Raw genomic sequence first — 233,139 nt, forward strand, 5'->3', positions numbered from 1 at the left:
AATGCTCCCTGGGGCCAAGCTCCTTTTGTGGATACAGGAATGCTGGCTCCCCAGACAGGATCTTGTACCCAGTGTGCTCTGTTCTCTATGAAGGATGAGACACAGGCCCCATGCCAGCTGTAGATCTGCAAGCCTTGTTGGCTCCCTGTTCCCAGCACTACAGCTTAAAACCATATTTTTCACTACCACTTCTTTTCCCTTTCAGTTTTAGGGAGAGGAAATTAACATTTTTGGACTACCTTCTATGTGCCAGTTTCTTTCATATACATTGTGCTCTGCTAAAATCTTCACAATTCCATGATAAACAAGTCAATTCTGGAATCTAAAATAGGCATATAATATTAGAAAGAGGAGTAGCTTTTGAATCATGAAGAATGAAGCTTCAATTCTGGCTCAGCCACCTATAAGTCATTACTAGTTTATTAATTCCTTTCTTCATTTATTCACTTAAAGAATTTTTTAAACTCCTCCTATACATTCTAACTCTGTGGTAGGAGGTGAGGATACAAAGGTGAATAGAACATAAGCCTGTTTTCAAGGCCTTCACTTTGAGCAGTGGAGCAGGGAGAGGAAAATTCTTTTTATTTCTGAGACGGAGTTTCACTCTTGTTGCCCAGGCTGGAGTGCAATGGCACGATCTCAGCTCACTGCAACCTCCACCTTCCGGGTTCAAACAATTCAGGGAGAGGAAAATTCTTAAACAGATTGTATTTGTAACACTATTACACTTTTTACAGGTTATTATTATGAAAACTTTCTGACTCTTCACAATTTAAGTAGCCTGAGCCTCGGGTTCTTCATTTGTAAATTTTTTTTTGAGACGGAGTCTTGCTCTGTTGCCCAGGCTGGAGTGCACTGGCGCGATCTCAGCTCACTGCAACCTCTGCCTCCCTGGTCCAGGTGATTCTCCTGCCTCAGCCTCCTGAGTATCTGGGATTACAGGTGAGCACCACCATGCCTGGCTAATTTTTTTTGTTTTTTTTTTGAGACAGAGTCTTGCTCAGTCGCCCAGGCTGGAGTGCGGTGGCGCAATCTCGACTCACTGCAAGCTCCACCTCCCGGGTTACGCCATTCTCCTGCCTCAGCCTCCCGAGTAGCTGGGACTACAGGTACCCGCCACCACGCCCGGCTAATTTTTTTGTATTTTTAGTAGAGACAGGGTTTCACTGTGTTAGCCAGGATGATCTCGATCTCCTGACCTTGTAATCCGCCCGCCTTGGCCTCCCAAAGTGCTGGGATTACAGGCGTGAGCCACCGGGCCAGGCAATTTTTGTATTTTTAGTAGAGATGGGGTTTTGCCATGTTGGCCAGGCTGGTCTCGAACTCTTGACCTCAGGTGATCCCACCCACCTCAGCCTCTCAAATTGCTGTGGTTACGGTTGTGAGCCACCACGCCCGGCCTAAGTTAGGAATAATTCTGTCTTACTTCCAGTACTTCCAGGCACAGTGGCTGGCATATACAAGGTAGTAACATTGCAAAACCCACCGCTTCAGGGAAAGGCTTTCGTGAGCCTTTCCTTCTCTTTTTTTTGTAAATTAAAAACAATAAGTGATCATTTAACACATTGTATTTGAAGGCTTATAATTAATTTTAAGTATATCTGTTTATATAACTTTGTTACAATAATAACAGATATGAAAGGAAATTACTCCAAATCTCACCATCCTGTTAATAGAAAATAAATTATTTTCATTTGCTAGCCTTGCTTTTCAGTCTTTGTCCATGTTACAAAGCTATATCCTTCCATAAATACTTTTTTGTTATACTTTTTAATGGCTGTGAAATATTTAATTTACTGGATTCTTGCTATTTGCTTAACCAGTCCTATATTGTTCAACATTTCTCTTCAGAGGCAGAGTGATTTAGTGGAAACAATGGAAAGTTTGAAAACAAAGATCTTAGGTTTGAAATCTTAGTTGAACCTCTTACTACGTGACCTTGGGTAAGTTATTTAACCTTTCTAAAACAAACTTTTTCTTTCTTTCTTTCTCCCCCACCTCCCTCTTTTTTTAGAGATGGGGTCTCGCTATGTAGCCCAGGCTGCAGCGTAGTGGCTACTCATAGGCACGATCTTAACAGGCTGCCACCTTGAACTTCTGGTCTCAAGCAATCCTCCTGCCTCAACAGGAGGATTACGCCTGGCTAGGAAGGTGTCTTTTATTTTTATTTATTTATTTATTTATTTATTTATTTATTTATTTATTTATTTATTTTTGAGATAAAGTCTCGCTCTGTCACCCAGGCTGGAGTGCAGTGGCATGATCTCGGCTCACTGCAAGCTCCACCTCCTGGATTCACGCCATTCTCCTGCTTCAGTGTAACTGGGACTACAGGCGCCCGCCATCACGCCCGGCTAATTTTTTTGTATTTTTAGTAGAGACGGGGTTTCACCGTGTTAGCTAGGATGGTCTCAATCTCCTGACCTTGTGATCCGCCCACCTTGGCCTCCCAAAGTGCTGGGATTACAGGTGTGAGCCACCGCGCCTGGCAGGAAGGTGTATTTTAATAGCGATTATGCATTTACTCTGCATTAAGAGGTGATTTATATGAAGTCCCAACTAAAATTTGGATACTCAATAAAAAGCCATGATTTCAGTATTTGGTAATTACTAATATGTAATGTGATAAAAACCTTTCACACATAAAGTTCATTTAATCTTCCGTGTTATTGCCTTAGGATAAAGTCTCATAAGTGGAATTACTGGGTCAGAGTTTAAACATTTCGTTTCGTTTTGTTTTTTTGAGACGGAGTTTCGCTCTTGTTGCCCAAGCTGGAGTGCAATGGCACGATCTCGGCTCACTGCAACCTCCGCTTCCCGGGTTCAAGCGATTCTCCTGCCTCAGCCTCCCTAGTAGCTGGGACTACAGGCGCGTGCCACCACGCCCGGCTATTTTTTTGTATTTTTAGTAGAAACGGGGTTTCGCCGTGTTAGCCAGGATGCTCTCGATCTCCTGATCTCGTGATCCCCCCGCCTCGGCCTCCCAAAGTGCTGGGATTACAGGCGTGAACCACCGCTCCCGGTAGTTTAAATATTTTAATGGCTATCAGAAACACATCTCAAATTGCTTTTCAGAAAGTTTCCTTCAATTACGCAGCCATTAGCAATAGATTGCACCACACACTGTATCTGACTCCCTTTATGAACACTGTGGATATAGTATGTGAAACCTTTTGTAACTGATTGTTTTACTTTTCTTTTTGTGGAACTTGAACATTTTTCGTTTTTGAATAGAAAGACTTGTCTGTAGGAACTACAGCTCAGACAGCCACGTGGGCGGCGGACTGTGTTTGTGGACTACATCTCCCAAAGTGCTCCGCAGGCGCGCCCACAGGAAGTCGCCGGAGTATCTCCCGCCTCCACGCCGAGGCGAAGAGGTTCTATCCGGGGCCTTGGCGCTTCTCTTTCCTTTCGCGCCGGTTGCCGCTGCGGAGCGCGGCGGGTCCATGTGCGCAGTGAGTGGCGCTATTCCTGGCCCAGTAGCACCCGAGCCCCGGGTTTGACCGAGTCCGCGCTGCGATGGACCCCAACACCATTATCGAGGCCCTGCGGGGCACCATGGACCCAGCCCTGCGTGAGGCCGCGGAGCGCCAGCTCAATGAAGTAAGGACGCCCGGCTAGCGGTGGCGGCGGGCAGGCGGGTGGACAGAAGTGGCAGGCCGAGCCCCCGGGGCCTGGCCGGAGGCGCGGACGACGTCGTTGAGGGTCCCAGCAGGAGGGTGGGGCGGACATCTGACGGCGACTTCCACGCCGGGGCGCATCGGTGTGGTGTGGTGGTGGTGGCTACAGCCAAGGCTGCCTTTGCTTCGGATCCTGAGCTGGGCCTCTGGCTGCGGTCTAGGCATGAGGAGCCGGCTGAGGCGGGGCGGGCGTGACGGGTTGGACACATGGCCGGCTCGGGTGGCTGGCCGACCTCTGGCTCATTCCCAGCTCGTTCCTCACGTCCAGGAGGGGGCGAAACTTACTGGGAGGTTTTTCAGATGTTTCTGAGACCAGTCTCGCCGTCGCAGGGTTTGGAAGGGCTCCTGGGAATGCCGGCTGGTCCTTTGGGGGCTGCGCCTGTCATCCTTGTCACTTTGCTGGGCTGATCAGTGGCCTGCCTCGGGCACAACTTCCTCCTCTCTGGCTGAGTTGCTAGGGAAGGCTTTCAAAGGCAAGCCCGCGCCTCCTTGGCAGGACAGGGGTTGTGCGGGACACTCACAGAGTCTGATCCCTGCTCTTCCGCTGTCATAATGCTTCAGTCGGGGAGCTGGCTTATGTAGTGGGAAGGATCAGGTGAAGTGCACCCTTCTAGGTATAGCTGTACCATTGATTCCTTGAGTCACCTTGGGCCAGTCGCTTAACCTCTTGATCCTGAGTTTTTCTCATTCATAAAATTACGCCACAGAGTTGCTGTGACAGACAGGTGAGATAATGTTAAGTCTGAGTGCCTTGGAACGTGCTGAGCTCCTTATCAGTTCAGATATTGCATTCTCTGAAGGTTTTTTTTTCCCCCCATATTTTGTGGGGACCGCTCCTTGGAAAACAGCTTAATTCCATGAATATTTATTGTACTATCTCCAGTGTCATTCTTTGTTTCTAAACTTTTGCATTTTTACGTATTAATGATCAGTATTTTAAATCCTTCTTAAAAGGGCTGCTGTAACTTTTCTGCCAGTTAGTAACCGTCCTTTAGCATGCTGCTGAGTCTGCCAGCTTTACTGAACTTTAGTGTACATTTTTTAACTGAAAAATCACACTTTAAAATAGAAATTCAACTATTTTATGCGTCTTTTAGCTGGTAAGTAAATAATTTAAAAACATTGTTTATATTGACTTACCAGAAACAGCAGAAATATTACTAATTGGACTTTTTCAGTGTAAAGGGCTGCACTAGAGATCCTTGCCCTCATGGAACTTACAGTTCAAGAAGACTACCTACAGAGTTTACACAAATTAAATGTAAAATTATTTCAGAATGTTAAATCTATTTTATATATAAATGAGATCATTATTATACCACACAAAGTGATGATTACATGTTCAAATTTTTACACTCAGAGTCACCTTGGGAGGAGCTTAGATTTTTTTGGATATAAAATAGTGAGTTGAACCGTATTACCATTTTGAACCATTACCAAACTATGGAAGGAGCAATGGATCACTTTTTGTTTTGATTTGCTTTGTGATAGACATGGGTTAAGTTGAAAATTATTTTGCTTATTAAATAGTAATGCAGTTACAAGCCTAGAAAAGCTAAAAGTTTAGTCATGGTCATTTCTACCATGACTTTGCTTTAATCGCATATTATTTTGACTAATTATACTTGCATGTAATTATTAATTTTAAAAGTGAGTACTTGAAGAGTTGGTTTGCTTCTACAAAAATGGGGGAAATAATACTTCCTGAAAATCTGAAATTCATTTATTCCTCATATAGACATTACATGTCTAGTATATGCACTAACGTCTTGTAATAGAAACCTGGGGTATTTCACAAGCTAGTTTTTGGAAGATAAACAAATGATCAAAATAGTATTCAAAGCCTTTTTTACTTAACTGTTAAACTACTGTTTTGGAATACTGTCAAACAGTGAACACCGCTAATCTGTCAAAGAAAATTTGTTACATGGCCTTTATTTTTGTAATCCTTAGCTATTTACATTTCATACATTTCTTTCAATTATAACACCTAGATTTTTAAATATTCTTCCTAAGGTAAATTTTCTATTAGTATATTTACTTTCATTCCATTTTAATACACTACTTCTCCCTCTCCCTTCTTCCATTTAAATATTTTTTGCTTTGACTTTCTTGTGGCAGAACATTGATTTGGGAGACAGGTCTCAGATAAGTCTTGAATATAGTTAAGAATGAGGAAGTAACATTTCTGAAAGGCTCTTGCTTTGGAGAAGATAGAACGAATTATTCTATGATGTCTCCATTCCAGTGAAGCTGTGTTTTGGTTCATTTAGAACCAAAGAATAAGATCATTGACATTTGAATGAATCTCTTCACAAAGTGAAATAATCACTGACTCAATGTAAAATTTGTAAATGTTATTAAAGTGTTTATAGTATAGACAGTTTCAAAACAAAATAGCCTTCTGCCTCAGAGTCTTTGCACTTAACTCCTTGGAACTCCTTTCACATAGTTATCCCCCTCACTTGTTCTCTCATTTCCTTCCATCCCTGTTCAAATGTCTCCTTAACACTGAGGGTTTCCTTGACCATCATACTCCCTATCTCCTTTCACTTGTTTTTCTCTATAGCACTGATTTGTCATACATATTTGGCTTACTTTTAAAATTAATTTTATTTGGCCAGGCACGGTGGCTCACGCCTGTAATCCCAGCATTTTGTGAGGCTGAGGCGGACTGATCACTTGAGGTTGGGAGTTTGAGACCAGCCTGACCAACATGGAGAAACCCCATCTCTACTAAGAATACAAAATTAGCTGGGTGCGGTGGCGCATGCTTGTAATCCCAGCTACTCAGGAGGCTGAGGCAGGAGAATCGCTTGAACCTGGGAGGCGGAGGTTGCGGTGAGCTGAGATCGTGCCACTGCACTCCAGCCTGGGCAACAGAGTGAGACTCCATCTCAAAAAAATTAATTAATTAATTAAATTAAATTTAAAAATTTGGCTGGGCATGGTGGCTCATGCCTGGAATTCCAGCACTTTGGGAGTCCGAGGCGGGCGGATCACCTGAGGTTGGGAGTTCAAGACCAGCCTGACCAACATGGAGAAACCCCGTCTCTACTAAAAATACAAAATTAGCTGGGCGTGGTGGCGCATGCCTGTAATCCCAGCTACTAGGGAGGCTGAGGCAGGAGAATCGCTTGAACCCGGGAGGTGGAGGTTGCAGTGAGCTGAGATCGTACCATTGCACTCCAGCCTGAGCAACAAGAGCGAAACTCCATCTCAAAAAATAAAAATAAAAATAAATAAATAAATAAATAAATAAATTTTTTTTTTGAGACGGAGTCTTGCTCTTGTTGCCCAGGCTGGAGTGCAGTGGCACAATATGAGCCCACCGCAACTTCTGCCTCCTGGGTTCAAGCAATTCTCCTGCCTCAGCCTCCCAAGTAGCTGGGATTACAGGCGCTTGCCACTACACCTGGCTAATTCTGTATTTTTAGCAGAGACGGGGTTTTACCATGTTGGCCAGGCTGGTCTCCAACTCCTGACCTTGTGATCCGCCCGCCTCGGCCTCCCAAAGTGCTGGGATTACAGGAATGAGCCACCATGCCCAGCCTATTTATTTATATTTATTTTTTGAGACAGGGTCTTGCTCCGTCACCCAGGCTGGAGTGCAGTGGCACCATCATGGCTCACTGCAGCCTCTCCCTCTCGGGCTCAAGCAACACTCCCACTTCAGCCTCCCAGGTAGCTGAGACTACGGGGATGTGCCACTATGCCCAACTAATTTTTGTATTTTTTGTAGAGACAAGGTTTCACCGTGTTGCCCAGGCTTATTTTTAATTTTTTCAGAGCTAAGGCCTTGCTATGTTACCCAGGCTGGAGTGCAGTGGGCTCCACTGCACTACATAGTACACTACAGCCTAGAACTCTTGGCCTCAAGCAGCCTCCTCCCGTCTGAGCCTCCCAAGTGGCTGGGACTGCAGACACGTGCTACCACGCCTGGCCTAATTTTACTTAACTTTTCTTCTCCCCACTATAATTTTAAGTTTCTTGAGGTCATGAATTGTTATTTTTTGTTATTGTTATTCCTTGATTTGCCAGTAATAGGCTTTATGACTGACTTCCTGTTATAATATTAATAAATAACAATATAGGCTTTAGCTCTTTTATTTATTTTTTAAAATTTATTATTATTATTATTATTTTTGTGGCAGGTTCTCACTCTGTTGCCCAGGCTAGAGTGTGGTGGCATGATCTTGGCTCACTGCAGCCTCCAATCCCAGGTTCAAGCGATTCTCAGTCCTCAGCCTCTTGAGTAACTGAGACTACAGGTGCATGCCACCACATCTGGCTAATTTTTGTATTTTTAGTAGAGACGGGGTTTCACCACATTGCCCAGGCTGGTCTTGAACTCCTGACCTTAAGTGATCCACTCACCTTGGCCTCCCAAAGTGCTGAGATTACAGGCATGAGCCACCACACCAGCCGGCATTTTTAAATATAATGCCAGGAAGATTTTTATTAAATACTCATTCCGAAGGATAATTCCCAGTCTGGTTCATGTAACAGCAAATGTCTGTGTGCTAGGCACTGAGCTAAGTAGTTAGATGCAGAGAAATTTATGATCACTGCCTTTCTAGAGCTCCATAATCACCATGTCACTGGCCCTTACAATACATGTGGTCAGTACTATAATAAAGCTACATGTAAGTTTTGGATGAGGAAACTATTAGATCTGATTTTGGCTAAGGTGGATATGATCTCAGCATCAATAGTCTTTCCCCTGTTATATTTGCAGTCAAGAAAAACGCTGTAAGTGGAATTAGAGGGTTTACCCAGGAGACATTTAAACTCTTAGTTCCTAAGCTCAATATGGTATATAATGGTTATATGTATATACCTTTTTTTTTTTTTTTTTTTTGAGTGGAGTTTCGCTCTTTTTGCCCAGGCTAGAGTGCATTGGTGCCATCCGGCTCACTGCAACCTCCATCTCCTGGGTTCAGGCAATTCTGCCTCAGCCTCCCGAGTAGCTGGGATTAAAGGAATGCACCACCACACACGGCTAATTTTTGTGTTTTTAGTAGAGATGGGGTTTCACCATGTTGGCCAGCCTGGTCTTGAACTCCTCACTGCAGGTGATTTGCCCACCTCAGCCTCCCAAAGTCTTGGGATTATAGGCGTGAGCCACTGCGCCTGGCCTAATTTTATATTTTTAGTAGAGACGGGGTTTCGCCATGTTGGCCAGGCCAGTCTCGAACTCCTGACCTCAGGTGATCCGTCCGTCTTGGCCTCCCAAAGTGCTGGGATTACAGGCCTGAGCCACTGTGCCCGGCCTAATGGTTTTATATATATAGGCAGCAGTGCTACTTTCTCACTTGCTTTATATGAAAAAGTGATCTTGCTTTTGATAAGTTTCTTGATATTTTGTGTGTGTGTGTATGTTTTTTTTTTTTTTTTTTTTAACTCACACTACCCTGGATCACTTTTGGGATTGTCACAAAAGGTTAACTATTACTGCTGTATATGATATACCTTACTTATAAATGGTTCATTTGATTTCATTTTATTAAAAGTATTTAATGAAAATCTTAGGTCTGGAAAAGTGTAAAATAATGGCATATTTGTAAGATAATTTGGAATGTTTAGAATTAAGCAAAATATTTTAGGAAGACTAGAGTAGCCTGTAGTTTAGATAACATTCCTTCACCAGGAATATTTTGAAGTACTGTTCTGAATTTGGGAGAAGGAAAGTCCCTGGATACTTTGGCTGTTAGATAGCAAGTTATTCAATGATATAGCTTGTTAAAGATCTGAAAGAGGTTGGGCGCAGTGGCTCACGCCTGTAATCCCAGCACTTTGGGAGGTAAAAGCAGGAAGAGGATCGCTCGTCCAGGAGTTTGAGACCAGCCTGGGCAACAAAGGGAGACCCAGTCACTACAAAAAAATTTTTTTTTTTAACCAGAGCCTCGCTCTGTCACCCAGGCTGGAATGCAGTGGCGCAATCTTGGTTCACTGCAACCTCTGCCTTCTGGGTTCAAGCGATTCTCCTGCCTCAGCCTCCCGAGTAGCTGGGACTGCAGGCGCCCGCCACCACTCCTGGCTAATTTTTGTATTTTTGGTAGAGATGGGGTTTCACCTTGTTGGCCAGGCTGGTCTTGAACTCCTGACCTCAGGTGATCCACCCGCCTCTGCCTCCCAAAGTGTTGGGATTACAGGCATGAATCACAGCGCCCAGCTGCTAAATGATTTCTAATAAAAAAGTTTTTTTTTAAAGTTCCTAGTTGGAGGCCAGATGCGGTGGCTCACGCCTGTAATCCAGCACTTTGGGAGGCCGAGGTGGGCGGATCACAAGGTCGGGAGTTCGAGACAAGCCTGATCAACATAGTGAAACCCTGTCTCTACTAAAAATACGAAAAGTTAGCCGGGTGTGTTGGTGGGTGCCTGTAATCCCAGCTACTTGGGAGACTGAGCCAGGAGAATCACTTGAACCCGGGAGGCGGAGGTGCAGTGAGCCAAGATCACGTCATTGCATTCCAGCCCGGGCAACAGTGCGAGACTCTGCCTCAAAAAAAGAAAAATAAAATAAAAGTTCTGGCCGGGCGTGGTGGCTCACGCCTGTAATCCCAGCACTTTGGGAGGCTGAGGTGGGTGGATCATGAGGTCAGGAGATGGAGACCATCCTGGCTAACATGGTGAAACCCCATTTCTACTAAAAATACAGAAAATTAGCCGGGCATGGTGCTGGGTGCCTGTAGTTCCAGCTACTCAGGAGGCTGAGGCAGAATGGCATGAACCTGGGAGGCAGAGCTTGCAGTGAGCAGAGATCACACCACTGCACTCCAGCCTGGGCGACAGCAAGACTCCATCTTAAAAAATAAAATAACATAAAACTTCCTAGTTGGAAAGCATAAAAATAATATTTTAAAATTATTTTTATTGTTATTATTTTTTGAGACAGGGTTTCACACTGTTACCCAGGCTGGAGTGCAGTAGTGTGAACATGGCTCATGGCAGCCTTGACTCTCCTGGGATTAAGCTATCCTCCTGCCTCAGCCTCCCAACTAGCTGGGACTACAGGCGTGCACCACCACATCTGGCTAAGTTTTTGATTTTTTGTAGAGACGAGGTCTGTCTTTGTTGCCCAGCCTTGACTCCCAAGTGCTAGAATTACAGGTGTGAGCCACTGCACTTGGCTTATTACTGTTTTTTAACAAAGGCAGAGGGACGCAGTGAAGAGCCTTAGCTTTGTCCTGAGTCTACGACTATAATGACTTAACCTCACTATGCCTTATATTTCATGTAGCCAAGGTAGATGTCATATTTGCCTTTGTCAAATTCTTTTTTTTTTTTTTTTTTTTGAGACGGAGTTTCGCTCTTGTTGCCCAGACTGGAGTGCAATGGCGCAATCTCGGCTCACCGCAACCTCCGCCTCCCGGATTCAGGCGATTCTCCTGCCTCAGCCTCTTGAGTAGCTGGGATTACAGGTATGCATCACCACGTCCGGCTAATTTTGTATTTTTAGTAGAGACGGGGTTTCTCCATGTTGGTAGGCTGGTCTCGAACTCCCGAGATCTGCCCACCTTGGTCTCCCTAAGTGCTGGGATTACAGGTGTGAGCCACTGTGCCCGGCTTGTCAAATGCTTTAGTAACAAGAAAGGTTAGAAGTTCCTTGGCTCTTGAAATTACCTGGTTGTATTTTATGTAAAAATCTGATAGCACAGGATTCTTCTACCTCCTGTGTTCCTTAAAAATGGTCTGAAGTATAGTAGCTAATTGAAAGTCTCTTTGGTTATATTTCAATGGAGAGAAATAATACAAAGTTACAGTTTTGGCCGGGTGCGGTGGCTCAGGCCTGTTATCCCAGCACTTTGGGAGGCCAAGGTGGGTGGATCACCTGAGGTCAGGCGTTTAAGACCAGCCTGGTCAACATGGCAAAACCCTGTCTCTACTAAAAATACAAAAATTAGCCGGGCATGGTGTTGCGTGCCTGTAATCCCAGCTACTCAGGAGGCTGAGGTATGAGAACCGCTTGAATCTGGGAGGCAGTGGCTGAAGTGAGCCAAGATTGCTCCACTGCACTCTAGCCTGGGCGACAGCAAGACTCTGTCTCAAAAAAAAAAAAGTTACGGGTTTGAAGAGTATGTTTTAAAAGATACTGACATTAGTGATTACATTGGAAAATGTGGGTCCAGAGGGAAAACTGATTTTGAAGACATGAGTTACATACAGAGTGTCTAGTTTGAGGAGGTGGTAAACATCAAGTAGAAAAAGTCTAGCAGGCAATTGGAATGTGGAGCTGAAGTTTAGGAGAGAAAGCAGCAATGGAAAAGTGATATTCTTCTGCAGGCAGGTGATTACAGTAGTATGATCCAAAGGTATGGGATGGACTAGAGGGCTAAACTTTCAACCATGCCTATTTTGAGTAGTTTGATAAACATCTGAAAAAGCAGACTGGAGATTTTGTGCATAAAAGTAAGAGAGAAGCCAAGAAAGATAATTTTAAGAAGGTTGCTTGTGGTTAGTGGTTAGTTTCCTTTTTCTTTTTCTTTTTTTCTTGAGACAGAGTCTCACTGTTGCCCAGGCTGGAGTGCAGTGGCACCGTGTCAGCTCACTGCAACCTCCATCTCCTGGGTTCAAGCAGTTCTCCTGCCTCAGCCTCCCTAGTAGCTGGGATAACAAAGCAACCACCACCACGTCCGGCTAATTTTTTTATATTTTTAGTAGAGAAGGAGTTTCATCACGTTGGCCAGGCTGGTCTCGAAGTCCTGACCTCAGGTGATCCACCCTCCTCGGCCTCCCAAAGTGTTGGGATTACAGGCGTGAGCCACCACACCAGGCCTAATTTCCTTTTTCTTACATAGATTTAATAAATTCTGTACCAAAGAGCATGAATTACTTTTGAAAATGAGTAAAAAAAAATTAGAAAAAAGAAAGGGGTGTTGATACTCCTAAATGAGAGAGGTTAAACAAACTGAAGACTTTCTGGGAAAATGCATTAAAGTATCGGTAACCTTGGAAAAGTAATTTCTAATTTTTTTCTTTTTTTTTTTTTTTTTTTTTTTTTTTTTTTTTTTTGAGACGGAGTCTCGCTCTGTCGCCCAGGCTGGAGTGCAGTGGCGCGATCTCGGCTCACTGCAAGCTCCGCCTCCCGGGTTCACGCCATTCTCCTGCCTCAGCCTCCCGAGTAGCTGGGACTACAGGCGCCCGCTACCACACCCGGCTAATTTTTTGTATTTTTAGTAGAGACGGGGTTTCACCATGTTAGCCAGGATGGTCTCGATCTCCTGACCTCGTGATCCGCCCGCCTCGGCCTCCCAAAGTGCTGGGATTACAGGCGTGAGCCACCGCGCCCGGCCTCTAATTTTTTTCTTTTAATTTTTTTATTTTTTTGAAACAGTCTCTCTCTGTCTCCCAGCTGTAGTGCAGTGGCGCTATCTCGGCTCACTGCAACTTCTGCCTCCCAGGTTCAAGTGATTCTCCTGCCTCAGCCTCCCAAGTAGCTGGGACCACAAGCGTGCGCCACCACGCCCAGCTAATTTTTGTATTTTTAGAGATGGGTTCCACCATGTTGGCCAGGATGGTCTCCATCTCTTGACTTCGTGATCCGCCCTCCTCGGCCTCCCAAAGTGCTGGGATTGCAGGCGTGAACCATCGCCCCCAGCCTTTTAATTTTTAAAATTATTATTAATTTTCCACGCAGTCAGAGGGGAAAGCAATTTCTGATTACAGTGTTAGTGAGTGGAATGCTAGTAAGGGGGCAGGGATAAGATTGTAAGTTAAAAGGGTGGCCATATTGGGAAATTCGTTGATGTGAGAGTGTGCGTTTTTCTTTTTCTATTTTTTAAAGTTGAGCTTATTTTGGGTGGCAGAGAAAGCAGCAGGGAAGCTGGCTGTGTAGTAGAATAGGGGCCTAGGTTTTTGAGGCCTGTTGCTACTACCTGTTGTACTAATAGTTTTTCATTCATGTTTTATAGTCATCAATCCTTGAATTACATTCTTCATTACATTCTTCACAGTGCTTCAAGACCTCATTTTCCTATAGCATAAATCTGATGATGTACAACCCTTCACAAAAAATTCATACTCATTAAATTTTTTGGCCACAACCTACCAATTCATTTTTATCTTTCACTGTTCAAAGTCTTCTCTGATTTCTGAGTTTACGTCCCTTAGGTTCTAACTTGAAATTTTACTTATTAGCCCAATTGGAATTAAACTCCCAACATAACTTCATACTGATCTTTTTTTCTCTATAGTGTCTGGCGCATTGTCAGTACTAGTAAGTAGAATGGAGTTGGGTTTGTTGAAGAATTTTGATGAGATGAATTAAGTGTGACTATTGAAATTATCTGGGTTGATGACAGATAATGAGAAGGTTCAAAGATGTCTAGGAAGGTGATTTTGTGTTATGGTTAAGAGCTTTTAAAACTTAGAGTATTAGGAGTTTTAGCCCTAATTAATGATGTATAATGACTCATTTGGTGCTTCAGTTCTATGCTAGAATCCAGGAGTTTGAGAAGGGGACTACTGGGCATATAATTAGGGGCAGCATCCAGAAGTTATATTTATATTTTGACTCATATAAAATATCTATTGTAGCATCTTCTGAGGCCTGTATTGATGTTTGCCAAATTGTTGACAATAATACCATAATTGCCCAAATTTTAAAGGGTTTTTGTGATAAAGATTGAAACTAGTGATATTTTTAATTAAGCTTATTTTATTTTTATTTTTATTTTTATTTTTATTTTTTGAGATGGAGTTTCACTCTTTTCGCCCAGGCTAGAGTGCAGTGGTACGATCTCGGCTCACTGCAACCTCCACCTCCCAGGTTCAAGCCATTCTCCAGCCTCAGCCTCCTGAGTAGCTGGGATTACAGGCGCCCCCCACCATGCCCGGCTAATTGTATGTTTACCAGAGATAGGGTTTCACCATGTTGGCCAGGCTGGTCTCGAACTCCTGACTTTGTGATCTGCCTGCCTTGGCCTCCCAAAGTGCAGGGATTACAGGTGTGAGCCACCGCCCCCGGCCCTCATTTGTTACCTTCTTTGGGAGAATACAAGTCTTCATGTCTTAAGGATTTCAGGTGGGTAGAAATGTGTATGGGGCAGCTAGATGGATGTCCCTGGTTGAGATTGCCTGTGCTATATCCCCGCTAACAGAAATATACTTTCTTATTTTTACTTTAGCTTAGTTGTCTGAAAGTTATAAAGTTATGCTTTTTTTTTTGAGACGGAGGCTCACTCCGTTCCCCAGGCTGAAGTGCAATGGCGCAATCTCGGCTCACTGCAACCTCTGCCTCCCAAGTTCTAGTGATTCTCCTGCCTCAGCCTCCCAAGTAGCTGGGATTACAGGCAGCCGCCACCACGTCTGGCTAATTTTTGTATTTTTTTAAAAATAAAGATGGGGTTTTACCATGTTGGTCAGGCTGGTCTCGAACTCCTGACCTCAGGTGATCCACCCGTCTCAGCCTCCCAAAGTGCTGGGATTACAGGCGTGAGCCACCATGCCTTGCTGAAAGTTATGCTTTTTTTCATCCATTGCACTTTTAAAATTTATACTTATATGTTTTTGAAGGTAATAAGGTTAATAAAGGGATGAGTGTTGGGCCGGGCATGGTGGCTCACCCCTATAATCCCAGCACTTTGGGAGGCCCAGGTGGGTGGACCACTTGAGGTCAGGAGTTGGAGACCAGCCTGGCCAACATGGTGAAAACCCATCTCTACTAAAAATACAAAAATTAGCTGGGCGTAGCAGCACATGCCCCTGTAATCCCAACTACTCAGGAAGCTGAGACAGGAGAGTCATTTCAACCTGGGAGGCGGAGGTTGCAGTGAGCCGAGATTGCGCCACTGCACTCCGGCCAGGGAGACAAAGCAAGACTCCATCTCAAAAACAAAGTCGTAAGTGCTTATTTTCATAGTTCAGTGTTGTCGATTTAACTATTCACACATTTAAAGTATGCAATACAGTGGCTTTTAGTATGTTCACAGTTGTACAGCCATCACCCAATCTTTAAAACATTTCCATCACCCCACAAAGAAAATTCATATCTTACCAGTCACTCCGCATTCTGCCCCGACCCCATTCCTAGCCCTAGGCAACAATCCTATTTTCTGTCTATGTAGATTTGTGTATTCCAGACATTTCATGTAATTGGAATCATACAATATGTAGTCTTTTGTGACTGGCTTCTTTCATACAGTATTGTTTTCAAAGTTCATACATTGTTGTAACATGTATCAGTATTTCATTTTTTTTAATTGCCGAATAGCATTCTATTGTATGTATCGATAAGACACATTTTACTTTCATTAGTTGATGGGCATACAGGTTGTTTCCACTTTTAGAGTATTATGAGTAACGCTGCTGTGAAAGTTGGGGTAAAAATAGTCTCAGTTTTGTTTTTTTAAGTTAAATCTGGGTAACCAGCACCCAGACCAAGAGACATGTAACATTTTCATTGGCCTAGAAAGTTTCCGTGATACTCTTCCTATTCAGTACTGTTTCTCCTCCAAGTTACTATTTTTCTGACTTCTATTACTATAGGTTAGATTTGCCTGCCTTAACACACGTAATGTTGCTATACATCTGTCCAGCCAACAAAAACAGTGGTGGTTTTTGTTGTTGTTTAGGGTTGAGGTCTTGCTTTGCTGCCCAGGCTGGAGTGGAGTGGTGTGATCATAGCTCACTGCAGCCTCGAACTGCAAACGCATGCTTCCACTTCCAGCTATTATAATTTTTAGGCTGGGCGCAGTGGATCACGAGGTCAGGAGTTCAAGACCAGCCTGGCCAAGATGTTGAAACCCCGTCTTTACTAAAAATACAAAAAAATATATATATATATTAGTCGGGCACGGTGGCAGGTGCCTGTAAATTTTTTAAAATTTTCTGTAGAGGTAGTGTCTTGCTATGTTGCTCAGGCTGGTCTTGATCTCGTGACCTCAGGTGATCCTTCTGCATCAGCCTCCCAAAGGACTGGGATTACGGGTGTGAGCCACTGTGCTGGGCAGTTTTTGTTGTTCCAACATGGCTTCCAAACATAAACCAACAGTTTAATCTGGGGTTCTAATCATATAAAGTAGTCTGTTTCAAGTTAAGGAAAAACTTCAGTGTGGGGATCTCAAGAGAGATTGTATACGCAAAACCATATATGTGTGCTTTGTGGGTGATTTAAGGAACTAAAGGGTAACTTGGCTATACATCGATTTACACCTTACTGATGTTAGAGCGTACTCTAAGAAAGGTGAGATTCTACTGAATATGGATATACCAAAGGATATAAAATTTGTTATGTCTTGATATTTGCTAAGATATTTTCTGTGTTGTTTTATATACTCCTTGTAGCCATCCTGTGAAGTAGATTTTATTATTCTTATTTTGTAATTGAGACTTAGATTTACTGAATGAACTTGTTGAAGGCTTAGCATTCTAGGAAGTGGCATCACCTAGATTTACAACCAAGACTATCTGATTGCAGCAGTTGGTTCCAGGAATTCATGATTTGATGCAGGAGATAAGATATATACTGTAATGTAAATGGTCTGAAAAGTGCCCTAGTAGTGTGGATAGTAGTGTCCTTTGGGCTCATCCGTCTGTCCCTTAAATATAAAAACCTTTCTCACTCTACACTGCCCCTAGGCAATCACATCTTCCAAGGCATTTATTTCTTGGCTCTTCCAATTCATTCAGTGAATTTTTTTAATAGCTTAAATGCCACGTGTCATATGAAGAACTGGGGATATAAACAGTATAGTCCTTACTCAGTGGGGCTTAGAGTCTAATTAATAGGAGAAACAGGCATAAGACCCATCTACAAATATAGTAAACAAATATGTAATAAGCATTATGAAGAAAAATAATGGTTATGAGAGCAATAGGGAGCCCTACTTTAGCTTGAGTGATCAGGCAGAAAAGGCTTCTGTAAGGAAATAATGTTTAAGCCGAGACCCAAAGAATGCGAAGCTGTGAACCAGTTAACTGGTGGAGCATGCAAGAGAAGGATGTTGTAGGTAGAAAGACACAGCATGTACAAAGACTCTGAAATGAAGTCATGTGTTTCTTTTTGCTTTTATTATTTTATAATTGATACATGATAATTGTATAATACATATCTATGGGATACAGTGGTGTTTCAGTACATGTATACAACAACATAATGATCAAATCAGGGTAATTAGCATATTCATCTCAAATGTATATCATTTCTTTGGGCTAGGAACATTGAAAATCTGCTCTTCTAGCTATTTGAAAATATACAATAAATTGTTGTTAATTATGGTTACCCTACAGTGCTATAGAACACTAGAACTTACTAGTTCTATCTAGCTGTGATTTTGTAACTGTTAAATATGTTTCTTTCTTGTTGAAAGAACCTAAAGGCTGGTAGGTGGGGCAGTGAGTGGAGCGTGTTGAGAAAGTTTTTAAAAATGAGGCTGAAGAAAATGGCAGGGACAAGATGTCTTCATGTAGGACCTTGGAAGCTGCAGTAGAAAGCTTGTTAAAAGGTTTGCTTAAAGGGGATTGATTTATAATTTTAAAAGATCTTTGGCTGCTAAATGGAGAATGATTGGGGGCACAAATAGTTAAATTAAGAGGGATGATAGTCACTTGGACTAGGTTGGTGTTCATGGGAATGGAGAAAATGGATGCTTTTTTTTTTTTGAGACAGAGTTTCGCTCTTCTTGCCCAGGCTGGAGTACAATGGCACAATCTCGGCTCACCACAACCTCCATCTCCTGGGTTCAAGCGATTCTCCTGCCTCAGACTCCTGAGTAGCTGGGATTACAGGCATGCACCACCACCCCGGCTAATTTTGTATTTTTAGTAGAGACGGGATTTCTCCATGTTGGTCAGGCTGGTCTTGAACTCCTGACCTCAGGTGATCCACCCGCCTCGGCCTCCCAAAGTGCTGGGATTACAGGCATGAGCCACCGCGCCCGGCAGCATTTTAAAGAAGGATTTTGGGTATAGAATTGACAGGACTTGATATATTAAAGTGGGTTGATGAAGAGGAAGGTGGTGAGGATTACTGTGAGGATAGTGATGAGAGGTTGGGAGAAATGGTGCAGGGAAGTAGAGTAATAATTTTGAGGGGAAAATTATGCTTTGTAAAGATAGTGATTGGATGAGATCATCTGGGGAGAAGAAAGATGGCCTATGACCAAGTCCTGGTGAATTCTAGCATTTATAGATTAAACAGGATGAGAAATCAGTAAAGGAGCCTGAGAAGGAGAGAGACCAGAATAAATGGTATGCTGAGTGGCATAGGTGGAAGGGTGTTTAAGTAAAGTGATAGTGGTTGGCAGTGTTCACATCTAGGATAGTGGAAAGGGTCAATACCTCCCTTTCCTCCACCTAACTCCTTCTGTTCAGGTCTTCTGTATTAGGGGATCCTCCTTTTGATTCTTCCATACTGCTACTTCTTCCATTACACGCTTTTCCTTTGGTAACTATGAGAGATTGGTTCCAGGACCCCCACGGATATCAAAATTCATGGATGCTGAAGTCCCTTAATATAAAATGGTGTAGTATTTGCTTATAACCTGTACACATCCCCCTGAACACTTTAAATCTTTCTAGATTGCTTTTAATACCTAATACAATGTAAATGCTACGTAAATAGTTGCTGTACTTGTATTAAGTACTGTTTGTATTATTTTTATTGTTGTATTGTTATTTAAAATTTTTTTCCCCCAAATATTTTTCATCTGTGGTTGGTTGAATTCATGGATTTGGAACCCACAGATATGGGGGCGCCGACTGTATTTTATTGCAATTATCTCCGATTGTACTTTATTGCAATTATCTATTTGGTTATCTTGTATTTCTTGACAACACTGTAAGTTGCCATGAGGTCATAGAGCCCGGTTGTCATATTCAACCCTGTAGCCTCAGCTGCTGGCATAATGTCTTATACCACAAACACCTAAATAAGTAATTTTTTTTTTTTTTCTGAGACGGAGTCTCGCTGTCGCCCAGGCTGGAGTGCAGTGGCGCAATCTCGGCTCACTGCAGGCTCCGCCCCCGGGGATCACGCCATTCTCCTGCCTCAGCCTCCGGAGTAGCTGGGGACTACAGGCGCCCGCCACCTCACCTGGCTAATTTTTTGTATTTTTAGTACAGACGGGGTTTCACTGTGTTAGCCAGGATGGTCTCGATCTCCTGACCTCGTGATCCGCCCGCCTCGGCCTCCTAAAGTGCTGGGATTACAGGCGTGAGCCACTGCGCCCGGCCTACTAAATAAGTAATTTTTGGAGTGATTGAAAGAATAAAGTCTAGATTCTAATGTGAAATAATTTTTTACATTCAATGGAAAAGTATATTCAAAGGAAAATTCTGCACCCAGCTGGAAAATTCTCTATAAGAATGTGTTTGCAGAGTGGGGTAAAGTCTGTAAGAAGATACTAAAATAGCTGGGCGCAGGTGGCTCACGCCTGTAATCCCAGCACTTCAGGAAGCCGAGGCGGGTGGATCACCTGCAGTCAGAAGTTCGAGACCAGCCTGGCCAACATGACGAAACCCGTCTCTACTAAAAATACAAAAATTAGCTGGGCGTGGTGGCATGTTCCTGTAATCCCAGCTACTCTGGAGGCTGAGGCAGGAGAATTGCTCGAACCTGGGAGGTGGAGGTTGCAGTGAGCCAAGATTGCACCATTGCACTCCAGCTTGGGCGATAAGAGTGAAATTCTGTCTCAAAAAAAAAAAAAGAAGATACTAAAATAAAAATCAGAATATTGTTCATGTGAACATGTGTAGAAAAATACTTGAGCTAAAAGATGACAGTATAAGTGGTGGTTATATTGGGACAAAGGAGAATGAAACAGAAAATATAGAATAAGGGATTTGACTTGAATGTTAATTTTAAAAAGATTGTTTTGCCCTCCATTTCAAGATAAAATGTTCAGTTCTTTAAATGAGAAGCAGGCTAGGTGTGGTGGCTCACGCCTGTGATCCCAGCACTTTAGGAGACTAAGGCAGGAGCTCCTGAGCCTAGCTCAGCAGTTTAGGACCAGCCTGGGCACCATAGCGAGACCTGATACCTAACAACAATGGCAACAAAGCAAACAAAAAATTAAAAAAAACAAAATCAGAAGCAAATATGACAAATTAGGAATATGTAACCTTTTTGTACCATTAATGAAAGTGATCCAGGTCTATAATATAAAATGTGGAAAATTTAAAAATTTTAAAATGTGGGAAATTCTATTGCATATTCATATAAATGTATTAAATTATGATTATATAGTCTATTGTTTTATTGTATGTTCAAAGCTATTGATTTTTGTTTGTTTGTTTGTTTGTTTTTTTGTTTTTTTTTTTCTTTTTTATTGATCATTCTTGGGTGTTTCTCACAGAGGGGGATTTGGCAGGGTCACAGGACAATAGTGGAGGGAAGGTCAGCAGATAAACAAGTGAACAAAGTTCTCTGGTTTTCCTAGGCGGAGGACCCTGCGGCCTTCCGCAGTGTTTGTGTCCCTGGGTACTTGAGATTAAGGAGTGGTGATGACTCTTAACGAACATGCTGCCTTCAAGCATCTGTTTAACAAAGCACATCTTGCACCGCCCTTAATCCATTCAACCCTGAGTGGATACAGCACATGTTTCAGAGAGCACAGGGTTGGGGGTAAGGTCACAGATCAACAGGATCCCAAGGCAGAAGAATTTTTCTTAGTACAGAACAAAATGAAAAGTCTCCCATGTCTACCTCTTTCTACACAGACACAGCAACCATCCGATTTCTCAATCTTTTCCCCACCTTTCCCCCCTTTCTATTCCACAAAACCGCCATTGTCTTCATGGCCCGTTCTCAATGAGCTGTTGAGTACACCTCCCAGATGGGGTGGTGGCCGGGCAGAGGAGCTCCTCGCTTCCCAGTAGGGGCGGCCGGGCAGAAGCGCCCCTCACCTCCCGGACGGGGCGGCTGGCCGGGCGGGGGGCTGACCCCCCCACCTCCCTCCCGGACGGGGCGGCTGGCCGGGCGGGGGGCTGACCCCCCCACCTCCCTCCCAGACAGAGCAGCTGGCCGGGCAGAGGGGCTCCTCACTTCCCAGTAGGGGCGGCCGGGCAGAGGCGCCCCCCCCACCTCATGGACAGGGCGGCTGGCCGGGCAGGGGGCTGATCCCCCCACCTCCCTCCCGGACGGGGCGGCTGGCCAGGCGGGGGGCTGATCCCCCCACCTCCCTCCCGGACGGGGCGGCTGGCCGGGCGGGGGGCTGACCCCCCCACCTCCCTCCCGGATGGGGCGGCTGGCTGGGAGGGGGGCTGACCCCCCCACCTCCCTCCCGGACGGGGCGGCTGGCCGGGCAGAGGGGCTCCTCACTTCCCAGTAGGGGCGGCCGGGCAGAGGCACCCCTCGCCTCCCGGACGGGGCGGCTGGCCAGGCAGGGGGCTGACCCCCCCACCTCCCTCCCGGACGAGGCGGCTGGCCGGGCAGAGGGGCTCCTCACTTCCCGGTAGGGGCGGCCGGGCAGAGGTGCCCCTCACCTCCCGGACGGGGCGGCTGGCCGGGCGGGGGGCTGACCCCCCCACCTCCCTCCCAGACGAGGAGGGAGGACGCTCCTCACTTCTCAGACGGGGTGGCTGCCGGGCGGAGGGGCTCCTCACTTCTCAGACGGGGCAGTTGCCAGGCAGAGGGTCTCCTCACTTCTCAGACAGGGCGGCCGGGCAGAGACACTCCTCACATCCCGGACGGGGCGGCAGGGCAGAGGTGCTCCCCACATCTCAGACGATGGGCGGCCGGGCAGAGACGCTCCTCACTTCCCAGATGTGATGGCGGCCGGGAAGAGGCGCTCCTCACTTCCTAGATGGGATGGCGGCCGGGCAGAGACGCTCCTCACTTTCCAGACTGGGCAGCCAGGCAGAGGGGCTCCTCACATCCCAGACGATGGGCAGTCAGGCGGAGACGCTCCTCACTTCCCAGATGGGGTGGCTGCCAGGCAGAGGCTGCAATCTCGGCACTTAGGGAGGCCAAGGCAGGCGGCTGGGAGGTGGTTGTAGCGAGCCGAGATCACGCCACTGCACTCCAGCCTGGGCGCCATTGAGCACTGAGTTAACGAGACTCCGTCTGCAATCCCGGCACCTCGGGAGGCCGAGGCTGGCGGATCACTCGCGGTTAGGAGCTGGAGAACAGCCCAGCCGACACATCGAAACCCCGTCTCCACCAAAAAAATACACGAAAACCAGTCAGGCGTGGCGGCGCACGCCTGCAATCACAGGCACTCGGCAGGCTGAGGCAGGAGAATCGGGCAGGGAGGTTGCAGTGAGCTGAGATGGCAGCAGTACCGTCCAGCTTCGGCTCGGCATCAGAGGGAGACCGTGGAAAGAGGGGAGAGGGGAGAGGGGGGAGGGGAGAGGGGAGAGGGGAGAGGGGAGAGGGAGCTCTATCTACCACACAGTCCTTCTCTGAATCGAGAAGCGACCCCAAAGCTATTGATTTTTAACTTTTCTTTTGAAATGTAACATGTATACACAAAGGTGGTCATAAAGGTACAGTCAGTTTTCACAGACTGAGCACTCTTGTATAAAACAGCAGTCATATCAAGAAATAACATTATTACCACCTTGGACACTACCCCCAAACTATTCATTGCAATCCTCCTGCCTTGGCCTCCCAGAGCCACCATGCCTGGACTAAACTGTTCATTTTTATTGATTTCGTATGTGTCTGGCCATTTAATGAAATGTTTCTATGGAGAAATTACTTAAAAGAGGAAACAGGTGTCACAGAGGGTATTGTTTTTGAGCTGCTGTCACCAGTGTAGGTTAAGAATGCTAGTTGGAGGGCCTGGCATGGTGCCTCGCGCCTGTAATCCCAACACTTTGGGAGGCCAAGGCGGGCAGATCACAAGGTCAGGAGTTCAAGACCAGCCTGGCCAATATAGTGAAACCCCGTCTCTATTAAAAATACAAAAATTAGCCAGGCATGGTGGCGCGTGCCTGTAGTCCCAGCTACTCGGGAGGCTGAGGTAGAAGAATCGCTTGAACCCAGGAGGCAGAGGTTGCAGTGAGCCGAGATCATGCCATTGCACTCCAGCCCAGGCGACAGAGCAAGACTGTGTCTCAAAAAAAAAAAAAAATGCTAGTTGGGGGTCAGACGCAATGGCTCACGCCTGTAACCCCAGTACTTTCAGACGTCGAGGCGGGTGGATCACGAGGTCAAGAGTTCAAGACCAGCCTGGCCAATATGGTGAAACCGCGACTCTAGTAAAAATATAAAAAATTAGGGCTGGGCACAGTGGCTCACACGTGTAATCCCTGCAGTTTGGGAGACAGACGCAGGCAGATCACGAGGTCAGGAGTTCGAGACCAGCCTGGCCAATACAGTGAAACCCCGTCTCTACCAAAAAAATACAAAAATTAGCTGAGCATGGTGGCGCTAGTCCCAGCTACTCAGGAGGCTGAGGAAGGAGAATCGCTTGAACCCAGGAGGTGGAGGTTGCAGTGAGCCGAGATCACGCCACTGCACTCTCACCTTGGGGGCGACAGTAAGACTGTCTCAAAAAAAAAAAAAAAATTAGCGGGGTGTGGTCATGTGCACCTGTAGTCTCAGCTACCCGGGAGGCTGAGGCAGGAGAATCGCTTGAACCTGGGGAGGCTGAGGTTGCAGTGAGCCAATATTGCGTCACTGTACCCCAGCCTGGGCGACAGAGTGAGACTCTGTCTCAAAAATTAAAGAAAAAAGAATGCTAGTTGGGATAAATGGGAAGTGCAGTGCTATACAGGCTAATGAAAACATCCAAAAAGTTTTAGAATTTAAGTCATCAAATTCCTTAAAGTTCAGTATAAGGGAGTGATGAGAAATAAGGCTGGAACCAGTTATGAAGAGCCTTTTGTGCGAGCCAAGCAATGGAAATGTATTGGAGCCTCTTTGATCTGTAATTTTAAAGTATATTTATTTGCAGAAGTTTAAAATGGGCTTTTTTTCTTTGTAGGCACACAAGTCTCTGAATTTTGTCTCAACACTGCTCCAGATTACTATGTCGGAACAGCTGGATTTACCTGTGAGACAGGCAGGCAAGTTTCCTAAATTATTTTGAGTGTATGTAATCTATTGTTTAAAAGGTTCGTAATCGAATAGCAGAAGTGTCTTGGGATGGCCCTTTGGCAATTTTTTCCCCCCAGGTAATTTGTTTACCTTCAGTGTTTACAGCTAACATCAGGTACCTTGATATCTGGTGGCAGAGTTTAAAGGAATAATTTGACATTTAGTTGAATTAAAATAGAAGCTTCAAATAGAAATTGATGGGGTTTATTAAAAGGTTCTATGTATTTGTAGAGTCCTTCCCTGATGGGTGATTATAAGACTCAAACATGTTTGTTTATATAGTCATCTCTTACCACCTTTTTGCTTTTATCGTTTTAACAGTTTAACAAGTATTATACTATTTTTAGTTCCTGTTCAACATATTGAGCCACTTCCCTCAGTATCAAATAGTCTGAAAATGTGGCATACTACTTTTCTGAATATTATGTTAGTCTGTAAAAAATAATGTAGTTTACATTTTTATTTTTATTTTTTATTTTTTTGTAGACAGTCTCACTCTGTCCTGCATGCTGGAGTGCAGTGGTGCGAACTCGGCTCACTGCAACCTCTACCTCCCAGGTTCAAGCGATTCTTCTGCCTTAGCCTCCCGAGTAGCTGGGATTATAGGCGTGAGCCACCACTCCCAGCCTTTTCATTTCTTTTTAATTTATTTGCAGATGTAATAATTTTGTTATGGGAAATATAAAGTACCAATAATTTCATCATTCTAGAAAAACAGATTACATTTTTGTGTTATTTCTTGCTGTTCTTTCCCCCTGCACCTATTTTGTTAAAAATTTTGTTGGGGCTGGGTGCAGTGGCTCACGCCTGTAATCCCAGCACTTTGGGAGGCCAAGGGGGGCAGATCACGAGATCAGGAGATCGAGACCATCCTGGCTAACACGGTGAAACCCCGTCTCTACTAAAAATACAAAGAATTAGCCGGGCGTGGTGGCGGGCGCCTGTAGTCCCAGCTACTCGGGAGGCTGAGGCAGGAGAATGGTGTGAACCTGGGAGGCGGAGCTTTCAGTGAGCCGAGTTGGCGTCACTGCACACCAGCCTGAGCAACAGAGTGAGACACCATCTCAAAAAAATAAATAAAAAATAAAAAAAATTGTTTTCTCACTTCACTTAATGTTGTATACTGAGCATTTCCTTGTTCTTTACATAGTTCCGGTCTTTTTTTTTTTTTTTGAGACGGAGTCTCGCTCTGTCGCCCAGGCTGGAGTGCGGTGGCGTGATCTCCGCTCACTGCAAGCTCCGCCTCCCGGGTTCACGCCATTCTTCTGCCTCAGCCTCCCGAGTAGCTGGGACCACAGGCGCCCGCCACCATGCCCGGCTAATTTTTTTGTATTTTTAGTAGAGACGGGGTTTCACCGTATTTGCCAAGATGGTCTCGATTTCCTGACCTCGTGATCTGCCCGCCTTGGCCTCCCAAAGTGCTGGGATTACAGGCGTGAGCCACCGCACCCGGCCTTCAGATTCGTATTTTAATGGCTAAATAATTAGCCATAATATGCCATATGCAGTAAACTGTTAAAATTTTTAGAAATAGAATTTAGTCTGAGGTCTGTTTTGTTAACAGTATATTTTCATTTTCAGTGACTAAAATGTTGCCTAGTACAGTGTAGGTACTCAGGAAATAAATGAATTTAAATTGTTTATCACTTTAAATTAATTAATTAATTAACCTGGACTCTGCTAGGCAGATAGGAATTTTTTTTTTTTTTTTAGACAAACTGGCTGTATTGCCCAGGCTAGAATTCAGTAGCTCCATCTTTTTTTTTGTTTTTGTTTTTTTGAGACAGAGTCTTGCTCTGGCCCAGACTGGAGTGCAGTGGCGCGATTTCGGCTCACTGCAAGCTCCGCCTCCCAGGTTCACGCCATTCTCCTGCCTCAGCCTCCCGAGTAGCTGGGACTATAGGCGCCCGCCACCACGCCCGGCTAATTCTTTGTATTTTTAGTAGAGACGGGGTTTCACCGTGTTAGCCAGGATGGTCTCCATCTCCTGACCTCGTGATCTGCCCTGCCTCTGCCTCCCAAAGTGCTGGGATTACAGGCGTGAGCCACCGCCCCCGGCCCTCAGTAGCCTCATCTTGACTCACTGTAAACTCTGCCTCCCAGGCTCAAGCCATCCTCCCACCTCAGCCTCCTGAGTAGCTGAGACTGTAGGCACGTACCATCATGCCCTGATAATTGTTGTATTTTTTGTAGAGATGGCATCCTGCCATATTGTCCAGGCTGGTCTCAAACTTGTGAGCTCAAGCGATCTGCCTTCCTGTGCCTTCCAAAGTGCTAGGATTATGGGCGTGAGCCACCATGCCTGGCCATGACTTTTTTAAAAGCAAACAATTTTATGTAAATGACTGAACTCCCTGGTCAGCAGTAAATCTTTTTGTAAATATTTCTAATTTAATAGAAAAGGGTAATTTTTATTGTCTCCTTTCCCTCCCTTCCCTTCCTTTCTTCCTTCCCTTCCTCCTTTCCCTCCTTCCCTTCCTTCCTTTCCTTTCTTCCACAGCGTCTTGATCCTTGCCCAGGCCGGGGTGCAGTGACTCAGTTATAGCTCACTGAATCTTCAAACTTCTGGGCTCAAATAATCTTTCTACTTTAGCCTGCCAAACATCTGGGGCTGCAGGCATGTGTCACTACACCCATCTAATTATTTTGTTTTGTAGAGATGGAATCTCACTATGTTGCTGAGGCTGGTCTTTTTTTTTTTTTTTTTAGTAGAGACGGGGTCTCACTGTTTTGCCCTGGCTGGTTTCGGCTTCCAAAGTATTGAGCTTTACAGGCGTTAGCCACTATGGCTGGTCTTGAATTCCTGACCTCAAGTGATCCTCTCGCCTCAGCCTCCCAAAGTGCTGGGATCAAAGACGTGAGCCACTGTGCCTGGTCTTGTTGCTTTTTTATATATATTCAAGTCTCATTTATCTTTTACTAGTGAAGCTCACATTTTCCCATTTTTAGATAAGAGTCTGCCTTTAAATCCAAAATTTTACTAAGAAGTTAAGTGTTTGACCTTTAGGAGTGATATTAATAAATTCTAGAGACTTGGTTATGTGTATTAGAAAAACAAATTACACTGGGAAATTGTTTTAGTGTGTACACAATTGGAAGGAGTTAAACTATGGAATTGGTCAAAAAATTTAAAATATCATTAATTTAAAAGTTATATACTTGGGGCTGGCCACGGTGGCTCACACCTGTAATCCCAGCACTTTGGAAGGCTGTAGATGGGGGATGATTTGAAGTCAGGAGTTCAAGACCAGCCTGGTCAACATGGTGAAACCCTGTCTCTACTAAAAATACAAAAAAATTAGCCGGGTGGTAGTGGCATACACCTGTAATCCCAGCTACTCAGGAGGCTGAGGCAGGAGAATCGCTTGAGCCTGGGAGATGGAGGTTGTGGTGAGCCGAGATTGTGCCATTGTACTCCAGTCTGGGAAACAGAGTGAGACCCTTTCTCAAAAAAGAAAAAAAAATTATGTTCTTGGAATAATTGAATGAGATTCTGTAGTGCATGGCATATGGAGGTTTCATCTGCTGGATTTCGAATGATTAGTTCATTCTGTCTTTGCTCAAGCATTCTGGCTACAGTAGACTGAATCATGAGATCCTTACAGTGCAGTTCCAAATTCTGTATTGTTGGGGCAAAAAATGTTTAAAATTCCGAATCACATAAGCATATATTCCATTCTTTACTTAGAAGGGAAATATTCAGAGGTTGCATCCAGAGACATTGGGACTGTTGTGTGGTCTTAGTATTGGTCTATTCTGTTTTGGAGAAAAAGAACCAAAATTCTGTAGTAGTAATAACCTGGACTTTGTTGGTCCTATTTGATTCTTTATTGTAGGTGTAGTTTATCTTAAAACCTTGGCTCACGCCTATAATCCCAGAACTTTGGGAGGCCGAAGTGGGTGGATCACGAGGTCAGGAGAGCGACACCATCCTGGCCAACATGGTGAAACCTTGTCTCTACTAAAAATACAAAAATTACCTGGGCATGGTGGTGCGTGCCTGTAAACCCAGCTACTCGGGAGGCTGAGGCAAGAAGAATCGCTTGAACTAGGGAGTCAGAGGTTGCAGTGAGCCGAGATCGCACCACTGCACTCCAGCCTGGTGACAGAGCAAGACTCCATCTCATAAAAATACCTTGTTGAGGGGTATTTTAATATATAATCTTAATCTATTTGAATTACTATAATATGGAATATTTAATTCCTAAATTAAAGCAAACTAGAATATAAAAATCCTATTTCTGTCGGTTATCCTTGTTCAAATAAGTACAGGACTTGAAATAAGAATTGCTAATTAGAGAAGATCGAGTGTTTTGCAGAATTTAAGAATTAATTTTGGACAGTTTCCCTTTACAGTACATCTTACAGATTTGTGATTCTGTTCTCCCCCACTCTCTGAAAGTGCTGGGTAAAAAGCTTTGCTAGCAGCCTAGATTTTACCACTTCATCAGTTTGTTAACTTTTGTCAAATAGCAATGTGCAAAGGTAGCAGTATGATAACTGACAGAAAAATAGCAATCTATAATTTCTGAACACAGTAAATTCTCCCATAACATAATTTGAATTTGAAGTGGTATGGGATTGAAATACTTAAATTTATAGATTAAGAACCTTTATATGCTATGATTTTTCTGTGATAAGAATTGGTTTTTTTATTACCTTTGTGTGATTAGTTGTAGAAGCTATGTTGGGATATGTATGATGGTTTTGTCTTTAGAGGCTTCATTTAGAAAACTGATTTGATTTAATTTAACTCTCCTGTAGAAAACAGGGTTAAAAGTGTTGTGACATTAAAAAAACCAGTTTTCTCTGGGGTTTATTTGCAGAGTTTTCTTACGCTGTGTGATTCGTAATAACTTTGTGCTTGATTGCTGTAACAGTGTTCAATTTGTGCATTATCAACTTTAAAAATAATTGAATGTAGTATTTTGTTAATGAAAGCATAGCTTTACAAACGGTAGTGTGAAAGAAATACTTGAGGTATGGACACTTATGGGATTTTCACAGTACTTTCACAGTAAACATTCTTTTGTCAAACTGATCTGTATTTTAGGTGTTATCTATCTGAAAAATATGATAACACAGTATTGGCCTGATCGAGAAACAGCACCAGGGGATATATCCCCTTATACTATTCCAGAAGAAGATCGCCATTGTATTCGAGAAAATATTGTAGAAGCCATTATCCATTCTCCTGAGCTCATCAGGTATGTATTTTTAAAATTTACCCATTTCTGCAGGTGTGTAACTTTCAGGGTTTTTTGTTTTTTGGGTTTTTTGTTTTTTTTTTTTTTTTTGAGATGGACTTTCCCTCTGTGGCCAGACTGGAGTGCAGTGGCATGATCCTTGCTCACTGCAGCCTCCACCTCCCAGGTTCAAGCAATTCTCCTGCCTCTCAGCTCCACGAGTAGCTGGGATTACAGGCACACGGCACCACGCCCAGCTAATTTTTGTATTTTTTAGTAGAGACAGGGTTTCAGCATGTTGGCGAGGATGGTCTCGATTTCCTGACCTTGTGATCCAACTGCCTCGGCTTCCCAAAGTGCTGGGATTACAGGCGTGAACCACTGCACCCGGCCTGTGTTTTGTTTTTCTGGGGGGCTTTTGGGGGCTTTTCAGAACATATAGGCCTGTTTTTTTTGTAACAGAAAACTTACCCAACAAATGCTGTTGTAGGAGAATGCCTTGGTCATTTTCTTTTTTTTTTTTTTGAGATTGAGTCTTGTTCTGTCGCCCAGGCTGGAGTGAGGTGGCGCAATCTCGGCTTGCTACAGCCTCTGACTCCTGGGATCAAGCAATCCTCCTGCCTCAGTCTCCCGAGTAGCTGGGATTACAGGCGTGCACCAGCATCCCTGGCTAATTTTTGTATTTTTAGTAGAGACGAGGTTTTACCATGTTGGCCACGCTGGTCTGGAACACCTGACCTCAAGTGATCCACCTGCCTAGGCCTCACAAAGTGCTGTGATTACAGGTGTGAGCCACCATGCCTGGCCTGTAATTTGTTTTCTTACTACAGTTTGATTTCACATTGACGAAACCAAAAACTTCATATAAAACTTGTGGGCCAGGCACAGTGGCCTCAGCCCCCGGAGTAGCTGGGATTACAGGTGTGCATGACCAGGCCCAGCTAATTTTTGTGTTTTTAGTAGAGATGGGGTTTCACCATGTTGGCCAGGATGGTCTTGATCCCTTGACCTTGTGATCTTCCCGCCTGGGCCTCCCAAAGTGCTGGGATTACAGGTGTGAGCCACCGCACCCAGCCTAATTGATGTTCTTAAATGAAACTTGTTTATTGATGATAGGAATGAAAAATAAAACACCTGTGTTTGTAACATTTGCTGGGTTTCGTTTGCTCAGTGACTTATTCTGAATCATATATATTCTGTGTACATCTAAAATCACATGGGTTATTTTGAAATTAGATTTTGTCTAAACAGCTATTTTGCTTTCTATGAGTTAGCAAAATCTTACCTTTCCTTACTGTTTTTTTTTTTTTGGCTTTCAGGGTACAGCTTACTACATGCATTCATCACATCATCAAACATGATTATCCAAGCCGCTGGACTGCCATTGTGGACAAAATTGGCTTTTATCTTCAGTCCGATAACAGTGCTTGTTGGCTAGGAATTCTTCTTTGCCTTTATCAGCTTGTGAAAAATTATGAGTAAGTGTTTCTTTCAACTCCTATAGAGCTTTGAGAAGTAGGAAAAGTTTGGAAAATTTAAGCCAATTTGAACATGTAAAATTATATTTAGCATAGATAATAAAATTAGTGAATTATATGGTAATTTCAATTTATTATTTTCTTTTTGACATAGCATTCTAACTCCGCAGTTTCTTTATTCTACTAAGAAACTCCTTGCACCCTTTTTTCTTAATGACCGTCTGTTTACCTATTCAAAAACTAAGTTATCTCTAAAGAGGGCCTCCTCAATGTGTGCTGATAAAAGTCCTTCAGGTAAGTTTTTCTAAAATGTGAAGGTGATCAGAATACATTGAGGATTAAAGCTCTTTATTACTTGTGGCTTTTTTTTCTGTGAATTTTTATCTTAATTTAGGCTCTTGATTAACTTCCTCTGATTCTTTAAGAAGAATTCATTGGAATTTCATGTGATCTTCTTTAATCAGTTTGTTTTGGGGGATTCACACTCATCTATTTCATTGTTGGCATATTTAAGCAGATTATAGTTCATATAGGTCATTAGTATTAGAAAAAAAGATTTTAGGCCAAGTGATTATTTTAGATCTTGTTTTAGGGATCAGGAAAAAAAGATCTAACCTAGAAAGTTGAGGTATAGCACTGAGAGTGGTAAGCCACATGTTGAAGGAGTTCTTTAAGTCTGTAGTTGATAGGCACTTGAAAAGGTTTGATGGGATATTATGAGGAAGGCATAAGGAAGACTTTTATACCATGATCGTGACTTTATTGCCAGTCTTAACAGCTACACAGATGCCATTGTGAGCCCTCTAATTCTGGGACTTGTAGTTAGCCTCCAATACCCTCTTTGGGTCCCATCTCAAAGTGGCTGATGAACTGCTGCTTTTGTTCTCTGAGCAGGAGAGAAATATACCCTTTACAGCATTGGTACTGGTGTTTTCTTGTGTTCCCACCAGCTACCCATCTTCCTGCTAAGGAATGTTCCAGCTGTTACAGTTCTGGTAAGTGAGTGACTAAAATTGGAGAGAATAAAAACAATAAGCTGTCAATATCATTGAGGAGGTTCAAGGCCCTCCTGTCCCATAATCTTAGCAGGAGGGAATATGACAGGGATTTGTAAATGGGAGATACAGGAGGCTGCTACATCATTGGAATTCAGTTCATTTTCAGCCATTGTTTCGTTGTGAAGCACAAGGTGTTCACAAGGGATCTGTGTGGACTGAAGCAGTTCTAAGAAAATTTACAGAGAAATTGGAATTTGTGGTGGTCCTCAGGAGCATAGATCCTCAGGAAATGCTTGTCAGTTGAAGGAACGCAAAGAACATATGAAGAGGGAAGGCGTGTCACACCATATGGACAAAGAAAGAGATGGAAATGTGAGACGCTGTCTTTAGTGGGTAGTGAGGAGACTGCTTAATGGTGTTGATAATTTCCAGTGAGAGGTTGGGAATAGTTTTGGACTGGTAAATTGGGACCATGTTAAAGAGGGTTTTGAGTGCCAGAATGGGAAATTTGGATGTGATCTTTTAGATACTGAGAACCATTGAAATTTTTTTTTAACAGAATAGTGATAAGACTAGTATTTAAGGATTTTCTATGAGTATGGTTCTCCAGTTTGACACATCACAGCCTTGTGGTAGTAGAATTTTATTAGTGTCATATTTTCATCCTTTCAGGAATGTTCAGGTCTTACAGGGTAGTAATAAGTTTGGTACCATAATTTTTTACTTATTAGCTTAGATTGACAGCTAGTACCACTCAACTCCCAGTCCACTATTCAGGGTATTGAGGGAGGTAGGAGAGAATATCTGATGTAGAACAAGTATTTAAACTCTCTTAGGGTGGGTGATGGACCTGTGATGCATAAATAGAGCTGCATAATATTAGTTCTCACTTTTAGTGTTTAAAGGGAATTTTGTGTATAATTGTAGTTTGTATAATCAGATTGGAGAGTGCAAATGGCTTTCTTTTGTGAATTGTTATTATTTTATCAACTCAAAGGTATAGATAACCTTTTAAAATGTATGCTAGGTATAATTTGTTAGCACATTAAAGTAATATTTGAAATAATTTGTCAGTAGATTGTGTTAATAGCTTTAGCAGTCATTGTTAATGTGAACATTCCTTTTTGTATTTTTTATTCCTTGTGATTTACTTTGTTACTCATTTCACCTGGTAGGAAAAAAAAAATAGCTTTTAAAAAGAGTCTCCCAGTATCATTTTAAAATGTACTCAGATACTCAATTCTTTATATTTTCTCTCTTAAGGAAGAGGGATACCAATAAATACAACTGGGATGTGCTATGGAAAACCAATTTAAAGCTGTTTTGATAATATCTGTTCCAAAAAGATAAGCTGTGGCTCTTAGAATAATGATTTCTATAATCAGTAATCTGTATTTTACAAGTTTAGTCTGCCTGTTGACTCCTTAATAATGGAAGCTGGGGCTGGGAGTAGTGGCTCAGCCTGTAATCCCAACGCTTTGGGAAGCTGAGGCAGGTGAATCACTTGAGCCCAGGAGTTTGAGACCAGCTTGGGCAACATAGTGGAACCCCGTCTCTCCCCTTCTCTCTACAGGCAAAAAAGAAAGTAATCAGCCAGATGTGGTGGCACATGCCTGTAGTCCCAGCTACTCAAGAGGCTGAGGTGTGAGGATAGCTTGAGCCTGGAAGGTTGAGGCTTCAGTGAGCCATGATCACCACTGCACTCCAGCCTGGGTGACAGAGTGAGGCACTTTCTCCAAAAAAAAAAAAGGGGGGGGGATATTGGAATTGCTTTTGTGTAGTTACAAATTTGTTTGATTGATTGATTGATTTTTTTTTTTTTTTTTTTTTTTTTTTTTTGAGATGGAGTCTCTCTCTGTTGCCTAGGCTGGAGTGCAGTGGCTCACTGCAAGCTCTGCCTTTCGGGTTCATGCCATTCTCCTGCCTCAGCCTCCCGAGTAGCTGGGACTATAGGCGCCCGCCACCACGCCCAGCTAATTTTTTGCATTTTAGTAGAGACAGGGTTTCACCGTGTTAGCCAGGATGGTCTTGATCTCCTGACCTCGTGATCCTCCCGCCTTGGCCTCCCAAAGTGCTAGGATTAGAGGCGTGAGCCACCGCACCCGGCCCCCAACAGACTTTTTAGCGATACTTTTTTATTTTTTTTGAGATCGAGTCTCTCTGTCACCCAGGCTGTAGTGCAGTGGCACAATCTTGGCTCATAATTGATAGCCTGTTGGTCACATTTTGTTGCCCTATGGGTTAATAGAAGAACTTATGGTTTATGATGCTTTTAGAAATAAAATATTTTCTGCTTTATACATACCATTTCTGCTTTAATGCTGTTGGTATGTAAATTACTTAAGGATGATAATAATAATCAGTTTTATTTATCAGGTGCTACTGTTTACACAAATATAATCAAATACTTCCTAATTTATTATTTATAATTTATATAAATATTTATAATTTATTATTTCCTCATTTATCATGAGGTCAATAACTTATTCCAGTTGCCTAGGTTCATGTCTAACTATGTAATACTGAGAAAGATAGTTAATTTCTGTGCCTCAGTTTCCTGAACTATCAAAGTGAGGATACTCATGTGGGCCTTGAAGATTATTGACCTCATAATACATGTTCAGAAAATACTGGATAATCTTTACCCAAGGTTTTATTCAAGATGCTTTCTTTTTATGGTTTTGCTCTAGATATTTTTCTTTTTCTAAATTGGTTAGGAAGTATTTGATTATATTTGTGTGAATAGTAGCAGCTGATAAATAAAAAATTTCATTATGCCTCCTCATCTATATCAATTGATTCACAGTTAGAGACTGCATAGTCAAGTGGTTAAGAGGGCAGACCTTGGATTCCAGTTGCCTAGGTTCATGCCTAACTATGTAATACTGAGAAAGATAGTTAACGTCTGTGCCTCAGTTTCCTCAACTACAAAAGTGAGGATACTCATGTGTGCCTTGAAGATTACTGACCTCATAATACATGTTCAGAAAATACTGGATAATCTTTACTCAAGGTTTTATTGAAGATGCTTCCTTTTTATGATTTTGTTCTAGATATTTTTCTTTTTCTAAATTGGTTAGGAAGTATTTGATTATATTTGTGTAAATAAATGCATAGTTTAAATATATATAAAATTGTGGAAATAAATTCTTACAGAATTAGTTTGTATTCCTACTCAAAGGTATAAAAAACCAGAGGAGCGGAGTCCATTGATAGCAGCAATGCAGCATTTTCTGCCAGTTCTAAAGGATCGTTTTATCCAGCTTCTTTCTGACCAGTCTGATCAGTCTGTCCTCATCCAGAAACAGATATTCAAGATCTTCTATGCTCTTGTTCAGGTAATATCTATGAAGCAGTTTTTATGCATAAAAAGTTAGCCTGTCATTTACCGTGTTAAAAATTAACAAAGAATTTCAGCATTTGAATAATAGTTAACTTGAAAATCTACATTAAGTGGATAATTTTCTAGCAAAATAGAATTTGCAAAAATTATAAGTCTAAACAAGCATACTTCCTCCCCAAATACATAAACAACCCTAATGAATCTTTTTTTTTTTTTTTTTTTGGAGACTGTCTCGTTCTGTCGCCCAGCTGGAGTGCAGTGGCATGATCTCGGCTCACTGCAACCTCTGCCTCCCAGTTTCAAGCGATTCTCCTGCCTCAGCCTCCTGAGTAGCTGGGATTACAGGCACGTGCCACCACACCTGGCTAATTTTTGTATTTTTAATGGAGACAGGGTTTCACCATGTTGGTCATGCTGGTCTCAAACTCCTGACCTCGTGATCCACCTGCCTTGGCTTCCCAAAGTGCTGGGATTACAGGTACGAGCCACCGTGCTTGGCCCCTAATAAATATTAAATTGCAAATGGGCAATGTCAAATTATCTTAAACCATCCACTGCAACCAAATTAGTCAATTTACAAAGTATCTTTTACCTTAGGAATTAATGAATCTGGGCCGGGCACTGTGACTCACACCTGTAATCCCAGCACTTTGGGAGGCTGTGGTGGGCGCATCACCTGAGGAGGGGAGTTCGAGACCAGCCTGACTCAACGTGGAGAAACCCCGTCTCTATTAGAAATACAAAAAAAATTGGTCAGGCTTGGTGGTACATATCTGTAATCTCTCCTACTTGGGAGGCTGAGGCAGGAGAAAAGCTTGAACCTGCGAGGCGGAGGTTGCGGTGAGCCAAGATCACACCATTGCACTCCAGCCTGGGCAACGAGCAAAACTCTGTCTCAAAAAAAAAAAGAATTAATGAATCTGAAAACCAGTTACTTGATTACAGTTGAAGTCTAACACATGCTTGATATGCAAAATATACATAGATTGTCTCAATACAAAACGTATTCCTAAACTTGTCGCAAAAATACTAAATCAGTGGGCTTTACTGGTACACAGTAATGGCTTTTATTATTTCTGTATGTTCTAAATTTTTCTAGGATAAAAGATACCCACTAAAGAAATGGTTGGGGCCGGGCGTGATGGCTCACACCTGTAATCCCAGCACTTTGGGAGGCCGAGGCGGGCGGATCACGAGGTCAGGAGGTCGAGACCATCCTGGCTAACACGGTGAAACCCCGTCTCTACTAAAAATACAAAAAATTAGCTGGGCGTGGTGACGGGCACCTGTAGTCCCTGCTCCTCGGGAGGCTGAGGCAGGAGAACGGTGTGAACCCGGGAGGCAGAGGTTGCAGTGAGCCGAGATCGCAACACTGCACTCCAGCCTGGGCGACTGAGCAAGACTCCGTCTCAAAAAAAAAAAAAAGAAAAAAAAGAAATGGTTGGGTCAGTATTCGCAGTGAAATGTAATTACTTGTAAAACAGATTTTTAAAAACCAGGAAAATTCTGGTTCTTTTTGTTGTATCATGTACCATAGAAGGATTTATCTCATCTGCCAAGACCTTTGTTTCAAGTCATAACATCACATTTAAAAATCTCATTTAAGTAGATCAGAGCCAGGCACAGTGGCTCGCACCTGTAAGCCTGTAATCCCAGTTATTCTGGAGGCTGAGGTTGGAGGATTGCTTGAAGCCAGGAGTTCAAGGCTGCACTCCATCCTGACAGAGTGAGACCTGGTCTCTTAAAAAGAAGGAAGAAAGATCTATGACTTCACCTCCATTAAAACTGTACTTGCCTAACTCTATTCCTTGGTTGGATTTTGCATGTCTTTGCTAGATCTTTAAAGACATTCAGGTATCTCCCACTCTGAATCTAAGGGCACCTTAATGCCATTCTATTGGACTCTTACGTTATTCTTTTGTTCAGTAATTTGAATAAACACTAGTCTTTTCAGTATTTTTTCTAACTAGGAGGATCATAACTTTTGGATTAAATAATAGGTCTTTTTGAAAACTATCATAGGGCATAGGGAATAGGACAAAATACTTTCTCAACTCATTCTTTGAGACTAGCATACCTGTTGTAAAAATATAGCCCCGTCTCACTTGTGAAAATAGATGTCCTAAAATCCCAAATTGGATAACTTTTTTATTGGCCTACTGAGAAATAGGATTTATCCCAGGAATACAAGAATGGATCAACAGTAAGAAATTAGTTTTTGTAATTAACCCTTACATCACGTTAAAATAGAGACCTGTAAACATCTTTATGGATGTCAGATAAAGCATTTGATAAAATTAAATAACCGTGTCTGCTTTGAAAAAAATAAACAACTGTTAGAATCCTAGAACAGAATCTTTCTTAACTTGATGAAAGGTGTTCATTAGAAATCTACAATAAATATCACACCTTATGGTGAAAATAAAATATCCCAGTAAAATGGGAATATGGCAAGGATGCCCACTCACTGTTTACCATTATAGATAACAAGCAAAGAAGTTTGCCTATGTACTAAAAGCAGGAAATGTGGATTGAATGAAATACTTTTGGTAGGTATTGTGAAGAGTAAAAAGAAGTAGGATTTTCTTTAGCAAGGATTTTGAAATATTAATTCTTGACTTTTATTTAGTATACACTACCACTGGAACTGATAAACCAACAGAACCTGACAGAATGGATAGAAATTTTAAAGACTGTTGTGAACAGGGATGTACCTAATGTAAGTTTCTGTATGTTCTCTTATATTACTAAATATAAATATTTAATGGTCTTTTGAAGACTTTAACTGGTGTTTCCTGTAACATTCTTTATGAATTTTTATAATATGATGATGTATTTTTTTCTAGATTAGAGGTACCTTTTCATTTGTTTATATATGCATTACATCTGTACATTTACTTAGTGTGAAAAGTTGTAAAGGGTGTTTTTTTAATATATTATTAGTTTAATTTCTTCTGTTATCCTTTTGTTTCATCCTAAATCTTCTGTTCCCTCTCAGTTCATAAATTAAGAGCTCATAGCTGGCTCTTAGCCTAGTTAATTTGTCAGATGCCCACGTACAGAGGAAGAGGAAGAACTTGATTTACAGATTGGCCAACCTTTGTAGTTATGTTATTTTTTCTTAATAACTCTATTGAGAAATAACTCACATACAGTAAAATTTATTCTTTTAAAGTACAACTTGGTAGTTTTTAGTACATTCAGAGTTGTCCAATTGTGTTATTTTTATAATCAAACTTTTAAAAATTATTATAATTTTTCTTTATAGTCTAGTTTTCTTTTTTCTTTTTTTTTTTTTTTTAAGCTGAAGTTTCGCTCTTGTTGCCTAGGCTGGAGTGCAGTGGCGCAATCTCGGCTCACTGCAACCTCCGCCTCCCAGGTTCACGCGATTCTCATGCCTCAGCCTCTCAAGTAGCTGGGACTACAGATGTGTGCTACCAAGCCCGGCTAATTTTTGTATTTTTAGTAGAGATGGAGTTTCACCATGTTGGCCAGGCTGGTCTCAAACTTCTGAGCTCAGGTGATCCGTCCACCTTGGCCTCCCAAAGTGCTGGGATTACAGGCGTGAGCCACTGTGCCCGGCCTATAGTCTAGTTTTCTAGAGATACAGGGGAATTTACAGATTACTGAATACCCTGTTTTGTTTTGTTTTGTTTTGTTTTTTTGAGACAGAGTCTCACTCTGTCGCCCAGGCTGGAGTGCAGTGGTGGGATTTCAGCTCACTGCAACCTCTGCCTCCCAGGTTCAAGCAATTCCCTGCCTCAGCCTCCCAAGTAGCTGGGATTACACGTGCCTGTCACCATGCCTGGCTAACTTTTTTTATTTTTCATAGAGACAGGGTTTCACCATCTTGGCCAGGCTGGTCTTAAACTCCTGACCTTGTGATCCACCCACCTCAGCCTCCCAAAGTGCTGGGATTACAGGTGTGAGCCACCGTGCCTAGCCTATTTTACAGTGTGTTTTATGTACTGTTATTAATATATACTTATTTAACCCTCAAAATCCTTCTGACTTTTATTTTAAACTTTCACATGGGAGGGTTATGTAATTTATCCAATATAATATTGTTAATTGCATAAGTGAGACCAAAGTCCTATTTTGTAGTTTAATTTTTTTAAAGATTTGTTTCAAAAAGGTTTATGAACAACGCAGAAGAAACAACATTTCTACACCCTCCATAGGAAACTAGTTTGGTGTATATTTTTCTTTGCACATTTAATAGATATAAAATATAACTTTTAAAGGTCTCATATACATATTGTGCACCTTTTTGTGGTATAATTTATAATCCGTGCACCGATTATAAATAAACAGTTCAGTGAGTTAACACAATTATTATGTACCCATGTAGCCATCACCTCAGAATGTTTGCTCATGGCTGGTTCTAGTCATCTCTGGCATCATCTCATTTCCCGCACAATAGATTTAATCTGTTTTAGAACTTAGTAAGTAATCTTTTGTTCCTGGCTTCTTTCACTTAATATATTTATAAGATTCTTTCATGTTGTATAGTGGTAGTTTATTATTTTTTATTGCTGAGCGGTATCCCGTTGTATAGATATATCACAATTTAGGTATGTCGATGGACATCTGGGTAGTTTTACTTTTTCAGTATTATAGATAAAGCTATGAACATTCTTACGTGTCTTTTTGTGGTCACATGTTTTTCACACTCTTGCATAAACATCAAAGAAAGGAATTGGGTCATAAGGTAGGTGTATGTTTTACTTTACAAGTAACTTCCAAAGTGGCTGTAGCATTGCTTTCACTAGCGATGTATGAGAGGGTTCACTTGCTCTGTATATTCACTTCCTTATCCTACTTAAAAAAATATGTTATGGATAGGCTGGGCGTGGTGGCTCACGCCTGTAATCACAGCACTTTGGGAGGCTGAGGCGGGTGGATCACGAGGTTAGGAGATCAAGACCATCCTGGCCAACATGGTGAAACCCTATCTCTACTAAAAATACAAACATTAGCTGGGCGTGGTGGTGCAAGCCTGTAGTCCCAGCTACTCGGGAGGCTGAGGCAGGAGAATCACTTGAACCAGGGAGGCAGAGGTTGCAGTGAGCCGAGATTGTGCCACTGCACTCCAGCCTGGCAACAGAGCGAGACTCTGTCTAAAAAAAAAAAAAAATATATATATATAGATATGTTATGGGTGTCTTAGGTTATTAATGTATAATGATCCAGTTCCTTCTTTCAGTGATTGTATAGTAGTCTTTTATGGATCTTCCATAATTGAACATTATTAATGAATCTTCAGGTTCTTGGCAATTTTTTACCATTACAAATAATATGATAATTAATATTCTCATACACAAATCGTTGCGCATTTATACTTATATATCTGAAACTAGATTTCTGAAATGGAGTTTCTCATGCCCTTTCCATTATGAAACATACTGATTTTGATTAAGCTACAATTGTCATGGCCTTGACTATACTATTTAGATCTTGGCTAAAATGTTTGGCTTTAAGCTTGTAGAATTATTTTAAAAAGCATGTCTTTTATAACCAACTAGTGAAGCAGTGAGGATGCCTCTTTGATTTAAATAGGGTTAATACTTTTCCAAGTCTAACCTTCTACTATGAAAGGCCAACATCAGGCCAGGTGCAGTGGCTCACGCCTGTAATCCCAGCACTTTGGGAGGCCGAGGTGGGTGGATCACGAGGTCAGGAGATGGAGACCATCCTGGCTAACCCCGTCTCTACTAAAAATACAAAAACAAAATTAGCTGGGCGTTGTGGCGGCCACCTGTAGTCCCAGCTACTTGGGAGGCTGAGGCGGGAGAATTGTGTGAACCCGGGAGGCGCAGCTTGCAGTGAGCTGAGATGGCAATAGAGCAAGACTCCATCTCAAAAAAAAAAAAGGCCAGCATTAGCGAAGCATTCACATTTTTGTCAGTCTGTTCTCATCTCATGCTGTTCCCCCTATATTGTATTATCTCTATCATTAAATAAGTGTCTCTTTAAAGGAAACACTTCAAGTTGAAGAAGATGATCGACCTGAGTTACCATGGTGGAAATGCAAGAAGTGGGCCTTACATATTTTAGCAAGACTTTTTGAAAGGTAATCTCATCCATATATGGTGATTTAAATTAATTTATTAAGGTTTTGCTTTAAAGTGCTAGCATAAAGCATTATAAAGAAACAATGGGCATTTTGATGTTCTTTTAGATATGGAAGCCCTGGCAATGTTTCCAAGGAGTATAATGAATTTGCTGAAGTATTTCTGAAGGCATTTGCTGTTGGTGTCCAGCAAGTAAGTCTGTTTTTAGTTTTTCTCAGTGGAAGCATGGCATCTTTAAGTTAATTTATATATTGCTTATTTCCAGTTTCTTTGACATCTAAAGAATGCCTGTTTGGACCCTGTATCAGGTCTCAAACATTTTTGGTCTCAGGATCTCTTTATGTTCAAATTACTTAGGATACCATTGGGTTCTCATTTATGTGAGTTATACCTAGTAATATTTATCGTATTAGAAATTAGAGTAAACAGTTCATTAAAATATAGTAACAGGCCTATTATATGTTAAGATAATAATTTTTTTTTCTCTTGTTGCCCAGGTTGGAGTGCAGTGGCGTAATCTCGGCTCACTGCAACTTCTGCCTCCCAGGTTCAAGCGATTCTCCTGCCTCATCAGCCTCCCAAGTAGCTGGGATTATAGGCATGTGCCACCACACCTGGCTAATTTTGAATTTTTAGTAGAGACGGGTTTTCTCCATGTTGGTCAGGCTGGTCTTGAACTCCTGACCTCAGGTGATCCGCCTGCCTTGGCCTCCCAAAGTGCTGGGATTACAGGCATGAACCCCTACCCCCGGCCCAGAATTCTAATTTTTGCTTGAAACCTCAAGTTTTAACACCAGTAACATATTGTCAGCAATTTTCCTTGAAATGATGGACTCGTTTTATTCATTTTTGAGAATATAATCCTATAATCCCAGCACTTTGGGAGGCCAGGGCGGGCAGATCACGAGGTCAGGAGTTCGAGACCAGCCTGGCCAACATGGTGAAACCCCGTCTGTACTAAAAATACAAAAATTAGCTGGGCGTGGTGGTGCGTGCCTGTAATCCCAGCTATTGGGGAGGCTGAGGCAGGAGAATGGCTTGAACCCAGGAGGCAGAGGTTGCAGTGGGCTGAGATCACGCCACTGCACTCCAGCCTGGGTTACAGAGCAAGACTCCATCTCAAAAAAAAAAAATTCTTAAGAAAAACTTGTTCTAAGGCTGGGCGCAGTGGCTCACGCCTGTAATCCCAGCACTTTGAGAGGCCAAGGCGGGCGGATCACGAGGTCAGGAGATCAAGACCATCCTGGCTAACACAGTGAAACCCCATTTCTACTAAAAATTCAAAAATGTAGCCGGGCGTGGTGGCGGGCGCCTGTATTCCCAGCTGCTTGGGAGGCTGAGGCAGGAGAATGGCGTGAACCCGGGGGGTGCAGCTTGCGGTGAGCAGAGATCCTGCTACTGCACTCCAGCCTGGGCGACAGAGCGAGACTCTGTCTCAAAAAAAAAAAAAAAGAAAAACTTGTTCTGTAAGAATATGGCTGTAAAGAATACAGTGACTTGGCGGGCGCGGTGGCTCACGCCTATAATCCCAGCACTTTGGAAGGCCATGGCAGGCAGATCACCTGAGGTCAGGAGTTCGAGACCAGCCTGACCAACATGGAGAAATCCCGTCTCTACTAAAAATACAAAATTAGCCAGGTGTGGTGGTGCATGTCTGTAATCCCAGCTACTCGGGAGGCTGAGGCAGGAGAATCACTTGAACCCAGGAGGCGGAGTTTGCGGTGGGCTGAGATTGCACCATTGAGCAAAACTCCATCTCAAATAAATAAATAAATAAATAAATAAATAAATAAAAATACTGTGAATTTAATATCATACTCTCTTGATTCAAATAAGGCATCAGAACATTTAACACCATGGTTTTGTACCATTGGTGCAAGTACTCATTTACTCAAAACACAGTTTAAAAAAAAAAAAAATCATTATGAAAGTAGCTTTAAACTAGTAGATCCTCTGAAATAGTCTTGGGGACCACTAGAGGTTTGTGGACCACATTTTGCGTATCAGTGTTCTGAAACATGAAGTAGAGTTAGAACTATTGACAGATGCTAAATAGGCAGTTGACTGCTTTGGGTAAGGTTTTCCCAGAAGATGGCTTTAACAAGATAGGGTTTTCTCCCAATACTGTGGTTTTTCAATAGGTAGCAAATGGGTTAGGTGTGGTGACTTACACCTGTAATCCCAGCACTTTGGGAGGCTGAGATGGGAGAATCGCTTGAGGCCAGGAGTTAGAGACCAGCCGGGGCAACATAGTGAGACACTGTCTCTAACAACAACAACAACAACAAAAAACCCAGAAAAACGAAGATAGTATATAGTTTTCTCTTCTTTTCATTCTTAATCAGAAATGAGTTAAATTATTTTTCAAAGTATACGGTTGTTTTTCTTGATGATGAGCTTGGCATTAAGATAGTGTTAACTGTTTTTACTGGCTTGTAAGTGGTTGAAATTTCTATTTGAACATTGATTTTTGATCGAAAATTTTTTTCCAAGGTTTTATTGAAGGTGTTATATCAGTACAAGGAGAAGCAATATATGGCTCCTCGAGTTTTACAACAGACATTAAATTATATTAATCAAGGAGTTTCTCATGCTCTCACCTGGAAGAATCTGAAGCCCCATATACAAGTAATAATTTTTATCTGAAATGTTTTTATAGCAAATATAATAGAAATAACATCAATTGCCATAAAGGTTGAAAAATTGCATGTTTGTTGAGTTGTGTTACTTAGTCTACTTCTGGTGATTGTTTTGAGAGTATAGCAGAAAAAGGAGACAAGACAGTGACATAAAGTTATGAGAGGTATCTTGTGAATATCCAACTTATCTTTTAATCCAAAACTGTTGTCTTCAAACTTGCAATTTAAGTTCTTAATATTGGACTATGATTATATTTTATCATGTAGTTTGGAGTAGCCAAGGGACTTTATTTCACCAGATTGGTTTCTAGGATAAATGACTTACCTGCTATTTCTATGAATAATTTATGTGCTTTATTTAGAGCTGTAGAATTTTATAGACTATATATATTTAGAATACTTAATTGCGACCTTTGTACACATATATCTTAAAGTTACTTGTTACAGAAAGGGGAAGTACATGTAGTTTGATAGTTGATCTTAGAACACATTAAATGCATTACTAACATTTGATATTAAGCTTTAAAATACATATAATGTTACTTTGGTTTTAATACTTAAAGGAAATTTGAAGGTTTAAATTTGAAAACTGATGGTTATTGTTTTCTTAACTTTTAAATTGCAGGGCATTATCCAAGATGTTATTTTTCCATTGATGTGCTATACAGATGCTGATGAGGAACTTTGGCAAGAAGACCCTTACGAATATATACGCATGAAATTTGGTAGGGAATTTTCACGTTTTTAGAAACAAAAAATGTCAGTAATTAGATTACAGTGATTGTGTGTAGCCAACCTAGGGGGTATTCTGTATCTTCTTTGTTGTTTTAATGTAATTGATCCCTTGTGTAGTCCTTTTTGGGGCTATTTATTAATTGTGACATTTGATAATGATAATCTTATTTTTGGCGGACACAAATTCAATACTGTTAAGTTTTTATTACTGAATACCAAAACTGTTAGATATTCAAGATTACACCTCAACACTAAATGTCTCAACTATACTTTTGGATCTTATGTTAGCCATCATATGAGTGGGAAATGAGAAAACACATCTAGGAAGCTGGAGTCACATGAAGTCCTTGCACAGAACTAAAGAATTGTAATTTGGCTAATAATGTTGAATATTGGTCCTTATTCTTACCAAGTCATTTGTGCTTTTTGCAGCTTGTACTTTTGTGACCCTGTTGTGAAAATTCTCACATCAGTGGTGTTTCATACATACGATTTAAACTGCTGAGTTCTGTGTTAATAAATAAAAATGAAAGCTATTAGGAGGAATTCATGGATTAACATTTAATTTTCACAGGCCAGGTGCGGTGGCTAAGGCCTGTAAATCCCAACATGTTGGGAGGCCTAGGCAGGCAGATCGTTTGAGGTCAGGAGTTTGAGACCAGCCTGGCCAATATAGTGAAACCCCATCTCTACTGAAAATACAAAAATTAGCCAGGCGTGGTGGCAGGCACCTGTAAACCAGCTACTTGGGAGGCTGAGGCAGGAGAATTGCTTGAACCTGGGAGATGGAGGTTGCAGTGAGCCGAGATCGCCCACTGCACTCCAGCCTGAGTGACAGAGCGAGACTCCATCTCAAAACAAACAAAAGCATTCAATTTGTACAGAAAAGACATTGAATTCTGCTTTTGCAAAATTATAAAAGGATCTGGGATCATTTTCAAACCTTATGTAAAGATTAAGCATGTTTTTTAATGCTTTGTTGAAGAAATTAATGTTTATTGTCTTAATTTTAAACTTGTTCTCTAGATGTGTTTGAAGATTTCATTTCTCCTACCACTGCTGCCCAGACACTTTTGTTTACAGCCTGTAGTAAGAGGAAAGAGGTAGGCTTATTTAATGTTTAGATAACTTTTCTGTATTATTTAAAATTTATTCAACTATACACTTTTTAAATGTTAGTCATGTGAGTCATTTTGTTAGTATGTTTTTTAAGGACTGTTGGCCTATTCAATAACAATACTTTTCTCTTTTAATCTAGGTACTGCAAAAGACTATGGGATTTTGTTACCAGATTCTTACAGAACCAAATGCTGACCCTCGAAAAAAAGATGGAGCCCTGCATATGATTGGCTCTTTAGCTGAAATACTTCTGAAGGTATTCTTTAGTGTGTTTGTATGTGCATGAGTATGCAAGTAGTTTTAAAAAATAAATAGCCAGCCAGGGACAGTGGCTCACTTCTATAATCCCAGCACTTTCGGGATGCTGAGGCAGGCAGATTGCCTGAGCCCAGGAGTTTGAGACCAGCCTGGGCAACATAGTGATACCCCCATCTCTATAAGGATAAAAAATAGGCCGGGTGTGGTGGCTTATGCCTGTAATCCCAGCTATTTGGGAGGCCAGGGCAGGGGGATCACCTGAGGTCAGGAGTTGAAGACCAGCCTGGCCAACATGGTGAAACCCCGTCTCTACTAAAAATAGAAAAATCAGCCGGGCGTGATGGCTCACGCCTGTAATCCCAGCATTTTGGGAGACCGAGGTGGTCGGATCATGAGGTCAGGAGATTGAGACCATCCTGGCTAACACGGTGAAACCCCATCTCTACTAAAAAATAAAAAAAAAAATTAGCCGGGCATGGTGGCTGGCGCCTGTAGTCCCAGCTACTCAGGAGGCTGAGGCAGGAGAATGGCTTGAACCCAGGACATGGAGTTTGCAGTGAGCCCAGATCACGCCACTGCAATCCAGCCTGGGCGACAGAGTGAGACTCCGTCTCCAAAAAAAAAAAAAAAAATCAGCTGGGCATGGTGGTGGGCACCTGTAATCCCAGCTACTTAGGAGGCTGAGGCAGGAGAATCACTTGAACTTGGGAGGCGGAGGCTGCAGTGAGCCGAGGTCACGACACTGCACTCCATGCTCCAGTCCAGGCGACAGAGACTCCGTCTCAAAAAAAAAATTAAAAAAAGAAAAAAACAACCTTATGGAGTGTACAACTCAGTGGTTTTTAGTTTATTCACAGTTGTATAACTATCACCCCCAGAAGGAACTCTATACATTAGCAATCACTCCACATATCAACCCAAATCTCCCAACCCTAGGCTACCTATAGTCCACATTTTTTCTATGGATTTGTTTATTGTGGACATTTTATATAAATGGAATCATATAATATGTAGCTCTTTGTGGGTGACTTCTTTCATTTAGTGTACTGTTTTCAAGGATCATCTGTGTTGTAGCATGTTTCAGTACTTTTTCCTTTTTGTTGCCAAATTATATTTCATTATATTAATATACCACATTTTATTTACTCATTCATTAGTTGTTTCTACTTTCTGGCTGCTTACAAATGTTGCTGTGAACATTCATGTTTAAATTTTTATGTGGACATACGTTTTCATTTTTCGTGGGTATATACCTAGGAGTATGAATTGCTTGTCATAATTTGAGACACCGCAGGACCCATTTTCCAACGTAGCTATACCATTTTATATTTCTGCCAGCAGTATATTTTGATTATAGCCATCCTAGTGAACGTGAAGCATTATGTCTTTGTGGCTTAGAAATTTTTCATGTGCTTACTATCCGTTTGTATATTTTCTTTAGAGAATATCTATTCAAATTCCTTGCCCCCAAAAAATTGCTTGCCTTTGTTTTTTTTCTTTTTATTTTTTGAGATGGAGTCTTGCTCTGTCGCCCAGGCTGGAGTGCAGTGGTGAGATCTTGGCTCGCTGCAGCCACCAGTCTTCCACATTCAAGTGATTCTCCTGCCTCAGCCTCCCAAGTAGCTGAGATTTCCGCCTCCCCGCCCCCCCCCCCCCATATGCTGGAGTGCAGTGGCGCAATCTCGACTCACTGCAACCTCTACCTTCCGGGTTCAAGTGATTCTCATGCCTCAGGTGCCTGCCACCAGCCTAATTTTTGTATTTTTAGTAGAGACGGGGTTTTGCCATGTTGGCCAGGCTGGTCTCAAACTCCTGGCTTCAGGTGATCCGCCTGCCTCAGCCTCCCAAAGTGCCAGGATTACAGGCGTGAGCCACTGTGCCTGGCCCTTGCCCATTTTTAATTGGGTTATTGTCTTTTTATAATTGAGTTGTTAGAAATCTTTACATTCTAAAGCCAGGCACTAAGTACTCACAGAATATTTAGTCATTGTATCTTTTATCTTTTCGTTTTTTGGAAATGGAGCCTCATTCTGTTATACAGGTTGGAGTGCAGTGGCGTGATCTCTGCTCACTACAACCTCCACCTCCTGAGTTCAAGCGATTCTCCTGCCTCAGCCTCCCGAGTAGGTGGGACTGCAGACACCTGCCACCACACCAGCTAATTTTTGTATTTTCAGTAGAGATGGGGTTTCACCATGTTGGCCTGGCTAGTCTCAAACTCCTGACCTCAGGTGATCCACCCGCCTCGGCTTCCCAAAATGCTGGGATTACAGGCGTGAATCACTGCACCCGGCCGTCTTTCATCTTTTCTATACCTGTTCACCCATCCTTCTCTTTGTTTATGAAGTATGTATTAAAGACATTCTAATCATTTGTGGCATAGAAGGCTGAGAATTAGTGAGTTCTCTTGGCAAATTCAAGTTTATCTATTCTTACCTTTCACTCGGCTTCACTTAGTGGTAATACCTTACATAGGTAGGCAAAGTTATCAAAAACATGAAGTTGATTTTGGTATGCTACTATCAACTAATCCATGGACCTTTTTAAAGTTTCACAAGATTTCCCACTATGTCCTTTTTTCTGTTCCATGACCCAGTCTAGGGTCTCACATTGCATTAAGTTGTCATGTCTGATTATGTCAGTGTTGATATATAAGTGTCTTATGTTTTTAATGTTGATTTAATGTGCAGTTTAAGGAACTCTTCTAAAAAGCTTCTTTCCACTTAGAAAATACTTACTTTGAATACTGAGAGTGCCTTTTTAGAGAATCACTTGAATCTGGGAGGTGGACATTGCAGTGAGCTGAAATTGTGCCACTGCACTCCAGCCTGGGCGACAGAGCAAGACTCCGTCTCAAAAAAAAAGAAAAAAAAAAGAGTGTGCCTTTTTAGATAGCCAGTTTATTCGTTGGAAAGCAGGATTTTTCTCAGGTTATGTTATTTTCAGCCAGAAACTTTATCAGACAAGTTTTTTCATTATAAAAGTTTCATAGTAACAGATAAAATTAACCAAACTTACATCATTCGAACACTATTGCTGGTAAGATTTGGCATAATGGCTTTCTAATCAAGGAATATAAAAACGTGAAAATGTGTTTAGTGGTTTTTGGTGGTGAAGTTCTGGAATAAGAAAATTGGTTGTGGATTCTGGGGTTCAAAGAATGAGAATAAATATATGTAACATTAATAGTCATTTTTAACAGTGTTATATCTGTTTGGAAATTGAGATGATTATATTTGGAACTGTATCAAAATAACTGTTGTTTATATTTACAGAAAAAGATCTATAAAGATCAGATGGAATACATGTTGCAGAATCATGTATTCCCTCTCTTCAGCAGTGAACTAGGCTACATGAGAGCAAGGGTATGTTTTAAAGCTGCATTATTTATATACTTTTGTCTTGTAATGAATGACTGTGGACTTTTATATTGAAACTTTTAAATGTTCACTTTGAAGCCTGTGTTTTATTTTAGGTTTCTGTTTAATGTAAATCTTTACATGGCTGCTGTAATGTGTGCATAGGTTTCATCTGTGTCTGGTAGCAGTGTCTGTCTGTGTTTTGCTTTCAGATCTTGCTATCCACACAAATATCATGCGGCCAAAGAGTAACTTGGGATCATAGTACTGGTCTAGTGTTGTCTCTGGACACATCTACCACTGGCCAGCCTCCAAATTCCCACACACAGAACTCAGGGAATAGAGATTAGCTTGGGGGAATTTAAGGTAAGGTATCTACAGTAACTCACTGTGTTTTTACAAAAGGCTTGCTGGGTACTTCACTATTTTTGTGAAGTGAAGTTCAAAAGTGATCAGAACCTTCAAACAGCCTTAGAGCTAACAAGAAGATGTCTGATTGATGATAGAGAAATGCCTGTGAAAGTGGAAGCTGCCATTGCCCTTCAAGTATTGATCAGCAATCAAGAAAAAGGTAAAGGATTTTTGTATGTCAAGAAAAGTGAATGTTGGCCAGGTGCGGTAGGTCACACCTGTAATCTTAGCACTTCGGTAGGCTTAGGTGGGAAGAGCGCTTGAAGCCAGGTGTTCAAGACCAGCCTGGACAACATCTCTACAAAAAAATTTTTAAAAATTAACTGGACATAGTGGCATGTACCTGTAGTGCCAGCTACTTGGGAGTCTGAGGCAGCAGGATCACTAGAGCCCGACAGTTCGAGGCTGCAGTGTGCTACGATTGCCACTACCCTCCAGCCTGGGCAACAGATCAAAACCCTGCCTCTTATAAAATATATATATATATTAATTGTAAAAAGCCATAATCCTAGAAACTTGGCATACTTCCTTTTTATGTGAAAGTACTTTTTAAAAAAAACTCATCGATATTTGTTATATCAGGTTTTAAGAAGTTTTAGGGGTTTTACGCAAGTTTTTTACTCTTTCTCTTACAGCTAAAGAATATATCACACCATTCATCAGACCTGTAATGCAGGCTCTTCTTCATATTATAAGAGAAACAGAAAATGATGACCTTACCAATGTAATTCAGAAAATGATCTGTGAATATAGTGAAGAAGTTACTCCTATTGCAGTAGAAATGACACAACATTTGGTATGTTGTTTGAACCTACCATATTTGCAAGCATTTTAATGTAGCTCTCAGTATGTTCCAGGTTGTGTCACCAGTGGCTTGCCTTACCTTATAGCAGTCAACCTTTTTGGCACCTGGGATCGGTTTCATGGAAGATAATTTTTCCACAGATGGTCCAGGGGAGATGGCTTTGGGATGAAACTGTTCCACCTCTTATCATCAGACAGGCAATGGTTTCTCATAAGGAGTGTGCAACCTAGATCCTTGAATGCACATTTCACAGTAGGGTTCACACTCCTGTGAGAATTTCCGGGAGTAATGCTCACTCACCTACCACTTATCTACTGGTCCTAACAGGCCGTGGACCGGTACCAGTCCACTGCCTGGAGACTGGGGACCCCTGCCTTATAGTAGATATTTCACAGACATTACTGTGTAGCACGTAAAGCCCTTGACAGATACTTAACTTACTTAATTCTAACACAATCGTGTGTCAGAATTATTCCTGTCTTACGGAGAAAATGTGAGGTATAAAATGGTTAATTGCCTAAGCTAGGCAGGGTGCGGTTGGGATTTATATATGGGCCTTCACGGTACTTGTTCTTAACTACTACCTCAAGCTGCAGCATGACTATCTGTGTAGTGGCCTGGAATGCTCAAAATAATCGATTGAATTTTACAAAAGATAAATCAGTGACCTCCTTGATGATTAAATATACTTTTATTTGGACATTGTCAAGTGTTAACCAGTAATATTAATGAAAACTATTCATAATATTAAGTACTTTTTATACCTTGCCTCATTTAGTCCTCATACGGTGTCTATGAAATCCCCGAAGTGGCAGGCAGAAGAGGTCAAGAGAAGTCAAGTAGCTTGTTTAAGGTCACCCAATGAGCAGACTATTTGATTATAGAGCTTAAGCTCTTTATTATCATTAATCAATTTGGAGACATTGATTTGTTGTGGTATCCCAATGAGAACGTTCTAAGAATTAAAAGTCTTAGACCAAAACATATTTATAATGCCTCAGTGACAAACTTGAGTTATATTCTCTTGAATCTAGGCAATGACATTTAACCAAGTAATCCAGACGGGGCCAGATGAAGAAGGTAGTGATGACAAAGCAGTTACTGCTATGGGAATTCTGAATACAATTGATACACTTCTTAGTGTAGTTGAAGATCATAAAGAGGTAAGAAGATGATCTAGTGTTGCAGTTTTTCAAGCCATTTTATGCTTTTCAGAGGGCTCTAATATCTCTCTGGCATCTCATGTACCATGTTTTTGCCATTTTCCCTTTTATAAAGATAAGATTGGTACATTATATTTTAAGTTATAAAGTATTAGAAGGAATAGGAAGCAGGTATTTGTTTTACCATCTTAGGGCTCAGGATTTTGGCTCCTCGTTAATGTTTTCTCAGATCCAGAAATATGGTGGTTCCCAGAAAAACAAAAATATTTTTCTTAGTTTTCTTTTTCTTTGAAAAATTTTGGTTATACACATAGCATAAAATTTACAATCCTAACCATTTTTAAGTATATAGTTCACTAATATTAAGTATATCACATTGTTATGCAACCATCACTACCATCTTCCTAGTTTTCTTCTTTTCTAGTTGTCTTTTGGAAAAGTAAGAATTGTAATAATGGATTTTTTTTTTTTTTGAGATGGAGTCTCGCTCTGTCGCCCAGGCTGGATTGCAATGGTCACTGCACCTGACCCTGAAATTGTTTTTCTTAACATAATGGAAATATTCTAAGTGTTAAGAATGTAATAAAGTTTAGGTGATTAAGAAGTTTTGGTTATAGTTTTCTTATTATTTACTCTCTTCTGTATGTTTTAAATAATTCCATTTTTTAAAAAATCCATTATTGGGCGGCCAGGCACAGTGGCTCATGCCTGTAATCCCAGCACTTTGAGAGGCCGAGGTGGGCAGATCACCTGAGGTCAGGAGTTCGAGACCAGCCTAGCCAACGTGGTGAAACCCCTGTCTCTACTAAAAATACAAAAATTAGCTGGGCATGGTGGCGGGCACCTGTAATCTGAGCTACTTGGGAGGCTGAGGCAGGAGAATCACTTGAACCCGAGAGGCAGAGGCTGCAGTGAGCATAGATTGCGCCACTGCACTCCAGCCTGGGCGACAGAGTGAGACACTGTGTCAGAAAAGAAAGAAAAAGAAAAACAATTTGAGATAGATGCAGTTGAAAGCCCTCAGGGGACCACTTCCTAACCCCTTTTCCCTACTTCCTTTCTTCCCATAGAAGTAACACTGTCATGAATTTGGTGTTTATAATTCCAATGCAGATGCTTGTAATGTATCTCTTATCCATAAATTACATGTTTTCAGATTATCTGCAAGTTGCCTTTTGCAGCATGAGGTATTTCACTAAACTTTTTTTTTTTTTTTTGAGACGGAGTCTCCCTTTGTTGCCTAGGCAGGAGTGCAGTGGCGCCATCTTGGCTCACCGCAACCTCTGCCTCCCAGGTTCAAGTGATTCTCCTGCCTCAGCCTCCTGAGTAACTGGGAGTACAGGCGCGCGCCACCATGCCCAGCTAATTTTTCTATTTTTAGTAGAGACAGGGTTTCACCATGTTGGCAGGCAGGTCTGGAACTCCTGACCTCAAGTGATCTGCCTCCCTCGACCTCCCAAAGTGCAGAGATTACAGGCGTGAGTCACCACGCCAGCCACGTAAACCGTTTTTGTATTCTGCCTTATAATTGAATATAAGCAGAAGCCATGACCAATCCTATAGGTGCTTTATGTTTTAACAGATTAATTGTTTATTCTATTTTAGGAGTTGTAAATGTATTAAGTTCTATATATTTGAAATGGATGTCTTGCTTTTATATCTGATTAGTGGATATTATTTTACCCTTCCTCCCCTTAACATTCTTATGGCCCTCAGGGATTTGGGATCTAATTTAGGACTATCTAGACAATTATAGAGGAATTTGTATTTCCTGTCAGTCTTGAGTTGGGGGCTGAGTTCACATTCCATGGTTCACTATATCTAATAAAATTTGAAAAACTAAGGTGACTTAAGTATTATTGAGATTCGTAGCAATAATGCCTTCCTTCGGATAATTTCTCTGTGAGTCATTGACAGTGACTTTTCAATTACATTGAGCTGAATTAATCTCTATTTGCACATAACAGATGGGCTATCTTCCGAATGGTTTTTTTTTTTTTTTTTTGAGATGGAGTTTTGCTCTTGTTGCCCCAGGCTGGACTGCAATGGCGCTCGGCTCACTGCAGCCTCCACCTCCTGGGTTCAAGCAATTCTCCTGCCTCAGCTTCCCAAGTAGCTGGGATTACAGGCACCCGCCACCATGCCTGGCTAATTTTTTGTATTTTTAGTAGAGACGGGGTTTCACCATGCTGGCCAGGCTGGTTGCAAACTCCTGACCTCAGGTGATCCACCCGCCTTGGCTTCCTAAAGTGCTGGGATTACAGGCGTGAGCCACCACGCCCGGCCAACTCCTTTATTTTCATAGTTGTTTGCATTTTTCGAGAATGTTGTTTTTTCCTTTTTAGGTAAATTAAGCTAGCCATTCCTTGTGTTTTTCTCATTGTGATGGTATTTTATTCTATTTTTATCTGAGATCACAATTTCATAATGTGTAAGTCATTTTAAAACAAAGACTTATTTTTTTCACAATATTGACTTTATATTTAAGTGTACTGAATTATAATATGCGTTGTCTTACTAAGTCATTTAGTGGGCTGTAACTGCATATGATTTTTTTTCTTCTCTTTTAGATAACCCAACAGCTTGAGGGAATCTGCTTACAGGTCATTGGTACTGTTTTACAACAGCATGTCTTAGGTATTATACCTCTGATTGTGCTAAGAATTTAGTGCTATTTCACATGAGCAAGCATTTTCCTAATGACTTAGTATTCTCTTTTAGAATTCTATGAGGAGATCTTCTCTTTAGCACACAGTTTGACATGTCAACAAGTGTCTCCACAGATGTGGCAGCTACTCCCCCTTGTATTTGAAGTCTTTCAGCAAGATGGCTTTGATTACTTTACAGGTGAGTCAGATCAGCATGGAAATACTAAGGGTTTTCCCTGCTTTGATTTATTTGTAGCTTATCATTTGAACATACACTTTTTTTTTTTTTTTTTTGAGTTGGAATTTCGCTCTTGTTGCCCAGGCTGGAGTGCAATGGTGTGATCTCAGCTCATCGCAACCTACGCCTCCTGGGTTCAAGTGATTCTCCTGCCTCAGCCTCCCAAGTAGCTGGGATTACAGGCATGCGCCACCATGCCCGGCTAATTTTGTATTTTTAGTAGAGACAGAGTTTCTCCATGTTGGTCAGACTGGTCTCAAACTCCCTACCTGAGGTGATCCGCCCGCCTCAGCCTCCCAAAGTGCTGGGATTACAGGCATGAGCCACTGCGCCTGGCCTGAACGTACACTTTTGAATGTTCAGACTGCTTCACTGTTCGGAACAATTATCAGTAGAAGTTAATGCTCTCAGTGGTGATGCACGATATTGATTTCTGCTATATAATTTAGTTATTTTAGGCTTATTCTTTGTTAACACAGATACATACCCACACACCCCCTTGTAATCTTATCCATATAAATGTAAAAATGTGTCTATAATTTTTATGTTTAAGAACAAAGAAAATCACTTTAATAATAGGTTCATTTCTGCATTTAATTATAAATGAATATGTTTTAATTAAAACTAAATGTTAAGGCCAGGCTTAGTGGATCACGCCTGTAATCCTAGTTCTTTGGGAAGGTGGGAAAGCACTTCAGTCCAGGAGTTCTCAACCAGCCTGGGCTATTAGACCCTGTCTCTAAAAAAAATTTTTTAAATTAATCAGGCGAGGTGGCGTGTGCCTATAGTCCCAGCTACCTGGGAGGCTGAGGTGGGAGGATCACCTGAGTCCAGGATTTTGGTGTTACAGTGAGTTTTAATCACACCACTGTATTGGGCACTCCATCCTTAGCAACAGAGTGAGAGTGTCCCCCCTCCCCCCAGAAAAAGGTGAATGTTAGAGACAAAATGATCTCATAGATTTGCCTTTTTCTAAGGAAATTTTTCAAAAGCAAAGAAAGCATTTGTGTTACTAAAGATGTGTAACCGATGTTTTTTATTAATACAGATATGATGCCCCTCCTTCATAATTATGTAACAGTTGATACAGACACACTTCTGTCTGACACCAAGTATCTTGAAATGATATACAGTATGTGCAAAAAGGTAGGTCATTTTTATATATCAGATTTCATGACGCTTCTGCTATAAAATGTATGAAACTGTGAAAACTCATGTGATACCACATTGTAGTAATAAACATGTAAACATGGATCTGACAGAATTAAGGGCTTTAAAAGTTAAAAGTCATTGGTCCCTAGATACCACAGTTTTGATAAATATATGTCTTTTGTGTGCCCTCTGACACTTGGAATTTGTTTTTGAATTTTAGAGTGCCCGGAGTTTAACTAACATAGTCTTATGGAATCAAAAGAAGGAAAGAGTCAAGAACTTGAGAGATTTTTGAAAGGATTAGGAATGGATAGAGATGTTTTATAAAGGAAAAGGTTACCAGCTGTAGGTTTACAATAAGCAATAGGAAATGAATGTCCCCCTTTTGTTTGGTTGGGGAAACAAATAAACTGGAGTCCATCAATATCAAAGTCAGTGTAATTGGTAGCATTTTAATTTCTAGCAATGTCTGTTGTAGGTCGTTAGAAAATGATTTGCTCCATGAAGTTTTTAGATTTCTTTCACTCATCTCTTTCCTTTCTGAACACGAAGTCACACATAATCATCTAGTTATGTTGGTCATTGTTTACTGCCAATTATATTATTTATATTAATATTCTGGGAGCAGAGATATACCTATACTATCTACATATCTATTCCTGAACACTTATTCATATGTTTATACTCATCTAGTTTTCACTAGCCTTCAAGTCCATGTTCGTTTCTTGTCTGGAGTTTATAGGGCAACATTTGCCCTCAACAGGCTGCCTTTTCCTCCCTCCGTTCCTCCCTCCCCTACTGGTTTTTTGTGTTGTTGTTGTTTTCTTTTTTAAAGAGAAAAGGGTTTCCTAGAAATGTCAACATCTTAGCTTTTTGTAGTTCTTTACATGAGAAGGGTTAGGTGTTTTAGCTACCACCTGTGTATGAGAAGTTAGTGGTTGTCAACTTGCTGTAATCCAGAATGGCACTACAGGATAGGTACTTTGATCACAAAGACCAAGATGCCAGAGGGCTAGACTATGAAAGATAGGAGGCAGACAGCTCCAGATCCTCACAGCTATCCAGATCCTTTACTCTTTAATCTGTGCGATGAACATTGCAGTTATTCATATTAATTAGGGTACCTCAAGTAATACTCAGAGCCTGTACACAGGGTAGGAAATTGTTTCCTTGATTTAGATGCCTGATTTAAAGGATAAAGCCTTAGTGCAATTTATATTCTGTTTTGATCAGGTTCTTACAGGAGTTGCAGGAGAAGATGCAGAGTGTCATGCAGCAAAATTGTTAGAGGTCATCATTCTGCAGTGCAAAGGGCGTGGCATTGACCAGGTCAGTGAAGCTAATAATGATTTGTAGTTCAGAGGGGTAATCTTTTCCTTCCACTTTCTTTCTTCATTTTTTGGCATTTGTTGCGTATTCTGTATGTTTTTGTTTATTGAGACATCTAGACAACTAATATTTTTAGTCAAAATTTAACTAGTATGTAATAATGATCATATGTTTAATGTACAGGAATTGGACTAAGTTTTATGGCTACTTTGTTATCATGAAAGGTAAACTTTGGCTTAAGATTTTTTGGATAGCTTTAGTAATTAAATATCCATGGTCAGTTTTTTTTTTGTTTGTTTTGTTTTGTTTGTTTGTTGTTTTTTGTTTTTTTTGAGTCAGAGTCTTGCTCTGTTGCCCAGACTGGAATGCAGTGTCACATTCTCTGCTGACTGCAACCAGATTCAAGCGGTTCTCCTGCCTCAGCCTCCCAAGTAGCTGGGATTACAGATATACACCACCACACCCGCCTAATTTTTTATATATATATATATATATTTTTTTTTTTTTTTTTTTTGAGACGCTGTCTTGCCCTGTCGCCTAGGCTGGAGTGCAGTCGCGCAATCTCAGCTCACTGCAACCGCTGCCTCCCAGGTGCAAGCAGTTCTCTGCCTCCGCCTCCTGAGTAGCTGGGATTATAGGTGCCTGCCACCACACCTGGCTAATTTTTTATATTTTTAGTAGAGATGGAGTTTCGCCATTTTGGCCAGGCTGGTCTCAAACTCCTGACCTCAAGTGTTCTGCCCACCTCATACTCCCAAAGTGTTGGGATCTCAGGCATGAGCCACGTCACCCGGCCCACGGTCAATTTTAATAGGAACTTGTGAAGCCATGATTGATATCATCGTGAGCTTTTTATTTATTTTTTATTTATTTCATATACTTTTTTGAGACGGAGTCTTGCTCTGTCGCTCAGGCTGGAGTGCAGTGGCGCGATCTCAGCTCACTGCCTCTGCCTGCCGGGTTCACGCCATTCTCCTTCCTCAGCCTCCCAAGTAGCTGGGACTACTGGCACCCACCACCACGCCTGGCTAATTTTTTGTATTTTTAGTAGAGACGGGGTTTCACTGTGTTAGCCAGGATGGTCTCGATCTCCTGACCTCGTGATCCGCCTGCCTCAGCCTCCCAAAGTGCTGGGATTACAGGCGTGAGCCACCGCGCCCGGCCCGTCATGAGCTTTTAATAGCTCCATGAAGACTACTAGACTTTCTCTAAAATTAGATTTCCCAGTGCAGTGCCTCAGCAGTAAGTATTGGTCATCTAATGCTACAATAGGGTTAATTGAGGCAACAAAGAAGTTAATATTTTTAGAATGTTTGCATGCTATTAATTATAGTCTTAGAATATCTTGCTATCTTTTTTTGTAGTGCATTCCCTTATTCGTGGAAGCAGCCTTAGAAAGACTGACAAGAGAGGTTAAGACAAGTGAACTTCGAACTATGTGTCTGCAAGTTGCAATTGCAGCTTTGTATTATAATCCACACCTACTACTCAATACCTTAGAAAATCTTCGCTTCCCTAATAATGTTGAACCAGTTACAAATCATTTTATTACACAGTGGCTTAATGATGTTGACTGTTTCTTGGGGTAAGTGACGTATTGCAATTTTACTACATTTGCTTTGGGAGGAACTCTGCTTATTTAAGAAAAGAAAACAGATTTTTTTTTTTTTTTTAGGCTTCATGACAGAAAGATGTGTGTTCTTGGACTCTGTGCTCTTATTGATATGGAACAGATACCCCAAGTTTTAAATCAGGTTTCTGGACAGATTTTGCCGGCTTTTATCCTTTTATTTAACGGATTGAAAAGAGCATATGCCTGCCATGCAGAACATGAGAATGACAGTGATGATGATGATGAAGCTGAAGATGATGATGAAACCGGTAAGGGATTGTCAATGGAAGAAGACAAAACTTATCTACTTAGAAATATTACCGCACTGGGCCGGGCGCAGTGGCTCAGGCCTGTAATCCCAGCACTTTGGGAGGCTGAGGCAGGTGGATCACAAGGTCAGGAGTTCGAGACCAGCCTGGCCAGTATGGTGAAACCCCGCCTCTACTAAAAATACAAAAATTAACTGGGTGTAGTGGTGGGCACTTGTAGTCCCAGCTACTTGGGAGGCTGAGACAGGAGAATCGCTTGAACCCATGAGGCGGAGGTTGCAGTGAGCCAAGACTGCATCACTGCACTCCAGCCTGGGTAACAGAACGAGACTCCATCTCAGATATATATATCACTAGCCCTTCTCCCAAATAAATGTGGGATCATACCCAAATGCTTTCATTCACAGAAAAGACTTCCTGTCTTCTCACTAGAGTGATGTAATCAGGAACTTCAGCTGTATTACCAACATGTAGAACAATTCAAACCATTATAGTATGCAACCAACAAAGATTTGTTTATTTTACACATTCTCAGCACTGTAGATACAAAGATGAATGAGATGTCATGCAATTCTTCAAAAGTTTTCTATCCGACTGTGGGAAAGTATTACAAAGCCAAATAATTATGTATATAATAATAGAGTTGACACAAAGTGCTGAGTCCACTTAAGAGCGAGAGATTATAGTTCCCTTTTTTATATGGTGGCATGAGCCTATAGTCCCAGCTACTTGGAAGTCTGAGGTATCAGATTCGCTTGAGCCCAGGAGTTTGATTCCAGCCTGGGTAACATAGTGAAACCCCAGTTTTTTGTTTTTTGGTTTTTTTTCTTTTGAGACGGAGTTTTGCTTCTGTTGCCCAGGCTGGAGTGCAACAGCGCGATCTTGGCTCACTGCAACATCTGCCTCCCGGGTTCAAGCAATTCTCCTGCCTCAGCCCCCCAGATAGCTGGGATTATAGGCACGTGCCACCATGCCCAGCTTATTTTTGTATTTTTAGTAGAGACAGGATTTCACCATGTTGGCCAGGCTGGTCTCGAACTCCTGACCTCAGATGATCCACCCTCCTGGACCTCCCAAAGTGCTGGGATTACAGGCGTGAGCCACTGCACTGAGCCGTGAAACCCCATTTCTTTAAAAAAAGTTGTGGGGATTACATGAGGGAATCCTTGACGCTTAAATAGTGCTTAGCAGATGGCACTGAATTAACAGTATTAACAAAGGTACACATATCATTATAGTTACTATTACAAGATTTATGGGGGTTTTTTTTGTTTGTTTTTTGTTGTTGTTGTTGTTGAGACGGAATCTCGTTTTGTCGCCAAGCTGGAGTGCAGTGGCAATCTTGGCTCACTGCAACCTCCGACTCCCGGGTTCAAGTGATTCTCCTGCCTCAGCCTCCCAAGTAGCTGGGATTACAGGCGTGTGCCACCACACCAGCTAATTTTTGTATTTTTAGTAGAGATGGGGTTTCACCGTGTTGGCCAGGGTGGTCTCAATCTCCTGACCTCGTGATCTGCCTGCCTTGGCCTCCTAAAGTGTTGGGATTATAGGCGTGAGCCACTGCGCCCGGCGAATTATGGGGTTTTCATTTTATTTTTAAGCTTCTAAAGATTTATGGTCTTAATGTTGACTAAATTTATTGGAGACATCCATCCTATCATCTATTAATTCTAAAACCTAAGCATACTTGCACTATAACATTATGTTAATTAAATGTTGATAAATACATTTTATCTATAAGACTGTACACTATCAGTGTATAAATTGATAAAATATTAAGAAATTATTGTAAGGGTTTCAACATAAGATAGCTATTGCTATTTTTGTCTTTTATCATTTACTAACTTAGCCAGCCTTTTAAAAAAAACCTTACAAAAGGTTTGGTGGGTGTAACGGTAGTGTGTTCATACTGTGCAGTCCTTTTTCAGATGTCTAGTATTAAGAACACATTAAATCAAGGTTGGTTTTCTTGGACTCCTGTGGAAATTTTCATTTCTATTCATTATTGAACATGTATTTAAACACCAATTCCTGGAGCTCTCTCTTGTCACTTGTGACTTGTAATTTACTGACAGTGATTGAGATGATTGTCAATTTGTTGAGTAACAAAATATGTCATTGTTATAAAAGTACTTATATTATGACTTGGCAGAGGAACTGGGGAGTGATGAAGATGATATTGATGAAGATGGGCAAGAATATTTGGAGATTCTGGCTAAGCAGGCTGGTGAAGATGGAGATGATGAAGATTGGGAAGAAGATGATGCTGAAGAGACTGCTCTGGAAGGCTATTCCACAATCATTGATGATGAAGATAACCCTGTTGATGAGTATCAGATATTTAAAGCTATCTTTCAAAGTAAGTCAACTTGTTACATGTGGATCCATTTCATTGAACAAATCTGTTGTAGTTTCTGCCTGCCCTTTAAAGGAAGAGTTTGGAGGATATCAAACCCAGACTAGAAAAGGCTGGTTAGGCAAAGTAACCAAAATTATTTCTAAGGTTGCCATAGTTTCTGAGTATTCTTTATTCATCCTGTTATTTTACATTTAGATTGTAATTTTGGAAGGTTATAGGAAAATAATGTAGTTCAAAAAAGTTTACAGTGACAGTGCCTCTTTGCTACTTCTGATTCCCAGTCTCCCAGCTTTCCTCAGAAGTAACCACTCTTACGTGTATACCTGTTTGTTGTATGTTATTATTTGTGTGTATCCTTTTTTCCTGCCCAAACCTACACTTACCTGTTAGAGTATATTAGCATTTATGGCATATGATCTTATAATTCTTTTTTTCCTATATTCTATGATGTGTTAACTAATTTAATCTATTATTACTAAATTAGCACTTTCGGCATAATCAAATTTTTAGCTTTAAACAACTAATTTAACTTTGAGATTTTTGAATTATATATGCCTAGGATTCTGGAGCCACATACATTGTTAAATATTCCAAGAAAAGTCCACTGTTCCTATAATGTGTCATTGTATGTGGCTCCAGAATACTAGGTTCTGGTTGGTTTTTACCATCATTTACTTGGATTTTAACAAGGTATAGCATTTGTGTTTTACCATCCACGTTAAGAAATTAAATTTCTCCTGTATTTGAAACATCTTTTCCTCTCAGAGTTAATTGCTGTTATATATCATTTCCTATGCATTGGGAACTGATGAATATATTTTTTGATAGAATACATTATCTGATAACCAAAGGATTTGAGTCTTCTAAGCCCATGACAAGGCAGTTTTGATGCAAGGTTACAGAAGCACAAAGTGCTGGTTTCTGAGCTACATGGCAGCAAGAACTGATTGAGGTGCCAAACTTGTTGTTTCTGTGCCTTGTACTTTGTAGACAGACACCACATGTCAGTCCCTAAAGAATGGTTCCTAACACGGGGCCCATGTACCACAGTAGCCTCGATGATTTTCAAGTTGCTTTAGCTCTGAATCTTTTAAGATGGTTGGGTTAGCTTTATTCCTGAAGTCTCCCTGGTTTGTTACTTACTATATAAGAACTAGTTAGGCTGAGTCCTTATTTGCTGGAGACATGGATCGTAAGAATGATTAGAGTTTTTGGAGGCATAAAGATAAGCTGTAATTAATTTTTATTCCTATATCTGTTGTTTCACAAATATGGTAATTTTAAAAATTATTGGGATAATATAAAATAGATCAGAATTTCAGTATTGCCTCGGATGGAGTAGGAGGAATAGTATAGAACGGAGCTACCAAGCCTCTCTTATTCATGTTGTTTTTCCCTTGTTTTTATTTTTTGATAGCTATTCAAAATCGTAATCCTGTGTGGTATCAGGCACTGACTCACGGTCTTAATGAAGAACAAAGAAAACAGTTACAAGACATAGCAACTCTGGCTGATCAAAGAAGAGCAGCCCATGGTATGTTAATTAACTGTAACTCCTCTTTAATTAGTGACTTTTATAGGTTTAAAATTTTATATCATTTAATTTTATATCATTAAATTTTATATCATTTAAGATGATATAAAAGGTATAGTTGTTGCAGGTGATAGGAATTAACTCTAATCTGAGGGATTTAATTCAAGATAACTTAATTTTGGCTTTGGCTGCAGTTGGGTTTTTTCGTTTTTTTTGTTTGTTTGTTCGTTTGTTTTTTTGAGATGGCGTCTTGCTCTGTCGCCCAGGCTGGAGTGCAGTGATGCGATGTCAGCTCACTGCAAGCTCTACCTCCCGGGTTCATGCCGTTCTCCTGCCTCAGCCTCCCAAGTAGCTGGGACTACAGGCACCTGCCACTACACCTGGCTAATTTTTTGTATTTTTAGTAGAGACAGGGTTTCACTGTGTTAGCCAGGATGGTATCGATCTCCTGACCTCATGACCCGCCCGCCTTGGCCTCCCAAACTGCTGAGATTACAGGCGTGAGCCACCACACCCAGCCCCAGTTTGCTTATTTTTAAGTATAATTGGGCCAGGTGTGGTGGCTCATGCCTGTAATTCCAGCACTTTGGGAGGCCACAGTGGATGGATTGCCTGAGCTCAGGAGTTTGAGACCAGCCTGGGCAACATGACCAAACTCTGTCTCTACTAAAATACAAAAAACTAGCCAGGCATGGTGGCACATGCCTATATTCCCAGCTACTCAGGAGGCTGAGGCAGGAAAATTGCTTGAACCTAGGAGGCGGAGGTTGCAGTGAGTTGAGATTGCACCACTGTACTCCATCCTGGGCAACAGAGCGAGACTCCATCTCCAAAAAAACAGAAACAAAAAAAACTAGAGAACACAGCCAGACATGGTGGCGCATGCTTGTAATCCCAACTACTTGGGAGGCTGGGGCAGGCAAGTCCTTGAACCCAGGAGGCAGAGGTTGCAGTGAGCCGACATCACGCCATTGCACTCCAGCCTGGGTGACAAGAGCAAAAGTCTGTCTCAAAAAAAAAAAAAAAAAAAGGTACAGTTGAAGACTACTTTCAGTTTGCAATAACTTTAGCTCATGGTGATGGTTAGATAGTAGAAAGTTCTGTTAAAAATGTAAACACCTAAGCTGGGCGCAGTGGCTCACACCTGTAATCCCAGCACTTTGGGAGGCTGAGGCGGGTGGATCACCTGAGGTTTAGAGTTCGAGACCAGCCTGACCAACGTGGAGAAACCCCATCTCTACTGCAAATACAAAATTAGCCAGGCGTGGTAGCGCATGCCTGTAATCCCAGCTACTCGGTAGGCTGAGGCAGGAGAATTGCTTGAACCTGGGAGATAGAGGTTGCGGTGAGCCGAGGTCGCGCCATTGCACTCCAGCCTGGGCAACAAGAGCGAAACTCCATCTCAAAAAAAAAAACAAAATTTAAACACTTGGCCAGGCGTGGTGGCTCATGCCGGTAATCCCAGCACTTTGGGAGGCCAAGACAGGAGGGTTGCTTGAGTTTGGAAGTTGAAGTCCAGCCTGGGCAACATAGTGAGACATCATCTCTACAAAAAGTAAAATTAGCCAGGCATGGTGGTGCATGCCTGTAGTCCCAGCTACTTGGGAGGCTGAGGCTGGAGGATCACTTGAACGTGGGAAGTGTAGGTTATAGTGAGCCATTATTGTGCCACTGTACTCTAGCCTGGGTGCCAGAGTGAGACCCCGTCTCCAAAAATGTAAAAACTTACGAAGTTAAATAGCTCCCAGACATATCTTTTCATCTTTAAATGTTTCAGTGTGCAATTTTTAAAAGCACATTTTAAGCCAGGCGCGGTGGCTCACGCCTATAATCCCAGCACTTTGGGAGGCTGAGGCTGGCGGATCACTTGAGGTCAGGAGTTCGAGAGCAGCCTGGCCAACATACAGTGAAACCCTGTCTTTACTAAAAAACACAAAAATTAGCTGGACATGGTGGTGCACACCTGTAGTCCCAGCTACTTGGGAAGCAGAGGCAGGAGAATCGCTCGAACCTGGGAGGCAGAGGTTGCAGTGAGCCAACATTGCGCCCCTGCACTCCAGCCTGGGTGACAGAGTGAAACTCTGTCTCTAAAAAAAAAAATAAAAACAAACAAAAGTACATTTTAGGTTATACACCATTGTTAATGCACAACAATTATCTATAGACTTTTTTTTATAAATTAAAAAAATTATTTTATTTATTTGTTTGAGAAGAGTACACTCTGTCACCCAGGCTGGAGTGCAGTGGTGCAATCTCGGCTCACTGCCACCTCCATCTCCCGATTTCAGGTGATTCTCGTGCCTCAGCTTCCGAGTAGCTGAGACTGCAGGCACGCACCACCACACCCAACTAATTTTTGTATTTTTAGTAGAGACGAGGTTTCACTATGTTGGCCAGGCTGGTCTCAAAAACTCCTGACTCCTGAAGTGGATGGATCACTTGAGGTCGGGAGTTCTAGACCAACCTGGCCAACATGGTGAAACCCTACCTCTACTAAAAATACAAAAAATTACCCGGGCGTGGTGGCATGCACTTGTAGTCCCAGCTACTCGGGAGGCTAAGGCAGGAGAGAATTGCTTGCACCTGGGAGGCGGAGATTGCAGTGAGCCAAGATCGTGCTGCTGCACTCCAGCCTGGGTGACAGAGCCAGACTCCGTCTCAAAAAAAAAAAAAAAAAGATTTTTTTCTTAACAGTGGGAAGTGAAAATTGGCTAAGAAGTCTACAGCATACAGTAAAAGAGATTATATTCTCTACATAATGCATGCTCCCTTGCCCCTATACATTGGAGAAATCATGGACTTTGGAACTTCCTGGCCACTAATGATGGTTAAGCTACTGGCTTGTTTAATGTTTTGTCAGTTTCTCACCAAGTTAGTAGCTGATTGAATGCCCTACTAAAATTTTATTTGTCTTCTAGAATCCAAAATGATTGAGAAGCATGGAGGATACAAATTCAGTGCTCCAGTTGTGCCAAGTTCTTTCAATTTTGGAGGCCCAGCACCAGGGATGAATTGAGTTATCTCTTTCTTTCCTGCTGCGTGATTGTAGTGAAGAGCTTGTGTTCCTCCTAGTAGTGGTTCCAGAACTGGTTCATGTTATCTATTCTAAACTAATAATCAATAGATGGACAAAAGAAACAACAACCCCAGGAGATGGGACCTGATCATGCAACCTGGCACTGGAAAAGAAATCAGCGGGATTTTGGGGGTGGGGGGGATGGGAGGTACCTTAGAGGGAGTATTTTCTTTATTTTTTGAAGAAAGTAAGATCCTGACTCTGAAGCTTCAAAGTGACACTGTGGAAATCTGAAACAAGAGGGGATGTCATGAAGGCAGCTTTTCTTTTTCTGAGGAAAAAATAGGCATGGGCTACAGGACTATTTAAAATGTCTCATTTACAGTATAAAACTCAAAGGTAGATGTAATTTTTACACCTATGAGTATTTGTCCAATTTCTGTCTCTTCCTCACCATTGGGTATCTATTCTTTATATGTAAATAAGATAAGGTCATCTGATAGCCTTATTCAGTCTTCATCATTTTCATCATTGTTCCTATGTAGATTATTGGACATTTATTGTAGCACTACATAACTGATTATAAAAATCTGTAAATGAATTAGCACTTTCATATTGAAACAAGCCTGCTAGCCTGTGTATAAAATAGCAAAATGTTTGCTGTTTATAAAAAGATGTAATGGGGTGGGGGGCAGGGGTAATTTCAAGTTATTAATTTAAAAATGAACTAGCAATTTTGTACCTGGTGACTTTGTGGTTTACTCACCTCTGATAGTGACTTGAATTCGGTATGTAAAAAGGGGTTAGTGGTATTTCATTGCTGCTAAAAATGACAACTCCCTCTGTGTCCTGTTTTTCTTAAAGCTGTCAGTGTACAAGTGGGTATTTGAATACCAGACCTTACTGTAAAAAATAAGAAAGGTGGTATCTAGAGCATGTAAATTGGATATAAAGTTCTACTCTTAAAGAGTTGATCTAAGAGTATGGCTAAACATCTATATATGCAGTCTATTAAAAGAACTTAATTCGGCTATTATGTCTTGATTTGATTGCAGTTTTTTCCTAATTATAACAAATTTTTCCTCATTGGCCTGTTTTTAATCCTGTGCCTAGAAAGAGTACAAAATGCACACTTTAAAAAATTGATATTTAACACTTACCCACTCCCCTTTCCCCATCTCTTCTATCGCTCTTGTTGATCGTGGTATCTGATCTTGACTAGATAGGCTGAAGGCACATGGTTCCCTCCAAAAACCACTATTGATACCACTGCAAAAACAAGCCAGCAAAAAGATACTGTAGAGAGGTTGGCTTGCTTCCCTCTCTTCCTAACTGCATGTTGAAAAATAAGCCGTTATTGATCTTAAACATCTGTCAGATGAGTCATACATTGGGTTATTTTTTATATACATGTATACACAAAATATTTCAAATTGAAAGCAACATCTTAATGGATTCAAAACTATTACAAGCTGTTGTCTAAAACAGATGAGAAAAAAATTTATAACTGTAAAAACAAATACACATATTGATATTTAAAATGCGTAATTAAGAAAACCCATTGTTGTTGTGTTTTTCTTGTATACCAATAATTAAGCCACTACTGTTGGCACTGTTTGGTTTTCTATTTTAACACTGAAGGAGTGAAAGTATTTCCTATATTTATGAATTTACTACTAAAATCTTGGCAAAAAAAGAAAAAAATTGTCTAACATGTGTGGGTGAAAACTGTTAATCAAGTGTTTCTACTCCCCCCCCAAAATCCCCTGAAAGTTGGACACCAACTGTATACCCTAGGTTGCTTAAAGGGATTTCACTATTATATAAAGTCAATAAAAATGAAGTAGTTGTATATATGCAACATTGTGTACAGAGGGGAAATAATGAATAGTATTAAAGAAACATTCTCGTCTTCCTTTACCTTTAATCCCTTAATACCTAGTCTACTTTTTAAATTTTCAGACTTCACTGCTTTTTGAATTCATAATTCTAATTTTCACATTATTGTTAATGGAAAATCATATCTAATAAAGGTTTTAGTTATTCCCATGCATAGTATGAAAATTCTCATTTGCTGAGGTTCTGTTTCAAGAAAATGTATTGGCATGTCTTTGAGAACATGTTTTATTGTCTCCTGTGTCATATAATCCAAACTAATCTCCGTTTACAGACTTTAACTTGAAATTAGACCTTATAATTAAACTATTTAAATAGTGTTCAAATGATAGTTTCTAATGCATCAAATATATACCTCAGTTTTCATGATTTCCTTTAACATTATAATTTGGTATAGATCAAGAATGTTAACATGTATCAGTTTCTAGATGAGGCTGCAGGATTTTTGGAAAACTTCTTGAATGTATTTACAATATTCTCTTGTAATTAGCTACATAGGGACTTGTCTTTTTTTCTTTTTACATACAGCTTTTCCTACAGTTTTATTACCCTATAATTTTTTTTTAGTTGTAGAAGTTAATTCTGATTTTGTGTGGATTTCAGTATTTGTCTTTGTTAATGGCAGATATTAGTATAAATCACTTTTGTAAATGTAAGCTTTCTTTTTTTTCTTGAAAAAGCCTTTCTATTTATCAGTATTAAATAAAGGAAGTTAATCTGTTTCTCTGCAGGTAATAAAATAGTGACACACTGTATTGAGATAGTGACTGCTATACTCAACTCTGGAAGAGACTAGAGTATAGAGCATGAGTGGCAAAACCACAGCCCTTGGGCCATATGCTGCTATTCAGTCCCAGATGTAGCCCCTGAAGCAAGCATAAAGAAAAATGAATTAAAAATTAAATTAATATGGAAAGTTAAAAAATGGATTACATTAGTATGACTAAACCATGTCTTTGGCAAAGATCTAACACAATGTCTTAAGTATAATAGGTAGTCTCTGTTTGTAAAATAAATGACTTAAATTTAAAACATCAGTTATAAAACTGTCAGTTCTGTTCTTTGTAATTTAAATTTTGGTAAAGATTTTCTGTGACCATTTATCAGTGCCTACTGAATTCTAGCTTTTATCCTTGGTGAGTTGGCCATTCTTGCAATAGCCACTTCACACTTTGGCTCATGGTAAACAAAGGTTACCTGGAAAGTGCTCTTGGAGATAGTACTGTCATCTCTCAACTGAGGGAGTTACCTAAATCAGACCTCCAAATTAGAGAAGGCTAGGATAATAGATTCTTTAACATAAACAGTTAACATTTTAAGTTGACCTGGCAATCCAAAAACTAGCATTAGCAGAAGCAGTATGCTTCTCCAAAGGTCTTCTAGACCCAGGCTGTAACTCAGCTAACTGAAGTGATCCAATACTGTTCTAGGCCCTTCATCCTTTGTATGTAGTATTACCACTGAATAGATTTGTATGTAGTATTATGACTGCATAAAACAAACAATGGGGACAGATACATCCCTTTCCTTTAGGGACCAATACAGTAGGCTGTACTCATTGTTGCCCCTTATATAAAGGGTCAAAACATATTCTTATGACCATGCATATCAAAAGAAGCTGGACAATGTGGTTCTTAAGCTAGGCAAAATCTTTGGTTTTAGCACTATAGGAGAAATATATAAGTTCTTGTGTGTGCGTGTGTCTGTGTGAGGTAGTCATCCCCACTCCAGGTGTGGTGGTGGTGTTTTTTTGTTTTTGTTTTTTTTCCCTGAGATGGAGTCTTACTCTGTCACCCAGGCTGGAGTGCAGTGGCATGATCTTGGCTCACTGCAACCTCTGCCATCCAAGTTCAAGTGATTCTCCTGCCTCAGCCTCCTGAGTAGCTGGGATTACAGGTGCCTGCCACTGCGCCCGGCTAATTTTTCTATTTTTAGTAGAGAAGGGGTTTCATCATCTCAGCCAGGCTGGTCTGGAACTCCTGACCTCGTGATCCACCCGCCTCGGCCTCCCAAGTGCTGGGATTATAGGCGTGAGCCACTGCGCCCGGCCCCCTCCAGGTGTTAAGGCACAGGTGAGAATTCTCCTTTATATATTTATAGATGCTGGGCCAGGCATGGTGGCGTATGCCTGTAATCCAAGCACTTTGGAAGGCTAAGGCGGGAGGATCGCTTGAGCCCAGGAGTTCAGGACTAGCCTAGGCAATACAGCAAGACCCTGTCTTAAAAAATAATAATAGGCTGGGCATGGTGGCTGATTCCTGTAATCCCAGCACTTTGGGAGGCTGAGGCTGGCAGATTACCTGAGGCCAGGAGTTCAAGACCAGCCTGGCCAACGTGGTGAAACCCCATCTCTACTAAAAATACAAAAATTAGCTGGGCGTGGTGGTGCATGCCTGTAATCCCAGCTACTCAGAAGGCTGAGGCAGAATTGCTTCACCCTGGGAGACGGGGGTTGCAGTGAGCCAAGATCGCACCACTGCACTCCAACCTGGGCGACAGAGTAAGACCTGTCTCAGAAAAAAAAAAAAATAATAGATTCTATTTTCATATATAAATTGGGATTTGTCAATTACATACAATATTTGAGCTCTGTAACTACCAGAGCCTTTTTTTTTTTTTTGGAGACGGAATCTTGCTCTTGTTGCCCAGGCAGGGGTGCAATGGCATGATCTCGGCTCACCTCAACCTCTGCCTCCCGGGTTCAAGAGACTCTCCTGCCTCAGCCTCCCCAGTAGCTGGGATTACAGGCATGTGCCACCACATCCGGCTAAGTTTTGTAATTTTAGTAGAGACGGGGTTTCTCCATGTTGGTCAGGCTGGTCTCAAACTCCTAACCTCAGGTGATCTGACCGCCTCGGTTTCCCAAAGTGTTGGGATTACAAGTGTGTGCCAGTGCACCCAGTCTACCGGAGCATTTTAAGGTTTCTTTCTGAATCTTTTTTTAAACAAATCCAAGAAACTAGAAAAAGGAACTTCCTTAATCTGATAAAACGCATCTAACAAAACTATAAAGCTAATAGACTTGATAGTGAAAGAAAAATGTTCTATCAAAGACGAAGACAAGGATGCTCCCTTCTGCCACTTCTGTTCAACATTGTACAGGAAGTCCTAGTCAGGGAAAATAGGAAAGAGGAAATAGAAGACATGCAGATTGGAAAGGAAATTAAAACTGTATTCACAGATGACATGATCTTATATCTAGAAAGCCATAAAGGATATACACACAAAGGCCAGGCGCAGTGGCTCAGGCCTGTAATCCCAACACTTTGGGAGGCTGAGATGGGTGGATCATCTGAGGTCAGGAGTTCCATACCAGCCTGGCCAACATAGTGAAACCCCGTCTCTACTAAAAACACAAAAATTAGCTGGGCGTAGTGGTGGGCGCCAGTAATCCCAGGTACTTGGGAGGCAGAGGCAGAGGTTGCAGTGAGCCAAGATCCCCCCACTACACTCCAGCCTGGGCGTCAGAGCGAGATGCTGTCTCAAAAAAAAAAAAAAAACAAAAACACAACTTGAAGGTTGCAGGACACAAGATCAATATATAAAAATTGGTGGTATTGGCCAGGTGTGGTGGCTCACGCCTGTAATCCCAACACTTTTGGAGGCCAAGGCAGGTGGATTACCTGAGGTTAGGAGTTCGAGACCAGCCTGGCCAACATGGCGAAACCCCATCTCTACTAAAAATACAAAAAATTAGCCGGGCATGGTGGTGGGCACTATAATCCCAGCTACTTAGGAGGCTGAGGCAGGAGAATTGCTTGAACCCAGGGGGCAGGAGTTACAGTGAGCCAAGATCATGCCAGTGCCCTCCAGCCTGGGCAAAAGAGCGAAACTCCATCTCAAAAAAAAAAAAATTGGTGGTATTTCTATACAAGAGTAATAAATGAATTGAAAATGAAATTAAGAAAATTCCAGCCAGGCGCAGTGGCTCATGCCTGTAATCCCAGCACTTTGGGAGGCCGAGGTGGGCAGATCATGAGGTCAGGAGATGGAGACCATCCTGGCTAACATGGTGAAACCCTGTCTCTACTAAAAAATACAAAAAAAACTAGCTGGGCTTGGTGGCACATGCCTGTAGTCCCAGCTACTCAGGAGGCTGAAGAATCACTTGAACCCAGGAGGCGGAGGTTGCAATGAGCCAAGATCACGCCACTGCACTCCAGCCTGGGCAACAGAGCGAGATGTCATCTCTTTAAAAAAAAAAAAAAAAAGGAAAAGAAAATTCCATTTACAACAGCATTAAAAAACAGGAGCAAGTAAGTACAAAACTTGGACACAAAACACTACAGAATGCTGTTGAAAGAAAAGATGAAAGACACCCCACATTCATGAACTGGAAGACAATATTGTAAGGATGGCAAAATTCCCCAAATGTATCTATAGATTAGGTGTAGTTCCTATATAATCCCAGTTATCTTTGCAGGAACTGACATGCTTATCTTAAAATTTATATGAAGACACATGGGACCTAGCATAGCCAAAACAATCTTCAAAAAGAACATGATTTAGTAGTACAATAGCATTGTACTGGTGTAAGAATAGACCAATGGGGCTGGGCACGGTGGCTCACACCTGTAATCCCAGCACTCTGGGAGGCTGAGGCAGGTGGCTCAACTGAGATCAGGAGTTCGAGACCAGCCTGGATTATTGGGGGAACCAGTCCCCAATATTTCAACGTACATTCTTTCTATTTTCCCTAAGTGTCAACCGGTCTGAGAAATAGAGTATAAAGAGAGGAATTTTACAGCTGGGCCTCCGGGAGTGACATCAAATATCGGTAGGCCCATGATGTCCCCTGAGCTGCAAAACCAGCAAGTTTTTATTAGGGACTTGAAAAGGGGAGGGAGTGTACAAACAGGGAGTAGGTCACAAAGGTCACATGTTTCAAAGGGCAATAAAGATCACAAGGCAAAGGCAAAATTAGAATTACTGATGAGGGTCTATGTCCCACTGTGCACATACTGTCTTGATAAACATCTTAACAGAAAACAGGGATCGAGAGCAGAGAACCGGTCTGACCAAAATTTACCAGGCTGGAATTTCCCAATCCTAGTAAGCCTGAGGGTACTGCAGGAGACCAGGGCGTATTTCAGTCCTTATCTCAACCGCATAAGACAGACACTCCCAAAGCGGCCTTTTATACACCTCCCCCGAGGAATGCGCTCGTTTCCCAGGGTATTCCTTGCTGGGAAAAGAATTCAGCAATCTCTCTCTTACTTGCATGTCCATTTATAGGCTCTCTGCAAGAAGAAAAATATGGCTCTATTCTGCCCAATCCCGCAGGCAGTCAGACCTTATGGTTATATTCCCTTGTTCCCTGAAAATCGCTGTTATTCTGTTCTTTTTCAAGGTGCACTGATTTCATATTGTTCAAACACATGTTTTACAATCAGTTTGTACAATAGTGGTCCTGAGGTGATGTACATTCTCAGCTTATGAAGATAACAGGATTAAGAGATTAAAGACAGGCATAAGAAATTATAAGAGTATTATTAGGGAAGTGATAAATGTCCATGAAATCTTCACGATTTATGTTCAGAGACTGCAGTAAAGACAGGCGTAAGAAATTATAAAAGTATTCACTTTGGGAACTGATAAGTGTCCATGAAATCTTCACAATTTATGTTTTTCTGCCATGGATCCAGCCGGTCTCTCCATTCAGGGTCCCTGACTTCCCGCAACACTGGCTAACATGATGAAACCCCGTCTCTACTAAAAATACAAAAATTAGCCGGGCGCAGTGGCGCACGCCTGTAATCCCAGCTACTCAGGAGGCTGAGGGAGGAGAATTGCTCATACCCAGGGGGCCGAGATTGCAGTGAGCCAAGATCATGCCATTGCACTCCAGCCTGGGTGACAAAGCGAGACTCCGTCTCAAAAAATAAATAAATAAATAAAAAATAAAAAGGCATAGATAGACCAATGGAATAAAATTGATAGTCCAGAAATAAACCCTTACATTTATGGTCAACTGATTTCCAACAAGGGTGCCAAGATCACTCAATATGAGAAAGAATCTTCAACAAATGGCTCTGAGACAGCCGGATATTTACATCCAAAACATTAAGGTGGTCTCTTACTTTACATCATACATAAAAATTAACTAGAGTAGATTAAAGGTCTAAATGTAAGACCTCAAACTATAAAATTAGGAAAAAAACAGGAATAGGGCTGGGCATGGTGGCTCATGCCTGTAATCCTAGCACTTTCAAAGGTGGGTGGATCCCTTGAGCCTAGGAGTATGTGGCCAGCCTGGGAAACAAGGCAAAACCCTGTCTCTACAAAACAACACAAAAATTAGCCAGGCATGGTGGCACACAACTGTAATCCCAGCTACTCGGGAGGCTGAGATGTGAGGATCACCTGAGCCCAGGGAAATTGAGGCTGCACTGAGCTGTGATCATGCTACTGCACTCCAGCCTGGGTGACAGAGAGAGACGCTTTTCTCAAAACAAAAAAACATAGGCATAAATCTTCATGACTTTGGATGAGGGACTGGTTTCTTAATACAACATCAAAACACAAGAAAAGAAAGAAAAAATCAAATTGGACTTCATCACAAATTTTGTGCTTCAAGGACACTTTTTTTTTTTTAGACAGAGTCTAGTCTCGCTCTGTCACCAGCCTGGAGTGCAGTGGCGCGATCGCGGCTCACTGAAACCTCTACCTCCTGAGTTCAAGCAATTCTCCTGCCTCAGCCTCCAGAGTAGCTGGAAGTACAGGCAACCGGCCAATTTTTTTTTTTTTTTTTTTTTTGAGACAGAGTTTTACTCTTGTTGCCCAGGCTGGAGTGCAATGGCGCGATCTCAGCTCACTGCAACCTCCATGTCCCAGGTTCAAACGATTCTCCCACCTTAGCCTCCTGAGTAGCTGGGATTACAGGCATATGCCACCACACCTGGCTAATTTTGTAATTTTAGTAGAGACAGGGTTTCTCCATGTTGGTCAGGGTGGTCTTGAACTCCCGACCTCAGGTGATCCTCCCACCTCAGCCTCCCAAAGTGCTGGGATTAAAGGTGTGAGCCACTGTGCCCAGCCTTAATTTTTGTATTTTTAGTAGCGACGGGGTTTCACCACGTTGGCCAGGATGGTCTCAATCTCCTGACCTCATGATCCACCCACCTGGGCCTCCCACTGTGCTGGGATTACAAGTGTGAGCCACTGCGCCTGGCTTTTTTTTTTTTTTTTTTTTTTTTTCTGAGACAGAGTTTCACTCTGCTGCCCAGGCTAAAATGCAGTGGCGCAATCTCAGCTCACTGCAGCCTTCGCCTCCTGGGTTCAAGCAATTCTGTTGCCTCAGCCTCCCAAGTAGCTGGAACTACAGGCACATACAACCATGCCCAGTTAACTTTTTGTATTTTTTTTTAGACGGTGTTTCATTCTGTCACCCAGGCTGGAATGCAATGGCGCAGTCTCAGCTCACTGCAACCTCCGCCTCTCAGGTTCAAGTGATTCTGCTGCTGCAGCCTCCCAAGTAGCTGGGATTACAGGCGCCCAGCACTATGCCCGGCTAATTTTTATATTTTTAGTAGAGACAGGGTTTTGCCATGTTGACCAGGCTGGTCTCCAACTCCTGACTTCAGGTGATCTCCCCACCTCGGCCTCCCAAAGTGCTGGGATTACAGGTGTGAGCCACTAGCCCGGCCAATTTTTTGTATTTTTAATAAAGACGGGGTTTCACCATGTTGACCTGGCTGGTCTCAATCTCCTGACCTCAGGTGATCCACCTGCCTCAGCCTCCCAAAGTGCTGGGATTACAGGCATGAGCCACTGTGCCCAAAAGACACTTTCAAGAAAGTGAAGACAAGCCAGAGAAAGGGAGAAAATATTCGCAAAGTATATAACAGGCTAATATCCAGAATATGTGAACAACTTTTGCAATGCAACAGAGACAACTCAGTTAAAAAATGGGCAAGGAATCAGTAGACATTTATCTGATGAATATATACAAATGGCCAGTATCACAGAAAAAGATGATCGACATCATCAGTCATAAGGGAACTGCAAATCAGAAACAATGAGATGCCACTTCACACCTACTAGTATGACTATAATAAAGAAAAGATGGGCTGGGCGTAGTGGCTCACGCCTGTTATCCCAGCACTTTCCCAGGCCCAGGCAGGTGGATCACTTGAGGTCAACAGTTTGAGACCACCCTGGCCAACGTAGTGAAACCTCTCTCTACTAAAAATACAAAAAAATTAGCTGAGCATGGTGGTACAAGCCTGTAATCCCAGCTACTCGGGAGGCTGAGGCAGGTGAATCACTTCAAGTCCGGAAGTGGAGGAGCCGAGATCACGCCACCGCACTTCAGCCTGGGTGACAGCGTGAGACTCCATCTCAAAAAAAGATGGACAACTGGAAGTATTGGTAAGAATATGGAGAAATTCGCCTGTAATCCCAGCACTTTGGGAGGCCGAGGTGGGCAGATCACGAGGTCAGGAGATCAAGACCATCCTGGCTAACACAGTGAAACCATCTCTACTAAAAATACAAAAAATTAGCCGGGCGTGGTGGTGGGCGCCTGTAGTCCCAGGTACTCGGGAGGCTGAGGCAGGAAAATGGTGTGAACCTGGGAGGCGGAGCTTGCAGTGAGCCGAGATCATGCCACTGCACTCAGCCTGGGCAACAGAGCAAGACTCCGTCTAAAAAAAAAAAAAAATTGAAACCCTCATACATTGCTGATGGGATGTAAAATGCTTATTTGTTGTGGAAGTTTGGCAGTTTCTCAAAAGGTTGAAAATATTGTTTTACGTAGACATGACCCAGCAATTCCACTCCTAGGTATATATACCAAAAGAAATGAAACACAAGGTCCGCAAAAAATACTTGCACACAAATGTTCATAGTAGTGTTATTGATAATAGCCAAAAGGTGGAAACAACCCAAATATCTATAAATCAATAAACAAATCGGGTATATACACAACCAAATATTTGGCAATAAAAGGGAATTAAGTACTGTTAACACCCTACAACCTGGATGAGGCTTGAAAACATTGTGCTATAATGAAGTCCGACAAAAAAGATTCCATTAAAATGTAATGTCCAGAATAGATAAATCCAAAAGGGCAGAAAGTTAGTCATGGTTGCCAGAAGCTGGGGGAAAGAAGGAATGGAAGTGACTGCTAATGAGTATGGGGTTTCTTACAGGGGTGATAAAATATTTTGGATTAGATAGTGGTGATGTCTGCACAACCTGAGTATATATATATAGATATATACTCAAGTGTATAAAATGGTGAATTTTATGATAAACATAAAATTATATCTCAGAAAATTATTTTCACAGGTTTCTTTTTTATTTTATTTATTTATTTATTTTTGAGACAGAGTCTCCCTCTGTCGCCCAGGCTGGAGTGCAGTGGCGCGATCTTGGCTCACTGCAAGCTCCTCCCGGGTTCACGTCATTCTCCTGCCTCAGCCTCCCGAGTAGCTGGGAGTATAGGCGCCCGCCACCACGCCCGGCTAACTTTTTAAAAAAATTTTTAGTAAAGACGGGGTTTCACCGCGTTAGCCAGGATGGTCTGGATCTCTTGACCTCGTGATCCGCCCGCCTCTGCCTCCCAAAGTGCTGGGATTACAGGCGTGGGCCACGGCGCCCGGCGTGCAAACTTTTTTTTTTTTTTTTTTTTTGAGACAGAGTCTCCCTCTTGCGCCCAACCTGGAGTGAAAAATTAGCTGAGCATGGTGGTACAAGTGGCACGATTTTGGCTCATGGCAACCTCCGCCCCGCAGGATCAAGCTATTATCCTGACTCAGCCTCCGGAGCAGTTGGGATTACAGGCACCCACCACTATGGCCGGCTAATTTTTGTTTTTTGCTTTTTTGAGATGGAGGCTCGCTCTGTCACCCAGGCGGGAGTGCATTGGTGCGATCTCGGCTCACTGCAACCTCTGCCTCCCGGGTTCAAAGGATTCTCCTGCCTCAGCCTCCTGAGTAGCTGGGACTGTAGGCGCATGCCACCACGCCCAGATAATTTTTTGTATTTTTATTATTTATTTATCTTTTTGTTTGCTTTTTTGGGACAAAGTCTTGCTCTGTTGCCCAGGCTGGAGTGCAACGGCACGATCTCGGCTCACTGCAACCTCCGCCTCCCGGGTTGAAGCGATTCTCCTGCCTCAGCTTCCCAAGTAGCTGGGATTACAGGCACCTGCCACCATGCCCGGCTAATTTTTGCATTTTTAGTAGAGACGGCGTTTCACCATGCTGGCTAGGCTGGTCTCAAACTCCCGACCTCAGGCGATCTGCCCACTTCCGCCTCCCAAAGTGCTGGGATTACAGGCGTGAGCCACTGTGCCCGGCCAATTTTTTGTATTTTTAGTAGAGACGGGTTTTCACCGTGTTAGCCAGGATAGTCTTGATCTCCTGACCTTGTGATCCACCCGCCTCGTCCTCCCAAAGTGGTGGGATTACAAGTGTGAGCCACCGCGCCCAGCCTAATTTTTGTACTTTTAGTAGAGATGGGATTTCGCCATGTTGGCCTGGTTGGTCTCGAACTCCTGACTTCAGGTGGTCCACCCTCCTCGGCCTCCCAAAGTGCTGGGATTACAGGTGTGAACCACCGCACCCGGCCTTTTTTTTTTTTTTTTAGATGGATTCTCACTCTGTCACCCAGGCTGGAGTGGAGTGGTGTGACCCTGGCTCACTGCAACCTCCGCCTCCGGGGTTCAAGCCATTCTCCTGCCTCAGCCTGCTGAGTAGCTGGGATTACAGGCGCCCACCACCACGCCCGGCTAATTTTTGTATTTTTAGTAGAGACGGGGTTTCACCATGGCTCGAACTCCTGACCTCGTGATCCGCCCGCCTCGGCTTCCCAAAGTGCTAGGATTGCAGGTGTGAGCCACCGCGCCCGGCCTGAAATAATTGCTTTTAAGCTTAACTCATCGTTTATCTTTTTTCTATATATATCATATATAATTTCTATATATATAGTATACATATATATCATATATAATTTCTATATATATATAGTATACATATATACTACTTTAATGCTTATAGCATGGTATAAATATGCCAAAACCAACCAATTCTCCAGTAAGTTTTAAGTTACTGAAAGAAGTGTTTTAGAAAATATTATCTTAACAGTTTTTGAAGGGGGCTACAAATAAGTTACCTCTTGTTTAGGAAGTTGGGGAAATTATTTAATTTCTGCATTTAAGAGCCTGGACTAGTACTGATTGACAGGGAAACATTTTCAAGCCATTAATTTGACCGGATATAACACGATATAAGGGAAGGGAGATGAATGGGATAACATTTTAAGCTTATGAAAGGCTCTGAATACTATGTACATTTGAACTCTGTTCTATAGTCACTGGTAAATACTGTTAACACAAGGTTCCATTACCTGTGACAAATCAGAATTAGGTTTCTCTCTGAATCCAGTTACAATTATAGCATCCTATCCACCGCCACCATCATCGCCATTCAATTTTTAGAACAACTCAGTAGCTTCTGGGGATACAAAGATGTCCTGTAATTGTTATCTACAATAAGAGGGCGATTTAAAAATTCTTGAGATTCTGTATTATAGTGTTTTAATGAGTAGCCTACAGGCATGGGACTTAGTGGAACTGCATAAAAATATTCTGATGGGTTAAAAAACACCTCCAATTACAAAACACAGATACATGTAGAGGGAACAGAAATTATAAATTAAAACCATTTGTTTTTCAGCTGAGCTACTTCTTTGTAACAGAGAATGTATCCATTGGGTAGGAGACTGATTTTAACTGAGCAAAATCCTCCAGTTAAAAGTAACCTAATCCTTTTTTTTTTTTTTTTTTTTTTGAGACGGAGTCTTGCTCTGTTGCCCAGCCTGGAGTGCAGTGGCGCAATCTCAGCTCACTGCAAGCTCCGCCTCCCGGGTCCACGCCATTCTCCTGCCTCAGCCTCCAGAGTAGCTGGGACTACAGGCGCCCGCCACCACGCCTGCTAAATTTTTTGTATTTTTAGTAGAGACGGGGTTTCACCGCGTTAGCCAGGATGGTCTCCATCTCCTGACCTCATGATCTGCCCGCCTTGGCCTCCCAAAGTGCTGGGATTACAGGCGTGAGCCTCCGCGCCCGGCCACCTAATCCATTTTTTATATGTGACACTTTTATTTTAAGGGCTTAAAAAGTAATCCGGGCCGGGCGCGGTGGCTCACGCCTGTAATCCCAGCACTTTGGTAGGCTGAGGTGGGCGGATTACGCGGTCAGGAGTTTGAGACCAGCCTGGCCAACATGGTGAAACCCCGTCTCTACTAAAAATAGAAAAATTAGCCGGGCGTGATGGTGGGCGCCTGTAGTCCCAGCTACTCAGGAGGTTGAGGCAGGAGAATCGCTTGAACCTGGGAGGCGGAGGTTGCAGTGAGCTGAGATCGTGCCACTGCATTGCAGTCTGGGCTACAGGGCGAGACTCCGTCTCAAAAAACAAACAAACAAACAAAAAACAGTAATCCGAACTGATTTAAACTTCTTTATTAACAGAATATATGTTCAAACAAAGCTTAAAGTCCCATTTTCTTTCCATTGGCGTCTAGGCCCCTATTACTCAACTATCCGTTGGTTAGGGTCTGCACCTCAAGGTAGGCTTAATTGTAAATCAAAATATTTACTATCCACACTTAGAGGGCTATCTGTAACATCGTTTTTATTTATCCCCGTCCATTCGATAATCGTCTGAAATGCAAGACATTAAGTTGAACATCATCCAGCTTTCTCCCTGTTTTTCTAAGCGGGATCCAAATCTGTTACAACAGGGTAGCCTCTCATTCTCTTGGTAGCTCAATTCTACCCCCTGGCCTGGCCGACTTAAGAAATTTTGAGTCTAATACACCCACCTCATCTTTAGTCGGCCTGGTGCGCCAACGCAAATTTGTACTGAGTACCTTCGGAACTGACTAGTAAGTATATCCAAAGGTTTAGAAAGGGCTGGGTTAAGAGCTACAAGAAGCATTACCACAACGGCCACAACTAATTTGTATCCATTCTTAGTAACTTTAGGGAACCAGACTGAATGCTTCTCCCACCCTTTTGACTTTTCCTTTATTAGTTCGCAACACAAGAACATACAAAAGACCGTAGCGACACCATTTCTGACGCCTTCAACTTTTAAATCCAAATTACGTGAAACCACAAAGCATCAGTGGTGTCTCCCCGAGGAATCCAAGACCCCCCGGCCGGTTGCCAAGCCGCCGGAATTTCAGCAGGAGAGGAAGGCTCACCCTCCCACCGCATGGCGATGCCCGGGCGACTGGAGAAGCTCAGGCAGGCTTGGAAGCCAATCCCCGGCATACAGCAGCTCTCGGGAATGCAGAGCCCTAGAGCAAGACCAAGGGCCTCGGCCGACACTGAGAGCCTCCAGGGAGAGGTCAGGTCTCTCTTTCTGTCCTATTTCTCCCTTCGACTTCCCTCCCAGCAGGCTGCTATTGAGCATTCAGCAATCGCCAGACAAAGCCCTTCTGGTCTGCAGAACGCACTCCGGCAAGCCCACCGGGAGAACCAAAGCCGCATCCTCGCCCCTGTGGGGAAAATGGCGCTCGTCACCCCGGCTCCCTCCCGGGTAATCACAAGGACCAGCCTCCCTCCCTCGCTACAAAATGGCGCCTCCCGCTGGGGCCCCAGAATCGGTATGACTCGCTAGTCAGTGAGGCGGGGTCCGTCTGGGATAAGCGGTTATGTCAACCAGTCAGACACAGGAGCTTTGATTCTGCACTTTGCGCGAGCCACTCAGGGGCGGGCTGTAAAGTCAGGCTTGGCTGACGTCAGTTGAGGGGGCGCGGCTAGGGCGGTTTTCTTTCGCGTCGACCAAACGTGGGCCAATGGAAAACCGGAAGCGTCCTGTGAGTGATGTAATGACAGCCCAATGGAAGCTGGGGGCGGGCCTCAGACACACTATGCGGGTTGCGGGGCCTGGGGGCCGGACGGCTGTTTCCTGTCCTGGTGCATGGTGGTCGGACGAAGGAATTGTTGGAAAATTTTCTCGGAGGTTCGTATATAAATGTGTTTTTACCCAGTGTGCATTATTCTCCGCCCGGCCGCCGCCCTCAGCGCGGCGGCGCGGGCCCGCTTGGGCCCGGGCTCCGGCTCCCGCTGCTCAGCCTCCGCCGCAGGCCTTGCCGATTTTATGGGCCGGCCGCGGTAGCGGCGTCTGGGCAGAAGCGGAGTTTATTAATAACCCGCGGCCGCCACTCTAGGCGGCGGAGCTTTTTTCGTTGAGGACTCAACCCCCCCCCAACTTGTCTCTGAGCGATGCGCCCCGCCTGTTTCCCTCAGGGGACCGCCAAGGGGAGGGAGTGAAAGAGGGGAGGGTGGAGCCCTCGGGAGCCTTGGCCGCGTTTCTCGGCCTGACCTCCGCGCAGAGCGAGTCCCCAGGCGCCGCCGAGGCAGAGTTCCGCCGCCTGGGACGCCGGGCCCACGGGCCACACCAGGCCGCAGCGGGGGCGCCGGGGACAGGGCTGGCCCAGGACCTGCCGGTCTCACCTAGAGCTTGCTTCCCATGCGTATCGTGGGCAGATTGTTTCCCCCTCACCCTTTCTTCTATTAAAAAAAAGGTTACTGAGGTCTAACATCAGATATTAGAAATTTACAATTTTATCCTCCCTTTTCTCCAGTTTTGGCCAAAAGAGTGAACAAATTCTTATAAGTCTCTTTGAAACGTATTATTGTGGAACGCGAACTAGTTTTTATTCCTTCCCCTTTTGCTTTTGACATTTGTTTTTTCCACATAATAACGAAGTTAAAAAGAGGAAAGAAGAATACCATTGCCAGCCCATTATTTGTTTAAAATCAGCGTCAGCCTTTGCTTTGGAAGTGTCTAAATCAGCTGATATAATCAAGTGAGGATGTGGGGAGATATTGTAGGTTCGAGATTGTGGTCGGCTTTGTCCTGAATCTTACCAGAAGATACTTGTGTTTTCCTGTGGTTGACAAAAAACGGTGCAGTATTTAATGTTTTTTCTTGCTGAGTATGTAGATGAAGTTTACGTTTAGTAAGAAAATAACGTGATAAGGAGATCACTCAAAAACACCCATAAGATGCATAGCTAATTTTATCCTGGCGTATTTTGACTGTTTGGAAAGTTTTTTTTTTAATTGTCAGTGTCCACTATTTGGAAATTCTATAAGCAGTCAGCTGTCTACAGATACTTGAGTGCCTTTTTTTTTTGCTTTACAGATGCCCGCCTTTATTTTTTAAAATAGCTTTAGTGATGTAATTCACTTACCTTACAGTTCACCCATTTAAAATGTGTAATTAGGCCTGGGCAGCATAGGGAGATGGCCCTCCCACGTTTCTACAAAAAAAAATTTTTTTAAGTGAAATCAGCGTGTGCCTGTAGTCCCAGGTACTTGGAGGCAGAGGTGAGAGGATCACTTGAGCCCAGGAGTTCCAGGCTACAGTGAGCCGTGATTGTGCCACTGTACTCCCGTCTGGGTGACAGAGACCGGTCTCAAAAAGAAAAAAAAAAAAAAAAAGTGATAATTAGTTGAATTTTAGCCTGGGTGTGGTGGCTCACACCTGTAATCTCAGCACTTTGGGAGGCCGAGGCCAGCGGATCACCTGAGGTCAGGAGTTCGAGACCAGTCTGGCCAACGTGGTGAAACCCCCGTCTCTGCGAAAAATACAAAAATTAGCCGGGTGTGGTGGCAGGCGCCTGTAATCCCAGCTACTCTGGAAGCTGAGGCAGGAGAATCGCTTGAATCCAGGAGGCGGAGGTTGCAGTGAGCCGAGATTGCACCATTGCACTCCAGTCTGGGCAACAAGAGCGAAACTCCGTCTCAAAAAAAAAGTTGAATTTTAATATATTCAGAGTTGCGCAGCCATCACTACAATCAATTTAGCAACATATCACCCCCAAAAGAAACTATACCCATTAGCAATTACTCCCCATTTCCTCTCAGTTCTCCCCTCCACCCCACTACTAGTTTGCATGTTTGCTATTCTAGATATTTCACATAAATGGAATCACAAAGTATGTAGCCTTGTCCAGGGTCATTTATGTTATAACATGTGTCAATACTTTCTTTTTATTGCCAAATGATATTTCATTGTATGAACATAGTACATTTTACTTATCCATTCATCTGTTGATGGACATTTGGGTTGTTTCCACCCTTTGGCTAATTACACATAATGCTATGAACATTTGTACGAAAGCTTTTGTGTGGACATAGGTTTTCATTTCTCTTGGGAGTAGAATACCTAGGAATAGAATTGCTGAGTCATATAGTAACTATGTTCAACCTTTTGAGGTACTCTAAAACTTTTTCAGTGTGGCTGCACCACCTTTACATTCCTACCAGCAATGTGTAAAGGTTCCAGTTTCTCCATATTCTTACCAACACTTGTTATCATCAGTCTTTTTGATTATAGTTTTTCTAGTGTGGATGAAATGGTGTCTCTTGTAGGTTTGGTTTGCCTGTCTCTGATGGTTAATAATGCTGAGCATTTTTTCTGTGCCTAGCGATCATTTATAATCATTGGAGAAATGTCTGTTTGAATTCTTTACCCATTTTAAAGTTGGATTATTCGTCTTATTATGATTTGGTTGTGAGAGTACTTTATATGTTCTAGATAGAAGTCCCTTATCAGATACATGGTTTGCAAAATGACCATAGTCCTTTGCTGTGTGTTGGAATGTTGCTGTGAAGTAAGGACTGGTTGTGTTCTTCACAGAAACATGGCATGGCTGTATTGAACTGTGCCTCTACTACATGGTTTTATTTTTAAAATAAAAAACCACTCCACCCTCATAGCATAGTTCCATTTCTGGAAGGTAAGCACTGAATTTTTAAATGTTCATACAAGCATATACAGATAACTATATACATTTTTAAATAAATGAATGCAATCATATGGTATCTACTTTTCTGCAACTTGCTTTTTCCCACTTACCATATATCTTGGACATGTTTCTCACTGTTTCAGATAGATAGATCTCATTCTTTTAAATGCCTACATGTTTCATTTAGGGATGTCCTGTGTGTGTGTGTGTGTGTGTGTGTGTGTATTTGTGTATAGATATTAAAAATCCATTTTTTTTAAGAGACAGGGTCTCACTCTCACCCAGACTGGAGTGCAGTGGCATGATCTCAGCTCACTGCAGCCTCAACCTCCCTGGCACAAGTGATCCTCCCACCTCAGACTCCAGAGTAGCGAGGACTACAGGTGCACGCCACTATGCCCAGCTAATTTTTAAAAAAACGTTTGTAGGCCAGGCGTGGTGGCTCACGCCTATAATCCCAGTACTTTGGGAGGCTGAGACAGGTGGATCTCCTGAGGTCAGGAATTTGAGACCAGCCTGGCCAACATGGTGAAACCCTGTCTCTACTAAAAATACAAAAATTAGCCAGGTGGGGTGGCCCATGCCTTTAATCCCAGCTACTCGGGAGGCTGAGGCAGGAGAATCGCTTGAACCTGGGAGGTGGAGGTTGCAGTGAGCTGAGATTGCACCACTGCACTCCAGCCTGGGGGACAGAACAAGACCCTGTCTCAATCAATCAATCAATCAATCAATCAATCAATGGTGTGTGTTAATTACATAATAAGAATAATGCTCACGCCTGTAATCCCAGCACTTTGGGAGGCCGAGGTGGGTGGATCACGAGGTCAGGAGTTCGAGATGAGCCCGACCAACATGGTGAAATCCCGTCTCTACTAAAAAAATACAAAAAATTAGCTGGGCATGGTGGCGGGCACCTGTAATCCCAGCTACTCAGGAGGCTGAGGCAGGGGAATTGCTTGAACCCAGGAGGCAGAGGTTGCAGTGAGACGAGATCGCGTCACTGTATTCCAGCCTGGGCGACAGAGGGAGACTCTGTCTCAAAAAATAATAATAATAATGCTAAATGGCCTATAAGGGTAATTAAATTGTTAAATGTGAATTAAAAGTGATCATTGTGGAGAATTTTTGACAACTTAGGACAATTTATAGGAATAAAAAAAGCTGAATACAAAATGTTATGTGTATGATAATTACAATGCTGTAAAAATTTTGTATGTATGTGGATAGCAAGGGCTAGAGAATAAAACCAGGAAAACTGAAAATGTTTGATTTGTTAAGCTATTGGGACTTACCATTTTTTAAATTTATTTTATTTGTTTTGAGACGGGGTCTTACTCTGTCACCCAGGCTGGAGTGCAGTGGTGCGATCTCAGCTCACTGCAACCTCCGCCTCCCGGGTTCAAGTGATTCCCCTGCCTCAGCCTCCCAAGTAGCTGGGATTACAGAAGCACACCACCATGCCCAGCTAATTTTTTTATTTTTAGTAGAGACGGGGTTTCACCATGTTGGCCAGGCTGGTCTTGAACTCCTGACCTTGTGATCCGCCTGCCTTGGCTCCCAGAGTGCTGGGATTACAGGTGCAAGCCACCGTGCCTGGCTGGTACTTTTATTTATTTATTTATTTATTTATTTTTTCTGAAATGGAGTCTCACTCTGTCGCCCAGGCTGGAGTGCAGTGGCGTGATCTCGGCTCTCTGCAAGCTCTGCCTCCCAGGTTCACACCATTCTCCTGCCTCAGCCTCCCTAGTAGCTGGGACTATAGGCGCCCGCCACCACGCCTGGCTAATTTTTTTTTTTTTTTTTTGTATTTTTGGTAGAGACGGGGTTTCACCTGACCTCATAATCTGCCCGTCTTGGCCTCCCAAAGGACTTATTATTATAAGTTTTAAATTTATATTACAATGTTGTATGCAAGGAAAAGTTTTTTGTTTGTTTGTTTGTTTTTTGCTTTTGGGAGGATTTCTCTCTGTTTCCCAGGCAGGAGTACAGTGGCACAATCACAGCTCACTGCAGCCTCTACCTCCCAGGCCCAAGTGATCCTCCCTTCTCCTCAGCCTCCCAAGTAGCTTGGTATTACAGGTCCAAGCCACCATGTCTGGCTAATTTTTTTTTTTTTTTGAGAGGGAGTTCACCCAGGCTGGAGTGCAGTGGCTAGATCTCGGCTCACTGCAACCTCCAGCTCCCAGGCTCAAGTGATTCTCCTTCCTCAGCATCCTGAGTATCTGGGATTACAGGCACCTGCCACCACATCTGGCTAATTTTTGTATTTTTAGTAGAGACAGGGTTTCACCATGTTGGCCAGGCTGGTCTTGAACTCCTGACCTTAGGTGATCCACCCATCTCAGCCTCCCAGAGTGCTGGGATTACAGACGTGAGCCACCATGCTCAGCCTAATTTTTTTCTTTTCTTTTTTTTTTTTTTTTTTGAGATGGAGTCTTGCTCTTGTTGCCCAGGCTGGAGTGCAATGATGTGATCTCGGCTCACTGCAACCTACGTTTCCCGGATTCAAGCGATTCTCCTGCTTCAGCCTCCCTAGTAGCTGGGATTACAGGCGTCTGCCACCACGCCTGGCTAATTTTTGTATTTTTAGTAGTGACTGGGTTTCACCATGTTGGCCAGGGTGGTCTCGAACTCCTGACCTCAGGTGATCCACCCACCTCAGCCTCCCAAAGTGCTGGGATTACAGATGTGAGCCACCACTCCTGGCATAATTTTTTTCTTTTTTTTATTTTCCGTAGAGACAGGGTTTCACTGTGTTGCCCAGGCTGGTCTTGAACTCCTGGCCTCAAGCCGTCTTCCCTCCTTGGCCTCCCCAAGTGCTGCAGTTACAGGTGTGAGCCATCATGCCCAGCCTGCAAGGAAAATTTTAATGGTCTACAAAACACAATAAAATAGCTGACTGTTTTTAGACTGAAACGATGAGAACATGGTGCAGAGAGCAGTAAAGATATTATTGTAATACTTTTAAATATTACAATAGAGTAATACTCTGGTTTTTTGGGGGGTTTTTTTGTTTTTTTTTTGACACAGAGTCTCTCTGTGTCACCCAGGCTGGAGTGCAGTGGCGCGATCTCGGCTCACTGCAAGCTCTGCCTCCCGGGTTCACGCCGTTCTCCTGCCTCAGCCTCCCGAGTAGCTGGGACTACAGGTGCGTGCGACCGCCTGGTTAATTTTTTGTATTTTTTAGTAGAGACGGGGTTTCACCGTGTTAGCCAGGATGCTCTCAATCTCCTGACCTCATGATCCACCCGCCTTGGCCTCCCAAAGTGCTGGGATTACAGGAGTGGGCCACCACGCCCTGGCCAACAATAGTGTAATACTCTTAAGTGAGGGGATGAAAAAGGAAAGTGTTTTTTTGTTGTTGTTGTTTTTTGTTTTTGAGATAGAGTTTTACTCTGTAGCTCAGGCTGGAGTGCAGTGGCACCATCTTGGCTCACTGCTGCCTCCACCCCCCGGGTTCAAGTGATTCTCCTGCCTCAGCTGGGAGTAGCTGGGATTATAGGCACCCGCCACGATACCCGGCTGATTTTCTTATATTTTTAGTAGAGACAGGGTTTTGCCATGTTGTCCGGGCTGTTCTCAAACTCCTGACTTCAGGTGATCCACCCGCCTCAGCCTTCCAAAGTGCTGGGATTATAGGTGTGAGCCACCACGCCCAACAAGAAAAATTTTAAAGGGTGAAAATCATGGCTGGCTGGCGCAATGGCTCGTGCCTTTAATCCCAGCACTTTGGGAAGCTGAGGCTGGTGGATCATGAGGTCAGGAGTTCGAGACCCGCCTGGCCAGCATGGTGAAAACCCTTCTCTACTAAAAATACAAAAAATTACCTGGGCATGGTGGTGTGCGCCTGTAATCCCAGTTACTCAGGAGGCTGAGACAGGAGAACTGCTTGAACTTGGGAGGTGGAAGTTACGGTGAGCTGAGATGGCGCCACTGCACTCTGGCCTGGGCGACAAGAGTGAGACTCCATCTCCAAAAAAAAAAAAAAAAAAAGGTTGTCTGTCAGGAATTCCTTCTATAATTTTCACAATTATCTAATGATGCTTTGCTTTCCTTACCTATGTCACGATGAGCAATTTGGGTGATAAAATAGTAGCATATACAGTGTTCCTCTTGGGGGTAATAAAGTACAGTCTGGCATTGTAATTTTGAAATAACATGCTTTTTAACAGAGCAGCATCAGAAATGGTGTTTGGGATATGTCAGAATCTCTTTCTTTTCTCTGCTACATCTGTTCCTCATATTCCCTAGTTTTGCTGAAAGCAATCCAGGGCATGCTTACCAAACTGCTCTGTGCATGGAGTGCCCTTATTAAACCATGTCCATTAGTGCTACTTTATTGAAGTTTAAGAGAGGTGTTTTTTGTTCTTTTTCACATCAATAGTTCAGTTGAGATCAAACCATCACCAAAATGGGGATACCTAATGACTAGACCTAGATGTTCATTTCTAAATTCTTGTCTCTGCTCTCAGCTCTTTCCTGACAGGTATTTTTAGCTTTAAGCCTAGTAGGTCCTATCTCTGTTGTCGCTTCAAAGGTATCAGGCTCTACCTACCTGCCAGTCAGTTTCATATATTCAGTTTTTGAATAGTCCTGGAACTGCACAAAGCCTTCAAGTTTCAACATTTCACCTATCCAATAGGATATTCTGCCCCAGTTAGAATTGGCAGTATGAACTCTTTGCCCATACTTTAACCCTTAGCATCATATGGAGTCTGCGAGAACTCTATCTCATTTGCTAGCACGTTCTAATTACTTTTTACTTCACTGAATTATATTTAATTAATGGAACATGCTTACACTCTGGCTATATTTAAATATAACTCAAGGCTGGGTGTGGCTTATGCCTATAATCCCAGCTACTCAGGAGGCTGAGGCAGGAGGATCACATGAGCCCAAGAATTTGAGGTTGCAGGGTCCTGCCACTGCAGTCCAGCCTGGGTGACAGAGTGAGACTCGACTTTCATATATCATATATTTTCTGGGCACGGTGGCTCACACCTGTAATCCCAGTACTTTGGGAGGCTGAGGCATGCAGATCACTTGAGGTCAGAAGTTCGAGACCAGCCTGGCCAACATGGTGAAACCCCACCTCTACTAAAAATACAAAAATGAGCCAGGTGTGGTGGCACGTACCTGTAATCCCAGTTACTCGGGAGGCTGAGGCATGAGAATCACTTGAACCTGGGAGGTGGAGGTTGCAGTGATCTGAGATCACGCCATTGCACTCTAGCCTCGGCTACAGAGAGATGCCATCTCAAAAAAAAAAAAAAATAGAGTAATGCAGTATTTGTCTTTTTGTAACTGAAAATTAGCCTATGCTAATTTTATTCTCAGCAGGGGTCTTTTTTTTTTTTTTTTCTTTTTTAACCACCCCACCAGACGGAGTTTCGCTCTTGTTGCCCAGCTTGGAGTGCAATGTTGTGATCTTGGCTCACTGCAACCTCCACCTCCCGGGTTCAGGCAATTTTCCTGCCTCAGCCTCCCAAGTAGCTGGGATTACAGGCGTGCACCACCACTCCCAGCTAATTTTTGTATTTTTAGTAGTGACGGGGTTTCACCTTGTTGGTCAGGCTGATATGGAACTCCTGACCTCAGGTGATCCACCCACCCCGGCCTCCCAAAGTGCTGGGATTACAGGCGTGAGCCACCGCGTGCAGCCCACAGGTCTTAACAGTAGGGTACTGGTGTTACTTTGAGTCTTCTCTGTCAGCTTTTGGAGGTGCCAAGGAAATGACGTTTCAGCTTGTTCTATGAACAGTTATAGATTATGGATCCTTTTGTACCTAAAAGGTCACCCCTTGACTTTTTTTTTTCTTTAAATGTGCGTGCCACCACATCCAGCTAATTTTTTTATATTTTTAGTAGAGACAGGGTTTCACCATGTTGACCAGGCTGGTCTCGAACTCCTGACCTCAGATGATCCACCTGCTTTGGCCTTTCAGAGTGCTGTGAATCCAGGTGTGAGCCACTGCACCCAGCCTTGACTGACAGTTATCATAGCACTGATACCTTTTTGTGTATCTGAACAGTAGTTCCCACTTTTGGTCTAATGAGGGTACAGTTTATAGTATTTCCAAGACAAAATTCTTCAAGCAATCCTAAACGTAAAAAGAATTACAAATTATTACTACTATCTATGTATTGCCCTTTTAAATATTGATGCTAAGTCAGATCTTTGGACCTGGAAAGGTCCTCAAGACATCTTCTGGTTCAGTTCCCTGGCCCAAGGCAGCTACATTATCCCTGCTACTGTTTGAGATAAGCCATGGTCCACAGAGGTAAGGAGACCTGGAGGTAGAAGGGAAGAAGGAGGTTGTGTTGGTGATTGGTAGAAGAGTTGCCCATTCATCCATTTATTCTTTACCTATTGTACTTCTACTGTGGGCCAAGCACTTTCTAGGCACTAGAGTCAGCAGTGAGCAAACAAACAGAAATCTCTGTCCATTCTCATGGAAGGGGAAATAGATAAACTAAATACATAAATACATGTAATTTGTTAAATAATAAGTACTGTGCAGAAACATGGAGGGGAAAAGAAGGATGGGGTTTACCATGATTGAGCAGTTGGGAGATGCAGTTTGAAATGGGATGGACAGGGAAGCTCTCATTCCATTTGAGCAAAGACTTGAAGAGGTTAGGGAATGAATAATGAAGATACTGGGGACAATGTTTCAGGCAGAAGGAAACTCAAATGAACACGTTCTAAGGCAGCAGAACATCCAGTATGCTTGAGGAAAAGCAGGGATGCCAGTGTGGCTGAAGTGGAGTGAATGAGATGGTGAGTAGTAGGAAATGAGGGGCAAGATCATTGGCCTCATTGGTCAGTGTAAGGATTTGGGGATTTTACTCTGAGAAGTCCTCAGAAGGTTTTGAGCAGAAGCGGGACATGAGCTAACTTTTCCCTTCAAAGGACACTGACCGCTGTGTCAAAAGAAGTGTGTAGGAGGCTAATGGAGAAGCAGGGAAATAAGTTAGGATGCTGTTACAGTAATGCAGATGAGAGACTGGTTGTGGCTTAGATCAGGGAAGTAATGGTGAAGGTTGTGAGAGGTAGCCAGATACGGGGTAGATTTCTGAAGATTAAGTCAACAAAATATGCTGACACATTGTAAGTGGGAATCCTCAGCAATGCTAAACCCAAAGGACTCTAATTATGGGAATTTTAGAGATCATATGAAACTGATGGGCACAATTCGTCAGTGTACTTCTAAGTTGCTAAGCGCACTGACAAATTGTGTCCATCAGTTTGAATTGTTGAATTATAAGAAGCATGCCTTGGACTTTGGGCTAATACTCTTACCCTACATATTGAGTGAAATTTCATCTTATTTCCGACACCATTACATCCTCAGCAGCTTTTTGTGGTTCATAAATATTCTTTGTAACTTTCATTTCACATGTATCATTCTTTGTTCCCAAGTGTCTTTATTTTTCTTCAAGGTAGAAGATGTTGTTAGCCCAAATAAATCGAGATTCTCAGGGAATGACAGAGTTTCCTGGAGGAGGGATGGAGGCGCAACATGTTACCCTGTGCTTGACAGAGGCAGTCACCGTGGCAGGTGAGCAGTTGTGTTTGAAGGGATGCGTTTGAAAATATCATTTATCTTAAAGGAAAAAAAATTTACAACTTCCTAGTTCCTGATTTAGCAGAAAACAATATAAACCTAGGTCTTTTTATGAGGTGTTTTGGTTTTTTTTTTTTTTTTTGAAACGGGACGGAGTTTTACTCTTGTCGCCCAGGCTGGAGTGCGATGGTCTGCTCTCGGCTCACTGCAACCTCTGCCTCCCAAGTCCAAGTGATTCTCCTGCCTCAGCCTCCCGAGTAGCTGGGATTACAGGCATGTGCCACCACGTCCGGCTAATTTTGTATTTTTAGTAGAGACGGGGTTTCACCACGTTGGCCAGGCTGGTCTCAAACTCCTGACCTCAGGTAATCAACCTGCTTCGGCCTCCCAAAGTGCTGGGATTACAGGCATGAGCCATTGCGCCCAGCCTCTATGTGTATTTTTTATCTTGGTGTGCGTACAGTAGGGCAGGGAATTTTTTTTTTTCTTTTTCTTTTTTTTTTTTTTTTTTTTTTGAGGCAAGGTCTTGCTTTATCGCCCAGGCTGGAGTGCAGTGGTATGATCACGGCTCACTGTAGCCTCAGCCTTCTGGCTTAAGACATCCTGTCACCTCAGCCTCCCAAGTAGCTGAGACTACAGGCACCCACCAGCGTGCCCAGCTAATTATTTTATTTTTAGTAGAGACAGGGTTTCACCATGTTGCCCAGGCTGGTCTCAAACTCCTGGGCTCAAGCCATCCACCCACCTCAGCCTCCAAAAGTGCTGGGATTACAGGCATGAGCCATTGTTCCCAGCCTGTTTTTTGGTAAGTGCTAAATCTCACTTTTTTTTTTTTTTTTTGAGACGGAGTCTGGCTCTGTCGCCCAGGCTGGAGTGCAGTGGCACAATCTCGGCTCACTGCAACATCTACCTCCTGGGTTCAAGCGATTCTTCTGCCTCAGCCTCCCAAGTAGCTGGGACTACAAGGTGCATGCCACCGCGCCCGGCTAATTTTTGTATTTTTAGTAGAGACGGGGTTTCACCACATTGGCCAGGCTGGTGTCGAACTTCTGACCTCATGATCCACTTGCCTTGGCCTCCCAAAGTGCCGTGATTACAGGTGTGAGCCACTGCACCCGGCCGCTAAATCTCATTTTGAGTCTGAGTTAAGCAGTTTACCTTTTTTCTGATCTTTATTTGAAAAAAAAATTAATCAGCATGTCCATATGCTAGCTGTCTAAAGAAAATATTGATTTTTTTGTAATAGATGGTGACAACTTAGAAAATATGGAAGGCGTAAGCTTGCAAGCAGTAACACTTGCAGATGGTTCTACTGCTTACATACAACACAATTCTAAAGGTATGTGCCTCACATATGGCTGATTGGTTAATACCAGTGATTTATAACCTGTGAGTTGGAGCACCTAGAAGCTATACCACCTTTCCTATCTCTCCTAAAGATGCTGTATTGCATATGATGATTTTAAGTCATTTCAGTTTAATTCTTTTTTTTTTTTTTTATAATTTGGAATAGTCCTTTGAGATATTTGGAAGATACCCTGGGATATCAAAATTAGTGGGAGAGAGGAGAGCAGGGAGTATGTCTTACTATTTTCTAGTAAGACCTTTCTTGCTTCTTTACTTTGGGTCATTATTTCGTATTTTTACCAAATACCTGTAAGAGTAAAGACATTTGGGGCTGGGCATGGTGGTTCACGCCTGTAATCCCAACACTTTGGAAGGCCGAGGCGGGCAGATCACCTGAGGTCGGGAGTTCGAGACCAGCCTGACCAACATGGAGAAACCGTTTTCTGTAGTAAAAATACAAAATTAGCTGGGCATGGTGGCGAATGCCTGTAATCCCAGCTACTCAGGAGGCTGAGGCAGGAGAGTCGCTTGAACCCGGGAGGCAGAGGTTGCAGTGAGCTGAGATCATGCCATTGCACTCCGGCCTGGGCAACTAGAGCAAAACTCTGTCTCAAAGAAAAAAAAAAAAAAAAAAAAAGACATTTGGTTTTGCTTATCTAACATTGTCTCTGAATTAGTGTTTGCTTTGCTCCAGGAAACAGCCAAGTCCTCAAAAACTCTTTGTTTCTATGGAAACCTACTGAGCACATGCATACATAAACAGGGGTCTTATAGCCCTCAGGGATGAGAATGACAGATGACCTCACATACACTGACATAATCTGTCTGTCTTCCGAGCTTCAACTCCCCACTGGTCGTGGTCACTGATTCTAAGTGACTCTGAAAGGTATAAAGCAGTCCAACTCATGTAGCCTGCTGTGATGAGCCACTCTTCCTCTTGACCTCATCTAATTGAAAATTGCAGGGGAGGAAGGATGGCTGAGGGAGGATTTTCTGCTTTCTGTAGGATCACTGGATGTGTTATTGAATTGCCTCAGAACATTGAGGGAAGAATCAAGATGAATACGAGCTTAAGTTGTGTATGTTTTTATAGTTGATATCATTTTGAAATTGTATAAAGTTTAAAATTTTTGTTTGTGCCAATTTATTGTCTTGAATCTTTTGTTATAGATGCAAAACTCATAGATGGCCAGGTCATTCAGTTGGAAGATGGTTCTGCGGCCTATGTTCAACATGTACCCATACCTAAAAGTAGTAAGTATTTAAGATAACAGCACAGGAAACCATTTTAATTCTCAGCTTTTAGTATTTGCTGCCTGCAGCTCCCTCTTACTACCTAAACTTGGTCTTGATCTCAAGTCCTCCTTCTGTAAAGGGAGATTATAGATGCCACAGAGTGGATCTTAACCAAGACTTTCTCTTAAAGATAATGGAAAAGAAGTTACTGGACTGCACTGTGGAGATAAATGAGTAACAGTCCTGAGTGAATGTTTCTGTTTTTTGAGCTGAATCTTACATGTCTCTCATTTTCTTCATTTTTCCCCTTCTTTCAACTCTCTTTAATACTGGTGTATATTTCTAAAACCATTATTCTAATGTCTTTTTACCTTTAAACACTGACTCAGGGAAGCTTTACTGAACTTACTTAAATGTTCAAAGACTCATGAAGCAAGTATAGATTGTTATAATGTGTTAATGGTTTATTGACTCTTGTTGTTAAGTGAGTTAATTGGAATGTGCTAGAAAACATGAGATCTAAATGTAAGCATTGTTCTTGAGCAGGGGACAGTTTGCGTCTAGAGGATGGTCAAGCAGTACAGTTAGAAGATGGTACCACAGCATTTATTCACCACACCTCCAAAGGTAAAATAACTTTGAAAGTATGAATAAAATAAGGGAGAAGTGGGAGTGGTGGGGGAAAGAAAACCTGTGTTTAGCTTCTGAAGTGTTGTCATGGGAAAGAATTGTATTTATTCATTAAAGTACAAGGTGGCAGATTTAAGCATGATTTAAGGAAAAATTTTCCTACAATTTGAGCTGTCCAGTGACAAGCTGGAACAGCAAACCAAATGACTGGTCCCTGGAAGACTTAAAGTAGAGGCCACATTTTGTTTTTTTGGTTGGCTTTTGTTCTAAGAGACAGGGTCTCACTCTGTTGCCAGGCTGGATTGTGGTGGCACAAGCACAGCTCACTGCAGCCTCAAACTCCTGGGCTCAGGGATCCTCCTGCCTCAGCCTCCTGAATAGCTGGGACTACAGGTGCATGCTGCCTCTCCCGGCTAGTTTTTTCATTTTTTGTAGAGACAGGGTCTTACTCTGTTGCCAGGCTAATCTCAAACTCCTGGCCTCAAGCCAGCCTCCCAAAGTGCTGGGATTATAGGCGTTAGCTACTGCACCCAGCCTTAATTTCATATTTTAAAAGCAGCCTTGGCTACTTTTTTAAATGACTCAGAAATAAAATCACAATGTAACATTGAAATGGTTAACTTCATATTTTATTCATTTCTGTGTTTTAGAGATAAGATCTTTGTTAGGCTAGAGTGCAGTGGTACAATCATAGCTCACTATAGCCCTGAATTCCTGGGCTCAAGGGACTTTCCTGCCTCAGCCTCCTGAGCAGCTAGGACTACACGTGTGTGTCACCACAGCCAGCTGATTTTTAAATTTTTATTTTCTGATTAATTTTTTTTGTTAAATATAGGGTCTTGCTATGTTGCTCAGGCTGGTCTTGAACTCCTGGCCTCAAGCAGTCCTCCTGCTCCGACCTCCCAAAGCAGTGGGGTCACAGACATGAACCACTTTGCCTAACCTATTTCTTCCTCTTAAATACAATTTTTTGCCTGGGCATGTTGGCTCATGCCTGTAATCCTAGCACTTTGGGAGGCCGATGCAGGCGGATCACCTGAGGTCAGGGGTTTGAGACCAGCCTGGCCATGCAAAACCCTGTCTCTACTAAAAATACCAAAAAATACAAAAATTAGCCAGGTTTGGTGGTGCATGCCTTCAATCCTGGCTACTCGGGAGGCTGAGGCAGGAGAATCGCTTGAACCCAGGAGGTAGAGGTTGCAGTGTAGTTGAGATCATGCCACTGCACTCCAGCCTGGGCAACAGAGTGAGACTCTGTCTCAAAAAAATATATATATGTGTGTGTGTGTGTGTGTGTGTGTGTGTGTGTGTGTGTGTGTGTGTATAAAATTTTTAAAGCAAGGTCCTTTGCCTACTATGTTTAATTGAAACTAAGTATACAATTTCAAAAATATTTGAAGCAAATACAGCAAAATGTTAATGCTTATTACATTTGTTTAAGGGAAGTTCAGGGGTTTGAGGTGGAATGTGTAGGAATGATGAGTACAGCTCTGCAACCAGACTATGTATATTCAAAGCTACTTTTTTTTTGCTGTGTGACATTAAGCAGATTACTTTTCTGTGCTTTAGTTTCATCATCTGTAAAATGAGGATTATAGTAGGTGTCCATATCATACGTAGGGTTGTTGTGAGGACAGAATGCACAAACATGTAAAGCACTTAGAACCGTGCTTGTCTCATACTAAATGCTCAATAAATGTTACCTATTGTTACTACTTTAGAGAATATTTTATTTTAATTAATTAATTTATTTATTATTTTGAGACAGTCTCGCTCTGTTGCCAGGCTGGAGTGCAGGGACACGATCTTGGCTCACCGCAACCTCCGCCTCCTGGTTTCAAGCGATTCTCCTGCCTCAGCCTTCCAAGTAGCTGAGATTACAGGTGCCCGCCACTACGCCCGGCTAATTTTTGTGTTTTAGTAGAGATGGGGTTTCACCATGTTGGTCAGGCTGGTCTCAAACTCCTGACCTCAGGTGATCCGCCCACTTCAGCCTCCCAAAGTGCTGGGATTACAGGCGTGAGCCACTGCACCCAGCTAGAGAGCATTTTATTATAGAATGACATAACACGTTTTAGAAAGGCTGTTTTGTTGTGAAGCCAAAGGGAGGAATCTTTTTGTTGTTGTTGTTTTTTTTTTTTTGAGACAGACTCTCGCTCTCTCTCCCAGACTGGAGTGCAGTGGCGCGACCTTGGCTCACTGCAAGCTCCGCCTCCTGGGTTCACGCCATTCTCCTGCCTCAGCCTTCGGAGTAGCTGGGACTACAGGCACCCACCACCATGCCCGGCTAATTTTTTGTATTTTTTTTAGTAGAGGCGGGGTTTCACCGTGTTAGCCAGGATGGTCTCGGTCTCCTGACCTTGTGATCTGCCCTCCTCGGCCTCCCAAACAAAGGGAGGAATCTTTAAAAAATTTAAAATACTTAAATTTATAAATAAATTTCTTTAATTACAATTGGAAAAAAGTAAAGTCTGCACTCCTTCCTTCCTTCCTTCCTTCTTCCTTCCTCCTCTCCCTTCCCTCCCTTCCCTCCCTTCCTTCCTTTCCCTCCCTTCCCTTCCTTCCCTTCCTTCCCTTCCTTCCCTTCCTTCCTTTTCTTTCTTTTCTTTTCAGCGGAGTCTTGCTCTGTCACCAGGCTGGAGTGCAGTGGTGCAATCTCGGCTCACTGCAACCTCCACATCCTGGGTTCAAGCGATTCTCCTGCTTCAGCCTCCCAAGTAGCTGGGACTACAGGTGCACGCCACCATGCCCAGCTATTTTTTTTGTATTTTTAGTAGAGATGGGATTTCACCATGTTGGCTAGGATGGTCTCAATCTCTGACCTTGTGATCCGCCTGGCTTGGCCTCCCAAAGTGTTGGGATTACAGGCGTGAGCCACCACAAAAGGCCGCACTTTTTTCTTTATCAATAAGTGTTAGTCACAGGTTCATTGTAACTGGCTAGATTTATTATTTCACTATCTCTATATATATATCGATATAAAATCACTATTTTATATCAATACCAGTATAGATATAGATATATCTTAGTGTGGACATTTAGAGGGGAAAAAACCACCATGGAGGGACTGTGGAGTCATACTGACATGAGTTCAAATCCTGATTTCTCTACATACTGATTTTGACTGTTAATTGTTAGTGTTTTTTCTTTGTTTGTTTTTGTTTTTGGTTTGTTTTTTGAGAGGGACTCTGGCTCTGTCGCCCAGGCTGGAGTGCAGTGGCGCGATCTTGGCTCACTGCAACCTCTGCCTCCCAGGTTCAAGTGAGTCTCCTGCCTCAGCCTCCCCAGTAGCTGGGAATACAGGCGCGTGCCACCGTGCCCTGCTAAGTTTTTTGTATTTTTAGTAGAGAGGGTGTTTCACCGTGTTGGCCAGGATGGTCTCAATCTCCTGACCTCGTGATCCGCCCGCCTCGGCCTCCCAGAGTCCTGGGATTATAGGCTTGAGCCACTGCACCCGGCCTGTTAATGTTTTTTAAATTTTCTGATTGCTAAGGAAAGTGATGTTACTTCTCCAAACCTGAGTTCCCATTTATACAATGAAGGCAGTAAATGTACCTGCCTTGCAGAATTATTGTGAGGATTAAATGAAATAACACATATCAAGTGCGTGGTCCAGTACTCAGAGTAACTACTCAATAAAAGCTCATTTCTCTCTTCCTTTAAATATGTAAATATTTGTCAGATTTTTCCTTTAATTTAATGGCATTCTCTTCCACTCTCTCAGATAGTTATGACCAGAGTGCATTACAGGCGGTTCAGCTGGAAGATGGTACCACAGCTTATATCCACCATGCAGTGCAAGTCCCGCAGTCTGACACCATCTTGGCAATTCAGGCTGATGGGACAGTGGCAGGTCTGCACACTGGGGATGCTACAATTGACCCTGACACCATCAGTGCTTTGGAACAGTATGCAGCAAAGGTATAGCATTTCACAATGTCAAGAATGTCGCAGATATAGCTTCTTTATTTTTCATGAAAAGAAAAGAAAACAAAAAAGTACACCTCATCAAAAAAAACCTGGCCAATTTTGGCTGGGCATGGCGTGATGGCTCACGCCTATAATCCCAGCACTTTGGGAGGCCAAAGTGGGAAGATTGTTTGAGCATAGATCCCTGTCTCAAATTCAGAAATTAAAAAAAAAGACACTAGCAACTCAAAGTCAAAATCAGTTAGTATCGAAGAGATCAGCATTTATCTTAAGTGAAGTGTGGAAAGATTGGAAAAAAAAAGGGAATGGAGTAAAGACTTATAGAAGAGAAATGAGTGGCAGGTAATTCACCGAAAGATATACAAGGATGAAGGGCTATAAAAGAAATAATAAAGTATAAATGGAACTGCTTATGAATTAAGAAGTAGGAACTATAGATTAGGAAAAGTAAAGTCTCAAGTTTTATATCAAAAGAGCTGATTTTTTTTTCCCCTGCATTGAACATGTATCTCTCATATAACTTAAAAGGTTTTATTTCACTTTTGTTAGGGACATTTTCTTTTTTTTTTTTCTTTACAAACAAAATAAATAGAGACAGGGTCTTGCTCTTTTGTCCAGGCTGGTCTTGAACTCCTGGGCTCAAATGATCCTCCTGCCTCAGCCTCCCAAAGTGCTAGGATTACTGGCATGAGCCACCATGCCCAGCCTATTAATGGAAATTTTCAAATATACACAAAAATAAATGATAATGAAGCCCCATGTACTTTTTTTTCTTTTTCTTTTTTTTTTGCAAGCTTCTCCCTGAACCATGTACTTAACCAGCCTAAACCATTATCAAAATGTAAAATGTTTTAAAGCTTTATTTTATTCCTATAGGTGTCCATTGATGGAAGTGAAAGTGTAGCAGGTACTGGAATGATTGGAGAAAATGAGCAAGAGAAAAAAATGCAGGTATGTAAAGCTACTTTTTAATATAAAAATCTAACTTAGCATTTCTGTGCCCTTCTGTGGATGAAAGCAAGAATAGGTAACTCACTACCTCTCTAGGAAAATCTCACCAGTTCAGAAAAACAATGTATGTATTGGGCAGCAGCTTTCTCAAACTGCCTGAGGTCCCAGTGTTCATTGGTGGATGCAAAATGATGCTAAAGAAATGGAAGTATCACAGAAATCCAGTTGAAGCTTGTGTGCTGGATTCCAAGGCAGTTTTCTGGACAAGGCAGTTGTGGAGACCAGGTGACTTCCTGACTGCCCCCACCCATGGCATGGCAATTTGTGGATACTTTTTCTGGGACTTCATCATGACTCTTTCTAAATAATCCTCACTGCTTTGCTTTTTGTATTTTTAAATTTCTTCTTCTTCCAGCTGATTCCCTCCATATTTTCCTTTTCAACTTCGGAAGGGAGAGTCCAGCCTAGTTAATCTTGGACAAAGCTGTTTATACTTTTTCTACCAGACTGCTTCCTGGTCTGCAGGTGGCCTGTGGGCTGGCTTCCCGTGGTTCAAATGTTCACCCTGGGTCCAGTCATTGGCTGCCCCTTACCTAAGTAACAGCCCAGAGCACCAGTGCTTCTAAAAGTTTTGTAGTAAGTACAAAGTAGTCACAGGTGCATTCTTGCATATCTCCTACAATCAAAAATTCAAAACTTATGTTATTCAAGAATTGTTTTTGTGTTGGGGGGATGTTCGTGTGGAGGGTATGCTTGGAGCTTATATAATCATTGTAGTACATTCCTGCTTTAATGCTGCTCTTTATTTTCTCAGCAATTTTCTCTAATATTTTGTTGACTGTTCCTTTATAGTAGTTTTTTTTTCATTCTTCAGAGTTTTATTATATTTAACTCCTAAAGTTACTACTCAGGGTCACATTTATAACCTTGAGCATTAACATGACCACTTAGTAACATTGAGTGATACTGTTAGGGGTTATCAAGAAGATTTTACATTTATATTAATAGTAAGTGATAAAATAACAGGAATCACTGAAATCACTTGTAGAAATATGGTTCTGGCCGGGCGTGGTGGCTCATGCCTGTAATCCCAGCACTTTGGGAGGCTGAGGCGGATGGATGACTTGAGGTCAGGAGTTTGAGACCAACTTGGCCAACATGGTGAAACCCTGCCTCTACTAAAAATACAAAAAATTAGCCAGGTGTGGTGGCTAGTGCCTATAATCCTAGCTACTCAGGAGGCTGAGGCAGGAGAATCGCTTGAACCCAGGAGGCAGAGGTTGCAGTGAGCCAAGATCACGCTGTTGCACTCCAGCCTGGGCAACAAGAACGAAACTGTCTCAAAAAAAAAAAAAGAAAAAAGAAAAAGAAATATTATGCTTCTACGCATTGCTGAATAGCCAATATTTCTGTTTACCAGCTGAAGTGATGCTACAAAGTGGCAATAGAATAAACACAGTTTTCAGTTCACTAAGCCCATCAGCTTTGATGCTGTGTGATTCGTAGCAAAATTTTCAGGTCTCAATTCATATTCATATTTTGTGAATGAAATGAGACTTTAAGGCAGGTGTGGTGGCTCACACCTGTAATTGCAATACTTTGAGAGGCTGAGGTGGGAAGATTGCTTGAACCCAGAAGTTTGAGACCAGCCCGGGCAACAAACTGAGACTCCATCTCTACAAAAAATTACAAAATTAGCAAGGCATGGTGGCACACATTTGTAGTCACAGCTATTTGGGAGACGAGGGCAGGAGGATCCCTTGAGCCCGTGGTTTGAAGTTATAGTGAGCTGACTGTGCCACTGCACTCCAGCCTAGGCAACAGAGCAAGACCCTGTTCTCCCCCACCTCCCAAAAAATGAGACTTCAGTATTTTTTATACAGTTGTATGTCAAATCCACCTAAGTCAACCTATACTAAGATGCAAACACAGGGTAAATATGTGCGGGAGTTATAGGTCAGTGGCTTGGAGTGTTGGAGTGGCCCAATAAGTTCTCTGTCTTATTGGTAACTGACAACTACATTTTAAAATAATAGAATATTTTGAAGAAAAGCAGTCGTAGGCTGGGTCCGGTGACTCACGCCTGTAATCCTAGCACTTTGGGAGGCCAAGGCGGGTGGATCACCTGAGGTCAGGAGTCTGAGACCAACCTGGCCAACATGGCAAAACCCCATCTCTACTAAAAATACAAGAATTAGTTGGGTGTGGTGGTGTGTGCCTATAATCCCAGCTACTTGTGAAGCCGAGGCAGGAGAATCGCTTGAACCTGGGAGGTGGGGGTTGCAATGAGCCAAGATTGTGCCACTGCACCCCAGCCTGGGCAACAGAGTGAGATTGTCTCAAAAAAAAAAAAAAAAAATTTCGGAACTCACAAACGTAACTAGGAATTCAGAACTGCTGAGGCAAAATGTCATTGAAAAACCCCATTACTCTTTTTTTTTTTTTTTTTGCGGCGGAGTCTCATTGTGTCGCCCAGGCTGGAGTGCAGTGGCTCGATCTCGGCTCACTGCAAGCTCTGCCTCCTGGATTCACGCCATTCTCCTGCCTCAGCCTCCCGAGTAGCTGGGACCACAGGCGCCCGCCACCACGCCTGGCTAATTTTTTGTATTTTTAGTAGAGGCAGGGTTTCACCGTGTTAGCCAGGATGGTCTCGATCTCCTGACCTCATGATCTGCCTGCCTCGGCCTTCCAAAGTGCTGGAATTACAGGCGTGAGCTACTGTGCCTGGCCCCAACTCTTTTTTTTTTTTTAAGACGGTGTCTTGCTCTGTCGCCCAGGCTGGAGTGCAGTGGCTCGATCTCGGCTCACTGCAAGCTCCGTCTCCCAGGTTCACGCCATTCTCCTGCCTCAGCGTCTGGAGTAGCTGGGACTACAGGTGCCCGCCACCATGCCTGGCTAATTTTTTGTATTTTTAGTAGAGATGGGGTTTCACTGTGTTAGCCAGGATGGTCTCGATCTCCTGACCTCGTGATCCACCCTCCTCGGCCTCCCATAGTGCTGGGATTATAGGCGTGAGCCAGCGCACCCGGCCAAAAAATCCCATTACTCTTTATCTGTAGACATGTTACCATTTGGTATTGGTACCAGTAGACAAATAGAAGACTACTGAATGGGATTCTTTTTTTTTTTTTTTTTTTTTACTGTAGCTTTTTTCTCCTTTGCCTTTTGTACCTCTTCCTTACAGACTAGATCTGCAATGTCCAATACGGTTGCCACTAGCCATATGTGGCTGTTAAGCACTTGAAATATGACTAGTCCAAATTGAGATATGCTGTAAGTGGATTTTGAAGACATAGTACGATAAAAATAATGTAAAATATCAATAATTTCTTATATTGATAACGTTGAAATGATAATATTTTGGACATATTGTGTTAAACAAAATAATTACTATTAATTTCACCTGTTTTAATTTTTTTCAATTGGTTACTAGAGATTTTTTGTTTTATTTTATTATTATATTTATTTATGTATTTTGAGATGGAGTCTTACTCTCTTGCCCAGGGTGGAGTGCAGTGGTGTGATCTTGGCTGACTGCAACCTCCACCTCCTGGGTTCAAATGATTCTCTTGCCTGAGCCTCCCGAATAGCTGGGATTACAGGCATGCACCACCACACCCAGCTAATTTTTGTATTTTTAGTAGAGATGAGGTTTCGTCATGTTGACCAGGCTGGTCTCGAACTCCTGACCTCCAGTGATCAACCCACCTCAGCCTCCAAAAATGCTGGGATTACAGGTGTGAGCCAACATGCCTTTTTTTTTTTTTTTTTTTTGAGACGGCATCTCGCTCTGTCACCCAGACTGGAGTGCAGTGGCGCGATCTCAGCTCACTACAACCTCCACTGCTCAGTTCAAGCAATTCTTCCGCTCAGCCTCCCGAGTAGCTGAGACTGCAGGCACACGCCACCATGCCTGGCTAATTTTTTGTATTTTTAGTAGAGACAGGGTTTTACCATGCTGGCCAGGCTGGTCTTGAACTCCTGATATTGTGATCCGCCCACTTGGCCTCCCAAAGTGCTGGGACCACAGGTGTGAGCCACCATGCCCGACCCCTATTTTATTTATTTATTTATTTTTTGAGACTGAGTTTTGCTCTGTCGCTTAGGCTGGAGTGCAATGGTGCAGTGTTGGTTCAAGTTATCCTCCTGCCTTGATGTTCCAAAGTCCTGGGATTATAGGTGTGAACCAATTTGCCTGGCCGGAATTCTTTTTTTTTTTTTTTTTTTCTTTGAGATGGAGTCTCACTCTGTCACCAGGCTGGAGTGCAGTGACATGATCTCAGCTCACTGTGACCTCCGTCTCCTGGGTTCAGCGGATTGTCGTGCTTCAGCCTCACGAGTAGCTGGGACTACAGGCACATGCTACCATGCACAGCTGACGTTTGTATTTTCAGTAGAGAGGGGGTTTCACCATGTTGGCTAGGATGGTCTTGATCTCTTGACCTCGTGATCCGCCCGCCTCAGCCTCCCAAAGTGCTGGGATTACAGGTGTGAGCCACGGCACCTGGCCACAGTATGTCCTTTATAGACAGGCAGATAGGCCCTATGTATCTTGCACAACGTTACATGGTGAGTTTATGGCAGAGCTAAGGTTATGTCTTTTTGTTTGTTTGTTTTTTTTTGAGACGGAGTCTCACTCTATTATTGCCCAGGCTGGAGTGCAGGGGCATGATCTCGGCTCACTGCAAGCTCTGCCTCCCGGGTTCATGCTTCTCCTGCCTCAGCATCCTGAGTAGCTGGGACTGCAGGCGCCCACCACCACACCTGGCTAATTTTTTGTATTTTTAGTAGAGACAGGGTTTCACCGTGTTAGCCAGGATGGTCTCGATCTCCTGACCTCGTGATCTGCCTGCCTCGGCCTCCCAGAGTGCTGGGAGCCACTGTGTGAGCCACCGCGCCCGGCCAAGGTTATGTCTTAATTCTCAGAACATACATTAAGTTTAAATACCAGTGAAGTCATTTTCTATACATGGTTTTTAGAAGCTGATTAGTATTTCACTGGTGTTAGCTTCAAAATTGCCCTTGAGAGTTTTCCCTTGTGATGACATATCAGATTGCTGTTTCTTTGACAGAGACTGCACATATTTCATGCTGCATAACCCTGAAACACCTGTTATAGTTTTGGTCTTTTAATTTAGCTTTTGAGTTTTGGATTCTGTCCATTTTTTCCCCTAGAACATCTGTAGAATCAGCTATTGCTTTCTATTCCACAGTCATTATCCTAGGTTTGTTTTTATCACTTCTTTCCTGCATATTTATGATTATACAAACTTCTTTTGGGCTCCCTACCTCATTTGTCTTTTCAGTCTGTTCCCCGCTATTACTGTAGTTCTCGTTCTAAAACGCAGATAGCCAGGCATGGTGGCACGCACCTGTAGTCCCAGCCGTTCGGGAGGCTGAGACACAAGAATTGCTTCAACTTGTGAGGCGGAGGTTACGGTGGCCTGAGATTGCACCACTGCACTCCAGTGTGGGCAACAGAACGAGACCCTGTCTTGAAAAAAATTAATTAATTAACTAATTAAAATAAAACACAGAGGTTATCTTGGCTTGTCCCTTACTTAAAATATTGTAATACCTTCCTTTGGCTTTCATTGTCTAGGCTTGCTGTTCAGGGTAGTATTTACTGCTTTTCACAAACTTGGTCCTACACTTTCATTTTCATGAAACTCATTCTATTATGTAAACATAATACTCTCATGTTGTTTCCACTTCTTCTAGATACACTCCAAACCTTTGACCATACTATTCCTTCTGCCTGGACAGCACTCCCCAGTCCTCTTCTTCAGTCTTCAAATTTCACCCCTAGACAGCTTGCCCTAACCTACATCTCCCTACTTTTGCATTTTGCCCTGTTAGATCTTTTCATAGACTCCTGTGATAACAATTATTATATTCTATTATAATCCTTCATTAATAGCACAGTTTTACTAGCTAGACTGAGAGCCCTACAAAGGCAGGAACAGTATTTTATTTATCATTTTAGAAAGTAGGTGTTTTGCCAATTGTTTATTAAACATTTATTATTTTAGAATGTTGTGATAGGAAGTGGTAGGGAGTTATGATGGAGGGATAGGTATAAAGGGTAGTTAATTGGAAATAGAATAAGAAGGTAGTAGATGCAAAGGAGGTTCCAAATAGAAAAAAAAAACACATTTATTTGGGAATTGAGAAGGTAAATGTTAGCCTAGATTGGAGATAAAGATCTTTGCAAGGAAACATTTCCAATAAAAGGGGAGGGAATCCTATCACACCCAAATACTCTATGCATTGAGATAAAAGCCAGAATGGCTTTTTGACTGTGTCTCCCTGGCCTTTTATTTTTCCAACTACTGTATACTGTAGGTCATTGCTATTTTTGTAGTTTTCTTTCCCGAGGTTCCTTTTGTTATTTGGGTGTTTGTACAGGTATTCATCTTACTGTACTTTGTGAGAATGCCTTTAAGAGAGGTCTGTTTTGAGTAATTAGATACTAGTGGAAATAATTCTGTTGGACACTGCCCTTACTTATAATTCTCTTAGCGTGCCAAATGCTAGTGACTTCAGCTGGCTTAGAAATAAGAAACCTTGCTGTTGTCACCCATGTCCCCACCCCGCAGGCGCACATTCAGAGACCTCAGTAGTTCTCCCTAAACTGAATTTTCTGACCCTTATTTTACTACCCTAAGTTCTTAAAGTCTCCACTATAGACATTAAGAATGGGAGCAAAAACAAGTACATTTTTGGAAAAAATGTCCAATACTCATCATTGGTTAGGAATTCAACATTGTTTCGTTGGCTTAACTAAATTAGATGCGAAATTCCTGGTATATGTTTCATACCAGAATTGAAGCTCCTAATAAATTGGCCTAGGAGGAAGCAATAGAATAACAGAAAAGATTCAGATATGAGTCTCTCTGGGTTATTTGCTGCTGCTACCTAGTATGAAGGTGTGAGCAGCTGGGCTTAGTTTGGCAGATGTGGAAAGGTGGTAAGCACTTTCATTTCATAGTGCTGTTAGAAAGGAGGGGAAGAGAATAGGAGGAAGAGTCCTTTTCTCTTAATTTGGAGTCTTTCGTCAATTGAAATCTGCCTTTACAAATCATATAAAGCTTCATGCCAATTCTACTAAAATAAGACTCTACACTTGTGTATGTATTTAAAAAACACTGGGCTGGGCACGGTGGCCCACACCTGTAATCCAGACACTTTGGGAGGCTGAGGCAGGAGGATTGCTTGAGGCCAGGAATTCAAGACCAGCCTAGACAACATGACAAGACTCCATTTCTACAATTTTTTTTTTTAAAACAAGCTGAGTGTGGTGGTACACACCTGTTGTCCTAACTACATGGGAGGCTCAGGCAAGAGGATCACTTGAGCCCAGGAGTTGGAGGGTGCAGTGAGCTGTGATTGTGCGACTGTACTATAGCCTGAGTGACAGAGTGAGACCCCGTCTCTAAAATAAATAAAAATAAAAAATACTGAATGGAAATAGACCAAGAAGTTAACAATGATTTTCCCTGGATGGTGGAATTATAACACACTTAAGCTTTTTTTTTTTCTTTTTCTTTTTTTTTTTTTTTGAGACAGGGTCTCATTTGTTACCCAGGCTGGATGGCAGTGGCACAGTCTTGGCTCACTGCAGCCTCAACCTCCTGGGTTCAAGCAGTCCTCCTGCTTGATGACAGCCTGGGATGACAGGCACGCACCACCGTGCCCAGCTAATTTTTATATTTTTTTTGTAGAGATAGGGTTTTGCCATGTTGCCCAGGCTGGTTTCCAACTCCTGGGCTCAAGTGATCCACCTGCTTCAATCTTTCAAAAGTGCTGGGATTACAGATGTGAGCTACCGTGCCTGGTAGAACTTTTTGTTCTTCACTGTGGTATCCAGACTCCTCCAGAGTACATGTGTTGCTGTTACAATACATGAAAAAAAAAATGAAGTTATTAAAATAATAGTTGATTTTTAAAGAGTTCATAGAGGCTCTTCTGTTTTCATGAGCAATAAACAGAAACTGATCTTTTTGAGACAGGATCTCATTGTGATGCCCAAGCTGGAGTGCAGTGGGGCGATCATAGCTTACTGCAGCCTTGACCTCCCAGGCACAGGTGATCCTCCCACCTCAGCCTCCCAAGTAGCTGGGACCACAAGTACATACCACCACACTCAGCTATTTTTTTATCTTTTGCAGAGATGGGGTTCCCCCCATGTTTCCCATGCTGGTCTCAAACTCCTGGGTTCACACGATCCTCCCACCTTGGCCTCCTAAAGTGTTGGAATTGTAGGCATGAACCACTGCACTTGGCCTAAGAAATTTTTTGTTCTAATAATATTTGATTTCCATTTCTTATAGTTTTATTAAGATATATTTCACATACTAGCTGGGCACAGTGGTACATGCCTGTAGTCCCAGCTATTCAGGAAGCTGAGACGGAGGATTCCTTGAACCCAAGAACTTGAGTCTAGTGTGGACAACATAGCAAGACTCCAGTCTCTTAAAACGAAACAAGAAAAAGATACATTTTACATCCTTTTTTTTTTAAGTTTTTGAGACAGGGTCTTGCTTTGTCACTGTAATTTTTTCTATTTTATTTCTGTATTACTTTTTTGTTTATTAAGACAGGTGTCAGCTGGGCGCGGTGACTCATGCCTGTAATCCCTGCACTTTGGGAGGCCAAGGCAGGCGGATCACGAGGTCAGGAGTTCAAGACCATCCTGGCTAACACGGTGAAACCCCGTCTCTACTAAAAACACAAAAAAAAATTAGCCCAGCGTGGTGGCGGGCGCCTGTAGTCCCAGCTACTCAGGAGGCTGAGGCAGGAGAATGGCGTGAACCTGGGAGGCGGAGCTTGCAGTGAGCCGAGATCGCACCACCGCACTCCAGCCTGGGGAACAGAGTGAGACTCCGTCTCAAAAAAAAAAAAAGACAGGTGTCTCACTCTGTCACCCAGGATGCATTGCAGTGGCACAAATACAGCTCGCTGCAGCCTAACCTCCTGGACTCGAGCGATCCTCTCACCTCAGTCCTCTGAGTAGCTGGAACTACAGGCAGGTGCCACCATGCACAGCTGATGTTTTTGCATTTTTGTAGAAATGGGGTTTCGCCATTTGCCCAGGCTAGTCTCGAACTCCTGATCTCAAACAATCTGCCTTCCTTGGCCTCCAAAAGTGCTGGGATTATAGGCTTGAGCCACTGTGCCCAGCCTACATACTATTTATTTATTTATTTGTTTGTTTAAAATGGAGTTTTGCTCTTATTGCCCAGGCTGGAGTGCAATGGCACAATCTTGGCTCACTGCAACCTCTGCCTCCTGTGTTCAAGTGATTCTCCTGCCTCAGCCTCCCAAGTAGCTGGGATTACAGGCATTCGCCACCACACCTGGCTAATTTTTTTTTTTTTTTTTGAGACGGAGTCTCGCTCTGTTTCCCAGGCTGGAGTGCAGTGGCGTGATCTTGGCTTACTGCTTCTTCTGCCTCCCGGGTTCAAGCGATTCTTCTGCCTCCCGGGTTCAAGAGATTCTTCTGCCTCCCGGGTTCAAGCGATTCTCCTGCCGCAGCCTCCCCAGTAGCTGGAATTACAAGCACATGCCACAGCGCCTGGCTAATTTTTATAATTTTTAGTAGAGATAGGGTTTCGCTGTGTTGGCCAGGCTGGTCTCGAACTCCTGACCTCAGGTGGATCCACCCACCTCGGCCTCCCAGAGTGCTGGAATTACAGTCATAAGCCAATGCACCCAGCCCTAATTTTGTATTTTTAGTAGAGACGGGGTTTCACTGTGTTTGTCAGGCTGGTCTCGAACTTGACCTCAGGTGATCCACCCACCTCGGCCTCCCAAAGTGCTGAGATTACAGGTCTGAGCCACCACGCCCGGCACAGCCTACACACTTTAAATTTACCCATTTAGAGTGTACAGCTGAGTGGTTTTTAGTAAATTCAAAAAATTGAACAATTATCACAATCTTAATTTTAGAACTTTAAAAATACCCCTGAAAAGAAAAATTTCTCGTAATTCTGTTCATATATTTTAGTGGTATGAATCCTTTTATAAATCTTGTGACATTTTCAGGGTGAACCTAGCACTGTGAGTTATGAAGGCATATAAGACACAGTTCTTGACTTCAAGTAGCTGATAGACTAATAGGGAAGAAAAGGAAATATAAATGTCTCTACAGCAAGACAGTTGATTCAAGTTTCACACCAGTGATACAAGCTAAATATCACAGGTTTGCTGAGGAATTGAAGAATCATCTGTGTTTGGAATGATGACAACAGGCCTCATGGAAGTAGGGAGATGGAATTTTCTAGCCAGAAAAGATGTGGAATTATATTATTCTTTGTATAGGCACTTTTCAGTCTATAATAAACATTTTCTTTTTGCCCATTGGGAATTATGCCTACTTTTTTTTTTTTTTTTTGAGACGGATTCTCGCTCTGTCTCCAGGCTGGAGTGCAGTGGCACAATCTCGGCTGTCTGTAACCTCCGCCTCCCAGGTTCAAGCGATTCTCCTGCCTCAGCCTCCCGAGTAGCTGAGACTATAGGCACGCGCACCACCATGCCCAGCTAATTTTTGTATTTTTAGTAGAGATGAGGTTTCACCATGTTAGCCAGGATGGTCTCAATCTCTTGACCTTGTGACCCGCCCACCTCGGCCTCACAAAGTTCTGGGATTACAGGTGTGAGCCACTGCGCCTGGCCTATGCATACTTTTATACAAATATTTTATCAACAGATCTACCTTTATTCAGAAAATTATGGTCTGCAACATTTAATGAACATACAGTATGGGGATGACAAAATAAATAGCTTGTAATTTAACAATTACACTGAGATCTCTACTGCTTGTTTTTTAGTTGATTTATATTACAAGGAAAAGTCAAAGTCTTTCTATATTCTTGTCGTCTAATGCAGGGTACTTCTCAATTCCTCCACCATTATTCTAGCCTCTGTATCTCCTCCTTTCTCTGCCTTTACCATTCTGGGATGTGTGTAATTGTAGTAGGTCATTACCCAGAATTATATGCCATGTGTGACAGTCTACAGAGATAGGATGTTGCAACACTGTCACCACATGGCTCACAGAGTAGAAAGTCATTCTTCAATTTTTATGATACCTTAATTTCTACTTTAAAAAGCCTTTAAAAATCAGCATTTGGATTTTTATGTTATTACATCCCAGAAAAATGATCTTCTAGTGAATATAAGTACAGAATAGTAGTATCATATGGATTGTAATGTTTCCTCTAGGTGACTGAAATGACCTACCCCTTTCTCATTGCTTTTGAAATTGAAAACACTTTTGACATTGTTTTTGGGACACAGGTTCTAAAAAAAGGCAGGTAGACGGATCACTTGAGTATATCAAGGAATACCTGCATCCGGTGAAGATGCTACTTAGGTTGTTTTTCTAGAGTAGGAATAGATCTGTGAGCTCCAGCTGTGTATTTCTGTGACTGTCCTTTTGACTACTGTACTTTCAGAGTCACTGACTTCAACCATGCAATGGAATTAACCTGACCGACTCGGGGTGAAAGAGTCCTAATAAAGTGATGACCTGAGATTGGAAACCCACATAACAGTTTTGTCTTTTTAATTCTGAAAATCATAATTTATCTGTTTTATTTCTGTATTATTGATTGATTGATTGATTGATTGAGACAGGTCTCACTCTGCCACCACCCAGGCTGGAGTGCAATGGTGCAATCACAGCTTACTGCAGCCTTGACCTCCCCGGGCTCAGGTGATCCTCCCACCTCAGCTTCCCAAGTACCTGGGAACCATAGATGCACCACTACACCTGGCTAACTTTGTAATATTTTTTTGTATAGAGACAGGGTTTTGCCGTGTTGCCCAGGCTGCTCTTGAACTCCTGGGCTCAAATGATCCGCCTACCTCTGCCTCCCCATGTGCTAAGATTACTGGCATGAGCCGCTGTGCCTGGCTTAAGTAATTTAAATAATACTATTTGTTTTATTTAGATTGTTTTACAAGGACATGCTACAAGAGTAACTGCTAAATCTCAACAGAGTGGAGAGAAGGCATTTCGATGTGAATATGATGGATGTGGAAAATTATATACAACAGCTCATCATCTCAAGGTATATATAAAAGAAATGTTCTATCTAGTTATGAGAATACCTAGGATATTAAATACTAAGATCATATTTTTGTGTAATTCAAATGCCACTGTTTTCTCCCAGTTATCAAGATACTGGCACTTGGTCACACTCATACACAGACATGTAAAAACCTGTGCAGACTTTAGAGACTGTTAATTTTTTGAGGGCTTGGACTGTGTTTTTTTCATCTCTGTATTCCTAATGTCCAGGATACTACCTGGCACATGGTAGGTACTCTACATATTTGAATATATGTTGTGAAGTATGAAATCCATTTAATTATATGAGAGATATGTGTGTAATCACACATCTCTGTTAATTCACTGAAATCTAGCAAAAGTTGGTGTTAATTTGGCTTTTAAATATTTGGGCTAAGGCCGGGCGTGGTGGCTCATGCCTGTAATCCCAGTACTTTGGGAGGCCGAGGCGGGTGGATCACCTGAGGTCAGGAGTTCGAGAACAGCCTGACCAACATGGTGAAACTCTGTCTACTAAAAATACAAAATTAGCCGGGCGCAGTGGCAGGTGCCTGTAATCCCAGCTACTCGGGAGGCTGAGACAGGAGAATTGCTTGAACCCGGGAGGCGGAGGTTGCAGTGAATCAAGATTGCACCACTGCACTCCAGCCTGGGCAACAGAGCGAAACTCCATCTCAATAAATAAATAAATAAATATTTGGGCTAAGTATTTTTATTTCAGTTGCTGCTATACATAACAGAACATACCATGACTCAATAATAGCTAAGATTTGTTAAAGAACTTTCAATGTGTCACGAAGTATGCACTTAGCATATCTGGAGTAGTGGCCCTGGGGCCCATCTTCACTATTTATCAGTAACCTTGGCATGTTAGTTGACCTCTTAGTACTTCATTTTCCTCATCTATAAAATTGGATCCTAAGAGTTATCTCCCTCTCAGAGTGGTTGTAAAAATTAAATAAGTTAATACCATACACGTAAAGTACTAAAAAGAGTGGCCTGATGTGGTAAATGTTCAGTAAATGTTAGCCATTGTCATTGTTACTCATTTGTCATGGCAACCCTCTATGGTAGATACTATTGTGTCCCCACTTTTCAGAGAGGCCTTTGAGGCTCAGAGAAGGCAAGTGCCCATGGCCACACCACTAGGCAGTGGTGGATCCTTGCCTCAGATCCAGGCCCCTCTAGCAGTAGCCTCCACACTCTTAACCTTACGTTGTGTAGTCTCTCCCAGCCCCCTGCTTCTAGTTTCTCATCATGTGTATGTTTCATGCAGACATCTTTGACCACTCGAGAAAGCTCAGACCTCAAACGTTCCTGTTCCCTACTTAAAATATTAGTAACTACCTCTTAATATTTAACATTTAGGTCTATATTGAGAACTATTGGGCTATTGTTTTTGTGAAGTTATCTTTTTTATAAGAAAAAAGCATACAACAAAATCATTTAGCAGTGTGGGAAAAAGTAGGTCTGTGTTGCAACCATCTTCCTGAGGAATACGTAAAGGAAATAGAATCATGCCTGCATTTTAATCACAGGTCCATGAGAGGTCACACACAGGAGATCGGCCTTATCAGTGTGAGCATGCAGGCTGTGGGAAGGCATTTGCAACAGGTACAAGTATGAATTTTGTTTTTTTTCTTGATTCCAATTAGAGGTCAAGTAGAGACAGGCTAGTGGAAGGAACTGACCCCTTGGCTGTGTCTGAATCTGCAGAAGCACATGATCAGTTTTTCAGTCTCTCTCATAACTGCCTTTCGTCCTGCTTGCTCTAGACCCCTCTCTGTTCTTTTCTTCACTGACCTGTCTCTGCCTGCTGTGTTTTCTTTTTCTTTCTTTTTTTTGAGACAGTTTCACTCTGTCACTCAGGTTTGGGTGACAGGATCTTGGCTCACTGCAACCTCCGCCTCCCAGGTTCAAGCAATTCTAGTGCCTCAGCCTCCCGAGTAGCTGGGATTACAGGCGCTCGCCACCATGCCCGGCTCATATTTTGTATTTTTAGTAGAGATGAGGTTTCACTATGTTGGCCAGGCTGGTCTCAAACTCCTGGTCTCAAGTAATCCGTCCGCCTCGGCCTCCCAAAATGCTGGGATTACAGGTGTGAGCCACTGCACCTGGCCTGCCTGCTGTGTTTGATACTTTTCACTCCTCCACATTCTGTTTATTTTAGCGGGAAAATAAAAGCCAAGCTTTAAAGGCTGTCATAGACTCTAACATCAGGACAGGCCTTAGCAATGGGATGAGGCCTTTGCATCCAGCAGGGCTGGGACTGGCACCAGGCCTGCTGACTTCCATTCTTCATTCCATGTCTTGATTCCACTTTGAGCTCTTGGGGTATGAGAACAGCTGATAAAACTGAGGCACTTTAGAAAAGAAACACACAACCTCTTTTAGACAGAAATGAAACTATTGAATTTTCAGCATGGCATTCCTGAGCTATGATACTTTTGTACATTTTTTTGTTTGTTTTTGAGACGGAATCTCACTCTGTTGCCCAGCCTGGAGTGCAGTGACGTGATCTCGGTTCCCTGCAACCTCTGCTTCTGGGTTCAAGCGATTCTCCTGTCTCAGCCTCCTGAGTAGCTGGGACTACAGGCATGCATCACCACACCCGGATAATTTTTTGTATTTTTAGTAGAGATGGGATTTTACCATGTTGGCCAGGCTGAGCTCGAACTCCTGACTTCGGGTGACCCGCCCGCCTTGGCCTTCCAAAGTGCTGGGGGTACAGGCGTGAGCCACCGTGCCTGGCCCTTTTGTACATTTTAAATAGTTATTCTGTGTATTTGCCTGATATTTTATACTTGGTATTGACTATATTTTTCAGTAGCTTAATCTCAGTGTGCATATTTAGAGCAGTATTGTGTAATTAAATTTCTTTTAATTTTTTCTTAAAGGTTATGGATTAAAAAGTCATGTCAGAACTCATACAGGAGAAAAGCCATATCGGTGTTCGGAAGATAATTGTACTAAATCTTTCAAAACTTCAGGAGATCTACAGAAACACATCAGAACTCATACAGGTACTAGTGGAAACAGAGTGTCAAAATCTTTTTTTTTTTTTTTTTGAGACAGAGTCTCGCTCTGTCGCCCAGGGTGGAGTGCAGTGGTGCAATCTTTGCTAACTGCAAGCTCCGCCTCCCGGGTTCACGCCATTCTCCTGCCTCAGCTTCCCGAGTAGCTGGGATTACAGGCACCCACCACCACGCCCGGCTAATTTTTTGTATTTTTAGTAGAGACGGGGTTTCACTGTGTTAGCCAGGATGGTCTCGATCTCCTGACCTTGTGATCCGCCTGCCTCTGCCTCCCAAAGTGCTGGGATTACAGGCATGAGCCAGTGCGCCCGGCCTAGGCCAAGTTAATCTGCAGGGACGGGACTTGAGGAAGGAGTCTCTGGTAGAGTTTCAGGAAGTCAATATCAAGGGCTTCTCTTAAAACCCTGAAATTCCATATGACTTGCTGTATGTGCATGTCTGCTGCTTTTCAGGGTGAGGGCTTATAGCTCTGTTAGATTCTTAGAAGGGTCCATGTCCCAGAAAAGATTAACAGTGGCCCTAGACCACGAGCTCTCTCAGGTTTTAGTTGTCTGGGCAACAAGTTTATTTACCTAGGATTACACATCTAATTAGTAGCCGAGCTGAGACAGAACCTAAGGCACCCAGTTGTTTCTCCTGCATTAAGTAGCTGCTAAAGAAAGTGTCTGAACCCCAACAGGCCCATAGCAAGAAAGATTCATTACTTTTTGTGATCATTTCTCCTTCTCTCTAAATTTTATCTTCTTTTCCTAAACAGTATGTTATTCTTATCTCCTCGACCATCTCCTCTCCTCCTTATATTTGATTACTTGTGGAGTTGGTATTAATAAGATAAATGTTTGCTTTGGATTGGAGCTAAAAAAAAGTTCAGCAGCTGTTGATAAGAGATGCTATTATAAGCTGTTGACTAAATAATACAGCATTAAGATAATTTAGTTTGGGATTTTATTATAGATGTTTTAAACGTGGTATGATAACTATGTCCCCATGTATGGAAATATCTGAAATAGTTTAGCTAATTTCCATGTAGGATTCTTGCAGCTATTAATGTTTAACCTGCAGCTTAACTATGACCCCAGATTGGCTTTACTTTACAACATTGAGGAACAGAGCTGTAGGTCTCTACTTCCATCTCATTCATGCACTTTTTATTTATTGTATCAGAGGCGAGTATTTCCAAGCTCCCATAAATTCTACTTGAATTTGGAAATAAAACCAACTTGTTATATAAAAGCTATATCAAACCAATAATCTAGTTTTATAAATATTGATTAAAAAACATCAGAATTGTGATTTATTTCATAGTATTCATTTGTCAAACCACATGTTCATATAACAGCTTTAAAATCATGATATTTTCATTGGTATAGTGTGGGATTGAGTAAGGGACATAGGGACTTCTGTAACAAATACAGAAGATTACAGTGCAAAAACAAAGCAGGATGTTACAGAATCAGAGTAGTAATACAGTGAAAATTATCCTAGAACAGTTGATTCCCTGTCATAGCATGTCAGAGCTGGGAAGACTTTAGAGGTCATCTAGATCCAAGAGAAAAGACTTGCCCAAGATAAACTCTTTATTCTCCTTAGGCTGACATAATGAATAAAACTTACTAAAGATAGGATCAAAGATTCCTGCTCCTTTTAAAATGATTTCATACTTAAGGGGAGAAATCTTTCGGAACGGTTTCCACCAATAGAGAAATCATAATTTCATTTGACCAAAAGAAAAACAACAAACTAGCCAGGCGTGGTGGCATGTGCCTGTGGTCGCAGCTACCCGGGAGGCTGAGGTGTGAGGATTGCTTGAGGGCAGGAGTTCGAGGCTGCAGTGTGCAACCATCGTGCCTGTGAAGAGCCACTGCATTCCAGCCTGAGCAACATAGTGAGACTCATCTCTTAAAAAATTTAACAAACTTACTATATATAGATAAATATCTGTATCTGTCTACATAAAGAGATTTTTTTTCCCCTTCCCCAGAAGTTGTTTGCCTAATTTGAGCTCATCCTAGAAAAGGGTACATGAGAATCAAAAGCAAAGGCTACTTCTTGCTTGACAGTTTAAAGGCCTTTCATATTCCAAGATTGTATAAAGCAAATATGAAGGAAAGAAACATAATTGGTAAAGCAGATTTTTTTTTTTTTTTGAGACAGTGTCTCACTTCAGTGCCCAGGGTGGTGTGCAGTGGCACAGTCACAGCTCACTACAGCCTTGACTTCTCGTGCTCATGTGATCCCCCCATCTCACCCTCCCGAGTAGCTGTGACTTACCAGTGTGCACCACTACACCCAGCTAATTTTTTGTATTTTTTTTGTAGAGACGGGGTTTCGCCATGTTGCCCAGGCTGGTCTTGAACTCCTGAGCTCAAGTGATCCGCCTGCCTTAGCCTCTCAAAGTGCTGGGATTACAGGCATGTGCTACTGTGCCTGGCCAGACTTTTTATAAGCTTAGATTATGAGGGTAGTAGTAGTATGTCCAGCAGGTATTTTTGACATACGTGCTGGGCACTAGATTTTCTTTTTTCTTTTTGGTTCAATAACACAAGTATGTATTGAACACCTACTATTTCCTGACACAGTTAATATTAGGCATTATCTTGTTGAACTTTAGTTAAAACACCATTTTTTTTTCTCTTGAGATGGAGTCTCGCTCTGTCGCTGAGGCTGGAGTGCAACGGTGCAATCTCGGCTCACTGCAACCTCCGCCTCTTGAGTTCAAGCGATTCTCCTGCCTCAGCCTCTCGAGTAGCTGGGATTACAGGCGCCCGGCACCACGCCCAGCTAATTTTTTGTATTTTTAATAGAGAAAGGGTTTCACCATGTTGGCCAGGCTGGTCAAAACACCATATTTTTAAAGAGCAAAAATCATTTTCCTGCAAGATATTGTAGAATAAATCAAGTAGGATACAAGCTTTTAGGGAATTCTGGGTTTGTTCTAATTTAATTCATGTTCCTGACTGTACTTTTCTTTTATATTTCTTATGTTTTTCTCTCTGCTTTTCTCAGCTCATTTTTTGCCTACCTGGATGATTCCATCTTGGAGAGCTATGTAATCAGTGATTAGTTTTGAATACCATTCCCAGTTTCTTATGTAGATTTAAGTTTGGAGTGGAAGATGCTATTTCCCCAACCCCCCCCCGCCCCAAAAATGCCTGAAAGGGAAGCTCAGCACAAGAAGGCTAGAGTCTTGAGCATAATCCTAGGCAGGATTGAAGGATAAGACATTTTAATCCTCTATATATTTTTGCACCATTTAATGTATTACCCTTTATATTTGCAGGAGAAAGGCCCTTTAAGTGTCCCTTCGAAGGCTGTGGTCGGTCCTTTACAACATCAAATATCAGAAAAGTGCACGTTAGGACACACACAGGAGAAAGACCTTATTACTGCACAGAGCCAGGATGTGGGAGGGCATTTGCCAGTGCAACAAATTATAAAAACCACGTGAGGATACACACAGGTAACAATCTCTGATCTTTTGGTCTTTTATCTTTCAAGGCTCAGTTTAACTCCTGCCTTTTCCAGAAACCATTTCCAACTAATCTCTTCCCTCCTTTCTATCACTTGGCATGGTGGAAAGAGATTAAGCAACTTGAAAAAGTTTCACCTTAACAGTCATACATTCATTTATTCAGCAAACAGTTATTGAGTATCTCCTGCCAGGCATCAAACATAGAAAGAGAGATAAGACATTGTCAAGGGCAGGCTACTTGGGAAGAGATAGTAGACATACAACTGCTGCAGTGTCTCCCATTATATGGACAAGATGCTGTGGGAGCAGAGAGGGGAGCAGTCACTTCTACAGGAATGGGAGAAGCATTTTGGGAAGGCTTTCTGGGAGAAATTCGGCATACAGACTCAATCCTGAAGTTTGCCACGTAAGAGAGAAGGGTATTCCTGGCAGGGGAAATGTCATGGGGAAAGGCACAAAGGTATGAAAAAGCGTGATACTCAGTGGTTCCATATGACAGGAGCATTAAGTACATGTAGAAGATTTGTACAAGGTGAGTTCTGAGAGGTAGCCAGAGGCCTTGTGTGTTGTGCTGTCAAAGTTAAGGTACTTCTTAAACTGGACTTTGTGAAGCTTGTGAGGGGGAGGGGTGGTCTATGGATATATTCTTTTTTTTTTTTTTTTTTTTGAGATGGAGTTTCGCTCTTGTTGCCTAGGCTGGAGTGCAGTGGCGCGATCTCGGCTCACTGCAACCTCCGCCTCCCAGGTTCAAGCAATTCTCCCGCCTCAGCCTCCCTAGTAACTGGGATTACAGGCAAGTGCCACCATGCCCAGTTAATTTTGTATTTTTAGTAGAGACGGGGTTTCTCCATGTTGGTCAGGCTAGTCTCAAACTCCCAACCTCAAGTTATCTGCCCGCCTCGGCCTCCCAAAGTGCTGGGAATCCAGGTGTGAGCCATCGCGCCTGGCCATATTCTTTTTTTTTTTTTTTTTTTTTTGTAAACTGCTTTATTGAAATATAATTCACATACTATACAATTCATCCATTTAAAGTATATGGGCCGGGCGCGGTGGCTCACGCCTGTAATCCCAGCACTTTGGGAGGCCGAGGTGAGCGGATCACGAGGTCAGGATATCGAGACCATCCTTGGCTAACATGGTGAAACCCCATGTCTACTAAAAATAGAAAAAATTAGCCGGGCATGGTGGCGGGTGCCTATAGTCCCAGCTACTCCAGAGGCTGAGGCAGGAGAACAGCATGAACCCGGGAGGCAGAGCTTGCAGTGAGTTGAGATCGCACCACTGCACTCCAGCCTGAGCAAGAGCGAGACTCCATCTCAAAAAAAAAAAAAAGTATGTGTTTCAGTGTTTTTTAGTATATTCACAAGGTTGTGCAACCATCACCACAATTCAATTTTAGAATATTTTCATTTCCCCTAAAAGAAATTCCATACTCAGAAGCAGTCCTTTCCCCACCCCGCCCCCCAGGTGTAAGCAATCATGAATCTACTTTCTCTTCTATGGGTTTGCCCATTCTGGATATTTTCATATAAATGAAATCATGCAGTATGTGGGGGGTTTTTGTCTGACTTCATTCTCTTTGCATAATGGAGTGCAGTGGCGCGATCTCGGCTCACTGCAAGCTCCACCTCCTGGGTTCACACCATTCTCCTGCCTCAGCCTCCCAAGTAGCTGGGACTACAGGCGCCTGCCACCATGCCTGGCTAATTTGTTGTATGTTTTAGTAGAGACGGGGTTTCACCGTGTTAGCCAGGATGGTCTCGATCTCCTGACCTCGTGATCCACCCACCTCGGCCTCCCAAAGTGCTGGAATTACAGACATGAGCCACCGCTCCTAGCCTGCATAATGTTTTTGAAGTTCAGCCATGTTGTAGCAACTTTTAAATTCTTCCCTTTTTCAGTAACTGAATAGTATTTCATTATATGGATGTACTACATTTTGTTTATTCACCAGTTGTTTTCACTTCTGGCTATTAAGAATAATAATAGATTACATATGTCATATGTATTCCTTATATGCAATGAGCATTCATGTACAAGTTTTTATGTGGACATGTTTTCATTTCTCTTGGATGTGTACTTAGGAGTGGACTTGCTGGGTCATATGGTAACTCCATGCTTAACATTTTAGGAACTTCCAAACTGTTCTCCCAAGTGGCTGCACCATTTTACAGTCTCATCAGCGATGGATGAGGGTTCCAGTTTTTCCACATCCCAGCTAACAGTTGCTATTATCCCAGCTAACAGTTGTTATTATCTGTCTTTTTTTATTATAGCCATCTTAGTAGGTGTGAATTGGTATCTCATTCCGACTTCTGATTTGCATTTTTCTGATGGCTAATGATGTGAAGCTTTTTTTTTTTTTTTTTTTTTGAGACGGAGTCACGCTCTGTCTCGCCCAGGCTGGAGTGTAGTGGTGTGATCTCAGCTCACTGCAGCCTCCGCCTGCCGGGTTCAAGCGATTGATTGATCTTGTTTCAGCCTCCTGAGTAGCTGGGACTACAGGTGTGTGCCACCACACCCAGCTAATTTTTGTATTTTTAGTAGAGACAGGGTTTCACCATGTTGGCCAGGCCGGTCTCAAACTTCTGACCTCAGGTGATTCACCTGCCTTGGCCTCCCAAAGTGGTGGGATCACAGGCATGAGCCACCACGCCTGGCCTTTTTTTTTTTTTTTTTTTTTTTGAGACGGAGTCTTGCTGTGTCATTCAGGCTGGAGTGCAGTGGCGTAATCTTGGCCTGCTGCAACCTCCCCTTCCCAGGTTCAAGCAATTCTTCTGCCTCACCCCCACAAGTAGCTGGGATTACAGACACCTGCCACCACACCCAGCTAATTTTTGTATTTTTAATAGAGATAGGGTTTCACCATGTTGGCCAGGCTAGTTTCAAACTCCTGACCTTGTGATCCTCCCACCTCAGCCTCCCAAAGTGCTGGGATTACAGGTGTGAGCCACCACACCTGGCCAAAGCATCTTTTTATGTATTTATTAGCCATGTGTATATCTTCTTTGGAGAAATGTCTATTCAAATCCTTTGCCCATTTTTAAAATTGGGTTGTGTCTTTATTACTGAGTTGTATAACTTTAATTCAAGAGACTTGAATCCAAGTCTCTTATTAGATATATGAGTTACAGATATTTTCTTCCATTCTGTGGCTGGTTTTTTAATTCTCTTGATGATATTTGCAGTATAGAAGCTTTTAATTTTAATGCTCCATTTTGTGGATGTATTTTTGGTGGGTGAAAATGGAAAGGCAAATGTGAGCGTAAGGCAGGATATGCATTAGTTTTATAAGAAAAATTTTAATATATTGTTTTATTACTGGTATTAAGAGTAAACTTGTGTTAATTCAAAATTAAAAGACATTTTTTTCTTTTTTCTTTTTCTTTTCTTTTTTTTTTTTGAGACAGCGTCTCGCTCTGTCACCCAGGCTGGAGTGCAATGGCGTGATCTCAGCTCACTGCAACCTCCACCTCCCGGGTTCAAGTGATTATCCTGCCTCAGCCTCCTGAATAGCTGGGACTACAGGCACCCGCCACCACGCCCAGCTAATTTTTATACTTTTAATAGAGACGGGGTTTCACCATGTTGGCCAGGACAGTCTCAATCTCTTGACCTTGTGATCCACCCACCTTGGCCTCCCAAAGTGCTGGGATTACAGGTGTGAGGCACCACGCCCAGCCTCTTTTTTTTTTTTTAAGATGGAGTCACGCCCTGTCACCCAGGCTGGAGTGCAATGGCACGATCTAGGCTCACTGCAACCTCCGCCTCCTGGGTTCAAGTGATTCTCCTGCCTCAGCCTCCTGAGTAGCTGGGACTACAGGTGCATACCACCACGCCCAGCTAATTTTTGTATTTTTAGTAGAGACAGGGTTTCACCATGTTGGCCAGCATGGTCTCCATCTCCTGACATTGTGATCCACCCACCTTGGCCTCCCAAAGTGCTAGGATTACAGGCGTGAGCCACCATGCCTGGCCAAAAGACTTTTTTTTTGAGACGGAGTCTCGCTCTGTCGCTCAGGCTGGAGTGCAGTGTCGTGACCTCAGCTCACTGCGACCTCTGCCTCCTGGGTTCAAGTGATTCTCCTGCCTCAGCCTCCCGAGTAGCTGGGATTACAGGCGCATGTCACCACGCTGAGCTAATTTTTGTATTTTTAGTAGAGACAGGGTTTCACCATGTTGGCCCAGCTGATCTTGAACTCCTGACCTCAGGCGAGCCACCACGCCCAGCCCTGATATGCAATTTTTGTGTGCTATACATAAACATGTACCTACGAATGAGTTCACTTACTGTTAAATAATTATGGTGAGGCGTGGTGGCTCACACCTGTAATCCCAGCACTTGGGGGAGGTCAAGGCGAGCAGATCACTTGAGGTCAGGGTTTCGTGACCAGCCTGGCCAACATGGTGAAACCCTGTCTCTACCAAAAAATACAAAAATTAGGCCTGGTGGTGGGCACCTGTAATCCCAGCTACTTGGGAGACTGAGGCAGGAGAGTTGCTTGAACCTGGGAGGTGGAGGTTGTAGTGAGTCAAGATCATGCCACTGCACTCCAGCCTGGGCGACTGAGTGAGACTCTGTATCAAAAAAAAAGAAAAGGAAAAGACAATTCATCTTTTAAGTGCTTCTTATTAAAATATATGTGCTTAAGTGCCTTTTTGTAATATTTGGAGAAAATGGCTGGGGCTTTTAGGATGGGCTGGGAAAGCATTATTTTTCCCATTTAAATTAATGGAATATAGATAGAGCTTGGTGCAGTAGTAGCTCATGCCTGTAATCCCAGCACTTTGGGAAGCCAAGGTGGGTGGATCACTTGAGGTCAGGAGTTCAAAACCAGCCTGGCCAACATGGCGAAACCACTTCTCTACCAAAAAATACAAAAGTTAGCTGGGTGTGGTGGCAGCTGCCTATAATCCCAGCTACTCAGGAGGCTGAGGCAGGATAATCACTTGAATCCGGGAGGTGGAGGTTGCAGTGAGTCGAGATCACACCGTTGCACTCCAGCATGGGTGACAGAGCGAGACTCCGTCTCAAAAAGAAAAGAAAAAAGCAATGGAATACAGACTCATTATCTGAAAGCTAGCCATTCAACACATTTTATGGGCAAATTAGCATTCAATAAGAGAGATGCCTACATTAAGTTTGGCCATACTGATGTCTTTGGAACATTTAGGTAGAGCAGTGCTCTCAAATGAGTCTGCATATTGGATGTAGCTCTTTAAAATAGACTGATTGCCCAGATCCTGTCTGCAAAGATTCTGACATAATTGTACTGGGGTGAGGCCCAGGCATCAGGGTGTATTAAAAGCTCCCCAGGTCTTTTAGTAGACTGAGAATAATTGAAGTAGTGAGAGTATGCAGTTATAAATGTTGGTCTGACCTAAGAGGTGGGTCTGGGCTGGAAGAAAAGATTGGCTAATGATCAGGTAACTGCTGCAATAACTGGTCACAATATCTAGTAGAGTAAAGATTCAGACCTGTGAAATGCAGTCCTTTTTTCTTTTTTTTTTTTCTTTGCAAGGCTCGTCAGATGACCCAGGTGAGGCTATGTAACTAGCCAGTAAGGAAGCTCAAAAGCTCAATCCAAATCCGTTCGCCTCTTGGCTGTGGTTTGGTGCCACCTAGTGGCAGTTTCTGTTCTAGCCTAAATATCAATTGGGCTGATTTTTCCAAGTTGAAATTGGCTGCCCTTTCTCTTGCCCTCACCACATCTCAGCAACCATCCACCAAAATAAGAACATTAACCTGCCTGCTTTGGGAATGGGAACTGGGCAGAGGACAGGAAGCAATCGCCAATTACTTTATGTGTAAGACTTATGTTACGGTACATTAGTGTGGTATCTTATTTTTGGGTGGGTTTACTGTGTTTAGAACCACTGCGAAAGTTGCAGTTACCCAAGGAATGTGTCGAATGAGAATAAACCAGGACATGCATATGTATACACACTTTCATATGTACATTTTAAAAATCTGAGTTCACACCAATACCTCCAATTCCATTTCACCACAGGGTTCTTTTTGTTTTTCTTCCCCCATTCCATATTTGTATTCTCCTTTTTCCACAGCTGGAGCCCTTCCAGCAGCATTTGAAATATTTACTCATTTGCTCAGTCTTTTATTCCATCTAAAATAGTTTCAGAATCCCTTCACCCATACCACTACCGTAAACAAGCCTACTACAAATGAGCTGAATATTTGTTTGCAATTCTTCCCCTCACTCTCACCACTGAGCCCAAGACTGAGGGCGTAAGTCAAATACTCTGTAAATGAGCTACTTTAATTAATGTATTTGTCCCCCCCCAGCCCCTTCAGTGTAGTGAAAAGTATTCATTTAAACAATTAGGTTAATTTGTTCCAGTTTGCTTTCAGTTTTAGGTCCCTACACCACCACATGTTAGCACTGTCTAGATATTTTGTGATATTAAGTAATTATTATTAATTTTGTTTACATATTTTTTAAACTGGGACCCATCTTTTAGGTATACAGTCTGAAAGAAAAAGAATGTTACCTGCAACTGTTTCGGAATAATCCTGGTCGGGAAGAAGGGGGAAATGGGTAGTAAATATAAGAAACAATATTGGTCATGAATTGATAGTTGAAGCTGGATGATTGGTACTTGGGGTACTGTTTCTCTATACTTTTGTGTATATTTGAAATTTTCTGTAGTAAAAAGTTCTAAAAATATATGTACTGCCTATAATGTTCTCAAGCTGTTTCATGCGACAAAAATTATTTACTTCCCTATGTATTGCCTGCTTGCTATTAGTGAATACTCAGTAGCTTTTGATTGGATGTAAGAAGTCAGGTTAAGTTAAATGAAACATGTTTGTCCTTTTAGATGTATTGACATATCTAACTAGGTTTAATAGACTTTTAAAGAAAATCCTTTTTTATTATCTTTATAAAATTCTTAGGAAGCTGCGTAAGTTACGATAATAGCATTTATTATTATTAATAGAGTATAACTAACAGTATCTAGATTATCTAATTATGGGAAACAAATTACAGTTTCATTAAAGTTAGAGTTAAACTGGGCAACATCTCCATCCTTTTCTCATTCCTTGAGATTAAGGAGAACCTGGTGTTGATGCATGGAGACAGCACTAAGGATCATACTACCTTTTGAGTCAAGTCAAAACCATGGTTAGGGAATCTTTTCTTGTGTGCTGCCTCATGGTGGGATGAGGAGGGATTTGGCAATTCTTTATTTTTAGAGGTATTTTACCCCCTAGGGGGGAAGTATGGAATGATTTTGCTTACATATGTAGAAGTTGAACTTTTTTTTGGTGTTGCTCTTTAGGAGAAAAGCCATATGTTTGTACAGTTCCTGGGTGTGACAAAAGGTTTACAGAATATTCCAGTTTGTACAAACATCATGTTGTCCACACTCATTCCAAACCTTACAACTGTAACCACTGTGGGAAGACATACAAGCAGATCTCCACGCTGGCCATGCACAAACGGACAGCCCACAACGACACTGAGCCCATCGAGGAGGAGCAGGAAGCCTTCTTTGAGCCGCCCCCAGGTGAGAGTTTTGTCTACTGTATTTTGTTTCTGAGTTTGAGAATCAACAGTTATGAACATAATTTATGATTCATAGCATTTTCTGAAACCATAATGTGTCGTTCGTGTAATCACATAAACATAATTTACAGCTGCAGTAAGTGCTATTGAAGAAAAGTATGTGGTGCTCTGGGATGTATAGAAGGGAAGGTTAGTTTGGGAGGTCAAGGAAGGGATTTTTGGAGAGATATAGAGGTTGAATAGGGATTAACTGGGTGAAGAAGCAGAGGTTGCTGGGAAGTGAAGCAGGAAGCAAAGGCAAGAGAATGTTCCAAATAGAGAGAATGGCACATGCAGAAAGCCAGGAGGCTGGAGAGACCAAAGTAAATTGGAGGTACTGAATGAAGCCTGGCCAGTAGGGCAGTTCTGCCTGGGAAGGTGATATGAAACAAGGCTGGAGAGCGAGGCAGGGGCAGCCAGCCCGTTTGGGTCCATTAAGCATGTTGGTCTTAATCGTAACACTAGAGAAGTACTCCCAAATAACTCTTCATTGATTCAGGTGCTATTAAGTATGTTATTGTAAGAGACAAAATTATTTGTTTCAGTAAACCCTTGGAAAAATATTTTAGAGAATTACATTGAATTATTTCAGGTAAATAAGCATAGGTAAGTAGGTAAAAGGAAGTAGGTTTTTCTAAAACACAAAACAAAGCAAGTTGTCTTACAGTTTCATTGAGTACCTCCTAAATGAAGTAAATTTGAAAATTAAGAGAAGACATCTTTTTTCATTTTTAACAACTTATATTGAAGCATTGAAAAACATTTAGGTGGAAAAAGTTTGTTGGAGAATAAGGGAAAGAACAGGTCATCTGCTCAGATGATTCCTTGTAGTCCTGATTTGTCTTTTCAGGTATTTGTTAGGTGGTGGTAGGTTAATAGCAATTCCATCAGTCTTCATGGTGATTATTTTCTAGCCAGAACACTGTAAGTGTGCATGGTTAAATATTACATCAATTGGGGAGATACTGGTCAAAGAGTACAGTTTCAGTTAGGAGGAATAAGTTCTGGAGATCTGCACAACATGTGACTACAGTTAATAATAATGTACTGTATATTTGACAATTGCTAAGAGAAAGGAAGTAAATAAGAAGATCCTACAACAACTGCTGAGTCTTTTCAGTTAGAAAGCAGGCTTTAATGATATCAGACTTAAGTTTGCAAGACTCTTTTTCTAAGCTTCCTCAAGTCTCTTCCTTAAATGTTGATATTTCAGGTTATCAGAAGTTCCTATATTCTTTTTTTTTTTTTTTTTTTTTTTTTTTGAGATGGAGTCTCGCTCTGTTGCCCAGGCTGGAGTGCAGTGGTGCGATCTCGGCTCACTGCGAGCTTCGCCTCCCAGGTTCATTCCATTCTCCTGCCTCAGCCTCCCGAGTAGCTAGGACTACAGGCGCCCACCACCATGCCTGGCTAATTTTTTGTATTTTTAATAGAGACGGGGTTTCACCGTGTTAGCCAGGATGGTCTCGATCTCCTGACCTAGTGATCCGCCCACCTCGGCCTCCCAAAGTGCTGGGATTACAGGCGTGAGCCACCGCACCCAGCCCGGAAGTTCCTATATTCTAGAAAATAGTCTATAATATAATAATATACATTTTATTTAAAAACAAAACTAAACTAAGATTGTTTTTCCAAGAATAGGGATGGATTTCTGTTTTCTCTCACATGATCCACTGGGTTTTGTAACCTGTTGGAATAATGATATATAAATAGCTGTGGAACAGAACAAAAAGGAATGAAGTAATGTCTGTCATGGAAATTACACGTTGATGACTGTAGCCATATGAGTGCATGGATTAACCACTGACTTGAGAAGTACTCTTAGATTAGCATATTATGTCCTTTGAGGGGGAAACTTTTTTTTTGCTCTCTTTCTGACTTCATGGGAGGTAGAAAGTGATGAAAGACGAGAGGGACCAGGAATCTTCCTGGTTGACAATTATAGTAGTAATGGATTGTTGAAATTGCTGTTTACTTACTGGTTCTTTATGAAATAAAGAAGTGATGGAGGTTCCTTTTATGTCACTAAATTGTTAACCATACCTCAGATAATATGCCATACATTGTCTTTACACAGTGAGGTCATTGTGTACTGATGGTTTGCAATCAATCAGTTGTGCTAAAGACCAAGTTTAGTATCAGTGGGTGTGTTTGCAAACCATTCTGACTTTGTGGTTAATGTTTATGAAAATGAAAATAGTCTTAACCACTTTTAACAGCTTCTTTTTTTTTTTTTTTTTTTTTTTTTGAGACGGAGTTTCGCCCTTGTTGCCCAGGCTGGAGTGCAATGGTGCCATCTCGGCTCACCACAAGCCCTGCCTCCTGGGTTCAAGTGATTCTCCTGCCTCAGCCTCCTGAGTAGCTGGTATTACAGGCATGCTCCACCAGGCCCGGCTAATTTTGTATTTTTGTTTGTTTGTTTGTTTTTGTTTTTGAGACAGAGTCTCGCTCTGTCGCCCAGGCTGGAGTGCAGTGGTGCGATCTCGGCTCACTGCAAGCTCCGCCTCCTAGGTTCACACCATTCTCCTGCCTCAGCCCCCTGAGTAGCTGGGACTACAGGCGCCTGCCACCATGCCCGGCTATTTTTTTTTTGTATTTTTAGTAGAAATGGGTTTCACCGTGTTAGCCAGGATGGTCTCGATCTCCTGACCTCATGATCTGCCCGCCTTGGCCTCCCAAAGTGCTGGGATTACAGGTGTGAGCCACCGTACCCGGCCTTGGTTTTGTATTTTTAATAGAGACGTGGTTTCTCCATGTTGGTCAGACTGGTCACAAACTCCCAACCTCAGGTGATCTGCCCACCTTGGCTTCCCAAAGTACCGGGATTACAGGTGTGAGCCACTGTGCCTGGCCTTTAACAGCTTTTTTTTTTTTTTTTTTTTTTTTTTTGAGACGGAGTCTTGCTCTGTCGCCCAGGCTGGAGTGCAGTGGCGTGATCTCGGCTCACTGCAACCTCTGCCTCCCGGGTTCATGCCATTCTCCTGCCTCAGCCTCCCGAGCAGCTGGGACTACAGGCGCCCGCCACCATGACCAGCTAATTTTTTGTATTTTTAGTAGAGACGGGGTTTCACTGTGTTAGCCAGGATGGTCTCGATCTCCTGACCTCGTGATCCACCCACCTCGGCCTCCCAAAGTCCTGGGATTACAGGCATGAGCCACCGCGCCTGGCTTAACAGCCTTTTAAGTGAATGCGAGAATGTAGTGCATACTTGCTGTATTTGAAGGGTTATTTGCTAGTCTTCCTGTACAATTCCTCCCCTCTCCGCCCCTAATACACATACAGTATCAAGTAATTACTCCAACTAAGAGAATAAAACAGGTCCCTAAAAATCAGAACACTTAAATTTGATGCAGAAAGATTTTTTGTTTGGTCTGCTTTGATGTAGTTTGCCTTTGCAAAAGTGGAGGTGGAGGAATTGGAAGGAGGTCCTGGAAGCCATTTTCGTGACTTAGAATATAATACATGTACATTTTAATTTATGTAATTTTCTCTTTAATATTTAAAATGTCCTATTTTCTAAACAAATTGGTTGGTTGGTCAAATAAATGATTCATTTGTTTTAAACAGGTCAAGGTGAAGATGTTCTTAAAGGGTCCCAGATTACGTATGTTACAGGTGTAGAAGGGGACGACGTTGTTTCTACACAAGTAGCCACAGTAACCCAATCTGGACTGAGTCAGCAAGTTACACTCATATCCCAAGATGGGACTCAGCATGTAAGTATCCACCAAAAGCCAAACAAATTAAATCTTTCTGTGAACCTGGGCTTGAAAGGCAGGCTGGGTCCCCATTGAGGAAAGCTTTGAAATGTCAGGGCACAAAGTTTGGAAACCCTGAGGTTTTTCAGTAGTCTGCTTACAGAGACTATGTGCAGAGAGATTAGGAGAGAGAGAAGGTTTGTGACTGTAGAATCCAAATGGTATTCTTGGTGTAGCTCAAAGGTGAGATGATAAAGGTCAGCCACAGAGAGGCTGAGGGCTTCAAAAGTACTGGATCCATGTGAAACACAGATCAGAAAAGGGATAGGGTTTGGTGGCTGATTAGATCCAGGAGGTGAGATTGAGAAAACAGAGATTTGGCTGAGGTGATCAGCATATGATGGCACCATTAAGAGATCAGGAATCATGAGAGTTCACTCAACTAGCCTCACAGAGTCGGTAGAATAGGTATCTTGATTTCCCCCAGGAAAAGCACAGTGTAATGGTTGTTCTCTGTTAGCCAAACTTGTTGTTATTTTCTAGATGTCACTAGCCTAAAATAATTCCACCTTGATTCCATTTTTAAGCTCTAGCAAAGGCTGTCTTAATACCTGGTGGAAATATGCGCAATGTGCTTCTTTACCCTTCTGTGTCTGCCTCTTTCATGGAGAACGCTCTCCTTACCCATCTCTCAGAGTTTAATGATTAATCTGCCCTGTTTTGATACTCAGGATTAGAAAATACAAAGCTCTTACACCTTCTCATTTATCTTCTTCCTCACTTTGACATCACTAATTTCACACTATACTCTTTGTCCTCTGACTGGTATGCAAGATTATTAACCAAGTTTTAATTCTGCATCAGCCTTAACACTTTTTCTTGAATTAGATCATCACACACAGAGGTCCTCTGGAGGTTGTTTTATATAACCTCCCTGTTCCCTATACAGGAAAAATTCCCACTATAGCAGGTCTGAAATAGCCACTACTGAGAAACCCCCAGTGATTAAGCAATTTCTGTCTTAGGCAATCTGGGTCCAGGCGCGGAGGCTTACGCCTATAATCACAGCACTTTGAGAGGCCAGAGCGGGTGGATCACTTGAGATCAGGAGTTTGAGACCAGCCTGGCCAATGTGGTGAAACCCCATCTCTACTAAAAATACAAAAATTAGCTGGTGTGGTGGCGCTCTCGTGTAGTTCCACCTACTAGGTAGGCTGAGGCGGGAGGATCACTTGCACCCAGGAGGCGGGGTAAGACAACACTGTGCCACTACACTCCGGCCTGGACATTAGAGTGAGACTCTGTCTCAAAATAAATAAATAAATACATACATTTTAAAAAGAGGCAATCTGTTCCATAGTTGGATAATTCTAGTGTTTGTTTGTGTGGTTTTAGAGATGGTCCCACTCTGTTGCCCAGGACAAAGTGCAGTGGCACAATCATAGCTCAAAGGACTACAGGTGTGTACCACCACACCTGGCTAATTAAAAAAACATGTTTTTTTCAGAGGTGAGGTCTCACTGTGTTATCCAGGCTGGTCTTGAACTCCTGGCCTCAGGTGATCCTCCTGCGTCAGCCTCCCAGAGTGCTGGGATTTCAGGCATAAGCCGCCATAATTCTACTATTTATCAGGCCAGAACCCACCCTTGTATCATCCTCTCATGGCTCCTCTCCGACCATACAGAATAAGTCTTATCCTTCTTCATATATTCCAAAACAACTATCTTTCCCATCCCAATGTTGTGCTTTCTCTACACTTAACCTTCTCATTTCCTTCAGGAGTTAGATTTCCATTCCATTCTTTTCGTCAGTCAAATGATAGACATTTATAGAGCACCTACCCCATGCCAGACATTTTGGTCAGTGGACTTAGTGTTGGAATCACAGGAAGGGCAGTATCACAGTCTAGTAGGAGAGAGACCCTTTTAGAATGAATAATTTTTCATAATGAGGTGTATATAATTGAGAGATACAGAAAGTGCTGTGGCACCCTGCAGGAGAGAGTAAATTTTTCTTCCTAAAGTAATCTTGCAGATCCTAATAAGAGAATGGGTGTTCAGTTGGGTCTTGAAGGATTTTCATGAACTCACCAGAGAGTGAAGGGAAGAGCAAAGTAATAAAAATACAAGAGAATATGACACTTTCTGGGACTGCAAATGACTAGTTGTGGCTGGAGTGTCAGTTGCTAGTTTAAAAGCAGTGGAAGATGAGCCTGGGGAAGTTGGTAAAGGCCAGGTCATGAAAGGTCAGGAATGCTATGTAAGAAGTCTGGGCTGGGCACGGTGGCCCATGCCTGTAATCCCAGCACTTTGAGAGGCCAAGGCAGGCGGATCACCTGAGGTCAGGAGTTTGAGACCAGCCTGACCAACATGGAGAAACCCCATCTCTACTAAAAATACAAAATTAGCCGGGTGTGGTGGTGCATGCCTGTAATCCCAGCTGCTCGGGAGGCTGAGGCAGGAGAATTGCTTGAATCCAGGAAGCGGAGGTTGCGGTGAGCCGAGATCATGCCATTGCACTCCAGCCTGGGCAACAAGAGTGAAACTCCTCAAAAAAAAAAAAAGTCTGAACTATAGGTGATGGGCAGTCACGGGATTTCAGCAGCAGAGAGCATAATAAGATTTTGTTTTGTTTTGTTTTAGAAAGATGTCAACATAGAGGATGGTTAGGGAAGGGTTAGACTGGATACCTGGAGAGAAGTTGGATTCTCGTAGAAATTCAGATGGGAGAAAAATAAGGATCTAAATTAGCAACAGGAATGGAGAGGAGGAAATGCAATTAAGAAATACTGTATTGCCGGGTGTGGTGGCTCACGCCTGTAATCCCAGCACTTTGGGAGGCCAAGGTGGGCGGATCACAAGGTCAGGAGATCGAGACTGGCTCGTCTAACACGGTGAAACCTCCTCTCTACTAAAAATACCAAAAAAAAATTAGCTGGGCGTGGTGGCGGGCGCCTGTAGTCCCAGCTACTTGGGAGGCTGAGGCAGGACAGTGGCATGAACCCGGGAGGCGGAGCTTGCAGTAAGCAGAGATTGCGCCACTGCACTCCATCCTGGGCAACAGAGCGAGACTCTGTCTCAAAAAAAAAAAAAGGAAAAGAAAAGAAATACTGTATTGCCGGGCACAGTGGCTCACACCTGTAATCCCAGCACTTTTGGGAGGCTGAAGTGGTAGGATCACTTGAGGCCAGGAGTCTGAGACCAGCCTGGGCAACATGTTGAGACCCCATGTCTACAAAAAAAATTACAAATAATCAGTCGGGAGCAATGGGTCATGCCTATAGTCACAGCTACTTAAGAGGATGAGGCTAGAGGATCACTTGAACCCAGGAGTTTTAGACTGCAGTGATTTATGATTGCATCACTGCACTCCAGCCTGGGCAACAGAGTGAGGCCTTGTCTCCAAAAATAATAATAATAAAAAATAATAAAAATATAAGAATTGTTAAAAGAAATATTGTATTGATTTTTCTGATGACTGAATGAGTTTATTTCATTCTAAAAGGCTTATTTACATCCACAGGGCAAACTTATACAAGCATTAGTCCCAGTCCTTATGGAAGATTGTCAGCTATAACAAGAAACATTGACTGCTTTGTAAAATTCACTGTATTGCAGGTCAACATATCTCAAGCTGACATGCAGGCCATTGGCAACACCATCACAATGGTAACGCAGGATGGCACGCCCATCACAGTCCCCGCCCATGATGCAGTCATCTCCTCAGCAGGAACACACTCTGTTGCTATGGTTACTGCTGAGGGTACAGAAGGGCAACAGGTAATTACTTTTTTCTGTTATGTCAATCAATACATATATCAGTACCAAAACTGTTACATAGATATGCAATGTGGTACAACAGTTAAGCACACAAACTTGGGAGTGACTAATATTTTGCAACTTCTTAGCTACTTAACCCTCAGAGCCTGTTTTTCCTCATATGTAAAGTAGGGTGCTAGTTGCATGTACCCCATAAGGTTGATATAAGGATTGATTGAGATAATGTATATAAGGTACTCAGCCCACATATATATTAAGTGTTCAGTAGTGGTAGCTATTCCTATTATCATCATTATCAGATACTTAGGAAATACTTGCAAAATTTACTATTTAATTTTTTGAATATGTCATATATTCATATGGTTTAAAACTAAAAAAATATATACAGGTGTGTAATGAAAAGTCTTCATCCCACCCCTGCCTTCATCAACTTGTTCTTGCCTCCACAGATAATCAACTTTTATCAGTTTTTTGTGTATTCTTCCAGTCATTAAGCATATACAAACAAATACAAATAAGTAAATAGTCATCTCCCCCTACCTTTTTTGTTAACTAGCCCACAGCTAACATAATAGCTCTCTTCTGGTTTTTGAGACAGGCTGGAGTGCAGCGGCACGATCATGGCTCACTGCAGCCTCAACCTCCCAGGCTCAAACAATCCTCCCACCTCAGCCTCCCGAGTAGCTGAGACTACAGGTGTGCACCACCATGCCTGGCTAATTTTTATTTTTTATTTTTATTTTTTGTAGAGAAAGAGTCTCACTATGTTGCCCAGGCCTTGGCCTCCCAAAGTGCTGGGATTACAGGCATGAGCCACCATGCCCAGCCTCCATTTTTTTTTTAATGATAGTAAACTAGTCTGTTCTGCATCTTGTTGTTGTCTTTTAAACTTAACATCTTCAAAATCTTTCTATTTCATTATATAGAGAACTTCCTCATTCTGTTTTTTTTTTAAGCTGCATTGTATTCCACTGTATGGATGTGCCGCAATTAAAGTCTTTTGCTATTTCAAACAACACATAACCTTGTGCACATGTGATTTTGCATATATATGTGTGAGTAGATATGCTAGATAAATTCCTAGAGCAGGATTGCTGGTGCAAAGATACATGTATTCGTAATTGTGATCAGTGTTGCCAAACTTCCCTTCTAGGGTTGTGCCAGTCTCCATTCTTACCTGCAGGGTTTGATAGTGCCTCTTCTCCTTCAGCATAGTCACCATGATAGTATCAAACTTTTGAATTTTTGCCAATCTGATGTATTTTTCGTAGTTTTAATTTTCATTTCCCTTAAAATAAATAATGTAATATGTTTAAAAACTGTTCTTGTACTGTGCTAAAGGCCAATGTTGAGTCTCACTCTTGAAAAAAGAATGAAGTTGGTGGTCTCATACACCCTGAAATGCAAAACTCAGAATCATAAAGCCTCTAGAAGACAAGAGAGGCAAATACTTCTGCAACCTTAAAGATTACTTGGACTGTATTCAAAATGTACTAACAATGAAAGAAAAAAACTGATAATTGGACTTAATCAAAATTAATTCTGCTCACCAAAAGACACTGTTAAGAAAAAGATCAGACAACCCCCAGACTGAGGAAAAGATACTCACACCATATACACACACTATATTGAATATAAGTCTAAAAACGGACTGTATTGAGAATGTGCAACAAACTTCTACAAATCAACAATGAAAAGATGAACAACCATTAAAAATGAGCCAAAAAAGTGTTTTAAAATGTACAAATCATTCCGTTGCTCATTGAACAGACCTCCCACAAAAGATACGTAACTCAAAAAGTGCACATCTTTTATCATCAAAGAAATGCAAATTAACATCACAATGAGAGAGCATTTCAAACCCAAGAAGATGGCTAAAATCAAAGACTAACAAAACCAAATGTTGATTTCTCCTAAGAAACTAGTGAGGAAACAACCACCACCACCACCTCCAAATGTTGGCAAAGATGCGGAGCAACTAGAATATTCATATACTGCTAGTGGGAATGTAAAATGATGTAAATGGCCAATAAGCACATGAAAAGATGTTCAACATCATTAGTCATTAAGAAAATGCAGGCTGGGTGCGGTGGCTCACGCCTGTAATCCCAGCACTTTGGGAGGCCGAGGTGGGTGGATCACCTGAGGTCAGGAATTCAAGACCAGCGTGGCCAAACATGGTGAAACCCCGTCTCTAATAAAAATACAAAAACATTAGCCAGGCGTGGTGGCAGGGCGCCTGTAATCACAGCTACTCAGGAGGCTGAGGCAGGAGAATCGCTTGAACCCAGGAGGCAGAGGTTGCAGTCAGCCGAGATTGCACCACTGCACTCCAGCCTGGGCAAAAAGAGTGAGACTCCGTCTTAAAGAAAAAAAAAAAAAGCTTCTGGTTATTTTCATAGGAAACAAATTTTTGTATTAACGGTTTAAGCTGTTTTAAGCTGCTTGTTACATATTGCCAAATTATTTTTCAGAAAGGTTTAATAATCATGTTATGGATCTAAAAGCTTTCTTTTTCACTGTACTCTTGCATTGAGGATTTTTTAAAATATTTACAGAATTAACAAGAAAAAGTTAAATTCTGTTTATTTTCATTTGACCACTGGTGAAGTTAAACCTGTTTTTCATATTTGCCTGCAATCTGGTTTTTTCTTAATTGAGGTAAAATTTACATAACAATGAAATGCACAGATCTTAAATTTACAATTCAATGAGTTATGTTAAATATGCACCCATATAACTAACATCCTAAACAAAATGTAGAACATTTCTATCACGCTAGAAAGTTACCTTGTGATTCCTTTATAGTCAGTACTCACTCTCCTTAGGCAAAAACTGTTGTGATTGAATTAGTTTTGCCTTTTTTTTTTTTTTTTTTTTTTTTTTTTTTGAGACAGAGCCTCACTCTGTCACCCTGGCTGGAGTGCAGTGGCATGTTCTCAGCTCACTGCAACCTCCCGCGCCTGGCTAATTTTTTTGTATTTTTAGTAGAGATGGGGTTTTAGCATGTTGGCCATGCTGGTCTCGAACTCCTGACCTCAAGTGATCTGCCCGCCTCGGCCTCCTAAAGTGCTAGGATTACAGGCGTGAGCCACCGCACCCAGCTTAGTTTTGCCTATTCTTGAACATTACATGAATGGAACCACAGTATGAACTCTTTTGTGTCTGGGTTTTTCTACTTAACATTTTGGATATTTATTCACATTGTTGGCATGTAATAACAGTTCATTCTTTTTTATTGCTGAGCAGTGTTCTATTGTAAGAATATGCCACAACTTGTTGATATATTCTCCCCTTGGTGAACATTTGAAATGCTTCCAGTTTTTGACTATTATGAATAAGATGGCAGTAAAAGTATGTTTGTAGACATATACTCTCATTTGTCTTGGATAAATACCTATTTGTGGAATTGCTGGGTCATAGAATAGAGGCATATTTACCTTTCTATGATAGTACCAAACAATTCTCCAAAGTGGCTGGGCCGTCATACATTCCCACTAGCAATGTCTAAGAGTTACATTTGTTCAGTGCTGCTTCTTGTGGTTAAAACGTTTTTAAAAAATAGGCTGGGCGCAGTGGCTCACACCTGTAATCCCAGCACTTTGGGAGGCCAAGGTTGGAGGATTGCTTGAGCCCAGGATTTTAAAACCAACCTGGGCAATGTAGCAAGACACTGTTTCCACCAATTTTTTTTTTTTTTTTTTTTTTTTTTTTTTTTTAGACGGAATCTCCCTCTCTCGCCCAGACTGTAGTGCAGTGGCCCAATCTCGGCTCACTGCAACTTCCGCCTTCCGGGTTCAAGTGATTCTCCTGCCTCGGCCTCCTGAGTAGCAGGATTACAGGCACCCACCAGCATGCCCAGCTAATTTTTGTATTTTTAGTAGAGACGGGGTTTCACCATGTTGGTCAGGCTGGTCTCCAACTCCTGACCTCAGGTGATCCACCCGCCTCGGCTTCCCAAAGTGCTGAGCCACTGTGCCTGTCCAATTTTTTTTTTTTTTTTTAAATTAGCAAAGCATGGCAGCATATGCCTGTAGTCCCAGCTACTCTTGAAGCTGAAGTGGGAGGATCACTTAGCCCAGGAGGTTGAGGCTTTGGTGAGCCATGTTCATTGTACTACAGCCTGGATGACAGAGCAAAACCCCGTTTTCTAAAAAAAATAAAAAAAGAGGCCAGGCACAGTGGCTCATGCCTGTAATCCCAGGAATTTGGGAGGCTGAGGCAGGTGGATCACAAGGTCAGGAGTTCGAGACCAGCCTGGCCAGCATGGTGAAACCCTGGCTCTACTAAAAATACAAAAAATTAGCATGGTGTGGTGTGCACCTGTAGTCCCAGCTACTCAGGAGGCTGAGGCAGGAGAATTGCTTGAACCCCGTAGGTGGAGGTTGCAGTGAGCTGAGATCGCACCATTGCACTCCAGCCTGAGTGACAGCGAGACTCCGTCTCAAAAAAATAAAAAATAAAAAAGTTCTGTTTGTTTCATATTATCACCAACATTTGGAGTTGTTTTAAAGTTTTAGCCATTCTACTGGATGTTAAGTGGTCTATCATTGTGGTTTTAATTTACATATAAAAAAGCTAATATATCACTTGGTTATGATGTATTTTTGTATTTTGCTGGATTCAATTAGCTAATATTTTTTAAAGACGATTTTTTAGAGCAGTTATAGGTCACCACAAAATTGAGAGGTAGGTACAGAGACTTCCCTTACACTCCCTGCCCCCACACATACATAGCCTCCTGCATAATGAACACCCCCACCAGAGGAACACGTTTGTTACTGTTGTTGAAACCTACACGTACACATCACAATCACCCAGAGTCCATCATTTACAGCAGGATTCACTGTTAGTGTTGTACATTCTATGAGTTTGGACAAACGTATAATGACATACATCTATCAATAGAGGATCATACTCTATTAGAGTATTTTTACTGCCCTTAAAATCCTCTGTGACAGTTTGCTAATATCTTGTTAAGGATTTTGGTGTCAATGTTTATGAACCATATTGATCTATAATTTATTATGAAATTATAAGAAAAAGTTTCATCTCCTGTTTCAATATCAGGGTTAGGCTTGCCTCATAAAACAAGTTGGGAAGTGTTCTCTTCTGTACTATTTTCTGATAGTTGTGTAAGATTGGTATTATTTCTCCATAAAAGCTTGATAGAGTTAATTAGGACACCACCATCTATGCCCAGAGTTTTCTTTTTGGGGAGGTTTTTTTTTGTTTTTTGTTGTTGTTGTTGTTGTTTTTTACTATGGATTCAAGTTTTTAAGTGGATCTATACTATTCAAGTTATCTATGTTTTTTTGTATCCATTTTGCTAAGTTTTGTTTTTGTTAGTTTGTTTCATCTAAGTTTTCATATTTATTGATATAAAGGTGTTCATACTATTTCCTTATTATCCCTTTAATATACATAGGATCTGGGGGCCGGGTGCGGTGGCTCATGCCTGTAATCCCAGCACTTTGGGAGGCTGAGGCAGGTGGATCACCTGAGGTCAGGAGTTCAAGACCAACCCAGGGCAACATGGTGAAACCCCATCTCTACTAAAAATACAAAATTAGCCAGGTGTGGTGGCGCATGCCAGTAGTCCCAGCTACTCAGGAGGCTGAGGTGGGAGGATCATTTGAGCCCAGGAGGCAGAGGTTGCAGTGAACTGAGATAGCACAGCTACACTACAGCCTGGGCGACAGAGGGAGACCCTGTCTCAAAAAAAAAAAAAAAAAGTCAGTGGAAGGTAAAGCAATTCTTAGAGGAAAATTTCTTTTAAATGCTTGTGTTGGGAAAAAAAGGTTTAAATTCAATGATCTTAGTTTCTACCTTAAGAAAAATTTTAAAAAGTAAATGGAAGGAAATAAGGATTGGGCGCAGTGGCTCACACCTGTAATCTCAGCACTTTGGGAGGCTGAGGCAAGTGTTCCCGAGTAGCTGGGACCCAGGCTGGCCTCAAACTCCTGGGCTTAAGGGATCCCTCAGCCTCAGCCTCCCAAGAAGCTAGGACTGCAGGTACAAGCCACTGCTTCTGGAAAAAAAAAAAAAATTTAAATTGTCTACTGCCCTTCTGGAACTCTAGTTATATGTATATTAACTTGGTGTTGTCTTACAAGTTGCTGGGAATCTATTTGGCTTTTTTGTTTTTTGTTTTTTTGAGACAGTTTTCGCTTTTGTTGCCCAGGCCGGAGTGCAATGGCATGATCTCGGCTCACTGCAACCTCCGCCTCCCGGGTTCAAGCGATTCTCCTGCCTCAGCCTCCCAAGTAGCTGGGATTACAAGCACCGGCCACCACGCCTGGCTAATTTTTGTAATTTTAGTAGAGACGGGGGTCTCACCATGTTGGTCAGGCTGGTCTCGAACTGCTGACCTCAGGTGATCCACCCGCCTTGGCCTCTCAAAGTGTTGGGATTACAGGTGTGAGCCACCACACCTGGCCTATTTGGGGTTTTTAACAATCTTTCTCAAGGTTCTTCAGATGGAGAATGTATATTAATTTGTCTTTGACCTGGTTCTCCTCCCTCAGCCTCCCGAGTAGCTGGGACTACAGGCACCCACCACCATGCCCAGCTAATTTTTTGTATTTTTTTTTTTAGTAGAGGTGGGGTTTCACCATGTTGGCCAGGCTGATCTCGAACTCCTGACCTCAGGTGATCCGCCCACCTCGGCCTCCCAAAGTGCTAGGATTACAAGCGTGAGCCATCATGCCTGGCTAAGCAATTGTAATTTTAAAATTGCATTCTGGACCTTGTGGATGACACATTATAGAGATTCTGAATTTTGTTATCTTTCTCTGGAGAATATTGATTTTTTTTTTTCTATTAGCTAGTTAAATTACGTGTTGTGGCTGGGTTTTGTACTTTGTTAAGGCAGGTCTGTTTCAGTGTTGCTATTAGGTCTTAGGGTGAATATTTAGTCCTGGGACGTAATCTTACCTCCTAACTTGGTAAGATTGAAACTTCAAATTCCGTCTCTCTTTGGTGAGTTGCACTGAAAGCTCTCCTTAGTTTCTCAGCCTTCTAGATGCTGCTTTGCCAGTCTTGTTGGAATGTTGTTGGAAACCGGAAATATTTGTGTTGAGGGGTCTTAAGGATTTGAGGCCGGGCGCGGTGGCTCACGCCTGTAATCCCAGCACTTTGGGAGGCCGAGGCGGGCGGATCACGAGGTCAGGAGATCGAGACCATCCTGGCTAACACAGTGAAACCCCGTCTCTACTAAAAAATACAAAAAATTAGCTGGGCGTGATGGCGGGCGCCTGTAGTCCCAGCTACTTGGGAGGCTGAGGCAGGAGAATGGCGTGAACCCGGGAGGCGGAGCTTGCAGTGAGCCAAGACGGCGCCACTGCACTCCAGCCTGGGCGACAAAGTGAGACTCCGTCTCAAAAAATATATAATAATAATAATAATAATTCTGGCTGGGCGCGGGGGCTCACGTCTGTAATCCCAGCGCTTTGGGAGGCCGAGGCGGGTGGATCACCTGAGGCCAGGAGTTCGAGACCAGCCTGACCAACTTGGGGAAACCCTGTTTCTACTAAAAATACAAAAATTAGCCGAGTGAGGTGCCGCATGCCTGTAATCCCAGCTACTCGGGAGGCTGAGGCAGAAGAATCGCTTGAACCTGGGAGGCAGAGTTTGCAGGGAGCTGAGATCAAGCCATTGCATTCCAGCTTGGGCGACAGAGCGAGACTACCTCAAAAAAAAAAAAAAAAAAGGATTTGAGGACAGTTTATACAAAGATTTGGGGGCTTCCCACTCAAATTCTTTGCTTTCTGGGCTATTCTTCTCTGTACTGCTATTCTGGCAGCCCTGGACTCCATTATCTTTAACCTTAAGTTGCCCCAGGCTGCTCAAACTGGGTAGTGCCCTCAGTGTGAAATCTATTTAAACACAGATATAACACAGTGTGACTCCCTTCTTTTGAGAATCCCCTCTAGTTTATTCCTGCTTTTCATTGCTCCTCAAAGCCTTCATATAGTTGCTTTTTCATATTTTTGTCAAGGGTTTATAATTGTTATCTGCAGGAAGGTTAGCCCAATATAAGCTACTTAGACATTGCTGGAATGAAATCTGTTTTTCTTATAGAATTAGGGAACATTACTGGGATTGATCCAAGCTAAATATCTATTAGCTTAAAATGTAGCATTTTTAGTGGATGAATAGCCAAGTAAAACAGCAGTTTTCATTTTTAATCTATTCTTTCTCTGAATTTGGCTGAGTAAAATTTTAGAATATCATCTAACAGAAATAGTTAATTGCCATTTTCCATGTTATCTGCATTTTTTTTAAAAGTTGTACTTGTGGTATAAGAGCCACAAAAGCCCTTTTAATCCTCCTGGCTAGATGCTGCAAGAGGAGTATGGGAAGATTCCATGGAGTCTAAAATGGGAAATGAGTATGAGATGAGATGCTGTTTGTCAGTAATACCACTGGTCCTTCCAGTTTTCCTAGTTAAATGGAAATCTAATTTTAAATACAACAAGTAAAGAGGAAAAAAATCATTTATTTTCTCCTATGAGCCAATCTCAGGAAAAAAAATGGACATTTGAGGTGCAAATTAGTCCACATACATAACTTCCCAAGCAGTCACTTAGGGGTAATAGAATCTAGGTACAGCCGCATCTCCCTGGCTAATGGGGCCTGGCATAGCAGATCCATTTCTCCAGTGTTCTCTACCCTATTTTGCCGTTGGCTCACTTCATAACCTTAGATAATGAGCCTCAACTTCCTCAAATAAACCTCCTTTCAATATAGGCTTTGACAAGTCTATGGTCAGAGGAGTTTTTCCTTTTCAATTTGAAGAAATCCATTGTATTAAGTGGACTTTAACCTATTTAAATCGCAGGTTTAATTCTTCATGTGTGTGGTTTGTTTTGTTTTGCTTAAGGTTGCAATTGTAGCTCAAGACTTGGCAGCATTCCATACTGCCTCATCAGAAATGGGGCACCAGCAGCATAGCCATCACTTAGTAACCACAGAAACCAGACCTCTGACCTTAGTAGCAACATCCAATGGCACCCAGATTGCAGTTCAGGTGAGTACCAAGGCATACTGTCCTCAGTCGACAGCAGTGCTGCTCATAGCTTTCAACTTTGTACACTGTGCTTTGTGTATAACCTTTACAGGAGGCAAGGTGTAGAATAATCTCTATCACCTAGCCTACTTTAAGGAAATCGGTGTATTTGAGGTGGACTCAAAGAGACCAGCACTTTGTTCTCTACCCATCTTTGCATATTCTAGGGGAATTTATAGCAAGAAAAAAAACCTTCAGGTATATATCCCTGTGTGCACCCACCCAGGCATCTTTACTCTCAGAATAAAAGTCTAATTAGGCAGGGGTCTATAAAGCACTTAAGAGCTACTCCTTAGAGAAAAACCTAGTGGAAACACAAATCCTAAATAAGTCCTCTGAGAATCCTTGCACAGCCCCCATTTTAAAGTGGGGAATGTCAGAAGACTTAGAAGGAATCATTCTCTGGGAAGCAGAGAATTTAGAATCTTAGGTGCAGCCGGGCATGGTCGCTCATCCCTATAATCCTAGCACTTTGAGAGGCTGAGACAGGTAGGTAGCTTGAGCTTAGGAGTTAGAGACCAGCCTGGGCAACATGGTGAAAACCGTCACTACAAAAAGCACAAAAATTAGCTGGGTGTGGTGACGGCTGCCTGTAGTGCCCCGCTACTTGGGGGGTGCTGAGGCAGGAGGATTACTTGTACCCAGGAGATTTGAGGCTGCAGTGAGCCAAGATTGTGCCACTGCACTCCCGCCTGGGTAACAAATGAGACCCCATCTCAAAAAATAAGAGACCAGCCCAGGCAACATGACGAAACCCCATCTCTACAAAAATACAAAAATTAGCCAGGTGTGGTGGTGTGCACCTGTAGTCCCAGCTACTCAGGTGGCTGAGGTGGAAGGATCACTTGAGCAAGGGAGGTTGAGGCTGCAGTGAGCCAAGATCGCACCACTGTACTCCAGCCTGGGCAACAGAGCGAGACCCTGTCTCAAAAAAAAAATTAGAATGTAAAGTAAAATAGAACCCTAGGGGCTAGGTGCAGATTACCTGTCCTTAGGGAGATTTTTTTTCCGCCCACGTGTTTACTTGATAAAGAGTTAGAGCACACTCCAGGAAATGTCAGCTGTTGGCTTTATGTAGTTTATGGATATAGAAGCTAAAGGCTCAAGAAGCTCTCTTTTGTTGGCTGAGGTAAGCATCTTTTGTCTCTTGCATGTATGATTTTTTTTTTTTTTTTTTTTTTTTTTAGTTTTTATTTATGTAAAAATAAATAGAGATGGGGTCTCACTATGTTGCTCAGGCTGGTCTTGAACTCCTGGGCTCAAGTGATCCTCCTGCCTCAGCCTCCCAAAGTGCTACGATTATAGTCATGAGCCACCATGGCCGGACTGTATGAAGATTTTATCAAAATCCCAAGTAAATTGCAGGCCAGGCACGGCAGGCTGGGAGTACAGGTGCACGCTGCCATGCCCAGCTAATTTTTGTTTTTTGAGACGGAGTCTTGCTCTTGTCACCCAGGCTGGAGTGCAGTGGCGCCATCTTGGCTCACTGCAAGCTCCGCCTCCTGGATTCATGCCATTCTCCTCCCTCAGCCTCCCCAGTAGCTGGGACTACAGGCGCCCATCACCACTCCCAGCTAATTTTTTTTGTATTTTTTAGTAGAAATGAAATGGGGTTTCACTGTGTTAGCCAGGATGGTCTCAATCTCCTGACCTCGTGATCTGCCCGCCTCAGCCTCCCGAAGTGCTGGGATTACAGGCGTGAGCCACCACGCCCAGCCAATTTTTGTATTTTTTTAGTAGAGATGGGGGGTTTTGCCATGTTGCTCAGGCTGGTCTCGAACTCCTGGGCTCAAGCAATCTGCCTGCCTCCACCTCCCAAAGTGTTGGGATTACAGGCATGGGCCACCATGCCCCGCTGAGACCTCATCATATCACCAGGCCTGGCTGCACATAGGATTTGAAATTCAAAAAAGAAAAAGAAATTGCATTGCATTATTCTCCCCTGCAGGAAATTGTTTTGTTCTCTTAATGATTGAGTTAGCAGTAGTATTTTAACAATCCCAAGTGTCATAATTACAGAGAGAAGTTTCACTTCTGGCATATAACATTTCTTTGGCATTTTCTTGACTGTGGCTTTTGAATTGTTAGCGTTTGACGTGTGTTCCTGTTTCAGCTTGGAGAACAGCCATCTCTGGAAGAAGCCATCAGAATAGCGTCTAGAATCCAACAAGGAGAAACGCCAGGGTTGGATGATTAATCCTCAGAACAATGGAGCAATAAAGGAGAAGGAGTCTTTCATCTTCTGGCAGCAGAAATCCATGAAGCCCGGGCCCAGGAAAATTAGAAGTTTTCCATTCCTGATACACTGTACACATTTTTATGCGAGAGTGGAGAACATTTTATTCTTGACACTTTTGTGTATATAACCCTTGGAATAGATTCTCAGAGTGATTCATTGTGTACAAGGAAGTATGAAATTAGGGCAATACAGTAAATTTTCATGTTACTCTTTTATCAGATCACAAACTCCTAGAGTCTACATGCAAGACTAGTAAAGTCTTATGGAGACTTATGATGGATTTTTAACTTCCCGTGGAAAAAAAAATAAAGGCTGTATCTAAAATATCAAAGGTTCTATATGTCACACAATCGTAATTCCAAAAGCCATTATGGATAATAAAGGGTGTAAAGCCTTCAGATATTTCCCCAGTTAGTAGAGTGCCTGCGGTTTTTGTTCTACTATATGCTTGTCCATTTCTATTTGTATCTCATGGTTTGCAGACTATTTGAATAATTTATAGTTTCCCATCCCTGTTAAAAACCAGCTCTTCAAGCTGAAATGCTAATTATATTGGCATTACATTGAATTATGTACAAAATTATAAAATTTGGTTATTTAAAATTAAAAAGTTAAATCCAGTGGTTTTGTTAAAGATTTTGCTTAGTATTCAATTTTTATTACTGTTTTTTTAAAATAATGAATTATCAAAGTTTAACCACAGGCTGGTGCCCGGGATAACAGTACTGTAATTGGAAATGGCTTTACTCTGAAAATTAGGTTAGTGGGTTGGTGTAAATTATTTATTTTTGCTTATGTACTTTTGTTTTAAAGCTTATTTACCCCAAAGTTTATTATTAATTTTGAATACAGCAATTTTTAAAATGTTACTTTTATATTTATTTATCAAATTGGTGGGGGGGGGGTGGGGGGAAATGGTGCAGAAAATATCGCAAATGTAATGGAATGTAACCTAATACACATATTGAAAGGATGTTGTATATCAAGTACAGAGTAAGTGCTTTTCCATATATTTTTATATATTCACAACAATTTTGTGAGACATATGGGATTTACTACCTCCGTTTTTTACATGAGGAAACCAAGAGTCCAGGAGGGAGGCTGACTGTCGTACCAGCCCTCACAGCTATGGAGAGGCAGGACCAACACGAGAACCCAGACTTTCTGGCTCCAAGTCTAGTGTGTTTTCACTGCACCACAGTTACCTCCTCAAATGCTCATTTGTGGCAGAGATGATCAAGATGAACTTTGGTGATTTCTGATTGCCTAATGAATTGAGCAGTATAAAAACCATTTTCTAATGCTGGAAAATCAGCGTTCACCAAGGTCAAAAAAAAAAAAAAAAAGATGGTGTGTTCTGCAGCAGCCCCTCCTGCACTGTCATTCAGCGAGCTTTATTTGCAGAGAGCTGAAATGTGGCTTTTTCATTTCAAGCTTTACAGTAGAAAGGGGAAAACATTGTGCTGTTGTATTTTACATAAATGTTATCTTTGATCAGGTTCTATGATCTTGCTAAAAAGGATGGTGACTTACTTGAAATAGGAAGCCCTTCAGGGTTGGGCAGAACTTTTCCTGCAGAACCCTTTACAGATGCATAACATTAGCAAAAGCCCTAGTCAACCACCGATCGAGTCTTCATTCTTGACAGAGACACAGGCCCACACAGAACTCCCCCCGGAAGCCCACTGAGGCTCAGAAAGGGGCTGTTGGGCTGGGATAGAAGACCAGAATCTGCAAAACCGCAGGCAGGGTGGCGCCCAGCCTCCCAGTGCTGGTCCTGGCTGCTGGCCAGGAGCTCCTCCCCACTGGGCCCAGCCAGGCTGCTGTACTTCCCAGGACCAAAAACCAAGCTGTCAGCCTCCCATGGCCCCTTAGATCTGACTTTGCTCAAATTCCGGGGTGTTTCTCTTTACTCCCAGCACCTTTGTCAGTTGGATTGGGCAGGGCCTAACCTGGACTGTTTTGGTTAGCCTGATTATCCCTCAGCTCAAAAGAAAATGACTTCTGGCACCCAGAGAAAAGGGCCTAGGGTCGCTGCTAGTTTAACCTGACCTGCCTTCTTGGGAATGGGGCCTCAGGAGCCTGGCGAGGTGGCCTGTTTCCTCCAGGGGAAGGGTCAGTTGGTGTGCTGAGAATTGCTAGGAAAGCTGCTATAGGGGCTCTTCACAGTGCAGGACACGGAAACGTCCAAGGTTGAAAAATCCCAAAAAGACACTTGAAATAAGAGTAAACGCTAGCAAACAGAACCAGGTGGGGCATAACCCTCTGGAATTTGACCCAAACAGTGCTCAAGGAAAACCTCTCCGTCCAAAAAAACCACCCTGCTTTGCCCCAGACAAAGCTTGAGGCCACTACAAAGAAAATGTGCCCCAGTCTGAACTCACAAGAACTTAGAGTTAAGGGAGGGACGAGGCTTTCTTAATTCTCTAGAGGTGACAGCTGCCCAGAGAGCCAGATCTCTCCTTCCCCTCCTACCCACCCCCAGGCCTTCAGGGCAAGCTAACTTTGTACAGTGTCTCTTGCTTGCTGCTTGCCTTCCCGTGTGACAGCCCTGGGGCTAGGTAAGCAACTTGGGAAACTGTGGACTCAGTGCTGAAACTGACTGGACTCCATTTATCAACCCAAGGAGTTTACCGTCCAGTATTTCCTGGCTCAGATAAGATTATAGACTAGTCAACTATTGGTAGACCTCAGCAGCGAGCGAGGAGTGGGATGTGAAAAAGAAGGGGGCAGAGCTGAAGTCTAGTGTCGAAGAGGAAAAGGGAGCGTGTTGGAAGGGGAGAAAAGCTGCCTCAGCCTCCTGCATGATAAGCACTTTCTGTACCTAGGTTTCCTTCAGGGATGACGATTTCAAGGAATACTCCAGCCAAATACTCTCCTGCCTGAGGGACAGGACACGCCTGCATGGGCATGTGATCAGTACAGTTTGAACAAGAAACTGCACTCAGAAGGGCCCTGGATTTGGGGTTTAATGGACTGTGGTTGCAGTCTTGAAATTCTTTTTGTTTATTTGTTTTTGAGACAGGGTCTCGCTCTGTCACCTAGGCTTGAGTGCAGTGGCGTGGTCAGGGCTCACTGCAACCTCCTCCTGGGCCCCAGCTATCCTCTCACTTCAGCCTCCCAAGTAGCTGGGACCACAGGTGCTCACCACCATGCCCAGCTAATTTTCGTATTTTTGGTAGAGATAGGGTTTCACCATGTTGACCAAGCTGTTCTCAAACTCTTGAGCTCAAGTGATCCACCTCCCAAAGTACCGGAATTACAGGCATGAACCACTGCGCCCGCCCGGCTGCGGTCTTGATGTCTATCTTTGTGTGTGTTTTGTAAATGAAGTCTCATGCATCAACAAAGCATGTGCTGGGGGCTTAGCGCCTGAGCTTACACACAGCTCCACCGGCTGCTGCCTCCCTGGAAGTGCTCTCACCACCACTGCCCCACCTGGCCTCTCCCTCCTTGCCCTCACCCTGCAACTGCTGCCACCCTCTACCCTTGGCAGGAGTCTGATCCCAGTTCAGGGAGGGCTGGGGCGTGGTGGTGGCCATCCCCACTCCAGGCTGGCAGCACCACAGTGCTCCTGGTGGACAATCAGCCTTAGTTGAGCCTTGAAAGGGGCAAGCCTTTTGCCCAGCCCTTTACTGACAGTGTCCCAGTTCTGAGTTTTAAAGACACTGGTAGCCCATTTGCTGTAGGCTGAGGTGGCAGGCCTGTGGGAAGGGGAGACACCTGGAGGAAAGGGAACCTGGAACCTGTCAGACCCAACAGAGCACCTGCCCACAGGCATCTGTGAGGTCCCCTGCCCTGGAGGCTTTCTCAGCAGGCTCTGTGCCTGGAGGAATCCTCTCTTCCTCCTTCCAACTTTCCTGAGCCTGGCTTGTGTTTGTTGTGCCTTCAAACCAGCAGGAGATAACCCTTCTGGGATGAACCACAAAATTCAAATTGTATAATTTCAGTGATTCCAAATATGAGATAAATATTCTGATATTTACATTTAAAATTGGCATTGTATGATATAAAAGTGGAGGGTAAAATGCATGCCAAAATTTTTAATTTGTCGTTTTTCTTTTCTTTTTTTGAGACAGAGTCTTGCTCTGTTGCTCAGGCTGGAGTGCAATGGCGCGATCTTGGCTCACTGTAACCTCCGCCTCCTGGATTCAAGTGATTCTCCCGCTTCAGCCTCCCGAGTAAGTGGGATTACAGGTACCCGCCATCATGCCCGGCTAATTTTTGGTATTTTTGTAGAGACAGGGTTTCACTATGTTGACCAGGCTGGTCTCGAACTCCTGACCTCAGGTGATCCACCTGCCTCGGCCTCCCAAAGTGCTGGGATTACATGTGTGAGCCACTGAGCCCGTCCTGTAGTTTTTCTTAGAATGACATTAAGTAGCAAATAAGCACCATGACAAGTCAAGAGAAAGACTATAAAAGAAGGAAAAAGCTTATGTCTACCATTTTGTGTATGTAATAAAATATACATAAAATATACCATTTTAACTATTTTTGAGTGTGCAGTGGTACTTAGTCAACCCTCTGTATCCATCAGTTCCACATCCCTGGGTTCCACATCCATGGAGTCAACCAACCATGGATCGAAAATATTCAGGAAAAAGGCTGGTGTGGTGGCTGACACCTGTAATCCCAGCACTTTGGGAGACCTAGGCAGGAGGATCACTTGAGGCCAGAAGTTCCAGGCCAGCCTGGGCAACATAGTGAGACCCTGTCTCTACAAAAAAAAAGAAAAAATATATTCAGGGAAAAAAAGACTAAGTTCCAAAAAGCAAGCCTTGAATTTGCAAGGTACCAAGTACTATGTTGAATTCATAAGAATGATGTGTAGGCATTGTATTGGGTATTATAAGTAATCTAGAGATGAATTAAAGTATGCAGGAGGATGTGTGTAGGTTATATGCAAATACTATACCATTTATTATCAGGGACTTGAGAATCCATGGATTTTGGTGTCCTTGATGAATCCTCGAACGAATCCCCCTCCAATACTGCAGGACAACTGTACATTCACATTGTTGTGCAACCATCACCACCATCCATCTCCAGAACTTTTTCATCTCCCCAAACTGAAATTGTACCCATTAAACAATAATTCCACATCCTTCCTCATTCCAGTTCCTGACAACCACCATTTTATTTTATTTTATTTTATTTTTATTTTTTTCAGACAGGGTCTTGCTCTGTCACCCAGGCTAGAGTACAGTGGCATGATCTCGGCTCACTGCAACCTCCCCCTCCTGGGTTCATGTGATTCTCCTGTCTCAGCCTCCCAAGTAGCTGGGACTACAGGCACGTGCCACCATGCCCGGCTAATTTTTGTATTTTTAATGGAGACGGGGTTTTGCCATGTTGGCCAGGCTAGTCTTGAACTCCTGACCTCAAGTGATCTGCTTGCCTTGGCCTCCCAAAGTGCTAGGATTACAGGCGTGAGCCACCGTGCCCAGCCACCATTCTATTTTCTGTCTCTATAAATTTGACTGTTGTAGGCGCCTCATATTATATTTGTCTTTTTGTGTCTGGCTTTATGTGTACCTTTAAAAGCAAGTTTTTCCTGTCTTTTGACCAAGAGGTTGCGTATTTTCATTTTTGCATGGAGCTGCACAGATTATGTAGCCTGTCCTGCTGAGGCGTGCACTTCTATTAGCCCTTCTGTTTTTGCTGCAGATGTGTGACCTGTGTTTTGGGAATATATTATCTCTTGTTAGATTATGGGCTCCTTTAAGACAGCTGGGGATTTAAATTTCCCGGTAACTCCTGGAGGTCTTGCAGAGTAGCAGGGCACCTCTAGCTGTTCCCTCCAGTTCCAAACTCACGTGGCTTGAGATGTACAGAGAGATTCCTCAATTCTCCATGCAGGAGTTTCGTTTTGCTTCTAGAGCACGGCTAAACTGCAAGGACAGAAAATCTTGCTGAGAATGAAGAATGCTCAAAATTCAGGATAATTGCATGAATAGTTAAAATTGCCTGGCAAAAGCTTTTTCTGCTCACTTTTCTGCATTCAGACTGTGAAACAAAAATAGAATCTTGGGACCTCAAATTCACTAGGCCAAAGCTTGGGAACTGAGTCATGCAAACAAAAAAGCAAAAATAAAACAAAAATACGGCCTTTCTTTTGTTCCCAAACAGCTGTAATTTCACATGCTCACCTTATCTTATAAAAAATGTAGATTGACTGAGCATGAGACTAATGCATAATTGACGTTTCCTCTACCCCTTTCTTTTTACATGTAAAACGTAGACTCACTGAACTCTAACCGGAGCCTCACAAGAATGTAACCACTTGCCTCATTGCCTACCCACCCTCCTTTTTTTTTTTTTCCTTCCCCTCCTGCTTGCCCTTTCCTCTGTGAAAGGAAAATAAAAACTTGGGACCCTAATTTCACTATGCCAAAAGAAAAATATTAAGCTGAAAGCCGAATTATCCAAGAAGCTACTTTTCCTTTTGTTCCTAAGCAAGTAGCTACAGATAAAAAGTTAAGTATCTCCACAGAGCTACTGTATGTTCACCTTAGCTGCTACAAAGATGAATATATAATTGACTATTCCCCTACCTGCTCCTTTTCTCTTGCAACATGTGGATTCAGTCATGTGACCATACCCTCCGTCTTTCCCCTCCAGCCTGCTTTTCCCACTTTTAAATATTGAAGCCCTCAAAACCATATTTGGAGAAAGGCACAGACCTGTCTCCCAAGTGCACGTCCTTAACGCTGGCAACATACATTTCTAAATTAATTGTTACCTATCTCAGATACTTTTTGGTTTACACCTCTTGAAATATTGAAGTTCCCCAAATCCTCTTTGGAAAAACACGGGTCACAGATCCTATTGTGACTTGGGTTTCTTTTTCCCAGGCACGTCCTCAGCCTTGGCAAAATAAACTTCGAATCAATTGAGATCTGCCATGGTCATGTTTTGGTTTACAAGATGAAAGAAAATGAGATTCCAGCTCTAATGTCAATTCCAGATTTCTTCCCACTTTGCCTCACTGCTGCAGGGGTTCCCTGGCACGCACAGGTCACAGCACACAAAAGCCCCCCACAAGCCTAATCACTAATCTGCCCCAAAGCCCCCCAGCCTAGGATAGGGATGTGGGAAACAGCTCTAATCTGGGTGCAGACTCAGTGCCAGTGCCCTTCACACAAATTCTGCAAATTCTAAAGAAAACCCAAAGCGGTAAAAAAAAAAAAAAATCTCTGCTGCCCCAAGGGGTTTGGCTTATCTTTTTAAATAGGAAATCTTTACTCCAAGCCAGTGACAGGGCTTTTGTGCTGATGAGGGCCCTAGGAGCACAGTAGGTCCCGCTTGAGGGCAGCTCCCACACTCACCTGATGTTTTATTCAGCTAAAACTGATTAGGCATGTTTCCCCACTGCCTTAGGGCTTTTCTAATATCCTGAAATTGCTTCATGTTCTTTTAACCGAAAAAGCAGGGGCAACAGAAAAATGGGAGCGCTTCTTTTTTTTTACAAAGGTGGGCTTCACTGTTGGAAAGCTGGTGGAACCTTTGGGTATTTCAAAGCCAAAAAGAAAAGCAGCTGGTTAATGAATTAAAGGCAGGATGGTGGGCCTTGGGGTCGACCACCAGCAGGAGGCGCTGTGGAGGTCCAGGGAGCAATCCATCTGCTTGCTTCACCATTTCCTTCTGGGACAAATGAGCCAGCTGTGCCTTGATGGGGGCAGTCAAAACAAGGCAAGTGATGAGAAGAACCCTGACAGCCTCAGGCCATTGGGACATCACTAAAGAGGAAATGCCCTCACCAGACTAGTTTTGTCTCCTTGCACAATCTGGCAGCCACTTTTGGTTTTATAGCCAGTGTTGACCAAGATGATACTTCCAGGAGTAGCTCAGATTTGGCTTCCTGAGACGCCAGTTGCAATCCTGTGACAAGAAGGTGCTGAGAACTAATCATTCTCACAGGCACTTCCAGGGCAAATCTCTGCCAGGCCTAAGGAGTCTCCGGCCCCAGCCACTCATTCCTAGCAACATTCCACACTCTTTGTTTTGTTTTTGAGATGGAGTCTCGCTGTGTTGCCCAGGCTGGAAGTGCAGTGGCGCGATCTTGGCTCACTGTAACCTCTGCCTCCCAGGTTCCAGCAATTCTCCTGCCTCAGCCTCCTGAGTAGCTGGGAATACAGGCATGTGCCACCACGCCCAGCTAATTTTTTTATTATTCGTAGAGATGGGGCTTCACCATGTTGGCCAGGCTGGTCTTGAACTCCTGACCTCAGGTGATCCACCTGCCTCAGCCTCCCAAAGTGCTGGGATTACAGGCATGAGCCACCAGTCCCGGTCTTTTTTTTTTTTTATTCTGTTTGTTTTTGAGATGGAGTTTCGCTCCTGTTGCCCAGGCTGGAGTACAGTGGCACGATCTCGGCTCACTGCAACCTCCGCCTCCTGGGTTCAAGCGATTCTCCTGCCTCAGCCTCCTGAGTAGCTAGGACTATAGGCGCCTGCCACCATGACCCCCTAATTTTTTGTATTTTTAGTAGAGACAGGGTTTCACCATGTTGGCTAGGCTGTCTCGAACTCCTGACCTCAGGTGATCCACCTGCCTCGGCCTCCCAAAGTGCTGGGATTACAGGCATGAGCCACTGCACCCGGCCCATTCCACACTCTGAAACCCAGTCTTAAGGTGAGGCCAGGCTGCGGCCGTATTTGCCGTTCCGCATGCCTTCTACAGTCTTAGGAGAAGGTCTACATGGTCACCTTCCTTCATCCCCACAGGGAAAGTCACTTGCTCATCCACAGGCAGAGCCCTGTCCAGGGCTCCAGTGTCAACCATGACTGGAGACAATAGGCTGTCAATAGATTCTATCCCAAGTTCTTGGGCAAGAAATTTTGGAATAAATGCCAAACTTATAGGATAAATGCCAAATTCTTGTCCAAGAACTTGGGATAGAAGCCCCATTGCTACCCTGCCCTTGGACCCAAGTCTAATAAGTGGGCTCTGACATTGTTCTTGAGGATTGACTCTGCCTTGATCACCTGTCCTGGCCCCCAGACTTGCTAAACTGTGGCTATGTTTATCCCAGCAAAACTCCACAGGACTCAGAGTTACTGAAATCCAGCCTGGTAGCAAGGGGTCTTATTCAAGGGGTCTTATTCCTACCATGACTCCTCTCTTCTCCTGCCCCTGAATTCTCTACCCTTCAGAGGAGCTTTTTTTTGTTTGTTTTATTTTATTTTATTTTAATCCTATGACACTACTTTTTTGCCTGATTGCCACTGTTAATTTTTATTTTTATTTGAGACAGGCTGGGGTGCAGTGGTGCAATCTCTGCTCACTGCAACCTTTGCCTCCTGGGTTCAAGTGATTCTTATGCCTCAACCTCCCGAGTAGCTGGAACTACAAGCGTGCGCCACCATGCCCGGCTAATTTTTGTATTTTTAGTAGAGACGAGGTTTTGCCGTGTTGGCCAGACTGGTCTCAAACTCCTGGCCTCAAGTGATCTGCCCACCTTGACCTCTCAAAGTGTTGGGATTACAGGCGTGAGCCACCGCGCCTGGCCTGCCGCTGTTGACTATGTCTTCAGATACACAGTGTTGCATGAGGGACCAATAAATCACAGGAAAGATATAGAAATGGCAGTTTAAACATATCAAAAAATGCATAACCTCACTTATAATAAGAAATTAATATTAAAACTATACCAAAATTATTTCAAAAAGTTTTTTAAAGTTTAAAAAACCTATACTGGGCTGGGTGCAGTGGCTCACGCCTGTAATCCCAGCACTTTGGGAGGCCAAGGCGGGCAGATCACGAGGTCAGGAGATCAAGACCATCCTGGCTAACATGGTGAAACCCTGTCTCTACTAAAAATACAAAAAAATTAGCCGGGCGTGGTGGCAGGTGCCTGTAGTCCCAGCTACTCGGGAGGCTGAGGCAGGAGAATGGTGTGAACCTGGGAGGTGGAGCTTGCAGTGAGCCGAGATCGTGCCACTGCACTCCAGCCTGGGTGACAAAGCGAGACTCCATCTCAAAAAAAAAAAAAAAGAAAGAAAGAAAAAACTTATATGAAATCCCATTTTTCACCTATAGAATTGGTAAATATCAAAAAAGTTGATAATGTTGTTGGCAAAGATGCAGGAAAATAGGTTTTTGTTTCGTTTTGTTTTTTTGAGACAGTTTATTGCCCAGGTTGGAGTGCAGTGGTGCGATCACGGCTCCCTGCAGCCTCAACCTCCCAAGTTCAAGTGATTTCCCCACCTCATCCTCCTGAGTGGCTGGGACTATAGGCACAAACAACCACACCCAACTGATTTTTAAATTTTCTTTTTTTTTTTTTTTAGATGGAATCTCGCTCTGTTGCCCAGGCTGGAGTGCAGTGGCGCAATCTCCACTCACTGCAACCTCCACTTCCCAGGTTCAAGCGATTCTCCTGCCTCAGCCTCCCAAGTAGATGGGATTACAGGCATTTGCCATCACACCGAGCTAATTTTTGTATTTGGTCTCGAACTCCTGGGCTCAAGCCATCCTCCTGCCTCAGCTTCCCAAAATGCTGGGATCACAGGTTTGAGCCACCATGCCTGACCAGGAAAATGATTGTTTTGTCTGAGACAGGGTCAGGCTCTGTCTCCCAGGCTGCAGCATAATGGCGTGATCTGGGCTCACTGCAACCTCTGCCTCCTGTGCTCAAACCATCCTACCATCTCAGCCTCCTGAGTAGCTGGGACTACTGGCACGTGCCACCAAGCTCTGCTAATTTTTTGTTGTTGTTGTTGTATATTTGGTAGAGATGGCGTTTCACCATGTTGGCAAGCTGGTCTCAAAACCTGCTGGGCTCAATTGATCCTCCCACCTCGGTCTCCCAAAGTGCTGGGATTATAGATGTGAGCCACTGCACCCGGCCAAAAATAGATTTAAATTGCATATATCCTTTAATTTGGCAATTCTTCTTCTAATACTGTATTCTAAGGATATATGAGCAGCATTGCTCATAATAGCAAAAGTTTGAAAACAGCCTAATGGAGAGCTGTTTAGATAAATCATGGGAAAAGTCGTGCTGCCCCAGGCTCTTCTGGAGCTCAGCACTGTGTGGGAAGCTGCTGGGTAGGTTGCTCTTGGGTGCAAGGTGTAGTAGGCTGAATAATGCCCCCACCAAATATGTCCATATTCTAATCCCCAGAAGCTGTGAATCTTATTTTATTTGTATTTTTGATTAGAGACAGTGTCTTCTTGCTCTATAACCCAGGCTGGAGTGCAGTGGCTTGATCATAGATCAGTGCAGCCTTGACCTCCCGGGCTCAAGCAATCCTCTGGCTCAGCCACCTAAGTAGCTGGGACTATAGGTGCACACTAACATGCCCAGCTTATTTTTTGTTTGTTTGTTTGTTTTTGAGACAGAGTCTTTCTCTGTTGCCCAGGCTGTAGTGCAGTGGCGTGATCTCAGCTCACTGCAACCTCCACCTCCCAGGTTCAAGCGGTTCTCCTGCCTCAGCCTCTGGAGTAGCTGGGACTACAGGCACATGCCACCACATCTGACTAATTTTTGTATTTTTCATAGAGATGGGTTTTCTGACACAGGATCTCACTCCGTCACCCAGGCTGAAGTGCAGTGGCACAAACCCGGCTCACTGCAGCCTCCACCTCCTGGGCTCAAGTGATCTTCCCCCAGCCTCCTGAATAGCTGGGACCACAGGTTCATGCCACCATGCCAGGCTAATTTTTAAAATTTTTTTAGAGACAAGGTCTCACCATCTTGCTCAGGCTGGTCTCAAACTCCTGGGCCCAAATGATCCTCCCACCTTAGCCTTCCAAAGTGTTAGGATTACAGGCGTAAGCCACTGCGCCTGGCCTGATCTGTTTTTGAGTAAACAAAATTATTATTTGTTTTAAAGAAATAAAACGACAAGCCCTCCACCTCAAGCAAATAACACTTTGAAAAAGATTTTCTATCTTTGGTCATCAAATTTGAACTACAGTTCTTAAATATAAGGCTCATATAAGTTGATTATAATAAAGTAGTTTGAATTTAGGCTCCAATGTTAGGTTTGAAGTGGAAAAGTAGGATTGGTTTTTAGCAACTTTTTTTTTTTTTTTTTTTGAGACGGAGTCTCACTCTGTAGCAATGTTTTCTTTCAGGATGGGTGGACTTCTTGTTTGGGTTACTTATCTTTATCCTCTGAATATCCAACTATTCTCATTGTCAGGACTCCACCCAGATGTACCCATAAACAGAAACGACCCACTGGCCACTTCTCCAGGACAGCAAGGTAGTGGACATGCACAAGGACCTTGCCCCTGTTCAGATCCGTGAAAGAAGTGCTGTGCCTCCCTTGACTTGATAAAGAAGGAGCCAATTTCTTCCCAGTTTCCTCGAGAACTCACAGGTGACAAAACAACTTCAGCCCCTTTGTCCACAGTGTGTGCTATTATACTTTGCCTGGAGAGGAAAAACCTGTTATCCTTAACTACCCTCACTGGCTCTTCTCTTCCTCACTGAGTATCAGAAGACCAGGAGGAGAAAATAAAGCTTGCTAGTTTCTTACCCATACTGTTATTCTATGAGTAAAGACCCACTCATTCAAAGAAAACCAATCTGTTTCTAGCTCCACTCCTGAAACTAGGAAGTTGGTCCTTAGCCTGATGAAGTCAACCTCTTGGAGAAATTTTTAAGTTCTTTTTTATTTATTTATTTTTTTATTATTATACTTTAAGTTTTAGGGTACATGTGCACAATGTGCAGGTTAGTTACATATGTATACATGTGCCATGCTGGTGCGCTGCACCCACTAACTCATCATCTAGCATTAGGTATATCTCCCAGTGCTATCCCTCCCGCCTCCCCCCACCCCACAACAGTCCCCAGAGTGTGATGTTCCCCTTCCTGTGTCCAGGTGTTCTCATTGTTCAATTCCCACCTGTGAGTGAGAATATGTGGTGTTTGGTTTTTTGTTCTTGCGATAGTTTACTGAGAATGATGATTTCCAATTTCATCCATGTCCCTACAAAGGACGTGAACTCATCATTTTTTATGGCTGCATAGTATTCCATGGTGTATATGTGCCACATTTTCTTAATCCAGTCTATCATTGTTGGACATTTGGGTTGGTTCCAAGTCTTTGCTATTGTGAATAATGCCGCAATAAACCTACGTGTGCATGTGTCTTTACAGCAGCATGATTTATAGTCCTTTGGTTATATACCCAGTAATGGAATGGCTGGGTCAAATGGTATTTCTAGTTCTAGATCCCTGAGGAATCGCCACACTGACTTCCACAATGGTTGAACTAGTTTACAGTCCCACCAACAGTGTAAAAGTGTTCCTATTTCTCCACATCCTCTCCAGCACCTGTTGTTTCTTGACTTTTTGATGATCGCCATTCTAACTGGTGTGAGATGGTATCTCATTGTGGTTTTGATTTGCATTTCTCTGATGGCCAGTGATGGTGAGCATTTTTTCATGTGTTTTTTGGCCGCATAAATGTCTTCTTTTGAGAAGTGTCTGTTCATGTCCTTTGCCCACTTTTTGATGGGGTTGTTTGTTTTTTTCTTGTAAATTTGTTGGAGTTCATTGTAGATTCTGGATATTAGCCCTTTGTCAGATGAGTAGGTTGCGAAAATTTTCTCCCATTTTGTAGGTTGCCTGTTCACTCTGATGGTAGTTTCTTTTGCTATGCAGAAGCTCTTTAGTTTAATTAGATCCAATTTGTCAATTTTCGCTTTTGTTGCCATTGCTTTTGGTGTTTTAGACATGAGGTCCTTGCCCATGCCTATGTCCTGAATGGTAATGCCTAGGTTTTCTTCTAGGGTTTTTATGGTTTTAGGTCTAACATTTAAGTCTTTAATCCATCTTGAATTGATTTTTGTATAAGATGTAAGGAAGGGATCCAGTTTCAGCTTTCTACATATGGCTAGCCAGTTTTCCCAGCACCATTTATTAAATAGGGAATCCTTTCCCCATTTCTTGTTTTTCTCAGGTTTGTCAAAGATCAGATAGTTGTAGATATGCGGCATTATTTCTGAGGGCTCTGTTCTGTTCCATTGATCTATATCTCTGTTTTGGTACCAGTACCATGCTGTTTTGGTTACTGTAGCCTTGTAGTATAGTTTGAAGTCAGGTAGTGTGATGCCTCCAGCTTTGTTCTTTTGGCTCAGGATTGACTTGGCAATGCAGGCTCTTTTTTGGTTCCATATGAACTTTAAAGTAGTTTTTTCCAATTCTGTGAAGAAAGTCATTGGTAGCTTGATGGGGATGGCATTGAATCTGTAAATTACCTTGGGCAGTATGGCCATTTTCACGATATTGATTCTTCCTACCCATGAGCATGGAATGTTCTTCCATTTGTTTGTATCCTCTTTTATTTCCTTGAGCAGTGGTTTGTAGTTCTCCTTGAAGAGGTCCTTCACATCCCTTGTAAGTTGGATTCCTAGGTATTTTATTCTCTTTGAAGCAATTGTGAATGGGAGTTCACTCATGATTTGGCTCTCTGTTTGTCTGTTGTTGGTGTATAAGAATGCTTGTGATTTTTGTACGTTGATTTTGTATCCTGAGACTTTGCTGAAGTTGCTTATCAGCTTAAGGAGATTTTGGGCTGAGACAGTGGGGTTTTCTAGATATACAATCATGTCGTCTGCAAACAGGGACAATTTGACTTCCTCTTTTCCTAATTGAATACCCTTTATTTCCTTCTCCTGCCTAATTGCCCTGGCCAGAACTTCCAACACTATGTTGAATAGGAATGGTGAGAGAGGGCATCCCTGTCTTGTGCCAGTTTTCAAAGGGAATGCTTCCAGTTTTTGCCTATTCAGTATGATATTGGCTGTGGGTTTGTCATAGATAGCTCTTATTATTTTGAGATACATCCCATCAATACCTAATTTATTGAGAGTTTTTAGCATGAAGTGTTGTTGAATTTTGTCAAAGGCCTTTTCTGCATCTATTGAGATAATCATGTGGTTTTTGTCTTTGGTTCTGTTTATATGCTGGATTACATTTATTGATTTGCGTATATTGAACCAGCCTTGCATCCCAGGGATGAAGCACACTTGATCATGGTGGATAAGCTTTTTGATGTGCTGCTGGATTCGGTTTGCCAGTATTTTATTGAGGATTTTTGCATCAGTGTTCATCAAGGATATTGGTCTAAAATTCTCTTTTTTGGTTGTGTCTCTGCCCAGCTTTGGTATCAGGATGATGCTGGCCTCATAAAATGAGTTAGGGAGGATTCCCTCTTTTTCTATTGATTGGAATAGTTCCAGAAGGAATGGTACCAGTTCCTCCTTGTACCTCTGGTAGAATTTGGCTGTGAATCCATCTGGTCCTGGACTCTTTTTCATTGGTAAGCTATTGATTATTGCCACAATTTCAGCTCCTGTTATTGATCTATTCAGAGATTCAACTTCTTCCTGGTTTAGTCTTGGGAGGGTGTATGTATCGAGGAATTTATCCATTTCTTCTAGATTTTCTAGTTTATTTGCTTAGACGTGTTTGTAGCATTCTCTGATGGTAGTTTGTATTTCTGTGGGATCGGTGGTGATATCCCCTTTATCATTTTTTATTGTGTCTATTTGATTCTTCTCTCTTTTTTTCTTTATTAGTCTTGCTAGTGGTCTATCAATTTTGTTGATCCTTTCAAAAAAACCAGCTCTTGGATTCGTTAATTTTTTGAAGGGTTTTTTGTGTCTCTATTTCCTTCAGTTCTGCTCTGATTTTAGTTATTTCTTGCCTTCTGCTAGCTTTTGAATGTGTTTGCTCTTGCTTTTCTAGTTCTTTTAATTGTGATGTTAGGGTGTCAATTTTGGATCTTTCCTGCTTTCTCTTGTGGGCATTTAGTGCTATAAATTTCCCTCTACACACTGCTTTGAATGTGTCCCAGAGATTCTGGTATGTTGTGTCTTTGTTCTCATTGGTTTCAAAGAACATCTTTATTTCTGCCTTCATTTCGTTATGTACCCAGTGGTCATTCAGGAGCAGGTTGTTCAGTTTCCATGTAGTTGAGCGGTTTTGAGTGAGATTCTTAATCCTGAGTTTTAGTTTGATTGCACTGTGGTCTGAGAGATAGTTTGTTATAATTTCTGTTCTTTTACATTTGCTGAGGGGAGTTTTACTTCCAACTATGTGGTCAATTTTGGAATAGGTGTGGTGTGGTGCTGAAAAAAATGTATATTCTGTTGATTTGGGGTGGAGAGTTCTGTAGATGTCTATTAGGTCTGCTTGGTGCAGAGCTGAGTTCAATTCCTGGGTATCCTTGTTGACTTTCTGTCTGGTTGATCTGTCTAATGTTGACAGTGGGGTGTTAAAGTCTCCCATTATTAATGTGTGGGAGTCTAAGTCTCTTCGTAGGTCACTCAGGACTTGCTTTATGAATCTGGGTGCTCCTGTATTGGGTGCATATATATTGAGGATAGTTAGCTCTTCTTGTTGAATTGATCCCTTTACCATTAAGTAATGGCCTTCTTTGTCTCTTTTGATCTTTGTTGGTTTAAAGTCTGTTTTATCAGAGACTAGGATTGCAACCCCTGCCTTTTTTTGTTTTCCATTTGCTTGGTAGATCTTCCTCCATCCTTTATTTTGAGCCTATGTGTGTCTCTGCACGTGAGATGGGTTTCCTGAATACAGCACACTGATGGGTCTTGACTGTTTATCCAATTTGCCAGTCTGTGTCTTTTAATTGGAGCATTTAGTCCATTTACGTTTAAAGTTAATATTGTTATGTGTGAATTTGATCCTGTCATTATGATGTTAGCTGGTGATTTTGCTCGTTAGTTGATGCAGTTTCTTCCTAGTCTCGATGGTCTTTACATTTTGGCATGATTTTGCAGTGGCTGGTACCGGTCGTTCCTTTCCATGTTTAGCGCTTCCTTCAGGAGCTCTTTTAGGGCAGGCCTGGTGGTGACAAAATCTCTCAGCATTTGCTTGTCTGTAAAGTATTTTATTTCTCCTTCACTTATGAAGCTTAGTTTGGCTGGATTTGAAATTCTGGGTTGAAAATTCTTTTCTTTAAGAATGTTGAATATTGGCCCTCACTCTCTTCTGGCTTGTAGAGTTTCTGCTGAGAGATCAGCTGTTAGTCTGATGGGCTTCCCTTTGTGGGTAACCCGACCTTTCTCTCTGGCTGCCCTTAACATTTTTTCCTTCATTTCAACTTTGGTGAATCTGACAATTATGTGTCTTGGTGTTGCTCTTCTCAAGGAGTATCTTTGTGGCATTCTCTGTATTTCCTGAATCTGAATGTTGGCCTGCCTTGCTAGATTGGGGAAGTTCTTCTGGATAATATCCTGCAGAGTGTTTTCCAACTTGGTTCCATTCTCCCCATCACTTTCAGGTACACCAATCAGACGTAGATTTGGTCTTTTCACATAGTCCCATATTTCTTGGAGGCTTTGCTCGTTTCTTTTTATTCTTTTTTCTCTAAACTTCCCTTCTCGCTTCATTTCATACATTTCATCTTCCATCGCTGATACCCTTTCTTCCAGTTGATCACATCGGCTCCTGAGTCTTCTGCATTCTTCACTTAGTTCTCAAGCCTTGGTTTTCAGCTCCATCAGCTCCTTTAAGCACTTCTCTGTATTGATTATTCTAGTTATACAGTCTCCTAAATTTTTTTCAAAGTTTTCAACTTCTTTGCCTTTGGTTTGAATGTCCTCCTGTAGCTCAGAGTAATTTGATCGTCTGAAGCCTTCTTCTCTCAGCTCGTCAAAGTCATTCTCCGTCCCGCTTTGTTCCATTGCTGGTGAGGAACTGCGTTCCTTTGGAGGAGGAGAGGCGCTCTGCTTTTTAGAGTTTCCAGTTTTTCTGTTCTGTTTTTTCTCATCTTTGTGGTTTTATCTACTTTTGGTCTTTGATGATGGTGATGTACAGATGGGTTGTTGGTGTGGATGTCCTTTCTGTTTGTTAGTTTTCCTTCTAACAGACAGGACCCTCAGCTGCAGGTCTGTTGGAGTGCCCGGCCGTGTGAGGTGTCAGTCTGCCCCTGCTGGGGGGTGCCTCCCAGTTAGGCTGCTGGGGGGTCAGGGGTCAGGGACCCACTTGAGGAGGCAGCCTGCCTGTTCTCAGATCTCCAGCTGCGTGCTGGGAGAACCACTGCTCTCTTCAAAGCTGTCAGACAGGGACATTTAAGTCTGCAGAGGTTACTGCTTTTTGTTTGTCTGTGCCCTGCCCCCAGAGGTGGAGCCTACAGAGGCAGGCAGGCCTCCTTGAGCTGTGGTGGGCTCCACCCAGTTCGAGCTTCCCGGCTGCTTTGTTTACCTAAGCAAGCCTGGGCAATGGCGGGTGCCCCTCCCCCAGCCTCGCTGCCGCCTTGCAGTTTGATCTCAGAGTGCTGTGCTAGCAATCAGCGAGACTCCGTGGGTGTAGGACCCTCCGAGCCAGGTGCGGGATATAATCTCCTGGTGCGCCGTTTTTTAAGCCCGTCGGAAAAGCGCAGTATTCGGGTGGGAGTGACCCGATTTTCCAGGTGCCGTCCGTCACCACTTTGTTTGACTAGGAAAGGGAACTCCCTGACCCCTTGCGCTTCCCGAGTGAGGCAATGCCTCGCCCTGCTTCGGCTCGCACACGGTGCGCGCACGCACTGACCTGCGCCCATTGTCTGGCACTCTCTAGTAAGATGAACCTGGTACCTCAGATGGAAATGCAGAAATCACCCGTCTTCTGTGTGGCTCACGCTGGGAGCTGTAGACTGGAGCTGTTCCTATTCGGCCATCTTGGCTCCTCCCGCCGAAATTTTTAAGTTCTAAACAACTCTTTATTCAGTGACAAACCAAAACTGAATTACAGACTTTTATTTTTTTTTGAGATGGAGTCTTGCCCTGTCGCCCAGGGTGGCATGCAATGGTGTGATCTCAGCTCACTGCACCCTCCGCCTCCCAGGCTCAAGCAATTCTTGTGTCTCAGCCTCCCAACTAGCTGAGACTATATGTGTGTGCCACCATGCCAGGCTAAGTTTTGTATTTTTAGTAGAGATGGGGTTTCATCATGTTGGCCAGGCTGCTCTCAAACTCCTGACCTTAAGCAGTCTGCCTGCCTCAGCCTCCCAAAGTGCTGGGATTACAGGGGTGAGCCACTGCGACTGGCCGGACTATTTTAAACTATACAGCGATGAGAATGTATGCTCTTCAATTACACATAGAAGTATGAATGATCCTCACAAACATAATGCTAAGCAAAAGAAACTAGACACAAGGGTACAGACTAACAATTCTCTGCCATTTGAAGTCAGGTAGTGGTTACACTTGGTAGGGAGGCCGAGTTAGGGAGTAGAAGGAAGCCCAAGGGTGAGTTGCCAGGGCCAACCAGCTTCATGAGCATGCGCACAAGGCCCTGCACTTAGGCTCAGCGTTTGGCTAACACTCTGCTGTCACCATTTCAAAATTATTATTATTATTATTTTTTGAGATGGTGTCTCACTCTATTGCCCAGGCTGGAGTGCAATGGTGCGATCTTGGCTCACTGCAACCTCCGCCTCCCGGGTTCAAGCGATTCTCTTGCCTCAGCCTCCCGAGTAGCTGGGATTACAGGTATGTGCCACCATGCCCGGCTAATTTTTGTATTTTTAGTAGAGATGGGGTTTCACCATGTTGGCCAGGCTGGTCTCGAACTCCTGACCTCAGGTGATCCACCCGCCTTGGCCTCCCAAAGTTCTGGGATTACAGGCGTGAGCCACTGCGCCCCACCCAAAGTCGTTAATAATATTTGACCAAAGGGCTGAGCATTTTCATTTTGCACTAGGCCCTGCAAATTATATCATTGGTACTGGCAATGTTCTGTTTCTCAATCTGGGTGTTGAATTTGTGAATATTCACCAAACTGAACATATTTTGATATGTTTGCTTTTCTGTATGTGTATCATACTTCAATACAAAGCTTAAAAACAGAACTATAGGCTATTTTAAAAATAACTCATGAAACACTACTTATGAAATGCAGCCAAAGTAGTATTCACAAGAAAATGCATGGCTGTAAACACTGTTATTGCTTAGTGAGAATAAAAGTTCATTAACAAAGTAGACAATGCAGGAAATTAAAAGGGGAAAATGTCACAGTAAGGCAAAATCTAAAGAAAGCAAAAGGAAAAAATTAAGGATAAAAGCAAACCGAATTATTTCAAAACCAGAAAAACAATATAATTGGCCCGGTGTGGTGGCTCATGCCTGTAATCCCAGTGCTTTGGGAGGCCAAGGGAGGAGGATCATTTGAGGCCAGGAGTTCAAGACTGGCCCAGGTAACATAGCAAGACCTTGTCTCTACAACAACAACAACAAAATTAGCCCGGCATGGCGGTGCATGCCTGTAGTTCTAGCTGCTCAGAGGCTGAGGCAGGAGGGTTACTTGAGCCCAGGAACTGGAGATTATAGTCAGCTATGATCACACCACTGCGCTCCAGCCTGGATGACAGGGAAAGACTCTGTCTCTAAAAAAATATTTTGGGGGCCGGGCGCGGTGGCTCACGCCTGTAATCCCAGCACTTTGGGAGGCCAAGGTGGGCGGATCACGAGGTCAGGAGTTTGAGACCAGTCTGGCCAACATGGTAAAACCCTGTCTCTACTAAAAATACAAAAATTAGCCAGGCATGGTGGCAGGCACCTGTAATCCCAGCTACTTGGGAGGCTGAGGCAGGAGAATCACTTGAACCCGGGAGGCGGAGGTTGCAGTGAGCCGAGATTGCGCCACTGCACTCCAGCCTAGGTGACGAGGGAAATTCCGTCTCAAAAAAAAAAAAAAATTAAGACAATATAGTTGATGAATAACTCTAAGATCTGGTTATTTGGCAAGAAGCAAGCAACAAATTTGATAAACCACTAGCTAACAAAACAAACTAAAAAAGAAATGACATAAATATACACATCAGGAATGAGAAAGGGTTTATAGCCATCAGTACAGAGGAAATGAGAATTACAAGGGAATACCTTGCCCAACCCAATACTAATACAATATAAAATCTGAATGAAATAGATAATATTTGAGGAAATATAAAATTACCAATTGGGACTCAAAAATCTAAACAGATAAATAATGATGGATAAAAGCTGTCAAAAGATATACTTAAGGACCTAAGCTAAAACTAGATAGGTTAATGAGCAACTTCTTTCAAATACTCAGGTAATCAATCATACTCATATTCCAAAGGATAGATAAACATCTCAGTGTTCCATAAAGCCAAAATTTTACATCATACAGCAGGAAAACTATGGACCAGTCTCATTTATAAATGTAGATTTAGAACACCTTAAAAAACACAGGCACATCTTGGGACTAGATTATGAAATAGAAAAGTATAATTAAAAATTAAGGCTGGGCACAGTGGCTCATGCCTGTAATCCTAGCACTTTGGGAGGCTGAGGCAGGCGGATCACCTGAGGTCAGGAGCTTGAGATCAGCCTGGCCAACATGGTGAAACCCCGTCTCTACTAAAAATACAAAAATTAGCCAGGTGTGGTGGCGCATGCCTGTAATCCCAGCTACTGGGGAGACTGAGGCAGGAAACTCGCTTGAGCCTGGGAGGTGAAGGTTGCAGGGAGCAAAGATGGTGCCCTGCACTCCAACCTGGGCAACAGAGCAAGACTCTGTCTCAAAAAACATTTTTTTAAATTAAAACAATCAAAAAATTAAAATTAAAATTAAAAACATTAAAAAGGAAAAACAAAATGTAAAACTCAGGCACATCTCATTTTATTACTCTGCTTCATTAGGCTTTGCAAATACTTCGTTTAAAAAAATATTTTATTTTTCAGACCCCAGGTAACTGAAACTGCAGAAACTGAAACCACAGATAAGCAGGTACTGATTTTGTTATAAAATGGGGCCCCCTGTGCTTGGACGTCTTCTTTATTTTATTTTTTTATTTTTTGAGACAGAGTCTTGCTCTGTTGCTCAGGCTGGAGTGCAGTGGAGTGATCTTGGCTCACTGCAGCCTCCACTTCCCAGGTTCAAGTGATTCTTCTGCCTTAGCCTCCTGAGTAGCTGAGATTACAGGTGTGTACCACCACATCCCACTAATTTTTTGTATTTTTAGTAGATACGGTTTTTTGCCATGTTGCCCAGGCTGATCTCGAACTCTTGGGCTCAAGTGATCCACCTGCCTCAGCTTCCCAAAATGCTGGAATTACAGGCATGAGCCATTGTGCCCAGCCAAATACTGCATTTTTACAAATTGAAGGTTTGTGGCAACCCTATATTTAGCAAGTCTATCGGGCCATTTTCCCAACAGCATATGCTCATTTCGTGTTTCTTTGTCATATTTTAGTAATTTTTGCAATATTTCAAACTTTTTTATTATTATTATATCTATTATGTTGATATCTGATCTTTGATGTTACAACTGTAACTGTTTCAGGGTGCCACAAACCGTGCCCATACAAGATGGTGAATTTAATCTATAAATGTTGTGTGTGTTCTGACTACTGCATGGACTGGGTGTTCCTCTGTCTCTCTCCCTCTACTGCAACCTCCTCATTTCCTGAGACACAAAAATACTAAAATTAGGCCAGTTGGAACCCTACAGTGGCCTCTAAGTGTTCAAATGAAAGAAAGAGTCACACATCTCTCATTCTCAAAAGCTAGAAATAATTAAGCTTAGTTAGGAAGGCATGTCGAAAGCTGGGACAGGCTGAAAGTTAGTTAGCTAAGTTGTAAATGCAAGGGAAAAGCTTTTGAAGGAGATTAAAAGTGCTACTCCAGTGAATACACAAATGAGATAAGAAAGCAGAACAGCCTTATTGCTGATATGGAGGATGTTTGAATGGTCTGGATAGATCAAACCGGTCACAACATTCCCTTAGGCCAATGCAAGGCCCTAATTCCCTCCCTTTTTTTTTTTGAGAGGAAGTCTCTGTTGCCCAGGCTGGAGTACAATGGTGTGATGTCAGCTCACTGCAACCTCCGCCTCCCGGGTTCAAGTGATTCTCCCCACTCAGCCTCCCCAGTAGCTGGAATTACAGGTGCCCACCGCCACGCCTGGCTAATTTTTGTATTTTTATAGAGATGGGGGTTTCACCATGTTGGCCAGGTTGTTCTCGAACTTCTGACCTCAGGTGATCCACCCGCCTCAGCCTCCCAAAGTGCTGGGATTACAGGTGTGAGCCACTGCGCCCGGCCCAATCAATATTATTATTAATATCCCCATTAAAGTCAGGAGCTAGACAAGGATTCTCACCACCTCTGTTATTTAATGTTGTTCTGGAAGTGCTAGTTAATGCAATTAGACAATGGAATAAAAGTCAAAATACTAAAGTGGATGAGAGCATTATTATCAATTACCTGATTGTCGGCCTAGAAATCCAAAATGATCAAATGAATAGTTGTTAGAACTAATACAAGAGAGGCCAGGTGTGGTGGCTCACGCCTGTAATCCCAGCACTTTGGGAGGCCGAGGCGGGCGGATCATGAGGTCAGGAGATTGAGACCATCCTGGCTAACACGGTGAAACCCTGTCTCTACTAAAAAATATAAAAAATTAGCTGGGCATGGTGGCGGGTGCCTTGTAGTCCCTGCCACTCGGGAGGCTGAGGCAGGAGAATGGCGTGAACCCGCGAGGCGGAGCTTGCAGTGAGCCGAGATCACGCCACTGCACTCCAGCCTGAGCAACAGAGCAAGATACTGTCTCAAAATAAATAAATAAATAAATAAATAAATAAATAAATACAAGAGCACAGAATATTCTTTCTATATTTCTTTTATTTGCACTTATTTTATAATGGTTATTTTTCTGTGCTGTGTTGTTTCTAACAATTGGCTGACAAGCATACTGACAGAGCCAATTGTTTCTAACAATTGGTTTCAAGCACACAGGACCCTGAAAGTCAGCAGAGCTTGGTAGTGGAGGCTGAGAGTGGGGATGGGATGGGCAGAAACAGTTACAGCTTGGATCCCTCAAAAACCTTAAATGGGGCTGGGTGCAGTGGCTCACGCCTGTAATCCCAGCACTTTGGGAGGCCGAGGTGGGCAGATCACTTGAGGCCAGGAGTTCAAGGCCAGCCTGGCCAACATGGTGAAACCCCATCTCTGCTAAAAATACAAAAATTAGCTGGGCGTGGTGGCTGTGCCTGTAATCCCAGCTACGTGGGAGGCCGAGGCATGAGAATCACTTGAACCTGGGAGGTGGAGGCTGCAGTGAGCCGAGATCGTGCCACTGCACTCCAGCCTAGGGGACAGAGCAAGACCCTGTCTCAGAAAAACAAAACAAAACAAAAACCTTAAATGGAAGGCAGGCGATGCAGTCAACATCAGCCGGAGTGTGTGTGAGCAATCCTAATGTTCTGAGGCTATAATGGGGTTGGTGGGGGAGACACAACAGAGCCTTTGACGCTGCTCTTGACATTGCACTGCACCACATTGAAGTGAGGCTACAATGAACCAGAGGGATCCAGGAAGCCGTCTTCCTTATCAGCACCTCTCCACGGACTGCAGGCAGAGCACAAAGCTGTTTGTCTGACGGTGGCGGGAAGGTCATTCCAGATGAAGAAACCAGATTAAAAAACAGAAGCGCAGGCTCCTTTCCCAAGAGCAAAGCTAGAGGAGGGACAAAGCCACGTGAGGAAATGAGGAAGGGTCAGGCATATGTGGCTTGAAAGAGAGGAGAGCTCTAAGTATATCAGAAAAGGCAAGGGGATGGCTCTTCAGGACTCATGTCGTAATTCTGTCTGCCCTATCCTGTTTTAGAGATGACAAGGCCTTCCTCCTGGCTGTCTCTTTAGTAGGCACCTAAGCACTTTGACTTATTGTTCTCTCATTCAATCCATGCAACAACTCTTAGAAGTCAGATTTTTTGACAGTTTTTAAAATTTACTTATAAAAATTTATTTTTAATTTTCGAGGGTATGTAGTAGGTATATATGTTTATGGGGCATATGGGATATTTTGATACAGCCATACAATGTGTAATAATCACATCAGGGGAAATGAGGCATCCATCCCCTCAAGCATTTATCCTTTGTGTTATAAATAATCCAATTATACTCTTTTAGATTTTTTTTTTTTTAGAGATGGAGTCTTGCTCTGTCACTCAGGCTGGAGTGCAGTGGCACGATCTTGGCTCACTGCAAACTCTGCCTCTCAGGTTCAAGCAATTCTTCTACCTCAGCCTCCCAAGTAGCTGGGATTACAGGCATGCACCACCATGCCTAGTTAATTTTTGTATTTTCAATAGAGTCGGGGTTTCACCATGTTGGTCAGGCTGGTCTCAAACTCCTGACATCAGGTGATCCACCCCCCTCGGCCTCCCAAAGTCCTGGGATTACAGGCATGAGCCACTGCGCCTGACCTGTATGTCTCCTTTTGATAAATGTCTATTCAGATATTTGGTGAGCCACTGTGCCCGGCCAATCCAGTTTTAAAATGGGCAAAAGATCTGAATAGACATTTATCAAAAGGAGACATACAGATCAGGCACAGTGGCTCATGCCTGTAATCTCAGGACTTTGGGAGGCCGAGGCGGGTGGATCACCTGAGGTCAGGAGTTCGAGACCAGCCTGACCAACATGGTGAAACCCTGTCTCTACACAAAAAGTTAGCTGGGCATGGTGGTGCATGCTTGTAATCCCAGGTACTTGGGAAGCTGAGGCAGGAGAACTGATTGAACCCAGGAGGGGGAGGTTGCAGTGAGCCGAGATTGCACCACTGCACTTCAGCCTGGGCTACAGAGCAAGACTTCATCTCAAAATAAATAATAATAAATAAATGAGGCCGGGCACGGTGGCTCACACCTGTAATCCCAGCACTTTGGGAGGCCGAGGCAGGCAGATCACGAGGTCAAGAGATCAAGACCATTCTGGCTAACACGGTGAAACCCTGTCTCTACTAAAAATACAAAAAAATTAGCCGGGCATGGTGGCGGGCGCCTGTAGTCCCAGCTACTCAAGAGGCTGAGGCAGGAGAATGGCATGAACCCGGGAGGCAGAGCTTGCAGTGAGCTGAGATGGCACCACTGCACTCCAGCCTGGGCGACATCGAGACTCCATCTCAATAAATAAATAAATAAATAAAATTAGATTATTAGATTTTTTCCTATAGAGTTGTTTGAGCTCCTTATATATTCTGGTTATTAATTCCTTGTCAGAAGGATAGTTTGCAAATATTTTCTCCTATGCTGTGGGCTGTCTCTTCACTTTGCTGTTTCCTTTGCTGTGCAGAAGCTTTTAAACTTGATGTGATCTCATTTGTCCATTTTTGCTTTGGTTGCCTGTGCTTGTGGGGCATTACTCAAGAAACCTTTGCCCAGTCTAATGTCCTGGAGCGTTTCCTCAATATATTCTTTAGTAGTTTCATAGTTTGAGGTCTGAGATTTAAGTCGTTAATCCATTTTGATTTGAGTTTTGTATATAGTGAAAGACAGGGATCTAGTTTCATTCTTCTGCATATGGATATCCAGTTTTCTCGGCACCATTTGTTAAAGACACTGTCTTTTCTCCATTGTATGCTCTTGGCCCCTTTGTTGAGAAATGAGTTCACCTTAGATGTATGGATTTGTTTCTGGGTTCTCTATTCTGTTCCATTAGTCCATGTGTCTGCTTTTATGCCTGTACTATGCTGTTTTGGTTACCACAGTTCTGTAGTATAATTTGAAGTCAGGTAATGTGATTCCTCCAGTTTTTTTGTTTTTGTTTTTGTTTTTTTTCTCAGGATAGCTTTGGCTATTTTGGATCTTTTGCAGTTCCATATAAATTTTAGGATTGTGTTTTCTCTTTCTGTGGAGAATGTCTTTAGTATTTTGATAGGTATTGTATTGAATACATAGATTACTTTGGATAGTATGGACATTTTAACAATATGGATTCTTCCAATCCATGAACATGGACTATTTTTCCTTTTTTAATGTCCTCTTCAATTTCTTTCAATAATGTTTTATAGTTTTCACTGTAGAAATCTTTCACTTCTTTGGTTAAATTAATTCCTAGGTATGTTATTTTATTTGTAGCTATTGTAAATGGGATTACTTTTATGATTTTTCACATTGTTTACTGTTGGCATATAGAAATATATTTTTTATTATTTTTTAATTTTTAATTTTAATTTTTAGTTATTTATTTTTTGAGACGGAGTCTAGCTCTGTCACCAGGCTGGAGTGCAGTGGCATGATCTCAGCTCACTGTAACCTCCGCCTCCTGGGTTCAAGCAATTTTCCTGCCTCAGCCTCCCAAGTAGCTGGGATTACAGGCACACACCGCCATCCCCAGCTAATTTTTGTACTTTTAGTAGAGATGGGGGTTTCACCACATTGGCCAGGATGGTCTTGATCTCCTGACCTCGTGATCTGCCCACCTGAGCCTCTGAAAGTGCTGGGATTACAGGCCGATTTTAAAATTTATTTTAATTTATTTTTTATTTTTATTATTTTTTGGGGGGGGATGAAGTCTCACTCTGTTGCCTAGGCTGGAGTGCAGTGGTGCGATCTCAGCTGACCGCAATATCTGCCTCCCAGGTTCAAGTGATTCTCTTGCCTCAGCCTCCTGAGTAGCTGGGACTATAGGTGCGCACCACCATGCTTGGACAATTTTTGTATATTTAGTAGACACAGGGTTTCACCATGTTGGGCAGGCTGGTCTTGAACGCCTGACCTCGTGATCCACCCGCCTCTGCCTCCCAAAGTGCTGGGATTACAGGCTTGAGCCACCGTGCCTGGCCTAGAAATGATTTTTATATGTTATGTTCTCTGTTTTTTTAACCCAATAATAGCTGTGTGTACTGATATATGTTGATTTTGCATGTTGACTTTTGTATATTGTTTTATTTCCTGCAAGTTTACTGAATTTGTATATCTGTTCTAATAATATTTTAGTGGTGTCTTTAGGTTTTTCTAAATATAAGATCATATCATCTGCAAACAAGGATAATTTGATTTCTTCCTTTCCAATTTGGATGCCCTTTCTTTCTCTCTCTTGTCTGATTGCTCTAGCTGGGACTTCCAGTACCATGTTGCATAACAGTGATGAAAGTGGGCATCCTTGTCATGCTCTAGATCTTAGAAGAAAGACTTTCAGTTTTTCACCATTGAGTATGACACTAGCTGTGGGTCTGTCATGTAGGGCTATGTTGAAGTATGTTCTTTTTTTTTTTTTTCCAGACAGAGTTTCACTCTTGTCGCCCAGGCTGGAGTGCAATGGTGCAATCTCGGCTCACTGCAACCTCCGCCTCCTGGGTTCAAGTGATTCTCCTGCCTCAGCCTCCTGAGTAGCTGGGATCACAGGTGTGCGCCACCATACTTGGCTAATTTTTTTGTATTTTTAGTAGAGATGGGGTTTCACCATGTTGGTCAGGCCGGTCTCGAATTCCTGACCTCAAGTGATCCACCTACCTTGGCCTCCCAAAGTGCTGGGATTTCAGGCGTGAGCCACCGTGCCCGGCCAAAATATGTTCCTTCTACACCCAGGTTTTTTTAGGGTTTTTATAATGAAGGGATGTTGAATTTTATCAAATGCTTTTTCAGTGTGAATTGAAATGATAGTATAGTTTTGTCCCTCATTCTGTAGATATGATGTATCCCATTGATTGATTTGCATATGACATCCTTGCGTCCTTGCATCCCTGGGATAAATCTCACTTGGTCATGATGAATCATCTTTTTAATGTGTTGTTGAATTCAGTTTGCTATTAAGGTGAGTGCAAAACTATTGCAGTTTTTGCATTGTTGGAATTTGTCGTTTGATATTGGAATACATTCTTCAATAAATGTGGTTAGGTCATACATCATTTTAATGGACATTTCTCGCTTTATGTTTTCTTGCTAATGACTTATTATTTGTTGTTTATTTTATGTTTATTTTAGACTATGGAAGTTATGTTAGACAAAAAGCAAATTAGAGCAATTTTCTTATTTGGGTTCAAAATGGGTCATAAAGCAGCAAGAAAACTCATAACATCAATAAGGCATTTGGCCCAGGAACTGCTAATGAATGTACAGTACAGTGGTGGTTCAAGAAGTTTTGCAAAAGAGACAAGAGCCTTGAAGAAGAGGAGTGTATGGCCAGCCATCAGAAGTTGACAATGACCAATTGACAGCAATCATCAAAGCTGATCCTCTTACAACTACATGAGAAATTGCCAAAGAACTCCACCTCGACCATTCTATGGTCATGTGGCATTTGCAGCAAATTGAAAAGGTGAAAAAGGTGGAAAAAAAAAGGTGAAAAAAAGGTGTCTTGATAAGTGGGTGCTTCATGAGCTGAGCAAAAATTTTTAAAAATGTTGTCTTGAAGTGTTGTTTTCTCTTATTCTATGCAATAACAGTGAACCATTTCTTGATCGGATTGTGACATGTGACAAAAAGTGGATTTTATACAACAACTGGTGACGACCAGCTTGGACTGGTTGGACTGAGAAGAAGCTCCGAAGCACTTCCCAAAGCCAAACTTGCGCCAAAAAAGGTCATGGCCACTGTTTGGTGGTCTGCTGCTGGTCTGATCCAGTATAGCTTTCTGAATCCTGGCAAAACCATTACATCTGAGAACTATGCTCAGCAAACGGACGAGATGCACCAAAAACTGCAACAACTGCAGCCAGCATTGGTCAACAGAAAGGGCCCAATTCTTCTCCAGGACAACACCCAAACACACGTCACACAACCAACACTTCAAAAGTTGAGCAAATTGGGCTATGAAGTTTTGCCTCATCTGCCATACTCACCTGACCTCTCACCAACTGACTACCACTTCTACAAGCATCTCAACAACTTTTTGTACGGAAAACGCTTCCACAACCAGCAGGATGCAGAAAATGATTTCCAAGAGTTTGTTGAATCCTGAAGCATGGATTTTTACACTATAGGAATAAAGATTTCTCACTGGCAAAAATGTGTTGATTGTAATGTTTCCTGTTTTGATTAATAAAGATGTGTTTGAGCCTAGTTATAATGATTTAAAATTTACAGTCTGAAACCGCAATTACTTTTGCACCAACCTAATAGTATTTGGTTGAGGATTTTTGCATCAGTGTTCATCAGGGATATTGGCCTGTTGTTTTCTTTCTTTTTTCTTTTCTTTCTTTCTTTCTTTCTTTTTTTTTTTTTTTTTTTTTTTTTGATGTGTCTTTGTCTGGTTTTGCTATCAGGGTAATAATGGCCTCATGGAATGAGTTTGAAAGTATTCCCTCCTCAATTTTTTTGAATAGTTTGAGTAGGATTGGTATTAGTTATTTAAATGTTTGGTAAAATTCATCAGTGAAACTATTGAGCCCCAGGCTATTCTTTGCTGGCAGACTTTTTATTTTGGCTTTGAAATTGTTACTTACTATTGGTCTGTTAAAGTTTTGAATTTCTTCATGGTTCAACTCAGTAGGTTTCATGTATCTAGAAATTTATCTATTTTTTTCTAGGTTTTCCAATTTGTTGGCATATACTTACTCATAGTAGTACCTAAGATCCTTTGAATTTCTTGGTATCAGTTGTAACGTCTCCCTTTTCAAAACCTCTCATTTTATTTATTTCGGTCTTCTCTCTTTTTTTCTTAGTCTGGCTAAAGGTTTGTCATTTTGTTTATCTTTTCTTTCTTTCTTTTTTTTTTTGAGACGGAGTCTCGCTCTGTCACCCAGGCTGGAGTGCAGTGGCACGATCTTGGCTCACTGCAAGCCCCGCCTCCCAGGTTCACGCCATTCTCCTGCCTCAGCCTCCCGAGTAGCTGGGACTACAGGCACCCACCACCAGGCCCAGCTAATTTTTTGTATTTTTTAGTAGAGACGGGGTTTCACCGTGGTTTTGATCTCCTGACCTTGTGATCCCCCACCTCAGCCTCCCAAAGTGCTGGGATTACAGGTGTGAGCCACCATGCCCGGCCTTATTTATCTTTTCAAAAAATGAATTTTTTGTTTTCATCCTTTGTATTATTTGTTTCAATTTCATTTATTTCTGCTCTGGTCTTTATTATTTCTTTTCTTCTACTGACTTTGGGTTTGGTTTGTGCTTGCTTTTCTAGTTCTTCAAGAGACATCATTAGGTTGTTTACTTGAAGTTTATATGTTTGTTCATTTGTTTGTTTGAGACAGAGTCTCACTCAGTCACCCAGGCCGGAGCGCAGTGGCCAATCTTGGCTCACTGCAACCTCCGCCTCCCAGGTCCAAGCAATTCGCATGCCTCAGCCGCCCCAGTAGCTGGGACTATAGACATGTGCCACCATGCCTGGCTAATTTTTTTGGTATTTTTAGTAGAGATGGGGTTTTGCCATGTTGCCTAGGCTGGTCTCAAACTCCTGAGCTCAAACAATCTGCTCACCTTGGCCTCCCAAAGTGCTGGAGTTACAGGCATGAGCGACTACACCCAGACTTTTTATCTTTTTTGATGTAGGCACTTATAGCCATAAACTTCCCTCTTAGTACTGCTTTCACTGTATCCCACAGGTTTTGATATGTTGTGTTTCCATTATTGTTTCAAGAAATTTCTAAATTTTCTTATTAATTTCTTAGTTCACCCACTGGTTATTCAGGAGCATATTGTTTAATTTTCATGTGTTTGTATAGTTTCTAAAATTCCTCGTTATTGATTTCTAGTTTTAATTCATTGTGGTCAGAGAAGATCCTTGATATTATTTTATTTTTTTTATGCTTTAAGACTTGTTTTGTGGCCTCACATATGATCTGTCCTTGGGAATGATCCATGTGCTGAGGAGAAGAATGTGTATTCTGTAACCATTGTGTGAAATGTCCTATAAATATCTATTAGGTCCATTTGATCCATAGTGCAGATTAAGTCTGATGTTTCTTTGTTGATTTTCTGTCTGGATGATCTGTCCAATGCTGAAAGTGGGGTGTTGAAATCTTGTGCTATTATTGTAGTGGAGTCTGTCTCTCTCTTTATCTCTAATAATATTTGCTTTATATATCTGGGTGCTTCAGTGTTGGGTGCATATATATTTACAATTGTTATATTCTCTTGCTGAATTGACCCCTTTATCATTATGTAATGACCTTCTTTGTCTCTTTTTATAGTTTTTGTCTTTTTTTCTTGAGACGGAGTCTCACTCTGTCACCCAGGTTGGAGTGCAGTGGTGCAATCTCAGCTCACTGCAACCTCCACCTCCTGGGTTCAAGCAGTTTTCCTGCCTCAGCCTCCTGAGTAGCTGGGATTACAGGTGTGTGCCACCATGCCAGGCTAATTTTTGTATTTTTAGTAGAGATGGGGTTTCACTGTGTTGGCCAGGCTGGTCTCGAACTCCTGACCTCAGGTGATCTGCCCGCCTCGGCCTCCCAAAGTGCTGGGATTACAGGTGTGAGCCACCACACCCAGCCTTGATTTTGTCTTGAAATCTGTTTTGTCTAAGCATAGCTACTTCTGCTCTTTTTTTAGTTTCCGTCTGCATAAAGCATCTTTTTCCATCCCTTTATTTTCAGTTTATGTGTGTCTTTATAGGTGAAGTGTGTTTCTTGTAGGCAACAGATCATTGAGTCTTTTTTTTTAAAAAATCCATTCAGCCACTCTGCATCTTTCGATTAGAGAGCTTAGTCCATTTACATTCAATGTTATTATTGATAAGTAAGGACTTACTCCTGCCATTTTGTTATTTGTCTTCTGGTTGTTTTTGGTCTTCTCTTCCTTCTTTCCTTCCTTCCTGTCTTCCTTTTAGTGAAGGTGATTTTCTCTGGTGGTATGTTTTAATTTCTTGTTTTTTATTTTTTGTGTATCCATTGTATGTTTTTAGATTTGAGGTTACCATGAGGCTTGCAAATAATATCTTATAACCCATTATTTTAAACTGATGACAATGTAACACTAATTGTGTAAACTAACTAATAAACAAAAAGGAAACTAATAAAAACTAATACAAACTTTAACTTTGTCTCCCCACATTTTAATTGTTTGTTGTTTCTATTTATATCTTATTGTACTATGTCTTGAAAAGTTGTTGTAATTATTATTATTATTATTATTATTATTTTGAGATGGAGTCTTGCTCTGTTGCCCAGGCTGAAATGCAGTGGCACGATCTCAGCTCGCTGCAAACTCTGCCTCCCGGGTTCAAGTGATTCTCCTGCCTCAGGCTCCCGAGTAGCTGGGATTATAGGCATGTGCCACCACGCCCAGCTAATTTTTGTATTTTTAGTAGAGATGGGGTTTCACCGTGTTAACCAGGTTAGTCTCTATCTCCTGACCTCGTGATCCACCCACCTCGGACTCCCAAAGTGCTAGGATTACAAGTGTGAGCCACTGCACCCAGCCTGTAATTATTATTTTTGATTGGTTCATCTTTTTGTTTTTCTACTTAAAATATGAGTAGTTTACATACCACAATGACAGTGTTAGAATAGTCTGTGTTTTTCTGTGTAGTACTTATTATTACCAGTAAGTTTTGTACCTTCAGATGATTTATTTATTTATTTATTTTTAATTTTTTTTGACAAGGTCTCACTTTGTCACCCAGGCTACAGTCCAGTTGCTTGATTATAGCTCACTGTAGCCTCCCAGGCTCAAGCGATCCTCCTGCCTCAGCCTCCCAAAGTGCTGGGATCACAGGCATGAGCCTCTATGCCCAGCCAATTAAAACAATTTTTTTTTTTTTTTGTAGAGGTGGAGTCTCACTGCATTGCCCAGGCTGACCTCAAACTCTTGGGTTCAAGCAATTCTCCCACCTTGGCCCAGATGATTTCTTGTTGCTCATTAACATCATTTTCTTTCAGATTGAAGAACTCTTTTTAGCATTTCTTGTAGGATAGATCTTGTGTTGATGAAATCCTTCAGCTTTTGCTTGTCCAGGAAAGTCTTTACTTCTCCTTCACGTTTGAAGGATATTTTCATCAGATATAGTAATACTATTCTAGGGTAAAAGTTTTTTTTTCCTTCAGCATTTTAAATATTGTCATGCCACTCTCTCCTGACCTGTAAGGTTTCCATCGAGAAGTCTGCTGCCAGACCTATTGGAGCTCCATTGTATGTTATTTGTTTCTTTTCTCTTGCTGGTTTTAGAATCCTTTCTTTATCCTTGACCTTTGGGAGTCTGAATATTAAATGCCTTGAAGTAGTCTTCTTTGGGTTAAACCTGCTCGGTGTTCCATAACCTTCTTATCCTTGAATATTGATATCTTTCTCTAGGTTTGGAAAGTTATCTATTATTATTCCTTTGAATGAACCCCACCTCTCTCTCTACCTCCTCTTTAAAGCCAATAACTCTTAGATTTGCCCTTTTGAGGCTGTTTTCTAGATCTTGTAGGCATGCTTCATTCTTTTTTTTCTTTTTTCTTTTGTCTCCTCTGACTTTGTATTTTCAAACAGCCCAAGTTCACTAACTCTTCTGCTTGACCAATTCTGCTATTAAAAGACTCTGATGAGTTCTTCAGTATGTCAATTGCATTTTTCAACTCTAGGATTTCTGCTTAATTCTTTTTAATTATTTCTATTTCTTTGTTAAATTTATCTAATGGATTCTGAATTCCTTCTCTGTGTTATCTTGAATTTCTTTGAGTTTCTTCAAGACAGCTATTTTGAATTCTGTGTCTGAAAGGTCAAATTTCTCTCTCTCTCTCTGGGATTAATCCCTGGTGTCTATTTCCCTGGATGGTCTTGATGCTTGCGGATGTTTATCAGTGTCTGGGCATTGAAGAGCTAGGTATTTATTGCATCCTTCACAATCTGGGCTTGTTTGTACCTGTCCTTTTTGGAAGGCTTTCCAGGTATTTGAAGAGACTTGAGTGTTGTGATTTAAGCTTTTGGTCATTAGTGGGCCATTGGTGGGTAACCCACAATGTAACCCAGTAACGCCATGGTTCTTGCAGACTCATAGAGGTACCACCTTGGTTACCTTGGATAAGGCCTGGAAGAAGTCTCTGGAGTATCATGCAGAGACTCTTGTTCTTTTCTCATACAATATATTCCTTCTTTTCTTTTCTTTTTTTTCTTCCTTCCTTCCTTCCTTCTTTCCTTCCTTCCTTCTCTCTCTCTCTCTCTCTCTTTCTTTCTTTCTTTCTTTCTATCTTTCTTTCTTTCTCAGGGTCTCATTCTGTCACCCAGGGTGGAGTGCAGTGGTGCAATCTTGGCTCACTGCCACCTCCACCTCCTGGGGTCAAGCAATTCTCATGCCTCAGGCACCTGAGTAGCTGGGATTATAGGCATATGCCACCATGCCTAGCTAATTTTTGTATTTTTAGTAGAGACAGGTTTTTGCTATGTTGCCCAGGCTGGTCTTGAACTCCTGGCCTTAAGTGATCCACCTGCCTCAGCCTCCCAAAATGCTGAGATTACAGGAATGAGCCACTGCACCTGGCCCCATACTTTCTCCCAAACAAAGAGCATCTCTCTCTCTCTCTGTGCTGAGCTGCCTGGAGATGGGGGAGAGGTTAAACAAGCACCCCTGTGGCCACCACCCCTGCTCCTGTGCTGGGTCAGATCTGAAGCCAGCACAGCACTGGCTGTGAATGTGATGGGTCACACTTGAAGCTGGCACATCTCAGTCTCACCGAAGGCTCACAGCATGTACTACTTGGTTACCACTGCTGCTTATATAGGGTTCTTTAATTAGCAGGTGATAAATCTTGCCAGGACTGGGTCCTTCCCTTCAAGGCAGCAGGTTCCCTTCTGGCCCAGGTTGTGTCTAGAAATGTCATCTAGGACTAGGTTCTAGAATGGGGGCCTCACAACTCTACCCGGCGCCCTTTCCTAATGTGGCTGAGCTGGTATCCAAGTTGCAAGACAAAGTTTTCTTTACTCTTCTCTCTCCTCAAGTGGAAGGAAGGGGTCTCTTTTGGATTTGCAAACTGCACTGCCTGAACTTGAAGGAGGGGTGGCACAAGTACTCCCTTGACTGCCCCAGCTAGTGTCTCACTAGGTTGTGTGGCTCCCAAGTCCACTGGCTCTGGGCCCAACACAGGACTAAGCCTTGCCTAGGAGTTGCAGTCCTTGTGGCCTAGATAGCTTTCCAAGTTTATTTAGGACCCTAGAGAACATTAGCCTGTGGTGGCAAGGCTTGCCAAAACTCAAGTCCTGACCACTTGGATGAGTGATTCCCCTCTGGGTGAGGCTGGTCCAATGTTGCCTTTATGGGCACTGGTTGAGTTCTGCCCAGTGTTGGCAGCACTGTGTTCCAATGCAAAATCCCACAATAGCTGCACTTGCCCTCCCTGAAGCACACAGATTCTCTCTCTGTGCCATGCAGCAGCTGCTGGGGAGTGGGGGAAGGGTCTGTCAAGACTGTACAATTCAAGACTGTATTTCCTACTCTCTTCAGTGGCTCTTTCAGTGATATGAAGTTAAAACCAGGTACTATGATCGCTCACCTGATTTTTGGTTCTCATGATGGTGCTTTTTTGTGTAGAAATCATTCAGTTTGGTGTTCCTGCAGGGAGGACGATTGATGGAGGCTTCCATTCAGCCATCTTGCTTCCAACCATCCAATTTTCAATTTTTGTTTTGTTTTTAGACAGTCTAGCTCTTTCGCCCAGGCTGGAGTGCAGTGGCATGATCTTGGCTCACTTCAACCTCTACCTCCCGGATTCAAGCGATTCTTGTGCCTCAGCCTCTCGACTAGCTAGCTGGAATTACAGGCGTGCACCACCACACCCAGCTAATTTTTGTATTTTTGTTACAGACAGGGTTTCACCATGTTAGCCAGGCTGGTCTGGAACTCCTGACCTCAAGTGATCCACCTGCCTTGGCCTCCCAAAGTGCTGGCATTACAGATGTGAGCCACCGTGCCCAGCCCAATTTTCAATTTTTTGTATTTCTTCAGATGTTTTCCCTGTGATAAATATGTTTGCTTTAGGTTAATTTTCTCGTTTGTTTGTTTTTAATTGAATCATTATACAGTTCTCCATTATATGTTTTTGTTTGTTTTTTGAGACACAGTCTTGCTCTGTCACCCAAGCTGGAGTGCAGTGGTAAAATCTCAGCTCATTGCAACCTCCGCCTCCAGGGTTCGGGTGATTCTCTCACCTCAGCCCCCCAAGTAGCTGGGATTACAGGCATGCACTACCACACCTGGCTAATTTTTGTATTTTTAGTACGGTCTGGGTTTCACCATGTTGATCAGGCTGGTCTAGAACTCCTGACCTAAAGTGATCCACCTGCCTTGGCCTCCCAAAGTGCTGGGATTACAGGTGTGAGCCACTGCACCTGGCCCTTTTCTCCATTATCTTATAGACATCTTTTCATTTTGTACATATAGTTCCAGCTCATTATTTTGCAAGCTATAGTTTTTTAGCATTTAACAGAAATTTGGGTGGTTTCCAATATGGAGTATAATAAACAATGCCAATATTTGGTTTTGTAAACTTTCCCCCAGATCTCCCTGTGGCTGATTTTCTCACTCCATTCAGGTTCCTGCTCAAATGCCACTTCCTCAGAAAAGCATTCCTTGATTTCACTATTTTAAACTAGCACTTTCCTCCAACCCTCTACCACTTCTTCATCCCTTACTTTACTTTCTGATATCAATCTTTGTAATTTTTCCTCTTGATTTTAGAATTTAAAATACATTTGGATTTTATGATGAAACAAAAAAATAAGGTACAAGTCTGACTCCCTCTGGATCCCATTGTCCACATTCACACCATCAAGTTGTGTGCCGGCATACCTGGAAGGATGACTCTAGACATCACACTGCTCAACTAGCCTGGCCTACCAGCTGGGTCCAGTGTGACCCTGCCTTCATCAAATCTCCCTGTTTCACCCTTCACCTTGTGCCCTTCTTACTGGGGTAGGAAGAACCAGGCTTTAAGTCAGCAGTGATAAAGTCTCAGAAGGCTGGGCATGGTGGCTTACACCTGTAATCCCCACATTTTGAGAGGCTGAGGTGGGAGGATCCCTTGGAGTTTGAGACTGGTCTGGGCAACATAGTGAGGCCACGTCTCTACAAAAAAAAAAAATTGTTTTTAAATTAGCCAGGTATGGTGGCATGTGCCTGTAGTCCCAGCTACTCAGGAGGCTGAGGTGGGAGGATTGCTTGGTCCCAGGAGGTTGAGGCTGCAGTGAGCCATGATTGTGCCACTGCACTCCAGCCTGGGTGATGAAGACCCTGTCTCAAAAAAAAATACTAAAATAAAAAATATTGATAGGTCATTGGATAGGTAAATGTAAATTTTTTTTTAAATTTTAAAATTAAAAATAAAGTTTCAGAAATATAGTCTCAGTAATACTAGTTCTATGATTGTATGATGAAGGCATTTTTTAACCTGTGTTTCATTTTCATCTGTAAAATGTGAATAAAAATAACTCTCTTACAGAGTTCCCGTAAAGATTAAATAAGTATGTAAAGCATCTGGCTCAGTGCCTATCATATAGTTGGCACCAAAATGTTCTCCCCTCTCCCAGCTCCTGCAAAGGCACCCCAGCTCTTTGCAGCACTTAGGGCCTTTCTCATATTCTGACCTGTATTAAGCAAATGTGCAGCTGGTAGGATAAGATGCTTGAACATAGTAGACACTGAATAGAGGACTGCCAAGCAGAGTTGATTTCTGTAGTTAGAAACTAGTTCATCCTCACCAGTATTTTTTTTTTCTTGTATACACTCCCAATCGGCTTATCAGCTTATCATGTCACACACAACTGGTTACTCTCTACCCAACTAGATACTGGATGAGGTCATCTCTCAATCCTGTCTGAGCTGAACAAGGCCTTTTATGGAACTTTAAAGTTGACTCACCACTGAGTCATCAAAACACAGCAATACCTAAACACGCTCCTGTTGCTAACAAAAGACCAGCATGGGATGTCTGTCTTACCTCCTTTCCCTCCCCTAATGAGACACGGCCCCTTGACTCACTGGAGAAGAGTCATCACGTCTTTTGTGCTGCAGTAATCTGAACAAAGCCAGTTTAAATAATCACAATGTGGCCAGCAAACAACTGGCAGTCCCTGTGGTCATTCAGGTCATTTCCTATGTATGTCACTAACCCAAAAGGAGAGGCAATTAATCAATCACCTGAATATTTAATGAGTGCCTGCATTCTGTTGGGCACTCACAGTTCCCTCTGTTTATGACATTTCTGTGAAGTGAACTTTTCAGTTATTGAAACTCATTAAAAATATAGAGAACAGTGTTGTGGGAAGTCAGGGACCCCAAACGGAGGGACCGCATTAGAACAGCAACCTTTGTGCCTCTGTAAAGGAAATAAAAAAAGGAATATTGGAGAAAATGGGACTATTCAGTTCCATTCCAATAGAAAAGAATTATAAAATAGCAAATAGGAAGGGGTTATTTGCTAATGTTTTGGCTAAATGCTTCAGAGAGCTATAATTTTAAAATATCTTGGTTGAGAACTACTCTCTTATCTAGGAATGAAATGGTCAGTGGTATTTTCTCTTGGGAAAAGTCTTGCGTTAGTACCACTGCCTGACCTATTGCAGTGGACTATGAAGTGTTTCAAGATTAGGGGGCCTGTGTAAGGCTGAGAACTGCTGAGATAACTAGGAGTAGGCCTAAGGGCTCCTTTCATAAATAAGGCTGGTTACAGCTGTTTCGTACATGAACAGACACAACCTTTAAGTACCCTAGCATGGTCTTTCCTAGCTGAAGACCCCAAGGAAAACCTGAATGAAAATCTTAGATCTTCAGACATTTTATATAGAATCCATACAATTGATATACCCATATCCAAAGGATATAATGATCTACCCTTGATCTATCTTAAATAAATATCAGAACGATGCATGGAAATTGCATGTTAGTAGTCCTTAAAGATTAATTCGGCACGACAAGAAATGTTTATTTTATTAAAATACAAGCTCTTAACTGGTTGTTTTTCCTGGGTTATGCTTCTCAAGTTCTTATTACATAGATACTGTGTTCTGATTTGATCTTCCTAGCTGGTTGTGCATAAACTCGAGCCCATCCATATTAAGTAAACTAATTTTGGGGACATCAGGAGTCACATATTGCAATTACTGACTATAAAGCAATTAACAACTCTGAATTTTTCTCAAACAACATTGCTATAATTGAAAGCATACTTATAACTTTTTTTTTCCCCCGACAGGGTGTTGCTCTGTTGCCTAGGCTGGAATGCAGTGATGTGATCACGGCTCACTGCAGCCTCTACCTCCCAGGCCCAAGCAATCCTCCCACCTCAGCCTCCAGAGCAGCTGGGACCACAGGCGCACCATGCCCGGCTAATTTTTTAAATTTTTTGTAGAGAGGGAGTCTCCCTATGTTGCCCAGGCTGGTCTCGAACTCCTGGGCCCAAGGAATCCTCCTACCTCGGCCTCCCAAAGTGCTGAGATTACAGGCATGAGCCACCATGCCAAGCCAGAAAGCACACTTATATTTATTGAACACTATTCACAAGAGATAATGCTAGTCTCACATTTAATAAACTGAACAATTGGCCAGGCGTGGTGGCTCATGCCTGTAATCCCAGCACTTTGGGAGGCCGAGGCAGGCGGATCACGAGGTCAGGAGATTGAGACCATCCTGGCTAACACGGTGAAACCCTGTCTCTACTAAAAATACAAAAAATTAGCCAGGGATGGTGGCGGGCCCCTGTAGTCCCAGCTACTCGGGAGGCTGAGGCAGGAGAATGGCGTGAACCTGGGAGGCGGAGCTTGCAGTGAGCTGAGATCGTGCCACTGCACTCCAGCCTGGGCGACAGAGCGAGACTCCGTCTCAAAACAAAAACAAAAACAAAAACACTGAACAATTAGAGAAGAATTGACTTTGACGGTACTGTACTCTCAGGGTATGCTGATGAACATGCGGTGAAATGGTCAAATAATCACATCCATCAGAGGTTATTAAGGCACGTGACGAAGTAGGGAAATCTAATTTATACCTGGGAAGTCAAACAGGAGCAATCTAGGAGTTACCACATTCTAGCCTGAGATTTGTATTCCTGAGGCCAATAGGCAGCTGGTAACAGAGCTGGGTTGAAATAAATGGAGACTTGCTGTGAGAATAGGCATAAGGAGAAAGGTAAAGATAACAAGGAAGATGAAGAAAGTTGAACTCTTTAAGCATATTATTTGTCTTTTAAGTGAAAAACTGACATTTGACTAATGTGTCTTTTTTTAAAGTTAGAAATCTATCAGAGTAGGGTCTTTAGAGAAACTGATTATTTCTCCAGAATAAAGAGCATATTAATAGAAAAGATTCAGCTTTCGCTAACGGCTGACTAGTCTTAACGAAACATTCCTAAAGGCTTTGCATCACTGAGAAAAGTTAGTTCCTAGTTCTGAAGGATTTCATTCAAAGTGCAAGGCTCATGTTAATAGGAATATGCATGCATATTCATGTGCTATATGTATTAAAAATACTTGAGAAGGTGATTTAGAAATCTCAGTTTTAAATCTTCAGGGCAGGAATCTTGCTTGTTTTGTTGCTAAGGAAGGTGAATGGGTTGAAAATATTTTTAAAGCCCTTTACGTGCTAAGTCATGAGTCTAAAGAGGATAAACAGGTTAGGTTTGTTATCCCAGAAGCTAGAGGCAAGATTTTTACTCAATTCTTTCAATATTACCACAAGCATGTGGATTCTGCAAAAGTTGCCTAGCAACATTAGTTAGAAACAACATTGGGTGGAGAAAGGAACTGGAAATTTGAATTAGATACGGCCTGGGGCAGGCGGGTGTAACCCGTCTCTTCAGTACAGTGTGTGCTTTACACAGAGGAGCGTGAAATTTTAAAAATCAGAACAGTCACTTAAAATTTCAGTTAGGATGTTGCTACAGTTAAACCATAATATTGTGCCATGTTCTCAGCTTGAAGAGGCAGGGCCTGGGTTTCTCACTTTTGTTTTGTTTTGTTATTTTGGCACTTTTTTTTTAAAGATCACTGGATTTTCATTAAATTATTCCAGAAACATTTATTAAGCACTTTCTCAGGGGCCAAGGCACAGTGCTGGTTGCTGGAGCTCTGAAGACAAATACAGTTTGGACCCTGCCCTGGGCAGTATGAAAACCAGACAAGTAAACAAAGTAAGAGTGTTACATAGTCCGTGCTGGGTGCGGTGGAAAGTCTGGAGTAGGGAATGGAGAGTCAGGAAGGGCTTCATAGAGGAAATGGCTCTAGCACTGAGTCTTGGTTTCAACTTAAAAAAAAAATTCCTTCAGCCAGGTGCAGTGGCTCACACCTGTAATCCCAACCCTTTGGGAGGCTGAGGTAGGCAGATCACTTGAGCTCAGGAGTTCAAGACCAGCCTGGGCAACATGGTGAGACCCGGTCTCTACAAAAAATACAAAAATTCACCAGGTGTAGTGGCACTTGCCTGTAGTCCTGGCTACTCAAGAGGCTGAGGTGGGAGAATTGCTTGAGCCCAGAAGGGGAGGTTGCAGTGAGCCGTGAACGCACCACTGCACTCCAGCCTGGGCAATAGAGCAAACCCTTGTCTCAAGGAAAAAAAAAAATTATTTCCCCCAATCATTCTACACATTTATTGTGAACTTACCTCTTCAATTCTGTGTGAGGACTTCAAAGTCCTGGGTCTGTGGACCAAGAACTCTTCCCTTCCCATCCACAACCCAAACCCTTCTGCCTGCCTTAGCCTACTTCAAAGACCTCCCATTTAGGGACGCAGACAGGTGGCAAAGTAGGAGTTGACAAAACAAAACACAACATTGTTAAGAGTGTTTACCTTCAGGAAGGGGAACTGGGCTGGGATTTGAAGGGATAGGTGGGAGAATTTGTACCATTTAAATTTTTGTTACTGGAGTGGGGAAAAACCATGGGGAAAAATAGGAAGTGTGATGGCTGCTACCTCTACAATCTTGCATTAAATAGAGTAATAGAGTGGTGATCTCTGTTCAATTTTTTTTTTTTCCTGAGATAGTTCTCGGTCTGCTGCCTAGGCTGGAGTGCAGTGGCACAATCACAGCTCACTGCAGCCTTCATCTCTCAGGCTCAAGGGATCCTCCCACTTCAGCCTCCTGAGTAGCTGGGACCACAGGCATGTGCCACCATGCCCGGCTAATTTGTAAATTTTTAGTAGAGGTGAGGTCTCACTATGTTGCCCAGGCTGGTCTTGAACTCCGGCCTCAAGTGATCCTCCTGTCTTGACCTCCCAAAGTGTTGGGATTGCAGGTGTGAACAACTACCACACCTGGTTCAAAATCTTAAATAGGCAAACTTATCTGCAAATGTGCCAATTTAGGAAGCGAATAAACCAACAATTATTTAAATAAGGGCTCTTTTATCACTCACAAGGGAGTGAACGCCTAATCCACATTAGAATACTGCAATAAACAAGGAACAGAAGGTCCCTACCCTCGGGGACCTTATTTTTCTAGAAGGAGATAGTAATAAACTAACAACATACTTTGAGATAGAAATAAGCCTGCTAAGGAAATAAAGCCAGGTGTTGTGAAAGAGCAAAGAGTGAGGGAGGGGACGTGAGAACAGAGATACGGAATTCTTACATAGGAGGAGTTTAGGAGCATCAGTCTAGTTGTGGAGAGGTAACTAAAGGGCTTTAAAGTCCCATTTACTTAGAAAGCACACTATTTTCACATGCAGTTTATGTTACAGATCGATAAAAGTAGGGTTCTTTATTTATGCTTCATAATAAATTGAGAAAATGTCAATTATATCAAATAATTACATTTGTCATCAGGAGTGGCAGGAGGGGGCCCACAGCCTGGGCAATATGGTGGCTCATGCCTGTAATTCCAGCACTTTGGGAGACGGAGACGGGCAGATTGCTTGAGCCCAGGAGTTCTAGACCAGCCTGGGCAACATGTGAAACAGAGTCTCTACTAAAAATGCAAAAATTAGCTGGGCGTGGTAGCACACATCATTAGTCCCAGCTATTTGGGAGGGTGAGGTGGGAGGATCTCTTGAGCCTGGGGAGATCGAGGCTACAGAGCCGTGATTGCACCACTGTACTCCACTTTGAGACAGGGTGGACAGAGTGAGACCCTGTCTCAAAAAATAAAAATTTTAAAAAAAGGAGTGGCAGGAGGGGAAGTGTTGGAGCAAGGGTTCTGAAAATCACTCCTTGGCTTTGGCCACTGTGGATCATTGACTAACTCTCCTTCTACAAGTCTAGAATTCTTGTCCTCCAAGAGCTTAAAATTAAGTTTGCATGACCATATGAAAAACACATTTATACACCAGTTAGCAAATGTTAGGAGAAAAGACAGCTGTTGATCCTTCACTGTGTCTTCAGTTGTGTGATCTCAGGAAATTCCCGATTTGATGTGTTAAGTACTACCGTGTGTTTCAAGAAAAATTCAGCTTGAGTTTATTTAGCCTTTGAAAAGCATTAGAACAACATATATGACAAAGTGTTAATATGCATAAAGTGCTAACAATAAGAAAAATAGGCAATAGAAATAAATGTAAATTATCATTAAACCCATGACAACTGTTCAACAATATGAATCAAAACAACAAAACCACATCAATGAACATCCACTGATGTCCTGAATTCACAGAGTGTGCTCTAATCCACCGCTAGTGAGAATGTATTGTGTTTCTGGAGGGGGAGTTTGCCAGTTTATATCCTTTGACTGAGGAATTCTAACTCCAGGGAGGTAGCCAAAAGAATATTTTAAAAAGGCCAGGCGCGGTGGCTTACGCCTGTAATTCTAGCACTTTGGGAGGCCGAGGCGGGCGGATCACCTGAGGTCAGGAGTTTGAGACCAGCCTGCCAACATGGTGAAACTCCGTATTTTGCATTTTGTAAAAATACAAAAATTGGCCAGGCCTGGTATGTGCTTGTAATACCAGCTACCCGGGAGACAGGAGAATCGCTGGAACCCGAGAACCCGGGAGGTGGGGGCTGCAGTGAGCCGAGATCGCGCCACTGCACTCCAGCCTGGGCGACAGAGCGAGACTCCGTGTCGAAAAAAAAACAAACAAAACAAAAAACATGGAGAAAGAAGCATATACACCACGGGGTTATTTACAACAGAAAAGTGGAAGAGGCCGGGAGCGGTGGTTCACGTCTGTAATTCCAGCACTTTGAGAGGCCGAGGCGATCACTTGAGATCAGGAGTTGGAGACCAGCCTGGCCAACATTGGGAAGTTCGTCTCTACTAAAAATACAAAAATTAGCCATGTGTGGTGGCGGCCGCCTGTAATCCCAGCTACTCGGGTGGCTGAGGCATGAGAATCGCTTGAACTCTAAAGGCGGAGGTTGCAGGTTGTAGTGAGCCGAGATCGTGCCACTGCACTCCAGCCTGGGTGACAGAGCAAGACCCCGTCTCAGAAAAAAAAAAAAAAGAAAGAAAGAAAGAAAGAAAAAAGAAAATTGGAAGGAACGTGTAAGTGCATTAAGGGACAGATTAAATCAGTTTAACGAAGCACTAGGGAAATTTTTTAAAATTGCGTTTGAGTTTGCCGCGAGCCGGGCCAATCGGTTTTGCCAACGCATGCCTACGTGCTGGCGAACAAATGTAAACACGGAGATCGTGTGCTGGGCACTTGGTTTCGTGGTGGGCAACTGTGCTGCTGTTTCTTTTGGCCGCGGACAAGGTCGGCAGAGGTGGACCCCTGCTTGGGAGAGCTCTTCTCGCTGTGCTGACACCCGCCCCTAACAGTCACCCACCCCGGGGAAATAATGGGGCTCGGAGGCCTCCTCCCAGCCAGTGTCCAGCCTAAGCACATCGGCTCCCGCAGTTCAGAAAGGTCCGGAGGCCCGAGTCACCATTTCCGGCTCAGACCTCGACCCGGAATGTGGCTGCCCACTGCCACGCCCACTCCGCCCCAGTGGCTCGCCCCAGGGGACGAGGGGCAAGAAGTGGCCTCCGAGGGCAGCGGCCGAAGGCCATTCGGTCCCTGGCTCTTCCCAGCTCGCAGAGACCCGGAGGCGCTGCCCGGCCGCCTGCCCCTCTTCAGATCCCCCAGCACCGGAGGAGCAGCGAGGGGGCTGCGTCCAGGCCGGCTTTCGGGTCGGCTTAGGCGAATCCAGCTCTCTTTTGCCCCTCCCAGAAGGCCCAGCCCCGTCCGGGCGGTGTTCGGGCGGTGCCGGGCCGGGCCCCCCGCCGCCCCAGGCTCGCTCATAGGCCCGGAACACCACAGCCCGCCCAGACTTGGCTGGCGCCGAGCCGGGGGTGGAGCCAGCGGGTTCCCGCCAAAATCGCGTAGCTGGTCCTTCCCCCGCGGGCTACGTCGCGCCCTCCTTTTTTTTTCAAACCCGGAGCTGCGCTGGGATTGGTGGACTGGGCACTCACGTGGTTAACGGTCGCGGGAAGCCGCGGAACCCGAACCTGAGACTGGACCTGAGGAGACCTCAGCCTCGGTGCTCGGGCCGCCCCGCCTCCGCCGGAAAGTCCGCGCCGCCGCTGCCGCCACCGTCCGCGGCCCGAGCGCCCCGGACCGCAGGCCGCCGCCGCCGCGCAGAGACGCCGTGACTGCGACTAGGCGCGCCCAGCCGCACGTGGCGGACCCGCCCCCGGGCCCGCCGTGTCCTGGACCCCGCAGGCCTCCGCTCTCCTGTCCTCGGCCCCGTCCCCAGGGCCGCGATGAGCTTCCTGAGTCGACAGCAGCCGCCGCCACCCCGCCGCGCCGGGGCGGCCTGCACCTTGCGGCAGAAGCTGATCTTCTCGCCTTGCAGCGACTGTGAGGAGGAAGAAGAAGAAGAGGAGGAGGAGGGCAGCGGCCACAGCACCGGGGAGGACTCGGCCTTTCAAGAGCCCGACTCGCCGCTGCCGCCCGCGCGGAGCCCCACGGAGCCCGGGCCCGAGCGCCGCCGCTCGCCCGGGCCGACCCCCGGGAGCCCCGGCGAGCTGGAGGAGGACCTGTTGCTGCCCGGCGCCTGCCCGGGCGCGGACGAGGCGGGCGGTGGGGCGGAGGGCGACTCGTGGGAGGAGGAGGGCTTCGGCTCCTCGTCGCCGGTCAAGTCGCCGGCGGCCCCCTACTTCCTGGGTAGCTCTTTCTCGCCGGTGCGCTGCGGCGGCCCCGGAGATGCGTCGCCGCGGGGTTGCGGGGCGCGCCGGGCGGGCGAAGGCCGCCGCTCGCCGCGGCCGGACCACCCGGGCACCCCGCCGCACAAGACCTTCCGCAAGCTGCGACTCTTCGACACCCCGCACACGCCCAAGGTGAGAGCGGCGGGCGCGGGCACCCAGCGGCCGGGGCCCCGGGCCCGCGCCGACCCAGCCTTTTAAAAAGGCCGCGGCGCCGGAGCCCAGCGCCGCTGCCCGGCTTCGGTTACATCACCGGCCGGCCGCTCCCCCCTCGCTTGCCTGCGCCGCCCCCCAGAGTTGGCAGCCCTTGTTTTTGGCCCTGCCCCGAGGTTGTCCGTTGAGATTATGTAACCGAACAATGGGCCTCGTCGGGAACTTCATCTTACAAAGGGGCCGATCGGCCCGTCCAGGTGGCCAAGGATTTGCCGCCTGTTGAGTCCGGGCCGCCCCGAGCGTGTCGGCCCCGAGTGCGCACCGATAACGCGGTTTGCGAGGACGCTGGAGGGTGCTGGCCCGGCCGCCTGACACTCCCGAGCCGTATGATGCCTTTTAAACGCGGCGATCGGGCCTGTAATTTGGGCGGCGCGGGCAGAAGGAGTTTAAAGAAAAATAATTGTCCTGCCCTGATCGTGCCGTGTCGTGTGGCGTGGATGGGGGAGAGGTCTGGGGCATGCAGGGAGACTACGCTTGGACTTGGGAGTACAGGCTGGCCTTCCAAGCATTTCCAGTCCTGCAGACTCATCCGTAAGTCCAGGTAGCACTGAGGCCTCTTTCTGGACAAGGTCTTGGCCTAGCATTTGTTTTTATCGTGGGTTTGCGGTGCCCAGAGTTTGGCCGGCCTCCGTGTGATTAGGAACATCCTACCGTAGATAAGGTATCTTAAAGAAGGAGGTGTTCAGCACCTGTGTTTTGAATGGCCTTCGAGTACTGTGCAGATTACCACTTTTAAAACTGCAGATTTTAAAGCTGATACTTCCAGAGATTAAGACAAGCCTCGCATTTGTAAGGTTAACATGGAAGACGCACCTTTTCAAGTGAGTTTGTTTTGTTTTCAATGTACTGTTTGTCATCAGCCTAGGCAATCTGTGTGCTTTTGAGCTTTACTGTTTATTGGCCGACTTGCTCAAGGCAAAATCCCTCTGGAAGTGAGGGGAGGAGTCCAGCGGAGGTGGCTATCGAAGCCCTATCTAGATGCGGGAGGGGAGATTTTATGGGGCTCTCAGACTGCTTTCTGTTTTTGGATGGGTTGAAAGAATTTGTTAACTTTTAGCCACTAGAATGAACTTAGTTTTAGGCCGCATTTATATTCTTTTTAGGGTTAGAGGCAGATTTTACTTGGCTATTTTTTTCAAGAAAAGATAGTTAATACCCAGCTTCAGTCTTCCTAAATTAGCCGCAATTTATTTTGCTTGAACTCTAACAAAGGCTTGTGTGTTGCTTTCACCTACGCATTCAGCCCTATGAAAGGCTCGTTGAAGGTTAGGTTGAGAAGGCTGACTATAGGACTTGGATCCTAAAAATTGTATTTGTATTTTTCTTTCCCTAGAGTTTGCTCTCCAAAGCTCGAGGAATTGATTCCAGCTCTGTTAAACTCCGGGGTAGTTCTCTCTTCATGGATACAGAAAAATCAGGAAAAAGGGAATTTGATGTGCGACAGACTCCTCAAGTGAATATTAATCCTTTTACTCCGGATTCTTTGTTGCTTCATTCCTCAGGACAGTGTCGTCGTAGAAAGAGAACGTATTGGAATGAGTAAGTCGTTTATTTAACAATTTGGTTCTCCAAATAACCTAAGATTGGTTTGGTATACTTATCAAAATTTAGTTCCTATTTAATGGCATGGATGTATCTGTCCGATATATTGATAGAAAAATACATTTTTTTTAGTTCCTGTGGTGAAGACATGGAAGCCAGTGATTATGAGCTTGAAGATGAAACGAGACCTGCTAAGGTAAATAGCTTTTTATTTTTATTTTTTTGAAATTTACTTTTCTACCACTTAAGGCATGCTATGAATATGTTAAATAAGCATTAACACATAAGGTAGAATGGTTTTTAAATTTCACACATAGCCCTATCACCATAGCAAAAAATAATTGTTTTCGTATATTTGTATTACATATATGGAAACACTTTTTATTACAGAGAATTACAATTACTGAAAGCAATATGAAGTCCCGGTATACAACAGAATTTCATGAGCTAGAGAAAATTGGCTCTGGAGAATTTGGTTCTGTATTTAAGTGCGTGAAGAGGCTGGATGGATGCATTTATGCCATTAAGCGATCAAAAAAGCCATTGGCCGGCTCTGTTGATGAGTATGTATTACACATTTTGTCTTTTGCTCTTTTGTCCCCTATGGTGTTACTAACATTAAGGTTTCAGCTGGTCAAACACTGAATTCCATCTCTAACTTTTGAGAAGCTGTAATGATTTAATCAGGTCCTTTTCACTTAATACCATCAGTTCTTATTGGACTTGTTGAATAATATGAGTAGTCTGATTTTGGAACCTAACTTAAATTTCTTATTTCTAGTCAGCATCCATGAACTCACAGTAAAATGGAGTTTAGTCTTACCTGAGTCCTAGGGCAAGCAACATTTCTTCTTTCTGATAAATCTTCTTTAATGGAATCTGCCTTTGGAAAAATCTCTTACAAGTCTAAACCCCTTCTCTCTTAAGCAAGTTGCTTTTTAGCATAACAATAGATAACAAAAATTTATTGTATGAAGTTTCAGATAAATTAATTCAGTTTAAGCTTGAGTGAAAATTATTTACCATTCTATTAATCTCAAATTTCTTCTAGGCAGAACGCTTTGAGAGAAGTATATGCTCATGCAGTGCTTGGACAGCATTCTCATGTAGTTCGATATTTCTCTGCGTGGGCAGAAGATGATCATATGCTTATACAGAATGAATATTGTAATGGTGAGTGATGTAATGGTTTTCTTGTGAGCTTGAGAAAATGAACATCGAGGAAATATTTATGGTTATCTAAAATCTTGCTCTATTTCTGTCACTTTTATCTTTTATAAATTTAAAGATCAGAGGCCTAACATAAATTTCAAGTACAAGGTTAAAAACCTTGTCCTTTCTGAAGCACCTTGTACATATCTCAGTAGTAGAACTTTGCATACTATTTATGTGCTTGTCACTCCAACTGAACTTTTTGACAAGACAATGGCCTCGACACATATATTTTGGTGTCCGTAGTACCTAGCATAGTGTGTGAAGCATATAGTATTATGAAATGTTAAGTTGAATAGATTCTTCCTGTGTCTAGTCTTCTATTTCCATTTCACGTGGTGTGCTGCTAAAACCGATGTTTGTTAGTCAGTGAGTCTCTGTTGATCTAAATTCAGCTGTTTCTTTAAGCATTCTGTAGTCCGGCCCTACTCCCACGTATCCAACCTAGTCTACCCTAGAACCCACTAACGCTTTATTATGTTAACGTTCTTTTAGTTCTCTAGCTTGTCGTCTCTCCCTCCTCTCCCCTAAGGATGAAACAGAACAGGCATGTATAGATTCAAGTTTGGATGTCTTGTATAGCTTTGAGTTTCGGTAAGTCCTTCAAGGGCCGACTTATGTCTCTCCTTTTCTATTAAAAACCTTTACCAAAGTCTTGGTCAGAATTCTGGTTCTTATGGACGTCTGTCATTATTATACACCAAATCTTTTATGGATTATTTCTCAACACTTTTGTAGTTTATAAGCGTGATGATTGGGTTTTCATACTCAAGTGTGAAATGTGCCTCCCTCAAACCTTGTTACGACATCAGCACATTACCAGTCTGAAATGAAAAATATCTGTAGTTTGTTTCTATTTCTGTATATCTTCTGTGAATATAGACAATTTAGAGTTTAGTGAACACTTGAGAGGAGATAACAAAATTTATTTTTGTTGATTCTTATTATTCCTTAAATAAACAAGACCAGTTATCTCATAACTTGTAAATAAATAAGTGGTGTAGGTATGGATTCAGGTTCCCCATATTTAAAAACAGTGAACAAAACAGAAGTAAAAGATCCATTTTTCAAACCTGATTCCTCATTATTTAATAAAGTTCTCCACACTTGAAAGAACTTGAGTGTCTAGTATACAGCCTTGCTGCTAGTTTTTTTCACACAGCTCTTGAAATGTTTCTATTCATACCATCAAAATATTTATGTAACTATCACAACCTTATGGATTATTCTATTTCTTAACCTTCATTTTTCAGGTATTGCATTTAACCTAGAACAACTTGACCACAATGTCATCTCCATTTGATATTTGCTAGACACCATCTCTTTTCAGTTTCCTTCTTTCTCTTTCTCACCTTGTTGATGTGAATAGTTCTCTTAACAGAATAGTTCATTAGTAGTCTAGGAATGTCAAATATGTAGCAACCTACCAATACATGGTTGTGTAAATCAGATGATTCTGAGAAAACTCACGTGGGCCTGGGAGATAGGGAACTGAGTGAGTAGTCTTGCTGCCCTCTCAGATTACAAAAACCTTGTCCTGTAATGTTAGATTATAAAATAATCTATTGAAAATAAGTTTTTATTTATTTATTTATTTATTTATTTTTGAGACAGAGCCTTGCTCTGTCGCCCAGGCTGGAGTGCAATGGCGCAATCTCTGCTCACTGCAACCTTTGCCTCCAGGGTTCAAGCGATTCTCCTGCCTCAGCCTTTTGAGTAGCTGGGATTACAGATGCGCGCCACCACTCCCAGCTAATTTTTGTATTTTTAGTAGAGACGGGGTTTCACCATGTTGGCCAGGCTGGTCTTGAACCCTGACCTCGTGATCCACCTGCCTCGGCCTCTTAAAGCAATATAAAACTCTTGAAGAAAATAAATAGTCCTGCATGAAGCAGGACTGCCTCTTTGTGTGGCTATTTGTCCTACTTAGATAAAAGAAAATACAACTATCTGGATGCATTTGTGATCTCTTTTGTTTCCTGTGTCCACCATTCCTCTCTGCACATAAAGCTTTGAATATACCAATAGGGCTCATCTTCACATCTTTTCCACAGTTTCACTGGAAAAGGATTCTGTTATTTATTTGTACATGAGTAACTGATTCCCTTTATTGTGATTTAATTTCCTTATTATCTTATTCATTTGCATTATAAGCCTTTTATCTTGGTTTGGTGATAGATTGGAATTAACCTGTATAAACAAGTGTAGAAAAATATTGATGGATAGGGAAAGAGAACCTGAAATGTCAGAACCTGTTTTGCTCTCATCACCTTTCTTGCCCTTCTAGCAATAAGAGAAGAAATTGGCACAGCTATGGTTGCTGGACCTGCTAAAAAAGAGAATTAGCCATATTCTTTCATAGCACATTTGATCTAGGACTTAGCCTATCTTGTCTGACAGCGTTATTGGTTTGCTCCCTTCTAGAGCACTCTTTCCCCTCCCTCAGTTCAAGATTTGTACAAGTAAGGAGAACATACTTAAGACTAAGATACCGAGATGTATAATTTATTTTAAAAACACATTTGACGTTATGTTATTTTCTTATTTAAATTATAGGACCTCCTTTTCTGACTAATACATCATTGACCTTCCTAATTTTAGTACCCAGCTCTGATTTTTTTATTCCTAAGCCTTAAACAGAAGATATTTAAAACAATTCCTCATTGCCTTTGAGATGAAATACAAACTTTAAAAGTTTGAAAAAATATGAACAAATTAACTGATTGATTTAACTGATTCTATAAAAGCAGGTTATGGTCTCATTCATAGTAAGAGTAGTATAAATTAAAACTATACTAAAATACTGTCTTTTTACCTATAACATTTATAGACTTGTCAAGGGTATGGGGAAACAGGTATTCTCATGCATTGACAATGGGCATATATATTGGTACAGCCTTCTCTATGGAGAAGTGTGTGTGTGTGTGTGTGTGTGTGTGTGTAAAACACACCATCTCCATATATTACAAATGTGCATACCCTTTAACCCAGCAATTTGGCTTCTAGGTGATATACTAAATGTATGTGAAATTACCAATGTACAAGGTTATTTATTAGGCCATAGTATGTAATAGCAAAGGCTTGGAAATAATTTTAAAATGTCCATCAAATGAGGGACTGATAAATGCATTTCTTTCTTTTTTTTTTTTTTTTTGGGACTGAGTCTCACTCTGTCACCAGGCTGGAGTGCAATGGCCCGATATCGGCTCACTGCAACCTCCGCCTCCCAGGTTCAAGCAATTCTCCTGCCTTCTGAGTAGCTGGGATTACAGGTGCATGCCACCACACCCAGCTAATTTTTGTATTTTTAGTAGAAACGGGGTTTCGCCATGTTGGCCTGCATGGTCTCGAACTCCTGACCTCGTGATCTACCTGCCTTGGCCTCCCACAGTGCTGGGATTACAGGTGTGAGCCACTGTGCCCAGCCAATAAATGCGTTTCTATTCAATTATACAATAGAATTCTATAAAGACAAGAAGAAATGGGTTGTCTTTGTATATTGGTATAGAGTGATCTTTAAGATAATGAACATATGCTGTTATTTATGCAAAAAGTTGAAAAGAATACATAGACCTGAGCTGGGTGTGGTGGCAGTGCCTGTAGTCCCAGCTGCTTGGGAGTCTGAAGCAGGGAATTTGAATTTGGGTTTGGGAATTCTAGGCTGTAGTGCACTATGCCGATCTAAGTTGAGCATCAGTATGGTGACCTCTGTGGAGTGGGGCACTACCAGGTTGCCTAAAGAGGGGTAAACTGGCCTAGGTTGGAAACAGCACAAGTCAAAACTCCTATGCTGATAAGTAGTGGGATCAAGCCTGTGAATAGCCACTGGATTCCAGCTGGGCAACATAGATAGACCCTGTCTCTTATAAATTAAAAACAAAAACAAACAAAAAAAAACCCAACCTGATAATACTGGTTTACCCTGAGAAAGAAACAGGTGGGTTGCTGAGGTGTATGATTGAGAGAGAGACTTTACATTTTATTTTGTACCCATGCAAATGTATTACCTATTGAAAAAACAATAAAATTTTGATTTCACAAGCAGGTTGAAGGGAGAAGGTCCTATAAAATAACACTTTCTTGGTTGAGATTGGTTGGTTGAGACTCATTTGGTAAAGATGGAAGAAAGAAAATATTTCAGAAAGAAGAAAATGCTAATATTTTCTATCTTTGTTAGGTGGAAGTTTAGCTGATGCTATAAGTGAAAACTACAGAATCATGAGTTACTTTAAAGAAGCAGAGTTGAAGGATCTCCTTTTGCAAGTTGGCCGAGGCTTGAGGTATATTCATTCAATGTCTTTGGTTCACATGGATATAAAACCTAGTAAGTATTGCAGATCTTCTGACCTGTGTTCTTTGGGGTTATAGAGAATAAATTACTTCATTATGACAACATTGAAAAAATATATATCTTATGTTTTCTCATTGTTAGTTTTAAAAGGCCTTAGATCCACTTACCAATATTGTTTTATGATTTCTATTCATCTCTTCCCTTGTTAATCCCCAAAATTTGAGATAAACTTTTTTGAGACAGTGTCTCATTCTGTGGCCCAGGCCGGAATGCAGTGGCACCATCTCCACTCACTGCAACCTCCCCATCCCGTGCTCAAGCAGTCATCCCACCTCAGTCTTCCGAGTAGCCGGGACTATAGGCATGTGCCACCATGCCCAGATAAATTCATTTTTATTAAAAGCCAGAAATTTTTGCTGCATCTTACAGGAACTACAGGTGGGATACTAATGAGGGCACTAAAAATCTGTGTTTAAAGCCCCACTCTTCCACTAGGCCAGACCATATTAAAATTTCCCCAGTTGACTCAAGTCCTTAATAGTTGATTTGTTCAAATTAGTATCTACTTAAGGATCATGCACTGCATCTGGTTATATCAGTTTTTCTTTTTCAGAACCCATCCTCTGCTTTGTAAAAATAATATACACTTATCTTGCAAGCTATCCCTTTTTCTGGATTTGACTAGTTGCTTCTTGTATCATTTAGCTTGTTCCTTTTTCTCCTATATTTCCTATAAATTGAAAGTTATAACTAAGGATTATGGATTCAAGTTAAGCATCTTAGGCTAGATGAATTTAGTGAGGTTTTATTAATCTTTGGAAATGTGTTGATTTGTGAGAATTTAAGTCATTTTGTACAACTTTATGAGTTATATGCTAGAATTTCATATGTGTATGTTAACAAGTCACTAAAGTTTTTTCTTTTCTTTCTTTTTTTCTTTTTTTGAGATGGAGTCTCGCTCTGTTGCCCAGGCTGGAGTGCAGTGGCGCAGCCTCAGCTCTCCGTAACCTCTGCCTCCCACGTTCAAGCGATTCTCCTGCCTCCGCCTCCCGAGTAGCTGGGATTACAGGCACACACCATCATGCCCGGCTAATTTTTTGTATTTTTAGTAGAGACAGGGGTTTCACCATGTTGGCTAAGCTGGTCTTGAACTCCTGACCTTGTGATCTGCCCACCGTGGCCTCCCAAAGTGCTGAGATTACAGGCGTAAGCCACTGTGCCCAGCATGTTTTTTATTTTCAAAAGACAAAATATATATTTGAATTTAAGGCAGTAAATGTGAATTCTTAAGGAATAGCTGTACTCATATAAAGTGTTAGACAAATATAATAGACCCTTATAAGGTATAAAAGTTGAAAATATTAAGGGATGTGAAGTTTAAAAATCTTCAAATTTAGACCAGGTGCAGTGGCTGACGCCTGTAATCCCAGCACTCTGGCAGGCCGAGGCAGGCAGATCACGAGGCAGGAGTTCGAGACCAGCCTGGCCAATATGATGAAACCCCGTCTCTACTAAAATTACAAAAATTAGCCAGGTGTGGTGGTGCGCACCTATAGTCCCAGTTACTCGGGAGGCTGAGGCAGAAGAATTGCTTGAACCCGGGAGGCGGAGGTTGCAGTGAGCCGAGATTGCACCATTGCACCCCATCCTAGGCAACAAAGTGAGACTCCGTCTCAAAAAAAAAAAAAGAAAAAAAAAATTTGCCGGGCGTGGTGGCTCACGCCTGTAATCCCAGCACTTTGGGAGGCTGAGGCGGGTGGATTGCCTAAGCTTGGGAGTTCACCACCAGCCTGGACAACATGGTGAAACCTCGTCTCTACTAAAATACAAAAAATTAGCTGGGTGTGGTGGCAGGCAGCTGTAGTCCCAGCTACTCTGGAGGCTGAGGCAGGAGAATTGCTTGAACCCAGGAGGAGGAAGTTGAAGTGAGCTGAGATCGCACCACTGCACTGCAGCCTGGGCGACAGAGCGAGACTGTCTCAAAAAAAAAACAAAAAAACCTTCAAATTTACAAATACCATCACAAAATAAGTTGTCCTATAAAGAAAGTAAAATGTATAGATGACTCCAGTAAATGTAACATAAATTTAATACTATATATTTGTGCGTGTGTGTGCGTTTACGCGCATGCATATATATATATATATATATATATATATATATATATATATATATACACTTTTGTTTTTCTTTTGAGACAGGGTCTTGCTCTGTTGCCCAGGCTGGAGTGCAGTAGTGCGATCTCGGCTCACTGCAACCTCTGCCTCCTAGGTTCAAGTGATTCTCCTGCCTCAGCCTCCCTAGTGGCTGGGATTACAGGCGTGCACCACCATGCCTAGTTAATTTTTGTATTTTTAGTAGAGATGGGGTTTTGTCATGCTGGCCATGCAGGTCTTGAACTTCTGACCTCAAGTGATCCGCCCACCTTGGCCTCCCAAAGTGCTGGGATTACAGGTGTGAGCCACCACTCCCGGCCTTATTTTTTAGAGATAGTCTCACTCTGTTGCCCAGGCTAGAATGCAGTGGTGCAATTATAGCTCACTGCAGCTTTGAATTCCTGGGCTCAAATGAACCTCCTGCCTCAGACTCACAAGTAGCTGGGACTACAGGCATGCACCACCATTCCCAGCTATTTTTATTTTTTTCTTTTTCTTTTTGTAGAGACAGGGTCTCACTATCTTGCCCAGGCTGGTCTCGAATTCCAAGTCTTAGGTAATCCTCCTACCTCAGCCTTTCAAAGCACTGGGATTACAGGCTTGAGCCACCATACCTGGTCAATACTATACTGATAAAACTATTAAAATAGAATCTGCCACTAAAAGCTCATGTTAATTATGATCTTACCTGAATTTGAAGAAAAAAGGTAATGTGTATACAATAGGAAATAGTGAATTACAAAGCCATATTGCAAGGTAGATGCTATATGGTCAGCCAGACTCACTGGCTAAATGACTCATTCTGCTCACACCAGCCTTATAGCGCTACATTAAAACTTGTGCTTTCACAGAATTTCACAAATTACTGATACTACCTTTTTTGCTGAAGGGTAATGTGCAGAAGACAAGGGCCTCATCCAGTTTAAAGTGTTTAGGATCAGTGCTAGGCTGGAAAATATATTCCCAGAGGCCCAGAGTGGTGGCTCATGCCTGTAATCCCAGCACTTTGGGAGGCTGAAGCTGGAGGATCACTTGAGGCCAGGAGTTTGATCAGCCTGGCCAACATAGCGAAACCCCGTCTCTACTAAAAATATAAAAGTTAGCTAGATGTGGCATGTGCCTGTAGTCCCAGCTACTCAGGAGGTTGAAGCATGAGAATTGCTTGAACCTTGTTGCAGTGAGCCAAGATCATGCCACTGCACTCCAGCTTGGGCGACAGAGCACACTGTCTCAAAAAAAAAAAAAAATTCCCAGCAAATATAACCCTGGTTTCTGTCCCCTGAGATGCTTATTCCATGGGTTTGGGCTAGAACTTGAGAATCGGCATTTTAAAAAGCATTATGGATGATTCTGGTATATGATCTTGTTTATGAACTCTGGTTTTATTATTATTAGTTTGGCTTACATAATTAACTGTTTGACAGGTAATATTTTCATATCTCGAACCTCAATCCCAAATGCTTCCTCTGAAGAAGGAGACGAAGATGATTGGGCATCCAACAAAGTTATATTTAAAATAGGTAAGAAAGATAACCAGATTATTACCTTCAGATAAAGAGAAGGCTGTTTTGTTTTTGCTCTTCACTGTAAGTTTTTCAATACTTCTAGGTGATCTTGGGCATGTAACAAGGATCTCCAGTCCACAAGTTGAAGAGGGCGATAGTCGTTTTCTTGCAAATGAAGTTTTACAGGAGGTAATTTTTCTTCTCCCTTAATCATAGTTTGCTTTGTAACACTTAGCAGTTGATAGAAGAATATAAATTCAGATATATTAAACTTTGAAGTTAACTAGTAGAATGGAAATAAAATCTAAACCATCATCTGAGGGCATTTAATAAGCAAAAAGTCATGAAGGCAAAGATTTATAATGGAGTTGTGGTAAAAAATATGTTCTCATACACCACTGGTGGAACTTTGTAATGGCATATCCTTTTTGGAGATCAGAGTATTAGTATTGCATTAATATTTAAAAATCATGTACCCGTTGACTCATAATTTTCACTTCTAGGAGTTTTTCCTATAGAACTATTCATATACAAATACAAGTTGAGAACAGTGTAAATAAGTGTTTACTAATAAGAGAATGATTTAGTAAATTATGGCACATAGTTATTAGTATGGCCTATAGTTTCAAAAGAGTGTGACAGTATTTCTTGATAAAAATTTTGAATGAAAATAGAATCAGTAGAAAAATATAAAGTGTAATTGTCTGATCCCATTGCTCTTTGTAAATATGTGCATATATATGTTTGCTTTATCACGTATATGTGTAACTTGTCAGTGTGTTTCTATGTGTTTTGTGTTTGCATATGAATGCCTAGAGGTAGAGGGATTTCTTTTGAGAGTTGAATTGGGCTGTTGATAAAGAAGAGGCATTTACTCTTATCTATGTGTTTGCATTTTCCCCCCAAGAGTGTGTATTACTTTGTAATTTCAAAAATAAACATCCTCAAATTTAGCAGTTTATTCTCTGAATAGGTTTCAAACTTAAATATGGTATTAGACACTTTGATTAAGTCCTGTTTTTCACCTAAGTCATCTTTGAGGTGTAATCTTGTTTTATTTTGACCATGTTTACATTCCTTTAAAAAATTGTTTTAATTTTACAGAATTATACCCATCTACCAAAAGCAGATATTTTTGCGCTTGCCCTCACAGTGGTATGTGCTGCTGGTGCTGAACCTCTTCCGAGAAATGGAGATCAATGGCATGAAATCAGACAGGGTAGATTACCTCGGATACCACAAGTGCTTTCCCAAGAATTTACAGAGTTGCTAAAAGTGAGCATTTTATATATGAAGCCATTTATTGACATGGTTCTATATTTTATTAAATGCATGTCTTTACCTTCATTTTACTTTTCTTTTTAAGGTTATGATTCACCCAGATCCAGAGAGAAGACCTTCAGCAATGGCACTGGTAAAGCATTCAGTATTGCTGTCCGCTTCTAGAAAGAGTGCAGAACAATTACGAATAGAATTGAATGCCGAAAAGTTCAAAAATTCACTTTTACAAAAGTAAGTGAGGGTTTTATGTTTTCTTTTCGCTTTTTCATTCACTGTAATTCTCAAATTTTAATGAGAGATGATTTAAGCTTTCTGTCAACAAAGGATGTAGTGGTTTTTTGTGTTTTTTGTTTTTTGAGACAGGGTCTCACTGTCATCAGGCTGGAGTGCACTGGTGCTATCATGACTCATTGCAACCTCCACCTCCTGGGCTCAAGCTATCCACCCATGTCAGCCTCCTGAGTAGCTGAGCCACAGATGCATGCCACAACACCCAGCTAATGTTTATATTTTTTGTAGAGATGGGGTTTTTGCCATGTTGCCCAGGCTGGTCTTGAACTCCTGGGCTCAAACCATCCACCTCTCTTGGCCTCCCAAAGTGCTGGGATTATAGGAGTGAGCCACCTCACCCGGCTCCAGTAGTTCGATATGTTGTTATACGGTGAAAGCTTGGGGACTTCTGCCATGAATTAGTATTTGACCTATTAAATTTGTGTTGTTTCTAAACTTTCAAATTACAAACTTTAAAAATGTTGAGACTAACATATATTTGCAAGTGGTGATAGTCCACAAGCCATAAATGGTAGTAAAAGCTAAGCGAGCCTATACCAATCTTTTCTTCCCAGACTCTCACCAAAAGTTAACATTGTTCTTGAAACATTCTGTTCTTATTTTATGAAAGGATGAAATTAATGCCAATTTGGTTAGTAGAGGATTCTCATATATATGTTTTTAATTTCTGGCTAAATCTTTATATACTGAATGAAGATTCTCATATTTGACTTAATGACTTGATATTTTCAAAAAGCTGGTTGCAATGGTAAAGGTTATTAAAAAGAGAATATTGGAGAATATTAAGTTACCACAGATCACATTTCTAATTCTTTTGATTTATTGCAGCCATTTTGCTTTTAACCTAATAAAACTGACTTGAAAAAGTTATGTTAACAATTAATATTAACATTTAATATTTAAATTATAAGAATTGTATATTAAGAGGTTTACTTGCCACTAGTTTGATATCCATCATAGTTCATACAAATAGGAAATAAAGTGTTCCTTTCATCTCTCTTATGTAAGGATAGATTCGCAATATAAATTGGAGTTTTTGAAATTATTTATTTTTAATTTTTTTTTTTACTGGGGATAGGTTTGTCTGGAAATTGTTTATTATTATTTATTTAAAAAGATGGGGTCTTGCTCTGTCACCCAGGCTGGAGTGCAGTGGCACTATCATAGCTCACTGCAGCCTCAAACTCCTGGGCCCAAGCGATCCTCCAACCTCAGCTTCCCGAGTAGCTGAGACTACAGGTGTGAGTCACCACATCCAGCTCAAATTATTTTATAAGAACCAAAGTCATTACTAGCATCTTTACTACTTGTTTTCAAGTATATGTGATACTTTAATTCAAAAAGCATAAAATAAAATAATTTCATAAATTTAAGTTGTTTTAATAGAAGCTTCAGTTTCCTGTTTTATTTTTCAGTTACATCTTAGAATAATGATGGCATGCAAATATCTCCGAATTGACAATATAGTTTGTGTTAGTTTCTTAGAATCTCTTCCTAGGAATAATACCTTGTTTTCTATTTTTATGTCAGAGAACTCAAGAAAGCACAGATGGCAAAAGCTGCAGCTGAGGAAAGAGCACTCTTCACTGACCGGATGGCCACTAGGTCCACCACCCAGAGTAATAGAACATCTCGACTTATTGGAAAGAAAATGAACCGCTCTGTCAGCCTTACTATATACTGAGCTACTCCTTTCCCACCTCCCCCTGAACACTGTGACAAGAGGAAGCTAGGTTGAAATCACTGATAGAATCCAGTTTGCAATTACTTTCTCGATTGGTGTCAGTAGTTTTACTGATTAGGACTTTTATTGTGAATTACAGTTGAAAGCTGTATTTTGATGATTGCTATGCCAGGCTTTCATCTAATCTTACCAGTCTGTCTTCTGTAGGATGTGTCACTGTTGGATGTTACACCAGCCTTTCCAGGGTTAACCACTGTGGTGGTGTGCTGCTTATAGTTTGCTGTTGCATTGTAATAAAAGGTGTCTTTCCCTGTAGTGACCTGTAAAAAGTACTCAAGGGCTTTATTACAGACATACTCTCCCTTTGAAAAGGGACATGCTAAAAGACTCATTACTACTCAGCCTTCAATGTACCTGTGTGTCCATCTTATATTTCTTTTTTTTTTTTAATTGTGAATTAGACTTGTATATCCCACTGGGAGCACTTTGTAGGCATTGCATGAACCATGGGATGATGATTCTATGGAGGTATTGCCTTGTGAATTTGCTGCTATTTTAGTTTTGTCTTTGCTGTAAACTTGTAGCATTAAACAATCATTGTTGTTAATAGGTCTTTTTGAAACAATTATGTGAAATGTATAGCTGCTTTTGATGAAAAGCAGCTATTTGCCTTTTTTTTTTTTTTTTCCTTTGAACTTTGAAGCTAGTGCATTGGAAAAATGCACCTTTCCCCCCTTTGGAATGCTGTATTAATGTAGTATAATAATTACTGGTTTTGTAACTTGTTCTGGTAATGTACTTCCCGGACTCTCTTTAAATGTCTCCCCCCAAGTTTTATACTTGATTGTATTATTAGTCTGTTTTTAAATGTTTTGCCCGGTTTCTCTTCAATATTTGTGTATATAAACCGATCTTCGTGATACTGTACATAGCTGTTTGAAATGCCAGAATGACTTCTGACATTCCGAGTTTTTCACAAAATATATTTTATCTGTGATTAGCCATTTGACTAATAATACTGGCTAACAGATGTTGAAAAAAATTGTCCGTTTGTTTTCTCATTAATTTTGGTCTAAAACATGTTTGCACTTGTCTTTGACTTGTGTTTTATTAACATTGATTGGCATATTAAAAGTCACTCTGAGCTTACCTTAATTGTCTAAATCCTTGTGATGCCTGTTTTCTAATATTTTATCTCTATTATTGCTATACTATAAAATGTATAGTGTGTATAATGTACTATTATAAAAGCAGAGGGCACATTTTGATTGAATATGAAATTTACTGTTTCATGATGGGCTTTAGAACAAAGCTACATTTTGCCATTTAAGCAAAATTTACCCATCAACTTTGAATATATTTTGTCATAAATGTTTAATATTTTTATATCACATTGCATGTTATGCATGTGACTTGCTAGAAATGTAGCATGATGTAATTTAAAATATCTTCAAATTATTAAGTGAATATAATATGATTCATAACTTTCTGATTTGGACTGAGTCACAGAAAACTTTAAAGTGGGGAGGTTTTGTTTTTGTTTTTAAGATGGAGTCTTGCTCTGTTACCCAGGCTGGAGTACAGTGGCGCGATCTTGGCTCAATGCAACCTCCGCCCCCTGGGATCAAGCGATTCTCCTGCCTCAGCCTCCTGCGTAGCTGGGACTACAGGCATGCACCACCACACCCAGCTAATTTTTTGTATTTTTAGTAGAGACGGGGTTTCACTAAGTTGGCCAGGCTGGTCTTGAACTCCTAACCTCAGGTGATCTGCCTGCCTTGGCCTCCCAAAGTGCTGGGATTACAGGCGCCTGGCCCTTAAAGTGGGGAAGATTTTAATTCTCACTAAACTAGGCTGGGTTTTAAGATTTGAGGCCAGGCGTCTTGGCTCACGCCTGTAATCCCCACCACTTTGGGAGGCCAAGGCAGGAGGATTGCTTGGGGCCAGGAGTTTGAGACCAACCTGGGCAACACAGTGAGACCCTATCTCTACAAAAAACAAAAAAGAATTGAGTGCAAATTGAAGTGATAATGTTATTTCTATGGCATCGTTTTCTGATGTTGATTAGAACCAGAGATGGGGTCTCATTGTTGCTTAGGCTGGTCTTGAGACCCTGAGCCCAAGAGATCCTCTTGCCTCTGGAGTAACTGGGACTATGAGTGTGTGTAATCATGTCCAACCTCTGCCATAAATATTTCTAACAAGCTTGATTATATTAGCTTTCTAGTCTATGGTATCTTAAAATTTAGAGGTGTGAGATGAATTGGTGCAGACAGGAGAATTAGATATAAAAGCCGGTGAGTATGGGTGATAAAACCTAAAAAGCCATAGGAACTGGAGCATGGAACTCACACCTTTTAGTAGCTACTGATGACAAAGCTATAAAAAGATCACGATAATTGGGCTGGGTGCTGTGGCTTGCACCGATAACCTGCGATGCCGCCATTGCATTCCAGCCTGGGTTGCAGAGTAAGAACCTGTCTCTTAAAAAAAAAAATTATATATATATATTTATATTTTTATATATTTATATTTATATATATTTATATTTATATATATTTATATATATTTATATTTATATATATTTATATATATATATAATGGTGTTAATTTATGATCATTTTAAGTCACTAAGGTGCATTTTTCCAGTGCACTAGCTTCAAAGAAACATTCAGGTGTTTTTCATCAATATTTGCAGTAAAATTTTCACATAAGAATATTGGATTAAGAAGGAAAACATATCTGGTGTTCGAAGAGGGAATTCTTAGGCCATCTAAAAGCTGATATGAGAGTTAGACTCATTTAACTAAAGGTACTTTTGTTGAGTGCTATGTGCTGACTATGTAGTAGACCAAAGACCAGTAAGAATTTGTTTTTGCCCACTAGGAAATCAGGATAAAATAGAGGAGACTTTTGTAAATATATAATGACAATAAAATGTAATAAATGCTAATGCTGGAGGGATTGTGCAAGGTAGAATGAAGGTTCAAGAGACTATATGTACCTTATGAAGATACTGGTGGTAGATTGGAGAATAGATCCAGGGAATTATGTTCAGACTAGTTTCAAGATTATTGTATAATAATGACCATACAAGAAAGGAGGGCCTGAAGTAGGACCTTGCTGTGGATAGAAAATAAGAGGATAGGGATTTTCTTTGAACAGTTTGAAACTTTGAACAGTTTCTGTTTGTTGCTAAGATTGAAGCATTGAAGATTTTTCCAGAAAACTTAACTAAAATGCAGGGGTATGTTACTATTTGAGACAGGTATTCGCCATCGATAAAAGTTTTCTTTTTTGGAAAGCTGACTTTGGTAAGGTAGAAAAATTTTAAATGTTGACTATGCGGTTGGGTAGGAGGTATTACATATTGTGATTGACTGCAAATTGAAACTTTTGCCTTAACTTTATCCTGCCAAGAATACAAGAGCAGTAGGCTTTAATTAATGAACTAATGTATTTTGAAGAGTCCATTATCAAGCTTTGATTTTCACTCCACTTTGTTCCGGAAGTCAAGAAACTATGGCATTTTTTTGAGGCCAGGCACGGTGGCTCGAGCCTGTAATCCCAGCACTTTGGGAGGCTAAGGTGGGCGGATCACGAGGTCAGAGGTTCAAGACTAGCCTGGCCAAGATGGCGAAACCCCATCTCTACTAAAACTATGAAAATTAGCCAGGCGTGGTGGTGCATACCTGTAATTCCAGCTACTTGGGAGGCTGAGGCAGAGAATTGCTTGAACCCGGGAGGTGGAGGTTGCAGTGAGCTGAGAACACACCACCACACTCCAGCCTGGGCAACAGAGCGAGACTCCTCAAAAAAAAAAAAAAAAAAAAATCCGGGCACAGTGGCTCACGCCTGTAATTCCAGCACTTTGGGAGGACGAGGCGGGCGGATCACCTGAGTTCAGGAGTTTGAGACCAGCCTGACCAACATGGAGAAACCCCATCTCTACTAAAAATACAAAACTAGCTGGGCATGGTGGCCCATGCCTGTAATCCCAGCTACTCGGGAGGCTGAGGCAGGAGAATCGCTTGAACCCGTGAGGGGGAGGTTGCAGTGAGCCGAGATCGCGCCATTGTACTCCAGCCTGGGCAACTTGAGTGAAACTCTGTCTCAAAAAACAACAACAACAACAACAAAAAACCCTATGGCATTTTTTTAAAAGTTCATAAGAGCTAGGTTTAATGCCAGCTGTCCTGGGATGCTCCAGGCTGCCTCCCAGTTCTTAAGCAGCAGCATCCTGACAATAGAGTAATTTTCCTTCTTCCCCAATTCATCTTTACAAAGCATCTCACTGACTTTTGACCAACAGAGCAAAAAAATTGTTGCATTTTTTTTTCTGAGTCGGCTTGCTACAGAATTTGTTGCATTCTTAAGGTATCTTTATTTGTGAAATTTGCAAAGGCCAATTAAAGCAATCAACAAGGAGGATAGATCAAAAAAGAATTTTGGAAGTGTTTTGGATATTATGTAAATCTTAAGTGAAGCCTGGAACTAGGAATTTGGAGGAAACTGCCTCATTCAGTATTTTTGAAGGTATTTGTATAACTGTAAAAAGCATCACTGAAACTGAGAGACACTGCAGAGTAAGTGAATCTAGAAATTTCTCTTGCAAACTGATAATATTGCTAGACATTTCTCGGAAGCTCAGCAAAGTAGATTTTTATAAAAATGGAAGAATAAGACGTCATTGAAACTGTCCCTCTCCCAACATTTAGCATTCAAAAACTTTTGAGAGGCATTCATCTGAACATTACTGAACTTTTTTTTTTCCTTTGTGGCAGGTGACCCTAATTTTCAGTGCAAAATTCAAAGGTCTCTGGAGTAAGGAAAAATATCTATGTATGCCCTAGGAAGATTCACCAGGAAAAGATGGCATGTTGTGTCCAAACTTCATAAAACTAAGAGTCAAAGAAACTTCGGCCAGTCCAGCCCATGAAGAAAAATACCTCAAAGGAACATTTACATCACAGTTCCCATTGTTTAGTTTTATATGGTTAATAAACATTTTGAAGAGCATATATTTGTTCTGATTTTTGACATAGTTGTGGCATGAAATAGGTTTCCAGGCCTGGAATTCCAATTTATGCTTACTAATTCATTATGCCAATGGGAAATACAGGGTTTTTTTGGCTTGTTTTTGTTTTTTTGTTTTTGAGACGGGGTCTTGATCTGTTGCCCAGGCTCCAGTGCAGTGGCACAATCTTGGCTCACCACAACCTCCACCTGCCAGGTTCAAGCGATTCTCCTGCCTCAGCCTCCCAAGTAGCTGGGACTACAGGCACCCGCCACCATGCCCGGCTAATTTTTGTATTTTTAGTAGAGACAAGGTTTCACTATGTTGGCCAGGCTTGTCTGGAACTCCTGACCTTGTGATCTGCCCACCTCAGCCTCCCAAAGTGCTGGGATTACAGGTGTGAGCCACCGCACCCAGCTTGGAAATATAGGTTTGGTATACAATTCAATTTAGGATGATTATCCAGGAGAGGAGGAACTTTTTTGCAGGTGAGAGTATGAAGGCTCAAGGGAGTAAAATAATTTAGGAAATCAATTTAGTAGGTAGCAGAGTCAGAATTCCAACTCAGATCTCATAGCAAAGAATCATGCTTTTTCTAGACATATGAAAGTTGAAGACAAATACTAATTAAAGAGGCGATCTCCAATCTTTTGGGCACCAGGGACTGGTTTTGTGGAAGATAATTTTTTCACTGGGGTTGGGGTGTTGCAGGGGAATGGTTTCAAGGTGATTCAAGCACATTACATTTATTGTGCACTTTATTTCTATTATTATTACATTATAATATGTAATGAAATAATTATACAACTCACCATAATGTAAGTCAGTGGGAGCCCTGACCTTGTTTTCCTGCAACTAGATGGTCCTGTCTTGGGGTGATGAGAGACAGTGACACATCATCACGGATTAGGCTTTTACAAGAAGCATGCAACCTAGATCCCTCGCATGTGCAGTTCACAGTAGAGTTCGTGCTCCTGCGAGAATCTAATGCCACGGCTGATCTGATGGGAGGTGGAGCTCAGGTGATAATGCAAGCAATCGGGAGCAGCTGTAAACAGATGAAGCTTCTCTGGCTTGCCCGCTGCTCACCTCCCGCTGTGCGGCCCAGTTCCTAACAGGCCACGAACTGGTACCATGGGGGTTTTGCCATTAATTCAGGGGTTGAGAACCCCTGACTTAAAAGACAGTGTTCAGGCAGCAAAGGAGAGAAAGAAGGTGCAGACTGAGAATTAGGAAAACTGGATGGAATCTGACAGAGAATAAGAGAATTTTGAAGGAGAAATTGATTAACTGTGACTAATACAGAAAAGATTGAACAATGACTCAAAGCTCTGTGAAGGTATCTAGAGTTCATTAGAAGATATTTGGTGAGCGGTGTCAGTACGGGGAAACAGCCAGATTACAATGGGTTGAGATGTAAATGGGAGATGAGGAAATAGAGATAGCAAGCACAGATCATTTGCAAGAAGCATGGCTGAAAGAGAAGGGGAAGGGAGGAGAGAGCTATAATTAGACGGGAATCTTCTTTGGGTTTTGCCGGAGTGTTTTGTTTTGTTTTGTTTTGTTTTGTTTTGCTGAGATACGGTCTCACTTTGTAGCCCAGACTGGAGTACAGTGGCCCAATTTTGGCTCACCACAGGCTCGACCTCCCAGGCTCAAATGATCTTCCTGCCTCAGTCTTTCAAGTAGCTGGCGACACAAGTGTGCACCACCACTCCTGGCTAATTTGTGTATTTTTGGTAGAGCCAGGGTTTTGCCATGTTGCCCAGGCTGGTCTCAAACTCCTGGGCTCAAGTGATCTGCCCGACTAGGCCTCCCAAAGTGCTGGGATTACAGGTGCGAGCCACCGCACCTGGCCTGGGTTTTGCTGATTTTGGTATTATTTATCATCTACGTGCTAAGTGTTTTACATATATAATGACATTTAATCCTCATAAGAACTCTGTGACAAAATCCCCATTTTTCAAATGGTTTTTAAGAGAGGTAAAATGTTTCCCCAATTACAAAGCTACAGCATCAGGATACGAAGCTACAGCATCAGGATTCCAACCTAAAGTGTTTGGCTGAACCACTAGCCAAATTGGTAGCAAGTTCTCTGAGCTTGGAGCAGAGGAAGAATAAGTGTGAATGAGACAAGTTTTGGGAAGTGCAGGAAATGGGGAGGGGAATTCCAGTTTAATGCTCTCTCCTCTGAAGTTGGAATTGTGTCCCAGGAACTGAAAGTGCCTCAGGGGACTGAGGACAGAGGCACATGTATAGAAGGAATGCCTCCTCACTCTGCTGCTGCTGCCCTCTTTCCTTCTGGATGAAGTGGTTAAAAGTCTTCAGAGGGCCAGGAGCGGTGGCTCACGCCTGTAATCCCAGCACTTTGAGAGGCCGAGATGGGTGGATCATTTGAGGTCAGGAGTTCAAGGCCAGCCTGGCCAACATGGTGAAATCCCGCCTCTAGTAAAAATACAAAAATTAGCCAGGTGTGGTGGCAGGTGCTGTAATTCCAGCTACTTGGGAGGCTGAGACAGAAGAATCACCTGAACCTGGGAGCTGTAGGTTTCGGTGAGCTGAGAATGTGCCACTGCACTCCAGCCTGGGTGAGTCTTTAGAGTATACTATATAGATATTTAAAGCAGCGTTTCAAGAAGTTTTTATGATTAGAGAAATTTATGTGTTATAATAAAGTAAGAAAAAAAACCAGCAAACAAAATTGTACACATGGGATTGTTGTTAAAGCATTAAAAGAATGAAGGCCAACAACAGCTGTCATTTATGTGACTGGTGGGATTACTGAAGCTTTCCCACTCCTTTTTCCTTTTAAAAAATATTTGAGGCCGGGGCCGGGCGCCGTGGCTTACGCCTGTAATCCCAGCACTTTGGGAGGCCAAGGTGAGTGGATCACCTGAGGTTGGGAGTTTGAGACCAGCCTGACCAACATGGAGAAACCCCCGTCTCTACTCAAAATACAAAATTAGCTGGGCATGGTGGTGCATGCCTGTAATCCCAGCTACTGTGGAGACTGAGGCAGGAGAATCACTTGAACCCTGGAGGTGGAGGTTGCAGTGAGCTGAGATGATGCCATTGCACTCCAGCCTGGACAATAAGAGCAAAACTCCATCTCAAAAAAAAACTTGAGCTCAAGAGTTCAAGACTAGCTTGGGCAACATAGTGAAACCCCCATCTCTACTAAAAATACAAAAATTAGCCAGGCGTGATGGCATGCACCTGTAGTCTCAGCTACTTGGGAGGCTGAGGTTGGGAGGATCACCTGAGCCCAGGAGGCGGCAGTTGCAGTGAGCCAAGATCTGCACTCCAGCCTGGATGTCAGAGCAATACCCTGTCTCACACACACACAGACAAAAACAAACAAACAAACAAAAAGTTATTAACATATGCAGTCAATAGAAATTGAGCAAGTCACCTGGCTTGCAAAGATTTGTCCAATAATCATCCTCTACTCCCCCCACAAATTTCTAATAATGGGCACCACTCCCTTGAATACAGGGGCACCTGTATGATCTGGGCTGGACCAAATGGAGTTTCTCCTGGAACCTTGCAGATGCTCCAGTTGCTGGCAAAGATAAGGAGGCCAAGCTGCATAGCAAAAGCCGATTTGCAGGTGAAGTGAATGAACCAACACAGAAGCAGAATTGAGAAATGAGGAGGGCAAGATCTGAGAACATGTGAGTCCCTGAAGCCAATCTTGGTTGGGTTCCGTGAGCCTATACATATTCCTCTTTTGGCTTAAGCTATTTTAAGGTGAGTCAGTTGCTTGAAATGAAAAGAGCTTGCCTAATGCAACATATTTTTCTAAACTTGTAGCCGTGAGTTAAATCATCTAGATACTGTATTGTTGCCAGAAAAATGGGTCTTGATCCAGACCCCAAGAGAGGGTTCTTAGATCTTGTGTAGGAAGGAATTCAAACTGAGTCACAGAGTGCAGTGAGAAGAGATAGTTTATTGAAAGCTACTGTCGGCTGGGAGCGGTGGTGGCTCATGCCTGTAATCCCAGCACTTTGGGAGGCTGAGGCAGGTGGATCATCTGAGGTCAGGAGTTCGAGACCAGCCTGACCAATATGGTGAAACCCTGTTTCTACTAAAAAATACAAAAATTAGCCGGGCGTGGTGGCATGCACCTATAGTCCCAGCTACTTGGGAGGCTGAGACAGGAGAATTGGTTGAACCCAGGAGGCGGAGGTTGAAGTGAGCTGAGATTGTGCCACTGCACTCCAGCCTGGTGACAGAGCGAGACTCCATCTCAAAAGAAAAAGAAAGCTACTGTTACAGACTAGAACATCCTCAGAAGGCAAGAGGAGGAACACCTCATCTTTAAGTTTTTCTTATGTAGAGGTCTTATCTACATAAAAGCTAGGCTAAGATGTGTCTACATGAGAGTAGGTTGCAGCATCACAAAATTTATTATTCTGTTGATTTAAAGAAAGCTATCCTTGACATTCTAGTGTGTAAGTACCTCAAAGTATAACTATAATTATATTTTGGGTTTTTTTTTTGGGACAGGGTCTCATTCTCTCACCCAGCTGGAATGCAGTGGCACAATCTCAGCTCGCTGCAACCTTCACCTCCCAGGCTCAAGTGATCCTCCCACCTCAGCCTCCTGAGTAGCTGGGACCACAGGTGCACACCACCATGCCTGGCTAATTTTTGTTTACTTTTGTAGAGATGGGGTCTCGCTATGTTGCCCAGGCTAGTCTCAAACTCTTGGGCTCAAGGAATGCTCCCGCCTTGGCCTCCCAAAATGCTGGGAATACAGGCATGAGCCACTGCATCTGCCCATTATAATTATCTTGAAAGCATATATTGTTATGGGTATTGAGACATCTGGACTTCTAGTTGGTGTAGGAGTATGTCGTTGCAGGTATCTTTAAGCTGTTTCCTCAGCTGTAAACAGCTTATGATCATGGGTCATGAGTGGCAAGGAATGTGCCTTGGCTAGTTTTAAGATGGAGTTTAGGCCAGGCACGGTGGCTCACGCCTGTAATCCCAGCATTTTGGAAGGTCAAGGTGGGTGGATCACCTGAGGTCAGGGGTTCAAGACCAGACTGGCCAACATGGTGAAACCTCATTGCTACTAAAACTACAAAAAGTAGCCAGGCATGGTGGCATACGCCTGTAATCCCAGCTACTCAGGAGGCAGGAGAATCGCTTGAACCCGGGAGGCGGAGGTTGCAGTGAGCTGAGATCGTGCCACTGCACTCCAGATTGTGCCACTGTACTCTGGGTGACAGAGTGAGACTCTGTCTCAAAAAAAAAAAAAAAAAAAAGATGGAATTGATTTTAAAGTGATGTCACTCTGATTCTCCTTCCCTAACAGCATGACTGAGGATTGCAAAGATCTGAGGGTCTCCAGGTTCATTCCTTGGTTGAGGTTTCTGCTGTGTCAAGAATGGCATGTGATAGCAGCAGACCCTGCAGCATCTCTTCCTGGCCTGCCTCACTTTCCTCGTTATATGTACTTATAGCATTAATTTTCTAGTGGCTTACTTGGTGCAAAGCACCAGGCACAGCAGTTCCAGAAAGAATTTTACTGCTAGACCTTGACTTCCGTTGAACAGGATTAGACATCCCATAGTTCCATTAACAATTAAAGAGACCTGTGCAGCCAGGTGATTTGGACAATAAAATGTGCAGTTTTTTTTCCTGTTTGTCACACACTATTGCTACGAGTATCGAACAACCCATTCTTGGGGAGTGAAAATGGAGATAAAAACTCATGAGGCAGGCCAGGCACGGTGGCTCATGCCTGTAATCCCAGCACTTCGGGAGGCCAAGGTGGGTGGATCACGAGGTCAGGAGTTCGAGACCAGCCTGACCAGCGTGGTGAAACCCCATCTCTACTAAAAATGCAAAAATTAGCTGGGCATGATGGTGCATGCCTGTAATCCCAGCTACTCAGGAGGCAAAGGCAGGAGAATCACTTGAACCCAGGAGGTGGAGGTTGCAGTGAGCTGAGATCACACCACTGCACTCCAGCCTGGGTGACAAAGTGAGACTCCATCTAAAAAAAAAACCCATAAGGAGTCTTAAATTTGTATTTGAAATTGGGAAAAAGTTGTATTTCAAGGCTCCTCAGTCTTTATTATTATTATTATTATTTGGAGATAGGGCCTCACTCTGTCACTCAGACTGGAGTGCAGTGGCACAATCACGGCTCACTGTAGCCTCGAACTCCTAGGCTCAAGCTATCCTCCTGCCTCAGCCTCCAGAGTAGCTAGGACTACAGGCATGCACCACTATGTCTAGCTAATTTTAAAATTTTTTGTAGAGATGGGGTCTTGCTGTGTTGCCCTGGCTGGCCTCACACTCCTAGGCTCAAACAATCCTCCTGCCTCGGCCTCCCAAAGTGCTGGGATTACAGGCATGAGCCACCACACGCAGCCTTAAGCTTCCTCGTTAAAAGATGGAGCAAAATACTGAAGCTGGGGAAGACAGAGGACCTGGCTCCACCACATGCTTCCCAATTAGATTCCTGGCTTCGACACTGAAGGGACCAGAGCATACAGGGAAATGGCACTTACGTTTACTTTGCTGATTCAATTTTTTGGTTCATTTTTTTCAATCAACATTTTTAAAAATTTTTTATTTTTATTTTTTGAGACAGAGTCTCACTCTGTTGCCCAGGCTAGAGTGCAGTGGCACGATCTTGGCTCACTGCAGTCTCAATCTCTCAGGCTCAAGCCATCTTCACACCTCATCCTCCCAAGTAGCTGGGACTACAGGCTTCTGTCACCATGCTTAGCTAATTTTTGTTTGTTTGTAGAAACGGGATTGTTGTCTAGGCTGGTGTCAAAGTCCTGAGCTCAAGCCATCTGCCCACCTTGGCCTCCCAAAGTGCTGGGATTGCAGGTGTGAGCCACCATGTGCAGCAACATTTACTTTCAGGACTTGCACTGTGCTAGTCCTTGCACCCTCATGTCTCCTGCGCCATCCTCCTGCTCCCAGTGTTCTGGTGCTGTCTCCTCTGTGCCCAGGCCTCTGTGCCTGAGTCTTGAGCAATGTCAACCCCAGGTCCCCTTCTTTCTCCTGGTACCTGAATGCTGAGCAGTTACTAGCTAGTGCTAGACACAGATACAAATACAAACAAGATAATCCTTCCTCCTTCTCCATTGTACACAGTTTAGTGGAGGTATTAGGCAGAAACAACTAACCATATACAATAAAATAATGTTCTTTTGTGGCAAGCATAGGTCACTATGGGGACCAAATGGTAAGCAATGAATCCACGGGATAAAGAGCTGGGTATTGCTGTTCGCAGGAGAGGCGACACCTCATCTAGGGCTTGAAAGATGGGTAAGAGTTTGCTAAGTGGATGAGGCAGAAGGGTTTCCTAGGTAGCGGGATCCATCATCATGAACAAGGCCCAGAGGAATGCAGCTGTGCAGGTTATTAGGGTGGCAAGAGCATAGTGTGTTTCACTGCCAGTGAAGCCAGTTTCACTGCCAGATTCATGTTTTCCATTGCTGGGTTTCAATTCTGAAATAAGCAAACTTCTGAAAAATATGAATTTCTGTTTATTCTTGTTCAGACCAAAGCTGAAAATATTGATGAATGAGCAAATGAAAGGAATGTATATAAGAGAGCTTAGGCTTTTTCCATCAAGGAATGAGTCACAACAACCCTGGGAAGAAAAGAAGAGAAGGACTTGTGTCACCATTGCAATGTTGTCCTCTTTGGAGCCCCATCTTCTTCTGGCAAGGGCCCAGAGCAGCTGCTCTTGCTGCAACACCAGCTCTGCCGTCTGCTCCTTCAGCAGGCTTGATCTAGGCACTGTCCCTCATGTCCCCTGCACCATCCCCCGTCTCCAGTGTTCCCGGTGCTGCCTCCTCTGTGCCCAGGCCCTTGTGCCTGAGTCTTGAGCATTACCACCCACAGGTCCCCTTGGGTCCCTTCCTATCTCTTGGTTCCCGAATGCTGAGTGGCCCCAGCAGAGACAGAGCTGGAGGCTGGTGGTGGAGGGCAGAGCTGTACTTCGGAGCTGAGCATTTCTTCCCCTTTGGCAGAGCAGCTGCTTCTCTATCTTTCTTACTCTTTGGTGCCCAGACAGCACCAGGAAGAATCTAGCTCCCTCCCCGACAGGAAGTAGTATGCATATTTCCTGCTGAGCCCCAAGAGTGTTGCTGGTGTGAGGTTGACTGGAGGACTTTCGCACAGGCTGGGTTTGCGGTTTAATGTGAAAGCTGAAACTAGAGGAGGAGATGCTAACCAAAGTGGCCAGAAGGTGAATAAGAGCTCAAACGTTAGGGAGCAGCAAGGGCCAGTGCAGATGTCAAATTCAATTGCAAGCCAGAGGCAGAAGGCTTGGATCCCGGCTTGCACCTGGAGTGAGTGGGAAGGGCCTGGGACAATCACTGCCCACTCTCAGCTGCCCACTTGTCAGTTGCATGCAGTTGGTCTGTCACTCAGGCTCATGCATGACCACATACACACACGCGCACACACACACACATTGGCTCACACATCTAGGGGGGCAGAAAATACCCTCACCCGGGGAGGGACCCAGACCCATGTGGGGAGTCTGCAACACAAATGCCCCTTCCCCTCACCTATTCTTCTGCACCAGGTTTTTTTGTTTGTTTGCTTGTTTTTTGGTTTTTGGTTTTTTTTTTTTCGAGACAGGGTTTTACTCTGGTCACCCAGGCTGGAGTGCAGTGGTGCGGTCTTGACTCACTGCAACCTCCGCCTCCTGGGTTCAAGCGATTCTCCTGCCTCAGCCTCCTGAATGGCTGGGATTACCGGAGTTACTGTGCCTGGATAATTTTAGTATTTTTGTAGAGATGAGGTTTTGCCATATTGGCCAGGCTGATCTTGAACTCCTGGGCTCAAGAGATCTGCCTGCCTTGGCCTCCCAAAATGCTGGGATTACAGGCGTGAGCCACCACTCCCGGCTGCACCAGATCTTAGAAGGAAACCCTTCCTCAACCTCCAGTCTTCTTACGGAGCACGTGCAGATTTACATCTGTAGATGTTTCCCTTCCAGAAGACTTCAAGGCTCTCCCTTTGGGCATAATAAGAAAAGAGATCAACTCAGAGGGAGCGAACACAGAGGGAGGGTTTGGGTAGACACTTTTGCAAGCAGCCTGGGAGAGGGGCTGAGGCCTTGGAAGCCAGGAGACGGAGGACAGCCCAGGGGCCTGAGGGACTGACAGAGCAAGGAGAGAGGTCTCAGCCATGTTCTTACGTGTTTTGGCACATGACCTCATTATCATGGGCAACGTGCTAAGGCTATTTGACTGTGTTGTGGGAAAGAATTGAAAAACACTTAGCGGCTGGGCATGATGGCTCACCCCTGTAATCCCAGCACTTTGGGAGGCCAAGGCAGGGAGATGGCTTGAGTGTAGGAGTTTGAGACCAGCCTGGAAAACATGGCGAAACCCCATTTCTACTAAAAATACAGAAATTAGCCGGATGTGGTGGCGTATTCCTGCAATCCCAGCTACTCGGAAGGCTGAGGCAGGAGTATCGCTTGAATCCAGGAGGTGAAGGTTGCAGTGAGCCAACATCGTGCCACTGCACTCCAGCCTGGGTGATAGAGTGAGATTCTGTCTCAAGAAAAAAAGAAAAAAAAAATTACTTAGCAATGATGTAGTAATCCCCACTAGGGTGGCTGCCCATATTCTAATTCTAATATTCTAATTGCAGTCCAAATTCTAATATTCTTTTTCTTTTCTTTTCTTTTCTTTTTATTTTGAGACAGAGTTTCGCTCTTGTTGCCCTGGAGTGCAATGGCGCGATCTTAGCTCACTGCAACCTCCGTCTCCCGGGTTCAAGCGAATCTCCTGCCTCAGCTTCCTGAGTAGCTGGGATTATAGGCGCCTGCCACCACGCCCAGCTAATTTTTTGTATTTTTTAGTAGAGACGGGGTTTCACTATGTTGGCCAGGCTGGTCTTGAACTCCTGACCTCAGACGATCCACCCGCCTCGGTCTCCTAAAGTGCTGGGATTACAGGCGTGAGCCACCGTGCCCGGCCCCAAATTCTAATATTCTTACACATCCTTCTACCCTGGAAATTGTCCTTGTTACATAGAGTGAGTGCCCAATGACCAGGTCTGTACTATATGACCCTGTCCCCATGGCATATAGCTAATTGGTCCAGTGGCAGACTTGAATCAAGAGGTCTCATCAGACCTCTTCACAGCCCAACCACCAACAGTTTGGGGGTCTCCCTCTGAGCCAAGCCAGGCCAGAGTCCCTTCGCAGAGCAGAGTGAGAATAGACCAGTCCCTCTCTGCCAGTGGCAGGTGGGATGTGAATGAGGCCGGGGAGCTAATGGCACTCAGTCACACTGAGGAGTTCAGGCAATGGTGGGGAAAGCTGAAGGCAGCATGCAGAGGAAACCAGAGAACTGAATCCTTGGTTCCATTCGTATCTGACCAAGGCCCCAAATCAGAGTTTCCCTTTTATTCTTCTGGTTTAGTTGCTACTTGAAACACTCAATTATCCTTCCAACCAGCTTCAACCCCTGCTTTTCCTTCTTAAAGTAGTTGGTTAGGTTTTTGTTTCTTGCACCACACACCAAGAAAACAGATGACAAACTGAGTAGGTTAAATTAATGTTATCCAAAACTTTGTTCATCCTGAGACCTCAGATTACCTTGCATCCCTCAATCACAGTGGCACCCAGGAGGCGCTGTGTCAATAGGGACTGCTTTTCCCCTAGCCAGTTTTGGAAGCTCCATTACCAGAGCTGGTGTCTCACTTTCTAGAAAATTCTCAGTCCATTTACATAAGACCTGGAACTGCCTGGTAAGAGCCCACAGTTGAAAAGGTGATATAAGACCCTCCTGGAGTGTCTTCAGAGGACATGCTGGGTCTCATATCTGTTTTCAGCTTTACACATGACTCAGCCTCTCTTTTTTCTTTTTCTTTTTTTTTTTTTTTGTGGTTGAGATGGAGTCTGGCTCTGTCACCCAGGCTGGAGTTTAGTGGCGCGATCTTAGCTCACTGCAACCTCCGCCTCCCAGGTTCAAGTGATTCTCGTGCCTCAGCCCACGGAGTAGCTGGGATTACAGGCACCTGCCACCACACCTGGCTAATTCTTTAATTTTATTTATTTATTTATTTATTTTTGAGACAGAGTCTCGCTCTGTCACCCAGGCTGGAGTGCAGTGGCACGATCTCAGCTCACTGCAACTTCTGCCTGCCAGGTTCAAGCAATTCTCCTGCCTTAGCCTCCTGAGTAGCTGGGATTACAGGCGCCCACCACCATGCCCAGCTAGTTTTTGTATTTTTAGTAGAGACGGGGTTTCACCATGTTGTCCAGGCTGGTCTGGAACTCCTGACCTCATGTGATTTACCTGCCTTGGCCTCCCAAAGTGCTGGGATTACAGGTGTGAGCCACTGCACCTGGCCAGCCTCTTCTTATAGTAAGCTTAATATCTGCATCAAAGCAAAATACATTTCTAAACATGCAAACAAATACACTGCACCCACTTACAAGACAATTGCTGTCTACTCCATGATTCGTGTCTATGGCCAATACAAGGTGGGCTAATGGCCAAGGCACAGCATGTCCTCCTGAAATCATCTGTGGGAGGAGAATTCACAGTTGAGCCACTCAGGACTTGAAGGAGAAAATAAGATTATAAATATTTTTATATTCATCAACTTGCTGAATAAAAGAGATATTTGGGACATTTTAATACATCTTAAATTAGTAATGATGAGTACTATTCAAATTTCCTTTTCTGTCCGGAGGGAGGTGACATCTGTTAGTCTTTTTTGTTTGTTTGTTTGTTTGTTTGTTTTAGATTGAGTCTTGCTCTCACCCAGGCTGGAGTGCAGTGGCACCATCTCAGCTCACTGCAACCTCCACCTCCCGGGTTCAAGCGATTCTCCTGCCTCAGCCTCCTGAGTAGCTGGGATTATGGGTGCATGTCGCCCAGCTAATTTTTGTATTTTTAGTAGAGACGGGGTTTCAACCTTGTTGGCTAGGCTGGTCTTGAACTCCTGACCTCAAGTGATCCACCCGCCTCAGCCTCCCAAAGTGCTGGCGTTATAGGCATGAGCCACTGTGCCCGGCCATACATTCTGTCATGTCCCACAGAGTTTAGGGTAGAGAATAGAAAGTTCAATTTGGGACATGCTGAAATTAAGGCCCCTGCAGGGCATGCTAGTGGCAATACCCAATGAGCAATCAAGGCCCCAAATTTAGGTTTGGACATCATTGGCATTTGCGCGGTTGTTGAAACCCTGGGTATGAGTGAGATAATCCAAGAATTTGTAAAATGAAAGGAGAAGTAAGCCAAGACAGAGCTCTGGGAAAAGCAACATTTATGGGGCTAATGGGAAGAAAAGGAATTAGTGAAGAAAAAGGAGAAAGCGCATTTGAGGAGTTAGAAGAAAATGATGGGTGACCAGCAATTTAATGGCCGCGGGAGAAGAGGATTTCAAGAATGAAGAAGCGGTCAACGTAGAGAAGAGGACTAAAAAGATAAGGACTTAGAGGACTAGGAAGATAAGAGGTCCCTGGAGTTTAGCAACAAGGAAGTCCCTGGCAACATTAGTGGCGTCAGTGGTGTAATAGAGAGAGAATCCAGATGTCAAGGGGTTGAAGACCCTGGCGCCAGTCTACAGGGGAATGGAGCTTTCCCTACACTGCTCAGCACTACGGGATGTCAAGAAGATGGAAGGCCTTTTCACAAGATGGCACCGAAAGCGAAGAAGGAAGCTCCTGCCCCTCCTAAAGCCGAAGCCAAAGCGAAGGCTTTAAAGGCCAAGAAGGCAGTATTGAAAGGTGTCCACAGCCACAAAAAAAAGATCCACACGTCACCCACCTTCCGGCGGCCCAAGACACTGCGACTCCGGAGACAGCCCGAATATCCTCGGAAGAGCGCTCCCAGGAAAAACAAGCTTGACCACTATGCTATCATCAAGTTTCCGCTGACCACTGAGTCTGCCATGAAGAAGATAGAAGACAACAACACACTTGGGTTCATTGTGGTTGTTAAAGCCAACAAGCACCAGATTAAACAGGCTGTGAAGAAGCTCTATGACATTGATGTGGCCAGGGTCAACACCCTGATTCGGCCTGATGGAGAGAAGAAGGCATATGTTCGACTGGCTCCTGATTACGATGCTTTGGATGTTGCCAACAAAATTGGGATCATCTAAACTGAGTCCAGATGTCTAATTCTAAATATATTTATATATCTTTTCACCATAAAAAAAAAAGAAGATGGAAGTTTAAGGGGACACAGATGTAATGAGATAAGGAAGGGGGAGCTGTAAGAACAGGTGCCTATGTTTGGATAATCGGATTTTGTCAGAGTATTACTTTTAGGTGATGACAAGGCTCAGAGTGTGACCAAGGGGATGCGTGGCCTGAGCAGTAAGAAGGGCTAAGGTCATTGGAGACAAGGGGGTTAGAGACTTTAAGATTAAGATATAGAAGGTGTTATCCACAGGGACACTAAATCACCCAGGATGATGGCAGTATTTCTCTTGGGAAGTCTGTGAGTCAGGGGCCAAAGTCCTCAGTGAATGTAGGGGAAGTGCCGAGGAAAGGAGCCCAAAAACAGTGGTGATGTGAAAGAGGCAGTGAGGACGGGGCATGCGGACCACCTTCCTCCTTGTCACATGGTAGGGAGGCTATCTTGATGAAGTTAGCAAGGCCTCATGCCATGTCCTCAGCCAGGTTTCAGTTAAAGCAGAAAGTGGAGGGAGCTCCCATCTGTAAATGAACCAAGGTTCCAGGTGATACAGGCTCAGGATGCCGTAGTAATAGCCGGAAACACAGAGGGCAGCATCATCCCAAGAGTATAGGAGAGGCCCACTGTCTGGATTCATTTGCATTTTGGGAGTCAGCCTAGGATGACAGGAAGAGTTGGGGGCATCATGGGGCTGATTGAAGAGGCACTAAAAGAGACCAGGATTGACTTGGCTTCCACGCTGTGCAGACCAAGGCCCTAGGCTATGCCTACAGCCTGGTATGCACCAAGTTCCCAACAGAAATTTGGTGAGCCTCTGCAGGGCCTGGCCCTGGTGAGGAGAGGGATAACTAGACCTAAGTCAGAATAGAAGTAGACAGTGGTCTCCTGGACCCCCTGGGTGGATATGTCTTTGTCATGGACTCTGTAGTCGGTCTCCCATCCATTCACACACTGTTCTCTATGGAGGAGCTCTTTAGGTAGGACTGGCTTCACTTCCAGCCTCAGGGGCGTGTCCTAAATCAGTTAGAAAAATCTCATCCCCGGGCCCAGTGTTTGGGTCAGGGAATGGCCCAAGCCAGCTGTACCCTCCTCTGTGTGTTGACTTTTCTCTGGTCACAGGGGTTGCTTTAGAGTGAATCTATGACAAACATTGACCCAAACAGATTGAAGCCCAGTAATTTGAAGTGAGATTGAAGTCTAGTGCAAAGATGTAAAATCTTTAAAAACTGCAGCCATTTCTACCCCTATAAGGAGAAACAGCTTGTCTGAGTCCATTCTTTTTTTTTTTTTTTGAGGCGGAGTTTTGCTCTTGTTGCCCAGGCTGGGGTGCAGTGCTGCAATCTAGGCTCATCGCAACATTTGCCTCCCAGGTTGAAGCGATTCTCCTGCCTCAGCCTCCAGAGTAGCTGGGATTACAGGCATGCACCACCACGCCCGGCTTATTTTGTATTTTTAGTAGAGATGGGGTTTCTCCATGTTGGTCGGGCTGGTCCCAAACTCCTGACCTCAGGTGATCCGCCCGCCTTGGCCTCCTAAAGTGCTGGGATTACAGGCGTGAGCCACTGTGCCCGGCCGCCTGGCTAATTTTTTTTATTATTATTAATTTGTAGTTTTTGTAAGCAAGATACAGGGCCTTCCTTGGTTTCTCAGGCTGATCTCCATCTCACAGGATTAAGTGATCCTCCCACCTCAGACTCCCAAATGTTCTTTATTATTGACACCAGTTTGAACTGGATTTTCTGTTACCATGCCTTACCTGAGAGCATCCCAGCTGAGAGAAACAAACCTTAGACATCCCTTTGCCCCATTAGCTCCCACCCATCTTCCGGGACCAAGGTATGTATGGGGGCTGGGCATGTGTAGATTCTGGAGTTCTCAGCCCTCAGTGGACTGTGATTCTGAAGGCAGCTGGATGTAAACTGTGAGTCGGGGAGGGGGTCAGCTTTCTCTGTCAGAGACTATTTGACCCCCAGCCCCTATCTTGGTGACTCAGACATTTAGTTGTATTTTGTAGAATCTTTTGCATGACCACACCTGACTTTCTTAGTAATCTCCCTAAATTAGTTTTCTGTTAATAAGAATGTTTCTTGTCTCTGATCCATACCACGTGGTTATTATGTGCTTTTCCTTCCCACTCTTATTCATTCAGTGAATATTTATCAAGCGTCTACCAGGTGTCAGGCACCATTCTGGGCACTGGGGATACATCAGTGAACAAAATAGACAACAATCCATGCCCTTGGGGCTTATAGGATTACATTCTAATAGGGAGATATAGACAATAAACAAAATAAACAAGTAAAAAATATATAACTTTAAACAGTGATAAAATGGGCCAGGCATGGTGGCTCACTCCTGTAATCTTAGTGCTTTAGGAGGCTGAGGTGTAGGATTGCTTGAGGATCAGCGTTTGAGACCATCTTGGGGAACACGGTGAGAGCCCTGTCTCTACAAAAAATAAAAATAAAAAATTAGCCAGGCATGGTGGCACATGCCTGTGGCCCTGGGAGGATGGGGCAGGAGGACTGCATGAGCCCAAGAGCTCAAGGCTGTGGTGAGCTATGATCACGCCACAGTACTCCAGCCTGGGTGATAGAGCAAGACCCTGTCTTGAAAAAGGCAATCAAATGCTAAAGTGGAAAATTCAAATCAGGGAGTTTTTGTGTGTGTTTATTTTAGATAGGTTGTATAGGGAAGGCCTCACTCAGAAAGTTGCTTTGGCTTTTGTGTAAAGACCTCAAAACACTGAGACATGGACCACGGATGAGTATGGAGGGGAAGATCACTCTCAGTAGAGGGAACAAGTCCAAGGGCCTTGAGGTGGGCACATGTCTGGTGTGTTTGAGGAACGGCAAGGAGGCCAATTCGACCCAGAGGGCTGATGGAAGGGTAGAGTAGGAGGTCACAGAGGTGATGAAGCTTTTCACATGGGGCCTTGTGACTTGCTATTAGTTGGCTGGGTGCGGTGGCTCACACCTGTAAACCCAGCACTTTGGGAGGCTGAAGCCAGTGGATCACTTGAGGCCAGGAGTTCAAGACCAGCATTGGCAACATGGTGAAATCCTGTCTCTACTGAAAATACAAAAATTAGCCAGGTCTGGTGGCGCATGCCTGTAATCCCAGCTACTTGGGAGGCTGAGGCAGGAAAATTGCTTGAACCCTGGAGGCAGATGTTGCAGTGGGCCAAGACGGTACCACTGTACCCCAGCCTGAGTGACAGAGTGGGACTCTCTCAAAAAAAAAAAAAAAAAAAAAAAAAAAAGAATTGCCTTGCAATTAGTTGTTAGAGAAACTACATTGTGTGTGGGGGGGAGGGGATGGCAGATGGAAAATAAATGGTCAGTTTTGGGCATTTAATTTTTTTTTGAGACAGGGTCTTGCTCTGTTGCCCAGGCTGGCATGCAGGGGTGTAATCATGGCTCACTGCAGCCTCAACCTCCCTGGCTGAAGTGATCCTCCTGCCTTATCCTCCTTAGTAGCTAGAAATTACAGGCATGTCCCAACACGCCTGGCTAATTAAAAAATTTTTTTTGTAGAGACAGGCTGTTGCTGTGTTGCCCAGACTGGTCTTTAACTCCTAAACTCAAGTGATCTGCTCGCCTCTGCCTCCCACAGTGATGAGATTACAGGTGTGGGCCATGGTGCCCAGCCAGGACATTTAAATTTGCAGTGCCTATCAGACATCTAAGTGGAGAGGTCAAGAAGACAGGTGCATATCTGAGTCTGGAGTTCAGGGTTGAGGTTCAGGTTAGGGATTTATTTGAGGCTCACTAGAAAAGTGATGGTAATTAAAACTACAAAACTGGCTGGGTGCAGTGGCTCACGCTTGTAATCCCAGCACCTTGGGAGGCTGAGGCGGGTGGATCACTTGAGGTCAGGAGTTCGAGACCAGCCTGGCCAACATGGTGAAACCCTGTCTCTACTAAAAATACAAAAATTAGCCGGGCATGGTGGCAGGTGCCAGTAATCCCAGCTACTTGGGAGGCTGAATTGCTTGAACCCGGGAGGCGGAGGTTGCAGTGAGCTGAGATCGTGCCATTGCATTCCAGGCTGGGCGACAGAGCAAGACTCCGTCTCAGAAAAAAAAAAAAAAAAAAAACTACAAAACTGGATAATCCCACTCAAGACTTTTTGCCTTTATTGTGATGACCGTTTTTCGGAGCTGTGACAGTACTTTAATTCACATGTTTAGATATTATTTAGAAAAGGACTGAGCATGCTGCAAATGAAGACATAACATTTCATGTCTGGCAGACTCTAGCTTTGAGAAGAGGATGGGCTGAAGCAAACTTTCGGCAATGTCACCTTCCACTGAGGTTAAGCTTTTGTTTAGTGAAGATAAGAAACAGGCATTTGACTATATTGCTTCTGCTTAATACATTTCTTGTGGGTCTTAATATGTATATAAAGTAAGTTAATTTAAACAGGTCTTCCGTGTTGCTGTGTACATGGTTAAAAGGCAATCAGTTGATGTTCCACCACAGTATGATCTTGCCTCAAGGTCACTATACTTTCTGTTCCCTTTGCCTGGATCACTCTTCCCACAGGTGTGAAGGAGGTTTGCTCCCTCACTTCATTCGTGTTGCTCTGTTCAAATGTCATCTTATCAGGGAGGCTTACCCTGACTAACCAAGCTGATGCAATTAGCACGTCCCATTGCTCATGGTTCTATTTTTCTTCCTACCGCTACCACCACCTTGCATCATGTATATTTGTTTCTTTGTTGTCTCTTCCCTCCATTATAGTGAGATCTTACAGTAGTGTTTAACCTGCAACAGGAACTCCCTAATAGCTGTTTGTTGAATAAATGAAGATCACTATATTGCTATTCAAAAGAGTTGTATGGGCCGGGCGCGGTGGCTCACACCTGTAATCCCAGCACTTTGGGAGGCCAAGGTGGGTGGATCACATGGCAAAACCTTGTCTCTACTGAAAACATAAAAATTAGCTGGGTGTGATGTCACGCGCCTGTAGTCCCAGCTACTTGGGAGGCTGAGGCAGGAGAATTGCTTGAACCTGGGAGGCGGAGGTTGCAGTGAGCCGAGATTGCGCCACTGCATTCCAGCCTGGGCGACAGAGCAGTGGAGTTTGAGACCAGCCTGATCAATACGGTAAAACCCCATCTCTACTAAAAATACAAAAATTAGCAAGGTGTGGTGACAGGTGCCTATAGTCCCAGCTACTCAGGAGGCTGAGACAGGAGAATCACTTGAACCTGGGAGGCAGAGGTTGCAGTGAGGCAACACTGCACTCTAGCCTGTGCAACAGAGCAAGACTCCGTCTCAAAAAAACCAGATAGAGTTGTATGAAGCAATGGTGACTATTATTTTACCATGTTGCTAACATTATGCATTATTTTTTTTCTGTTTTTCTATTATATTTTTTTCTATTTATTTTTACAGAAACAGGGTCTCACTATTGCCCAGGCTGGAGTGCAGTGGTGTGATCATAGCTCACTGTAACTCTCAGGCTTAAAGGGATCCTCCCACCTCAGCCTCCCAAGTAGCTAAGACTACTAGAGCACAGCACCATACTGGACTAATTTTTAAATTTTTTGTAGTGACAGGGTCTCACTCTGTTGCCCAGGCTGGTCTCCAACTCCTGGCCTCAAGGGAACCTCCTGCCTTGGCCCCCCGTGAACTGATGTTACAGGCATGAGCCACTGCATCCAGCCTGCATTATAATTTTAAAACATTTTTGCTACTTTAGTAGATGTAAGGTGTTATGTCATAACTGTTTTAAGTTTAAAATTTCTGATTATCAATGAACGTTTCCCCATGCACTTGGGTATGACTTTTATTTCTTATTGTGAATTACAGTGCATGTTTACCTTCTTTGTCTATTTAGCAATTGGTACCTTGATTGTTTTTATATATATAAACAAGCTTTTTTTGGATGGGGGGGATGGAATCTTGCTCTGTCACCCAGGCTGGAGTTCAGTGGTGCGATCTCGGCTCACTGCAACCTCCGCCTCCCGGGTTCAAGCGATTCTCCTGCCTCAGTCTCCCAAGTAGCTGGGACTACAGGCGTGTGCCACCACACCCAACTAATTTTTGTATTTTTAGTAGAGACGGGGCTTTCACCATGTTGGCCAGGCTGGTCTCGAACTCCTGACCTCAGTTGATCCACCCGCCTTGGCCTCCTAAAGTGCTGGGATTACAGGCGTGAGCCACTGCACCTGGCCTATAAACAAGCTTTTATACATTTCAGGTAGTATTTGCTTGTCACTTGGTGCAGACATTTTTTTCAAGCTGTTGTCTTTTTAAAATTCTGTCCAGTTTTTGTATTTTTGAACGTTAGTCTTCCTTTGTTGTTTCTTCTGTTGTTTCAGTTTTGAGAACGCTGACGTTTATCCATAAATATAACTGCCTTATCCTATTAAATATATAGTTTCTATGGCTGTTCTTTAAAATATTTAGCACTTTAATCCACTTGGTGTTTATTTTGAAATACGATGCGAAACACATTTTTGTCCTCCAAATTTTCATTCATTTATCTGCGCATTCTTTACATAGTTCATCTTTTCTTACTGCCGTGTTTGGGAATGTTATTTTACTATGTATCCCATCAGGATTAACGCGTGTGTTTGTTCAGTCTCATTCCTTTCCGTTGATCTCAGCTTCTATTTTTGTTTCTGCTCTTAGTCACAGCCCAGCAGCGCCAAAGGAACATCTCGCCCCCTGCAGGCAGCTGGTGTCCCCACAACCTGGGAAGCCTGGGGCAGGGCCTCAGGGGACTCCTGGTGTTAGTCCTCCGAGCCCGGGTGGACGTGTCGCTCTGTCCCTGCGGGAGGATTCGGGGCCCCTTTGACAGGCCTCCTTCTATGCCGGTTTCCTGGGGCCTCGCGCTTCCTGGGTTCCACGTCTCTAGTAACCAGTAGAGACGGGCCTTTACCCTGACGTTGGGTGGGGACTGTCCCCTTCTGGGCTCTTCCTTTCGGGCCTTTCCACCTCTCCGACCCCAGGGCATTCGCCCCACCACGTTGCCGGCACAGTGCTGGCTCCGCGGCCCGCGGTTCTGGCCGTCAGCGCGGAATGCCACGGCACCGAGCCTCTGCGTCTAGATGAGTTCTGGGCGCTGATTTTCCAGGTCACTCGGAAGCTGCTCTCTGGGCCCGCCTGTTTCCCTTCCCTTTGCCTCCTTGTCCCGCTTCCCTCGCAGTATACCACTCACTGTACCCCTCCTAAGAAGGACCACTGCAGGAAGCGTTATTGAAGCAGACACGGTTCAAACACGAAAAACAAACTCCTCTTTATTCAACAGATGTGCACGAATCTATTGTGTGTTAGATACAGATAAGTTTCTGATAAGTCGTGCACTGAGCCAGTCCGGGCTCCTAGAACCGCGTTTACGTGCCAAAGTCTCAATCAGATTAAGAGCGTCTGGGGAGAGCGGGGCGGGGGGATAGAAGGAGGTGTTGGGTCTAGGGGTAGGACTGTTCTAGAGGCGTGGGTAAGGGGGAGTGGGCTGTGCTGTGCGCCCCTCCCCTCGCTATCTCCCCATTCATCCACAGACCCGGGGCCCCACGCGCCGCTCCTGGGCAGGGCCGTGCACCCGGAAGGCGCCCAGGCGCGCCCAGCAGAGGGAGCATGCGGGCAGGGCATTCCGCGGGTACCCGCGGAGCAGGACGGCCACCCACGCCGGGGCCCCTGGGGCTCCACCCAGGACGCGCACCCGGAGAGACCCAATGACTGGGTTTCGCACCTGGGCGCAAGCTGGTTACTGGGCACGCGCTGACAACCCACATCTGGAAAACCCGGTCCTAACTGGAGAATAAAACTTAAATGCACGTGAACTCACCAGCAGCTGAACATTTCCGTGAGAAAACCCCTAAAAGCCGGCACCGGCTCCAGTGGGGCCACAGAGTCTCTGGAGCGAGGCTCTCTCCAATGCCTGGGCCCTGGGACAGAGCAACTGTCCCAATAGAATCCCTTTCGGGCGCTTGGAAGAAGGCTTTGTTGCAGGGATAGGGGATTCTTTTAACGTGTTCCTTGGCTTGCACAGGCATTTACTGGTCCTCTGGAGATCAAATATAACAAGAAGTCTCTAAATTCAGTATTTCTTTTAAATGAAGTTGTATTTATTCATCACATTTCTATCCGTAGACTTGAAAAACAGCGTACACGTTTTATACATTGTATGTAGGACATTGTATTTATTCAGGTCCATCAGAGATTCTTAATCTGGGGTATGGGGACAACTAGGAGTGGATAGGATTCAGGGAGACCATGAAACTCCTGAGATTGTTTCATATTTTAGGGCAAATGTGCAATTTTTCTGGGAAGAAGTTCTGTCGTTTTTATGATTACCAGGGTTCATAACCTTAGTTTGGTTAAGAAATGCTGGTCTAAGGTCAATGCTCAGCAGGTTTATGGATTCAGAACTCATTGCACTAGCACTGAAGCCCCCTTGAGGGCCCGAAGCCCCCAATCTGGACCCCTGCAGGAG

The 233,139-nt window shown here is 42.9% G+C and overlaps 4 protein-coding genes and 2 non-coding genes across 28 annotated transcripts; all 6 read left to right on the forward strand.

Annotated features, from left to right (window-relative positions):
- The first annotated feature begins 3,330 nt into the window (after positions 1 to 3,330).
- On the forward strand, positions 3,331 to 68,442 carry IPO7 (importin 7). 3 transcript variants are annotated; one of them, XM_001169290.7, is made up of 25 exons: positions 3,331 to 3,603; positions 24,554 to 24,635; positions 29,720 to 29,873; positions 31,172 to 31,330; positions 35,510 to 35,666; positions 38,301 to 38,390; positions 41,650 to 41,744; positions 41,853 to 41,937; positions 44,239 to 44,373; positions 45,010 to 45,109; positions 46,146 to 46,222; positions 46,378 to 46,494; positions 49,772 to 49,861; positions 50,261 to 50,426; positions 50,902 to 51,062; positions 52,106 to 52,234; positions 54,805 to 54,871; positions 54,956 to 55,081; positions 56,169 to 56,266; positions 57,506 to 57,601; positions 58,966 to 59,186; positions 59,277 to 59,482; positions 61,635 to 61,841; positions 63,259 to 63,375; positions 66,294 to 68,442. In XM_001169290.7, the coding sequence occupies exons 1-25, from the start codon at positions 3,520 to 3,522 to the stop codon at positions 66,389 to 66,391; spliced, it is 3,117 nt and encodes a 1,038-aa protein (XP_001169290.2). In that variant the 5' UTR covers positions 3,331 to 3,519; the 3' UTR covers positions 66,392 to 68,442. The 3 variants fall into 3 exon arrangements, with proteins under 3 accessions (XP_001169290.2, XP_009458199.1, XP_009458200.1); XM_009459924.4 differs by lacking the exon at positions 38,301 to 38,390 and having other exon boundaries at positions 3,334 to 3,603; XM_009459925.5 differs by lacking the exon at positions 24,554 to 24,635 and having other exon boundaries at positions 3,362 to 3,603.
- LOC112204890 (small nucleolar RNA SNORA23) lies at positions 50,003 to 50,184 on the forward strand. The gene has a single exon (XR_002938636.1). It is a non-coding gene; the product is annotated as a small nucleolar RNA SNORA23 (small nucleolar RNA).
- A 13,635-nt stretch (positions 68,443 to 82,077) lies between the features above and the next one.
- Positions 82,078 to 146,526, forward strand: ZNF143 (zinc finger protein 143). 18 transcript variants are annotated; one of them, XM_016920359.3, is made up of 17 exons: positions 82,324 to 83,213; positions 91,739 to 91,841; positions 92,504 to 92,622; positions 93,875 to 93,967; positions 95,146 to 95,229; positions 95,755 to 95,838; positions 99,566 to 99,762; positions 100,648 to 100,722; positions 112,680 to 112,799; positions 114,337 to 114,412; positions 115,696 to 115,821; positions 119,114 to 119,293; positions 126,608 to 126,835; positions 130,439 to 130,587; positions 134,187 to 134,348; positions 143,233 to 143,379; positions 145,532 to 146,526. In XM_016920359.3, exons 3-17 carry the CDS (start codon positions 92,511 to 92,513, stop codon positions 145,613 to 145,615), a joined length of 1,917 nt encoding a protein of 638 aa, XP_016775848.2. In that variant the 5' UTR covers positions 82,324 to 83,213; positions 91,739 to 91,841; positions 92,504 to 92,510; the 3' UTR covers positions 145,616 to 146,526. The 18 variants fall into 18 exon arrangements, 16 of the variants coding, with proteins under 16 accessions (XP_054518058.2, XP_063638847.1, XP_054518056.1 ...); XM_054662085.2 differs by having other exon boundaries at positions 83,098 to 83,213; positions 95,758 to 95,838; XM_054662081.2 differs by lacking the exons at positions 82,324 to 83,213; positions 91,739 to 91,841 and adding an exon at positions 82,090 to 82,267 and having other exon boundaries at positions 92,508 to 92,622.
- A 45,229-nt stretch (positions 146,527 to 191,755) lies between these two features.
- Positions 191,756 to 211,538, forward strand: WEE1 (WEE1 G2 checkpoint kinase). Of its 4 annotated transcripts, XM_016920362.4 has the most exons (12): positions 191,756 to 192,477; positions 193,889 to 194,094; positions 194,230 to 194,293; positions 194,488 to 194,660; positions 195,149 to 195,270; positions 199,487 to 199,633; positions 203,181 to 203,276; positions 203,365 to 203,450; positions 204,366 to 204,536; positions 204,628 to 204,773; positions 206,364 to 206,452; positions 211,302 to 211,538. In XM_016920362.4, the coding sequence occupies exons 1-12, from the start codon at positions 191,902 to 191,904 to the stop codon at positions 211,343 to 211,345; spliced, it is 1,920 nt and encodes a 639-aa protein (XP_016775851.1). In that variant the 5' UTR covers positions 191,756 to 191,901; the 3' UTR covers positions 211,346 to 211,538. The 4 variants fall into 4 exon arrangements, with proteins under 4 accessions (XP_016775851.1, XP_016775850.1, XP_016775852.1 ...); XM_016920361.4 differs by lacking the exon at positions 211,302 to 211,538 and having other exon boundaries at positions 206,364 to 207,666; XM_016920363.3 differs by lacking the exon at positions 211,302 to 211,538 and having other exon boundaries at positions 192,475 to 193,376; positions 206,364 to 207,666.
- Positions 196,036 to 196,139, forward strand: LOC112204920 (small nucleolar RNA U13). The gene has a single exon (XR_002938663.1). It is a non-coding gene; the product is annotated as a small nucleolar RNA U13 (small nucleolar RNA).
- Positions 211,539 to 224,170: 12,632 nt separating the features above from the next.
- Positions 224,171 to 224,716, forward strand: LOC107967315 (large ribosomal subunit protein uL23-like). The gene has a single exon (XM_063783557.1). The coding sequence runs from the start codon at positions 224,186 to 224,188 to the stop codon at positions 224,651 to 224,653; it is 468 nt and encodes a 155-aa protein (XP_063639627.1). The 5' UTR covers positions 224,171 to 224,185; the 3' UTR covers positions 224,654 to 224,716.
- Positions 224,717 to 233,139: the final 8,423 nt, after the last annotated feature.

The sequence above is a fragment of the Pan troglodytes genome, chromosome 9 (genome assembly GCF_028858775.2).
Source record: "Pan troglodytes isolate AG18354 chromosome 9, NHGRI_mPanTro3-v2.0_pri, whole genome shotgun sequence".
Taxonomy (NCBI): domain Eukaryota; kingdom Metazoa; phylum Chordata; class Mammalia; order Primates; family Hominidae; genus Pan; species Pan troglodytes.

What these genes read in the sequence shown, in the direction of transcription:
- ZNF143 (XM_054662081.2), top strand. Translation starts at nt 82,097, where the DNA reads ATGGAAAACCGGAAGCGTCCTGTGAGTGATGTAATGACAGCCCAATGG. An exon ending in TGTACCCATACCTAAAAGTA is followed by an intron (nt 95,230 to 95,754) that starts GTAAGTATTTAA and finishes ATTGTTCTTGAG; the next exon opens with CAGGGGACAGTTTGCGTCTA. An exon ending in TGGGAAGGCATTTGCAACAG is followed by an intron (nt 114,413 to 115,695) that starts GTACAAGTATGA and finishes TTTTTCTTAAAG; the next exon opens with GTTATGGATTAAAAAGTCAT.
- LOC107967315 (XM_063783557.1), top strand. Translation starts at nt 224,186, where the DNA reads ATGGCACCGAAAGCGAAGAAGGAAGCTCCTGCCCCTCCTAAAGCCGAA.
- WEE1 (XM_016920361.4), top strand. Translation starts at nt 191,902, where the DNA reads ATGAGCTTCCTGAGTCGACAGCAGCCGCCGCCACCCCGCCGCGCCGGG. An exon ending in TTGGCCGGCTCTGTTGATGA is followed by an intron (nt 194,661 to 195,148) that starts GTATGTATTACA and finishes AATTTCTTCTAG; the next exon opens with GCAGAACGCTTTGAGAGAAG. An exon ending in TCACATGGATATAAAACCTA is followed by an intron (nt 199,634 to 203,180) that starts GTAAGTATTGCA and finishes ACTGTTTGACAG; the next exon opens with GTAATATTTTCATATCTCGA.
- IPO7 (XM_001169290.7), top strand. Translation starts at nt 3,520, where the DNA reads ATGGACCCCAACACCATTATCGAGGCCCTGCGGGGCACCATGGACCCA. An exon ending in TAGAAATGACACAACATTTG is followed by an intron (nt 51,063 to 52,105) that starts GTATGTTGTTTG and finishes TCTTGAATCTAG; the next exon opens with GCAATGACATTTAACCAAGT. An exon ending in TATACAGTATGTGCAAAAAG is followed by an intron (nt 56,267 to 57,505) that starts GTAGGTCATTTT and finishes TGTTTTGATCAG; the next exon opens with GTTCTTACAGGAGTTGCAGG.